The sequence below is a fragment of the Falco peregrinus genome, chromosome 4 (genome assembly GCF_023634155.1).
Source record: "Falco peregrinus isolate bFalPer1 chromosome 4, bFalPer1.pri, whole genome shotgun sequence".
Lineage (NCBI taxonomy): Eukaryota > Metazoa > Chordata > Aves > Falconiformes > Falconidae > Falco > Falco peregrinus.
Genome location: NC_073724.1, coordinates 88530063 through 88818420, shown reverse-complemented (window position 1 = coordinate 88818420; position 288358 = coordinate 88530063). Strand labels below are relative to the sequence as shown.

General features: G+C 39.6%; 2 protein-coding genes and 2 long non-coding RNA genes across 14 annotated transcripts; all 4 read right to left on the bottom strand.

The window, feature by feature from the left end:
• Positions 1-10117: 10117 nt before the first annotated feature.
• On the bottom strand, positions 10118-12931 carry LOC129784337 (uncharacterized). 2 transcript variants are annotated; one of them, XR_008746936.1, is made up of 2 exons: positions 12194-12931; positions 10118-11497 (listed from the first exon to the last, which is right to left on the bottom strand). It is a non-coding gene; the product is annotated as an uncharacterized LOC129784337 (long non-coding RNA). The 2 variants fall into 2 exon arrangements; XR_008746937.1 differs by having other exon boundaries at positions 12214-12931.
• A 27837-nt stretch (positions 12932-40768) lies between these two features.
• Positions 40769-87079, bottom strand: AKAP11 (A-kinase anchoring protein 11). 7 transcript variants are annotated; one of them, XM_055801531.1, is made up of 14 exons: positions 86035-86139; positions 77649-77756; positions 71799-71915; positions 68091-68138; positions 67324-67458; positions 66209-66473; positions 64247-65742; positions 61086-63229; positions 59065-59169; positions 58549-58704; positions 53247-53330; positions 52427-52473; positions 49834-49994; positions 40769-45194 (listed from the first exon to the last, which is right to left on the bottom strand). In XM_055801531.1, exons 2-14 carry the CDS (start codon positions 77706-77708, stop codon positions 45048-45050), a joined length of 4965 nt encoding a protein of 1654 aa, XP_055657506.1. In that variant the 5' UTR covers positions 77709-77756; positions 86035-86139; the 3' UTR covers positions 40769-45047. The 7 variants fall into 7 exon arrangements, with proteins under 7 accessions (XP_055657506.1, XP_027633043.2, XP_055657502.1 ...); XM_027777242.2 differs by lacking the exon at positions 86035-86139 and adding an exon at positions 86945-87079 and having other exon boundaries at positions 61086-65742; XM_055801527.1 differs by having other exon boundaries at positions 61086-65742.
• Positions 87080-102921: 15842 nt separating this feature from the next.
• Positions 102922-277100, bottom strand: DGKH (diacylglycerol kinase eta). Of its 4 annotated transcripts, none has more exons than XR_008746865.1 (31): positions 269335-269614; positions 187492-187602; positions 185698-185778; positions 167986-168090; positions 167526-167658; positions 160299-160405; positions 159070-159195; positions 157187-157289; positions 155378-155540; positions 152896-153004; positions 152461-152600; positions 150764-150848; positions 148243-148328; positions 146659-146758; positions 145134-145410; positions 144560-144688; positions 139999-140133; positions 138058-138175; positions 137051-137161; positions 136800-136896; positions 134139-134246; positions 130954-131067; positions 130531-130665; positions 129374-129540; positions 127713-127818; positions 126075-126167; positions 122024-122143; positions 121551-121659; positions 120016-120146; positions 108909-113937; positions 102922-108161 (listed from the first exon to the last, which is right to left on the bottom strand). XR_008746865.1 is itself a non-coding variant. In XM_055802293.1 (31 exons), exons 1-31 carry the CDS (start codon positions 276642-276644, stop codon positions 113848-113850), a joined length of 3726 nt encoding a protein of 1241 aa, XP_055658268.1. In that variant the 5' UTR covers positions 276645-277100; the 3' UTR covers positions 102922-113847. The 4 variants fall into 4 exon arrangements, 3 of the variants coding, with proteins under 3 accessions (XP_055658268.1, XP_055658269.1, XP_027633040.1); XM_055802293.1 differs by adding an exon at positions 276588-277100 and having other exon boundaries at positions 102922-113937; positions 269335-269514; XM_055802294.1 differs by lacking the exon at positions 120016-120146 and adding an exon at positions 276588-277099 and having other exon boundaries at positions 102922-113937; positions 269335-269514.
• A 3289-nt stretch (positions 277101-280389) lies between these two features.
• Positions 280390-287934, bottom strand: LOC114010280 (uncharacterized). Its single transcript, XR_003551655.2, has 3 exons — positions 284936-287934; positions 282376-282494; positions 280390-282062 (listed from the first exon to the last, which is right to left on the bottom strand). It is a non-coding gene; the product is annotated as an uncharacterized LOC114010280 (long non-coding RNA).
• Positions 287935-288358: the final 424 nt, after the last annotated feature.

Below are 288358 nucleotides of genomic sequence, written 5' to 3'. Positions count from 1 at the left end.
TGTGGCAGGAATAGAAGCAGCTTTTGTTTGAAGCTACTATTTAAATTTTCACCAGAGAAAGAGAAAGTAGTAATTTATCCATGGAAATAAGATGTTTCTGAATATTACAAAATAACCATTATTTATGGTTAACTGCATCCAGAACCTTTTCTAAACTTGATGTGAACTTCTACAGTTCTTCCAAAGAATGTTTTTAGTCAGTCTTGTATGACAGCCATAGCCATAATCTGGGGAAAGTAGAGTAACTGGATACCAGTATTTAGTACCAGTAGGATGTACTCCGTTTCTTACTATTTATCAATTATGCTTATAATGCCCAAATAACAAATGAGTACAATGAAGACACTGATTGAATTCTTGAGAAATGATCCTTTTAAATTGTAACACTGAACTGCCGAGCTTACAGGCAGCCAGACAAAGAATCAAATGAAGATTAAAAAAAAGCTTTATTACACTGCTTTGTACAATGATATGTAAGAAAAACTCTGTGGAAGTCAAAAAAATGAAATAGTTACTATCAACACTACTGTTTCACATTGCAAGAAAATAGACTGCATCTTTGTTCTGCCAAAAACAAAATAAAAATCTTATTTTGTTCAGGATGAGAATTTGAACACAAATGAACTGATTCTTAGGTCTGGAGATCTAAAGAGGCACTACTCATGACATTCCCCTCTGTTAACAGGAACAGACACATTATTTTGGCTGTGTGCATGTGTGTCATTTTCCTGGGCCTAGATTAAAAAAAAAAAAAAATAGATCCAGATGCTTTTGAGAATTAAGTCAAAGATACAAAGAAAGATAATATTTCTGAAAAAAAAACCAAACCAGGGGGTTACATCAGTCTTTTGTTTTTAACATGAGCATGATTTCATCACTCTGTGGTTGGCTAGGCAGATCGCTAACATTTTTGGTAATTAACACTGTTTTTGTCACTTTGTGAAATTGTTTGCAAGTCTATATTTACATAATTGCTTCTCCAAACTGCAACAGAATCTGGCACAGGCGTGCGTCATGGAACAAGCTGTTTTTAGACCCACTCGTTGTCTCACCTCTCTGATTGTAGAGACATACCAGGTTTTACCTTCATCATCTTAATTAGCTGGCCCATGTTGTGTTGGGTTTTTTTACAAGCTTGAGAACAATTAACTTCTGTTTCCTGGTAACCAATCTTTAACTTTAGAACTGACACACAGATTGCAAAAGAGATTTCATTCTGAGCTGCAAAATAACACTCATCTGGTTATTTATCTGTTTTCTACACTTGCTTATAAGAGTAAACCTATACCTATGTAATGTCAATGAACTAAGCCAATACCTCTGGTCCTGGCCCTACTGCTATCTGCCTGTGTGACATTAAATCAAGAATCAAAGTATTACTTGGGTGCTCAGCTTTACTATTACTTGAACAATGACTGCGTTTTTATTCAGAGAGATGCTCAGCAGTGAGGGATCACATATTTATGGCATTGAACTTCAGCCCCCTCATGACCTGGAGACAAATGGTCTGGAGCCCTGGACCCCATGGTGAGGCTGCCAACACAGAAAATACAGACTTTGAAAAATCAGAGTTATCTTGCCTAGGAAATTGCCTGTAGAGCCTCCTGATATGGATGTGAGCTTTTCATGTTTCCATTTTAAAACCTAATGTGAATGTTGAAATCATGTTCTTCTTTCAGCCCTAATGCTTTCTTTAAAGCAGCCATGGAAAGGAAATTTGAGTCTGTGCCTACTACTTTCTATGTGAACAGAATATTAAACTGTTAGAGAACAGGGACACCAGAAAAAAAAAAAAAAAAAGGCATTGTAAGAAAAAAAAAATAAACATGCTTTCAGTCTTTCTATTGGTAACAGTCATATGGCATCAAACTTAACCCACCCTTGTGAGCTGTCATTGATGGGTTTGTTATGTTTCTAATCATATCTCAGTCTCTCAAAAAGCCCTGGCACTCTTTCCACCACTACTAACATTAAGCCTCATAGCAGACTATTAAATTTCAGGTTCTGCTTCTTTTTACAGCAGCCTGCCATAGATGTACCTTTACCTAAGACAGTTTTTAAGCATGGAAAGAAAAGCTCCAACTTTTCAGAGCAAAGCAAGGTTTATAGGTGCCATAAGAGATCATCATCCATTCCCCAGCCCCATTACAAGTCTTTTTCCAGCACTCCTGGCATGTCTGAAGTGACCACAGATTGTCAGTCCCTGTTTGCTCTGCCTCTCCCACCACGTGGAAAATCATATAGGATGCAACCAGGGCATATGGCAGAGCAGGAAGCGTATGAGTAGTTGTCACATTGCCATTAAACATATTCTCCATCCCCAGCTGCAGGGCCCCCAGACGAAAGGCTGTTGAGGGGGAAAACTCCACATCTGTTTATTTGTTCAATGTGTTCACTTACGTCAGATGTACAGAGACCTTTCTCAAATGATTTAAGCAATGGTCAGCCTGCTTCCTGAAACCAGTTCCATGGCCAGCACTGATGCAGACATGCATCAGAAAATTGTTTTAAAACAACAAACTGAGTAAATAATTATGGTTCGGGGTGTATTTATTACATATATTACAGGTCAACTTCTCTTTGAAGCCTTATCATTCCTCTGCTGTTTTTTTTCTCTCTGGGTTCATTGGGAGGGAAAGGCATGGGGAGGCAGTAAGGCCAAGGAAAGGATCTTCTATTTTGAGAGTCATGAATCAGCCATTCACGGACCCTTTAATAAATATGCATCAGGTAATAAAAAGCTTTAGCTTCCTCTTTGTAGTTGGCCACACTAAATTCCTGACTGTACTGATGGGTACATAGCCACTTCTCATGGAAAATGGAAAATAAATAAAAAAAAGAAGAAGCCAACACAAGACTAAAAAGAAGAAAAATGATTAGAAGGCATCCATAAATGTGAATTATCACTAAAGGTTCAAGCCTGTGGCCCATGCATAGATATTTAGAGGCACTTGAGGTTCCCTGCAGATTCCTGCCTGGATTTCATCTCCTTGCCCACAGGTCCTGTAGGCTTTGTGTCCTACCCTGCAGCGCCCCTTGGATGTCTCAGACACCACAGGCTATCTATGTTTAGGCAGCCAAATCCCTAAGCCACAAGTGTTTGATATTCAGGTCGAGACTGTAGACACCTAAATATACTTTCTAAATGTGTCTTCATGTGATCCAGGTGTCTGAGCTCCCATTATAGCTGGTGGAGACTAGTCAATATGGGCAGAGGAGGGTGGAGAGCTATTCTGCTCTCTCTAAAACAGACACCCTTGCCTGGCTAGGGGAGCAGCCCTCCTGACTGCACGAATGGGGCTGACTAGCTTACTTCTACCCTACCAGCAGCTTGGCTCATGGCTGGGAGGTCAGTGCTTAGACCCTGGGTGTAAGTGTCTACAGCCAAGAACTGAATCTCATCCCTGAAAACTCAATCAGTTAATGAGAAGGAAGGTTTTGGGCTGAAACTTTTTCCACATAGTCTTAGAATTTCTGAAGTTCAGCAACATTGGTTTTGATGAGTTGAGCCATTCAAGAGGTCTCTGCAACTATTTCCTGACAGCTATATACTTTGGTGGCTTTGCAATATGCCACAGAAATAGAGGTGAAGGGGCTGTGATGGCATGAAGTGCTCATATATATGTTCCTCTACTGAAAGACCCTCAAGCCAAGCATGGCAAGGCCAACCGAAAGGAAGCAACCTGTACAACATGGTGGTACAACAGTTCCAGGGAGTCTTCGCTTCAGCTGCCATTTACAGAGGATTACAGACCTGGCAGTGGATATTAAAAGTATTATTTTAATCCACACAGAGAGAAAACCTGCCTAAACATATTTTCCACTCAATGAATCAATTTTCCAGGGTTCCTCAAAGGTATTGTTGCTTTTTTTGGCACTCCTGCATTCCAGCTCAAGGCTTCATTTCTGCAAGGTCCCTGTGGAAAGCTGTATTAGCTTTGTTAACATCACCACTAAAATCCTTGAGGAGAGTTTTTAACTAGCTATGAAAGCAACCTGTTCCTGCATGTTTGCATATAACCCCCTTCCACAGGACGAGATAAGCTTTCTCTTCACTAACCTCCTACTGCTGTATGCCTAACAGGCTATTATTTTTTGAAATCTGAGATACATCAAAAAACCAGGAGTTGAAGTACCAGCCCTAACACAAAGTAGAAAATGTTTAGCACTAACTGAAAGTGAACTCAAAACCATCTTCTGTGCTCCCACTTGCAGGACAAGTTCTCCAAGGAGCAACAAGTGTCATTGGCAGCAACTGAACAGGATAAAAATGGGAAAGAAAAAGAAAACATTCCCTAGCGTCCCTCTGCTGCCGTACAGTGTGAAGGGTTGCAGTATAGGCTGCCAAAAGATGATCAGTGCCTACCATTAAATGTGCAAAGAGAAGAAACATGGTAAGTAACTTGGGAGAATATTATTTTCCTTGTTTTACTTACTTGTTTACATGGGTTATATGTCAATGTAGCTACTTGAAACTAGTATGAATACTAACATTCAACACCTGCATATGAACAAATAAAATAAGTCAAGCAATTGCAGAAAGGCTTCTGAAAATCCTCTGAAATTCCATTACTCCACCAGCCCAAGCAAAAAACATGTCAATATCCAGGAAACAAAAAAAAAAGGGGGGTTGTTGAATTTTCTTCCTGTATACATATTTTAGAGATTTTTCAGGTACCCGTTCTTGTGGGGTTTGCCTTTCTTTACTGTGACAGACTTTTGTCTTGTGAATCCCCTCTTCTTTTCTGGTAAATTTAGTACACTTTTCACCTAATTAGACAATATTGCCAACACTTATTTACCTAATCTGGTTTCACACTCTCTCTCTCTGGTAACTTTAAATGTAAAATTTACAAATACTGCTTTATAATGAGGAAAGGAAATCTGGGGGGGTGGGGGTTGCGCGTGTCTACTGCATTTGAAAATATCTTAAATTTCACATTTGAAAATACAACACCCCCAGAAGAACACAGCTAAAAATGAAAGATTTAAGAAGCCAATAGAAAACAGCATGCAGACTGGACTAGGGCTGCTACAGCAATCTAGTAGGCTCTAATTCTATTTACAAAGAGATGTTGTGATTAACACTTCTACTATAAAACCTCTTGTTTAAGGTACTCAAAAAAATGTGAATACAAACAAGGAGACAAATGCCCCCCAAAACAAATTCAGAATGTGACACAACCAAACTTTTGGGAACAAATTTGTTCATTCAGCTCCCTTCAAAACTATGTCCACATACAGAGTCCCACGGCCACTGGATCAGTTTTTGGCTTTTATTTCCTATAATAAGTGACCTCGGCTATTATATTACTTTAACTACAGATTATTTCTAAGGATTATTTTCAGCTATGCCTGTATTAAGATGGCCTTTTTGCTATGAGGAGGGTATTGCCAGTGGAGATGAGCTGGGCACTGGAAGAGAGCTGGCAGGTGCAATGTCGGTGCAGTGGTGAGTGCCTCAGTACTAGGTAGCACACAGGTACAGTGGAGAGTAAATCACTGCAGAAAGGCTGTAGGAAATTGTTTTCTATAACCTAGTTTCAAGTAGCACATGTAAAACATCAGACTTTAGGAGTACCTGTACAATGTATGACAGTGCTTTGAGTTCCAATTTGTCAAGCTGGAATCACAGACAGGACATCAATTTCTACCAGCATTGACTGAGAGAGTGCAAAACTAAGTTCTGAATTAGATTTTAGTAGCAAATCCCATTTTTTGTCTCCCTAGACTGATTTGTGCAAAGTACAATTCTGGTCTTGCCCAGAGGCTGGGGGAGTGGCTCATACGCTTTAAGCAGATTCACATTCTGTGTTTGGTCAGTACTGAAGCACCCAACAATTTTCAGAATGAAGCCCCTACTGAAAAAAGTTATATGATAGTATATGACTTTGACAACCTGTCATAGTTTTGATACTACATTTCTTTTAGTGTAATGTTTCCAGAACTGCCTGTATTTGTTCGGAATACCACCTGGCAGTGTTGAGCCAGGCAGACTGCCATATGCGGACAAGTGCATCAGTACTGAATAGAAAAGAAGAACGTCCACATAGTTCCTTTCTTCTGTTTCACCTCTCTGTACATCCTTCCTGAATGTACACTGTGGATTTCTGACGTGTCTTTCCAAAATCCCAAAATACAACTAGATATAGCTATGCCATAGGATACTGGCTTCATTCCTATCAGTAGAGAGGCCTCTAATTCTTCCTGGGAAACACTGATCACTATCTCAATTAAATTATTTTTTTAGTCATGCTTATTGCTATCAGAGGAATCAGACGGTGATCAGGAAAGGCTTTCTAAGGAAACAGGATTTGAGTAGACTCAGTAAAGTTTTACACACGTATGTCTTTTTACATTTAAAATAAAAAATACATTCAAAGCACCTCTGCTAATAGTTTGCTGCCTGGTTTGAGACAGTTTAACCTTAAGGTGTGGCAAGCTCTGGAAACTTACTGTGACTCACTGAGTAATAACCAGCTACAACACAGAACATCAGCCTACACACAATTTTCCAACCTCATTCTGTAAATCTTGAAAAGAAAATATTGAAAAACTTGAAAAGAAAAATAAAACAATTATCTCATTTAGTCTGGTTTTAATCTTTATGACAAAAAGTAATATACTTAAGGAATTATTCTGTCTTGGAAACACATTAATATATTAAAGAAAATTACAAACATGAAATGTTTGTCGTTGAAAAGCTTGTTTGGAAATCTACAATGCATTTCTTCATCTAAAACTTATTTTAAAATGAAGTATAATATCTATGATATGCAAGTATCTACAGCACAGAAAAAGAAACTTGCAGTATCTATGGCATTATTATTATCATTGGCAAAAAAGCAAGGACAGGACACACAGATTCCTAAAATAACTTTTGAAAACACACAAAAAATATGTATGTTCTTTATCCTTCCAGTCAGGGTAATGGTTGTATGAACCCCTGTCCACATATGAATAATCTGTTCACAGAAATTACTCCAGACACAGGACCAAATGAAGGATGCTGTGAGTCCTTGATGGCCTCACTTCACTAATGTTCATTTTCGAAAGAGGAAACCAACATACCTAAGGAGTGAGAAGGTGGAAGAGGCACAGGAAAGGCAGTATCTCATCCCAAAATGGAGTCAGGATGTGGCTGGATGCCTACCTGGATCTGGGAACCTCAAAATGCTCCTAGAGTATCTGTTCAAAATGTAGTGTCTACATACATAGACACATAAATCCATACATCCCCCGGGTGAGTATGGATCCTAAGGGGACCCACAGCTACAAGTGTTTCCCATTTACCAGAATGCAATCAAGTAGCTATGACCTTCTCTCCTGTACCTGCTCCAAATGCCTTTGCCAAGACAGAGAAGATTTTCAAAGGGAAAGGAAGATGGGTCTGGTGGGGAACATTTCCATAGCTGATAGACTGTGGTGGGTTGACCCTGGCTGGGTGCCAGGTGCCCACCAAAGCGGCTCTACCGCTGCCCTCCTCAGCTGGGCAGGGAGAGAAAATGTAAGGAAAGGCCGGTGGGTCGAGGTGAGGGCAGGGAGAGATCGCTCGGCAGTGACCCTCACGGGCAGGGCAGGCTCCGCTTGGGGGCATTAGCTTAATTTGTTAGCAATCACATCAGAGCAGGATAATGAGAAATGAAACCAAACCTTAAAACGCACCTTCCCCCCACCCCTCCCTTGTCCCCGGGCCCAGCTTCACTCCCGCTCCCTCTCCCCGCTCCCAGCAGCGCCGGGGCCGGGAATGTGGCTGGGGTCAGTCCCTCACAGGCTGCCTCTGCCGCTCCTTCCCCTCAGGGGCGGCTCCTCACACCCCTCCCCTGCCCCAGCCGGGTCCCCCCACGGGTGCCGTCCTTCAGGCCCAGCCGGCTCCAGCCTGGGTCCCCCCGGGGTCCCCAGCCCCGCCAGCAAACCTGCCCCAGCCCGGGCTCCTCTCCCCGCGGGGCCACAGGCCCTGCCAGGAGCTGCTCCAGCGTGGGCTGCCCACGGGTCACAGCCTCCCTCGGGCACCCACCTGCTCCGGCGTGGGGCCTCCAGGGGCTGCCGGTGGGGATCTGCTCCTCCGTGGGCCTCCCCGGGCTGAGGGGGACAGCCTGCCTCAGCGTGGGCTTCACCGCGGGCTGGGGGGAACCTCTGCTCCGGGCCTGGAGCCCCCTGCCCCTCCTGCCTGCCATGGCGGCTGCGGGGATGGGCCTCTCACGTATTTTTGCTTCTCTGACTCATCTGCAATTGCACAGCTTTTATTTCCCCTTCTTAAATATGTTATCCCAGGGGCATCACCACTGTTGTTGATGGGCTCAGCCTTGGCCAGCGGTGGGTCCATCTTGGAGCCGGCTGGCACTGGCTCTGCCAGACATGGGGGAAGCTTCTGGCATCTTCTCACAGAAGCTTCTCACAGAAGCCACCCCTGTAGCCCCCTGCTACCAACACCTTGCCATGCAAACGTGATGCAGGTATGTGCACTGCAAAAAGACCAGAGAAATGATGAATGGATGTCTTCAAAACAAGAAGACTTTTGGCAGTACCGAAGCAACTCATCCTGCTGAGAACTAAACCCTTAGGAATGACTGTGAAGCTTCAGTTTTGCTTTTCTCCATGACCTGGGCTACCACAAAATTTACTTATTTTAAAAGTCTTTTAGACACAATCCACTGTATACCCTTTCCAAATGCCGGAATGAATGCAGCCATTTCCAATTCTCACCATTTTATCTCTCTTCCGCCCTTCTATTCTGGGATTTAGATTTACAGGTTTGGGGAGGCAATTGCCTTTCAGGTAGGAGACTCCCCTCTCTCGGCTTGGCTTTCTTGACTGACAAGCCTTTGACTCCTGTCTTGGATAGCTTCTTCTGCCAGGTTACACCAAATGGAAAGGATTAATCAGTGGCAGAAAAAAAAATAAATGCAGAGCTCTCCACAAAGCTTAAGTTGTTTTAAAAAATAGGAGATTTTCAAGTCCAACATCAACTGCCTAATTTTGGTAGGAAGCATGAGGTTACTCCAAAGAGGAGAGGCAGCGAACCATGTATTTGTGGCATTCAGATTGGTGATATAATCATGTAACTGCAAAACAGGAATAATTCACACTGCCAAAAACTACAGGATTATGTGTGATCCAGTCGATGGACAGAGGTGCGTGGACACAGCAGGCTGATCATTTCTAGTGATTGCTCCATTATATGCCAAGTGTATAGGTAAGGTACTACTGGAGCCCAGAATTTGCTAGAAAGGTGTATAAAGACAAAGTCTGCCGATGTACAGAAGGGTAAGTACAAAATACACTTAATTGTCATAGTGATCCTTTTATGCTTTTTTGCAAATCACCAGGGCTTTTCCAGCTGTGTGTTAAAATCCCAAGTGAAATTGCATGGCTAATTTAACAAAATTGCCTTTGCATGTGTGAACCAGGTGACTGCATATACAGAACCCCTAAACTAGCTGAGAGACCACAAAGGCAGTCAGCCTATGCCTGTAATTAACAACAGAGACATGGTCTGTGCAAGCTGTATTTTGTCCTTTGGTATTTACTACGTGAATAGTAAGTGATGAAAGAAATATAAAACAAGCAGAAAACACTGTAGTTTTCCAAGTCTGTGGAGTGATTCATGTAAGGGTTTGGGGGACTGGGCCCCAAATATAGGAAACAATGTTCTGTTTTAGTTTTAAATAAAAAAAAAAAAAAAAATAAAAGCAATTCTAAATTTGTAGATGGCACGGGGTTTTTCACTCTATAGCATCTCACACAAATTTTGCTTGTGGCCATCTTGAACACCTACAGCTCCAGAAACACTGTAATTATCCCAACCCATGTGATGCAGCATGTGCTTTCCTCTGCCAAACGATAGATGTCTTTTCCATACAGCAGTTTTCTAGCAGTATAATCCACATGCAATAAAGCTCATTCTGGATGCAGTAGGAGTATGATTGGCCAAGCAACAGGAAAGCAATTAATCTGGATAATTTGCTCACTTTGAATTTCCTAGCGATACTTAATATGAAACTTATACAAACATCATAAGAAGTAAAGCTAAGCTGTTCCTACACAGGCATATAAAATTACTCATTTATGTTTGCTAGATGCAAGAACACCACATAAACCAGACAATCAGTTAGAATAGTATTAAAGTAAGTGTATTAATGCATTAAAAAGGAATTTAAAAAGTAACCACCAAACACTATAGGTAATTTCTTAAGAGAATCAAATCTGTAATCGAAACAAAAATTGCCTTGACAAAACATGTTCAGCACCAAGGATTTAATGGCAATGATCATGAGGAAGAAAAACAAGAGCCCAACAGTCCCCTTTTACTTCTGAGCTTGAAAGCAAGCCACTGGACATGATTATCAAACATGGAAAAGTCTGCCCCAGAAATCCCATGAGTCTGAATAATTTAACTAAGCAAGGAAGATTTCCAGTCCAAAATCATAAATATTTTAAGTCTAGCTAAAATATAAATGATATTTATTTTGATAAATGTCATGTCACTATGGCTAAAATAAATAAATGCATAGCTAAAAAAAAATGCCCATCATGCTTAAATTGGGCAGCACAGAATAGGTTTGTTGGTAGATAATATCTGGAATTAGACACGCAATGTAAATGGGACTGTGTTGCCTATATGGATGAATTCCATTCAAGCATTTCTGACCATCCTTTGTCCAAATTATAGCTTAATGAAAAATTAAGACCTAAACAAGACAGTAAGTAATCTTATAGGTACATGTTTGCGCTACTAAAAATAGACAATGGGAGCAAAGTTTTATCATGGATGTTAAAGACATGCATGCAATCTCAGTCACTGCACAGTGAGGTTATTTTTCGCAAATTGTTTTAGATTTCTGCGGCTTAAGCTGTAAAAATTCAAGTTCTACAAAAACAACCAAACAGTTATAGTAGCAAAAAAAAGTGTTTGCAAAAATGCTAAAAATAATTATATCCCATTCACAAATGCACACAAAACTATGCAGAAGCACAGAAAATGTTCAGTTCAGGCACATGTACATTTGTACCTCTGCTCATATCTGAGAATCTGTTTTTTTTCAAATATGCAGTTGCAGAGGAGTCAAATATCTTCATTAGTTTAAGCTGCAGTTGAAAAAGCTCTGGGAAAAGTGACAAAGAACTGACAGAAACTCAGACCATTTTTTAAATCACTTTCAAAATATCATCTTCTATTTCTTTTCTTTTTAAAAAATGTCACTTTTCAAAAGCTACAGGGAAATGTGGGGGGGGGTTAAGTGACTGAAAACAGTGTGTAGCATATGAAATATTAACATTGTGCTGTATGAAACATTTAAATTGATGCCTAATTATTAATTTATTCAAACGTTTGTATTTTGACCAGTAAGCAAAACAAACAGAAAAAAAAACCCCAAAAACAAAAACAAAGCCATCTTTGCCCAAGCTTCCTTCAGATGCACATTCATGTTTCAACTGCTTGTTTTGAAAAGCTGTCCATAAATTCAATCCAAGTGGCATTGTGGCTCCAGGGTTCCTAGAAGTAAGAGATAACAAAACACTCCTAGATCATTCAGTTCATCTCAGTGCTAATGTCAGACAAAATAACAACAAAATAACAGCTCTGACTGCCAGGAAGTTTCTCTTACCAGCTACCAACATCATTTTCTTTCAGTGTTTCACTCCTATATGTGTGCCTCGTGCACGAGCTTGAGTTATTCTCTCCTTTTCCAATATTCTGCCCACCCAGCAACACGCAGCTGTAGTGTAAAGCTACCCTCCACTGGGCACCCTTTAGCAAAATAACACTGCTGTTAAACTCAGACATTTAAGAATCATAAGGCTGCACCCCAAAATAACAATAGCCTTTAAAAAACCAGATTTTTAAAAAGTTATGCATTTGAGTTCACCTTATTCAAACTTTCAGGCTTTTGAGGTTCACAGTTTAAAATGTGGAGGGTTTGCTGCTGTAAGGGCTTAGACTTTTTGATGTATTTTTGTTTTTATACTGATGAAAACTTTGATTTTGTGCATTTACTCAATCAAAGGATCAGAGTTATAAAGGTAAAAAGACATTTTTAAGATTTGCATAATATTTGCAAGTTTTGGCAGTATCTTAACCCTTTCCTGCATTTTCCCCAATATTTCTGGGTTTATCAAGAAATAGGACCCTGCCCTTTTGGCAGATAAGAGGACTGAGTTTATGATTGCTGCCACAGACTTGTCACCTTACCCTGCATTTCCAAAACTCACGTTTACCGCAGAACCAGTTTCCTGGGAGTTTGCTGCATCTGAGGAGGAAGCCGAGCTGTTGTGGGAGGTATGGTCTAGTTCCTTCTCCATGCAGTTCTGATTTTACTAAAACAGGGAGTCACTTGAGCTTGTGTCCACTTTATCCCAAGCTGTCTATCAGCTGCCAGTCTGTAACTGTAACCCACCACCTCCCATTTTTATTGAAGATTTTCGTTTTCCTGTGAGCGCAGGATGGAAACAACAATGGAAACCTCAGAAGCTGCCACAGAGTGAATTTTTCTGGCAGCTCTGTACACATGGGAATTTTCAAAGAGCCTTTAATAGTCTCAAATCCAAAAATATTCCCATGAATTTTTGAGTTTCATCCACAATGGTCAACAGTTTCCATGAATTGCAGTGTAGGGTAAGTCTGTCCAGAGAAGGATCACTGCCTGCTTTCCCAAATCTTTGAAGGAATAACTGAAAGAGCCGCCTCTGAGGAGCGTTGCTGTCTCTGCTTGTTTCCAATGAGAAGAAATCCTGTTCCGCTGTCCCAGCTAAGATGACACTTCCCTCTTCTCCATATGCGTTCCTGACAAGGAGGAAAAAGTCAGCAGAAAACCACAGTTGGATGCTAGCTTGATCCAGAAGTTTGATCCAGAAGTGTCGATTGGGTGGCAGGAAAGAGGAACCTAGAGGACAGGGTGTGAGAGTGCCGGGTTTAGGGACACGGGGATGTGTAAAGCAAGAAAACAGATGGCACAGGGGAAAGCAGCTGGAGCTCCGACAAGCAGCAAGTAGAATGATTTGGTAGGGGCAGGACTGAGTAGCCACACCAGCTGAACAGTGACAGCAGAGTGAAAGAGCAATGCAGGAAGAAATGACAGATTTACAAGCTTAATTACTAGCCGTGAATAAGGTCTTTTTCCTAGAGAGCTGGTGAGATGGCTGGACCTGCATCGATGTGTTTTCCAAGGAATCCCTAGGCAGGCAGAACAGCAGGATGCATTTGTTCATTTATTACTAATATCCTGGATTTTAAGGTTAATCTCTGAATATCTGAAGGAGGTAACAGTGCAATGACAAGGCTGAAAATGGCAATTTCAGTTTGCTTAAAATACCTGCGTGCCAGCTGCTGTTCAGACGAGCCCTCAAGTGTTTCATCTGGAAACATTTCTAAACTAGGAAAGACAGAGGTGCTTGGGAAAAAAGGCATTTCCCTCGATGGGTAAAAAAATGTGTTTCAAACATCTAGAACCATGAGCTGGCACTTTAGGCAGGACACTCTGAGGTCCTGATGTCCAGAAAAGGTCTGACAAATTGGGTGTATCTGATACAATGAAGTGGCAAAGGCCATATTTTGCTGAACAAAAAAACCTCCTTCATAACCGAAAATCGAGTTTTGATAAAATTTCAATGTGTACAGGAAAAATCTACTGTATTCTACCTGGGAATTTCCTTAACTCGAGACAGTGACCGCTGAGGCTCGCATAATACTCTCCACCTTCTGATAGAAGAGATTAACATCAAGCTAGGAAATTGCACTTGCATCAGAAAACCTCATTCACATACCAAGATGTCAGAGCACATCAGAAAACCCTGAATTGCGCAAAGCCACAAGTGGCCTACTGTGTATTATATTTTTACTACGATGAATTAATACATAGTGGTTTTCTCTATTTGTTTCCCATTCAGTATTGTCTTTAAAAAAACACTCACTTGTTTGCTTAAATTACTGGAGGGAATGGTCTTGATCCTACCCTTGACAGAATTTGAAGGGCAATAATAGCATAGAGCATGAAGTCAAGCAGCAATATACTTCTCAAGCAGTTCTGCTTCTTTCATTTGGCTGCACTTAAAGTAAGGAGGTCCTCAGTGTGAGCAAGAGTTGGAATTTGCCCCACAATTTCTACTGTATCAAATATCAGCCTTTTGTAGCACATGAAAACTTCTGAGGATCCAGTTTAACCTAAGGTGCAGGGAGATAACTGGAAATGCTCTCAGCAAAGGTGGCTAGCTGTGGTTAACTGCTGGTTTAATCAAAGCTTTTAGAAACAATGAAATGTGACTCATCAGTAGGTGGTGTGGGACTTCTCTTAGTGTATCAGCATTTGTATATTGCAATTTGATTTATACTCCTGTATTTCTAACATTAGGAATTACGTAAGCGATACAAGGACGTTCAAGGAAGATGCCATCCATAGCAGTGTGTCTTGTATTAGAATGCAGCTACAGTAACATGGGATGGCAAACTTTTCAGAGAAAAGGATTTCTGTTCCTCAATGTCTGTAAAGATGACTTTGTTGAGCACACGCTTGCCCTTCTCCATATTACATATAAAACTGCTTGTGAATGACTGCATATGACATTGAGTCAGAAAGACACTTTTAACAGGGGACTGCACATTGCTGGTTTTATAGCATCATTTGTCAAAGCTGAAGCACAATTTAAGTGAAATGACTTCACATAGATTTGGGAATTCTGACTCCCTTGAATATTTTTTTTTTTCAGAATGGTAAAAAAGAAGAGATGGGAGGAGGAAAAGAAGTAACAGCATCCCCCCGTTATACTACTGTGAGCAGTGCATTTTCATCTTCATCTGCCAAAAAAAAGTACTCTTGGCACCTTTAAGTAGCCTAAGCTCATTTCCCAGCAACCAAGTTCAAATTTATCAGCAAAGCCTAGAGGCTGTCTGGTCATGGGGGTCACATTTCTGAGAAATGTGGAAGAATTGTGACTGGTCCTAACTGAGTGACAGATATCGTGCTTCAGTGTCAGAAGTGTAGATTTGGACTTGTGAAAGCAGCGTTGAGTTCCACAGCACTTGACGTACCCTCTGATCAACAAGGATGCTCATGGAAGCCCCACCCAAAGACATCATCTCAATCCTAAATTGATTTCAATAAATTGTTGCCCATTTAAGTCCTAGAAGTGCAAGGGTAGCTCCAAGCCAGTCCTTCATATATGCACAAAACAAAGTGCATCAGAGTTTTAAAAGGGTGGTGGAGCTTTCTGCCAGCCATGGCCAATAATTCAGACATGCGTACGATCTTCAACCATATGTCTGCTTTGGTACCACCACACCACTCAGCTGCTGGGAAGCAGAGAAGCAGCTGGCAAACTCTTTTGCGCATGCAATCAGCATTCATAATAATACTTTTATTGCTATTATTTCTGTTACATCTAATCCACTACTATTTGGTTCATCCACTTATTGCATCTTATGTTTAGCAAAGTTTATAGGCTGAGGGCTGCTTTTGCTTCTCACATGTACGTTACACACAGGAAAATGAAGTTCTGTTTTGATAGCAGCTACTGAATGTTACAAATAATAGCAAAAATGTAGCTGCTGCTACTATTTGACATGACCTATTTTCAGATAGGAAATGGTCTATCATGGGGTAATTGAGAAGAAACCCATTATTAACTCCTGTCTCTAAAACTTCCAAGAAGACTGATTATATGGTTCACCCTGAAACGCTGCAATTTCACTAACATATTTGTTGGAGGCAATTATAATCTATACAGTACTTCATAGATCTTGGAATACAATAGCTTTAAATGGAGTAAATGGCTTGCATGCCCTGATCTCAAATGAAATGTGACACTATTATATCTTCGGAGGTTACCAACAAATCTCTTTTTCCTGGGTAAACAAAGAAAATCATGACGAGGAGAGAAAAAGAAAATATTTTGAAAACTTGTGAGCCCAGTTGCTCTCTGCCAACAGCTATGCAGACGCTGGGGCTGACTTGTTGCCAGAGTCAGCACACTAGCTAAAAGTCTCACGTTCTGCAGGCAGCAGCTTAACGATACAAAAGGAAAAATGTTTCCTTTCTTGCTGCCTTCAGCAGATGACCCCAGCCTACAAGGGAGCCAACTCCAGTGTTTGCAACAGCAATTTTTCAAGTTTTTGCTCATTAAAAACTTTGCCAGTGCTTTACTCCATGACCCGAACAACTGGCTGACTGAATGCCTCTTCCCGGACTGAGGAGGGTGAGCCAGAGAGACAATACTATCTGTTAGCCTCATGTCTTAAAAGGGCAAAATGAGGGTTTTACACCTCTCAGATAGACAAGGCTACAATGGAGAATGGCTGACCTGCTCACAGGCACCAGGGCCACCTGGGGCAGGGTAGGAGGTGCTGTTCCACCAGCACAGCAAGCAGTTCAGCCCTTGGACACAGACAGCAAGGCCCCAGTATGCTGCATTCAGAGGACACTTAAGACAAAGCAATGGCTTAGGAAGAGTTATAGTTTTGTCCTTGCTACCCTTGACACCTCATTTCCCAGTTTTCATGGGCCTTGCTGTGCAGTAGCATTGACCAGGAGGGCTAAGACAGCAGGCAGGCGGGCTCATGCTTTTGACATAGCAAAGAGCAGGTCTGAAAGCAAAGCCCATGTCCTGACTTTCCAGTCCTACCTCTGGCACTGGGCCAAGAGAAAAGAACCGGCCCAGCATGGCTGCTAGGAGAGAAGCTGGTCATTGGGAAAGGGTTTAAGGCTCCAAACCCCAAGGAGGTGGAGCTGTCAATGTAACCGGTTGTTACATTGTCAACATACTTGTTAAATGTCAACACACTTGTTGAGGTGACCAGAGTTCATAGAACCATAGACTCACAGAATGGTTTAGGTCAGAAGGGACCTTTAAAGATCATCTAGTTCCAATGCCCCTGCCATGGGCAGGGCCATCTTTCATTGGATGAGGTTGCTCAAAGCCTGACCTTGAACACCTGGCTGGAGAGCAGCCCTGCAGAAAGCGATCTGCAGGGTGCCAGTTGACAGCAGACTCAATGTGAGTCAGCAGTGTGCCCTGGCATCTGGGAGGGCAAACCGCATCCTATCAAATACTCCATAACCAGACGGTCAAAAGTGGTGATCATCCTGCATTGGTACAGCCTCACCTTTAGTACCGTCAGCAGTTCTGGGCCCCAGAATTTAAGAAGGATGTGAAGGCCCTCGAATGCATCCAGATGAGGACAGTAAAGCTGCTGAAAAGGGCTGGAAGGAACATCCTATGAGGAATGACTAAGGACTTTGTGCTTGTCTAGTTTGGAGAAAATGAGGCTGAGGGGCAACCTCATTGCTCACTACAGCTTCCTGAAGAGGGGAAGTGGAGAGGGAGGTGCTGATTTCTTCTCCCTGGGATCCAGCAGTAGGATGTGTGTGAATGGTTCAAAGCTGTGCCAGGGTAGATTTAGACTGGACATTAGGAAGTATTTCTTTACCAAGAGAGTGGTCAAGCACTGAAACAGGCTTCCTAGAGCAGTGGTCAATGCCCCCATCCTATTCAATGTTTAAGAGGCATTTGGACAATGCCCTTAATAAAATGCTTTAATTTTTGGTCAGCCCTGAATTGGCCAGGCAGTTGGACTAGATGATCGTTGTAGGTCCTTTCCAACTGAAATTATTCTATTCTATTCTTATTCTATTCTATTCTATTCCATCATTTCCAATGATGGGACATACACAACTTCTCTGGGCAAATGTCCTGTTACAGTGTCTTACCACCCTCATTATAAAACATCTCTTCCTTATGTCCAATCTAAGCCTACCTTTTTTCAGTTTAAAACTGTTGCCCCTTGTCTTATATGCCCTGAGAAGTTTCTCTCTGTCTTTTTATAAGCCCCCCTTATCTATTGAAAGGCCACAATAAGCTCTCTTCAGAGCCTTCTCTTCTCCAGACTGAACAACCCCAACTCTCTCAGCCTGTCTTCACAGGAGAGGTGCTCCAGCCCTCTGACCATTTTCACGTCCCTCCTCTGGACCTGCTCTAACAGCTCCATGTCTTCTTTGTGCTGGGGGCTCCAGAGCTGTATACAATGCTCCAGGTGGGATCTTGCAAGAGTGGAGTAGAGGGGGAGAATCACCTCCCTTGGCCTACTGGCCACGCTTCTTTTGATGCAGCCAGGATAATACAGTTGGCTGCTGGGGCTGCAAGTATACATTGCTGGCTCACGTCCAGTTTTTTGTCCACCAGTATCCCCAAGTCCTTCTCTGTAAGGCTGTTCTAAAACAATTCATCACCCAATTTATACTGATACTGGTGATTTCCCCAGCCCCGGGTTCAATGATTATTACTGTGTGTAGCTCACTGCCACCCTGATTGAAGATCTGTTGGTTTAGCCATTCATCCCACCACCTTCTGTCTGTATTATGGGAAATAGCATAGGTTTAGAACAAAACACAATAAAATTACTATGACTGGGGAGTCTAAGGCACCCCTGCATGCTCAGCCCTTCCTCCTGACTAAGTGGAAGTGGCTTCCCAACATCATGTTTTTTTCCTGGATCCCATAACACAGGATGTCCAAAGTGGCCACCTCAGGGTCTGGGGTCCTCTCCTGAGGACCAAAAGCTTACAGGCATCTACATCCTTTTCCACTTCTGGTTGTTAATGTCTTCCCTGTGAGGAGGCCTCCTTTTTCCCAAGGTTTAATCCTTAGATGAGGGGAAGTGAGGGGTTTCTGCTTGTGAACCATGGATGGGGAGGAGGAGGAACCTAAAGAGGCGATAGCTGCTTCCCCCTTGGTGAAACAGATAAGAAAGGATGAGGTTTTTCTTCCTCCATCAGGTACAGTTTTGCAGCCCGTTTCTCAAATGTGTCAAGCAGAAGTCACTTGGCGTGCCATTTCCTGCCTGTCCACAGAAATGCGAGCCGCATGTGCACTGCAGGGCAGAACCTACTAAGAGGAAACATACGGAGGATGTGATGTACTGCAAAGCGGCCAGGGAGTTTTTGGTGGTTAAGATACACACCTCTGTCATCAGTTCCTAGCAGAAAATGACAGTCAGAAGACCAAAGTACCTATGAGGTAATTTAGAGAAACTAAAAGGTCCTCAAAATAACAGAGGTTTTGTCTCTGTAATCATATTGCACTGAGGAAATCCATTATCTTATTTATGGTTTGTTTTTCAGGGTCAGAGCAGACACAGTACTATATATTGTGAAATACAGGTTGTAATGTTGTAACAGGTTGGGTCACCACTGTGGGTTTGTCATAGTCCTGTATAGTTTATTTTAACTGGGGTGTACTCACCCAGTATAAGAAATTAGTTGGTACTTTAATGAAAGCCAGGCCAACACCAGCTGACTTGCAGTGTTTTAATTCCATAAGACAGTCCAAAGGAGGCTTTGCAAAACTTTTCCAAGAAACTAGAACACAAATTTAAGAGAACAGCAGCTAAAAATTTTAGGGCACTTAATGTGTTTTATCTGGCCAGGTGAAGAGCTAGCCAATTTTATTGAAAACATCCGCAAAGGATGGGTAGTATCTGCAGGGCTGTTGAAACAAGATTCTCAAATTGTGTCAACATCTATCAACCAGACATTTTCATTCACAAGCAAAGTTACACCTTATAAGCACATCATGTCTGGACAACAGGAGTAAATACAAGAAACAAGTCAGTGATTTTAACACCACACAAAGTATCCTCTGCTTTCTCACTTGCTTTCAGAAATGGAAATACCAACACTGGCTGTGCCCTGCATCTCACCTAGCTTTAGATCAGTTCCATGTCAGCACTTGAGCTAGCCTCCTGCTACAGTCACCCACTTTATTCTTCTGACCTACTTTACACATCAGTGAGATTAACATCTCCATAGAAGTGCTTCTTCATTGACCATAAAGGGAACCAGCAGGGATGAAGATGCTTGAGATCTCCTAACATGAAATCTACGCAGAGAGATGAAGACTCAACTGTTCAAAAGTTTGGTGATGTCAGTTCTTGGCTATCCAGCTCAGGGAAGGAAGAATTAGAAAGTTCAGATGTGCCATCCCCATGGCTTTTGATGGCAGCTTTTGAGGAGTTTGGACGTGTAGTCCCAAATGAAGTGATCAGATCTATTGAAACTGAGTGATTCCTTTCATAAAAATATAATTACATGACTAGTCCAGGATCATACCACACATCAAAGGACATAGCACTGTACATATGACAGTACAGGCAAATTGGGAATAGAACTGGGTAGTATGCTACAGCTGGGGTGCAAGAAGTCCACCAGGTTAGAACAACCACTGCAAATTCATTAAGTCCTTGGCAGCCCTTCAATACTTGTCACCAAATAGCCCCTTTTTCCTGTCAAATTTGGAAGGGTTTAATCAGAAGCGCTTTTTTTGTTTGTTTGTTTGTTTGTTTTAATTTGGCACCGTCTTGCTTTAAACATCTCTACTAAGAAAAATCCAACTACAAGAACATGTTGCAAACAAGCAAAAGAAAGCAGCATCAAGCTGAAATGTCATGTGAGGAGTCTTCATGACTACTTACGAGTGAAGGCAGTTTTAAAGACTGTCTAAGGGAAAACAGGGATAACTGCATTTATTTGCATGTCCAGGGAGAGAAAAGGTCAAGACAGAAAACCTTCAATGGCTTAAAATTTGGGGGATAAACACTAATGTAGTTCAAATAAGCTTACTGACATGGACAAACACATTAAAAGGAAATTTTCGTAGTCAGTGCCATGAGTAAAGGTAAGCCCCACTGTTACGCATATAACTCAGGTCAGCGTCACCACCAAGGCTCTGGTATGTTGTCAGTGAAAGTGCTGGAAAATAGTCCTTCTGGCGTGTTACTGAGAAACGATGTAATGGGCTTAAACTCAGATGGCTCTGATGCAAACCCACTGGGGCCACATGCAGTGGCTGAGGGGGGCAAACTCATGTAGTAGTAGTAGATGGGAAGCACGCTGGTGAAGAGAGTTGCCTAACTTGTGATACCCACCAGGGATGGGAAAAATACCAGGGCAGTGCAATGTCACTACTTGGGAGAAGACAGAGAAAACACAGGGTGGATACTTCGTCTCCATCTCGATCTTCCAGTCCTAACGTTGAGGAAGGATTGAACCCAAGAGTGCATATTTTCAAGAAAAGCATCCATCTCTCATCTTGGCTGTAAAAGCCATGCAGAAATGCTACCTTGTTTTCAGATAGGCCTTCCCCTCTCCCTGGGCACAAGTCCAAGCCTCTCATTGGTAACCAGTCAGCCAGAATGGGTGTATGACAAAAATATTGCAGGAGAGGGGAGCAGAAAGGTGTGGACAGACCCAACGTACCTCTGTTGTGGAATAGCAAGGAAGGAGATTTGTAGGATGACACCAGGGGGGGAACAATGAGCGATGTCCCTCAAGGTTGCGTATTGCTTTGACCACTGGACTTGTCCTCTGAATGCAGTACTGCTGAGAAAGAACAGTGACTATATGGCTACTTATATATTTCTTAAAACACACACAACAGGTGCTTTGCATTTTATTCATGAGAAAACTGGGGCGGAGTGAACTTAGCAACTCCCTTAAATTTTCCTGGTAGAAGTGTCAAAGCTGGGTCTGCATGTGCGATCTGCATTAAAATGCAGAGAGATTGTAGAGGCACAGGTACTCAAAATTAAATTAAACAAATTTAAAAAAACCAACCCATGCTGCATCCAAACACAGACTTAAGAAATTATGGGCCCAGTGGCAGGATCTGAAGAAGGTGCCCCACTGAGCATCTGTCCCAGAGGGCTCCAGCATCACACTCTGCCAACTTGGAAACAATGAAAAAACTCCTAAATGACTCTTGAAGTTTTGCCAGTATTTGTGGTTTAATGGTTTGGCCTAAGCATATGGAGTTTGTTTTCTTAAATCCCCAGGCCCTAGAAATGGGTTATTACCTGTGAATTTCACCTACTTTCATTTGAGAGCCCTTGTAATCGTAAGGGGAGAAAAACCATGTGGGAATGGAGGAAGGGGAAGATACGTGATTGTAAAAGAAGGAAATAAAAGGAGGCCAGAAAGGATTCTTTTGGAAGCCTTAGGACTTTTAAGCAAATGTCTTGATTTGCTGGAGACCAGCTCAGGTTTTGAGCACATGAGGCTGTTGATTGCCACGAACAATTTGACTGGTTCTTCCAGTCCTGAGGATTTGGTGGCCCCCAGCCCTCTGCCAGGCCACCAAAGATGAAGGTGTGTGCCTGAGAAACATGTTCTTCCATATCAGCCAACTTTTCTTTAAAATTAACATCCACGAATAATCTAAAAGATGACGTTTATTGATATCAATTGGGATGCTCTTAACACAGAATGATTCCTTCACTGACCCACAGTCTCTTCTCGCACGTCAGCGTGACTTGCTACGAGCATGCCTCATGCACGGAACAAACTGGCATATCGAGGATGGAAAGTTTCCAGATTTCCTGCCGTGAAGGAACACGCACCACTACTGCCTTGGCGTGGTGTTTGCCGAATTTCCGCCCTCCCCCACTTCTTGCTTTCAGTCTGAGTAAGTCTTACTGAAACTGTGGCAGAGTGGGATGGGACAGGTGGCTTGGGTAGGAACTGGGATGCCTAGAAATTGTGTAAGATGGCTGGCATTTTTCATGTCAAAGAAACCCTGCGCATCCCGCGTTCTGGATGCAGCATTGTCTTTCCCTGAACTGCTAGTGCCTGCCTATAGCTCGTTTGGCACAGAGGTATCCTGGCACAGGCAGGGTGTGTCACAATATACGCGTGACAGTGTGTTTAATGATTATCTAAGCAATCTGTCCTTCCATCCATCTGGTTTACTGATAGCTGCCTCCAGGTGCGTTGAAAAGTGCTGACTGAGGATGTAGAACTATAAATCCCCAGTTTGCCATTCAAAGCCTCAAGGAAAATAATAACCTAGCACTCTGTCCTGCAGACTTTGTCACTTTATGCTCCAAATGAACATCGATGTCTCAAATGGGCTATCCATCTTGAGAACTACGTCTTATTGGCAGCTCCCTCTGATACACAAGGGCTAAGAGTGCATGCCTGGCCTTAAAAATACCTACTTGAAAGTTTTGTGAAAAAAGTTTAAAAGTCTGCTTGGCTGGTGGCTTGGTTTCTTGCTCCATTAACAGTAACTTTTCATTTGCTGTATTACTGGAAGCCTGCATTTCTTAGTCAAAAGGTGTTATTTCTCTTTGGAAACTTCCCTTTCTCCCCAGCAGCTGACAGCTTTCCACCTTTATAGGAGCAGATGCCAGGCCAGCTCTGTGAGACCACCAGGCCAGCACTAAATGTTGCACATCTAATTCAAAGCAGTCTGCAAGCACATTATGCCATGGCAAACCAGGTTCTTTTCAATTATGCGTTCTACGTGAATTTTCAAGCCACTGATGGGAACAGCCATGGGGCCACAAGAACCAACACCAGCATAAGAGAGGGTGCAGGGAGGCCGAGGTGGGTCTGGCAGCAAGGGCAGCAGTGTGCCAGGAGCAAACACTGAGCATGAAAGCCCAGCTTGACAGCTTTCCCAGGTTAAGCCAGCACAGCCCACCTGCAAGCACCAACTGAGGCTCTCAGTCTTCTCTTCACATGCACACTACCAGAGCCAACAATGCCGCTGGCTTTGCCAAGGCTTCTGAACCTATTTGCTCCCTACAGAAGACCAAGACAAGACAAACCAAAGCCTCCCTGTCCATTTGCTTCTCTCAGGGTTCCCGCACTGCACTGCAATCATCTCTGGTGTCCTCACAGCCTGCTGGGGTGCATGAGGTCCTGATAAAGTAGCTCATTGCCTTTCCTCTGGGTCATGCAATTGTCTTCTTCCTTCTGCACCTGTTGCCTTTGGTGCCAGCTGTCCCCATAGCCACACACAATCCTTTCTGAGGCTGAGAACATCTTTCTTTTTTTCCCTTTCCTGTGCCTCAGCCAGCCTTTCTGTTCAACTGCTGCCTGGGAACTGCATTCACATGCTCTCTACAGGGGATACCTCAATCTTCATCCTTTCAGTTCAACCATCAGGCCATGCCCAGTGTGCTGATGGTGTCTATAGGTAAGCAACTGGCCTTTTCTGGATCTCATCCAAGTGCTTTCCAATTCTCCCCCATGGGACTGAGCACTGGGGAAGATCCCAGTTTTAAAAAGAAATAATTTCTATGCATGATTAATTTTGCCTGTGTCAGAGTTTACTTCTTTCATCTTTGCAGATGGGTAAATGTGTACTTGCTTTTCAATCTGGTGCTGTAGGCTTATCCTTTCTGACAACGTTATCAGCAGGCAAATGGCATGGCTGCCTACAATCCCGACCCAGCAACATCAGTGGCAGGAAAAAGTGAGGATGAGAGTTTACAGTGACCAAGTTTAACTATTGTTACTGAAACAGAACGATAAAAGTGAGGCATATAAACACATAATTTCCCTAGAAGCACATGGATAATCTGCAGGTCAGAACTATGCCACTTCTCTAAAGACCATCCTTGGAACAGGGTTCTGTAAAATGTTCCTGAAGAATTTTTTTCTTACTGGCAAGAGTATTTCAGCATAGTAGTTGATTAAAGTGCTCTTTAAAATGTTCTGAGGAAGGGAAAACAAAATGGGATATTCCTTTAAAATCCAAATTTTGTGTGAGGGCTGTGATAGGAAACATTTGCTGCATTACTATATCTACCAGCCCAAAAGCAAAAGGCACAGCACAATTCATCTCTACAGATATCAATTCTTCCATTCCACAGTGGCATTGCTTCTTCCATACTGCCTGTTAGGAACAGTCCCTGGACCACACCATCTTCCAGTGCCTGGACAGTATGTGCTAACTGGTACAGGTGTTGCTAGTCGGGAGAGCCCAGGTGATGTTTTTAAGCTTTCTCTTTTGATTTCTAAATTGCCAATCGCTAGTGATGAAAACAAAGCTCAAGAACTAGTACAAAGCTCCACACAAAAGAGGTGGATCTTTCCCTGTGGTTTTTTTTAATTCCAGTAATTAACTGCATGTGGGAATCACAGGCAATATACTTTTTAATATCAGTACTATTACACTCAGTAAAGGCGTGAAACTCAAAGACAAAATTTTTCAGTTCCCAAGCATGCACTGTGGAAGGAGGGCAAATGCATCAAAGCTCAGCTGAGTGCACGAACTCAGTCACGGGCTGTGAAGTCGAAGGCTGAAGCAAGGTGTTCCACTCTTGCTCGGGGAAGCAGGAGGGTGGCAAAGCTTCCCAATAGCATACAGTGTACTCTGCTGCATAAAGCTCCAGCTACCCACGCCAGCACAACACGAGATGAGACAGGGCAATATATGCTGTGACATTTGCTTGTAGGAGAGAAAGGTTGGGACCCAGATGCTAGGGATCAGACAGCAGGACACTCATCATTTTATTTTAGTGATACGATACACATCTTCCCTTGGATTCCCTGAGTGAAAAAAAAATATTATGTATATTTAAAGACCTCCGTATAATTTCCAGCTGCTGCAGTGTGTGCGACATAGGATGCCAGTGCAAGGCCTAGAGCTGAATTGCAGACCATAGTAAGAACATTGGTATTTGGCTACTGTAATTATTTGCAGCAGTTAAAAGCTATGCAGTATTTTGTGGCACCCATAATATGCTGGGTGACATTCTATAAAATGAATCTTGAAAGAAGATGAATGTTACTAAAACCTGGGAAATCAATGGAAAAGCAAGATAATAACAAATAAGGGAAAATAGTTTTGAAATGCTGTAGCCTGAGTCTCTCTCCCACAGCCACAATCGCTAGAGTAGCTCAATTGCAAGAAAAGGAAAGAAGAATCTCTCCGTTCAGCTTCCTTCAGAGTGAGCAAAAGCACTGGCCAGCTTGAGTGTTAACTGTGTAGAAGAGCAAGATGTTGTGCTTCCTTTTGGGGGGACAGAAAAATATCAGCGCAGTTCTGCAGTTTTGTTTTAATTCCTCTCACCTGGTTGAGATTGATGTACCTACCTCCTCCTCTATACACAAAGTCTAAAACACCTCATACCAATGAAAGTATGGGAATCCATCTGCACCAAGACTTCCACAGCTCACGGCTTCCACTTAACAAGCTGAGTAACTTCTTCAACATCTCCCCATTCAGCGAGTTTAAAAACCGTGTTATATTTAGCCCTGGAATTAGCAGATGCCTGGTTTCATCAGAGATTTAATTTGTTGGAGTCAAAATGCACTGATAAATAACAAATATTCATCCCTTGTGCCTCAAGGTAACAGGGTTTGTTTATATTTGCAGAGCATCCTTATATAGCCTAAACAGCTTGCCTGAGCAGAGAGGAGATGAGCTGCCAGCGACTGCCTGTCCTCCTGACAGAGTGCCAGGACCGACTGTGCATCGCAGAGCGGAAAACGTAACAGGAGACACGGGGAGGATGTCATGTACCGCAGACAGGGCACAGGGTTTTTAGTGGTTAAGATGACAACAAATGCGCACCTCTGTCATCAATCCCCAGTAGGAAGCCATATCCATGGAGAAATTTAGAGAAAACAAAAAGGTCCTCAAAAACAACTGAGGTTTTGTTTTTTGAATAATGATAATGTACTGAGGAAAGCCATTATCCTATTTATGGTTTGTTGTTCAGACTCCCAGCCAGCAGCGCACCATACTCTGTGAATACATACATTCTAATGATATGATGGGGCAGGACACAGATGTTACGGGTTTGTCACACAGTCCTGCATGGTCTGGCTTAACCAGCGTATAATCACCAAGCATCAGAAGCATTTGCAACTTTTGACAACTGCCAAGCCAGTGTCTACTAATTGCTGTAACATGATTGAACATGACAAGAAGAGAGAGGGAGGAGTAAGAAGGAAGCGATGGAGGGAAAGGTTCAGGGGACCAGCCCAAGGAACAGAAAAACTGCATTCAAAACAATTCAAGTTGAAACCACGCAGCAATTCTGTTCTGTTCTGTTAAAGCAGAACTGTGACTAATTTGATTGATTAAAGGATGAAAGAAGAGTCTGATCTCAAATACCATCAAAGACCATCCACTGCTGTTCTCCAGGGATGGCCGGTCAATAAGAAACTTTAAAGGTCAGGATTATGTATCGCTTTGCCTCTTCCAAGAGAACTGCTGAGATGCAGATGTTTCCCAATATTTTAAAAATTTGGGCATTTTAAATACAGGTGCCTTGCCCCTCAGGCCCACCTAATGTGACAACCTGAGCAGTGCTTTTAAAGGAGATAAATATTTGCAGTTCCACTTGTCTTTGATTGCAAATTCCTTTAAGTTCTTTGTCCCTAGTCAGTCCTCCAAATATTGGAGGCACCGAAAGTTAGAGGCCACTGCTGTCAGCTGAGTTTTTTTATGAATAGTCCAGGACTACGCAACATGAAAACTTAGATAAATACTCAGAAGAGTGATTAGAAGACAAAAGGTGAATTATTGATACAGTGCAAGTAAGGAGCTGCCTGTATTTGGGGCTGGATTTCCAAAGAGCATTGCCTTTCACGACATCTTAATGTCAGATTCCCACCTCTTCTATACATTTTTGTGTCTTAAGAGATAAACGAAGGAAGGCCGGGTGCCTGAACTGGGACTGGAGGTCCAGGTGAGCCTTTGTCCTCACTGCACAAATCTAAGCCCCCTTTAATAGCAGGTTTGCCCTCAAGTCAGCCACTGAGGGATGTCTGAAACAGTGCTGGAGAGCAAGCCAACTCTTCAGCACCGTTGGAGGATTGGGGTTCAGTGCTCAAGCTCACTTCCCAGCTCTTTCATATTTGGCAATGTAGATTTAACCTTAGAATCTTTCCACTGTCTATGAAAATGAACATGTACATCCAGCAGCCTATTCAAACTTTGGGAAAGTTGCCTTGTCTCCTTTGGGAGATGCCTCTGTCCCTTCATTTGCTATAGCAGGACTCAAGTCAATTTGGTGAGTAAATCTTCTTGTAAATCTAGTCATTTATGAAAGAAAGGAACAAACTGAGATTCCTGTGGGATTTATTTTTTTTTTCCACAAATATTTGAAGAGCCATCACATATTTATGAAGATGTTAAAAAGCCAATAATGTTTCAAGCACTTTAGAACATACTAGCTTATCTGAAATTTTAACCAGAAATACATTATTTGTTTTCATTATTATCTGGCTCTACGTGTTTCTAATTAGAAAAAGAAATGGGGTTTTTGATGACCAAACACATATTGTTTGTGTAGGCAAAATGAATAGGTTTTCAACAATTCATAAGCAGAAACGTCTTTAGGCAAAGAGCTGACCAAAAAGAGGAATTTCTATCTAGTGAGAAAACTGGGTGTGTCCAAATCTCTGCACACTTCCAAGCAGGGGAAGAAGCATGAAAACCATATTTTAGGGAGTTACAGCTCAGGCAACTATCTAAGCTACCAGGTCAGATTGTACCTCCATGCTATGTGACAGCCACAGATATCTGTGATGCATCTCACAGAGAAGACAAATTCTAGTATGTCATGAGTCTTGAATGGCAACTGGAATGCTCTTCCCTTTGAAAACAGGGGGGCTCTAGGACTCAAAAAAGAATCCCTTTAGCATTTTACATAATCACAGACTGGTCAGGGTTGGAAGGGACCTCTGGAGATCATCTAGTCCAACCCCCTGCTAAAGCAGGTTCACCTAGAGCAAGTTGGACAGAATTGCATCCAGGTGGGTTTTTGAGTATCTCCAGAGGAGACTCCACAACCTCTCTGGGCAGCCCGTTCCAGTGCTTTGTCACCCTCAGAGTAAAGAAGTTTTTGCTCATATTCAGATGGAAATTCTTGTGTTGCAGTTTATGCTCGTTTCTCCTTGTCCTGTCACTGGGCACTGCTGAAAAGAGCCTGGCCCGTCCTGACACTTGCCCCTAAGGTATTCGTATGTGTTGGTCAGATCCCCTCTCAGTCCTCCCTTCTCCAGGCTACACAGCCCCAGCTCTCTCAACCTTTCCCCATAAGGGAGATGCTCCAGTCCCTTAATTGTCTTGGTAGCCCTCCGCTGGACCCTGTCTCTCTTGAACTGGGGAGCCCAGAACTGGACACAGCACTCCAGATGTGGCCTCACCAGGGCAGAGTAGAGGGGGAGAAGAACCTCCCTCGACCTGCTGGCCATGTTCCTCCTAATGCACCCCAGGGTCCCACTGGCCTTCTTGGCCACCAGGGCACACTGCTGGCTCATTTCAGAGGACATGATTGATATTAATACTAAATTAATGTTGGGTGGTTTTGGTTTTTTTTTCATTTGGGTTCTATCAAGCAACTTACCAAGCATCCTGGTTCATCTCAACTTGAGGCAACAAATGTTACGTGTTGATGGAAACATTTCAGAAAAAAAAAAAATAAACCTTTTTCCTGTGGTAAATTTTGATTTTTATGAGAACCACATTTTCCATTTTTAAGACAGAATTTCCAAGCAACTCTTAACTATGGCTAACAAACATATCCATAATCATCAGAAATCATTGGTTAGCAAACGGAAAGAAATCTCAGGTTCAAAACAAACCATGTGGGTTTGCAACCTTTTGTGGTTTCATCATAGGTATCATGATAACTAGACTTTTTTCCCCCTAACATCCAAGAGAATGAATTAATTCACTGTCTCAAAACCTTACAAAGAAAACAAAAATGTGAGCCCTGAATGCTCAACCACCAGCAAGCAAATAAAAACAACACAAAACACATTCTTCTCATGTCTCTCAGTTTTTACTGGTTGGGGTCCTGACTCATGAGTGTCGAAAGTCTGGGGTTGCCAAAACTTCTTTTGTTTGTCACTAATAATCACTCATCCCGAGGAAAATGTGGTTTACTGTCTCATGCCAGGCCTCCAGTGCTAGGGGCTGAGGTTCCTTGGTGAGACAGCCTCTCCCAGTTCCAAGACATAGTCTTCCGCATTATCGGAATACTTTTTTTTTTTTTTTTTAAGCATCAAATGTAAAATAAATAGGTCTTTCCCTTGACAGACATTATGATTTTTTTTTTTTTTAAGATTAACTTTGTTAGCCACAGAACTTTTGCAATATTTCAAGACCACTGATAACTGAGCAGGATGGAAAAGAACACAAGTACATCCAGTCCGCTGTTTGTTTGGTTTTACTTTCTCTGCTATGGCTAGAGACTTCTGGAATTGTCCTCTTGGTGGAAATAAAGTAAAGCAGTTGGGCTTTTCTATCAAAATACTGAGTCATAAGGGTTGGGGAAAAAGTAACGCAGGATAAGCTGACAGTTGTATTGAGCCGCCTGGTAACCAAAGGTACATTCTTCAGAAGTGCCCAGATAAGTTGCATTTTCTAACGTGATTTCATTACCTGCCCTCTCCCTTCCAGAACAGTCCCAAGACTAGTCACGTGGTTTTCTGTATTGCCTCTTGCAGGCAGATTCAGGCTGTCTATAAATACCACCTGCCCCAGAGAAGCCAACACCGAATCCTTCTTTGGCAGCCATTCCAGGAAGAAGCTCCCACAAGAGAAGACTCCAGTCCATTTTCTACTTGACAATATCTCTGCACTAACAAGCAAGTCCGCTTCAAGTACTGACCATGATCAATGTCCATTCTCTCCTCCCGATTTCTTCCAGGAATATGGTCACCTCAGAACTAGCCCTAAAAATGGTCCTACAAGGAGGTCGTATAGACAGAAATTTAGTGTAAACTGTGGGACTGAGCAGTTTAGCCAAAAGCCAGATGCCTAAAGCAGGATTCATCTCTACTAACATCAAACAACTACTACATAACCATCCTGATACAAGAAAGAGAAGTTTTATAGTGAGTATGGTCATTCACTGGAACAACCTCCACAGTGACATGGTAGAGTTCCCATCACTGGAGGTTTTCAAGATGCAACTGGACAGGGTGCTAGATGAACTCATTGAGGCTCCCTTTCCTACGAATGATTTCTTGAAGTGTCTTCCAACCCGGCCTACTCTGTCAGTCTATGATACATATCAACACATTAGCTAGTAATCCAGACTGCTGTCTGGTTAAAAGAAATACAGCCCAATTCATTTGACCTGTTTTCAGATTTCTACACGAAAATGAGACGAATCATGCCGTAGAAGGAGACTTTTCTGTTTGTTTTTGTTTTCAATGACTACTACAGGGAACTTGTGGCAACTGATTCCAACACACGCTGCAGTCCTCCAGCAAGCTGAATCACCCCTTACATGCCTATGTTTCTCACAAACAGCATTTCAGCTTTGATAAGACTTTGCTTTTGAACTAGGAATCTTTTATTACATTGCAGGTTTTATGGTCAGGGTCTCATCTACACCCCAAATCTCTGCTGTAGTTCCAAACAGGAGAGGGAAAGGCTCCAAAACCCTGCTAAATTCACTAGGGAGGCCAGATCCAGTCTGCTCAGTCATAGAGATCTTACTTGCTTCTTGGTAGGAACACTGTTCCCAGAAAGGATATGCCTACTGCTAGGCATGTCTCATCTGAGGGGGCTTTAAACCACCAAGGTCTTGCACTCCAAGAGGTGGTCCTCACTGCTGGACTCCATCACAAAATTAGACTTAGCAGTTTTAATCAAGCCTCATCTACTTGCTGCAAAACATCCTACAGATATCATGGAATAAGCAATAGAAATAACAAGAGTGATCGGACTGTAACCCCATAAACTGGCATCTTCCCATAAGACAGGGAATGTCTTGGCCTCACCTCTAAGCCTGCTTATGCATTTTAGACCTACTGCTTTGGCGAAAATGCATAAACAGTTGTAACAGAGCTGCCAAAAGGCGGTCTCTGAAAATAAGACTTAAATCCCTCTTAGCAAAAAGATCTTGGCCTGACTATTCATCTGGCTGGAGCTTTACTGTTGTCAAACATGCCAAAATGAACGAAGGGGAGATGTTAAAGAAGAAGAAAAAAAAATCCATCAGCAGAACAGGTGTTTTAGCTTCTCAGCCCTTCAGAAGTGCACTACAGAAGTTTTCAGGGGGACACCTGACTGAACTGGACTCATGGCAGATCCTCAGCCTGTCCATCAATGGTCTCAAGCTGCCTTCATACCTGAGGACAAACAAACCAACAGAGGTAGTCAGCAGGGTGCCTTGGGCTGGGATAAATGTTTTCCATTAGTGGGCTGATAATGCTATCTTCAGCATGAAGCAGTGCGTGCCACTATATTGCCAAATACTGATATTTATACACAGGCAAAAGGTCATTGTCCTGCATGTTTCTGGAAAGTAAAAGCAAAGTGCTGTAAAATCAGCCTCTAGCGGAAGAAACAGATTCTATCTACGTAAACACACTGCTTTTAAATCCTGCTAGTAATGTTTCAGTCCAATAAAACAAATCTGATGACACCGCTGTGTCTTTATTTGACTCTGAACCTCAAAAAAGCCAATAACCCAGTAAGGAGCCCTAGCTATACAGTTTTCTCTGGATTCTTACCCATTAGTGTAACGAAGTGGTCATTTTCCAAATAGGCATTTTGACAAATGCATTTTACTGATCCCTTTTACAGAGGACAGACATTGGGGGATATGTAGAAATTTCTGCAGAATATAAGTTCACTGTTAAGTAGTAAGGACATTGGATGTCTCCATCTCAGCTATCTGTAAATCATCTTGGTTTGTCTGATGCATGAGCTTTTAAAAAAGCTCAAAGGTAGTAAGGATACCCACAGAACAGCAAGCCTTGTCAGCTTCATTCTGATATGTTCTTAGCAACAGTCAGTAACAAAGGTGTCATCTTCCCATAGGATTCCTGTACTTCCAAAAATCCTCCTTCATTTACATAATGCCATCAGTCTTGAAAGATTTTTCCAGTAAGTACAAACAATCTCACAGTTTAAATAGTTGCCTAATCAGAAATCACTACCAAATTCTTCAGCATTCAATTCAGGGTTCGAAATATGTAGAATGCAACCATCTGTAACGTCGGTTACAAATGAATCTCTCCAAGTAACCCAAGAGCTTTGCGAATCTGTGAACTTGAGAACTCAGCTTATCTTCCTTCTCTCTCCATCTAAAAAATCCTGCCAAAAGGTGGAACTGGTGATGCTGCACACATTCTCTAAAGAGCTAAAACCTGTGGACACCTGTAGAGTCTAAACCCTAAAGTTAGATACGCAGAACTGAGTTCATAAAATGCACACATCTTCAGCTGGCCTTAAACCTGGGTATTTGCACATTCATAGCAATTCGGGTGTTGAGCTGAACATGTGCTTATGCTCATAGCCAATCTGAAGAACAAGCAGACAGGCATAAGGTAGATGATGTCTGATTTGGTGACATAAATAAGCATGTTCATATTTGAAAATCCATTACTGTCACTGGGTTTTACTACACCTATAGTTTTAACTTAAAACTTCTATCTGGACTTTTATTTCTGGTTCTATAACCTGTGTCATTTTCTTCTTTAATTGTACACTGGCTGGGAGTGCACACATACAAATTAATAAAAGATCCATACTTTTCTCCGAGGATTCATTATTGAGTCCTCACAGCAAAGTTATCTGGTTTCATTTTTGCATTACAACTCTGACATGTTACATTGCCTGGTTTTTGCTGTGACTTAACATTTCCCCAGCTCCAACACCTCTTTGTTGTTCCAGTAATCTCTGCTTTTCCACTGACCCATATCCCCGCAGTTCTGCAACTGAGCCATACTGGGTGCACCACTGGTGCCTGTGGGCAACCTCATCTACCTCTCGGCCAACTGCTCTTCTCACTCTCTTGCAACACTAATCAATTGGGGAAATTCCTTTTGCAGAAACCTACCTCTGTCATCTTCACAGCTGGGTAAATCTGCATTTTCTTTTAAATCTAGTACTGAAAGCACTAGATAATCATAAGATTTGTAATAATTTCCTACAATCTGGAATTGCTCTTGCTGCAGTGAAGAGAAAGGTGACAGGGTTTTAAAACAACACAAGGATTTTAAAAGTAAACGCAGCTGTGAGCCAGATTTTGCTGTAATTTCTAGAGCAAAGTGATTAAAAGAGGATGCAGGAGAAAATAAAGAACTAAAAATGGGTTGATATTTAGAGAATATGTGGTCCCTGAACATAAATTATGGGACATTGTTGATCCTGAGTCTCTCATATTGTTTTGGTACACAGTATTTTCTTCAAGGTCAAGTGAAGGTGGCAGGCAGGTGGGAGACACAGAAGATCATTTAAGGCTACTGAAAATAAGGATGCATCTATCTCACAGACACAGTTCATGTATAAGTATTTAATAGGAAAGGTTTGCTTCTTAAGATGTCAAAAAGCACAACTTTATCTTAGACTTCCAGGGTTGTATGTTCACCCTTAATGTAAGAGACATGTATGTTTGAAACCTCCTGCCCACCTACAAAGAGATTATAGCTCCAAAGAAAAAAAACCCTGAGCAGAGGTAATCCCTCTATAGCATTTTGAAGTCTTAATTATGAGTCATTCTTCTCCTTAAAAGGCTGGTTTTTTAAAAACATTCCTTAAAATTTAAAAAATTCCTTTAAAAAAAGAATTGCCAGCTATTAGTGCAAAGATTAAAGCTGAGCAGAACTGATAAAAAACCATGTGCAAGCTAGAGAGGTACAGAAAAACAGAGTAATACATAACAACAATAAAAAGTGGACCGGATGTACTCACTCATCACTAGACATTTTACATGATTAATCACTTGTCCTCATTTTAACAAGGAAGCCAGGAAATCCACAAAACCTCAGTATGTATGTAATAGTGCATTTCTAGCTAACAAATTACAGCTATCAAGCTACACAAAGAAGCTTGCACTATATTTACTATAATTTAACATACTGGCCTTCCCTGAAAACCTGGCAAAGTTTGCTACCATGCAAGTCCATAGCATCAAAACTACGTATTTCAACGAGGGTAAAAATTCAAGTGTTTAGGATTTACACGAGAGTCAGCCAGAAAGACCATGATGGCTCAAGGCAATTTGTATGAAGTAGCTTGTGTAGGTGATTTTGATGCTCTGGCTAGGCGATCACATCCATTGCTAAACATAAAAACAGAGCGAATGTCATAAACAGGTTGTGGTGGCGCTACCTGGAGCCAAAGCGCAAGCCTGGCTGCATTTCATGTCAAACCACTGACCAGCCCTACTGCCGTTTGGAAAGTATGGCTGACATCCGACTGTGGGCCGCCCCGTGAGGTTCACCAAACCACCAGCAGTGGAGTGGTTATGCTGCTTTCTTCAAAACATTTTTGTGGTTTTCTTGAGAACACAGTATTTGTCAGGTGAGTAGCACAGCCAAGATGGCTTTATCTCCTTGTTGCTATTATCTGTGCTTCGGTGCCATTCCAAAGGCCTCCCTTCTGCTCAGCCAGGTAGTGTATGAAGAACCATTCTCTGGAGGGGCTTCAGGCATCAGAACACATTTTATGGCTAAAAAGGAGCATTTTCAGTCTGAAATCTCATACACCAAACAGGAAATAGCACCCAGTTATTTATTTAACTCTACTTACAGTACTTTTTATTTCTTTCAAGCATAACTTAAAAGAACAATTTTGCCCTTTAAGTTGCAATTTTGTGACAGTCCATAAGCAGTACTTTCTCAAATGGGAGAAGACGGCAATTCTGAAATTGTTACTTCAGGTCTTCTCAAGAGGTGGTTAAATAGCTGTTCAATTAGCTACGTGCATCTCAATTAATCCATGACCTAGCGTGCCTGTTAACATCCATCCGTCACACATCATCCTCCTGACCTGTGTCCCTGGAGCCTCATCAAATTCAGCCTGGCAGAAGACTCCTTCACATGAAGGAGAGAGGGAGACAGTTCTCACCAGCTCCCTGCACAAAGGGCCGGAAGCATCAGTCAGCTTCACAAAATGAAAACCGAAGAAGCATCAGAGAAAAGACCTACCCAAAAGACCTTCCTGGAGCCCCATGTCAGAGCTGTGTAGAGAATTCCCTTACTCCTGTCAAGCAGCGTTCTAGACATCATGCACCTCAGTGCAGCCTTTACTGCTCTGGCTTTTATGCCAATGTCATGCCCTTGGAGACACGACACAAAGAGGGATAACATCATATGGAATTTCAGATCCTTGCATTTCTCCTGTTATCTCTGGGAACTCCTAGACTTTCTGGCCACATAGCCATGGGTTTGCTAATACCTTGAAGGTAAGCCATCATTTCCAACAGGGAGAGACATTTCATCCCTACGACTCATCACTGAAATGTTTCCAAAACAAAGTCAGGTACTTGCCTTACAACGTGACTGGCTTCCAAATTATGAAGGCTTTTCTACATGCAACAATTTTGGACAGTCTCTGACTGATTTCTGGATTTTCCTGAAGAGGCACACAATTTACAAGCTTTATTAAATGAAAGAATATGAAATCGTAAAATATTTGTTCGATTGTATTTGGGAGCATAAGAAAAATGCTAACTATTGTGGGAACTGGCAAATACAAAGAGTGTTCCTCATCTTGAAATTTCAAAACTCTTCAGAAGAGCTTGGGACCGTTGTTCCACTTTACAGAGGGGGACGTACAAGGGCCCTGGAAGGGCACAATTTGCCTCAGGTCAAAGCGAGGCATCAGCAGAGGTAGGTACCAAACCCAGGTCACAGGCAAACTGAAAATACAGTCCTCCAAGTCTCATGTATCTTGTCTGTCCCTCCTCTGACACAGTAAGTTAGGCTGACTTTCATCAGCCATGTGACTGAGTCTTGTTTAGCGGCAGTTCACTGTGCACCTTTCAACAGAAAGGGAGAGGCCGAGCAGCGGAGGCCTGGCTGTTTGCCTTCTCCTGGTTGCTATGCCCCTATTGAGACTGACTCTTCCCAAAGGAGACTTCACCTTCTTTGAGGTTATTAGACCATCTTCAGGGTCGGAGAGGGGTCTGGAGTACAGGAACTGAAGTTGGGAGACCCTTTAGGAGCAGAAAGCAGTATCAAAGCCAAGTCAGAGAAGCAAAAGGCAGAGAAATTCCAGGGAGCAGGTCCCAAGGATACTGTGGGGGGTCAGTGCAATCCACAACCCCTGCTCAAAGTTGCTAGACTGGGAAGGTGGACTGGCTAAAAAGTTCTACCCAGCAAGGACACCACAACCAAGAAGAAAGAAAATCTTTGCAACCTTTACTCTTCTCAACAATCCAAGACTGTAGAAACTGCAAATGTAAAAACAGATGTTGAATTTATGACATGACTGTGTGTTTGAACATTGGACGTGCGAACAGGAGACAGTTGGTAGGAAATTAATGTTCAAATTAAGAGAGCTGCCAGGGTCAAGCCTGTGTTATGACCACAGTTCATTTGCTTTCTTTATCCTTGTTAATTGGATACAATTACATCAGCTTTAGCTTTAGTGCACTTCCAATCTAATTATCGAAAAAAGGTTCACATTTTAAGAAAGAGAATTAAAAATGAACAATGGCAACAGCCAACCTTCTCATTGCTGAAGTGTATTCAGATTAACGATTATTTCCCTAATTAATCTAAACCACTCATCCAGTGTAATTTGCATGACTGCAGCACAGATGACTTCTTTTTGTACTTGCATTTTCTCTTAACAGTTGTGGCAAGCTAATACGCAGAGAAAAATAAAGTAAGTCAAATTTTAAACGCACAAACTACAAGCTGAGCATATACCATAAGCAGTGGCATCCCAACACTTGAAGGAGGAAAAGAAAAATCTCACCAAGTAATTTTAAACAAAAATTACCATTACTCCTTCTCTGAAACCATGTCTCTAGAAGTCTCTGAAAAGCACTTTGATCATACTGATGAGGGCCCTCCAGACTCCTTGGGGAATTTCCAACACCCACCTCTTTATTTTCTCAGGCAGTCACAGGAAAAGAGGTTTTGTTGAAGATGCCAGCATGTACTAGGCTTGTCAGGATGTCTCAGGCTTAACCCTTTGATAACTCTGACCACCCTGAAGATATGATCTTCAAGTCATAGTTTACAGCATTAAATTAGGAAATAAGCCAAGTTCCAAACCTCCTAAACTAACAGCATAAAAAACGTGTATGAACTGTTGCCACAGAAATATTAGCTAAACAACTCACAGTCCCACAACAGTTAGCTTGGAACATCTCTTATGCCCAGTGCCTTTTAACTCCAACAGACTTACTTAGCTGTGAACTCTTAACTCTTCCCTGATACGTGCTATATAACATACTGTAAAGTGTTGTTCAACAGGCCAGTTGAGTATTGCCATTTCCCTTGACATAGTTTCTCTGAACAACTTAATTCTGAGGAGCTTCTTTCACAGTTTGTTTTCCACAGAGTCATATTCTAGCTTCCTTGACAAACATTATGCACCTCCTCTAAATCTACGACTTCCAGCATAAGGAGATGATTCTTTGTTGTATTTCTGTCCATACTGCGTTAGGATTTTTGTAGCAGCATGAACAGTCTGCTTGATTTTGTGTGGTTAATCAATCCAGCTGCAACATCTGCTCAGAACACAGTATTACAGGGCAATAATTATGAAACACGTTTTTAGCAGAAACCAAGACACTGACTGTTTGTTATTAAAGGTTACCATCCATTTAAACCAAGACCAGATGTAAGCAGGTGAGACAACTGGGATTTTGCCAGCTTTCAAAAAGGGCGAGTTTTGCCCTGCCTGTGTCCGGAAGCCGCTGTTATGCAGCACACTGAATATACATCCATATGAATAACATAGTATGTTAGACTTACATTATTTCAGTATCAGCTTAAAAGTTACTTTCAGATCAGCATAAAATGTAAGGGTTTTGCAAGCAATAACTTGTGTTCCAAACCAAAGCAACCACAGATTACTTTCCTACAGGAGTGAAAAACTCAGCCAAAAGCAAGTTTTGCTCTTCTTCACTGCTTGATGATTTCTGGTAGGCAAGCCGTATTCCATAGCCTCCCAGCTAAGACTCCCCTTGCTGGTTTCTAACCACTTCCACCAGCCAAGAATGAGAAGGCCAGAAGTCACATCAGGACAGCAGAGCAGGGTCAAGAAAGAAGCAGAACACGACAGCCATACTACAAGACTGGACAAGGGTCAGAAATAAGTCGAAACCAGCAACGGCCACAAGGAAAGCGTAGGAGGAGACTTGGAAGTTATACAAGGTGGAGGCTGTACAAAGTAAAGGATTGGCAGTAAGTGGGTTACAGGAGCAGATGGCGGGAAAAAAATACACTTCTTTTGTCAATATTCATCTTATTCCTGGCCAAAGCACGGGCACTTCAGGAAACCAAGTCAAGTGACTTGTACAAGTGTTCTATTTTGCCCATTCTTAACTAAAACAAACCAACCCCAAACACACACACAAAGGTTCTTCACGGTCCTCTAAGCAGCAACAACTTTTGGAGGAATGAAAGCAAGACAAACTGTATTTTTTGACTACATAAAGGCCCCAATTTCAATCTTTGCAATTCCTGTGGAAAGGTGTTGTGTGGTCATGGACTAGAGCGCCAGTACCTTGACCACAGACATGGTCTCATGTTTGTCACGGTTAGTTCCCTGCCCCAAGCAGTCACACACTTTGTGGTTTGCCTCAACAGCAGGGGAAGAGACAGCATTTGATTAATCTGGTGCTCAATAACTCAGTACGGTTAGCGCTCTGGGTACATTTCTTCTGCCTTGGCATGACTCACTTTCCGTAGCCACCTTCCAATCAGAGGCTCAGAGCAGTAACCAGCATGGAATTCAGTCACACCAGAAGCTCAGGCTATGAAGCGAGAGGAAGGTCCAAGCAACAGCAGCAGAGGATGGAGTAGCACACATGTTGGGCAAAGACTACAGAATAGCTGGAGACTTAACTCTCAATTTAATACACCAAGGTTAAACAAAGTGCATGGATACTGTTCTGTGGTTGAATAAAGCCAGCCAGAACCAGACTGCTGAAAGAAAGAAAAATAAAGTCCAGGCAGGAAGAAAAAAGCTCAGACTGATCTTTCACATGAATATACTCTCCCTTCCCTTCACAGAATATCTTTTGTTGTTGTTGTTGTTCCCAAATTCACCACCCATCTTATTTTGGCTGTTAAAAAAAAAAAAAACGAAGAAAAAGTTAAATGTTTACTTGCTTCAGTTAACGTGTATTTTCTATGGGATTGAATGTGAGGCATTAGCCACATAAAAAAAAAAATCTCTGACACAGATACAGTAATGAAACAAAGAATGCTCTTTTTGGAAGTAATCTCATAAACACTACAGAAACCTCCTTTAAACAACCACTGCACAAATAAAGAATCAAGGAGAGTTGCACATGCTTACTGGTTTAAAAGTAACTTCAGCACAAATTTCCTAATTCGTGAAATGAAACCCAGCTGAGATTAGCAGATTCACAAAATATACATCAAAAAATTTTAAGACAGCTGTTTGCAACAGCAGTACTTCTAAATCTTAGAAACCGTATCTGTGCACATCTCCGCTCAGCATTACTATTTTGGGGTACTTGACAATATGCTGTTTGGTAGATTTCAGAAGATACCAAAACACTTGAGGATTCTGAATAAGCCTATAAAACTTCATACAACATTTTCATTGTTATTCAAGCGTCTTTTTGCATTTGCCCAGAAGACTCTAAAGCTGGCTTTTACGCCGATTCCCCAAATACTGTACAACGTACCACAGACCAGTCCCAGTCCACACGGAAATATCAAGCCAACCGCCCTAACCTAGCTTCCAGGCAAGATGAGACTGAGGTACACTGGTCATTACATCCACTTGTGTTGATGTTAGACTGGATTTCTTGCCCAGTTTCTCCTTACAGAATCCATGCGACACTTCACGTAACCAGAACTATGGCTTTACCTTTCAACCAAAGACGGTAAAACAGCGTTCTCACATTCTTCCTGGGTACCAACTTAATTCTGTAAGAAGTATGCCATCTACTGATGCACTATTTACTATACCGTTCTTCAAGTGCCTTCACACAACCACTGACCAAGACCAAGCTTAGTTGTGTTAGCTGAAAAGAAAAATCATATTCCATGAATTTACAAGAAATGACAGTGCTCTTGAAGCCAGTGAAATGTTTTATTTTAAGCCACTGCTAAAACAAGGACAAACTTAGTGCAACCTGGAGTTCATAATCTGAAAATCGAGTATAGTTAAATTACTAAAATGGCAAAACTCATCACCATTATACAGTACAAGACCTTCATATTCATTGAGTACAGTTACATAAACATTTATAGTTATTCAAACTGCTTTTGGTATACAATTGCATCACTAACCAGGCTGTGAATTACTGTAACACTGCACAAATAAGCGGCAGTTCCAGCAAATTATAATAAATTTTAGTATTAAATACTATTCAGACATTACAACAGAACAAAGGCCCTCTAAAACTACAACTCCAGCTATACAACAGGAATGTACAAAGATGGTATAAAATAAAGTGACTACAGTGGCTGGGCTCTGTACTTGCCCCTTCAGAGCTCAAGTACAGTAAATGCGCAACAGTAGTGGCTCTTGCTGAAAAGCCAACATTCTTACACTAAAATCATTCCTGAATCCTGTGTTTTTCTTTGCAAATCAACTGTGTAAAACTACAGGGTTTTGCGCTGGTGACAGTGTTTACTACTTACTGTGTTCCCATCTTCAACAAGATGTGGCTCTTTATAGACAAGGTCCCAGACAAAAGTTACATCAGAAAATGTAACATTTAAGATCTGATACCATTTTTGAGAGACCTAATTAGTCTCGGAATGTGGGTTGCTGGGTTTTGGGGTTTTGTTTGCTTTTTAAAAAGCTTACACAATCTTTTAAAACTCAAGAACAAAGATGCTATACAAATTGCATTCAAGTACATTGTCTTAGCTTACTTTTTCACATCCTTATTTTGAGACAGCAAGTCCTCTTCAATTTTAGCATATGGGTTTGAGTTTTGTTTGGTTTTTATTTTAAGGCTTTCTGCATACTCCTGTATTATTTATGCACCCTCTTCTGAATGTTTACATTTGTTTTAAATTACGGCCGCTTTTAATTGTTAATTTCTAGAGGAACTATTTTCAAAGTGCTTTTTCTAGAGAAACTTACAAAACATCTGAACACTTCCTTTTTCAGAACATCAAATGTATTCCTGAAGTGTTTGAGACAGGGCGTCCTCTGGAACAGTAACACCACTGGATGTATTTTCCTCAACTTAACAATTAAATTACCAAGTCAGGTTTCCCATACAGAAAAAAAGCTGGATGAAACAAACTCCACCTTACTGTGTTTGTTTATAAAGCAGAGTTGTCTGCTTTAAATGGACCAAAATGTGGCCTTTCATGTTTTTAACAGTTTTCATTTAGGCTTCTATATTTGCGGTCAGGAGTTTAAAATAAACTCAGTAATAGCACAATTTTAGACCAGCATTAGCAAAGAACAGCTTTCTCAATAATATGGCAGACAGCACCAGTTAGACACAGTCAAAGTAAGGTTTCCCAATTATTATTAAAATTATTAACTTATAATAATTTTGCCAGGCTAGTTAAATGCTTTTCCAATTCTGATACCCAAAGAGAAAAATCAAGTCAACCAGGAACAAATTTTAAAAAATTTGTATACAAAATGGGTTTGCTTTTTTGTTTAAGTAAAAATGAACATTCTTCTCATGTAAATTAGGAAACTATGCTACTTTCCCCAGAGGCCAATAAATTAATCCTTCCTTAATATAACACCAATCAACAGTTATGTAATGTATTTGATCCAGTCTGAAAAGAAGATTCCATTTATAAAAATCATTTTTAGTGCAACTATTGTCCACTAACTTTTTGAATAGTTGTAATTAGTCGTAATAGTTGTAATAGTTGGGAATTGTGCAATCTTCTGCCTTTCTCCAGAAAAGTAATTAAAAAGAAAAAACACCTCAGCAACTTTATAAAATCCAACATACTGAATAAATCCGTTTAAAAATGGCTGTTCCTGGCATTTTGTTGGATTTTTTTCAAATGTACAGCTTTGTACATTTATAATGCCTTCAATATCTTTCTCAGTTTTGTTTTGGACATGTACAGAAACATCATACTATTACTACTGTATCCTCCATGTCTTCAAATTCCACTTGGTGAGAATTCAAGGGTCCAAACCCCAGAGCAAAATTCAGTCCTGAGGCACTGTTTTTAGTATTTTATTTTCTTGGCATTTCAATTTTATAGTAAATTTGTACAAGTACATTACTGTTGTGTTAAAGGGAATATGTTACAGAGAACGGTTTCAAATTTTTGTCTGGAACAATTTCAAAAGTCAACTTTTTTTAAAAAGAAAGGAGTATGCGGGGGTTGGAGAGAAAAAAAAATCTAGACAATTTTTGTACAACTCTTCAAAAATATTTGTTACTAGCCCCAACTTCCAGAGACAGGAATTAAGATAACTTACACACACACACACTTTGGGCTCTAGAGAAAAATGATTCCTGATGCTTGGCATTATATTACCTACGAAGAAAAGACCTTTTAATGGTTCTTGGTCTTCTTGTCACATGGCATATATAGATCTTTCAATCAGTGAAATCATGTATGAAGTGAGGTAATAATCTATGAGCATTACAGAATTTCAAGTTGGTGGTAAAAATTTACATTATGAATTCGTATTTGTGAGATCCTATACACATATAAATACACACGCGTATCTATGTGTGTATGCACATGTGTGAATGCACCTATGTGTGTATGCAAAAACATTAAAAATCCTCAACTCTGCCAGAAAGGTGAAATTTGCGAGATCCAGGGCAGAAATCCAGACAAATGAGGACTAGAGCAAACCAGATCTCTGTAAAAAGACCACCAAAATGGCTTAGTGAAACACAAAGACACTGCAAGGAGACTGCTCTTGAGTTTACCAGTCTGACACCTCATAGTAATTTAGGGTGTAGGGGAAATAGGAACTGTACATATGCCATTAAAATTCATTAATATATTTAGAGACTTTCTCTCTCCTTGTTTGGGATCAGAAACTTGTGCACCCTATCAACAGTGTATTTTTCTATGAAAAAGCTATTAAGATTCTTTTGTTCATCCAAAATAAATAAGACTCCACGATTTTCTTGCAAGTTATATGAGTTCTGAGGTGGCAACCTTGTAATTACCAGCACGTGCCTTTTTCTCTCAAAGAATGTATAAATAAACCCCAAAAAGCATTTTCAAATGACAGAATACATAAAGGTCCAAAGTCCTCTTCAGACACAAAGGCAAGTCAGCAGCACTGGTGAAAAACCTGATTAGACTGCTAAAAGACTTGATTAAAAGTGCCTTTAAAAAAATTCTGTGAAGGTAGTTAAGAAAAAAATGAAAAATCAATTTGAAAGAAATTTCCTCTTTATGTTTTAATTGGCTTTCTTTGCTAAATGCTTAAGTGCTCACTGAGTAACAAAATTCTCTTTATGACTGAAAAGAAAATTCATATATGGAGGCTAAGAAATAAAGAATTAGACTAGTCAAAAAGACAGCCAGAATCCTCAGAAGTATCTATCTGCTACTTTCAACATGTCTGTGTGAGAGACTAATACACAAATTCTTCAACACAGAACTGGCGTCATAGAAGTATCTGCATACAAAAAGCTTCAGTAAGAAATTTAGCAATTTAAACTCAACTGGCAAGCTTCAGGAAGCCTTGATGAAGAATTGTGTGTGAAATTATGCTCAGCTACCCACTCTGCTCTTCTACCAGAAGTTAGCAGCTCTATAGTAGTCAACAAAAGGGAACATATATTTGGACCTCGATTTCAGAGCAGACTCTCTCATCCTCACATAAAGTTAAACCTGATAAAGACAGCTATGAGGCCGGACTGTATTAAGGGGCCACTTTGGCAGGTCACAATTTTCTTCCTGGCAATGGTGCCCTTGGGCACATAACACCTAGCCAATGTCACTACTTTTCTCCATTGTCTGCTGCAAGGTATTCCAGAACAGATTTTTGCAGAATGTCAGTGCTCTTAGTCCCACTGTGAATACAGCACACACAAATGGGAAAAAGAGGCATCCTGGCACAGCAGGAATCATGAATAGCATGCCTGAGACTGTCCCTTCTGAACTACTATCATAGACAAGGGATTTTTTTCATAAATATTTCAACAGTCTGAACACAGCAGTAAGTACAAGTTATGCGTGGGTGGACAATACCAATCACAGACTGAATAAACATACCATGTGCACAGTATCACAAAGCACAGCACAGCTATTTTGACTTTCACCTCAAAGTCTTTTAAATGCTGACAACTGAACATTCATTAGTTGAATTTTACTTTACATATCTGTGTTCTTTCTATCACCTTTCAAAAGAGGAATGAAGTGAAGAGTGTTGCATCTTTGGATTTTTCAGACATTTTCCAGAAGCCAACCAACCAAAGACTTATTTAGAGCTTGCTCTCCATCAGATGCCTTCTCTATCATTTCACAATATTTCAGCACTGCTTGCAAGAGATCTCCAACTTTCCAATCTCTTTCTCGCAGTCTTCTGGTAAGCTGAAGGGAAAACAGGGGAACACAAAATATTTTGACCGGCACATCCTGATTAACAGTTACAGAAGTTATTCTTGAAACATTAGCTCATAAGAGATCAGTTGTAATGAGTTAATCATTATTCCCACATGTACAAAAACAAAAACTTCTGCAAGAATCAGGCACTTTTCTTAAAGGCAGTTTTCACAAAATTTTCTTCTGGAGGGAGTAACATTTTCAAATGATGTGGTGCCACAGGTATGAGGACTGTGGTTCATCACGACTGCAGAAAACAGGAAATTCTGAACACAAGATTAAGACATCTGCCACCCCTCCCATGCCAATAATGCACATATAAAACAGACAAAACTCAGTCTTAATAAAAGGATGTGGATTTTCCTTTCACAACATATAGTGTGGTTTGAGTGGCACGGATGCCACCCTCAATGAAAACAGTCTTCAGAGTTGGGAAATTATAACATCTTGGGGAGGAGGAAAAGGTGAGGGTTAAATTAAACTACCACTTGGGAGCAGAGATCAGTGTAGCTAAAAAGATATTTATTTTTTTTTAATCCAGGATCCAAGCACAAAAAAAACCCACCAAAACCCCCCAAATCTTCCTATGCCTATGTGTCAAGCTCAGCTATATGTGGAAGAAAGTCTACCCAAGACAAGGATGAATTTGCCAGTTTGCCTAGAAATAAAAAAAATCTTTTACTTTTAAAAAACCCAAACAAAACCCAGCACCAACACAAACTTTATGCTCTGTAGCTTTCTGGACAACTATCAATGCTGCATTTAGCAAACACAATTTAGAAACGCACCCTACTTATTCTTTGGAACTGTAGAAGTTTAATTGCCTTTTACAGTCCCTACCATGACATTCTATACATTAAGTTCAAAACAACCCATAAATGGAGTTCAGTGAAATATCTTCCACAACTACAAAATTAAAAATTCATAACGTTTCTTCTGTGACACCTGTCAGATTGAAATACGAAATTCTTCTAAAAAATGAAGACAATCTCCACTTCTTCACCTAGGTGATATTCCAATTGCAACAAGGCAGGTGATGGAACTGACAGAAAGAATGTGGGCACAAAAACATATAAAACCATTAACTTCTTAAGCAAACAATTAACTTGAATGAACAAAAAAGATTCTGTCTAATTTTGAGTACAATATATCCTGAACACTGAAACTTTTCTCAGTGAAAAAAAGGTCTTGTCTACTTAAAGAGAGACTGAAATCTGTAGTTATTTCTATGAATTTTAAAACAGAGCACAGAACGTAAGAGTTTTATAGTCCACAACAGGCAATTTTGTAAATGGTGTTTGGTGGTTTATGAAAGAATAGACATTTTTCATATGCCAGAGGAAAGTCTGGCTAAGCTAATGTCCAAAGACCTACTTCAGCAAATACAGTATTAAACTCCTGTCCAAAAAGGAAGATACCACCATGGTAAGATGACAGAGTTGGCACCTTGCTTCACTAATCTTTCTATTTTAATTTAGAGTTCAAAGTTCAATCCCACTATTTCTTTAGCTGACTGTTCTGTTTCTTACTGTCAGACAATTGAAATACTGGAATTTACTCAAAACAGACACCAGGAATCCTAACACAGCTAGATAAAGTCTGATTAAAAATTGAACATGTGTTTTTTTAATCCAGGCACTTGCATATCCATGCTGTCAGGCTTCCCAAAGATGCCAAGAACTATCTATGCTAAGTTACTGGGTTTTTGTTCTAGCAACTGTTTGGTTTCATACATAGGCATTTAACGTCTTTCTGCCTTGCTAAGCATAACATCTATCCTTAAGTAAGAGTTCATACCCAGCTGCAGCATAATACCTTGCCTGGTACCCACACTAGGAGTATTTTTATCTTTTTACAGTCACATCGCATCAATGGCTCATTACCCTGCTGTGATCACTTAACACAAGCCGTTCCTCCCTTCCAGAACCCACCAACTGTTTACAGTGAAAATTACTGTTTTCAGTGTGATCTGAAGTCCAGGCTCAGCCCCCATGTAACGGAGGTAATACCGAAGTACCTATGAGATGATCAAAACCCCACAGCTGGCGAGAGATCAGCGTACAGAGGTCAGTTTAATTTTCTGCTGAGCTGCAATGCCCTCTGGAGGTGCTTGTCTGGCTTTACAAGTGACAGAACAGTGACATTTCTAATTTAAGACCCTCAGTTTGGGTCAGAGATCATTCCAACGGGGAAATGGCATGGAATAAAAAGGAGGTAATCTTTTCCTGCCCTCTGGGGGGTAAACAGGATTTCAATTCATTTTAACATAACTGCACCTGGAGAACTAAAAATTAATTTATAAAACTAAGTGAATCAATTAACTATTGTAACATTTTCAGGACTGCATGAGTACTGCCTGCCTGAAGGTCTTGTTTCATCTTTAGGTGTCAACTCAGTACCAACTTATGACTGAAGTGTCAAGTAGAAAAATATTGTAATTTTTTAGGAGTGCATACATAATAGACACTGCTATTTTCCAGAGTGCTCTTCTCAGTATATTCTCTTATTAAGGTAGCTAGAGTGGTGGTCAGACACACAGCCAGCTAGTAACACCTTTCCTGTGTGTCTTCAGGCATTGGCTCAAACAGTAGCATCAAAACTTTGCAATCTACTAAGTCAGAGCTTGCAGAAGAATGAGAGACTTGAGGGCAGAAAAAGAAGCACCTGCCAACTGTTTTTTGTCTTCCGTGTTATGCTGCAGTGTAAGACACAGGTCTCTCTCTCATATAGACACACAAAGGAGATTGCTATTAACACTTGTAGGTCCTATTACCATTCTGCACAAGTATCTGCAACATGGCACTTCACATACGACAATCATGAAATAGATGGATAGATCTTCAAAAAATGGCAAAAACTCACAAGGTCAGAATGATTGTAGTCACTAAACCCAACTAATCCAAATCAAAACAACTTCAGAGAATGCTGGGCCAGGCACGTGTGAACAGAAAAAGTGAAGTATTTTCTTCTTCATGTTAAGACACGTATAAACCATAACAGGGAAGGAACATATAAATACAAGGATTAAACTCAACACTTTCAAAAAAAAAAACCAGGAAGGGAGAAAAGTATTGTCAAACTGCCTTCTAGTTTATGTAAGCATGAAGTCACTCTAAGTGTCCGAACTAACATACAGCAAAGCATATTTCTGAAACAATTCTAAATGAAACATACCAAGCTCCAGAAAAGGAGCACAGGGGATGTATTTCAACTTGCCAAAAAAACCACTTCCCAATTTTCTGGTTTATTTTAAATAAGAATGCAAGACTTCCTACTCTTGAGATCAAATACATATACCACACAATTACATAGACAAACAGAAAACAGAACTAGCATTCCTCTTCTGCGCTAGAAAGGGAGAAGCCACTCTTCGAAGAACTCAGCCCAGGTACAACCTGAACTGACCTCTAGGCACCTTTCATGCTCTTAATTCAAGTCTACAGTAACTAAGCACCATAGGTGTGTACATTTGTCTAAGTTTGGGAGTTTATTTGGTCATGCTGGCCTCTGCTTACCAGCCACTCTCCTTTTCTCCCAAAATGATGATTTGAGCTTTGGAAAGCACCAAGTTGAAGATTCATTGCTAAATTCTGAAACACAAAGCAAGCTTCTCCTTCCTTAATGTACTGATATGCACATTAAGTAGTTTTTATCAAGATCTTAATTATTAAAAACATACTAATGGCATCACATTAACACTTTTTCATGTTACCAGGTTACAAAATAAAAATTTTGGTAATCCATCATTCCTATTGACCTTATCATTAGAGACAATGCCTATAAAACTGTTAAGTTAGCCTTTCAGTAGCCAGGTAATGTTAAAATAATCCCTTGGTAGAAGATTAAAAAAAGAAGGTCAAATGTAATAAATGCCACATTATCATGTGCAGTTTTGTGTGTAGCCACAAAAGAATAATTTTAGTGATTTTATAGGAATAAGAAGTTTCTCTATGTTTGTGATGGAAATACTCAGGCCAGTACACATACCAAAATTTTGACCCTTTCCTAAGAAACACAAATTGCTAAAGCCTCATTGTTTAAACTTCCGCCTTCTATTTGTTCATATATTAAATCTGATCTATAAAACCACAATAAAGGCACCTAAAAATGAAACAATCTTAATGACCCTTCTTCCTTTGATTGCCGTTGCTTACAGAATAAAAATATACTTAATATTAATTAGAATCTAAACTTCCTTCTGATAAGAAAATGAGCATTTGCCAGCAAAGAAACCTGAGGCAGAACACATTAAGTTAGAAATTAATTTGCACGACCAAATTCTCAGATTCAATTTAAAGACAATCAAATACTAAGAAAAAATGCTTGAAAAAACAAAACTTCACTAAACAAAAATGCTGTAATTGTATCCTCTTTAGAGAAAAACAAGGAAAACAACTTGTGAAACAAGTTAACTCAGCTTTGATTAATACTGGTTTATGTAAGATATAAGCACATGCTGAACAGGCTGTTTCACTTTGACCTCTCAGGATTTAAATAATTATTTTCAACAGCGAATACTCATTACTGCTGAGTGGCAAATAAAACAGTAGCAGCTGCTGTATCAACGCAAATGGAAATCAAGCAAATCCTTCCCCTTCCCCCCAACCCATCAAACCCAAATACTTACAAAGACGAAGTCCCTTGTAACGCTGTCATGAAAGTAAAGTTCAGACACCTCCGTTTCAGAAGCCGCCAGCCACTGAAGAGTTGCTCTGAGCTGGGGGTCCACTAGATTTGGTTCCAGATCAATGTTCACTATTGCTAAAGTCTTTCGTATTTGCTCCAAACCTAGTATTAAAAAAAACCACAATCAAATCTATAGCTTCAAATTATTTCAAAAAAATCTCTGTAGTTCACTGTTGAGACTATGTTGTCTTAATAACCTCAGTTTAGTACACACAGATAATATGAAAGGAAAAAATCATGCTGGTCTGAAGTGTTTCTGTACTTTCACATAAGGAAGTACTGTTTACCCCATTTACAATTATATACAAACACAGCTGAGTATTAAGACACCTAAACTTTAATGTATATTCCAAATTACAAGGAATTTAACACAGCCTTTCATAATTTGAACAGCAATGGCTCTCACGTTGCCCATCAGTCGTTTCTGTTTCCAACTGCTATTTTTTGGTGTACTTCATGTACTAAATTTTAAAAAAAGTCTGTATTTCAGAATTCTTTCCTGTAAAGGCAGACTGATCAGACTGCCTCTGAGTTTTTTCAAAACAGTGCTGTTTTTACTAGTCCTACCCAATTTTTCAACACTTCCTTTACAGCATGATTTCAAAAAATTAACACATTCTTAAAAAAGCAATTGCATTAGTAACACAGAGAAAATACAGTATTGTCATCTTCTATTCCCACACTGAATTTCTGTATCCAGCTATCACAGTAATCCTTTTTCACACTCTCAGAACCAACTAAGCATATGTGTAGTACTCTCCAAGTTCTTCTTGAAGTCTCTACTTCCAGGCTATCAGAGTTGACTCTCTAGAAACAAGGAATATATTTGCAATAAAAACATATGTTCATGTGCAATTTACCTCAATCTCACTACTCCTTCAATCAAGCTTATGAAAATTGAGGTACATAAGGTATTCGTTCCCAATTGGCAAAATTAAGCAAGGTGAAATTGATTCTCCCAGAAGGTAAAAGAGAGAGAAAATTTAATTAGCAGAACTGTCAATGTAAGCGTGCTTTTGGTAGATAACAGAGTATTTGTCTAGGAGTCCCAAAATCTAGAATCTTTATAGGAGAAAGTACTAATCATAAAAAAATTATGACACTTAGTGGATGGAAAGCATTGTGGTAATCTATCGCTGGGAAGTTTTGACCTATTTTTTAGTTCTACAAACAAGATGTATGTTTGGTAATAACAAGGCTTTGTTTCAAATTCCTTGGTGAATAAGGTGCAGTCAGCTTAGAAAAAGCCACACATTTCTAGGTATGACATAACAAAACTTCCAGATGTTCAAGAACAGATACGAAGGTTTTCTGTCTGGAATACTACTTAAATGGTCCTACAATGAAAGCAACAGAAAGAGTCTTTTCAGAACAATAGTGAAATGGTAAAGAAATTAAACTGGGAAAACGTCACTAGAAAATCCTTAATATAGCATAAAGCAGTCTGTTGCTCTCCAGTTGACACCTAAATTGTGTAAAGAAATAAAGCCAAGCACTATTTTAATCAAGCCATTTGAATATTTGAGATGCTGGAAAGAAAGCAATGGTATATTGATAACCTAGATAAAACCTATACACAGCAGAAAATATTATCATTATTCTGAGGAAAAAAGCCTCAATAATTTAGTTCAGTTTTATTGACTGATAACCTTTCAGTCAGATCTGATTAAAAAAAAAAAAAAAAAAAAAAAAAAAGAGATGTGGTTCATGTCTATATATGTTTCCAGGAACTTAAGTGATTACCTTAAGCTAAACACACCTATTTCTGCTTACATCAAGACTATTTGAAGATGTGCAACATGGCTGAATATCTTCCGTAAGCAGGTAGCAGGAATTTCCTGAAATGCTTATTTCATCCTCAGAATGTACCCAACATAAAGACAAGCTCTGTTACAACCTTCTGTAACATCAGCTCATCTTTAAATAAGCCTCATACGCTGTATAGTCAGGCTGTTCTCATTTGAGTTAACAACCTCTGGCACTTCAGTCAGACTGGAACCAGTGCAGAGATCATCTACGAACCAGAGAGCGGTAACATAAGTCTGGATAGACCCTATTTCATATTTCACTAAGAAGAGAGAGTTTATAGCAAATGCATTGAATCCAAGTTTTTTCATTATGTCTCATGACTTCCCTTCCCAAGGTTAATATGGTCAGTTTGAATAAATTCTTCAGTATCTCAACCATTGTCATGCAGATGGCTCCTTATCAAATATTTTACAAAGAAGTCATTCTATGCATATCAATTTACGCATTCAACAAGCTGATCAAAGTTCACTACCATACATTATTAAGTACATGCATAAGCATCAGACTACCATTTCCCAAAGGCTGTAAACTTCAGAGCATTAAGAGCTGTATGTAGGGTAATAATCTAAGAATATATTCTGACACTTGACCCACATGCATTATGATGAACACGGATAACTGGGTTGTCACCTTGTTTTGCAGACTACAGAAGCAAAGAATTAACAAAGTAATTAATATAGAGTGCACAGGTCAAGAACAGCAATATATGCTGGATATGACATTACCTTCTACAGCATCCTTGGAGTCTTCATCTTTATCTTCTGTTCCATCACTGTATTTTAAAAACAAAACAAAAATATTAATATAATCCAATATATGCACAATAAACGTAGTCAATCCTAAGACTGTAATGAAGGTTAAAGGACAGGAAGACCATAAAAGAATTCAGAAGTGATCATGGAAAGAAGCTTTGCTTCTCACACCATTTCATGTTGGAAATATTTATCATCAACCTCACAAGATTTGCTCTTAGGGAAAGAAGGGAGAAGACAAAAACAAAAGAAGGCTGTTAAAAAGGACTGAAATATGAAGATTTTTTAAACTAAGAAGAAAACTTTTATTTTAATTAAGGAGGTCAGTTTAGTTTTGCTTCACACGGGAAAAGGTTGAGTCATCTTATGTCACTGGTATGAACAGCTATAGGTTATTCAAAGCTGTAGGTCATAAGTGTTCTATAAAAGTCAACTACCAAGCAATTTTGAAAGTTTCCACAAGCTAAAGGAAATAACAGAAATCCTGTAGGAAGCAAGCTCTAGTTTGCATGAAAAAGTAAATCTAAAGACTCTTAGAACTGCAAGCAAGAACATGCACAAAAGGGACCTTTCATTTTGCAAGCAGAACACATTCATCAGTTCAGCAGAGCACAGCAAAATTTAACCATTCAGTATGGATTAATTAATGAAAAAATCATATTGTGATTAAGTGAGAAGAGTGTGAATAATGTATCAGCATAAAAAATGCACCATAATTTTATTTTCCAAAATGATGATTTCATGCATTAATTATGAGGAACCCATCTGGTTTATATGTCTCAACTGAACCAACCTGTCTGATGTTGGAAAGGATAAATTCTCCTCATACATATCCCCTTCTAAACCAAGACTGCTCCAGCTACTGCTGTTACCATTACTGCCAGAAGAAGAAGAGAACACAGCTGAACTAGAAAAGAACAATAGCTCAAACTAGAACCTTCATTTTCCTTAGAGCTGTTTTGTCAAGACATTTAATACAAGAGCACTGAAACTTCCTAGACAGGTTTGCTGGAACAGAGTACAAACATGATTGTCAGTGCTATTCAGAGCAGCAATGTCCACAATAATGCAAACTGCTAAGTGTCAGCACCCAGGTGGAAGTATAACTTGTACTCATTAGTTTTCTAGATCAGTGCTAGCCGTAGGTCTGTCCTCAGGTCTAAGCACATTGCTCACTATTTATACAAGCTCAACAATTTCAATATGATTACTAAGAGCAATATGGATTACAACTGTAGTATTTACTTAAGGACTAGCTAAGAGTTCACAAAATTACACATTGTGAAGACAACTGCGTAAAATCCCTCCAATTCATTCTAAAAATCCAGTAATGATCTCCATCAGCCTCATGAGAACGAATCCTTAGAGCAAATACAAAATATTGTTTTTATAAAGTAATTCTGAATACTGTCCTACAAGCTAATCTTTTAAAAACAGGGGAGTTTATAGATCAGTGAAAAAAATACTAAAAATATTGATTACTTCCCTCACAGTTCATAAACATACTGCATTTATTCCATGACCACATTCAAGTCAAAGTGAAGAACTGAAAAAATGGAGCACATCCTTACGCTAGTACCTTTTAGGCATTATAATTAGCAGAGTTTGTTAAACCCATGCTTATGTACAACATTGAGCTATTCGTATGACTAAATCTCTGTTCCCCAACTTCATACCTCCCCCAGAGCACGTCTGGAAGCCTTCCAAGTACAGTATTTCAAGAAAACCAGCATTCTTTGAGAAAGCTAAATTGTCTACTATAGATGGTGTAACAATCCATGAAATAACTCCAGAGAACAACTGCTGCAAGAAGATGCTTTCTTCACCTAAGTTGTGCGAACTGTTAACGCTCTTCTTTTCCACTTATTCCACTCAAGGCAAACAATAAAATTTAAAACCACAAATGGTGGAAGCATTTCAAGAGACAGACACTGATCTGTTTCAAGAGTCTGCCAGTAACAGTATCACCTATCAGTGTCCTTTGCTTTCCAATACACCTGCTTGGATCCCAAGTTTAAAACAGTAACAGTAGGTTAGCAAGCCTGCAATATGAACACAGCCTAACTGGAAGAAAAAAATAAAAAGTTGCAGGTCCTTCATTCACCACACTGTTGCTTATTTAGACTACATATGCAAAGAACAGTCACTTTCCTAATTATGCTAAAAAGACAAAAGAAAATTAAAGAGGAGAACCTTTCAAAGAAACCAACTTGATTTCACAGAGAATGCAAACATAGTCTTAGGAACATTTCTCAAGTTACTGTGTGAGACTATCACAGTATGTATGAAGCATTAAATTTGCTTTGAATTACACATATAGAAAAGATTTAATATAGCCTATTGATACTAATACTTTGCACTTAAACAGCCTCTTTCACTTAAAGTTATAGATGGATAACATAAGTGGAAGTAAAAGCTGCCCCAGTTCTTGGACTAAAGGAAACAGTATTTGCAATTTAACAGAATGGCCTCATGCATACTACTATTCTGATTTGGTAAGAAATTAATATATTTTACAGATGTCAAACGTGGTCTGAAATAACCATATATATATTGAACCATATGATTACAATGCATAACAATCTATGAAACACTTTTCATAATGTGACTTTTGTTTTAAGATGCCAAATTAACGGTCTTGAAAATAAAGTCCTGCAACCACAGAACAAAAAATGAACAAGGGCATTATAATGCCTCTATAATGCTTCATGCAGCTGCTCCACATGAACCAGCAGAAGAATTACAAGAAAAGCTTTCAGCTTTTAAGTATACACTGTACCTATGGGAACTATAACTCAGATCATCTGCTTTGAGATTCTGCATTATGTACATAAAGTCAAAGGCAAGAAGCTTCTGCTCTGAATAATAAACTAACCTGGATACTCTGATTCATCCCCTGGAAAAGCCTATGTCCATGCTTATACCTATATATTAACTATAGAGAAAACTTAAGATTATTTCATTTCTAAATTTAAATTGTTAACATTAGGCACACAAGGCAGAAGATACAAGCATTCACCTGCATAACTCTGCAAAGTCCACTAAAAAAACTTGAACCTTTTCCATTCAAATGGAACGAAAGACCACACTTTGATAATTCTTTCCAAGTTGTCTTGCTCCCTTGTTTACACATAGTTTAATCCTTTGAGAAGTAATGAAGTACTATTTTCATACTGATCTGAGATGCAGAGGGCATGTACCATTTCAACAGAGCTACTCCAAAAAAAAGTCTCTTTTTTTTTTTTTTTTCCCTGAAGTGAAGCAAAGCAAGGTACATTGAACTGGATGGCTGTAGCTTGTATTGTTGTTTTCTGGTGACTGTGATCCTGTGTTCCAAAACAATTTTAACTACCATTAATAGAATCTCTAGGTTTACTCTTACGAAAACAATTTCCAAAATGTCAGCTGAAGGAGTCTCAAGTACCACTATCCACTGAATAATGCAGACAGCCTGGAAAATACCGGGGAAAGGGAGAGGTCCTCCCTCACCAAGTGAAACTCGCTTTACGCTCACTATGCCACTTAATTATATCGTACTAGCACTACAAACAAATTGGTCTGATGATATCTAGTACCTCAAAGATGGTACAAGCAAGACTGCTGACAGACGCTTAGACACAAGAAAGCCACTTACATTAAGAAATAGCTGCCAGGGGAGCATGCTACCTGATAGTGCACTTAAATGCTTCTGACTGACATGGTTTACATATAACCAGCATGGTGTTTTTTCAAACAGATGGCCCTAACTATAAGAAGGAAAAAAAAAAAACCCACACCAAAACCCAACAAATCCAAAAAACAACAAAACCCAAAACTTTCAGCTGTTGCACCTGTATAAAAGAATGTTGCTCTATGACCGAATGGCATTTTCCTATTTAACAGAACAGTTTCTGTTAAAAAAAGGAAATAAAAGCAATAAATCATCATCATTGTCATGCAGGTTTTTATTTCCTTAGAAGATGCTAGCACTGTTCCACACATGGTTGTGCTGGTTTCGTTGGGATAGAGTTAATTTTCTTCAGAGCAGCTACTATAAGGCTATGCTTTGGATATAAGGCTAGAAACTGTTGATAATACAGAGATGTTTTTGTTATTGCTGAGCAGTTCTTACACACAGTCGAGGCCTTTTCTGCTTCTCACACCACACCACCAGCGAGTAGGCTGGGGGAGGACAGGACTTTGGGAGAAGACACAGCCAGGACAGCTCAACCCAGCTGACCCAAGGGATACACCATACCATATGATGTCATGCTCAGCAAATAAGCTGGAGGAAGAAGGAGGTTGGGGGGGATGTTTGGAGTTTTGGCATTTTGTCTTCCCAAGTAACCATCACACATGATGGCGCCCTGCTTTCCTGGAGATGGCTGAATACCTGCCTGCTGATGGGAAGTGGTGAATGAATTCCTTATTTTGCTTTGCTTGTGTGCACAGCTTTTGCTTTACCTAACTGCCTTTATCTCAAACCACAAGCTTTCTCACTTTTCTGATTCTCTCCCCCATCTTGCCATGGGGGGAGTGAGTGAACTGAATCTTTTTTTGTTACAGAGGGTTCCCCTCCCCCCCCCAATCTTTTTACTCAGAGCAATAAGCCCAGATCCTGTCACTTCCACCTGCTAAACCACAGAAACACAAACACATCTGCTGTTACTAATCCACATACAGTTTTGTAAAAGTAGCTGATTAATTTGTGCATGCCAGTTTCTTCTGCCAACACCTTGCTATTCCAATTATGCTTCCCCTTCTTTGAGTAAAATGCTGATTTACGTCATTCCTCCTCAATGAGCCACAAATTTTCTTGCAAGTTATAAAAATTACCTTTTTTCATTTAAATCTACTGGGGATGGCAAACAAACAACAAAATACAATATGCAAACTACAGGTCCTGCAATTTTTTTATACTTTTCTTATCCCAGCACCAACTAACCTATAATTTATTCGCTATTTTTAACTGTCAATATGCTGAATATTCTTCCTTATACTGTAAATTTCATCATGTAAATCTAACTCACTTTCACTCACTCAACAGATCATGTTTTATTAAAACAGCTTTAAGGCAATGTATTCTCTTACAAAATTATTCAGTTGTATAAGTGATAAATTATAGTAGTAGTTTAATTAAAGTATTTATTGAAGCAAAACATGAACAATAGTCTAGACATTTAAGAGAGCACTTTGGTACCAAATAACTTATTTGTACATCACATAATGAAGCAAATCTCCTATATTTTCTTTAATCTCAGGGATGTTGGAAGTGCTAACTAAAAAGAAAAAACCTCTCCCCCATTTCTGCTGTTCTTCAACAGAAATGCTGAACTTTCTACAGTAGCATATGTGGTGTATCAATCATAAAAAATATACGTTTACTCATTCCTCATATAGCCTTTATATAGAAGCTCGGGCCACAATTCTCAATATAATTTTCCCATTTTCTGCAACAGGCAGAGATGTTGTAGATTTTTTAAATCCCCATTCTAATCTTTGTTAGTTATCAGTCAGCCATGGGAAGTGTAGTGAGAAGCTCTGTGGAAAAAATTACTACTCTAAACAGGTAAGTTCCAAAATCACATACCTTTAAGCTTGTGGTTAGTAGTACACAAATACTCCATCAGTATCAGTTAGAACAGCTTACAAATTCAAGTCACAAAAAAAAAGACAAATAGAGCTGTTAAAGCTCCTTCTGCAAATTAAGCTCTTATTACTTCTTTTCAAGAATAGATGAATTTACATAAAATACATTCTCAGTGATTAAGTTTTAATATTTCAGAGCAGAACTTATAAACAGTACTTTCAAGTTGTATTTTACACATGGTGGTTGTTTTTAACACACCTGGATCTTTTGTTAATACTTACATATGTACAGTTTCACTTGATGTGACTCCCTGACATCGATGCCAATTCATACTCCCTATTTTACAGTGTACAATATGAACATTTGTGGGCAACAACATTTTGTAAGAAAACAAACAGAGCCATTTTTAATGAAAAAGTCATTGTGTGTTGAGAACAAGATAATCTCTTCTCCCCAGCCCCCAGGAGAAAACCACTTGATGACACGTTAATTGATCTCATAACTATCCCAACATGTTTATAGTTACCTGTCACTGAGGTGAAGAAAACTGCTGCTCTCATCAGGATGTTCATCTTCAAAACTTAGATTGGACCAACTCCCAGTGCTATCATCACCAATACTAAGACTCATTTGCTGGCTAACAATAGATTCAACAGAGTGAAATCCTTCTCTTCCAACAGAGCTAAACAAAAATTTAAGACAAAAACATCACTGCATTTCACGCTGATCTGTGTTAGTTCATTTACAGCAATTTAACCATTTCAAAGATACAAAATTCCAGGGGAAAAGGAAAAGGGGTGGGGCAGGGGGGGATCCATTCATTTGTACCCTGTTCCCAACACAAGAAATGGAGCAACCAAATTAATCTGAAATTTCAACAGGTTTAGGTCAGGGATTCCTATTTGGACTTCTTTTACTAGAAGACAAAGGGAACGGCATGAATAATTCCCTCATTTGGAAGATTATTTGCTATAAAGCATAGAAGGCATTGCAGCTTCACAGACTGTATATCAAAGGTACACTTTTGAAGCAGAAAACTTACCATTTCTGAACTTGTTCCCCATAGGACAGTTTGGCTATTTTCCCCTGACTGCTTTCAGTACAATCAGCTAGGTGGTCTGCTATCGTAGGCATGCTTAAATACACGCTGGTGTTAAAAACATTAGGATTCAAATTTTTAAAAAGGTCTTTGTGTAGATAAAAGTTTTCTCTTCCTGCTTCAAGAAAGTGTAGCAACACATGACTTGTACAGAATTTTTCCCTCAGGAAACAAATTTAGATTTTTTTTATCCAAAAAACAAACAAGCAACAATCAGACAATGATGCTCAGTAGAAGGCACTCTTTAGAAGACATTTCAAAAGATCCAGTTTGGTAACTTTAAAGAAGTATGAAGTCCTTATAAAAAAAGTTACAATGTCAGAACATGCAGTTATGAAGTAACCATCAGGGGCAAACTCTCATTACCTACATACAGGTGAAGTGGTAGAAAGTTCAAGAAAAATGGTCATCCTACTACCACCACAGAAAGCAGCCACTGTAACATTCACTATTTCCAAAGCCAACCGTAACCCACATTCCTGCTAACACTTTGCTCCAGTGAGCAAGGGTTTGTGCAAATATGTAGCTTGAATTGGAACCCCTCTGGGCAATACAAAGGTGATTTTTTCCTCATTTTTATTTACAGTTATACCAGCACTAGCAGCAGTTCTATTCACCATACAAGGGAGATTCTCAAGAAACATGTGTGTTATATACCATACATTAGATGACAATGTTAAAAACATTTATAAATTTTTTCATAGTAAAACCATAATATTGCTTCCTTATCACAGATATAAACATTATCTCTTTGAACCCTGCATTTTGTCATATTCTAACTAGAATTTTTAAATAATATCTTTAAGTGATTTAAAGTGTCATCTTTGATACTGTAGGTATAGAAAAACAACATCACATTATTTTTTTTGTCACACAGTGAGTAATGGCTTAATCCTGTCGTGCAGAGAGCCACAATATACATCTCATGAACACTTTTATGCTACTAGTATGTATGTATTTCATATCAAACCTTGAAAAACTTAGTTCGGTCCTACTGTGGCCTTTAGCCGCTGAATATATAAAAATCAGGTTTATTATTCATCATGATGTCTCTCTAGAAACCAGGAAAAGAAACCTGTAGATAGTGTGAGGAATACCCACACCAAAAAAAAGCAGGAAAATAAATATTACTATAAACTGGAAAAAAACCAACAAAACCTGGTAAAGATTGCTCTCAGACCTGAAGAGAAAAATGCAGTCCACTCTGATCACTACACAGTCTGTTTTAGGAAACAGTTGCTGCTTGCTGCCAAGTTACTGTGGCATGTATTTCCTATTTATAGGCCCATTAAAGTAAACAGTATAATTAGCCTTTGCTAAATACTCCAGAATTCGAAAGTCAGTTTCTTGCCTATTGTATTACTATTTCATAAACTAAACTGCGTTATAGTAAGTTGTTTTTTTTCTTAAAGGGTTGTGGGGGTTTTATTTCCAGTAATAAGGACACTATCACAACACAGCCATAACCAAACCCTTCATACTATAATGCAATAGCTAGTCTGGCCAGTACCAGATGTTGGTCCTACTGACAACAGCAAAAATAAATTCTATTTTTCAGCAAAGAACAGGAAATACTAGCAGGCTACAAACCAGGATTCTGTCATGGCTCAAAAATCAACAAAACCCGTAAGTTCTACTATACTCTACTGTAGGTAAAAATAACAGTATTTCAAGTTGAAATAATAAGTTCTACTTATCAGTCACCTACTGGAACATATGCGTGCTGATATACATAGAAACCTCAGTTTCAAGCTCCCACAGGTGGAAAAAAGTAATTTTTTTCTAGTTCTGAATCATTTAAATATCACCAGAAGAATCAAAAGAAAACATTCACAATATAAAGTGTGTATTTCTAAAATTAAAAAAAAATAATAAATTAAAAATTCCTTATGAGAACATATTTGTATTAAAAATCCTTCCTTTTCAGGTACAGAACGCAACAAATAAGAGAAAATTAATATTACCTTACGTTAACTGTCTGACCAATATTAGTCATAGCTGATGTCATTATTTCAGTTGTAAGGCTTTCAGCAAAACTGACTCCATCTTGTCCAATACCACTGTCAGCCGTCAGACTTGTGTAACTCAGCTCTCCTTCTGCCTTCTCTATGGCCGCAGTAGCCCCCTTGTCAGAAAGCACTGTCTTCTGTTCTACATCAACATGAATTTTAGGAATATCAAGCTGAAACACTCTTGATTTTTGACAGGCACCACCCAATCCAGAATGAAGAAAATGCCTCACTGGGATGGAGGATTCATGCGCAGGGAGATGATGAGATGTACTTTCTGTACAGTACCGATGTTCCTTCATACTGCAGCATCTACAGACAGTTCCAGAAAAAGGAGACAGTTTCTCAGTATATGAGAGCTTATCCCCATTTTTTCTGTTTTCAGCCACATGGAGAACAGCTGACCCTAAACTCATTTCTAGAGTATCATCTGCTACTTTCCTAGCATACTGTTCTATAGCTTGAATTATGCCTTCACTGTAGCCATTGTCATTTAAACTGCCTGTACTATGATACAGTTTATGATCTGGGGAGAAAGGAAGAGATGTCCTAGAAATTCTTGTTTTAATGAGATCCCCTGTGACTTCATCAAATTCAGTCTTTTTATATAGACAGGAATCTGTTAGAGACTTTGGCAAACATGCTCCCGATATTTTCAACTTCTTCCTGACATCACAAGTGATACTGTGAGCAAGGGATTCTGAAAAATGTAACAACTCTGTACATTCTGTTCTCTGTGTGCTGTTACTCCTTCCGTACGTTTGGTCTTCACAGCAATGAACGCTGCTTTTCATTTGCTGTACTGCATCTTTATTCATTGCTTTGATCAGCTCCAGCTTCCCATGCACCTGTGCATTTTGCCCAGGAAATGCCTTTCTGTTGTATCTCAATTTGTTTTTTCTAGCAGCTTGCTGTAAGCCTGATTTGATAGACCTGTAAACAAGTCTGCTAGCATACTGATCCATTAACAGTTCAGCATTACCACCTTCTCTTTTCAAAACTCGAATAATATGATCTGCGTATTCATCAGTCACACTTTCACAGCTTGGGTATTTGGAAGTCAAACCAGTCATGCCCGAATCCTGCGGTAAAGGAAGTGCAGATGAATCTCTCTCCCCCAGCCACTGCTCTCGCGCTGGACCACATCGGTCTTTTGAACGATAATCACCTTTTCTCACATAAAGGCAATCCACCTGACAGTTAACCCTCTTCAATCTCAACAGTTTACAATGCCTTGATTTCACTATTTTCTTGGCCTCACTGATGACTTTTCCTGCCATATCACCTGCATAATTCCATAAAGAATTGCACGTCTGTTCTGGGACATTTGTAAGCGCAGTATATCTGCATCTTTTGTTTTGCATACCTAACTGAACCTGTCTACATGCTTCTCTTTCATTTGTTTTACCATCTAAATGGGAAGCAGCCATTTCAGTCGCTACTGAAATTATATGGCTAGCTAAGCAATCTGCATACTGATTTGTTTTTTCTGAATGCTCCTCTTTCTCAACAGCCATTTCAGAATGATCTTCATCTTCACTACTCTCCACTTCTTCAGAAAGTGACCGCATGAGTTTCAGCATAAATTCTTCATTTTCCAAAGAGTCATGTTCAGTTTCAGACAATTCAGTAACAGATGGATTGTACGGTGTAGAAGGTGGTGTCGCAGGTGCAAATTCCTTTGCTAGTTCTCCCTTGAGTTTCTTGGATAGTTTTCTTAGGTTTCTTTCAGAACTACCTTGACATGGTACTAAAGGGGTTGGGGGGGGTGTATCAGGCATTACACGGGTATTTCCATCTTGGAGACTTGATTTATCTTCCATCTGCAAAGCATCTTCACTGCCAAACATCACTGAAGAAAAGCTATTTGCACGCAGAAAACAATCAGCCTGCCTGTAAGCCAAAGGTCCTGGCGATGGTTTGTGGGTATCGTGTTTTTTAGAGGGCCTGTTTAAGCACGTTACTGAGCAGCTTCCTGTGTCAGTGAAGTCCTCTAGAAAGTGCCTAGCAAAAGTCACAGCGGAACAAGGTGGTGGCGATTTTGAAGAAAACCTGTGTCCTTTTTGATCCTGCCAACAATCTTTAGATTCTGAAAAACACTGAACAGAATGAGTTGGAGTAAGAAGAAATTTACATGGATTATTCAAAGGCATCTGTTGTTGTTCTGCAATTATAGAAACATTACTTTGTTTCTCAGCCTCTTGCTTCTTTATCACACATTGTTCTTTTCTACCGATACCTGTGTAAGTCTGTGAGCTCACATGACATGCTAAATTCTCACTAGTGCTGCACAACACAGTTTTACTTTCATCCACAGACTGTTTTATGACATACTTTGCCAAGTGATCTGCAAACATATTCTTGGGGAAATCTTCACCAATACATTGCACATAAGGTTTTTTATCTATTATTTTTCTCGTTAAAAAATCTGTATACTCTTCTACTGCTTTTGTTACCCTAGATGAGGTTATGGCTTCGTAAGCTTCATTTACTATCATATCTACCATAGTTCCAGAGAAAGTATTAATGCCTTTTGACCCACTTGTTAATTCTGAATTATTGTTCATTCCAGATCTGTTATTTGGACGTTTTGTATCATTTTGGTTATGTAAGCATGATGGAGTACTTTCGGTGCTTTGACTGTGATCTGAAGTTAGGTATATATTTCTGAAAGAAGTGACTTCCTCCTCTCTCTTTCTGCTTGTGGAAAGTGGATGAGCGGGGTCTTTGTACACTTTCATATTGTCATCAGAATTCAGAGCAGGGGATATTTTTGCTTTATGAGCAACAGAGGAAACCTGAGGTTGACAAAGAGCTCTTCCAGCTAAGGGCACAGGTATTGAACTTACAACACCAGAGGTGCAAAACAGAGCTTGCTGTACTGTATATTCCTTCTCAGAATCTTGGATTGGCTTCAGTGTTGCCCTGTCATTAAGATTAGGAAAAACTGTGGAAGTCCGTGTTGACTCCAACATACTTTCTGCACTCACATATTTAATGTTGTCCATGGAAACACTAATGGCTGCTTGTGTTGTGAAGGTCACATCAACCTGAGACAGTTCAATAAAAGCCTCCTGAATGACAGATTCAGACAAATCTCTGGCATAGGATCTTACCACTTTGTCTTCGTAATCAAATGATGAAGGCTGTGCAGCTGTAGGTGTCGATGGATATGAAAACTGGCATACTTCCATGATTCCTTCAAACACAAGCTCTTCAGCAAGGTCTGCTGCAAACCCTGCAACAGTGTTGGTAAATATTTGTTTCTTTACATGCCGCAGTTCCTTCAAAGCACCAGTTATAGCTTCGCTCACCAAAAAGCTTGCTATCCCATTAATGGCACGCTCCTTCAGGGAGACTGCTCTACGTCTTCCAATCTCATAAAAAGCCATCTGAAAGACCGAAGAAGTCAACCTAGCAGCCAAATGGCAAAGTGCATTGGTGCATGAAGAAACACCTTTTTGCAGGTCTTTAAATGCACTGCCAAAACTTTTTTCAACTAATTCAGTTGCAAATTTTTGAATGCTGTCTCTAATCATCAATGACTTATGTTTAGATTTTGCTTGTTTATCTGGCTCCTTACTAGTTTTCATCTTGAGATCTCCAGCTTGACCTTTTTTCTCTTTCAAAGCAATCCCTTTGTGTTTTGAATCATTTTCTGCACATACTTGTTCTGATGAGGACTTGGAATGAAAAACAGAACCTAGTATTTCAAATGAAACACTATCAGCATATGCTGAATAACTGTTATAAACTGCATCATGGTGATTTTGACCCGTCCCATCTCCACCAAGGTTAATTCGACATAAACATTCAGAAGAACCACAGCTCCCTAGTGGACTGAAAGCTGATGATCTAATAGGGCTGAACAAGCCTCCATTCTCTTCCCCTGGTGTTTTAACTGGGCGAGGGGAATCCGGGACATCAAAGACGCTGCTATATGGTGATTCTGGTTTAAGAGGAGTTGGTTTCTTTACATTGGCTGGGAGAGTGGGACGATCAAACTTGAATTTCTGAGGATTCATTGTAATGCTTGCAGAAGATAATTGTTCATGGCCAGTCCTCCTTTTCTGGGAGGGATTCCCTAGGATGGGATCCCTAATAACTTTACAAGAGTTTTCCAAGGCTTGTTCCAGCTCATCAAACTGATCAAAACTATCAAAAAATTCACTTACTTCTGAGTCTGAATCCTCTATACCATCTTTCACTACTGGAATTTTTGGCAGCTGAAGTTTTGCCTTTAAGCTTTTTTGATAGCCTTCTTCATCTAAGAAGATTATGGGGCTTGGGCTGGAGCAATCTGACTCAGAGGATTCAGCTGGAGAGGAAGAAAACAATGTTTTACACAAAAAATTAACACCTTGATCACAAGGATTATATGGCTTATAGAAACTCCTTTGTATCCAAGGATCAGAAATTGAAGTTGTAACTGAATTTTTTACTGAGGACAGTTCCTTAAGTCCCAAAATATCAATCAAAGTAGAAGATCTGGTAGATGACTTTCGATGTGCAGAACCCACAAGGAACTTTGAGTCAACAGCTTCTAAACATTGAGAAGGGATGGTCTGTGAAGCAGTATCTCGATGGTTTCGAGAAGTAAAGCTGGATGTACCTGAAAAGAAATTAAAAAAGAAGGAAAAAAAAATAATAAAAAAAGATTGCTTCCAAACCAAGACTTTCCACATAACTACATAAAACAGGACAGATTTTGACGGCAACAGCTGGGCTTGTTATTGTTGCAAAATGCTAGCTGATCTTTCATGATTAAAGCATCTTTCATTTTTTACAAATCCTATTATACTAATCTAATCACTGACAAATTCACGTATTTTTTAGCACATGAAGTAGAATAAGACTCCATTTGATCTGCATCTGACACTGTGATTAGAATCTTTGGTTTAGATAAACTTGTGAAAAGAACAACAAAAAACTTAAATTTTCAATTGCATAATACCCCTTTACAAACCATGACTAACGTAAAAAAACTCCTGCTTATTTACATTTACTTTCTCATAAGATTCTGACAGCCTAAATTTCAAATAACAATTTCTACAAGTCAACAGCATGCAAGAACTTACCAGCACTTTGTATCTTTGAAGGCTCATCTTCATCTAAGTGTTCAAAAGCAGTGACAAAATCATCCTCAATTGAAGAAACTGACTGATTAGTGTCATCATCTTCTCCATGGGATGCCTCTGTTTGATGTTTTTGCAATGAGTTTACTTCCACTACATATCTTACGCCTGTGGTATACTTGCTCAGCAAGGTAAATATATAATCAACCTTGATCCTTGGGAACGAAGGAGACAGTCTCATCACACAAAACACTTCAGGAAGCTGATTCTTGAAAAAGAGAGCAACAAGAAAACAAACATAACAATCTTAGAATTATTTCAACTGTCAGGAATGGCAAGAGATTCCTTCAATGCATTTTTATGAACAGTAAACAATTTACAAGTATTTTAAAGACAAGAAAATGCACGTTAAAAATCTGTAAAGGAAGACAGTATTTCAAAGCATGTTTATGCTGAACAGTACCTCAGTTTATATGATATTTGTTTCTTCAATGTATTTTTTCCCTTATATGCAACATAACTACATTTAACATGTATAATTAGTCGATATGGCTTTAAGAAGTTTGCTTTAACAACATTTATAATTGGAACTAATAAAATTAACATAATAATAATGGAAATACTAGTAAAATAAAAATAATGGCACTTATACAATTAACATCATTTATAACTGTAAATAATTTTTTGGTAAGAAAAGAGCCCACTGAGTTTCATGAACACCTGACATTCTCTTAATTTTTGGCACCTCTGTTCCAGGAAGAAAAGTCCGCTGAGGGTGAAAACTGTATCTGAGCAGAGATAGGTAACTTGACACGTTTCATCTTCTTCCCAAATTGGCAGTGAAAGGGACTAAAGCCTAGCAGAAGCATTGGATCAGCACTATAATTAAATATCTGTTAAATATTTTCTGTTAATAACACAGCACTTGAAAACACCAAGTTTGAGATTTTCTAACATTCATTTTAAAGAAACCACAGAAACATAACGACATTAATACTACTGTGGTTAAGATGGCTCAAAAACAAAAGCAAGGCAAGTTGTGATATGACTACACTCTTTATGAAGCCAAATATAAAGCTTCTGTAATTAAGACATACAAGAAGACACAAAATTTTTACCTGATGTTTCATGACATAAGGTTTTGCCAAGGTTTTCTTTAAATCTTTTAGAAATATAACCTCGTTTTCTTTCAGTTTGCATAACTGGAACGATTTCAAAACATCTGGAAGCTCTACAGAAACAGCTGCCAACTCCTGATTTAAATATACAAACATATTGAGAGTACAAAGTGAAATAAATAACATGTAAATGATAATGGTTTTGATCTCATATCCCCCATAAAGAGTAACAGCTGCTTATTTTGGTAAAGTTTTTCTCTTCTTGCCTATTTCCTGACCCATCCCCCACTTATTTGTTTGAACTGTGGTGTAAAGCTCATGTAAACAAGCTTTAATTTCAGTCCACACTCATCCCCAGCTCACTCTTCTACCAAAAGAAATTCCACTGTTTCTCATGGGACAGAAGAGCCTTGAAAGTCACATAGGAGAATCTTGTAAGCACTGAAAAGCAGCTGCACATCCTGTAAGGTATGAAACTATAAAGAGGACACTGAACTCTGCTAATAATGGTTCTCAGTGGATCTCTACATGCTCTTAGTGTGCTTTACTGGAATGGTGTTTTAGTCCCCTATTACAAAAAAAAGGACAAGGCACTTCTTTAACCATGATCTTAGATAACTTGTACATTTACCTACTATAAAAAAGGCCTATATTTTTTTTTTCTCAAACACCAAAATTCATCCATCTAAAGAACTAGGTACTACTAAGAAGACATCACCAGTGCTGAAGAACATTATTTTCCAATATAGGTAAGATATATACTGTACCTGCAAACGAGCAGTACCCATCTCTTCAGCAAAACCTATAAATGTAATCTGTAAAATAAATACATGAACATATTGAAATACAGAAATAACTTTTTTGTCTTCCGCAGATATTTAAGAGTTGAAATTCAGCAGGATTTACCATAAAACTTCATTCTACTGCCATGAAAACCGTATCTTGAGGGTAGCATAGCTTGCTCAAACAGTAGCACAAAGTCTTAGATATAAGAATAATAACGCTACACTGTTTGATTTGTGAAAGGTCAGATCAGACTGAAAAGCATATACAACATTTAAAACCCACTACACAAAAGCAGCCCATTGGCTGGTATACACCGAGCAACACATACAAGCCTCATTACATCTGTTAAAATAACCATGATTTTGCAAAGATCAGTGCTCATCTGTCCTTGCTTCAGGCTGGACACATATAAATCAGTTCCAGTCTGAAATCTGTCCATGCTAACAAACTGTGATACATTTGGATATACTGAAGAAAGCATAATGCTAACACATTATACAATTTACCATGTAAATTGATTAGCCTAAGGCCAAAACACAACAGATTACTTAGCCACATGTTTGCATGCAATATCCAAGTAGACAAATCGCTGAAGTAAAAGAATTAAAACCTCCATTCAACCTCAAAAAAAAAAAAAAAAAAAAAAAAAAAAGTTGTCTTATCAGGCTCAGGAACCTGGAATATGTCAGAAATGTCAGCTTTACCTCAGGTTTTTGTGTTTGTGGACCGGAAGGTATTTTATCCCATATTGTCCGTCTATTCTGTCTGCAGGTACCTTGTATTGTTCAACATGAACAGACCAAAGTGAGACAGTCACTACTCAAACTTTGTTTCAAATGTCGGATTGCCTCAGTCCTCATTTCGTATCTCCCTGATGACAAATCAATCAGGTATCTGCATGCTCCAAAAAAATCCCAAGGCATTTCTTTTCAAAGCAAGGTTGTAAGAAAATAAATTTTGCTCCCATTTTGTAGATATGGAATAAAGCACAAAGATTAAACACTTCCACTGATGCTTGGACTCAAGTCTGATATGGCTTGGATTCAATTATTTCAGAGTGATATGCAATAGACTGAATTTTATGTACTCAAACCACAGCTCATATGAAATTTCTAGCAGCTACACCCTGTTACTCTAAGGTAGCTGGTTGGTTCTCAAGTTTAGAAACAGCAAAGAATATAACTATGTTTATATCATTTATTATTAACTGATTCACCTACTTGCTTGGGCATATATAGAATCTCTGAAAGGGACAGAGCTAGAAAAAGAAATGGCTGAAGAACAATTCTGTTTTGAACTGTATTTGAGTTCTGAATGTCTTATTTCAATGTGTGACCCAAAAAATTCCAAGTTTTCTTTTAAACTGAAACCATACTGAAGTATGAAAAATTCTGACTTTTTTATTTCAGGGGGTCTTACACTGGGAAGCTATGCACCCCCAGAAAAGATCTTGTTTACATCCACTTACCCTTAGTTCAGTTATGACATCGTAAGTGAAACAATGCTTCGCAGTAGCATTCCAAGTAGCTCCAGACAAATTACAGGTCTCCAGCACTGTATTCACTGTGTTAACTATGAAATGATCCTGTTTGAGCAACATACCCCTCAATTCTTACATCTTTTCTTCAACTCCTAAATCTCTCATCTGCGCATCTGCAAGATACCTTTCAACTACTACATCTTTTTATCTGTACAGTACCCACAATATGAACTGAATTCCTCCACAGAAAAGGCAAAATAGCAAACAATTTAAAGGACTTGGAAAAAACTAGTTCTCTGAAGAACATTATGGAGGCTTTAGGGTTTGTTGTTCTTGGGGCTTTTTTGATAGCTTGCTTTTTTTTTTTTTTCTTTGTATGGGTGTTTCCTCTTTTGTCTTCCTACATGTCCTTTCCTTTTCTTCAATATAATGATTCCAACCCTTTCCTTCTCCCATGGGACAACTCGTGCAAGGTAGGGCAGTACGCAGGAGTCACAGCTTCACACAAATGAAGGCCAACCAGTCCATATGTACACTGATGGGCCACCAGACTGCTGTCAAAGAGAACACACCACTGCAGAGTCTGCGTATTTTTGCCTCAATGACAACACTAATTTGGATTTCTTTACTGTGCCTGAACTCCAGTTTTCACAGGATAATCACCTTTTAATACCTCGAACATATCTGAAGTTAGTACACCAGTTCAAAAGTTGTTGGGGAGTTGGCCAGGGTGATAGAAGGCCAACAGTCGGTAATACAACTCTTTTCTTTAAACTAAAAATAGTGCATGAGGCACTGTATTTGAAGGTTATCATAACCCATAATCCCAGAGAAAATGAAATAAAATGATACAGGAAAACCTAAATTCTGGGTTTTACAAGTCTAATTATCTTTGCAGTCCCAATAACACTCTTTTAACGTTACTCTGCAGGTGTCATTCCCTGTATTTCCTAAGAAAAAAATACCTGTTCTGTTGCAGGATATCGACCCCCATATTTCAACTACAGGGCTCTTAATTGCTTGCGCTAATAAGGTAACTAAATATAGTCAGCTATCTTTCTCCATAGGGACCATCATTACAGGCATATAAAACATGCTGGCAGCTATTTGTTAGGTTTGCTACAAGATGAAAACAAAACCTGGGGGTGGGCAACATTTGAGGGGTTTTGTAGATTCTAGAGCACAGCCTGTCTGAACAGGCACAGACAAGGTTTTACCTCCTCCTCCACCATTTAGGTCTTCTTCCTTACCTCTGCTCTGTCACAGCTCTTCATCTTTAACAAATTCAGCTTCCTGCCTGCTCCCTAAAGGTTTCATACAGCCGCAACCACACCGTGCAGCAAGTCCCAAACCCCCTGGTGTTATCCTAACCCATCTCTGCTGGTCACACAACCTGCCTCTCCCCTTCCTCCTTATCCAATTGTCAGTCTTCCTTAACCACTTCCCAAGTCTTTTTAGCTTTATTTCTCCCTATTTCAGTTCCTCCACCTGGCGAGTTCAAGTCATCCTTTCCTTCTCTAAGCTCCTTGTCAGGCCTGTCAACTACTACTTAGTAGTCTTCTAAGACACTTGATAAGCGATATATGGTACACATTGCTTCTTACTTTTTTCTTTTCCCTTTGGAGAAGCTGCTGTCTTCTAACTCAAACTGCTCTAGTCATTTGCCCACACAGCTTGAGATTTATCTAGACAGTCCTGCATTCTGCCCAGATCTACTTCTCTCCACACCCTGTCCAGCTATTGGCCCATCTGTATTAATGTAAAAGAAGTCTAGATCTGTGATGTTGAGGCTTGAGCTTTTAGTGCTGAGCACAGGACAAACCAAGAGCAATCAGTTAAAATTTATCCTCAGACCTGGATCAAAATGTTCTGCTACTTTGTTAGGATACTGTCTCCACACCCTCAACCACAGGAGTGCTCACAAATGCAGAACACTCAGTTACACAGTTTTTACTAAATCATCTATCTACACATTTTGGTTTTTTAGTTTCATAAATTCTACAAATCAGAGAAAAGTCATCTTGAAATGTCACAGCTCTTTTCAAGTCTACAGTGACTGAATTCAAGAATGACAACAGCGGGCAGAGATTTTACAGCCAGTAACAGCACTGTTCACATTCAATATCATGCAACGTCCCATACTGCTTCAAGCTAAATGGTTTTATATCATAGCCACAAAATATATATAAATGGTCAAGTTATGCCACACCTCAATAAAATTATCTTGTTCTTCCTGACTTAGACACTCCTCTGATGATACACTGCATAACTCTTTTCTGCTGTGTAGCAGTGACTTCATAGAGTGCAGTACACCTTCACCAAAACTCTGAAAAACAATGAAAAAAATGTAAGAAAAAAATGCATTTTCAGTTTTGGATACAGGGTCCATTCATCTATCCCCTGCCCCCCATCGGTTTCCCTACTCTAAGTACCATGTTTGAATTTTAAATTTACTTCAGGACATGAAAGTGAAACAGCTAAGTTGTTTTCTTCAAGCAATACTTTTGTTCCAAATGAAGTGGACCATTCTGTATTAAAAAAAAGGTGAGAACATGCTGACTTGGAAAAAAGAAACAGATGAATCCAAGAAGAAATCCAAGCCCCATCTATTCCTTGCATCAAAGCCCGTATATGGAACTTCTTCATCAGCTTGTCCTTAAAAAGGATGAAAAACAAATTTAGCCAAGAAAAGTAATGGAGGTGGTTTCAAAAGTCAGAGGGGAAGAAAAACAAAAAAAACCCAAAGAAAATCTACACACATTCTCCTTTCCCATTCCTTGAAGGATATGAAACAACTGTAATTTAATTCCATGTAAATACTTCTTGCAACGATTCTTATATTTACACTTATGGTGACATGCAAGTACCCACACATGACTATAAAAGGCTTAAGAATCTAAGACTTTCTCCTAGTGTAACAAAGTGCAGCAGAACAGAAGAATTATCATCACTAGTATCTGAAGGCAAATAAAACATGACAACAGAACAACAAATCCTGTTTCATTCAGCTTGTAAAAATGACAACATCCCCTCACTTGTTTTAGGAAGTCAGCAACTTTTTTACTTTAAAATTGTCAACTCATCTAGCAAGTGGTAGCGTTAAGAAGAAAAGTAAGATCACGATGTGGTTACAAAATGTTAATCTGGTTATTTATCTCTACACGAGTGCCCTGTTAAAAACAAAGTGAGAAATCAGTGTGTCCAACTTATGACAAGTTATTTCAAATTTGCATAGCTTCTTAAACAATAGCAGAAGTACTAGGTAGCCAAATCTAGTCAGATAACGTTTTGCATTTCTGATACTCCCACAGCAAAAACTTATTTTTTTTTTAATTTATGGTAAAAAGTGATCTTACATATTACAGTTTATCCTCGAAAAAGATCTGGTTTTTCCCTGTAGAAAAAAAGGTATCAAGTACTACTACATGGGAAGCCAAATTATTATATCATGTCCAGTGTCACCATGTTTGCACTCATGCTGATAAAAAATTAGGAAAGCATTTCTAGAATGAATAGACAAAAGCAAAATAGAAACTTCACTTCAGAATCCTTCAAACTACCAAAACATATTTCAGATTGTTAGCAAGCAAGGCTCAGACTACCACCCTGACAACCAAGGCCAAGTGACACTGAAGCAGTCGAACCAGTCATTTTTATAGAAAATAACAGCTGAGCTATTTTAAAATGTGTTTTAGGCAGTTACAGGGTCATTTGAAATAAATTGATAAAATGTTCATCTATTTTCCACTTTCATCTACTCCTTTGTCTCTACGTTAAGAAGCAATCTACCTCCACACCTTAGTAACACATCTTTGTACTTTCCAAAGTATGCTCACAGTGTCTTTCTCTTTGATTCTCTGGATCTTCCAAATTTACAGGTGGCTGCAATACAAGTATTGCTCAAAGACTCTTCCCCAGTAATTGCTCCATTCATCTCATACAGAACTCATTTGTGAAGTCCAGCAAGCATGTTGAAATGTCTCATTTTCAGCTTCTACAATAATTTAATCAGTCACAGCACTCAAAATAATAATTAAAAAAAAAAAAGCCATAGAACGCAACCTGCTAATTTTCTGCAGACCAACAGTGATCCAGTTTGAGAAGGGCTCATCATTATTCTCTATTGGTTAAGTTTTCAAAGGCTACAAACTATTATATATACCATTTTTATAAGCAAGTACTTCCCCCTAGTTTAACATCCTGAAAGGCAGGATGAATAACTAGAACAGAAGTATGGTATTAGGAAGTACTGAAGTGAAGGAAAATTCAAGACTTTGGAGAACCAAGTTGAAGTGGGAAAAGAAGAATGATGCAGCCATCAGAAAAATCTCCCCTAGGTCTGGAAGAACCAGCATACAAGACTATATGCAGGTCTGGCAGCACACTGATGGTGGCACTCCACAACTGAAGAGATAAATAATCACATTTAAAAGGGAGGAGGAAGGAGGTAGTGTGTGTTTTTAAGATCATATTAATGAATATTAAAAAATCAGAACATGAAAAAGCAAAGATATGGAAATTAACAGGCACAATACATACACAGAAAAAAGATCTATCTATTTGGACTTCCATAGATTATTTACATTGAAATATATGAAGAGTTAACAAAACCAGAAACATACACAGAAAAAAGATCTCATCTATTTGGATTTCCACAGATAATTTACACTCAAATACATAAAAAGTTAACAAAACCGGAAAAACACAGTCTTTACTAAAAAAACTGTTTCTGGAAAAGAAGAATTTGCCTGAATGCAGATAGCAAAGGGGGTTTTTTGAGTATAGAGTAGATGTAGTCAGTAACCCAGTAATCAACTTCCTCAAAATTTATCTTGAGACTGAAGTCAAGTATCATCATCATAATTAATAAATTTAATAGAGAAAAAAAAGTAAATATGTAGATGAAACCTGATGATAATTCAAAGTAAGCAGAAGTCATCAGTGAAGAGGAAGAATAGCAAATCACACGGGAAGAACTTGTTCAACATGAGAGTATTTTAAAATGCAACTATAAGAAGTACAAATTTATGTCCTTAAAACTATAAGCAAGCTTTAAAACAGAATTGTGAATTCACAAGCTGTAAAATGGAAGACCTGAGTTGACTTCTTGAGGTCAATATGACACAGCACTGAAAATAGCAAACGTGACCCTAGTACTCATCCTTTAGTGAAAGAACTGACATCAGTCATTGAGAAGGACATCCTATGTAATTGCACGTACAGTAACATCCACATGTAAAAAGAAGATTAACTCACGACAAGCCCGGAAAGTAGGACTATGAAGGATAATCGCTGGAATACAGAGGCTTTCATATAAAAGCAGACTAAAACCATAGTTTACAGAGTTTCCAAAAACCAAGGCTAACAGAGGACAGATCACTCACTGTAAAAACATCACGAGGGTGAACATCAGCCGAAGAATAATGACATCCATGAACAAGCAGGCATAAATTTGCTGTGAATAGCTTCAGCCTGGAATTCCCAAGATTCTTAGCTATTACAGCAGTGTGGTTTGTAAAGACTTAAAACCAGCAGTAGGTGTTTTTTTGTTTATCTCTCCTCATTAATTGTGAGACTACATTTATTAAGCTTTTCATATTCTTATCAAAATTGGGCTTGTGACAGCAAAGGACTGGACTTATTTTCAGAGAAATTCTGTAATCCAACAATGAAAGCAAGCTCCCTCACAACCCCAGCCTAGGAGACAGACAACTACATTGAAAACTGAAAACCAACAAGTTTCCAAGACTATCAGTTCAGTTTAAGTAAGGACAAAAGGTCATCTTCAACAAAAGCATGTAACTTGTTTTTATAAATAGTATAACTACTTCCAATATACATCATCCCATGGGCAAAAAAACCCTAAAGGAATCTAAAAAGCTCTACTTGCTAAATCTGCGCAGTCTTTCCTCACAGAAATTCAAAAGTCACATCTCTCAAGAAATCATATTTCAATCACGAGCACAGATATCAAACTAAGTTATACCAGGGGGAAAAAACCAAAAATATCCTCAAATGTGCACAGAGCAAGACAGACCCAAACAATGCAAATCCTCGTCACACCTCTAGCTCAAGTGAGCAATTCAAAGTTTTGCACTGTCCCTTTTGGGGCCAGCAAATCAAGAAGTCATTATCTATGGATCCTTCACACTACACTGGAGGAAATTCTATACTAATCAGTTGCATTAACTATTGTAAACATCTGTTCTCTAACATCCCAAACAACCCACAAACCTCTAAGATGCCATGATCAGCAGAGAAATCAAGTCCAGTGCTAGAGACATGTTTACTCTGCTCTTAAGTAATAAAGCAGCTCTTCCTGATTTCATGTGCTGTAAGATTTAAATGGACTGGATATTCTGAAGTCATTTTGTAAAAATGGAAACTTAGGCTTTACCAGTTTAGGCTGCACTGACTTTGAAGAGCTACTATTGCAACAATTCTTGTTAAGTATTAGGAAGTGTTATGAAAAGGACGTGAATCAGACTGAAAGCTGTGAATCAACAGAAAATGAAATGCTGTGTGATTCTGACCACCCTACTGCCTGGCTCTATGAGAAAGAATCGAAGTTCCACACTATAATCTCAGTAGCCACCCCTCAGGGAAACACCAAGAGGACACAGCCACAAATCAAAACACTGGCATCTGCCTGTATGAAAATGCAGAATTTTGAAGAACACCTGAGAAGGGCCAAATTCATGTTCCTAGAACCACACAATCCAGAATGCTCAATGGCAATTAACAGAGTGGTTCTCAGAGCTAATATGGTAGGCAACCATTAGAATCAGTGATGAATCACTGGTCACTATCATTATTAGAAAGATGTTTCTGCAACACAAAGGTCTAAAAACCTGGGGGGTAGGGGGTATCAGTTTGTTTGGTTTTTTTTTAACTGAAGAGGAAAAACAAAGGGCAGACTAAAAAAGTCCTCTAAAATCCAGTTTATGTTTAGGTTAAGAATGCAAAATGACTATGTAGTTAAAGAACTCTGTTAGAGCTGGAAATTTCTCATAAATCAATAACATACGTTTTTATACCATGTGTCTTAAAATGAGAAAGCATCACCCATAATTACAAAATCCTTAATATGTGGCAGTTAACATTCCATATCAGGACCTGGAACAACAGATTGATTGCAGTTTCTACAGGATATATACCACCAACACCGTTTCCTGAAAACAATAAAAGCTGCTTATGGAATAAAATAAAGCTATTTTCATGCAACAAGATACTTCCTTGCACAGTTTCTCCTCTTAAGTGTTGCACACACCTGCAAATAAAGAATTTATTAGTAATCAGGGAAGACCTAGAAAAATATTCATCTGTATTCAACTGCCTTGAGAAATATGACTGGATATATAAATTTCTTCCTTCAGGACAAACTGCAGCTTTCATTTGAGTAAGTACTCACAGCAGTTGCAAGAAAAATTGAGGAAGAGTATTGCAGTTCTCCAAGCTGAAGTGACAAAATTTAGAAGAATAAATAAATAAAAGCTGTTGAAAAAGAGCCTACTAATGTCCTTCATAAATGCTAGACATATTTTCTTTTTCACCAAAGCACTGCCTAGAAGTTCATGTAAACACAAGAATAAGACAGTAAAAAAACCAAGATGTAAAGATACAGATATTACAGCAAGCCCTAACACAGAGTTCACAGAACAGTTTTCAATGAACACTACATATTTTTTATGACATATAAACTTGAAAAATCTGTGCTCAAAATAAAAGTTACACTCCAAAAAATAAAGCAAATTTTAGCAAGCAAATGCATCATGATTTCATCATCTCACCTTAAAACAAGAGATGAAGACAGGAGACAAAAGCATGCACCCCTTGCTTAAACTACTGTCTCCCAGGTCAACTACACTGAATATGCCAAAGCATAAAGCAAAGGCAGTTTCTTTGCCTCCTTGAAATGTTAGACAACTAAAATTAAAAGGAAAAAAAATGCAAAAAACCCCAACCAAAACTACCAGTCCACCTGGTTCACTATTAGACTGTCGTGATAAAGACTGAAAAGCTCTGAAATATTTTTCTTTTTTTAAATACAGATAATTACCTTTTTCATGGATATCCTTGGTTTCATTCGATTGCCCTGAGTCCTGGCGTACATATCCATGATTTTACCAATCTTAGTATTCGATGAAAGAAGTCAACCCAAAAATACCTACAAAAAACATTTATACCCATTATTTTGTTTTCCCATTTAGTTTGTATACATTTTGAAAATGCAAGTAGAGAAAACAAGAACCACTAAAAACAATTAAAAAGCATTTTAAAACAGAAATATTGAACATCACACTATCCATTCTGACTGTTGCCCTTAAAAAAGTATCGCCTTAAATTTCATGCATTGTTTTAAAAATTGTTAAAACACACACCTTCCAGTTAGTTCCAACATTTTTCTTTAACTAGATTTCAAGGCTGCACTGGTGGGGTCATGGGAACTTTACATTAAATATGGTTTCACTATCACTGATACCCTGGTGAAGTTTATCAGCAGATTCCTGTACCATACTATGCATCAGAATCACCAGAATTCAACAATTAAGAGGAAAATGTACTACTTACCCACTCAGCCAACTGGCTTATTTATTTGTCAACTGTTAAGTACCACAGACAAACACTAGTGATCCCTGTTAAGGCTAACATGTATCAACAACCTTGTTCTCTGGCACTGCTCTGGGCAGTCCTGTCTTTGCTGGTGAAACACAGGCGACCAAAGATGCATTTACCAGCACTCTTACTTCACCAAAGCAGGCCAGAAGCTACCCTTATTGATCTTAAACGTAATCCTAATAACAAGAACCAAAAAAAAACAAAATCAAGAGCAATGAAAATCAAACCAAGTTTAGCAAGTTTCCCTGTTTAATCAGCAGCAATGAAAAGAAATAATCTATTTTGTTTCATTCATCTCTAAATCCCCCCAAACAGACAATAAGTATAGAGTATTAATGAAGAAATTTATTAATATTAATGTGCTGTGCTTGTAAGTTCTATGAAACTTTTAATACTTCATCTTTTCCCATGGTCACACCATTTAGCCAGGAAAAAGAACTCTTAGACTATCCAAAATAAACCAGGTAAGGAGGAAATGCATGTAAAAATGACTGCAAAATAAAAAATAAACACCAAGACATCAGAGTATAGGTCTCCTTTGCACAACTGCTGGCTGGGTTTTCTTGATCTCATCTCAAGCACATACTTAACCTTTATATGGGAAAGAAATCTTTATATAGGTTTGTTCTTGAGTATACGTAATCTAGATGAGTAGTGGCACCAAGTAATTGTATTATCTTCCCCCTCCAACACCTTTAAAAGTAAAACCTCCTCAAGAGGCGCTCCAGAGAACTACAGGCCTGTCAGCTTGACCTCGGTGCCGGGGAAGGCTATGGAGCAGACCATCTTGAGTGCCATCACACAGCATGTGCAGGACAACTGGGGGTCAGGCCCAGCCAGCACGGGGTTATGGAAGGCAGGTCCTGTTTGATGACACTGATCTCCAAGATGACCCACCTAGTGAATGAGGGAAAGGCTGTGGATGTTGTCTACCTGGACCTTAGTAAAGCCTTTGACACCATCTCCCACAGCATTCCCCTGGAGAACCTGGCTGCTCGTGGCCTGGGCGGGTATACTCTACGCTGGGTAAAAAGCTGGCTAGCTGGCCGAGCCCAGAGTAGTAGTGAATGGAGTTACATCCAGCTGGTGACCAGTCACAAGTGGTGTTCCCCAGGGCTCAGAACTGGGGCCAGTCCTTGTTCATCAACAACCTGGATGAGGGGATCAAGTGCACCCTCAGCAAGTCTGCAGATGACACCAAGCTGGGTGGGAGTGTTGATCTGCTGGAGGGCAGGAAGGCTCTGCAGAGGGATCTGGACAGGCTGGACGAATGGGCTGAGGCCAGTTGCATGAGGTTCCACGAGGAGAAGTGCTGGGTCCTGCACCTGGATCACAGCAATCCCACACGTGGCTTGCAACAACTACAGACTCGGGGAAGAGTAGCTGGGAAGCTGCCCAGCAGAAAAGGACCAGGGGATCCTGGTTGACAGTCAGTTGAACATGAGCCAGCAGTGTGCCCAGGTGCCGAAGGCGGCCAACAGCATCCTGGCTTGTATCCAAATCAGTGTGGCCAGCAGGACCAGGGCAATGATCATCCCCCTGCACTCAGCACTGGTGAGGCTGCACCTCGAATCCTGCGTTCAGTTTTGGGCCCCTCACTGCAAGACAGACACTGAGGTGCTGGAGCGTGTCCAGAGACGGGCAACGGAGCTGGTGAAGGCTCTGGAGCACAAGTCTGGTGAGGGAAGTGGCTGAGAGAACTGGGGCTGTTTAGTCTGAGGAGACTCGGGGGATCTTACTGCTCTCTCCATCTACCTGAAAGGACGCTGTAGGCAGATGGGGGTCAGTCTCTTCTCCCAGATAACAAGCATCAGGACAAAAGGAAATAGCCTCAGGTTACACCAGGGGAGGTTTAGAATGGGTGTTAGGAAAAATTTCTTCCCCATAAGGGTGGTGAAGCATTGGAACAGGCTGCCCAGGGACATGGTGGTATCACATATCCCTGAAGGTGTTTACAAGTAGAGCGGTACTTAGTGACATGGTTTAGTGATGGACTTGGCAGTCCTGGGTTAGCGGCCGGACTTAATGATCTCAAACCTCTTTTCCAACCTAAATGATTCTGTAATTCTACAATTAATAAAACAGCAAGAGATTATTAGGTACACCCATTCACATTCCACTTTGATTTCAGTTTTCCCTCTTAAAGATAAACTTGCTAGAGTCTGAGGGAAAAAAAGTTACACTGATGTAAATAAACTCCAATATTTTAATCTCTGGGGCACAGCATCTCTCTTAACTGGATATCTGAAGTTTGGAAAATTCTGACAATGGCATGAAGCAGCTAGGTCCATGTTAGATTACATAAATAATTTATAAATACAATAAATACAACTAAAAAACTCAAATCGTAGTAAACTTGTGTGGGTGGAAGATTAAAAAACACAACATGTTTAAACACAACGTGTTTTTTAAAAAAAGCCATGTATACAAGAAAAAGAAATGCACCTCGCTTTTCCCCACTGCTGTATCTTAAATGACTAATCCAGTCTGTTAATCTAATCATATCGGGGAAATACCCTTAGGAATATCCTTGTTCCAAGAAGAGCCATCTATATGAAAAGCTGGTTTCTCACATAGGGTCAAGTCAATTACTTGAGCTCTATGTTTTTGGACTGATCATTCCTTGCAAGAATTTTAATAAAGCCCAGCATAGCAAAATCATGGAGGTGACTACAACCATGTTGGATTCTGCACTATTTACTCACTACTATCTACAGTAGTAGATATCAGTGATACAGTACTATTTACTTATACTATCTACAGTTGCGCTGCCTTCAGGCAGTAGGTTAAGTACTTTCTTATGGCACCAGCTAGTAAACTCTGGAGACATGAGCATCAACACCGAGCCACCTGCACTGTCACCTACCTCATGAAACCAACAGACTTGTAAATCACAGTACAAAGACTGAAAGAAAGATGCTGGACAGAAACTGTGCTGATTTATCAGCATAACACCATAACCATTTTGTCCTGTCTGCATAGTGTCGTTCAGTACTTGAATTATACAGGTTCTCCCCATGACCTGTAGCACCTCAGCTCTCCATCATCCATTTCAAAGAAATCTGAAGGGTCCCACTTGTCCAACAATGCAACAAAACCTGAAAGTGTCTTTTTAATATACAAAAATACTATCCATTTTCAAAAGAGCAATGGTCCAACCAACTGAGAAGTACCTAAACATTAAAACTAACTGGAAAGGAAGTGAAAGCACTGACAAACAAAACAGCCTGGAAATATCTCATTTCTTGTGTAATTAAAACCTACTCTTTAAAATTATTTTTACTTCTGCCTACTGTATAAACTTAATTTCCTCCTACTGAAAACTCAAAAAGGGGGGAATAATGAAAGAAGTATCAGATGTAAGAGGAACGGGAGTTTCCTCTCACTGAATACTTACCAGAAGACACTCAAACAGAAGAAAAAAAACTGATCATGCAAATAACAGATGAATACCCACACAAAGTTTAACCATCCCTACCCTTCTACTGAGTTGGATCACCTTAAACACACGCAGCATGGGCAAGAAACAGGAGTTGAAGGTCATTGTGCTGCTAGAAAGCTACGACCTAGGTGCCGTTTCTGAAACATAGTCGGACGAATCCCATGACTGGAGTGTGGTTGTCAGTGGCTACAGGCTGTTCAGAAAGGACAGGCAAGAAAGGAGGTGTGGAGGCACTGCCCTCTACATCAAGAACCAGATAGTGTGTGAAGAGTTGTCTCTGAAGAATAGCCACAAGCAGGTTAAAAGCTTATGGCTAAGAATTAAGGACCGAGGCAACAAAGAGAGCGTTATGGTTGGTGCCTACTACAGGCAACTTGATCAAGGGGAGCCTACTGATGAAGCCTTCTTACTCCAGCTACAGGACGCATTGTGCTTGCAGGCTCTTGTCCTGCTGGGGAACTTCAATCGCCCTGGCATCTGCTGGAAAAGTCGGGTGGCGAGCTGTAGGCAATCCGAGACTCCTGGAATGCATTGAGGATAACATCTTAAGCCAGGTAACAGACAGCCCTACCAGAGGGAATGTGATATTGGACCTGTCAGTCATGCACACAAGTGAGCTGATCAGTGATGTCAAGGTTGGAGGCAGCCTGGGCTGTAGTGATCATGTACTGGTGGAGTTCACAGTCCTGAGGAGTATGGGTCAGGTGAAGAGTAAAGGCAGAACACAGAAATTCAGGAAAGCAAAATTCCAGCTTTGCATGGAGTTAGTCAACAGATGTCCCTGGGAAACTGCCCTCAGGGACAAGGGAGCAGAAGAGAGCCGGCAGATCTTTAAGGACGCCTTCCATGGAGTGCAAGAGCTCTCGATCCCCGGGTGTAAGAAATCAGGAAAGGAAGACAAGAGGCTGGCATTGCTAAGTTGAGACCTGCTCATCAAACTAAAGGGCAAGAAGGAAATGCACAGGCAGTGGAAGCAGGGACAGGTATCCTGGGAAGACTACAGGGATGCTGCCCAGTTCTGTAGGGATGAGGTCACAAAGGCCAAGGCGCAGCTGGAGCTGAAATTGGCAAGGGATGCAATGCACCAAAAGAAGTGCAGCCAGCAGGTCGAGGGAGGTGATTCTGCCCCTCTACTCCACTCTGGTGAGACCCCACCTGGAGTACTGCATCCAGCTCTGGGGCCCTCACCACAGGACGAACATGGACCTGTTGGAGTGGGTCCAGAGGAGGACCACAAAAATCATCAGAGGGCTGGAACACCTCTTCTATGAAGAAAGGCTGAGAGAGTTGGTGTTGTTCAGTCTGGAGACGAGAAAGCTCTGGCAACACCTTATTGTGGCCTTTCAGTACTTTAAGGAGGCTTATAAGATGGGGAAATACCTTAGCAGGGCCTGTTGTAATATGACAAGGGGTAATGGTTTTAAACTAAAAGAGGACAGATTCAGACTAGATATAAGGAAGAATTTTTTTATGATGTGGGGTGGTGAAACACTGGCACAGGTTGCCCAGAGAGGTGGTGGATGCCCCATCCCTGGAAACATTCAAGGTCAGGTTGGATGGGGCTCTGAGCACCCTGATCTAGTTACTCATTGCAGGGGGGGTTGGACTAAATGACCTTTAAAGGTCACTTCCAACCCAAACCATCCTGTGATTCTATAAATCCACCTTTCCAGCGATTTGTTGAGGAACACCTTCCTCATCAGACCATGTAATAAGCATTTAGTTAGCTTTTCCAATCTTGTTTGAATATATGTAAGGAACAAAATTAAATAATCAGCTTAAGGAAATCCAACAGGAATTCTGCCATGGATTTAATCTCTTTGTATAAATTTATCCTATGCCTAGAATTTATTAAAAGTCAGTGTGTATTGACAGTCATTAGCTGACAGAAAGGAAGAATATCTTTTTTTCTGTAAAGTACAAAAGTGCTGAGTAAACCTCTTAAATTGCTATAAGGGCATACATGTACATGTGCACACCTACGTTAAAGGTATACAAGGACATGTGGAATTTGAACTGTACAGGCAATAAATTTGAACAACATGTAATATGTTCTTATTAGATTTCCAATAAAAGATTCTGGATGATAACAGTAGATCTATGATTATGTCTGCAAAAAGTATCTTTGTAGTACTGTCAATAAAGAAGATCTTTTAAAGAAAAAGTATTATTTTCCTTCAACACAATGACCTGAAGTGGCAAAAAGTATTTTGCTACAATTTGCAAAAGCCAGGTTTATATCAAATACTGGGCTTAGAAAGACTCACTCCAAATACAAAATTTAAAAATACCTTAAAAACAACAATATGTACTTTTATAACCTTAGCAAAACAATTGCTATCGAAAATCAAATTAAACAAGCCTGACAAGCAGGCAGAACAGTCCAATGGATCCTTCTCAATTTCTCATTTCTAATGATTTATCACTTTCACTAATTGGGTTGGCAGTCCTGAAGAAGTCCATTTATAAAATGACAAGCTGTCTTGACCACATCCACACTAGCGGGTGCTTAGGGGTGGGCAGGGAATACATCATTGTTGGTCAGCATTAATGACAGTTATGAAAGGTTGGATCTGCTTTTTCTTGTTTGGTTCTAATTGTTTTACATCGCACTTCTGTCACATAGAACAAGCTTCAATAATTTCAAAAGAATCCTTCATTTTCTCTGCCTAGATCATCACCAAAAATCACGCCCACCCTTCCCCCTAGTCCTGGGTCTGGATTCTCAAATACATCCTGGGAAAAAATATTACTTGATGCACTAGAAATATCCATTAGTCAGACTTTGTGGTTTGCTCAATTAACTTTAAGTTTCTGTACTTTATTCTGTCGTGTATCTTGTACATAAACCAATTACGGGGGGTGGGGGGTGGGGTGTAGGGGTGGTGGTGTACTATTTTCTAAGCAGTAGCTTTTTCTTAAGAGAACTTCCTCTTAGAGAAAACTTCACCAGGGAACACCTTGTTTAGGAGGTACTTTTTGGTTTTGTTTTGGTTGGTTGGGGTTTTTTAAGATTGTATCATATCAAAAGATGAACAGGAAAAGGAAATAGTCTCATGTATTTTATTATTTTTCCACACCGAGCAAGACTTTCTCCCCTATACTTTTTCAGCTGCCAACAGATGTTAAAGAATCCCTGAAGGATATGAAATTACAAGGCATCAACCAAGATGGCATTGTTCAATTACCATACCTCAAAGAGTCACCTTGCCTGCACCCCAAGAAATACTCCTGGATGAATGGGACCAACGTTATTTAAAAACACTTATTTTCTCAAGAATTAAGTAAATATTGGCAGTATCTATCATTAAGGCTAACTACAATTCTGAAAAAATCTTGCAAATACAAAGCAACGTAAGACTTACCAAGTGTAACATGGTTAAACTGGGTGCACTGTGTCACTTCTCATTTTAGTACCACTGATCTTTCGCGGATACAATAAAAGTTGGTTTTTTCCTCCCAGTCTCACTCTGGCAATCTATCAGGGCACCAGTCAGAAGCCTATAACACCGGATCTACAGTTCATAGCCTTTTGGTTGCTTTTTTCCCCCCGGTGGACATCGGGGGAAAAACAGAGAAAGGTACTTCAGTCGTAACAGACATCCCCTCAGAAAAGCCAAGAAAGCAGACGAGCAACACCCGTCGTTCCTCCTCCGTTCAGTGAGGACAGGAATGGGGAGGAGGACGTGGGGAGGGGGGGAGGAGGACGTGGGGAGGGAGGGGGAGGAAACACTTTAAAAGCGCGATGTTGAGACCGGGCTGAACTTCTTTAACCCGTGCGCATCAAGCACAAGGCAACCGCCGCAGGAGGCAACGCCAGCACACCCAGCCCCCGCACCAACCGCAGCACCACAGCGCGGCTCAGTCCGGCCGAGTCCGCACGCAACCCCGGCCGGGCGGCCCCCGGCTCCCCGCGAGGCCGCCCCGCCGGCGCAGGCCGCCGCGCCCACCGAGGGGCGCTCCGGGCAGGGCGGGGGCAGACACGGCGCGACCGCCCCACGCCGCGGGGCCCCAGCGCGGCGCTGCCCGCCCGCCGTTCCCGCTCCGCGCCGCGGCGAAGGGCGTCCCGCGCGGCGCGGCCCCGCCGGCGCCCTCCCCTCAGGTGCGTGTGCGCGCCGCCGCGGGGACCCGCCGCGCCCGTGCGGAGGGGTGCTGTCCCCGGCCACGCAGAGCCCGCGGGGGCAGCGCCAGCGGCGTTTCCTCCCCGCGGGGAAGGGCGGCGGAGGATGCCCTGCCCCTCCTCCGCCCCCCGGGAGCGGGACACCTGTGGGAGCGAGCCCCGCCCGGCAGGCCGCCCCCCGCCCCGCGCGGGGACGGCAGCGGCGGGCCCCTCGGCCCCCAGCAGCCCAGCGGGGTGGGGGTGGCGGGCGAGGGCGCCCCGTACCTGGCTGACTCTTCAGTACCCGGCACGCGCAGCCATTTCGCCGCCGCAGGCAACGGAGCAGGCGCCCGGCCCCGCCACCGCCGCGGCGCAGCGACCCTCGGCCGCCCCGCCCCGCCCCCGGCTGCCCCGCCCCCGGCGCGCGCCTCCGCTCTCGCGACGCTTCCCACCAACCCCACCCGCCTGCCCCGGGCAGGAGGCAGGAGGGCGTCACGTGGCGGCTGTCGCCGCGCTCCCATTGGCGGAAGCTGGAGACCGCCCCGGAAGGGAGACCCGTGGAGGGCGGGGTCGGATGGCCGCGCGCAGTGGCACATCGGGGCCGCGCGCGCCGTTCGCGGGCGTTACTCGGCCTCCCGCGGGCAGGGCCAACCCTCCCCGCCCCTCATCGCCCCGCCCCGCGCCCCGCCCCGGCCCCGGTCCCGGCCCGAGCCGCGCGAGGCGCCGCCTGGTCGGGAGAGGGACGCGCCGCTCGGCCTTGCCAGGCTCCCTGGCAGAGCTGGCGCAGGCCGGGCGGAGCAGCTCCCCGCCCGCAGCGCAGCGCCCCCGCCGGCCCCCGCCCGGTGCCGCCCCCGGCACCACTGTGGGTCGGCGCGGTCACGGTCGGGACCTGCCCGGCGGCACACGCGTGGTGTGGCACAGGCCTCGCAGAGCCCTGGGGAGTCAGGGGGCCGGCGAGCGGTCGTGCCCGCCTCGTCAGGCTGGGCCGCAGGCCTGCCCGCTGCTGGCTCAGGAACATCTCCCGGGCCAGGCTTGCGTGGCCGGCTGGCGTGCTCACAGCAGATGGGTCAGAGGCTAATGTCTGGGTTCAGTCAGATGAGGCACAGACGCGGCTGAAACTTCCACACCCTTCCTCCCGTACCACTCATTTTTAAACTGCTGCCAGATTCCTGTGTATATCAGTTGAGTGACTTACCCCAGCAAATACGCAGTCAATTTCAAATCCTCATGAGTTAGGATGGAGATGTGTTTAGGTGTATGTACTGTTGGGGCCTGAGACTTCCATTTGTATGGAAATGGTAATCTCGTGTAGCTTCCCAACGTTACTACATTTCGGCAGCAGCTCCTTCAGAGACTAACCTGACAAACAGCAAGGACACAAATGAGGAAGTGTGTTGAATGATATGCAATAGATAGTCTAATGCTGTCAGCTAACAACGCTGTCCCCCCAAAAAAGAGAGACTCTTGGAGTCTGGACGGGTCTTTCTGAGACTTGGCATGTGAGAGTGGAGCTCGGGGAGGAACAACAAAAGTGGAGTTCCACTGTGACTACAGACGCAGACAAGGCAGCAATGTGGTTGCAACAGCTTCTGGAAGACAGAAAAGAAGGAGCCCCCAAAGCTGAATTCAGCAAGAATCTGAAACTTTGTATAGTGGGGGAGGGAGTAGGGAAGAAAAAAAGAAAGAATCATGAAAAGATGCTGGCCTTGTAGCTTTTTCTGTACTGGGGGATTTCAAAGTCTAACCTGCCCCACTTTAGAGACAGAATGACAGGCAAACCAAAAGAGACAACCCTGACCTCCTTATAAGTTACCTTTTTCTTCTGGGCACCACCTGAGCCCTATAAAAAGGATATGAGAATTTTTGCTACTGGATCTTCATTACTTTTCCGTATAATTCCCACTTCTGCTAGCTTCTGGTTTTGCTTAAGCTGTGGTTTTTAGTTCTGTTTAGTCCTTGATCATAAGGTGTTTCTGGGTTGTGTAATTATTTTAGATACTTCAGAAGTCGGAGGATGTGTATTTGCTTACTCATTTAGCCAACGGGTAGATAAACTAAATTTTAAGTTACCATAAAACCTATAAGCTGTGTGACAAAGCCTGCAAACAACGCAGACTACATACACAAAAGAAACAAAAGATTACTGGTTTTAAAGTATGTCACAGTGTTAGCTAAGTGGGACAAATAAAAGGTTTTTCATATTCCCAGGAACTGCAGGTCCCTATGGGATGGGGGGAAAGTAAACAAATAATAGAATCAAGTTTCACTCAAGTTAGTCATCATTTAGGTGCCCGTTGAGACCAGCCTGGCTTGGAAATACACTGTCATTTGAGTGAAGAAATTTTCACAGTTTGCACATCTTTGGTTAACCAACAAAATACTTCTTTTTGACCAACTCTTTCATTCAAAACTTTTCAGTTTTCATGAAAACTAAAGATTCTGGAGGAGGCTTTTGTTGGTTTTTATGTATCAAAATTTACAGTTAAGTAAAACATTTCCAACGCGAAATAGTTCTGGAAGCAATAGTTCTGGAAGCAATGTAAACATAAAAAAGCATGCTTTAAAAATAAATTAAAGCCTTTTATTCCCTTTGTTTCGTAATTCCCCTTAGACTATTCAGAATAATGAGTACCTATGGCTTCCTGCCAAAACCTTGAAAAAAATGAAGATTTACCCTCGTCAGGAAACTATGAAACATGACCCACAGCGTGCCATTGTTTGTCAGAAAAGAATGGGGGTTTATATGATAATAAAAATGGGTATAGCTTTGAAATAATGATATTTTATTTTTTACAATCGATTGAAATAGTGCCTGTGTAAAAGCACAAGGAAACATGACTGGTCAGCCAACACTGCTTAAAATCTATATTAATTATGAAGAAATATGAGTCGGTTTCTGGGCTCTGATATTCTGTGTCCTGTTCAGTCTTACATTTCTCAGGGCAGGGTCTGGCCAGTCAGCGCCTGTCCCGCTACCCCCAGCCAGGGAGCAGGGCAAGCTCGGGACAGCCCCAGCCTGGGGCGTCAGGCATCTGTGGGGACAGGGACGGGTCAAGGCCAGACTGGGAACAGCAGTCCGTGTGTCGGGGGGGTGAGGATCAGGCCCAGTGAGGGGAACCAAGCATCAGGTGAAGCTGGACAGGGCCATGCACCTGTAGTGTTTTCTGCCTGTTCTTTTCATATGACAGATAGGCATCTTTAGAATCTTTCTGTCAGAACTACTGTCATGTCCCCGGTACTATCCTGAATCACTGTCTGCACCTGTCTTTTAAGCTTGATATTTTCAGGATCACTGGCTTGGATCAACTTGTTGAAAGATAATCTCAGACTGACTTGTATGTCATCTCTAAGCTATTGAATGCCGGTTCTATAAAAGGTATTGAATTACTAGTCTGTGACTTTATGGCCGTTTTCTGTCCATTTTATTACTAGTCCCTTACTTAGATTTTTTTCCTCTGTACATGAAAACCACACAGTTGCATGTTTGGGTTTTTTATGATACTGCCTCTGAAAAATGTCCTTCTGTAACTACAGCTTTATTCAGTTCAGACAAGACTTTATATGCTGTAAGCTCCACTTATAATAATAATGATTGCCTCCTCAAAGGAAGGTAGGCAATTTATAGTCTGTATTCCTGCCTTTAACAGGAGGCATAGCATCTACTTCTTGTCTCAAAACCCAGGTAAGCCTTTTCCACTGACACCCTTGAAGCAAGCTGAGAAGGATCTGCCATGCTTGATACTATTTCCACCCCCACCCCCTGCCCCCAAATCTAAAGCTCATATCATAATTTCATTAATGACTTCTAGTGGCTTCTCTGCTTATAACGTAACCCTCCTGCTCCCCAGCCCAGCTACTGGCTTCTACGTCCGTACTGCTTCTGGACTGTGCCAGCATGAACATTTGTGAAATCAAGCAGTAAATGAGATTGAACTGAGAAGACTAGGAGACAACCTGCTTCCCTTCCTTTTTGCTGATCCACTTCACCAACATAATAAATGTGTCAGCGTGGCACTGGGGATAGCACAGAGACAGCCAAGAGCAGAAACTGCTTAACAGGGCTTATTCTGCCCCAAGTGCGTACCCATGTGTTGACTTGCTTTGCCATTTAGACCCTGCTCAGCATCTCCTTAAAACACTCTTGACACATGTGCCAACTCCAGAACTGGAACTCTTCACCCAAGTGCATAACTTCATTAGTCACCCTGTCATGAACCTTTGGCCTGGGCTGGATCGTGGTGTTTGTCTCTGACAAGCGTTCAGTTATGGCATTATGGTATAATGTGATGGGATTTCCTGGTTTCTTTTCACCGAATGTTTCATGAAGCTGTTATTTCCAGTGACATGTTTGAGAAGTCATTTTTATTTGCATGTTCATGGATATTTTAACTTTTTTTTCAACAGTGAAAACCGAATAATCTTTATATATGTAACTATGTTGCAGCTATTACTGTTTTTTCTTTCCCTGGAGTTTGATCTGTAACCCTTGTAAGTCATCTTCCAAAATAATATGCATAAAAGGCACAAACTATATACTGCGTTCATTCTTCAGTTCACCAGTTATGTCCTTGATAAATGAGTCTCCGAACCAGCTTAATGGGCTTTTTAATGCAAAATGGAATGGATCACATACTTATCAAAAGATGCGTTGTACTACGTAGAGATGGTTTCAGACTCTATGAAATTCTTATCCAAAGCCTTGGAAGGCTGTCTGGATTCACATCCTTTCTGTGCATTGTGTTTACTTAGAGGATGCGATAACACCGTCACTGTGTTACACAAGAGAGTACAATAATAACTGGAGCTGGCTGGGAAGCAAAATTTTTATTCTACAGGAAATTCCAGCTTGTCAATATTTTGTTTCATCGAGCACTGGAACAAAACGCGTTGGCTGTGCAGCCTTTCTGGCAAAAAGGGAACAATCTATTTCTTCGCCAGCTGACGAGCCTGAGGAGCCAAGAAACCAACTGAGCAGCCGGCATATTGCCAGGGAGCCAGACAGCCAGTCAGTTGAGCTACAGTAAGCAGCCAGCTTGGTTGGATTTCTGGCCAGCAGCCACAGCCAGATCACGGCTTAAGCTTCTGTAGGAAGTTTTGATGGAACCAAGGTGACGCAGCATTTCCAGTGCCAATCAGTTCAATTAGAAAATGGTCAAATACCCTCTCGATAACTGACTACTGTCAGAAAAGAATGTAACTGTACTGAACTTTGTGTTCCTTACAGATTTCTTCAGCTTTTGCCTTGTGAGTTATGCACACATTTATTGCTAGAATTAGCTGATTAATTAAATTAATTTTCCCTTAAGGATCAATGATGTTACCTAAGCTTATGAGGGAGTTTTCAGGGTGTTCTTCACTGCTACTTTTGTGATTATTGTTATTCAAATAACGTTGCATGCCAGCAATACCTAATAGTATCTGCTTGTGTGTGCCTGCTAACCAGAAGGTACAGTTACTGTAGACAATACACTATTAGACTGAAATAAATTCTGATGTTTGCTATCAGCTGACACACTGTCTCATTGTCTTCAGTCTGCACTTGTGGATTAATTTAAATTAGGATGAACGTGCCAAAAATGCAATAATGAGAGAAATACATCTTCTGAACTAGGTAGAAGATAATGATCTTTACTGGGTAATTGGTAATGTTGCGGTCAAAACCGCCTTCACTGGAGAGGAAGGAGAAACCCCCCCTTCATTGTCAGAACTAGCCATGCTCAAATGCTGTTTGCCGAATGTAACCTTAAACATTATTGCAGAATTCTTGCAACGTTGCAGTTTTTTTTCCTTTTTGGTATACACTTGGGAAAGGTATCAGACAAGTTTGTAAAAAAAATTATATCTTTGCCTTCCTGCTGTTTATGGTTATGGTATCATAATAACAAGTGTTCAGCTGATTTTTTCAAATGTTTAGATAATGTCTCTTGTAGGATAATTCTCATGATTTCTTAAGTCTGATGACATTGTATACTTTATACACCTCTCTGATTTGTTTCCAACCAGTTCCTGCATATTCCTCTTTAAAGCCCAAAGATGTCATATACCATCGTTACTTCAACTGCAGTAACTCCAGGGAACAATGAATTCCCTTGTAAGTGTTCAGTGGTAATTAAATTTTCTGCAACTTCATCTGTTTAAGTAGTCTCTAATACTCCTGCTGTGAAATCAGAGGAACAACAGATGCTTTACTGAGCTACATTTCAAATCTTATTCCTTCCACATGTAAATAAACCTGACTTTAATTTTCTCTCTCAAATTTAAGCTGCTGCTGAGATGCTACAGCAGTCTTGGTGAGTCCCATCCTCTTACCATCTGGATTCCAAATGAATTTTTTGGCAGTGGCTTTGCTTTTCATTGACCTTTATATTTTCTATGCATGACCAGTTCATTGCTGTTTTTACAGAGTTTATTCTTGAACTGGAAATTGTTTGCATTGTGATTTCATTCCCACAATGAAAATAGTTTAATGTAGCGTTCATGGTGTGCTTTATTCTTCATTTCTAGTGGATTTGTTACACAACTTGCTGTGCACCGCTGCAACGTATCTTAAAATGTCATCTTCATCTCTGAAGCAGTAACTCAAGCATATGTTTAAGGTTTAAGTCAGTCTAAATATGTCCATTTGGATTGCCTGATTTTATATTCCGCACCCAAATAACTGCTGTCATGTGTCATTTAAGTCTCTCTGAGTCTTCATTTCCTCAGTGTTGCTACATACTTAGAGATTATTTCATTTCCTCCCTGATTCAGTATGTAAAAGAAATGGTTTTTAAACATGAGCGCATTTTAATGAAAGCGTTATTGTCTTTTCCATCAAAATATTGAATGGAAACTACCAAATCCTTGTACTGCTTGGTGACACCTTTTCCGCAATAATAGAAGTATTAATAGCTTCCCTGAAATTTCATTTTCAGTTCTCTCAAAAAAATAAAAAGAAACTAAGAGTGACAAGGAGTCAATCGCCAAAGACAAACTAGGAGTGCCTCTCTCCTCCGTCCACATGTTGTATAAAAGCTCACTGTAACACAAAGAATCCCCAAAAGCCTTATATCAGAGAGAGGGAATTATTACCCCGGGGGGCTGCCGTTGTGAAAAACAGCCACTGTAACACTCCTTTCCAAGGGCCTCTGTGCAAATTACTGTTTGAAGATGGAAAATCAGCCAGAATGAGACAAAGAATGGAAATACCTGAAAGAAATACCGTGAGGTCTTCCCCACCACCGTAAGATTTCTGAGTAGCAGAGCAACAAAGATGTTCCACGGTATTATCAATAGATATAGCTCACTTGTTTGTGACAGTAAATTGAGGATTTTCAAGAGTCAAACAGCTTAAAATTACAAATCTTGGTAAGACCATGTATTTCTGGATACTTTAGACCATGTACCAATGATGTATTAGTTACTCTTTTAATTAAGAAAAGTATTTTTAAAGTTGGTTGAAAGGCAAGTATCTTCTTTGTGGTCACTGATGCCATAAAGCCATGGAAGTATATATATGAAAAAAACCAAAATATTTTTCATTGGTTGAAAGGGGAATAATGCATTTTCTGCTTGCTCAGTTGCAAGAAACTGCATTAGGAATATTTGAAAATGCAAAAAAAGTATATTAAAATCAAATTGTTTGAACTTTAACAACACATCATTTATGACTGGTAAGACACTGTTCTATCTATAAATGAATGGAAAATGAGAATTAGTTTATTCTTTCAGATGATTGCCCAGGTCATATGCTGCATAATAAAGTAGATGTGCTATAGATAAGTCAGAATTTGATCCTGAAAGCTGTGTTGTAAGAGTATTAATTTATTTTTTTTTCCTTATCTGCCAAATAGTTTCCAGAATTACCAGCACCTTTTTATTTCATGAGCTTTGAATACATGGAAATGTTGAGGCTTGTCCTTGCTAGATGGTTATCTTCAGAGACTGCAGTCAAAAGGTTTCATGTTTTCCTGCTATTAAAAGTGAGGTAAGGATTGACCAACTGTGATTTTCTGTTTTTTAGGGGCAGTGAAGATGGGGTACAGGGGAAAAATTAGTAGCTGAAGCCTCTATAATACTCATATTTCTTTATGCTGAAAAGTGTACAACAGTCATGAGTGTAGAACCATCTGATCCTTTATGAGTTGAAGTTAATGATATAATGAAGTCACTGAAAGGTAATGTACTGATGATGGGTTCTTTAGTAATATACCCTCTGAAACACATAATACTAAAGGAGAAAAAAGGAAATGGATTTCCTTTCCCCTCCAAGCCTAATTTTACCATTTTTATGTCAGAAAATGAAGTTACATTAATCTGATTTAGCTTATTCTTTGGCAAAATGATGTTGAATTTTCAGGGCATCAAAAGCATTTTTTATGGTTGAAAGCTGATTGATGTGGTAGGTTTGTGTAGGGAAGAATTTCAGGTTTTCAGAAGAATCACTGATGAGTTTGCTTATGGCTTTTGTTAGGAAATAGTGTCATGTCTTCCCCTCCTAGTTCTCTTAGGCTCTGGCAAGGCAGGTTTGCCTGAAGGCACACTTTCTGCTCCTGTCTTCTTCATCATTCAGGGAGGGGAACCCTTTGGAGCTTTGCAGCTTTGAATGGCTGATCTTCCTTATCACAAAAAAATTGAGTGTTTTTTATGAGGTGCAGCATTAGAACACATAAGTCCACTCTTGACAGCTGGTATGTGATGGGGGAAGATGCTGAACCTGAGAAATGGAAAATTTGCCAGGTTCCAGAGTACAGATTATAGCCTCCTTTTTTTATTGTTGTTTGTTAATTCAAGGCATTTATTTTGTTCCCTTCTCTCTCAGGTGTGCCAAGAGAGGGTAATTTTCTATGTAAATGCACTTGAAGAGATTGCAGAAACCTGATATATATTGAAGATGTTAAGGATGAGTTTCTAAGTAAACTTAATTTCAGTTTTATAGATGATGAGCTTTAAGATAGGATTGCAAAATTTGAAATGAATATTTATAAACAATGTAAATAATAAATTGCAACTTAGCATGGCTATATAATATATTTGAGGACAGTATATATGTGTATGTGAGAGAAAAAAACCACACTGTGGTAAAGGAAATAGCTTATATTCATTGAAGCGTTCTAATGAGGCCTTTAATTTTTAATGTGAGTGTTTTCCAGTTCCATTCAAGGAAGATAATGATGCACACTGAAGGTGAAGGAGGCTTGTCAGAGCTAGAAGTGCTGCTCACATTGTGGATTGAGGAATAGAGTACCATATAGACAGACCATTATGGTCCCTCGCTCTTCAGAAGCATCTGGGAGAAGGCAGAAAGGGACTTTAAAGCTACCATGCACTGCACCGTCCTCCCTCTGTTCTCTAGAGTACTTCAGAAGTTCTCCCCACACAGTGATCTCTAGAGCAATCCTGATGTGGTGGTGTACACCTGTTTGTAAAGTATGTCTTGATTCATTAGAAAGACCGTCCTATTTTAAAAATACTGTGTATTATATGTATTTGTATACTGTGTGTGCATAAAGGACTGCTGGTTTTTGGACTATATTCATTAGCTATTAAAAACAAAACAAAAAACCTCTCTGAAGTGTGATCATATACCTCTTTTCATTCAACGTCCTTATACCATGGATGATACAGAACTAATGTGAGATGATCCTAAGTCAAAAGTTAAGTTCTGCCAACAGGACAGAGCACTGAGGAGCATGATTGCAGATTATTTTTTTTCTATCTGTGTGCTGTTTTTACCAGTAACAAAATATTCAGTCAGTGTGACATAACAGGTCTCCTTTGAAATACCTGACAAGAAGCTGCACAAAGCACTTACGCAGTTGCATATAGTACAGTTTGCCACATTGCTTTTGAAGAATGAACGCAAAGCTTGCTTTAATATTCAGAGTCCTTCTGTAGTTTTCTGAAATTTAGGACTGAAGAAGCTTCTTCACGCCTCTTCTGTTAAATTTCCTACCACTGCAGATATGTCAGCATTTCCATCCCAGATCCAACAGCCCAGACCATATTCCATCTCTGACAGTAGTTAACAAAAGATGTGTTACATGAAGGTGCCCGTTAGCCAACAAAGACCAAATATAGAAAGCATTTATTTATAACTTCTGACATGTAATAATTTTCTCAAGTTTCACAGTCTGAGACACAAGGTTTCTACAAATGTTCTTTCTAGTGATACAGAATTATTTCTCTAGCTAGTGTTAAATTTCCTTTTTGTTAAAAATGAAAGCAACAGCTCTGCACTACTTTAAAAGCAGATTAGAATGAGAAATGACTGATTTTTCACTTTTAACTGAAAGGCTAAATCCATGCAAAAAAGGAGAGTGTTGTTAAATACATTGGCATCCATGCAGGGCTAAATTTAGCTACGCTATACCATATACAAGGCTGAATAGCTCAGTATTTAAATTTTTTACATATGCACAAAAAGCCCCAAACTCACCTCTCACTTGAGATCACAGAGAGATTTATCCACTTTATCCAATGCAAAATTCTGACAGGATTGACCATCACCGGCATTTAGACACACTGAGAAGTGGCATAGGATCATTAATGACAGCAGATGCTTGAGTTTTCTGCTTCTGTCTCACTGGGAGGAGGAAGGAAAGCTCCAGCAAAATGTTGGGATAAAGTATCTTACTGGGACGCTGGTTACGTGTCAAATCAGACAGCTACAGAATTAGTAACATCATTCCAAGCTATGCTTTTTGACTTTCTTTGGAGATGTCATATCCTGGTATGGAAACTACTTAGCTCATGACTTTTTAATAGCACTTGTAAAGGACTGGGGCTTTTTCTTTCCTCTAATAGTGCCTTGGTGTCATTCTGGAGGAGAAGTTGTCAGTATTTCTACCTTAATTCTGTTCTTCTCTGGGGAACCTGCAGATGCAGTTTCTGCCAGATTGCTGGTGGTCAAAGGGGAAGATCATGCTCTTCTCCCTCCTGTCAGTCTTTTCTCCCAGTACAGCATCCTCCTTGAGTCAGCCCTGGCACTAGATCCTTCTATCACTTGATTAATTTCATTAGCCCAGCAGATCCCTACCATGTTGTTGTGGTCATTGACTCTTTTTGACCACGTTAGGGAGTTATGCTGTTTGACAGAAAGATCTGACAAAAAACAATGCTGGAGCTAAGTAAGTAGCAGGTCAAGACAGGGATTGGACATGTGAAATCACAGCCTAAAATTTCTGTTCTTTTAAGTTGCACTCTAGCACATGTCTGGAAAAGTAGGTGAGCAGCTCCATGGTTTAAAGGGAGTGCAAATAAGGGAGCAAACCAAACTGTCTGCAGTTTCCCACTGTGCTGGAGCTCTGCAAGCACTAGGTGGCCTGCTTTTAAAGGAAATGAGAAATCCCATCCTTTTCAGTGTGCAAGAGAGGATTAAACGCACAATTTACAGAAGTTATGCATCTGTTTTATAAATCACGCGCTTCTGTGATGAATTCAGGGAGTATCAGTTTTTATTTATTGTGGTGCAGTGAAATCACAGAATATTGTACTCACTCCATAAATATTAGAGAAGATTTATCTTTGTTTCAAGACCAGGCTGGATGGGGCTTTGAGCAACCTGGTGTAGTGGAAGGTGTCCCTGCCCATGCCAGGCGGGTTGGACTGGATGATCTTTAAGGTCCCTTTGAACTCAAACCATTCTGTGATTCTATGATTGTTTAGACACAGGAGCAAGTCAGTAAATGAAAACTACCTGTGTGCAGGCTTTTGCTGTACCTTAATTTAAACTTCCTTCATAGCAGTGTAGTTGAATTACTTCATACTTGCTGTGACAGATGCAATTACCACAGCTTAGCTGATCTGTATCGTATCCTATGACATGATCATGAGTATGAGCCATTGAAGACTGTATTTTCAACTCAAGAGCCACAGCAGCTATTAGGGATTAAATCTGTATACTGAAACAATATCATCTGTGTTTTCAGAAATGCATTTCCTCATCCTCATACTCCATCCAGTAAAATGAAACTGGAACACCTCTGTAAAATGATAATCATGTGCTTCAAGGTGTTGGATGCCCTTGAAGGCACTGAGTGCCAAAGCAGAATGAAAGATAAGGGATGCAGCTGCCCTGCAAAGTGTGGTGTTATCAACAGGTTTTTTGCTCCAGGTTTATTTTTGACTATCAGAAGGGAAGGACAGGAGAAAAAGATGCAATTCAGAAAAAGGAACTGCATTTTGGCTGAGGCATTGAATGTCTTCTGGGAAAGTCCTCCTAACAGCTGTAATTTGTGTATCTCTAAAAGAAAATTACTTCTATTCTAGGCCGGTAAAAAGACTCAATACAAAAAAATGCACCTCAACTTATTATAAAGGTCTTGAACCACTAAATAAATAAATAAATAAATAAATAAATAATAATAATAATAAATCCATTAATATTGAAAGCAAACCAAGCTTTGGTGAAATAGTAAGGGACTGTAAAAAGAAATTGCAACAGCATCATTATACACACACCTTATGCTCAATGATGCTTTAGATGCCAGAATCACCCAGTGCCCAAAAATAAGGTGCAGCAGAATTCTAGCATGGCACGGACCCTAACATTCTCGTTTTTCTCTATGTAATATGGGAGGTGGGAACGTGACAGCAGCAACAAGTGAGTCTGGCAGCCAGAATGGGAATATGAACAGGCTGGTAAAATGTCATGTAACATCTTTCCAGCACTGGGCTTCCTCCCAGGCAAACTCGTTACCAACCCGAAGGCAGCCTAATGGTCAGGCTCCCACAAGTTGCAAAGCAAGTAGGTCTACAGAGGATAGGAGTCCTCTTTAAATGAAGGGAAAATATTTTTTATTTCCACTTCCCCAGGGATTAGTCTGGATATCAGAAGCATTCAAACTGGTATTAGATTAACAGATGTAAAAGAACCACAAGGATTTATGTTCCAGGCTTTTCTCCATTTAATCCAGCCAGGGAAAAAGTCTGTAATAAAATCCCAGATTGACCGCCATCTGAGCAAATATAGGACATTGAATCTCACTTTCAAAATACATACAATTTGAGAGGGAATTTATGTTGAAAAAATAAGTCTTGACCTATTGTTGATCCTGCTGGCAAATGGTATGGGTTAATAATTTAACTTCTATTTAAAAACTAGCACTTCATCAAACTTTAATTGGTCTTAGTCAGCCATTAGCTATGGTTCTCTTATTGACTGAGAAATAAATGGTGATGGATTGTCCTGACATAATTAATTGTTATTGTATTTTTCAGGAATTTAGGCTCATTTACCCAGGCTACTCTTTCCACAATGTTCGGAAAATTTAATTAATATTCCTATCAATATTTTAAATAGGCTCAAGATTCTGAGAATTACATAGTAATCGTTTTCATGGCTGAGTGGCCACAGGGAGATGAAATTATATTGAAAAGTTTAATACTGAGGACATTTGATACCTTCCTAAAAAAAGTCTGGGAAGGTTTTATGCTTAAACCAAAATTTATGCTGTTCATTTCTTGATGCTGTGGTGGAGTGGGGCTGGCACAGGTATTGTCTACACAATCTCTCCCTGTGTAGCTTTCTAACTCCTTTATACACTTTTTAAGGAACATATTTGATTTTTATTTGTAGAGAAACTCATTCAATTATTTTCTTCTGATGAGCTAAGTAAGAGAAAAAATGAGAGATATGACTATGACTGGCATCTGGGAAAATAATTTTAGATTTCAGCTGGATTTTATGAGGCAATTGGTGCTGTCTCACGCTCTTCCACCTCTTGATCTCGAGCATCTCTCCTGTACCAACACTTCCAGGGGTTTATGGCGTACAGGTTACCTGAGGGAGGGTGCACAAAACATGGTGGGGTGGACGGTGGAGGCCCAGAAGAGAGGAAGCGAGAGAGGCCGAATGACAAACCAGAATCACATAAAGCTCACCTCCTTAGAAAGTCAGCACTTTAAAAACTTGTGTAACACAGAATTTTATTCAAGTGCTTGGGTTTTAATTTTAGGAAAGGGTTGCCTACACAACCCCTGACCAGGGCACCCTCCTCCAAACCATCACGCTGGCTAACACGGAGTCAGCCCCAGAACCCACCCACTCCCCTCAGTTTCGTGGAAGCCGGCAAAGGAGAAAGGATGACCTGAAACCATTAGCTACCAAGATTTTTGTGCAGGTATTCTGAGGTAACTTGTGAATCTACTAAGCTTAAAAAAGTGGCTTATCCTCACTCTAAAGAAAACTTGTTTTAGATGCAGCTCCATTGCCTCTTCAACCACTCTTGGATTTTCTTTTTAATTCATCTGAAAATAGCACCCTAATGTTTCTGATTGACCAAATTCATGCTTGTAAGCAAAGTTAGCTGGAAAGTAAGTTATCAAGTGTAAATCAGAAGCACATACTCCTGTAGTGTTTACAGGCTCCTGCATGGACACCTGCTGACTTGACCTTCAGAGAACTGACAGCTTCCACAGTAGGTCAGAGAAGCTGTGTCCACGAAGCCTCAGCAAAGCAGTGCTCCCTCGAGTGAGGGAAAACACGCCATTCGTTGCATAGTTATGCTATTAGCAGATTATTATTACCAGGGACAGTGCATTAGAGGTTCAGAGGTATTACGTGCCTGATTTTTAATTAATGAACTGATTTACTCAGAGGATAGCGTGACTGCCAGGAGAAGGTATATCTGCTGTTACACTGATGTTGCTAGGCAGCAGACAGATTTTTTTTTGGAATGAAATTGAAGAAAGGAAATTGCACTTGGCAAAATATAATTGGGAAATGAGGGTAGGCACCCGAGAAGGGCTGAAAGCTTTGAGACATGGGAGAGGCAAGTAACAGCTAAAGGGCAGAGTGGAGGAATGAGTTCAGAGGGGCAAGTGCAGCCACAGCTGTGCGCTGCTGTCACCGAAAGGAAATGGAAACTAAAGCCCAAGCAGAAATCCTGCTGCCTCTATGAAGCATCTGCCACGTCCCAGGATGTCCCATTTCATCACCGTGACATCTATCCATCTCTCCCTCTATAAAAAGACAGATGCGCTTCCGTGTAGATCCCCTTGGTTCTCAGCTAAATGAGGACTTGGGTCAGCTGCTGCTCTCACTCATCCGTTGTGCATTCAGCAAGGACAGAAGCTATTGTGCCCACCTTGTCTGTTGTCATGCTCACAGTACAAATTCCATCCATGACATCTTTGTGCCATTAGATGGCTGAGGACAATCAAGGCCATGGTTGCACTGGCACAGGCTATTTCATTTCCGAAAAGTATACTTATAAATATGACCAGAAGCACATTAATGTAATTAAAAAATAGCCTGCAATAACTCCAGTTGAAGTGGTACATACTAGTTAAGTACACAACCAACTTGGGCTAATGCCATACTCCCACACATGCTTCCAGGACAGACAGATTTTAATCTATTCACAAACTTTCAGTGGCCTGAATTGCATAATTTTAAAACCATTTTCCTTCCCACTTTTTCCTATGCTCACTGTTCTAATTCTCTAATATCCTAACATTCTAATGTTAATGTGAAAAGAACTGCTTATACTGCCACCACTTTCATTTTTGCCCTTGTAGTTTGTCACTCCATCCCAACTAAACCTCTTTAAATAATTTGCTGCTACATTTTGTGTTTTAGACAAGACATCTATACAGCCCTTTTTCATAAACTGTCCCAGCAATAACTCCATTAGATTTGGTTCTAGGGATTTGCCTTAGGACATCTAATTTAAACTCTTTCCTGTCTACCATCTTCTTGTATGTAGATTTTTATGAATTTAGTCATGGGAATTAAAAGTTTGCACAATTTCAGTCTTTATCATAAACTATTCAGTGTCACTGGCATGAACAGATTGATTATATTCTACAAGTACCAAAATATATATTGAGGTGTGAAGTTCACCCATTTACCAAATTCTTCTTAGAATTATTAAAAACTTCCCTAAGTGCATCTCCCAAGTTAAGGCTTGTAATGCAACCACTTTCTTCACATTCTGACTTTATTCACACAAATCTAACATACAGACAAGATGAAGTATGGGAAGCTGATCTTATTGTTAAGTCTTAACGGCTAGAAGCAATTCTGGAGAGTTCATAGCATCCATACACCATCACACCCAGTTTCCTCACATACCAGAGTATCATCCCCAGTGGTATCCCTTACTTTATATCATTACCTATTTCTCCTAATACAGTCTCATTTATGCCACAGCTTTGATTACTAAACCCAGCCATTTTGGTTTCATTAAAGAAATTGAATGCACATGCAACACCCCCAAACTTAAAGTACAGGCTTCAGTCCTAAAAGATTTGTAAGCACCTGGAATTAACTGTGTGTTAAAACTGCCAGGGCTGACCTTTAAGCATCCTGGGTTATCCGTGAAAGTGACTCTCCCACATACGATTACTTCATGACATTACAATCCCAACACAATGACTGCCTTCATCAACCACATAATTATTGCCCACATCAACTGACTTCAGTTCCTATAAAATATCTTGTTCCTTCTGTGTAAACTGTTGATAATAGTCACTTTCACACCGTGTCTTAAGTACCAGCCTAGTAGCTCGCTGACCTACAACACGATAGTTGGTGATTACCTGCAGAACTGCCCTCTGTCTTCAGGTCCTGGCATGGAACCAACTGAAGTAAGTGTTTATCTGGGTTGGTGCTAGAGAGGTTCAGTATATGCTACTAAGGAAAAATGTATTTGTTTTACTGCCACTTACCGTGGAAAAACGGGCACTACTGTATATTGTTTTAACAACTGTTGTTACTATGGATGCAAATGTAAATCTATTTTTACATTTAATATGCCATATGCCAGCAAGATCTAGTGGAAGATCCCTGCAAATGTAAACACCTACATGCACAGGGACCTACTTATAAGTTACATGTGGGCTTGCACATAGCCATATAAAGTATGTTTAAAAGCTGTATTCGAAGCCTGTAATATAAAACAACTTTCAGGCAGTGTGTGGCAGACTGAATGGAAATGGTACTTGATAGTCACTCATCCAAATTTTATTAAGTTTAACATACAGAGTTTTCTTTTAAATTACAAAGGCTTACACTGTGCCAAGGGCTTGCCATTGCATTGATTTCAATGGGGAATTTTGGTTTGGATTTGATGACATTGGTAGCAGCCCACATTTTGAGTGGACAACATCTAAAATTCAGTGTCATGACGTTCAAGAATTTCCATTGACTTCCAGACACGGAAAAAAAATTCAAGGACTTAAGGAAGGTACATTGAATGCATTCTGTTTATTTGAGAAGGAAGATCTCATACGAGTGCCCAATATGAAGGCATCTCTTATCATGTACAATAAAATCAACCATTGCTTCCAGCAGAATACAAAAATACACATCTCAGTGACTTCCATACAATAATAAATATGTAATCATGCATCCAACAATAAAAAGGCACGGAAAACTGGTCACTTAGTAGTCATAAAAATTACTAACTATATTAACAAAGCCACCCAAATTATCTGTACAAGGAAATGTAACAATATATTCCAAAGGTGAAAACACATAAAACATCTTTAAAATAGTATATGCAATAAATACCTCAATTGTTTTTTTTATATATTAAAAATAAAACTGTGCCATTGTAAACAGTATGTAAACAAACAAAATTCACTGTTCCTTACCATTATTACAAGTAAATAAAGCCAAAGTTACACCCCTGCTCTGTTAGATATACTTCATTGGCAAGTTTTGTCAGGCAGTTTAAAGTTTTACCCTTTTCTGCAGCAAACAGAGCCCGCCATGTGTGTAATTGTAAGTACTAGAGCAACCGCTAAGCTTCAAAACTGACTACCCAGAATGTCGCAGGTCATCGAATAGTCAGAACTGAAACTAGGAAAAGCAATTTTTGCAGTGTAACGGACAAAAGTCATTTATTTATACTACATGTAATAGTGTCAGTAAAACTTAGCCGCTTATATACCAGTGCTTTCCTATAGGTCTCAAGGGGGCTGTACAAAGGTGGTAAGCATCCTTACTCCCACAGGCGGAGAAAGTGAGGCACACAAAGGTTAAAGTGAGTTGCCCCCAGTCTTGCACCAGCTCCACGGCAGGAAACTAAAGGCAGAATCCAGACCTCCAGCCGCTCCCCCCTCATCTCCTCACATACCCTCTACTCGTCAGGGCCTTTCAGACAACTAATGGTATATCCTGAACTCCAGTACTGAGTAGAATTACAGAAAGATAACGAACGTGCAAAAGGGAAGTTGTCCGCCCACTTGGGCACCCGCCTGCTCTCACTAATAACCACGGAGGTTTGCCACCAGCAGCAGCCGTAGTGCAACAGGAGCTTTTTCCCCCCAAACCTGTAATTGGATCCAGCAGAATGGTGAGCCCAGGCACGGTCCTGTGGATCCTCCACGAGCCTACTGGTTGCCTCAACTGTTTATTCTTTTGAGGTCTGTTTCTATAGCCAACAAAGTCCTGGAAAGTTCAACCAAGGTGCATACTTCCTTCCTGATTAGCAAGGGGAGAAGTAGGAATCTGAATATGATTCTTTCTAAAGCAAAATTATAGGAAAAGATTCCTGGGAGTGGTGGGCATTTGCACAGGTGTCTTTAGAAAAAGCCTGAATGGGGGAATTCAGCTGGCTTGCTATTTCTTCAGCTTTTGATAACATTGGCATAACTACTCATTTTACAAATCCTACTGTATCCCTGGGAGGACTATCTACAATGAATACAAACTTACCTGTTCCAGACACATATATTTCAAAGTGCATGACATCTCTTGTTAAAGATGGTATTTTTAGCCTTAGATGAAGAAATTAAGATGTATCTATTTAGCAGTTTCACAGCCTTATGTCTTTTTACAGGAAGAATACACTTAGAGCATACACAATTAAAAGATACCCTGGAAAGGGATTTAGGAAGCGCTGCATTACAGTATTTTTCCTCCCTGGTGCTATTAAAGAACTGATCCTTCTGTCTCTTAACAAGCGATTTCTCTAAGGTCAAGCAGTTGTCTGATTTGCCTTACCACTAAGTATTTTCATAATTTTATTCATCCATGCATTCTACAGACTGGCTCTGAAGATACATACCTCCATGTCTTGATGAGAAGTTTAAAGCCATATAATATATAACTTTTTTTTTCCTCCGATAAGGTACTTTTGGATGAGGTACTTCAAGTGTCTCATTCTAGATCTGCAGAGCCAGGTGAGCAGTATGAAATCAGCAGGTATACAAAATAGGAGGGCCTACTTTTTATTCATCAGAAAATACTTCTTCATTTTCACCTGCCACACTGCATGCCCTCTTTGGGGCAGAGGTAAGATAGGTGGTTTGTTTTTAGAAGATTCTGTATTAAATCTTACAAAAGTTATTTTAGAAGGTATTTTCTTAGACATATCCAAGGACCAGATCAATGAAAAATTCTGTACATTCTCTAAGGCATATATTCCCACCTGTGTTGGAGTTCGCAGGCTCTGTAGAAAAATCCAAATAGCAACTGCAGATTTCACATTGGGAAAAAATAAATACATCTCACTCATTAAAAAAAAAAAAAAATCACAGTAGGAAAATAGCCAGTAAACAATAGATTCAGCGGGGTTTAATCTTGGCCCCAGTGAGATCAGTGGGAGTTTTGCCAAGGATTTCAACAAAGCCAAAATTTCACCCAGAATCATATACAATTCTTTAGCTGACAACAATCATAAACATCCTGCCACTCCATTGTATAAGTTAAATATTAATAAGCATCTGTAAACATCCTGCAATTCATCTGATATAAAAAATATTATAATAAAAACAATGCAGCATCTCAAGCATTGTATAGTTTTAAGTTTTTTTGGCTCTACACACAAGTTGGCATTCTGGGCAAAACCAGGGTATGTATATACATATATATGTACAGGTGTGCACGCACATATAGACTACAAACTAGATACTACATCTCTACAAACATGCACACGCAACTACTGGCAAGGGAACAACATTCATAGGTATGGCATTTAAAAGGCTACCATTGATCAATCTGAGGATAACTTTTATGTGAGGAGCAATTTCTACCTACCTAAATCCTCTGTAGGCTTACACATAAATGCTAAAACTGAAATACATGGTAGCAATCTCCCAGGGGGACTAAAATGCCATTTAAAGGTAAGCACATGCCTAAGTCCCAACAGATCTATATGTTTGCAAAGACGATGAATTTTCCTGTGGTGTGAGCAGGACCAAGGGGAAATGAAGGGCAGAAACTACTGAGCGTGCCGTAGTTTTTACCTAAATCAGTACAAATCACGTCAGATGTTTTCATTTTCTATTGAACATGTTTTTCAATTCAGTGGAAATTGTGTGTTTCACCTTTTTGCTGCAAAATGCTATTCAGACCCAAATATAAAGAGTTATTCAGAAAACTAGACAGTGTCACATCTCTGCAACACTTTTATGTGCATTTTAAGCACCCACTCATGCAAGTAAGTGGATGTTACTACAGAATGAACTAACAGCTGTACTTGACTGGAGTACTAGTTTAAGTGACAAGCCTAGCTAATGAGAGAAACCATCCACGTTGGGCTGGGATCCTCTCAGGACTTTTAAAATACTTTTAGATGAAATTAAATGCTTTTTTAAATGCCAGAACATACACTACAAATACATTCATGCAATTCCATAGCCCTCAGGATTTAAGAAATATCTACCCTGAACGTACAGTTACGACAGTAGAAGTTTTGTTATCGCTGGTATATTTGTCATCACTGTGAATTAAGAGAGGAAGCTGCTAGTATTAAATGTCATTAAATGATTTGTGTGTGATGACAGCAATGCAGAAGGACCAGATCTCAGGTGCAGAGATCAGGCCCTCTTCACCTCACAAGCTCCCCAGCAGCTTGTACTCTTCATGCACAGATCCCATCTATCGCACATCTCATCTTCTGCTGTGAATGTCGTCTTGCCCTCTGATGATCCCCTCAACATACAATCTTCAACAAACTAAATTACTAGGTAACTGGCAGCTCTAGGGAGGTCCCGTGTTTCAGCTCTTTTAGGATTCAAAGGACATGATGTAAGAGGTGGCTAATGAAATGAATTATTTCAGGGCAGTTCATAAGCTGTGCTCCTTGAGGGGAAAAATAATAATTTTTGTTATAGGTGGACGAGACTCCATTTTTCCAAGTGCACGTTTTAAGGAGAGAAATCCAGGGCAGAAAGTACAGACACCGCAAATGACAGATGCCCATAGAAAATCCTCTGAAATCTGTCTAAGCGGTTGTTGTGGTTTAACTCCAGCTGGCAACTAAGCACCATGCAGCCGCTTGCTCACCCCCCGTCCATACGCCTATTGCAATATAGAAAGTTGGCATCTTGTGAGAGAACAGTGCACTAGAAACCTTCACGGTGAGTATCTGCATGTCTGTGTGCTCATTGTAAACCTTCACAAACTGTCCAAGTAGACAATCATATATTCTTAAAATTCTGATTAAGAGCCCCCCAGGCCCTACTTGTCAGCACACGTGCTCTCCCTCCCTGAAAAGCCAGACCAAGCAGCTCTGGACAGCTTTCCTCAGCCTCCCCATTCACATAATAATTGACTGTAACTGCAGAGAGAATTAGTCCCAAGCAGAGCTTACTTCAACCAATGCAGGGAGAAAGACAGTTTTATCTGTAACTCTTTCCCTGTTAATGACATTGTCAGGTTACTAAATAAATTAAAAAGTTTTCTATCCAATTAATACTTTAGATTAATCAAGGTAGGATTTAAAATGCTAATTCACTTTAAACATTCATAGTAGAGATTTGGGGCACTTGCCAGGATTTTATTTTTGGCTTTTCACACTGTTTCCAACAAACTAACCAATTTTACTTTTAGTTCATTTCTTCTTGGTTTCATCTTCCAGTTCACATGCTCTCATATAACATAGCTATACCTATATTCAACACAGCTTCCTAAAAAAATTGTTTCATATGAAGTTGTGGGGCTTTTTTGCAAATTCATTCTACTTTAAACTCTGCACTGTATTGCTTTTACCTTCAGTATCTTTCCAATCCTAACACTAATCTTTCAATCATACTACAAATATATTTTTCCAAAGCGACTGCTCCATAGAATAAAATACAGATTACTCACTTACATACTTGTTCTACTAATAGCTACCATAATTTCTGGTATTTTCAGAAGTCTTAGACAGCTGTGGAGTTAGCCAAAACACATCTCTATTAAAGGACATTCCATTAGCTATTGCTAATTGTTAGTGGTATGGCAAGCTAAATACAGCTCTCAGCGGGGATTGCAAGAGTATTTTAGTCCACTATGGCTATGCCAGACTGGAGCCTGAAGGCCGGGTCAGTCTAGGTCTCCTGGAGCATCATACAGCTTTCTCCTAGCCTACCTGTCCAGCTCTTCTGAACAGAAGAGGGGGGGCAGACGTCAAGGGTCTCATCTTGTCAAGCATCTGGGAAGTCATCCAGACACAGGAGCTGGGAAGCAGCGTGAGAACATCAGCAGAGGCTTGAACCTGTGTGTTAAACATAAATTATGCACCAGCTTCTTCTGCCCTCACTAATATAAGCAACAGGTTGTATGAAGTCAAAATCCCAAAGAACTTTATATAGAAAGTGTTTCTGTCAACTGGGAGACAAGGTCTTCAATTATTTAAAATAAATGTTTATAATCCTACCATGTACATATATGAATTTTCTGTTGACTGCTCTGAAGGTGGAGGTTGTTTAACCACTATAGCTAAATTCATGACAATTTGTCCAGGAATACTCTCAGGTCTGTATTTGCCAGCATTTTGCTAGTTTGCCGAAGTGTTAACAGTGCTGCTATTTTATTATTTACAGATGATGAGGGGGTGACATTTTAAGTTGAATTCTACAGTCTGAAAAAAACCAAAACCTTTTCGAAATGATTTTTTTTTTTTCAGTTAAAACATTGAGGGTTATCACTATTAAGCCTACAGAAGTTGCTATGAATTTTGGTATTAGCTCCAACTGGCTACAGGAATAGTCTCCTGGAAGTCTCCAGACTGCTTTCAAATGGAATATAACTGCTGAGAAACAGACTGGGCTTCTGTACAGCAGAAATGTGCATTTCAAGTACGTAAGCTAACCCTTAACAGAGCTATTAAACCTAATGCAACAGTAGTAGAAAAGAACTAGAAAATGTTTTCTTTTTGTAAAAAAGATCACGTTCCACACTGTATTCTATATATAAATACAGGAATTTATACAACCAGTAAAGATCTTCTATTGGTAATTACCAAATGATGCTTTATCAATCCCGCTGACACTACCATTCATCTCTGAAGAGGGAGCAGAGATATTTTAAGTCCTGTCCAAACTCCTCAGCTTCCTCAGGTCATGCTCCTTTTACTTAAGACAGCAATACAGTCATGTACAGTTCCTACAAACATTAAATCTTCGCAGTTAGAATAAGCAGCATCAAACCTTGATGATATGAAAATCATACCAAAACCACACAATCTATGAAAACAGAATAAAAAAAAAAATAGTAGAGCTCATGGTATAAATGTGCTACTCAGGACACTGCAGTGGAGAGGTACTTATGTTACTGGGGTGAAAAAATTATGTTATTAGTCATATAATTTTATATGGCTCTCACACAAGTGACAAGATGATTTCCTGACTGTAAGCTAAATACTTTGCTCCAGCTCAGTTATCCTCAATGATATACATCACTTGTGACTTTACCTTTCACAAAGACTTTTTGCACTGCTGATCATTAGTTACCAGAGCTGTCAAACTTACATGCAAGAACTCAATACTTAGGAGCACAGAGAGAGCAATGGAGAAACAGGAGTAAACATTAGTAGTCCAATCATTAATAAGAAGCATCAAGCAAAATGGAATCACTGTGGGGGGTTTTGTCTTACATGTCCATTGTAGAATTATCTATGGACAATACATAGTTTTACATGTATTTCTAAAGTAGGACTATGGAACATTCTCTCATATTTGCTTTATGTATTCATTTTCCATTACATGTGAAAAAGGCCTCCTGCCAGTTTTCCCAAAAGGAAGACTAGACGCATTGAAAAACACTGATAATTTTACCCTTGAAATAAGATCTGCTCATTATCAAGGCATTATGAAATTTTCATTAAGTGAATTAGCATCACTGAGTTCAATGAAAAAGTCAGAATTGGCAGGTTATCCATATCTCTATAAAGATCGTAGGAAAATATGAAAGGAACCATTACAAAAAAAATCAATTCCTTTTGTTTGAATTACAGCTATACAACATTGCAGTACAAATTTCTTTGGGCAGGGATGGAGAGTGAAAGATTATTTCTATTTATTATTTACAGGACCAAGCATGTTTACTCCAGCCTCTAAGCAAGAAATACTGGATTGAAATAACCTGGGAGGGTTTTTGATTACATGCTTTCCTTTTACTGTTCTTCCACGTGTAAAATATTATTTTTTTTTGAAAGAGATATTCACGAAAAAAATAGTGGTTATGGGGAAATACATAAAAATGTATCATAAAGAAAATTTGCAATTGCCATCGTATAAAAATACTCATTTTTGAACAAGTTTTTTCTTTATAGTATTCTAAAAAAACCCCAACACCTACAACCATGATTTTGCCTGATATCATTCTGTTTCTAAGAAGGCGGCATTAGGCATTAAAGGCAATACTTGCATGACTGGAATCAGAGGTTGCTACAGCAATTGAATACAATGAACTGGAAAAATCCTATTGGAAAATGACAAAACAGAAACATGCACTTGGCAATTTGCTGCCATTTTAAAATATGCATTTCTCCTCTTCTCCTTTCTGAGGTGTAGGGCATTTCATCTATATGAATACCAACCACTAAAAAAAAAAAAAAGCCTATCACTTTGTATTCCTTTCAAATTTTAAGGTATGCTGGGTGACTACAGAAATTAAGTTTATTTGACTAGAGGAATAAAAAAATCATCCAGTGAACTTTGTATAGTGATTTTTTGTCTTGATGAATCTAGCATGTTGAATAGGCCTCCACAAGATCTATTGGGATAACTTGCTTTCTAAAAAACTAAGTACTGTCAGGGGATGTGTTTACCTTATTTTTGTTGAAATATTGGGATATATGCTTTGAAACACTTTAAACATCAGGATAAAATTATAAAGAATTAAGTTCATTAAAAATGTAGCTATGTGTGTCCTTAGTTCTAGGAGCTGGGACTTTTACAGCAGTAAGGAAAAAACCCAAATACTTGGAAATTACAATAATCATGAGATAGTAACAATGTGTTCAAAAGTCTTTTTTTTAGAAAAGCCTCATCACTAAACACAGTTATGACCCATGACCTCGGCAGAGAAACCCTGTAAAATAGTTAAGAGCCTCCTTGTCAGACGCATTTGGATTTCATAGCCAACACTCGTCTAAGGCATAAAGTTGCATAAAATTTGCTCTTCTGGGCATCTAATAAATACAGCATAAATGATGCTTATAATTTTTTTTTCCTACTTGCACGTTTAAAAAAACCCTTCTGCTTAGGACAATCAATATTAAATTCTTTGGTGGTCATCTAAAAAAAATGAACTATACAAAGACAATTCATCAGTTGTCCTATACTGAGGTAATTTGAGGAGTGCCATAAGAAAGTAGCATTACAAACAATATTTGCCCATTTTCCCTGCCTAAAAGCAGCTCCCAATTTTTTAATATACTCAGCGTAGACTCTACAGTGATCTGAAGAGATCCTGTTCCATAGCCCATCTTAACGTTGCGTATAGCAAGGCTGAAAGTTGTAAAGAGAGTGTATCCTACAGTCAGGAAAGCAAAGAAAGTTCTTCAATGTATTATGTCTTTGAATCAACCAGGAAGATTAACTATGCCATCTACCGTAACATTTGTATTTTAGAATGCTGCCACACATTAAAATAGAACGTAGCTTACAGAGAAACAAAGAGAAAAAGAAATACAACTTGCGAAGACTTGACAGATGCCATCTGAACATCATTAAAGGGGTGAATGTCAAGTACATTAATAAATATTTATAATCTACCACTGTTTGCCTAACTTTCCATTGTTTCCATATGCTTTTCATAAAACAGCATGAAAATCATGTCACTTGGCAAAGGGATTTTGGTTTGGTTTTTATGGAAAACCTAATGGAACATAGCCTTTTACTTTTGTTCGTTTACCAGAACAATCAGTTATGTCCACAGAGCTCCCAGAATGGTGCCTGTTGAGCCTACAGCAGCAAGAGCACATAGTACTATAAGTGGATATAAATGAGGCCTGGTTTGCTCCTTTTGATTATTTTTTTTTTTTTTTTTCAGTAGAGCAATGAGGGGAATAGATTTTACTTTCCAGGGGACAATACCCATCTATTTTCCAAGGGACGATGCCCATCATACTCATGAGAACGGGAGGGCAAAACCAGGATGTAGTACTTGACATTGGCCCCTTTGAATGGGGAAAATAAGCTTTGGGAAGAAGAAATGAAACCTTACTCTGATGCTTACAAGGAAAACATAAATATATATCAAGATACTCTTTAACCAGTCAGAAATGTCAAAGCTACTTAAGTAAAAGTCAAGTGTTCCTCATGCCGCAATGACATGTTAGGAACAGGAAGGAGACAGCAATCCTGTGCAAGTTTTCTGTGGTACAATATAATTTCATCTCAAACATTTAAGTAGGTTTTTTTTTTAGCTATATGCAAGTTATTTTTCTACTAGATTAATATTTTTTGTGAAAAATTAACCAGGAAAATCAATTATGAAGCTATGTTTCATTTAAGTAAATTGTAAATAACCTTATAAACTCTGGTCTAATGCAATTTCTAAACAAAGATGGTTTTCATTTTTTAACCTGTTTACACTCATGGATTACTACCTTGCATGTGATTCATCTTTGCATGCATAGTGGAAAACCTTAGAGCTTGTATTTTATATTTTATGATCTACCAATGTAGGAGTGCTGACAAGAAACAAGTTGATGCCTTTGTAAAGAAATGCATACAGAGACTTTTTAAATTAACAATTAATTAGCAATGAGTAAAAGCTTACCCCACAAAAATCAAATTAGCTGCTACATTTTAGAACTCTTATGTATGATAAATAAATGAATTTTCCTATAAAAAATTTCCATTAATCTTTCAATCTGCCTTTTGAACAACAGAATAAATAAAATCATTAGTGCCTAGAAGTTCAAATATGCTACAGATGTGTAAGATAACTGAATGACTACATCAAAATGCACCATGAGAAAATTCTTTATCATTTTCCATGCAGGAAGCCAACTGATATTTTTGTGAGGTACCAGTCTTTCAAGAATACTCATAAGTTAGTTACCTGATATACCTTCTGTACATGGTATATTTTAAAATCTAACTGTACACTGTTTCAATCATATATAATGCATATAATCTGCTGAATATGGCACAAATGCTAAGTTTCCACACCCACACATCCTTTGCTGTAGAACACATTTTAGGCATAACACAACACTGAAGAATAGAAAAGTGCCTGAAACTGAAAATAAAAAAGACACTCAAGTAGTAATAGATTAAACCTCATTCAAACTGATATAAAAGTTGTTCAAGTGTTTAAAGTATCAGATGTGTCATGCAACAGAACAACAGATAATTCAGGCAGGCATACCATGCATTACAGTTTGCATTCATGGTATCGCAAGGTATCTCTCCCCCCTTCTGTGTGGCCAGCAAGTGCTGGGTACCTGTGGCACTGCTAGGCTCATGTGTTGAAGCTCCAAAACCTCTCGGTCTCCTGCACAGAAGGTTTTACGGAGCTACGCCTCGGAAGGATAACCAGACAACCTCGTGCTGTACAATGGTATCTTGCTGCAGCATAAGAAGAGGCATACTAAGCTGCATGTAAGCAAAGCAATCATTTCTTGATTATATTTTCCAGTGAGCGCAGTTCACCATAAACCAATCGATTTATCAAAATGTGCTTATCCAAACTGGCCAAGTTGGCACACCAAGAAAATGTCTTCGCAAAACATACCACTTGTTCCTTTTTTTTTTTTTTTTTTTTTTGGCACAAATCCTTTCATACTATCACAGCAAGCTCTTCACCACACAAGAATTCAGATACTAGCCTGTACAAACACCAGTGCTTATTTTTCCATAGAGTAAACTATAAAGACAGCTAAGTGCCTGCAACAGCTTTGCTTCTCCAGCAACTTTCCTTTCTCTCTAGGGAGAGCACCAGCATAACTACACTTCGGACAAAGGAGCGTTCTTGCCGACCTCCTTAATTCCCTGGAGAATTCGCTTCATATGACCCACTTTCGTTATCCCCAGGTCCTACAGAAATTTAAAAAGAGAGAGAGAGAGAGAGAGAGAGAGAGAGGGGGAGAAGTTTATTTACAAAAAGGAAAAAAACACCCACCATTGATTATGATCTAGCCATGCAACAGATGTCTAGAAATATGCTCACTGCAATCAACATTAACCAGAAAAGATTCTGTGGTACTAGCAAGTGTTGCCTAACAAAAAAAAAAAATTGCTTAGAGCGTACAATGAATCCCTCTCTGTCTTACAGACAGAAAATTACTTACCTGCAATAATGGCAATCCAAGGCACTGCAATATCTGTCAAAACTATCTTTTGCTTGACTTCTAAGTACAAAAACCTTTAACAATGTCTGGCAAAAAAAGAACAATCTCCCCCTCCTCTCTAATACAGCAATTAAATGCTTGGTAGGATGTGACGGATCAGAGCTTCTGTCCAGCAATGTCACTTGATCTGAGGCCCTATGAAGTCTGTTATAATCAACACACACACATATCCCCAGTTTCTCAAGGGAAAGTGGATGTAATGGCTACAGGCATGTAGGACAACTTCCCTTTAGAGAGCAATAGAAAAGGTAAGCATTGGTTTTTCATTCCAAAAAGGTTATGTCTCCTAACATGGATCTTCCTGATTAGAGAGCTGGAAGAAAAATTCTGAGACATGACAGTCACATCCCAAAGGAAAATGTAAAAAGCACAAGCATAAATCTCCTTGTAGCCACCACTAAAGCAATCACATCAGTTGGAATGTTTCTAATATTGGTTTCTGAGACCCATCTCCATATAAGTGACAACAGACAAGAATTTTTTGCAGCAAACCTCTTCCAGTACTAATAACAGCTTTAGCAGCATCCTTTTCCAATTTTGACTGGTCCAATGGTCAGAGGAGCACAATGGGATGCCCGGTTGTGCTAATGATCCCCAATGTGCTAATGAATTTTCAGCACAGTTTGGTGGAAGCTTGCTTCCCTTGTCTATAAAACCCAGCTTTGAAAAACTCTTCAAAATCCTTGTGTTAGTGACATTGAGCAAGCGGCAGAGTCAAATACTAGTAGAATAAACCTCATGTGAATAGATTGTGATTAAATAAAAAAACCTTAGAAAAGTTTCACTATTTTTCTGAAATAGAAATCCTTTCATTTTAATAGGAAGATTTCCATTATGAAGACATTAAAAGGAAAAGAGTGTAATTAAGCAGCTTGAAATAATTAGTCTCATACAGAGTGAAAAACGAAACCATATATAATGTTCTGCACATACAAAGCCTGTATCTACCTTTCTACAGCCACAGAAACCTCAGAAAATCTGTACTTTATATTACTTAACAGTGTTAGCATGCAATTACCAAAGGAAGAAAGACATGGTAAGATGGGCATGAATTAATTATTTTATTGTAAAGGTAGCACAGCACAGATTAAACAGGTGGATTAATTTTCAGACAGCCAAGATTGAATTCTAGTTATGTTAAAGATGAAGAAAAACCTTCATTTGAAAACTACCAGTACTGTAAAGGCATGACCACCCTTTACAGCACTTTGGCACAAAGGTGTCAGCGTTAAAGAATTCAAGATATGTTCATAAAAGTCCCCATGTCAACCTATCTGAAAAAAACTTCTGATTTTCCATATCACATCAATTTATAATTTGTTTCTGCTAATGGTCATCTCCCTTGTAAAAAAATGTAGTACTCCATTTTAAGTTAAGAGAACTTCTGTAGCAGTTGTTAAACTTGTCCCACAATGACAGTAACATTTATAATTTTAGATTTGGAGAATATTTTCTTTCTTATGCTAAACTTAATATCCAATGAATCAAAAATACACATGACTACTGAAACTACTCAAGTAGCCTAGTTGCTATGTGGACGAAATTCTACGTAAGGGAAAAACCATAAGGATCCTTTCCAAACCACAAGAAACCACATATGTTAAAGGTTAAGAACTTGCAAATTCTTCAGAACAAACATTTTCACAAGTAGAACTCTTGTTGGATAAACAAGATGCTGCCAGACTTCAAAGATCAGAGGAAAGAATCATAGTATGAAATTCCCAGAAAACTCAGCCACTTTTTCCACCAACCTTTACAAAGTATTGTCAACAACGCCTATGTTTCAGAGGCAAGAGGTTTCAGTTCTATTTCCCTTCCAATTGAAGTTGCTGTAATGTAGATCAGAACAGCAAGTCTCAAGAGCCTCATCACAATTTCTGTGACCCTTTTGATAAATTCTGCCACACTTCCAGGAAAAAAACCAACAACAACCAACACTATAAACTCTGAATTTTTATGCTTGTGTAATAGTTCAGTTTGGAGGAAATGAAAATTTATACATTCCTGACACTAGATGCTCTCTAGTATTCTCTGTTTACTACTGATGCAGGAAAGTTTGCAAAAATTCTCTCATCTAAGACTAAAAGGATCTGCTACAGCAGCAGATCATGCATAATTCAAAAAGCAAGATCCCTAAAGATATCTGCATTTTTGTACAAGCATGAGTTTCATCACGCTCTACATAATCTGTCCACATTTAATTGATATCTAATTAACAAAATCCAATTTGACTAAAATATGGTTTTGAAGACAATATGCTAGCAAGAGTCTGAGGAAGAAAACAGCCTTTCTTTCTCCTCAGCTATGGCCTTTATACTACAGGATCACCTCTCCTTCTGCTCTCCCTAACCACTTTGCCATCTCTAGGCCTTCAGCAGGTAAGGCTCAAAAAATTCTGGAGGGAAATTTTTTTTTTACAAAATTTAAAAAAAAGTTGGGCAAGAAAAAGCTGATGAAAATTCTTGCAACAGCTTTCAGGAGTTCTTCATCTGCTTTATATTATAGTGACTTAGACCCCTGTCTGCTTAGTCAAAAACCCATTTATTCCAGGTTTGCCCAAGAGATTTTGGCCAAATACACCAGCAATATAATACAACCAAACGATTTTTCTAAACACTCCTTAATATTAACATCTTCCATATGAGAAACCAACCCTACTTGCATTCCCAGTGTCAAAAGCCATCCTGCATGCCTGAAGTCTTACAAATCTTAGAAAACTTTTTCCACACAAGAACTTTTTCAGAATGCACTACTGCTAAACACAGGGATGAAATGCCATGGTCCTCAGCACAGACATCAGCTTGACTGGCACTTCTCATCAAGTTGACATGAAACATGGAAACCCTTTCTGCAAGGAAACCAACATTGCCATGGAACTCTATGGAGACATCATCTTAGTCCTACCAAACATGTTGCAGTTCTCATTATTACTACATTGTGTCCATAGGAACGTGGTTATCAATGCAAAGAATGCCAGCATTTGTTTCAGAAAAATCAGAGTCCAGTTTTCAATGAGTTTGCTTGTAAAATAAGGTTAAAAAAAGAAAGTCACAACAAGCTTTATTTCTACAGCAAAGTTCGCAATTTACTGCCCAGCCTCTCCTCAAGTAAAATAAAATCACATGGGTGTAAAAGTCTAAGGTTCCCCTAAATAAATCAGACATAGGAGGCTGGAAAAAGGGTACTGCTGCAGGAGCTGGGTAGAGAAAGGTATCTAGTTCCTCTTGGAGATGTTCTCCATTTGCCACTTGCCACACAGAGCTAACTGAGAGTGGGATCCACAAGCTACACAGAAATGTAATTAGAGGCATCCGATTCTTCAGTCAACATATTGATCTATTTCAGTGATGCGTGCAAGAGAGTTTCATCAAATTCTTTCCCATACTGCTTTTTGTCTCTACTTTTGACCGCAGAAAGAAAAGTGGGCCCAAAGGATTCAATTAAAACAGGCAACGATTTTTTCCTGTTGTAGACATGAGAGGTAATAGAGGTAAATGTATTGCATGTGACTTAAGAGCTTGTGAATCAATGGCAAGCCCATTTAGCTTGGCAGGAAGCACAAGCCTTGCACTGGAGGGGAGGCTGCACACAGACCATCGCTCACAGGAGCACCGAGGACTCATCTGCAAACCTCGATAGCCAAAGAGAGGAGAAGCCAACAGGGTGGCTTGTGATGTGTTCCTCATTTCCTAGGAACCACATAACGCATCTTGACACTGTTCCAGGTCACTAGTCCTAAAACTGCAAGCTTCTTGAGCCATCTTTATTTGACTCCCAGCGGAGGTCATGCCCTGTATGTTACATGCTGGATGACTGCTGAACTCTGCTATTTAATTCAGTGTTGCTACATAAAGCGCAAGCCACGCTTGGCCAAAAGCCTGGGCTACCTTATGAGCAGCGCTGCGCTGGAAGCTCTCAGCACCTGCTAATGAGCCGATGGGGCAACTGCAGAGCGGGACTTCTGCAAGCACAGGATACACCCACAGCAACGCGCGCAGGGCAACTCCTCGTCCAGCTACGCTGAGCAATTTAAAACATCATGTGCGCTTCCAGGCAGCACTAGGTAGAGGGGCCAGTAAAAGTCTGTCTGTAGGCTCTAAGGCAAGCCTTTAGGTATTTCAGGGCACAGGCCTTTGTGATGGTGTTTTATTTATGCTGAATCAGCACAAGTCTTACCAACAGGGGTAACAGGGTGATGATCACCCTGCTGCAGATACTTACTTGGCTGAAGCACCAGTCTTCTGGGCATGCAGACAGATAGGTACCTATCAGAAACAAGGCATGGCCAGAAACCATGTCCTGTTTAACACTAATCTTACCTACCATCATTTATTCCAACAAATGTGACATCTTGGTTTTTTTTTTTTAAAGATTTCTGAACATTTTGGCAAACCTATGCATCGTTTGATGCTGAATTTCCCATTTAAATTTTAAATTCGTTCAGTGCCCATTCAGAACAGGGACTTCCAACATTCATCACTGAAACACCATGATGGATTGCTTGGATGGACAGTTTTCTATTTCTAAATTTTTGCAGAGAGGGACTGTCTTCAAACTGTCCCTCCACGTCAGGAACTTTCCTGAAAGAAACGAATTTAACTTCCACAGAAAGAAGTTCAGGCAACCTAATACCAAAGGGTAAAATAATAGACAGCAGCCAAACAGATCATCTCAAACACTGCTATCTTCAGCAGCTGCCTTCAACTGCAACAGTCACACCAAGCAAACAGTACCTTGTAACATCAGGATTTCACACTACGTAAGAAACTTCATGAAAAATGGCACATTTGTATGAAAGTATTGCCTCTGTCTGGAAACTACTGCACTGTGGCTAAAGCAATGACTTGCACTCTAAATGTAAATGTTTGCAATTTATATAATATCCTATTTCCTCTCTTATGTGCTAAAAGCAGTTGCAAAACGCATTATCAAGAACTCATTACTACCGAGTTCCCGGAAAAAGTAATGTAATGAATCCCCAAAGATACAGCCTCTATTACATATAATGGATGCACTTAAGTAATTCTTGAATAAGACAGCAAGCTCAAATAACAGACTCAGACTGCTAGGTAACATTTCTCCCTGCAAAACTTACCAGTCTGACCTCAGATGAAGAAAGCTTTGCGGTTCTGGAGTCAAAAGAAAGTGCTCTGTTTTAAATCTATACAGCTAAACTCATGCAGAGGTTGGTCAGAAACAAGAAAACCTATTGTAAAAGCCTATTTTGACACACAAACACCAACACCATCTAAGTCCAACACCGCAATTTGTTAAGCTGCTTATCGCTCTCACACCCACTATATCCACTATATATATATGTATATATATATATATACACTAAATCACCTGAAGCGGGTCAGCTGCTCATAGCTGCTGACCTTGCAGTAGAGAGATTCCAAATTACTATCACCACCTTCAACTGATCCATACTGATCCTGTTTAATGGAAACGGTGAACTCTCGAAGATATATGATATTACACAGAAACGTGCTTTTCCTACGCCTTCTGACATAAACTATAATGTGGTCATTCTACATAAAGTGAAAAAAAAGGAAATTTTGAGTAACACAGATACTCTTGGTTGCAAGTACAAGTCAGCACTTCAGAATTTCAGGCCAAAGGACAGTGCGTATTAGTTTATGGCATATTTGCACAGTGTAAGCCAAGCTACAAGCACATAACAAGTGCAGGGAAAGAAGAAAAGTTGGTTGTTGTTTTGTCAAAGAAAATGGTCAATAGCAGAAAAGTAGCACAAAGGAAATACCTTAAGATCTCGCCTTTCCAGATGTAAAAGCTCAGAGCCTCGGATGTCATGGCTGATGAAGATTTCTTTGTACTCTCCCAAACTGAGCAGATCCAGCCAAGCAGCAACTTCATCTGTGCCCCATTTTTGAACTACCAAAGTTAAGAGCAAAACCCCCTTAATTTCTACATGCTCAAATGCATCACAAGCAAAGGTTAGGCCAAAGAGAGTGGAAAACAGAGTAGAATTGCCGTGCTAGCAAAGGGAAAGGTTAGAAGTGTCATTTCCACAAAAACTGACAATTTCCTTTTTACATGCAGGTTACAGATTAGCAGTTAACGTGAGAAAGTATCTAAACAAAGTTGGGGTTCTTTGCTTTGCAGCCATGCTTTCAGCTTTACTCCAGTTTCTTCAGTAAAGCCTTTAAAACCTCATGTCCCAACATATTCACCATCTTAGGATCAGTGCCGCAAAGTCTAATGTTGTTCTGCTTTATACCATTAATTTATTAGTAGTCATCCAGGGAGAGGAGAAGCCTTCAAAAACTAATTAACATGTAAAATTAAAATATCAACCACACCTCAAATATAGCAATGGCAGCAAGCAAGTCCAGTTTTAATTAACAGATTCTAGTATTCTTAATTAATGCAACAAGTATTCTTTAAGCTATTGTGTTACATAGGTCATTAAGAAGCTCTCTTTAAAACATTGTTCTCTAAGGTTAGTTGCCCACATTAGTTCTAACAAGACCGCACTTACTGGAAAAAAATAAAAAGTTATGCTACTTATTGCTATAATTTTGCAACTTCATTCAATGCTGATCAGTTTTACAATAAAGTGAAATCTGAAGTCTAATCTGAAATCTAAAGTCTGATCAACAACTGCAAGATTTTGCAGATTACGACCAACTGTCTATTAAAAAGATAAAAATGAAGAACCGGTTTTAGGACCATCTGATCACTGATTAACTCCTGGACATAATCTTAAGGAAGTAAGTTTACAGATAAGAGTGGGAAGAGAGGAGAGTGGAGTTTGTTCAACTTCTAATTAAAAAATCAGTATTGACTATTGTGGCTTTTTGTTTGATTTGTCTCAATTGCTAAACTTAAAACCCACCTGAAATTTAAGAATAACTGGTTAATTAAACCACTGTGATAAAAGCTATTGCACATCTTCTGAAACTAACCTGAAAAACAAGAACTGGGCTGTCACAGGGAAACAATGTGTTCACCTGTGGCTTGTATGGTTATAGGTTAATCAAATGTAACCACCAGCAAAGACACAGCTCCTGTTGCATGATACAACTTATCTAAATCTTTCCGCAGTAGTTCTTTGGTTCACTTGAAAATCTTGGGGTCCTACTGAATGATTTCTAAATGCACTGAAAGAAATCTTCATCCTAATGAAGATGCCAGTTAGCTCAGTTGCTTTTCACTTTGACTTTACTCTTTGGTAGAGTGCATCATGTCGCCTCTTACCAAGAAAAAAACCACAAACCCATAAAAATCACATTTTCCCAAATGCTACTATTTTTCTTGTAATTTCAAAACACATACCAGGCTGAGGGCTGGTCTTATGCTTCTGAACTTTTTCTTTTTTAAACTTTGGCACTATGCGAAACACTGTACTTCTGTTGTTTCTTTTAGCGTAATCCAGAGGAGGATCCTGCATAAAAGAAAAGACATAGTTACCTTTAATTACACCAAAAACAACAGTTAAATTACATGCTTGAGATGGTAATTCATAGTTAACCTCAAAAATTAAGAACCAATTTTACTTCCATAAAGAATAATGTCAGAATTTAACTCTATATGTGTTTCATCTATTAAATAACCATTCAAAACCTTGACATTCACAAAAGGGAACAAAACACAGAAGACCTAACTTAGAAGCTTGTTCACAGCAGACAGAAATCATCCAGCACCACTACTGAAATTGCATCTCTAGATCATGAGGGATTCTAACTTACTCTTTCCTATAAAGAAAAAACTGAGGTCAATTAGAAACAGGAAGTACTAATCAAACTCACCTCATCATCATTTGGTTGAAAAACATAATAAAGCCAAGGAATCTCAGCAAGCTTTCTCAACTCTATTTCCACGCTGTGCAAAGCATCAGACATCAGTTCTTCATGGGGAGCTTCTAACTGCTGTTTACAAACAGGCCAGAAAAATACGTGGTTTCAGTCTTATTAAGATATAACATTTAAATCTAGATATGTTGTTACCACACACATACAGATGACTACTTCATAGTCAGTGTAAATAAACAGCGAAAACAAATAATTTTCCAAAATTAGACTCTCCTTCAGAGATGCATCAGACCACCCTGACCATTTAGTACGGTCCCAACCACAAAGGGACGACTGAGACTGCTGAGACTGTTTTTGCAGACCAGCTGGACTTAGTTGTCAATCACTGTCATCATTCATCGCACTCCTGAGTCTTCACAGAGCAAAAGTTACCTGATAACTCCAATACTAGAACATCCTAGAAATGGAAATTACCAGCAATAGGGAAGTAAAACCTGACCAGAAGACCAAGAGCTTGGAAAATCTTTGTATGAAAAAGTGGTGTAAAAAAAATACTGACTAGATGGTAGTAAGCCTGAGTTATTATTTGCAAATGTCTTCATATGGTAGATCACTCTGTCATGGTTAAATAAAAGGAAACAAGATCTTATCACAGACATGCCATTCCCAAGGGTCTTTCAGTGGTGATACAATACCTGTGCTACCCCTTCTAAATAGGCAAGACGTGGAACGATAGCCACTGCTGCTGGCTGAGGGTGGGAAGAGCGGGGACCAGGCATGGGAGAGGGACACGATTGCAGCCCCAGACGGGAGACAAAAAGCCAAAAACATCAGTGGGCAGCACTGTAAAAAGCTTGGGACTTGCTGACCTATGGGAATTTGGCTCTATCAACACTTTGAGAACCCCACGGAGGTACTAGTTTTCCTTAAAACCCTGGTCTGATAATTTTTCTGCAGCTGTTGTACGAGTTGAACCTGTGAGGGAGAGTTAAGGTGGCCGATTCCTGGAAAAACTGGTTTGGGCTTATCTGGGGCTGCTGAAACACCATTTTGAGGTTAAGAGTTGAATCCTGAAACCAGTTTCTTGGAATCACTAATAAAGCAATCTGAACATCTATTTCTCTCTTTGAAGTAAAAGTAGTCCCAAAGCAGTGCAGAATATCCTTTTGAAAGGATTTAAATAAGTTATATCCTAATGAATGTATTTTTTAATTGGAGTTGTAAGAGAATCTTTGATCTGTAGTACTGGAAAAAGATTTTGATGCTGTTGGGGTTTGGTGATAAATTACAACCCCCCATCAACTTATCCTGCCTGACAAAAACTTATTTCCTTTGCTGCAACAGGTTGCATATGGTACCACCTTTCAACAGAGAGACCATCTTTAGTAGGATATTGCTGTTTAGTATAGTAATTCTGGAAATATAAGCTCCCTCTTGCAATTGTGTTATTTCCTCTTCTAAAGCTCGCATAATTCAGTGCCCATAAGCAGACTCTGATCTTTCTTTTGCCTTCCCTTTTTTTCCCAGTTTGAATAGTTCCATTAATTTGCAGCACAGTGGAAGACCCACTTGTCTCTGAAGAAGTTAGAAATTTTCATTTTTAAGGAATTAAGTCATCTATTTTCTATAAATGAATGAAGCAGAGAGTTCTGTCTTCCTCAACAAGCATTTATCCAATTGCTTGATTCTCAAAGGAAAATATTTTGCATGGGGACAAAAAACCCTCATCTGATGATGAGAAAGTGTATGCACCGGCAATACTGCTCCTGAAATACACCCAAAACAATAGTACAATTCTGGTAAAGGAAAAGTCAGCAATTTAGGGCAAATTCTCCTCCTACAACATCTTGGAAAGCTTCTTATTTGCAAGATGGAAATTATCACTATGAATGATACAAAGACAATAAGGGATTTTTTTCAATCCTTTCCCAAATTTTTAATATGAAATCATTTTATTTCTGTGAGCTCAGATAATTTCATTCAGTTGAAATGAAATATTCTGTCATACTTCTCCCTTAATATATTAGAAAACTGTGCTCTGTTCTAGACTGGAAAGGCTTTTAAAAAAGCAAAAATGAAAATAGTGTCTTTGGAAAATATCTAGACAAAGCATAGGGGTTTTTTTTCCAAACTATATTCCAGCCATAACTATTTGGAAGATTCCACAAATCAGCTTTATTATCCTACCTTATCATTCCACTAAAAATGCTATTTATAGCTAATTCACCATTTGATGTCATCTAGCTAATACTGTTCTATAAACTTTGTTGATCATATCTTACAGAAGGTGGCAAGAATCACAGTCTTCTTGTACATGTATTTACATCTCTTTAGTCTACTTCAGAAGCCGTAACAGAAAGACTCAAGAGTTGATAAATGGCAACAAAAGAAAAATCTTACCAAGTAGTATGTGCAACAAAGGCAGCAGTTTACAGCTATCAGGAGTTTTGATCACAGACAAAAGGGGTGAGTAGGAACTGAGGGGGGGGGGGGCGGGAAGCAAGATATTAAAGAAACAATGAAGATATTAAATAATGTCTTTGCCAGAGGAGAAAGATGATTTGGAAAACAGTGTATGATGGCATGGCTGATGCATCAAGCAGCACCTTAATAGAGTGAGGGACCAACCTACATGTAGCTTCAGCATTTATAAAATACATGGCAATAAGGTTAACCAAGGTGCCTCGCTATTATGACTATGAAATACTGTTCTAAACAAGTATGATGTCAAATACGTGTAATGGACATCTCCAGAAGATTATCTCTGTATCTTCCAGTCTTTTTATTAAAAATGGGTTTGATGTAGACTCATGAAGCCATTTGCACAGACCATAATGAGATGCAGAAGTACAACATGTAAAAATCAGAACGGTACAAATGAATCAAATCAAGGTTTGCAGCCTGAACAAGGGATTTTAAAATTTAAACAAATTTCTCTATTTTGATTTCCCATTCAATCTGAAATATGGGGGATTAGTAATAGCAATTTGAAAAAAAATCAGCATTTTTCATTTTTCTTGGACAAAAACATCCAGTGAATAACTTTTCCTTCTAAAAAGTCACAAAATAGATCATATGAACCTAATCTTTGACTATTTACAGAACTTAAATGGTTATTAGCCTTTAGCCCATATTAAATTTTGGCTGCTGTAGAACAGACTCATACCATTTACCATGTGCATAAAAAGGTATGCAAACTTGCACCAGTAAGTTTCATACCCTAACTCTGCTAAGTGAAAACATTCCTATTGATACCCATTTTTAATTCTAACACTTAAACAAACAGTAAGTTAGTAATAAATCTGGTTTTGAATCCAAAGAAAATGTAACTGATCCTACTGAGAATCTTCTTAATGTAAAACTGGCCCAGCATAGGAAACCTGACATCTTTTCACAATGCCACATAGAGAAATTTCTAGTTATACATCCACGTGCAACAATTCTTGAGCAGTCTTCGTTTTAGGCACAGAAACACCAGCCAAAGAAAAAGATGCCAAGGCAGCAAGTATTATCAGAGGTCTACTGAACACTTACCAGTCAACGATTATAAAATAGTTCCTGCCAGGTATTAGAAAAGAGTAAGATCTACCTGCCCAGATTAGCTCTGTAGAAGTTGAATGTATGAGTCTGAACAGTTCTCACTCCAGTTTCTTTTTAAACTCTGAAGATCATCACATAATAGAACTCCAGAAGTTCTCTTAAATGCTAAATCTCCAGAATGATTTACCTTTTTTCTAAGATCAGCCTCCCAGATAATTGAGTGTGAATCAACCTCAACAGGGATACTTATTTCTCTCTACTATTAAAAAGAAAATCCCAGACAATGACCTTTTAGATACCTGAAGTGAGGCAAAATGGATGCCAACCTAGGACAGGAATTCATAACTCATTCCGACCCAAACCACAAATGCAGTGTAATATCCTCCAATCAGCCTTACAGAGCTTCTTGTAGAGTGTCATAAATCCTGTGCTGATTTAAAAAATCAGCAAAGAACAAATCACAGATAATCTGAATGAGGGAATAAAACAGTGTATTTTGTGACCTTACCAAAGGAACTCTTCCTACTAGCAGAGATTCAGTTTCATTATGTAGGGCCTTCACATTGACCGCTATTTCCATGGCAGTGTTTCTGGTAAGGCTCTAGGGAATAAGAAGCATAAAAATTATTTGAAGTGATGCAAGTCAGACTAAGAGTAAGTATTTGGGGCTTACAGCACAGATCTTAAGTGTAATCTTCCCCAGGAGAAATACATCAGTTTAGCTCTACACTGACAAATTCTTCAGCACTGAGAATAGGAAACAAAAATGTAGTATCTGTTTACTGTCTTTTCCCCAACTTCATTTAATATGACTTTACACAATCCTGAAGACCGTCAAGTGACCAGCCACCTGTGAGATGAATCCACGATTTTTATGGGTGACAAAGGCCAGCAGAAAAGTCACAGGCCTCGCTTAACAATGACCATTGATCTGAATTGTTCATCTTATCCTTAGCAGACGTAAGATACTAGACATATTTTTAAGAATCAATGGTTATCTAGTATATTTACCATACATAAATTTAGGTTAGATATAGACAGGCTCTACGCAATAAATCTTTTTTGGGTCCAATCCCAAACCCACCCAGACTGTCTAGTGCAAAGAGAGAAACCAGGAAACTCATTTCCCCTCACCCCCTTTGCATTCTCTGCATAGCACTTGGGACAGTTCAGCATGAAAATTTCTGTGAATGCATCCACAAGAATTGACCTTTAAGTAATAACGGCACTTGTTCAGCCTTTGTCATGTCTCCACTCTGTATCTGTGGACATGTCTACACAGCTGTCTGCAAAAAGATGTGAGCTTGCTTTGCCTATCTTTCTTGCTGTTTGCTGATCTGAATTTGGTTTACTCATGCTCAGAACTACATCAGTACTCCATCCTGAAGTGATGCAGAAGTGCTTATTAAATCAAGTGAGCACCCCTGGCTGTGGCCCACAGGCAGATGGAGCAAATTCCTGACTGCTTCCAAAAGACAACAGATGTACTCTTTACCACGCCCCTAATCAAAGATCTCTATCTCCTTTGCCACTGTTCACTCCCCCCTTCCAACAACACCCAGGTGGTCTGCATTTTAGGTGTCATTAACACCCCCTTTCTATCATCCAACATTCACAAAAAAGAGCATCAGCTGGGGAGGATGCTGATGATTGCAGAAACTACATCTTCTGCTTTCTCAGATACCATATTGACCTAACACGAGGAAAGGACTATCCTCTTTAATACTCTTCTGTAAACAGGCAGTTCTCCTAACTCCCATTCCTGGTATTATTAATAAATTTCAGAATCACTAAGCTTGATCTCTACCAAATTCATCAGCTGTGGGGTCTTTCCCTATGCATGTGAACAGATGAGACTCCCTGCTGCTATACAGAGCAGCACCTTCAGGATCAAAAGTAACTTCCCCTTTATGCTCACCTTAGAAAAAGTGGCAGAAAAAAGGGAGAAAATACAGCATCTGTTAGAGCAATTTCATTTAAATTTGAGCATGTGTATGTACATTTAGGAGTCTTATTTATCAAAAACTTCAAGAATTATCATCCAACTTGTTTTAACATGGGGACAGGGAGTACAATACAGGTCCCACATCACAAACTTATGCACACAGATATTTCACTCGTACATAAATCTCTGTTCTTCCTTTACCTCAGGAAACCTTGGGTTGGCTTTATTTAATGCATGTGAACATGCATTAACAGCATGAGCAAGCTCCTGCTCCAAGAGGCCATGTATTTTTGCTGCTTCACAGATCCTACAAAAATATACAAAATGAGAAGAATCTTTCTTACTTCCTTTAAAAAATAATTCCTAGGAGTACACAACTTTATCAAATGAGAAAATATACAGGGATGTTTCACAAAACACTTTAAAAAAAATACAGTCCTTTATAACAAAAGTTGAAATACAAGTATCTCTTCAAGACACACCTCACATAAATAATATCTATAACACAGATTATTTATTCTGCTATGAAATACTGAGACACATTTATTTGGCTTAGAACAGAAATGCTATGCAAAAATTGTACCAAAAAGATGCTGAGGCTATTAATTCAAATGAACTATAGAGGAAAACCCTAGCACATTAAGATAACTTACTGGAAGTTATCTTAAAAAACATTACACCTATTTCACGAGGCATATCCTTCAGATGCAACATTAAAATTGGCTGCAATTGTCTGAGATTATGGCAGGTCCAGCTGTAATTTGCAACCTCAGGACCACCTCTAGACCAGTAAAGTTTTTAAGGTGTCTTGGCTAAAGTTCACTTTGGGTAATTTATAACCTAAATTTTTCTCCTATGTCTACCTAAGTCACCTGTTTTGTATAAATAGTATACATAGTTCTTAAATTCCTTTCTTACATTATCAGCACAGCTCAACACATAGTCCAAGAATTGATTTTGATGCTTAAGATAATTTGTCAGCATGATAAACTGAATAGCAGCTTTATAAAGTGTTCTGATTTTTTTTAAAAAAATGCTTTTCTTAAAAACAACGAGGGTGGGGTTTTTTTTGGTGAACATTGAAGTGTTTTATTTATTAAAGCACTGGCATCTCAGAAAGAAATTAGTTCTTGAAAATAAGCAAGGCTGTCGGATCAGTTTTATACCATCAGCTCACTATCATCTCAACTCATATAAATTACTGAAGTGTCCAGGGCCGCAGACATGGGGATTTTGAGCATTAGGAATGAAAACATAAAACTGCAACAACAATGGATGAGTGGATGAAAGCAAAAAGGCATGCAGATTTATCTGGCAATTTGGACTCCTTGAAAGTTGGTGTGTTAACTGTTTACTTGTACAACATTTTAATAAAAATTTCAGGTTTATTGAAAAATGCTCATCTTTTTGAAATTGTGAGTAACAAGGCTTTAAGGAGAAATAAGGTCAGGAGAAGTTAAGGTCAGGTGGATACATCCCCACTGTTGAAGTGTAAGGGTTTGTTGGTTTTTTTTCAATAAATATATTTTTGCTTTTGCATAAAACGAGAAGTTTCAATTAAAAGCCTCTCTGCAAAGAAGCCTTTCAGTTTTCCATTTCCACTGCTCCCTGAGAAAGCCTGTTTTTGCAAGAGAAGAAAACACACAACAGTAAAATTACAGAAATACATACGAAAAGCATATATAAACAAGTTGAGCCTTAAAAATAAAATTTAAAAATTAAAATGCAATAACTTACAGAGTGGTAACTAGATATCAATCAAAACCAGGGAAAATACACACTTTCAAGTGCATGCATGCATTTGCATGAATAATTCAGTCTTGGCGTCTAGGTTGCCAATCCAAACATTAATTTTACTCTACCTGGTGATAAGCTCTTCTGCAGCTTGTGAGCACAGCTGGATCTGTGCAACCTCTTCTTCTGTAGCCAACTCAACAGCCTGCTGAGGGTACAAGGGAGATCGAATGACAGACTTACAGGAATCATACTTCTGTTTGTCTTCCCAAGACTTCAGGGTGTTTTCAAAGGCCTAATCAAAATGAATTACACATTCAGTTCACAGCACTTGAAGTATTTTTACTTAGTAAAAATTTTAATTTTATATTTTATATAAATTCTAACTTACATAAAATTGTAGTTAAAAGTAACACTTAAATTTAATTTTACATAAACAATACAACCTGTATAAATAACGAAGTGAAATTTAGGGGGTTTTAACTTGGTATAAAGAATAAGTTACTACTGAAAGCTCGCTCTCTATCTCTTCTTCATTATCCTCAAAAAGTGTCTTCCAAAACAATAAGAACACAAAGACAGTGATAATACAAGCACATTTTGTGCAGACAGCAGGATCCAAATCTGAAACTAATACAGGATTCAAACCTAAAAAATGGTGGGGAAATTGAAAAAAATTTTACTCGGAGTTCAAATGCCATTAACTCCACCCTAAATTCAACATCCAGTTAGTAAGCAGACAACTGAGGGGCAGTTACACCTTGCATACAGTAATCCTAGACAAGCATGAACTCTCCAGTGTCTCTCTTGACTACGTTCCACTTGTGTCTCTTCTGTCTGAGACGGGGTTGTGGGGTGGAGGAAGGATTATTAGGAGAGAGACATGAGAGACACCTGCAGAAAGTTGTTCTGAAAAATGGACATTTGCTATTTATGCAACTGTGCTAAAACTTCCAGTATGTGATTGTGTATAATACACCTAGAGAAGAAGAAAGAAGAAAAAAGAGGAGGACAGAAGAAGAGAGGAGAAAGAAAGAATATATAATTTTTTTACCATTTTTTTATATATATTAATAAGAATACAGGAATAGCACTCACAAAACTGATAAAAGCTTTGTCATACAAAAGAGCAATGATCTTGCTTATTATAGAAATTATGTAACTGTAAGTAACTGTATGTTATATAAATAGTTATAAAACATTTTTGTAAGCACTGTTTTGTTCATATTATAACTGATCAAGTTAACTAATGTCAGTATTTTGTAATAATTGTTTTGCAACATACTCTGTCTCGCGTTAGCATCTGAGCTCTGTTTTTATGTATGATCTTAATAACTCCTGGGGGCTGGATCCATGCCTCTCCATCGACTTGCACAGGAACCCCTTCATCACCAAGTATGGTGATCTTTACTGACCGACACTGGAAAAGAACAAACACATTATTTTACAGAGCAATAAATACGGATGAAACCGGCAGGCCATCTGAATTATGTTGATTACTAGGAGCTGTGGCTTCTCTCCAGGACTGTCTCAAGGATGAAGCACTTTTATACTTCATTTATCATTGAAGATAATTTGTTTCCCGTTAAAATTATAACAAAGTCAGCACTTTATTAGTGTATAGGGTGGTGGTCATAAGGAGTACTGCTGCTTCACAGCATACAAACCGCTGCCAACCATGTCGCGTGCTTTCAAGTAAGAAACAAACCTGGGCTATTCTGTGGTGCTGGAGTTTGATGACTCTTGAAACTGCCATCTGCATGCTGCCAAATACAGCAACAACTTCTAAGATTTTATCATCAAATGATGGAGCCCCAAATATCTGCAAGGAAAAGAAAACACTAATTTTTGATCACATGTTCAATAAAACATATTCTTTTACTAATTCATTTGCAACATTTTAATGTTCTACCTTATTTACTGTAGAATAACTACACTGTCTCTCAAAAATCATAGGAGCGAGACAGCATAGACAGTAGGCAAGTATTTTAAAACAGCAATGCTAATAGCATTTCAAATATCTGAATGACGACGCATATCCTTATATAGGAAGGATGGCATGTTTCAGCATGTAGACTAAGAAATGTTTTTCAAGGCAAGATGAAAGGCCAATTCAAATCTCTGCTTGGTGAATGTTCTTAATATCCAAGAGGTTCTTGAAGTTAAGAGGCATAATGGTGTCTTTTTGCTCAGAAGTGCTTATCTTTTTATATTCTGAATACTCTGGAAATCAACACACGAGTCCACACTCCACTTTGTTAAACACAGCTTTCATACTGAAGAGGATTTTGTTTGCGCTGTATACAATTATCCACTGTAAATATGAAAAACACTTCTCTACGGAACAAACATCCTGATATCCAGCCAAGATGGTGAATTTCCACGAGCTTACACAAAATTCGAGAAGTCTCACACATGCCATTGCCACCTGGTGTCCTGCAGGGGAATGCAGCCATGCCACAGCACAAGTCTTAAGCTGGAGTTCAACTGGGTCTGGCAGGAGATACCATACTAAGGTCACCTGAAGCTTGACCATTTCATCCTGATATGCATTAGGGAGCAACAAGGAAGAAAAATCAGAAGGAAAAATCACTCCAGTAAGAGTTTAATGGGTAAAGGGATGACCTTTCTGAGCGGTACTCAGACTACCTCAGTTGGCACCTTGGGCAGAGTAAGATGCATCAGAGACACCTGAGACCAGACCAGAGAAAATCCCTGAAAGGAGCTCAAAAGCCACAACTAGTCGGGTCCTGTCCTCTGATCAAGGATTTCCTGGAGGTGAAGAACAAGAGAGTGCAGATCCAGGACAGTGTAATTCAGGTAGTGTCTGCAGCAATGGCTCAGGGAGGGAGAGGATGGGTAACAGTCTGAAGGACTTTGGTCCCTGCTGCCCAGCAAACCAGCAGAAGCCTTCACCCTAGTACAGTAAGCGGTGGCTTTGTCCAGGAGGCTGAAGAGGTCTTCTCAGGGAAAGGGCTGCACAGCACAGTTGCTATAGTTTAGTGTCAAATCCAAGTGGCATTTCCCTTCAGAGCATCCCAGCATTGCACAGGTAGCTCTTGAGGAGGTAAGATTCCAAGAAAAAAAGCGCAATTTTACTGGGTCTAGAGTGTTTTGAAGCAAAAGGTTTCCCCATCTGAATTTTTCCAGTTTCCATGGAAATTTTTGTGGTTTTGACATGAGGATGTGAATGTCTTGAAAAGAGCAAAGACAGTGATTCTGTTATTCAAAGGTAAAAAGTATGGAGTCTTTGATCCAGCTTTAACGATTTAAATTCAATTTAAGTGACACCTACAGGGCTAGTTCTCCATGGGTTAAGAAAAAGTAGCTATGTTTCATTTATTTGGTGCTTCCATTTTAGCCAAAGGATGGACAAACCGCAACCCAGTCTGCTGTGTCTCTCATGAGTAAAACATATCTGCACTGAAAACCAGCCTCTTTTTTTAAAGGCAACTGAATCTCTATAGATCAATATTTAAGAAACAACTCCCTCCCTTCCTGTTGCAGGTCATGTTTCCAGCCTGTCTTCTGGACACCAAAAAAGCATGCTTGAACAAGCCCCGCTCGAGTCGGTTGATGTGCATCTGCCCTCCTTGGCTCACCGCTAAAGTTTCAGGAATACTTGCAACTGTCAAGGCAACATCTTTCTTTTGTCCAGATAAGCAGAACCAGCAGCACTTCAGACCACCACCATCTCTGATGATCAGTCACTCAAGACTGCACTAAAGCAGTGAATTATGCTCCTAACTCCATCCAGAACAAATACATCAGTTTGCTGACACTTCTGATCTGCGGAAGACTAAGGGTATCAGTAAAGCTGCTCCAAGATACAGACATTTGCTACACACCAGTATGACAGCTAGGAGAGATCTTCTCACTCAATGAGGCAGTCCAGGGAGAAAAAGAAACTCCTGAACAGGAGCTGAGCAGGTGTTAGAGATGCTTTCAAGTTATGAATATGTACACCGAGTATATAAAAACTTCAGATATCCATAGCCAAATATAACCATAACTGCCATCCTCTGACGTATACCATAAATAAGAAAAGGACATTGAAACATGTTTCAGTATTTTTCCTGACTTTCATATATATGTGTGTGTGTGTGTGTGTGTGTGTGTGTGTGTGTGTGTATATATATATATATATATAAGCAAAGGATAATAATACACAAGAAATCAAAATAATTTTGGCAAAAATATCCTGGGCCGTCTACATTAAAATCACAAGCTAATTTGCAACTACAGTTTTAGGTGATTCAGACCTCACACACACTAAATCAGGACATGCAGAATTAGGATAATCTGCTCATAATTACAACTGTTGCACTGTGTGTGAAGTGGATGGCAGCAGTAAGACTGCTCCAAGCTGTAAGACATTTAGGTATACGTATAGTGTAATGTTTCTTAGGAGATATAAGGAAGAACAAAAAAAAAAAGTATCTTGAAATATTTTGGAAGCTCATTGAAAATAATATTTAAAAAAAGAGATTACTACCCCCACTAAATTATCAATCACTAAATACATCAGTCCTCATTTGCTAAATCACCATCCCTTAGTCCAAACCCATTTGAAGAACAGGAGGAAATTCAGGTATAAACTGCGAGTGATTGTCTTTGTCCACCTTGCTTATTGTTAGAATATAGCAGAGAAACCTATGCTTTGACAAACATTATTTACAGGACTTTGTAAAACAAGATAGAGAGAAATTATTCATGTCTCTATTTATAAAATTAGTTTATAAAAATTCTCATAGAGCCATTTAAAAAAATCATTAAGCTTATTATGAACATTTTGCTGGAATGGACACAACAGAAGGCAACAGTGAAAAATCATGGGATATATTTTCAATAAAAGAATTGCCCAGAAGGTTACTTCTCTTTAATGTTACTCACATCATCTTCTTTGGTTCCACCCCAGAAATTAGTCCCACCAGCATAGCTGGGAATGTTTAGCACAGCTATGCCCTGCAGACTTGGAAGGGGGATGTACTGTCCGTCACACTGTAATGGATAAAAGCTCATTCAGTATATAAATCATGTGATAAAATAATCAGCTGTTTTTAAAACATGAATCTTCAACAGAGCTGGCAGGGGAGGGCAGAGTCATTAACAGGTTTGACACAAGACCATTCCCTCCGTGCTGTGAAGCACCTCTAACACAAACCTGTTCTCCGCAATCTTAGCACCAATTTTTACAGAGCTGAAAAACAGGTAGGTACTACATGCTGCAGTGAAATTCCTCATGCACTCAGACTGATCTGATTATCAAGGATCAAAAATCTTTTTGCAATGAAAGACCTATCTCCCTGCATGCGCACGGTAAGATCACCATGGACGTTACAAAAAGCTTCACTCACCCATTCACTAACTATATCAGCATTCCCAAAGTTGCAATACACTTGTTATTTAGGTAAATCCATTAAGTAGGGGCGGGGGGGTGGAATTAAAAAAAAATATCCAAGAATATTTCTGGCATAACCACAAATATGTAGCTAAACGTAAGCATTGTTAGCATTGTATGATCGGCTTCCTGTAAAAATAACTTCACTCTCCTCCCAAAAGTGCAAAGGCAAATCCAGGACCAACCCCACAGTCATTACCCTGGCCATGGCTAGGAGTTGTTAATTTGCAGATAGGAGGTCACTCCTATGACTGACTGTTCAGCCCTCCTTTTTTACCACTTTAACCCCCAAAAACCATAAGCAACTCCAAGTCCTACTCAACATGATCACAGGATGATGTGGGTCAGTCTCACCCTACTTATGGCCAAGAGTAAATTTACAGACATCAGTGAAATCATCCTTGACTTACAGCACCACAACTGTTGGCATCACCAAGGTGAGCCCAGTGATCTCAAACCAGTCAACTTGGAGTCAAAAGTGCAGTCCTGCAGCAGTGCCACAAGGAAATGGCACTTGAAGCAAGTTAGAAACATAAGGTCATAAATGCTGGATGCCAGTATCACTTTGCGGATCATGAATTTGCAAGTGAAATTGCCTTTAAAGCAGACGGCTAGATTACCGCAAGTTATCAGCCCCACAGAAGGATCTTAAAATTACACAAATGAAATAGAAATCCTCAGGAAATAAGGACGAAATTTGTACCAGTTTTATCAGGAGAAGAAAAACATGCAAAACTATTTCCAGAATGTGTTTAGTGCTCTCTTTTTATATCTCAGCAACAAGACAGAATGTAATATTTTAATAAAAAAGTGACAGTATCCAAAATATGCTGTGATATTAATAGATGATGCACAGTCATTTGCATTATAGTAGAGGTCTGCCTCCAGTTCCTAAAACTGATATTTTTAATTTTCCAATGCTGTGCACTCATCACATGTTTTAGCATAAGGCTATTATTATGTAAGGTAATACTAAATATGAAATTTCTACTTGCTGGTTTACTTCCGGAAATATGAAAAAAATAATTATGGGAAGGTCAGATTTGAATCTTATTCAAAAGATCCTTAAATTAGAATTCTATCTGCAGCATACATAGCGTTCCTTCCTGTCATTATATTTGCTAACTACTGCATAATTCCTTGATAATTACTCAGTCCTTAGATAACAGCAATCTGCCGCTACCACACAAAATCGTCCTCAATCTCAGAAGACTGAGAAAGAGTTCCAGTGACTTCAAATTATTCTTTCAACTTAAAAAGTTATTTTCATATAAGTATCATGAACTTCCATAAGAAATACTTAGCATGAAGTAAAAAGAGGGAATTATGTATGCTCTCTGTCAAAATCCAGCCTAGATAGTCTCTGGGTGAAAATAACTGGAACCATCCCATAGTCTTTTTCTGCATTTGGTAGTAATTTATATCTCCTTTAAGTTCCCATTGCCATGAAGAAGACTTAGGTTTCATGTTAGAACTTAAAAGACAAAAAACAACTATGTTAAGACAATTTACACAGCATTTGTTATTGCTGCGATCATACCTTGCTTCTTTTTGTGTGACTGTCTTAAACACCTATTACAGTCTCTACCAGTGCAGCTGGGCTTCTTGCAATGCGCATTCAGAATCTTCCCTCTTCCGTCGGGAATATTTTACTAAGATCATCTCTGTGCTCTCTCTATATGTGTAACCAATCTTTCAGGGAGTTTAAAATGAACCTGAAGGATTACGACTCTTCCTATCTCTTTCCTTCTGTTTAGAGTATGTTCATTTCTGTTATTAAAAGCAGTTATTAAAAACCTCTTATTAAGACCAGTCCTTAAAAACTGGTCTTCCCCTTTCATGCAGTGAACATTAAGAAACATACCCTACCTATACAGTATTTAAAAAAAAACAAAAACAAAACAAAAACAAAACACAACAACCAGTAATTACAAGAAACAATATACTGGGTATTTTGGGATATTTAAGTACTGACATTTTACTCCAGAAAAACACCTAGGGAGCCACCTCTTACGTCACACGTTTTTACACAGTGCCTTTGACGTCAGCTTGGGCTGACACAAGAACTTCAAAAGGTTTCAAAAGGAAGACCAAATTCTTCACTACACACTGTGGAAGCAAAAATACTCATTCAGTCCCCAAATAAAATTTACCTCAAGTTGAACTTTTTGTTCTAAGTTCTTGTAAGTTCTCTGCAGTAGCTCTTTTGTGCCAAGAACTCCATACCACATCATGTTTTTCGTCCGACTTCTGAAAACAGGTAAAACAAGACCCACGTATTGAAATACACACATTATTATGTCTTGTATTTGAAGGATGAGAAGAAGTTAAGAAACTCAAATAAAGAGATAAGGAAAAGAACATAATGGAAATGTCTTGCCTCTGTTATTGACATTTATAGTACCTGCACTTTTCAGGGTGCTCTTCTCGCTTGTTATTAAATTCTAGTGAAATTTTTGCATCTAATCCAATTCCAAAGTAGTTGTTCATGACACATTTTTCTGAATATCCCTCCCTGTTAGAAGAAAAGAGATAATTAGCTGTACATTTGTACAGTACCTGGACACACAGAGCTTTGACCAAGATTGTGGTTCATCTCAGAACAGATACATCAATCAAGAGATGTGAAGAGATGCTTCCTCCCAATCTCTCTGAGGAAACCCAACAGCAGTCAAAGAGACAGACTGGCTGGTAGCTCCTTTGCAAGTGTAAGTTACTTCACGTAGGGCACACCGCCATCCAGCACATATCCCGACATTATTCTGGGTATGGTGGAGAACAGAGGAAAAAGCTGCCCCGGGCATGGCTCTGAGACAGCAGCAGCACACCAGGCTGAGCACCCAGGCTACCTTTAGGCATGCTGGTGCTAGATGTTTGGCTGATGCTGCTGGCACAGCAGTACTTTATTTTAGGGGAGCCATGGCCCACAACCCAGATAACATCTGTAAGTCTCTGCCAATGCCAGACCCAGTTCTGGGAAGCAGAGACAGCTTAGGACACAAAATTTCCACCTCACTGCTCCAATCCTTAGGAGAACACTCTTTGTCCTCTGCCACAAAGTGCCCAGACCTGCTTCAGCATCTTGCTGGCAGATAAGCTTGCATTCAGACCCATGGTTTGGGCAGGAAAATCCAGCTCTGAAGGACTGCTGTCCCCCTCCTCCCAGAGGAAGTGAGCAAGGAGTAAATGAGCAAATGTAGCCTATTATTTCTGCTGCTGCAAGACAATTTTGCACTACTCATAACTAAAATGGCACAATCCAACCTGTTTTCAGACCTTGAAGTCTACTGCCAAATGACAGCAAACAAGAACTTCACAATGAAAAGAAGAAAAAATACAAAAAGGTAAAAAAAAAAAGCTTAAGAAGAGCAAACTAAAGCAAAACAGTAAATTTGGAAAAAAACTTCTTACAGGGAATCTGGATCCGGGTCGATAAATGGTGTAGCACCAAATGGATCGATGTTTGCTAGCAACATTTTGCTAATAATTGAACTTCCTGCAATAGAAGCAGCGAGACCAGCCCTCAAACCTGATTAAAGAAAAAAAACAGAAAAAAAGTAACAAAACCCCAATTTGTGTCTGATAAACAGAGAAATATATACTGTCATAATATAAGCCACATACTGAGAGACAAAATTAATTAAATCCATATAGGGATTGACTGTGTTTCTATCTAAATTTTTACCTATATTGGTTATCTTTTCAGGTCTTTGGCTCCCTTGAGCAGAAAGGCAGCTATGCTGCAGTGCAGTGGCCGACTCTTCAGGTACCACCATTAAGAAAGAAAAAAAACCAAAGAAAATTCAGGATTTCAAGCCAATACTCATTGGCTGGCATAGTAATTGCAGGGGTGACCTAACATCTAAAAAGACTACTAGAGCTTTTTATTTAATTTAATCTTCATCCCCAAACGGTCCATGATTCCCTTGGTCCTTTCCTTTGGAAATATTCCTAAGGAACACCCTTACCATTTCTACAACTGGTAGAGTCATAGCATAATTTAATTTGTGGAAAGATCACAGCGTTGCCGTGCCTCCACTGACTAATACTGACGTCACTCTACAACACACTGTGTAATGTATGTAAACAAAGAAAAGTACTTTCTAAAAGCTTTCACTTAAATTGGCCTAAAGAAAAATGTCAGCACAGTTCCATTATGTTTTAACTATATTAATAAAGTTAATGAAAACAGTTTTACTGGTGCCCCCTAGTATTAATTGTATTTGGATAAGAACGGATTTTTGGTTTTCAACTTTTTTTACTGCACAACACCTTTGTGTAGTTTCAGTTACCACTTCCAGAGAGGTATCTACAGACACCTCTTATTCAGAAGGTTGTACTTCACATGGCTCTGTCCCTCAGCCCCTACACAGCCTCCACTGACAATATGGTGGATTCAGAGGGTGAATGATAGAAGGACTTGGGGATACCAGTGGATGAAAAGCTGGACATGAGCCGACAATGCGTGCTCACAGGCCACAAAGCCAACCGTATCCTAGGGTGTATCAAAAGAAGTGTGGCCAGCAGGCCAAGGGAAGTGATTCTCCCCCTCTACTCCACTCTTGCAAGACCCCACCTGGAGTACTGCATCCAGCTCTGGGGCCCCCAGCACAAGACAGACACGGAGCTGTTAGAGCAGGTCCAGAGGAGGGACGTGAAAATGGTCAGAGGGGTGGAGCACCTCTCCCATGAAGAAACGCTGAGAGAGTTGGGCTTGTTCAGCCTGGAGAAGAGAAGGCTCCGGGGAGCATTTATTGCGACCTTTCAGAATATAAAGGGGGCTTGTAAGAAAGACTGAGAGACTTTTCAAAAAGGCCCGTAGTGACAGAACAAGGGGCAATGGTTTTAAACTGAAAGAAGGTAAGTTCAAATTGGACATACTGAAGAAATTTTTTATGAGGGTGGTGAGATACTGGCAGAGGTTGCCTGAAGAAGCTGTGGATGCCCCATCCCTGGAAATGTCCATAGTCAGGCTGGACAAGGCTTTGAGCAACCTGGTCTAGTGAAAGATGTCCCTGTCTATGGCAGGGGGGTTAGACTGGATGATCTTTAAAGGTCCCTTCCAACCCAAACCACTCTGTGATTCTGTGATTCTAAGATCCTGAATTTTATTTTTCGTCCTCCAGATTCAAACACAATGCTTTTTTACATCTGGTGTTGTGCCAAATGATCAGGAAGCTTCTACATTTTTTTTTTGCATTTCCTACTATACGATACAATACCAAGACGTGTATTTCAGTTCAAACAAATTCAGCATAGGAAGTAAAAAATCATTATCTGACAGCAAGCAGGGGAACAGAAGGCTAATATTAAAGCAGTGCAAGGAACAGCAGATCTCAAAATCATAATTACCTGGGCAGATAATCCTAGTGTTAAGCACTGGAAGGTTTTCCTTGCTTGCAGCCAAAGCTGGAGCAGAGAAAGAGCCCGTCTGAGAATGGATACCTCGGCTTGTACGTCGATCTGGAGATCTTGGTGCAGTTTTAACTGTGTAGAAGAAGTAAAAGAGTACTAATTAGAACTATTATGGCTTTACCAAATACACAGTTTTTACAGCCCTGAAAATATTTCAAAAGCATTAAGTTAATCTGTTACCATTCTGTAAGAAATGTCTATTCCCCTCACACCACAGTTTTTCTTCCCACTACAGGGAAGAAAATTCAGAAACAGATCAACTGACAAGCACAAATTAAAATGAGTAAGTGTGCGTGGAATTCAATATGAGGCGTTCCCAACTTAAGTTTCAAGCTACTAGTGAAAGCTGCATTATATCCACCTTAAAATGCAGTATTTACTGCTGCAGTAAGCTTCTGATAAACATATTAATGAAGTAGTATGAATTTAAACTTAAATTCAATCTGAATTTACTTATAACTACATTATATAGTATATTATTATTATTTATAACAATTTTAAAGCTATTCTAACCTGTTGGCCATGGAAATACCTGATCAACAGCCACACTATTTGCTTCCTGCAGCTAAAATGGGTCCCCTGCCTGCATCAGGTTTCTGACAACACCAGACAAAACTCCGACATCTTTATCTACAGCCAAAATGAAAACTGCATGGGAAGGGAAAGAGCCATGTTCAGATATACTTGTCTTCTCAGTTAGAGAGATCGTGGAGGACATCAGTTTCTCATCATCTTTTCTTTATCACAAAACAATCCCAGCAATTCCCAAAATAACTGAAATAAATTATTTATTAGAATTATCCAGAAGATTGATTAATGAAACCTTGAGACAGAGAGCACGGTTTGGTAGTTGATGTAATTGTTGGTGACAAAGGCTCAGGAAAAGAAGGGGAAGAAAATCAATGGGAAAGAGATTATTTTCACAAAGAGCAACTGGTAGCTCAGTGAGGCCAGTTATCCCTGGGGCCACCCCTGGAGGTGATGAAGAAGGATAGGCTTTCCAAAGTGCTGATCTCAGGTGCTGTAATTTACTTTCTTGGCAGAACTTGCTTCATGCTGACTGAGAGAATATGCCAGTGCCTGTTTTAGCCAGGGGAAGTGAATCTTTGTGAAACTCAGCCCTGTCAGACATAGCCAGATATTGGTGCCCCAGGGAAGAAAGTTTGGGTATCACCAAAGCATTTCCATGCCCATGTAGAAAGCTTTTGCACACCAGATGACCACAGACAATTTCCTGGCTACCTCTGCTCTACATTATCATGTGTTAAAACTACTTAATCTTAGGACAACTTCAACTTTCTGAAGAAGGTCAGAACAAACAATGAAATGATTTCGAAGTGATCTGATAGATTCCTCTCAAACCTGGAAAATTAATCTAGCAAAAATAGAAGGATTAGCACCAGGAAGCAGAAGAAAAACAGCACCACGAACATGGTGGGAAGGATAAAATACCCTTTTTTTGTGGCAGGAGGGGGACACATCAGTTCACATCAATCATGACAGCTCAGGCTTAGTAACTGTATGAAGACATTAATAGAAAGAAAATGCAGAGTGGGAAAATCTAGAGACAAAGGCAGTAACAAGAACCAGGGTTTAGAAACCATTAGTTCAAAACAATTCGTGCCAGGATTTGGGCATTCACTTTCTTTTTAAGTGATTATAATCTAGCATGGAACTGTCAATTAAGTGGCAAATTCTTTACCTGCTTGTATTCCAGGAACAAGTTCACACACCTTTCTGGATGACTTGCTTAAGTCAAATGGAAATTATTAGATGCAGGACAGGAAAAAGTGGGTGAAATTTCCTGGACTGTTTTATATGAAAGGTCTGCCTAACAGCTCCTTCTGACTTTAACATCTGTATAACAACCTGGCAGTTGTCACAAAATGCTACAAGTATTGCACGATAACAGTAAACCACAATGATTTGTATCTGTACACAACAAAACACTGTAATAACGTTAAAAAATGGAAAGAAATAAAAACTGCAAATGATATCTAACAAGAGTTGTTAAATATTTAGATGAAGGTAATTAACATATGGAAAAATATTGTCTTCATCAAATGACCAGGAAGATCCTCAGAGGGAAAAATATAATGTTCAGAACAATATTAACATTCATTTTTCATAATGCTACTGAAAAATTCACAACACTATACACATAGCCTGTTCTGTCTGTACTTGGGAACAAGGCAGTTAGATTAAATGGGAAAACCAACAGAGCAGCTGCTCTTTATTTGACAGAGAAGACTCTTGGGGATAACTGCAATAAAGATAAACTTTTGCTGTTCATGCTCTGATAAAAACAACAGAGCCCTAATGAGTAAAACTGATGTTTCATTGCAGATAATTGAATTCATGTTTCATGCTTTGTCCCTAAACACCTATCTTCCACTGACAGCATTAATATGCACTCCATTTCACACATATCAGATGTATGAAGAATACAGCTCCCCAATAAAAAGAGAAATTGTATCAAAAACCAAGGGGTTTATATATATATCTACACATGGATATACATACATGTGTATTTTTATTTTATTATATATTTTTTTATATATTTTTATGCCAGTAGGATTGGGTCATCCACAGGGACAGCATCCTCTGTGAGTTGAAACTAGACAACCACCAAGCATTGATTCCTATAACCAAGGGAAAAAGAGAGGGGCCAATGAAGAGACAAACACTGGAGAAAGTCTGACATCCATTCCTGGAGAAAAGGAAATGTGAGATTCTGAATCAACACAATCCCCAAGAGACATTTCTAAGGCAGGAGCTACCAACAGAGGCAGCAGCTCCACAGCAGAGCCTCAGGAGGACAACTCCTTTCGAGGATGTTGGTGTCAGTTAGGGTAACAGAAGGAGATGCAAATCCCAAGCAACTTTGCTCATTTTACCACAGAAGTTGCTCACTAAATATCTAGAGGATGTTTTGCTGTCCACCAGCTACCACTGTTTCTCCATGATCCGTAGATCATCTCAGGACCTTACCTGCAGTGCATCATTGTCTACTTTGATAATATGGCAAGGCAAAACCTGAAATTTCCACCTACAGTAAAGAGCAAATTTCCTAAAATTACTATGCAGCTTGACACTCTTGAACAACCCTGACACATGAATTACCAGTCAACACAAAATGCAGTGTTGACATTCGTGACAGAAAATGTCCAAACATGACCTCTGGCTGGATTGGCTTGGTGCCAAAACCAAGCAAAGGAGGAGGTAAGTGAAGGTCCTGCATGACAAATCATCCTTCCGTCTTCCGCTGCAGCCACTCATTGGCAGATTTCATAAAGGACACATGAAAGAGAGATTTTACCCTATCGTTCGAATGCAGGAATTAGTACCACGCTATTTCAGGAGATGACTGTTCTCTAAATATCATTTTACACACAGTAACCAAACACTGAATAGCCAAAAGGAAAGCTTAGTGACAAAATGGGCTATTTATGAAAACGCTACCTTCCAAGAAGTTGTTTTAAACTCAGATCACTCAATATTCTGATTGCTTTGTACAATTATTGATACAAATAATACAGCTGGGTTCTGTTGCATTTTAAAACACAGCATGGGCTACCCACGCTGTCTTTCTTTTTTTTTGGAAAGTAAACTGCAGAGCCCCACAGCGAGGGGGGCACAGAATGATACTCCTACAGGAAAGCAGAAGCACTTCGACAGCAGTAGTTGATAAAATCCATCCAACCAAGGACAGAGTAGGTAGGGGGCTCTACACCTTGGAAAGCAAGGGTAGCTTGGTATGGTGGCTTGCTACATGTACTGCAGCAGCCAATAGCTGCAAGGAACTATCTGGACTAATGACCTGAATTTGGGACAACAAAGCAAAAAATTTTTCATGGGAAGAAGCTCCAGGGTACTGAAGACTTTGGTTCAAATATCTGTTCTGGGTTAGACAAATAGAGAGGGTGACCTTAGTACTGCCACTTTTCAGGAGACTTCTGTGCTCCAGTTTCTGTTATATTCTTTCCTGTTTTATGCTGTTGTACTTCATTTAGAAGATTCAAATATTCATTCTCTCTGTTCTAATAACTGTCTCAAGGTAAGTCCCTAGCTGAGATATCAAGGTTTTGTTGTCAATACAATGAATAAATATGTTTGTTTTACACAAACTCCTTCAACAGAAATGACTGAGAAACTCCTATAATATGCCCTAAAACGCCTACAACTGAGACATACTATTGCCACCACTACCAAGGATCTATTCCCTGCTCAGGTGCCTGTAGAAAGGTGAGCGTAAATTCACTTGGATTAAATGCAGGCAAACACCTTCTCAGTTTTGTAAATACATTCTGAAAGACTGTTGATCTCATCTCCTGCATTTTTCCCTTAACTTTTATTATTCCAAATCTATTAAAATTTGTGACTAGCTTCCAGTGAAACAGGATGTTAGTATATTTAATTATGGAGCCAACTATAATATAACTAATGCAACTTATAAGGAAACTGTAATTTTAAGCTATTTTATTCCTAATTTACTCACTTGATGGGGACTCAAGCTCCTTTGTATCTTCCTCTTTTTCCTCTTCTTTGGATTCATCCAATTCTTTGCTATATTCTAGTGAAGACTGGTTCACTTGTTCTTCACTATGAGCATTCTGCTCATCCACGACTGCTTATTAAAAAAGAAGACAGAAATTTTCAAGATTTTTAAAGAAAAACTGCACACGTGGAAAATTAGCTTTTTTGCTTCCTGTAGCTTAACGTTTAAAAATACTAACAAAAGATTTCTAATGCCAATTCAGCAAAAGACAGTTGAGCAATCTTTTGCCTGTTGATAAAGATTTGCTGCCAGAATTTTTAATTTTCTGGAGGATAGTAATTACCAAAGAAGCACACTTTTGTATGTGCACACACATGCATACATATATATTCATGTACGCAGACAGTCATCAATATCCAAACAAGCTGTATTTCTTTTCCTTGCAGCTTGTAATAAGCACATGATTATTTTTTTTTAACTAGCATAAGTTTTCATCATTGTAGTTTGATTTCTACATTCTTACATAGAAAAAAATTATTTTATCAGTAAGGATCAAAACATTGTTGATGCGCACCTTTTTCTGCTTGTTCAATGATCTGCCTTACAGCCTTCTTCAAGCTGTTTGCCCGGAGCATTAACTGTTCCCTTGGTTTGAAGAGTTTCTGTGTGGAAGACTTTGAGACACACTCTGCTAATTGCTCTTTACTTTCAGATAAGGATTCTTCACTTGAAAACTCCTCTGCTTCTTCTTCCACAATGGGCGGAGTGATGCCTGGGAGGATGGGAGCAGCCTGGGCTTCTGTGTGAAGAGCCTGGAGCAATAGGTCTAGCTTCTCATTTAACTCAGAGCACTAAGACAAAGTGGAAAAAAATACACACACCAAAAAAACTTAACAGTGAATGTGTGAACATTTGCAGGAAATTAAGTACCAGATTATATTAAAATTATAGGTGTCTTAAATGTCTATGTAATTTTTTATGTAAAATCCAAACCTAGTTTCAACATTTTGGAATATCAGATTATGAGTAGGTCTGCATGGTTTATTTGCAGACATACCCTCTGACACCCAACCAGATTACAGCAATTACAACAAAAAAATCCCACACTCAGATGACAGTAACACACCCTACTAAATTCACCCTGCCATGCAACTAGAGTTCAGTCTTACTCCTCTCCCAACGGCCTGCAGCACAGAGAATCACCACAGATTTGCCCATAGCACGCATTATAAGAAATTATGGGTGCCCCAATATGGAGTTAATCTATGGGGACATGCCCAGGTGTTAGACTGAGACACATGGGGTTGCTTTTGCAACACAGCTCTACATTTCAGCAAGTGAGCTGTCACGGAGAAAAGAGGCTCAAGCCAGAACCACGCACTGTCAAACACCTCTACCCATCACTAAGCAGCTGCTGTCTTTAGGTACACTAGAAAAGCCGTGACTTTCTGTGCTTAAAGGAAAGGAAACCAACGCTGTCTGGCCTTGGAACAGTAAAAAAGATAAATTAATTCTAAATTGTGCACCAAACAGAAACACGAACCACAAATTGCCATTTAGAGCAAGTACATAGCCTGACTCTGGGTTTGTTAGTGATTGCGCTTTCTTGTTTTCTTTTCAGCTCATGTAAATTCTGTGCCTCATACCAAATCCTTCTGTTTGGGGTTTGTTTAGTTTTTTCCAATGCTTTTTCAACGTGATCTCTACAATTTGCAGCTTAAACCATTCTTTTTAATATTGTAGTCTCTCTTCCCTTCATTCTCCCAGCATACTCTCTCCTCATTATTCTATTGTTTTCCCATAGCTAATTTAATCCCTAAAAGTATAACTTCTAAGGCAAAATCTTTCACTTCTACGTACATTACCATGAACTTTATCCTTTATGAATCAAAAAGTGTAAACAGAATTTATAGAGATCTTAGAGTTAAAGATGGTTTGGAAAGAACTGTTCTATGCAATAAGAAGAGAAGAATTTTACAGTCATTGGTTAAAATGAAAGCCAAGCTGGGCATCCTGGAGCAATCTGAAAAATAAACACCTATGAGCTATGAACTTTCAAAAACCTACAACTTTAAACCAGAACATAGTCATAGTCTTACTTTAACGGCCATGGCATCAGCTTCCTCTGTATTTTCCATTGGCTTTTCGTAAGTCTTCCCTATTTTGGCAACGAAGTCCTTTACAGTTTCACATAATATTCTTCAGATAAAGAAAGGAAAGAGGAGAAGTCAAATTAAATAAAATATGTGTTTTGAATATTAAATTCATATGGCAACTTATTTATATGTATACTGCTATACACCATTCTTGTCAGAAACGACTGCTCTGTGATGATACTAGCAAAGCAGATGATACTCTCTTCCATGGCTTGAAAAATTCAAGTGATAAGCTTTAAAACAAAAACCCTTCCTCAAAATCTTTTATTTAAGCCTTTGCACACATTGTATCTCAGTCTCTTATTTCTAAGAACCGAAATCAATGTGACTATTTCATCCATTCCCTTGCTTGTACACCTTCCATACCAGAGGAGTTAGCAAACTTGCATTCACTCTGATAACTTCAGTCTTGCAAACTCCCACACAAAGATGGAGCCTAGAAACCATGGAGAAAATCTACTGATGTTAATGGAGCACTTCTTAGATGAGAGCATATGGCCACACATGTCCCACTGCACAGCTCATGCTTCTGAACCACAGCCGACCCCCTGAGGGCTATCTATGCAAACTACAGTGGCTGCAATGAATTTTCACTGTGTAAATCAGAGAAAGACTTGGTTCTTATTACCTACGCCAAAAAAGAGCAAACTTACTAACGAGGTGTGGAGAACTCCTTAGTATTGTTCATTTGATTGAAAATTATTTGACAGAAATTAGATTTAACAAGATACTGACCCAATTTAGAATCTGGAGTTATAATAAAATTCTGCAATTCAGTTTTCAACATGTGCTATGTAGACTTTAAAAATGAAATTTTATTAACATGCTTTTAGCAGGGGAAAAAAAAAAAAAAGAGAGGTAATGACATTCAGATGTATTTTTGAAGATTCAATGACTGGGTCTTTTGCATATTGCAAAATATAAGGTGTTTGGTTCTTTTCACAGAGAAGGTATACGCAGAATACTTCTGATTTCAGGTGATGTCCACGATTTGCCAAATAATTCTCTCTCATTTTTAAGTGTTTCAGTTTGGGGGAAAAAACCCACAACCCTATTGTCTGAGACCACTATTGATTGAACTGATACAGACAGAGCTATGACAAAGCTACCTAGCCTGAAGTTCTGCTTCACATCGGTGAAATTATTTGTCATCTTAAAGATATGGATATGCATAAAACAAAACAGAAGAAAAGCAATGTGAAGTATGTCACATATTCACATTAGTAACAGTAAGTTTCTTATTTAAGCTGCACGCTGATTTGGAGTGATTTAAAACAACTTCATATTAATATTATGTGATTTTTGTTAAGATGTTGATGTGTTTAGTAATAAGCTATCCATTACAATTGTACCATATAAACATTTTGCAGAAAAAATATCCACTCCAAAAGACATAAATCAAGATATATTAAGCCAAGCCAGTTGGGCCAGCCATAAGAAAATCAGGCTTAGACAGAAGGTTATTATGGTGATGATGTTACACAGGGGATTTATTCCACACATCGTACATAAAACCTATCAACCCACTTGGCAGATGATATGACAACTGAGTGCTGATCAGAATTGAGAATTTTTGCAAGATGAGCAGCAACTGAGTCCTCATAAGCAGATATCTGAAAACAGAGAGAAAAAAAGACTACAATTTTCACACGTTTCAGCAGTTTAACACTGAGCAGTGAGTTAAAATGCCTCCAAAAATAGCAGGATTTTCATTTCAGATCTAATACAAGTACAAGCAGCTGGCAATGCAAATTCTACCCACATACTGTATTTTATTTATCAGATTTTTAATATTCAAAGTAACACTGCATCTGAGAACTTGATCCACAGTTCTTTTACTCCTCATAGAGAAAACATGAAGTTATTTCTAGGCTAAAAATAATCCATAAGGCAGAAAAAAACCTACCTCCTTTCTAGATTTATAACAACTTGAATTAATATAATCTAATGTATTTCGTTTATAAAACAAGCAAAGTTTCCCTCAAGCTAAGCTGCTCGACCAAGAATAAATCAAAAGTTTGCAGATGCAATCCTGAATTTTCTTTTTACTGTCAGATAGACTCTCATTCCCCAAGTACCCCTACTGACAAAGGCTGCTAAACTGGTATAATGCTATCAAAGCCAGTCCTCAAGGAGCCAATTATTTAAGGCTTGGTCTTTACGAGAATGGATGTGTACATTGTTCGGCTTTTCTTGCACAGAATTAGAAGCTCTGGAATACTCAGTAAAAGATTTGGAATGGATCAGAAATGTATCCTCACACACTATGTCCTGTCTCAAAAGAGATATGGGTCCAGACCTCAGTTTTAAAAGAAAATCTTACTGAAATTTTAAATTTAAAGCTAAAAATAAATGCAGTTCTGAAATTCTGATGCTTCCTTTAAGAATTTCTTAAAACCTCTTAGTGTGTTTCTGCCCTTGATATGGAGCAGGTAGATATACCACACTTTTTTTAAAAATTTTTTTTTCCTCCTAAACCCCAGCCTTAGTTGTAGAACTGACAGTAAATCAGTTTTCATTTCAAGGGGTAAACAAGACATAACCAACTGATCTGTAAGAACACACTACTGCTGTTCAAACATGAGTATAAGATTTCTGGAAGCAAATCAAGTAAAATAAGTCTCCTGAAACTGGAGGAAAGGGGGGGAAGAATCAGGTATGTACTTTTATTTACTTTTCAAACTGTGCTTTAACACATTACCTTCTGAGAAGTTAATTATTCTTTTTCTCAAATTTTGTAACTCAATAAATGATGCAAAAAAACATTAAAACAGGGATTGAATAGGGTACTCGAAAGAAAACAGCTTTGTCCAACTCAAGAGTAATGCCAGGTAACTATAGCCTACAGAACTGATTTTCAAAAAAAAGTTTTGTATGAGCAGTTCCTTCCATTTTCAGGAGGAGCTAAACACAATTTCTAAGTCAGAACTAACTAGAACAAAATGTATTTTTTTTTCCTTTACAAGATGGAGATACACTTGAAAATTTTAACTGTCTTGAAAATTTTGAGAAGATAAAACCTTGTTCTGCATTGCTTACACTGGAAACAGCATGTACAAAGCAACCCTGTTAAAAACCCAGCCAGTGGAGCCCCAGCCTTTCTGCATCTCTATATCCAGCAAACTGTCAAAGGTTATAACCTCCTTGCCAATTAAAACAGCCTGAATTATTAAATTATTCAAGAACCTGCAGATTAATTATTGCTTCTCAAGTACTATTGAGCTAAAGTTGATATGCATTAACTTTCTTAGGAATATATTATTTTCTCATTTTTAGTCAGAACCCTCATGCCAATTAATTTGATTAAAGCATCTCCCTCTCAAAATGAAAACCTCATCAAACAGTACAAGCACAAATCTATTCTGAAACACAGACTAAGCTTTTCTTTGAGGTCACTTATGATTCTGAGCTCTCTGGAAGAACAAGGAGAAAGTTGGGTGGTATCACCTGATCTAAACTCAAGCGGCAAAAAGCTTCTCTCATTCTTTCAGAATACAACCCTTGCCTTTAAATGTTGGAGTTTTTTTAATGCTTATTCCAAACTAAAGATGGTAACCATTTTCCTTTTTTTATATATATACATGTATGTTGAAAGCATACTTCATATATTCATATAAATTATTGTACAATAACATAACACTAAATAATACTATTATATACAAAATAATGTAAGATACACTCTTATATAGTAATTGTATAAAATATATGTTATTAATGATATGATAGTACTATATTATAATCTTAAATATCATTCAATAAATATAAAACCTTATTTGTAACATATATATAAAATACCTTTTTTTTTTTTAAAAGGAATTTGTCTGACCACTCTGTTGTAGACTCCTGACCTTCATGGATTTTTGGCAAATAATACAAAACTGTAAACCCTAATCACTTGAGATATACGCCATGAACAGACATCAACTCAGTTCAGTTAGCAGATCAAAACACAGCTGCTTCTATTTTTCACACAAGTGCTTTGATTACAAATATTGTCATCCCAGAAGCAAAAAGTTCAGTATATGAAACAACAAAAGTAAAAGTCCACCTGGCATTCCTCCGACTCTTCTGCAGTTACTGGAAGAATAGAAGGCTTTGCTGGTAATTTCAGTTCATATGACATTATACTCCACCTGAAAGAAATGTAATAGCTTTTCAGTTTCCAGATTGTTAGTTTTATCTTTTCACCAACATATCAACAAAACCAAAATTCATTGTCACATCACAGAACAACTTGTTAAAAAGAAAACAATAACAATAAAAAAGCTTAATTTTTAATTGTAAGATAAGTGTATATGGATGAAATAATTGAGATTAATGGTAATAATTTGTTTTATTGCTCAGATTATTTGTTAGTGATTTGATGATAAGCCTTATTTGTGAACAAATCATGGGACATTCAATGCAGGCAACTAAGGTTTTTTTCCAGCAAAACATTCACAATATCAAAGAATTTGTGAGAACTAAATGCATAAGTCAAAGGAAAATAGATGTGATCCTAGAGAAAAAGCTCTAAAGGTAGCACTAGCTTTTGATCTCAACTAGGGGAAGCAGGCTTAAGAACAACGCAAATGGTGAAGTCTTCATTGATACATGTATCTTTTTTCCCCTGGTAAAGGACAGTACTCTACAGCACAGATAGTATGATACTGCTAATAGCAACAGCCTTCAAAGACTGCTGAAAAGAGTGAGTAATCACTGCAGATGGCCTTCGAAGCAAGTCTACTGAAATTAGAGGACGAAATGAAACTGACCTTTTTTTCAGTACAGAAAAAGGCAAACATGATTTAATCTACAGAATCTTTCAGAATGTCCAGGCCAACCTTTCTAAGAATCAGAAATAAGCATTTCTCTACATACTTTGCTATAAAACGATCACATAGCCTGCAGAAAAGCTTAAAATAAAAAAGGACTTGTTTCTCTATTTCATTAAAAAAACCCTACAATAAAATCACCTTTTACATTCAGGTGTTTGCAATAAGAGCAAGAACAGAAACACTCATGAGAGAAAGGAACAGAGTAAGAAATACTCCTCTCAAAAACGGTGTTCCACCTTCCTTGGAACAAGACCATTACCTTCACTGACTTCTTTTAAATGGTAATTGCTCCTTCACCTTATGGATGGAAATCACACAAAACAAGGAGTGGAAAGATCTCTTGGTTTTGACTAAGAAAATGCCTCAAACAGAAATATTAGTATTGGATAATACTAATCTTGCATTAGATAATACTAATCTTGTATTATCCTGTCCACAGCCGATGCCTCAGAAGATTACATCAAGGGTGGAAGCACACGATGCGAGTTCTCCCCACATCCCAGGACAGAGAGCTCAAGTGTTTCCCAAATAAAGATGCTAGCTCTAATGGTATATAATAGCATGCATGGAGTCCATAAAACTGCCCATAAACGGTTTTGAATCTATACAATTTCTTAATGTTTACAACTTCTTGTAACAGGCAGTTATGCACCTTCATCAGTTATTCAATAAACCATCCCCTTTTGTTCATCTTTGGACAAATGTGCTTCCTAGTTTCATCAGCCGCTCCCCTCTGACTCTTCAGTTTAAAAAGGATGTTGAAGAGCTGTCCCCATTACTATCCCAGCTTCCCTCATTACTATGATGTGCACCCTAAAAAACCAAAACCATGGAACATGAAGTCTCTAAGATGGATTTAGGCCATCAGAAACCAAGAAAAGCACAATCTGAATCTCATGGAGTCATGTAAATGCATGTTTAGGTTTACCTGTCTAACATTTTTGTGCTGGCTCGTTCTAGTTTTTCCAAAATCTGAGGAAGTTGCGTATCATCATCACAGGATCCTCCCCAACCGAGGACACGAGCAAGGTCATTTCCAGTACCAAGGGGTAACACTCCTAACTGACACTGAAAAACACAGGAGCAATCTACTATTGAAAACGAGAAAGTACAAACTATTACAGATGCTTGTTATATGAAGCTACAAATGTTAATCATACAGCTGATGTCTAAAGCTTGTAAATCAAATAGTGCGATTCCAATACAACCTGTCCTGTTTACACCAGTGGACATTTTTATTTAACAGTAACTGTTGAGTTTGGCCCATATAAAGAGCTACGACAAAGAACCAAGTGAAGGGAAAGTAAGCATACAAAATTAAGTCCCGTCAGTATAGTCAAGGTAAGTAAGTATGCACACTTGCCTGTTTGTGCAAACTGAGCTTATCAATTTCTGACAAGACCCAACCCACGCTTCCATCACCACCACACACAAGAATCCTGAAGTTGTCAAACTTCTGAAATAACCGCAAACTGCAGAGAAAACAAAGCCTGTTAGAATCAGTTATGTCCATTAGCGAGAGAGCAGTTATATTCATTAGCCACTGTTACACAAAAATTGAGTGCATGGCACCTTTATGCTCCTTCTTCTGTTGTTCTGGGGTATGTGGATAAAACCATCTACTTCATAAACCTATCTGCATCCCATCTACTGCCGTATATTCCACTTACACCAACATTTCTGATAAATAACATGCCAAATTTTACTTAAAAAAATTCCCTTGATATTGTTTTCAGGATTTTATTCACTTTATTAATATAAAAAGAAATTCTAAGCTATGAAATTGCAACTGCTCTACGCTTCTCACTTCAGCCAGAAGCAAAAGGCACCACTGGGGATTTTTCATGAGCAGAGGTTAAGACACAGCGACAGGATGCACTCCACAATACGGGTGGGCTTTTGCCAACATGTGACTAACTAAATGCAAGGACAGTAGGAGGCAATTATTACACATAAGGCAATCACAACAATGTAAGACAAATAATACAAGTATTTCATATTAGATCCTTAAAGCCGTATCCTACTTTTGCTTCCTATGGCTCCTCCTCCTTTCTCAGACTTTTAACACCTCCAGGATACAACACTTGGGCAGCACAGAAAAGGAGGACAAGAGACAGAACAGGCAGAAAGATGACACACAGAGGAAAAGGGAATGAGATGTGAAGAAACAGCCAAGAGGTAAAAACAACAGGGATTTAAACTTAAAAAAAACCCAAAGAATTGGAGAGTATAAACTCTTAAAATAATAAAAACAAACATTTATTTTTAATGCATGTTATTTTCCAGAATATGTGTAATCTCAGAACTATTTCTAAAAAGCAACATATTAAGATCACAAATTTTTGAACAATTTAGATGTTTCCTAAAGAATATAATGTCACTTTTACATGATAGGCAGATACTAATCAGAAAAAAAAGATGCAGTTATTTAAGAAAAAAAACTGTGGGTACGAAAACAATTTCTCCTACCCTGAGAAAAGGGAGAGAACCCCTCAAAATACACTGTCTCAAAGAATGCAACTCTGCTTTGTAGATCAACTAGAAAAAGGAAGACACCAGCACAACCTGACACAAAAACTGCTAAGGACCTCTTTACAAACTGTTCAGGAAAAATATTTAAAAGCAACCACCTTGACCTATGACTACTGTGCAAAACCAAAGTGAGCCTCCTGAACCATGCTGCTGTTAAGTACAACTGAATGAAGCAAAAGAACTTGCAAACAGACAGACAAATTTTTCAGACTCCCCTCTCTCAAAAATTGTCTCTCCAATTCAAATGAACTTTTATCATTCATTGTAATTACACGTTCAACATGTTAGCCAAAAGAGACTTAGATTGAACTCAGATTATCAGGGTTATAATGAACAGAATATTGAAAATTAAAAAGTAAATATAACATGTTTATAACACAGTACTAATTTTAAAAATCCACAGCTGTATTCCACTATATTTGTATTATTTGCCCACTGTTTGAACTGAATTTTTGTGCATTTATCTACATTTTTATCACGCAAGCATAATTCTGCACCTTTAAGAGTACGAAAACTAGTGTTTCTAGTTGCTCTAAGTGATATTAATAGGCCACTTAACCACAATGCTACGTCGGAGTGGAATTAAGTTAGGCAACACAAAAAAGCGCATTAATTAAATTTTTATGAATGTGCAAAGATACTTGGGTTGTGGCCACTGCTACACAAATTTCATCCCTATCCCTCCAACAATCAACCCGTAGATACTGTAGAATGCCTGATGGCTTTAATTGTGTTCTTGCTCCAAATTCTGAAATGCTCATTTTCTTGACCATTTGCATATATTGCCTAAACTGTATTTTGAATGTAGTTTTCAGATGACAAAATTTTAATGCACTTATCCATCACACACTGCGGACTCCCCCTCTGACACCTGCGTTCAGAATTCAAAAAGATACAGAGAACATTTAGACAATAGTTTTATTCTATAGCTATTCACAACAATGTCACAGGAATATCTGCATTACACATACGAAATGGAAGAAAAGCACCCAGGCAACTGTGCATAAATGCCCTGTTTCAGGAAAGCATCTAAACATTTGTAAAGGTTTTGGGCCTTACCAGTTAACAGAAGTCAGAGCTAGCCAAAAAGCTAGAAAACACTTGGGCTGATAGGTTTGGGGTTTGAATTTTCAAATGAATTTTCTAGAAAGAAAATATCCTACAATCCCACCAGAATTCACTCATAGATTTTAATTAGGAAGTCACAGTAGATGTTGGTGATAGAATGATAGCAACAGGGGCACAACACAACACTACACTTTGCACTAAATTCCCTTGCAGAAAGGATTGCTCAAGATTTCCAAGGTCATTACCCTAAGTGAGGTCCTCCATTCATTAAATCGAACACCTGAGCTGGATTTAACGACTGTTTGAATCGACGAAGAAACTTTACTCCCTGATTGTCTCCACTCTTTGAGTTAACAAAAACTAAAAGAGGACTGGCACAGGATGGCGGGCATGTGGCTTTCCAGAAACCTGTGAACATAGTTAGAAAGAATGAAATAAATAAGGCTTTCTAATATGAACAACACAAAAAGAAATCATGGGAAAGAGGAAGAAAGAGATGGAAGACAAAAGGAGTACATTTTATCATTCATAATGTAAATGCTAAACTGAATATTAGCCCTGCAAAGAAAACACAATTCATTTTTTTCTTTCTGGTATGTTCAGTGCCTAGATTTAGTAAAATCCTGAAGACAATAGCTTTATTGCTTTTCAACAGTGAAAAAGTTTATTAACCTTTTAGAATAGTTCTCAAATTTCATGTTCACAAGTTATCACATTGTAAAAATATGTATTTCAGTTACAAGTGTTTGGTTTTCAATCAGATTTTTCATTAACCTTACTGGGTTGAACTGGACTATCCACATCTGTATAAGCTTTCTAAAGAGTACTGGCAGATTTTGAAAGTTACTGAACTCAACTGCTCCCAGGTAAGACTTTGCATGAGAACATTTTTCTCAGACTGAAGTTATGCTATTACTTATAACAGCATCACTGAATAACAGACCTTCAGCTGTGATCCAAAGCTTATTAAAGTCAGTGCAGGTCTTGGCTAATTACAGGGGGCTTTCTATAAGGCCCTTAGTAAGTGGTACTAATGGACACAGTTGTCACTAACATAACCAGTCCATGGAAGCAGTGATTTCTCATTAACACATCAAAATCTGACATCATGGGTGCAGGTTTTGACATTTGTTTCAGGCATTCTAAAATGACTATGTTGTTTTCAATTACTAAAAAAATTGGCATTAAAGGATGCTAATTTAATACCACATTATCATAATGTATAATTTTAAATAAGGCTTGATTAATTTATTTAAATGCGAAGAAAAATAATTTCACCTATGGAACAATCTTCCTAGCATGAATAATAAATAGCAGCATGATACTGTGGTCTAAGACACCACAAAGCAAACAAATACAGTGAATACATACAGCATAAACAATCACTTTTACTAACTTCATACAATAACATTCATTAAATTGTGTTAAAGCTGTTGGTCTACACTTGCCATCATTACAAACTTTAACATTAAAGCAGTTAGATTTCATGATACTCCTTATTAAATCCACTCCCTGCCTTTAAGCGCAGTCTCCCACTGCTCACGCATCTCTGTCCTGAGCCACCAAAGAGCACCTCTGAGATTTGAACACTTGGTGGGTTTCCATCTGTGTGTTGCAGGTTTCTTACACTGCTTATATTTAAAAGAAATTCAGAGAAGCCTTGGAAGCAATTCCTGGATCTGACCCTTTCAGCTATCTTTCCTCTGCACAAAGCAGTCACCCAAAATTTCAGAACTCACAGTATGAGTGATGAGTCAGGCAGACATCAGTCCACTTCACTGAAGACTCTGGTCATTCACTTGAAAACTTCCCAAGGGTCATAAATAAAATGGGAGAAAACTTCCAGTGGGGGAACTTTCAAAAACATTTTTTTTAAATCATGTCAGTTAAATACTCCTCTAAAGAGCTACAAGGAAAATTATACTTTTCTCTAAATTTGAAGACTGCTTTCATCTGTTGTTCAGCAGAAGGATTTTAGCCTTGGTCAGTTATACAGATCCCACTACACACTGCAAGTCCAGAGCTACCACTGAACACACTACAATACTACGTACCATCAGAGTCTATACTGTTTAGTGCTGTTGGAGGTATGATCGATACCTTACATTGGCCAAGTGGACATTTACGAGGATACAGATCTTTACAGGCAGTGTGAACCTACAAAAGAAACAAGAAATTATTTCCCTACAGTGGAATTTTGGGGTGAAATGGATACAGTATCTATGTAACAAAAATGGACTAATATCTAACATCTAGGTGTAGAGGGAAGAGGAGAGAGACTGGGAAAAAAAAACATACGGGTGTTCAACCACAAAGGCTTGTTACTTATTCCACAAAATGTTAAGTCTGGAGTACTTCATCTTCAGCTACCCCTATAGCAGATATGAATCGTCCTTTCAAGGGAGTTGCTTGCCTGCATCCACGAGCAAAGGAGGGCCAAGTTCCCAGAAGCCAGCACTGGTGCTGGGGGCAGCAGGCACGCTGTGCACATGCTAAAGCAATAGCTCTGCACATGCCTGGTCTGCCTGGCTGTTCTGGAAGATGTATCTGCACTAAAGCTAGCATATCTGCCAAGCCAGACCCACCCACCAAAGGTGGGTCCCAGAAACTATGCATTGTAGCAGCCTATTCCATAGTTACTGGGAAAACAGGCACAAGCAGAAGGTGCTGCACTCCACCTGAATTTCAAATCACCTCTGAAGGTGTCAATCATTTCCCACTGCCTACACACAGAGCCTCAGACATCCATATGCAGAAAGCTTCAACAATACAAAAACTGCTGACTTTCCACTTCTGTACCCTAGCATATGAAACCCATCTTTTCACACAAGTTAAAAAAAATAAGAGAAAACTGTATTTTGGGGAAAGAGCAATAACATGTTACAGAATTTCAATCAGCAACTGTCCTGGTTTCAGCCAGGACAGAGTTAATTTTCTTCTTAGTAGCTAGTATAGTGCTGTGTTTTGGCTCTGATGTGAGAACAATGTTGACAGCACACTGATGGGTTTGGTTGTTGCTGTGTCATGTTTATACTCAGTCAAGGACTTTTTGGTTCCTTGGGCCCTGCCAGCGAGAGGCCTGCAGGGACACGGGAAATCGGGAGGGGACACAGCCAGGACAGGTGACCAAAGCTAGCCAAAGAGGTATTCCATAGCATACGACGTCATGCTGAGTATATAAACTGGGGGAAGAAGAAGGAAGGGGGGGACATTTGGCATTATGGCATCTGTCTTCCCAAGTAACAGTTACGCGTGATGGAGCCCGGCTTTCCTGGGGATGGCTGAGCACCTGCCTGCCCATGGGAAGTGGTGAATGAATTCCTTGCTTTGCTTTGCTTGTGTGCACAGCTTTTGCTTTACCTATTAAGTTGCTCTTATCTCAACCCTTAAGTTTTACATTTCTTTCTGATTCTCCTCCCCATCCTTCTGGGTGAGGGGGAGTGAGCAAGCGGCTGTGTGGTGCTGGGTTGCCAGCTGGGGTTAAACCACAACAGCAACCTACAGAGTGTCCCGAAGAAGAGAACTTCAAGACTTTGCAGTGATAAAAATATTACCACGTTAATATTAATAAATATTAATATTGCTGATTTACTAAAATACTATTACAGCAATATCTACTATAAAAGAGACAAGAAAGTAACATAAGGCGTATGGAACAGGCATCTGAACCTTCAGTTCTCGATTAGGAAAAGGCAGAGAAAACACACTGGATGACAACACCTATTAAAGAAAAGCTGCAGCTGTGGGCGTATTAAAAATCAACCAAAGCAAGTAGGACAGTCATGAGAAATTATGAATGTTAGAAAACCTGAGTTTACACAAGCTGCCTGCTCCTACTTGATCCAAAAGCATGGTTATGAAATGACAAAATAAAAATAACGGCAAGCAATAAAGCTGACAAAACCCTAGACGTTTGCATGTGGTTCATTGCACCTACCATAGCTTTACACCAAAGGCACTTCCAATCTTGCAGGCGTAAAACACTGCCACAAGTCTTGTCACAGACTGCGCATTTGGCACTGACAGGCAGATTACCCTCTAACCACTGGTGAGGCATAGCTATCTGTGAAGAATTAGTCATAGAAGTTAAATACTCAAAAACAGAAATTAGAGGCTTTTGTCTCTCAAATATAGGTGGATTTAAACTATTTCTGACAGCTTTATCCTTTCAAAGAGGCAGGTATGGCTGACCAGGATAAGTGACACTGATGCTTGCTAGGCAAAAGCTACAAATGTGGACTATGGTGGTGTTTCACAAGCTAGGCAGAAATGTGACAGCTGAAGAAGGGAGACGCATCTCATCCAACTATTTATGGTAATATGGTAGGAACATACCGCAAAACAATGGGGCAGTTAAATCCAGACTCCGTAATCCAAATAAGTACCCATTCACTTCATGTTGACTACCATGACACAAACCAATTAAAATAACTACAATTCAGAAGAATAAATAGGATAGCAGAATACCTCTGTGGCTTTACGTATCCCATGGTTGGTAAGTCACAGCTCCATAAAGCAGTTCCTAAATGCAGTGCAAAGCTTTACTCAGTGCGTGCTGTCCCATTAACACCATGGGCAACTCAGGACACTCATAGGTGTGCAACTTAGTACTAACCTAGGAAGAAGTTTCACGCCAGTGGCACATACATAGTTGCATTTGTAAAAATAACCCATCTACCACAATAAAGCTCTGAAAAGCTTTTGTCACTTCTCCTGTTAATTTTAAAAATCCTGCTCTCATCAGTAAAAAACCCCACACATGTCAGTGAATTCCAAACAGGCCTCCTGGGGAACAGCTGTTGGTAAGGAGGACAGAAAACAGATTGCCAAAACAGCATGGCACAGTATAAAACACCACCATTGCTTCAGAGCAGTAGGAACTTCTGGGAGCAATTCCTCAGCTTCAGAGTTTCTCTGCATGGGGCCTTTAAATTCCTCTAACATGGCTGCAGTCTAGTGCCCACAGATACTAAACTTGTCTTGTGAGATAGAAATATAACTTTTGTTCTACATAACACCTTAATCTTTGAAAACATTCAGGAATACAGCCACCTACCACTAACGGCAATGGGTCACATGGCAATATTTCTTTGCTTAGCCTTGGGGCTTTTTCCCCATAAAGAAGAAACAGCTTTGGAAACTACTGTAAATATGAATAGTACTTACACCATCTTCATCTTCGATGATGTCTTTTCCAATTGAGGCTAATGTGGTCCATTTGCAGTTATTTGTTGCTCGGACAGCACATCTTTTATGTGCTTTAAACTTACACACTGAAAGGCACACATAAACAAGTACACTATGTTATTTGTTGTATTTCAGCGATACGTATCTTTACAAAAAATTCAACACAGATATTCCATAAAAAAGTTTGAGAGCTAAGTACGTGTCACTTAGTGTTGCACCCATGACACAACCCAACTAAAAGAAAATTCAGTGCATAATCAATCACTCCAGCTTTAACTCTCTAAACTGGGTTTAACTCCTTAGCTGTAGCCATTCTAAGAGTGTCCTCAAAACCACTCCAGTCCCCATTTTTCAGGTGCAGTGCATGGCACTAAGGTACAAATATATCTCTAAATGTATTTTTGCCTTTTCTGTTCCTCCAGTGACACAACTCAGATACCTGGATTAAATTTGTGAGAGGTGATGGGGGAGTGTTTCACAGAAGTATTTTTGCTTCAGGAGCTCTGTTTGTTTGCTTAAAGGATCCCTTCTGGGCACCATACTATGCCCGTTTTCCCAGAAGCTGAGAAAGTGAAGGGTTAGGTGCCGTTATATTTATTCAGGATACTGGTGGTTACAGTACTTTCCAAGAGGTTATATTAAGTGAGGAAGAGCCTGACTTCTTACTGGATTATTTATTAAAAATCTACTAATTGGAATACTCAGCACAAGCGTATAGTACAGGCAGACATTTTGACAATCTAATAACTATTTGTATTTCATTCAACTCTATTAATATGACTAGTTAATGATATCATACTAGATCAGACAGACTGATGCACCCAGCTGTGGGTATTTCTGTTACTGGAAGTGCATGACATCATTCTATTTAGAGTGCATTAAATAAATTATTTTGGCAAAGACCATTAAAGGTTTATGAGAACTAGCCAGCAAAACAGAAGTAGTAGTCTGTTTTCAAACAAATATTTGACAGGAAACTATCAAAAGCTTTGGCCCATCACTTGTCCACCATTAAAAAACATTAAGCCATGGAACAAAAGGTCTTTTGAATCATAAATTTCTCATTTTAATTCCACTGATCCATGGCCAGATCAATTTAAAAAGTGAATTGAGACTATGTAATCAACATCTGAGTTTGAGAGCAACCCTCACTGTTCTGGGAGATGCACAGAAGTATGTACTTAGCTCAAAGAAAGAGAAGGGAACAGAAGAAGGAGTTATGTTGCTTTCACAGGAACTCCCCCAGTCATTTCAAAAAGTAGCATTCATAGACCCAAAGTATGGAAACATCCAATATTCCTCAACTAACAGGATAAGCTTGCATTTTCAAAGCACCTCAGCATCATATTGTGTTTGCCAGCCTAAGTTGGTTCCAAGCATCTAAAGAAGTCAGCTCTCACAGAAGCACAGAAATAAAAGCTGCATTTTCAAGTGACGGGCTCTGAGCAGTCTTGCCACTTCAATGTTTTGGAAAAGATACGCCCCTGACTTCAGCTTCCTGCTCATAAATGACATGCATTTGTCTTTGCAACACAGAGCAAAATACACCAATCAGGGATGAGGGGCAACAGGAAATTCCAAATGGCGAAGGCATAACAAAGTAGGGGAATTTTCAAAGTAAAGGAGTTTTCAAATCCTACTGAGCTATGATTCAAGTAGATCTTAGGACTCTGTATTCAACCTCTGCTCTCTCAACAAGGCAAAGGCAAATTCAAACCCAGGATCTGAAGAGCTGCAGCAAGCCACACCATGGATAGCAAATGATAGCCTATGTTTGCTTTGTGGGTACAGTACGTAACAAATCTTAGATCAGGCTTTCTGTAGGTCTCCCCCCTGCAACCCCAATATCATCGAACAATTATTCATGTTACTCTGAGCATTAAAATTTATCAAAAACAATGACCTTAAGACACAGGTGCACCTTTCGAGCAAAATAAGTACAGAATACATACAGTACAGAAGAGAGGGGTATAGAAAGAAAAATTTAAAATCAATTCTCAACCTTAGCAACCACTACCCCTAATTTGTTTGTCTTAGATGACACTGCATCCCATTCATGAATCAGTCTGATATCTGAAATTTTCCGGAAACATGTAGACATACTGCTAGACATCAATTGCCATTACTTTGCAAATGAATGTTAAAAGATGAGAAAAGGAAAAATTTAGCCAAATTAAATCTAGAATATTTGTAGAATGATGTTTTAAATCTTAATTTCCTGTGTAAATGTTTCTAGCTGGATTACGAACCAGGTCTCTCAGAAAGCCAACCAAGAGAATCACTTAATTAGCAAACAGTTGTCACAGTGGTACCAACATCTGCTGTCAGACACAATGATTAAATCTAGAGGTATTATTATCTACAGTGAAGAAAAGTCAGTATTCCTGAACATCATCATAGGATCTCTTGCACTGAAAATACACTCCTTTGCTATAGAGCATTTCTGTCTAAAGGCATTTCACTCTGAACACCTCAATTAATTCAACTACATTGGCAGGACACTCAATTCCCCCCTCCCCCTGCAAACTTACCACTCTACCACTTATTTTATGAATGGTTTTCTTTTCTGTGCTCTTCAAAGAACTGGCTCAGACTGTTGTTTCCCACCTTCAAAGGCCAAAGCCAAAGTTTTTGAAACTGATCTGAACATCCCTGAGCTGGTATTTATTGTTTAAGTTCTCAAAATGGAGACATTTGTCTTCAGGTATTTCAAGAAACCTGCTGTTTTGTTTCCAAAAATAGTATCACATGATGGATTGACAAGCCACAGTGAAAACAGCAACTCACATGAAAACAGCAAGCTAACTTCACTCCAATTTGAAGCTTATGTCTACTCTATAAAGGATAAAATTCAGCAGTTTCTTGGCAGTTTTTATACAAACAAATAACCCTGCAAATTTAATAGTGCAGAGTACTAAAAGAATAATGACATTACAAAGTCAAGTACTACAAAGTTACTCAGGCAACTTAACTTTGCAATATAGCTTTGCAATATAGGTTCCATATGCAGGTATAAAGCCTTCAGTCATATGATCATACACTTTTTGACAATAGGACCCTCATTCACTGCATGCAATGGATGGTTCTTTGTAAGTATGCAGATGTACCATATCCTGGTTCATAATAATTGTCAACAGGTATGTGCCTGATCTATCAGAAGATGATGAAATACTGCTTTTTAGATACCAATATTCATTTCTTCCTGACCTTTTAAAATAATTATGATGATGATGATGCTCAGTACTACAACAATTAAGACTTTTTTTTTAATACTGTGTATCTTCAAAGTATCAGTGACTTCAGAACAGCTTCAACTGATTATTTGCAGTTATAGAACAATTCAGCCTTTCTGATAGCGGTGATAGCAGTTCCAGATTATAAACAACACAAAACTGTTGATTTGATCAAAAATCTTAAGTGATTTCCCCAGGACTACAGAAGAGCACAGCATGATACAACGTCACAGAACAGTTTTCTATTACTCCTTAATTCTTTAACAGTGAACATCCTTTCCTCTTCCTGACTGCTTTATTCACTTTTAGTCTCAAGCCTGTGCAGAAAATGTAGCAAAAATCCTGGGGACAATGGCTACCCAAGTAGTGCACGTACAATACCTTCTTCAGTGGGTAAGAACGGGGTTTTATGGGGGGGAGAAAAACCCCCAATCATAACGGAAAAAGACCAAGTGCACAAAGGGCATTGCAAAGGCCATTTAATCCCAGTATTTTCTTATTGCTTGACTTCATGATCCTAAAGTGTTCTTTCAATATTGTTTGTTTATGCAATTCATCACAGGAGAAAGCATCTCATTTAAACTGCAGTCTCCAGCTTGTTAGGTATATTTGACATTTGACAACCAAGATTCAGTCACGATAATTAAAACACTACATGAAGAAATAAGTCTTTGAGAATAATCATAAAGGCAGTGAACTGGATAGAAATGCAGTATTAATACAGAGTAATTTAGGCCACAGAGCTTTGAAGGAGTTTCTGTAGATAATGATCTATAGTTCTTTGGTTTCTATGCCTAAACATTCCATGCATCCCTGTGTTTACCTGACAACTTCTTAGGCTTAGACTCTTGAGCACATAGCAAGCCAAAACGAGTAAGAGAAATATTTGAGGAGCATAAAGAACAAAAGCCTAACTTGATTAGGCTAATATGAAGTAATTTCCAAAAAAAGCAAAAAAAAATTGTAATTTCTCTGTCCTAGTAAAGACCGTGGATGAATGTTGTGGAGATCAGTCCTTTAGAGCTAGCTAGAGCAACACAACACACAGACAACATCTGAACAGCAGGGTGTTTTTTTTGAGAAGACACAGAAGAAGGAACTAGTGGGAGGAATAGCATTGCATCTCAAAGGACTATATAATTAAATTTTTTAAAAGTCAATTGGCTTTTTAGCAGTAGAAAGAATGGTTTGATACGAATTTACAGCTTCAGTTTGATATACATATTGATTCTTTGACTTCTGCAAAGATGCAAGTTCACACTATAGTCTTTTCCCTAGCAAAGGTATTAACATACCCTCTTTTCCTATGCTGGCTTCCACAAAAGTTACAGGAGCATCTTCAGGGTGGCCTGCAATTAATTTGTTCCAACGTTTGCCAAAGGCTACTGGGAGGGAAGGTGCCCTGAAAAAAGAAGGCACCCATCTTATGTCCAAAAGTAACACGGTTTGCTGCAGGCTGAAAAAAAACAGTTGCGTACCACTGCTGGAGAACAGCAGGTCTAAGAGAATAAAATTTTACAGGACTGATCTTTAAAGGATTTTAACCTGCGAAATTTCAGCAGTGACATTTATTTTTTTTTAACCTACAGTTAACAGCCTAGAATCAGAATACACAAAGACTCTAAGCTACTTTCCACATGACTTGGTGCACCAGTTACCCAAACCACTGAGAGGAGGAAGAGCTCCAGTATCTCTTGAGAAGAAGCCTCTCATGCTTCTCAATATAAGACATAATAGAGTCGTCTGGGATCAATGACCACACAAATAATTGAATTTAGTATAGATACAAATGGATTCTCAGTGTAAAGCAGTGCTGGAGGTTTCAGATACCAGACCATGAATATTTAAACAGGTTTTTTTTAAAAGATGTAACGAGAAAAAGTAGCACAGAGCACATCTAGGTAATCTTAAGACTCCATACTTCCTACACTGTCTCCTCAAACAGCGTGTATTGCTAGCACAGGGTAAGTGAAAAAATAGATGGTGAAACGCATTGGAATTGCACATGGCAGAAGTAAGTGAGTAAGAACTCAGTCACGTAAGAATTTCAGAGATAGAAGTAGTATCAAACCAAAACACACTACTTAGATGAAGAAATTAAGAATGGTTACAACAGGTTTTTACAGGTATACAGAATCAGGGACAAAGTATGAGTATTTCAATAAGAGAGTCAACTGTCAAGTGATTTAGTTTAGATGCGTAATTAAAGTTCTCCTTATATTTTTAAAAATACTTGGGAAAAAAATACATATAAACTACTAGCTAAGAAGTCAGAGGAAGTAAACATATTAATAGATAAAAGAATATCATAGTATCTACATATAAACCAGTCCAGGTCTTACACATTTATGAAACTGTGGACCACTGAAAGAAAATCCAAACTACCTTTATAAGCCATTCATAAAAATGATCAACTGGCATCAGAAATGTGGGCAAATGTAGCATTAGTTTGCAACAAGTTATGCAGAAAGGTAACAAACTCCAAATCTGGAAATTAAGGAAACTTCCTTAATGTAAAGTTAACGCCAACACCTTGGAAATTAACACCATACTTAGAAGCAAAACAAGACACTGAGAAACCAGAAAACTATGCACTATAACCATCAACACTGATAATCTTACAAGAATAATTCTTGCTAAACAGCCTTTTAATATAACTATAACTTATGAAAGGATAAATTCTTTATGAAAGGAAAGAAGTCTTTCTTTTCCTTTGCCTGAGCACATTTAACTGTATTTGTATACAAAGGCAATAAACCAGCATTTTAGTTAAGCATGTGATACTTTCATCTGTGAATATCAGACATCAAAAATACCGTAACGGCCTTAATACTGTCCAAACTACTTATACACAGTGAAAAACGTACACCAGAAAAGTTGGAAGTAACTATGAGACTTCTAATTTCTATGAAAAGGGTTTGTCCTGTTCCTTGGCAACCGCACCATTAGCTACATTAAAAGCATGGACAATTCAGGACGATGGGTTAATGTTTCCTTTGTAAGATTTCCTTAATACACATTATTATGCTCTGAACTCAAATATTATAACAGCATCAATAACAGAAATGCATTTGCAGCTGGGTAATATGCACCCCAAAAAATCAAGGTTTGAATGGTGTAACTGTTAACTTTTTTCTAGACAGTTAGCTATTTCGGTAATTAAATATCTCTAAATTTCATGTATCATAAGGTCACACAGATGCTTTCTTTTCTACTGGATTCTAACACAAGCAGACTTTTTACCACTTTTTCACAGAACCTGCAGCAGAATAAGCTGTTTCAGGTGTATTATAAATATTTGTTTGAGAAATATCATTCCTCCAGATAAGCTTGATGCTGAAGTCTTAGCCACACCTCCTTTTTCTTTGTGTTGGATTTCATCTATTGAACCATCAAAAAGCAAAGGCATCTACATCTCTACCCCCACACTGCATGACAGAATTTTTAAAGCAGTAAATCTGTCCTCATCTGTCCTGCCTATACTGCAGGATCAGGCAGCAGCAACAGGATCAGGCAGCAGCAACAGAGCAAACAAGAACTGGAGAGGAAGAGGTCATAGCGCTGAACAAAGCGTGATTTTTTACAGATTTTGGCAGAAACTACCATTATGAATTTTTGCCTGAGGAATGCTGATTCTGCAAACTAGTAAGACTATTTTGTTTCACATTTTTGACAAGAAAATTAAATAAACCTTAACTTTTCTTGCAAACTAGTCATTTTCATTCCAACCTAGTCACTGTAGCAGAAGGAACCATTTTATCGGGATGAGTTAGAAAAAGGCACCTGGAGCACGAAAAAGGTGAGCCAGATCATTAGCAGTCCCTCTGCCCAAAAGAAAGTCACCCTAGTAAATAGATCGCTCCCCTTCAGGCTTTTTTCTTACTCATTATTTTCAGAATCATTACTCATCTTAAACTTTCAGCTGTCCACATACACAGCATTATAAACAAGGGGAAGAAAGCGTTTACTTTACCTTCACAAGACAGGCCGTGAGAAGTGACTCCAGAGAGGCTCTCTCTACACACGTTACAGAAGGTAGGTCGGGCATGGGAGCAGGCGTACCAGTTATGCATCCCTGAGAAATGTTCCACATTAAACTGTGCGGTCTAGTAAAGGAGAAGTTAAGACAAATTTGCAAGTACAGAACACAGCTACGGTGACTGAAATTACCTACGGTTCCACATTACAGGGGACAACAACACAATGTTCATCAAAAGTATTTTCCAAAGGGTATTTAGCCTGTTCTCCCTCCAAACTTCTAAACAAAAGTGTGATAATAGGCTCTCATTTTGCTAGCCGAGGTCTTAACCTGAAGCTTCACTCTGATATCAGACACACTTGTCACACTAAGGAGAGTGAATACTCCAGTTCTGTGTCCTGTAGCTTGATCTGTTGAGCTAGAACAGGTTGCATCAAGAGGGATGTCAACTTACCTCATAGTGTTCTCTGGACTGAACAGACTTCAGAGAGCTTATCCAGTCCTCCATTTCTTTTCTGTTCTCAGCACACAATATCAGCCTCCTAAATGGAGTGATTATCTGAAAAAGATACGCCATTCTGATTAATCCACAGAGTAAATATCATGATAGACTATAGTATTTAATGCAGAGTCTTTCTGCAACATGGTGCAAAAGGAAGACACACCCTAGAGATCACAAGATACTAAACACTTAAAAATATTTTCTTTAATACATTACCATCAACAAAGGAGTTTGCTTTTCCTTTTTTAGTTCCCAAGATTCAAATGAGGCTTTGGTATAGGTCTTTACAATCCACATTGATCATTTCTCTTTCTCAGCTCTTTGTCTGTGCACTGAGATTTAAATACTCAAATGGCAGGCACTGAAACTGCTAAAATGACTGTTCTGAAAATTACTAATTGATTAAGACTGCAATCTTATTTCATAACAGCATTATAGGAGCTGTGAGGTCCACTCCAATTGCTAGAGGCAAAAACATACCAAAGTCAAAAGACTGGACATCTTAACAAAAAAGCTTTCATCATATTTCTCAATCTTGTGTATTAATATTAAGTTTACACAAATTTAAACATACATAAATTTTAAAACAGAATTTTCTATATAAAACTCGGTATAAGAACACATACAAATCTTTATAAAAAGACACAGAGAACACAAGCAAACAGCTGAAACTATATCCTACTAGGACGGTTGAATGAATTCCTGGAACAAGTTGATGCTGGGGAGTTTTCAGTGGTCTAGAGTTGGATTCTAGAAATCTGAAAATGCTATATCTAGGAGGTTCAGAGTATGAGCTGTTTTCCCCTCTCCCTCACCAGCAGAAAAATAATTAAAATAACAGGAAGGTACCAGAAACTATCAGCTAACTCCCACTGAAATTATTTTGAGCACTGCACTAAAATAGATGAAGCAGTTTCTTACAAAGCAAAGAACTTAAAACAAAATAAGCACACGAAATTAAAGGAAAGTTAGTTGTTTTGTTGTAGGAAGTCTGAAAAATAAAATTAAATCCTTTATCAGTCTTATGCATAAATCTATTGCATGGTAGATACCACCCACACTTGCAAATTCCTTAAGTAAAACAAAGAAAGGACCACCAAAAAATGATAGCTCTGAGTATTGTTTTAAATGCTACAGGCTAAATATTGTATTATTTGCACAATATTAATAAACACTTATCTACAGCTGCATTTACTTACCTAATCTCTGCTGTAAACAGTCTCTAGCCTTGATTTGTCCTATCCACTTCTTCATTAAACTGAGCTGCACTTTAACGTATCTCAGAGGCAACGTAACTGAAGTGCAGCAAGCTGCAAGTCACATGGAGGGGAGGCAAAAATCCTGTGGGCTTGCTTTTGAGTTTCTTCCCTTTCTTCCCCCCCCCCCCCCCCCCCCATGTACTCACTTCACATGGAATGGAATAGTTTCTCTGTTTTCTATTTCCTTCAATCTTGCTTAAGCTTTTTAATAAGGTTTATTAGCAGCTCTCCGCAGCTCTTCCTAAAGAACAGTTAATGCAAAGAGCAATGCTCCTCTCATTAGTTTGGAGCCAAACAGATGCTTTATTACTTCAAAATGTTTTTCTAGGCCAGGTCATCAAATGAAGCCCAGAAAAGCCATTAAAACATAATATAACCCTGGCTCCAACAACAATCAGCATTTTGCTGGGGTTTCCAGGTTTCAGTGGACTCAGAAATCTTATTTGGTCAATCACACCCACCAGATTATTTCCTATTATATAGCATGACATTATAATACAGATTAAGTAAGGACAAGTCCACCCAAAACACTGTATTTTGCATCCATCCTTCCCCCTTGCTCAGTACTGATGATAACCTGTAACCAGATGTTGTGAAATGCAATTAAGCAACAGCAGCTGCATTTATTGTTGAAGACTCCTGACAATCTTGGTCTTTTCAAGTAATATTTATTTATAGTACTCATGTCTTTAATATTACTGATCACAGAAATCCCCCATGTGTTCACCTACTCTCCCCTCCCAAAATCAAGGCCCTAGTTCAGTTGTTAACACATAGTTATCAGTACCAACAGAGAAGCCCTTTGGTATCCAAAGCATCATCATGGGGCAGGTAAATATGACAGAGGACCATATCACCCAGAACAGCAGCTATAAATAAGCCAGGTTGGACACCAAAGGCCATCTCAAAACGTACCACACACCCATGTATCGACAATCAAATCATGTCACCAAACACTGCTGATGCATGTAAACGTACCAGAAATTCCTACATCCCAACTTCTTATTCAATTCAGAGCATAATAAACTTAATAAAGTTCAGAGCATTTCAACAGTCTAAAAGTTAAATTACGTACTGACAATCACATGAATGTAAGATCAATTATTATTAGTGCTATAAAAATAAAGTGGATAGTTGGAAGACATGTATTTGTGTAAATACAGCATCTATAACATGATGATTAAGCTACATATTATCTTTGATTTACCTATATTTAACAAACTTCAAGAAGATATGTGGTAACATGAAAAAAGACAAAATGCATTATATGCAAAAAATATCAATAATGCTTAGAATTTTTCTCTAAAACAAATTAGAGAGAAACTAAGCTGTCCATTTAGGTTCTCTTCTATTTCAGTTATACAGAATCATGGAGAAGATGTACTCTCATTATTTATTAGATACACCATGTAACATGAGAACTCAGGGAACCAAGGAAATGATCAGCAAACAACAAGTGTTTTTTCCTAAATGCAATGCATTATTCAGACTTCAAAAGTATTCCCAAAGGATGTTGAGGAGACCAGAAGTACAAATGTCTAAAAAGGTATTTGAGAAATTTATCACAAATAGATGCAGTATATACTACAAAATACAATATCCGAAACCTTCAACTTAGCAAGTCCTCAAAATCCAACACTAGGAAGCTACACAAGAGGTCTGCTGCTTATACTCCTTTCTTGAGTACCTGCTACTGCCATTACACTCCTTTGATTCAGCATGGTTTCATAAGCTTTACGCTAACTCAGTATAGCTGTTCTTGCTTATACTAAACTGAGAATTACTTCCTAAACCTTATTATTCACATTTACACAGAAGGCATGCTTTCTTACGGATGCTTACAGAAAGTTGCGATAAACTAAACTAAGTGGAATATTTCGAGTCTATTCATTGAAGACATTTGAACCTGTATGCAGACATAATCAAAAATGAAATTGATATAATTGTCCTAAAACTATTTTCCAGCCACATACTTTGGATTTTACTAGTAATGTCTAATAATCTTTCCTCATTGCATGTAGTCACATTCTTTTCATCTACCGACCAAAGTCGGTATCTTTTCTTCTATTACATAGTACCTTTTCTAAAAATTAATGCTCACTGCCCCAAATATTATTATTTATATATCACACTAAATATGCTGAACTCTCAACAAACAAGAAGAAATTGTGTAATACTGTGACAAAGGAAGTGTCACAAGAACCACTGGAAGACCATTAAGGTAACACAAGAATACCAAAATTCTTAAATTTTAGAAGAACTCAGGTGCTAATGGTTCATACGCTGACAAAGCAGGAGACAAATCAAGAAGGATGAAGAAAGACAAAAGGCCTTAAAAATAAATAAATCAAGCAGATTTAATTTAGAAGATTAAGTTACTTTGAAATTTGTCACCGCTGTCAAGTAGCCAAGAAGAAGTCATTGCTGATTTTGGAAGAGAGAGTTACCAGAGCCAGATACTGCAGTATATTGAAAAGTAATGAAATTGAGTTAGTAGGAATAAAAAACACTTTTAACACAGTAGGCACAGGGAAAGAGTGAGCATATACAGTTTAAAAAGTTGAATACAAACAACACAAGTCCTATAACATCACAGGGAATAAAGAATGTCTGGATAGGAAGAAAAATGGTCCCTTACTGCAATAATGTTCCTGCTGTATTCAGCAAAAGAGGGGGCTTTTTGAGTGGAGAATGAAGGAGAGAACAAGAGGACATTGTTCAGTCTGCCACCACATAGGCGTTGCCATAAATTGGGATTTTCACACACGTTGATGCTAGGAGAATTTGGCTTCTAAAAACATACACATAGTCATATATGTATATACACATCTGGAAATTACTTCGATGAGAATTACACAGCCAAGTTTTGCGGCACTACTGCAACTTTTCTTTCGGGCAGCACCTATTAAGAACAAGCTTAACATCTTGAAAGGAAATAAAATCACCATTAAACTCAGTGTAAATCTGAAAGCACTTTTCTCTTTCAAATAGGCTAACTTTGCCAATAACATTCTATATGCCTTCAGCACAATGGGTTTAGACTTATGATCCGTAAAATGAAATCATAGAGAGTTCAATTAAAGCCTGTTGCCTAATCTTAACATATTTTATCATACCAGCAATAAATAAGAAAATGCAATTCCCAAAACTTCGTGGCTACATTTCTTGCTTCCTTTACCAATTCAAAGAAAAACGCAGACACATTTGCTGATCAAGAAAATAATAGTTTATATCTAAGCAGCAACACAGCAGCTATTGAAAAACGCTCCACTTCCTACAACATGGTATTTGCATTAAGGCACCTGCTGCTGCTGTAAACTATTATCAGGCATTACACTAATAGCACTTCGTATGGCCCATCCTGAATTGACTTAGCAATGCAGAAACATCGCTTAGAATCTGAAATGGACGAGGAAATGGTTTTCCTGTTCTTTGAATGGATACTTTTAAAATACCTTTCTGGAACTAAGAGAGGGTGATATAAAGAGAGAAAGCATCCCCACCTCTCCTCTGAGGGACCACACCTGATGCCTGGGGCATGAACATAACAGATCTAATGTTTTGTAACTTCTCTGTGCTTCTAGACATTGGTGAGTGAGTTCTGGCAAATAGCAGGATAACACGTTCTGCCTCCCTTGCTTTCCATCTGCCCTTCTATTTCCCTGTCCTCATACAGGTGGGTCCATATGAACGCCACAGATGAATGCATCTCCACCAGAGCGGTGGGAGTAGACTGCTGGGGTCATTGATGCTCCCATGCCTACCGGAACTTTTCCGCACAAATCGCAGCGCTATCAGTTGGGCAGCTTTCTACAGTACTTTTAATTTCTTGGATTCAGCATACTAAATACATTGTAACAGTAGTGTCACTGTCAAAGGTGATTGGTGCTTTACCGTGAGTTGTCACTGTTATTTTTCAAGATGAGCCAAGTCAGGCAAAAATATAAATTGCAAAAGCAGAGAAGGATTTAAAAGCAAGGCGAGTAATAAATGGCTATTATATTTGCCTGAGTACAATACAGAATTTATAATCAGAACAATTAGCTCTGTCTCCTTCACTAAAATGTTGCTTCCCTCTTTTTGCTGGCCTTCTCCTATTTCACTGTTGCCAAGCTCACAAGTAATGAAGTAATGTATGCATAGTTTTGGCCCCCATGATAGAAAGTCTTAAGAGGGGGAAGAAAAGGGTTAGTCCCACACAGCATCTCCTGCACCAGTGCACCAGCACACCTGCATAAATGGGCTTAACTAAAAGACAGGGCAAAAGCGGTTACCTCACAGAAACAGGTATAAGGTCTACTCTGACCTCACTCTGCAGTACAGTCCAGCCCAGGTAATTTAGGTGGCCTTCCCTTGTAACACATCAAAAATGAAAGAGCATCTCCCAGAACACATCCAGGCACTGGACGGACAAGATGATGCGGAGCAGTCTGCATGGATTCACCAAGGGGAAGTCAGGTTTGACCAACCCAATAACCTATGATGAAATGACCAGCTTGGTGAATAAGGAGATGAAGGCAGATATCATCCATCTTGCCTTCAGTAAGGCTTTCAGCACTGTCCCTCAAGATCCTCCTGGAGAAGCTGAGGAACTATGAGCTGGACGAGCAGACAGTGGGGTAAATTAAAAACTGGCTGAATGGTCAGACCCAGAGGCTGGTGACCAGTGGCACAAATTCTAGTTGAAGGCCAGTAACTAGCTGTGTACTTCAAAGGGCAGTACTGGCTCCAGGCCTGTTTAACATCTTCATTAATGATCTCGATGATGGGGCAGGGTGTACACTCAGCAAGTTTACCAATGACACAAAATGGCTGATAGCCAAAGGGCTGTGCTGCCATCCAGAGGAACCTTGACAAGCTGGAGAAACAAGCTGACAGGAACCTCAAGAAGTTCAACAAGTCCGAAGTCCTGCACCCGGGGAGGAACCACCCCAGGCATCAGTGTATGCTTGGGGCCACCGAGCTGGAAAGCAGCTTGGCAGAAGGACCTGGGTGTCCTGTGGGACAACAGATTGAACGTGAGCCAGCTACGTGCCCTTGCGGCAAAAAAGGCCAATGGTATCCCGGGCTGCATTAGGAGTGTTGCCGGCAGGTCGAGGGAGGTGATCCTGTCCCCCTGCTCAGCACTGGTGAGGCCACACGTGCAGTACTGTGTCCAGTCCTGGGCTCTTCGGTACAAGAGACACATGGACATACTGCACACAGTCCAGTGAAGGGCTACACCAATGATGAAGGAACTGGAGCATCTGACATATGAGGAGAAGCTGAGAGAGCTGGGACTCTTTAGCCTGGAGAAGAGAAGGCTCAGGGGGATCTTGTTTGTACAGGTAAATACCTGAAGGGGCAATGCAAAGGGGACGGGGCCAGGCTCTTTCCAGTGGTGCCCAGTGACAAGCTAAGAATCAATGGGCACAAACTGAGACGCAGGAGGCTCTGTGTGAATGTCAGGAAACACTTTTTTACTGTGAGGGTGACTAAGCACTGACACAGGTTGCTCGAGGCAGCTGTAGAGTCTCCATCCTTGGAGATACTGAAAAGCTGTCTGGACATGGTCTGGGGCAGTCTGCTCTAGATGGCCCTGCTTCAGCAGGCAGGTCAAACCAGAAGACCTCCAGAGGTCCCTTCCAGCTCCCAAATCTCTCTGTGGTTCTGTGAAAACAGAATCCAGGTAGATAAGCAATCCAGTTATGACATGTCCAGCCTTGAACTGTAGAACAGATGCAAAAAGTGTCTAGCAAAGGTCACTTTGCCAGAAATCTACAGTTCCCTAAATCTGACCTCATGTGTCCAACATCAACCAGCTGCTAACAGAAAGACATTATTCCTTCAGGAGTATAACTTGGTAATGAGACAGTTACAAGAAGCAGGGTGGGAATGTTCCATGAATTTGGACTGAAGAATTAGGAATTTATCTTTCAATCAGCATTTAAATATAGCAAAACCAATAAACCATTCTTGTAAATGTGAACTGGAAACCGCTGTGTATAGTTCAAGGCCTGCACATTTCTTTGTAAAGTCCTTACAGAAAGATCTGTTAAGCACATTACTTCACACTGTTATGCCCTTAGCTCGGGCTTCACCAGCTCATTACATGTCGTTCAGATGGGATGGCTTCTGTGCTTAAAGGAAAACATTTAGTTATATATTTAATGGCCTTAGGTGCCATTCTCTTTTCATCTGTTGTAACAGATGCCTGTTTAAACACGATCTGGCTGCTTGAAGCCAGGGATCCTTGTTCACTAGAGACAGGAAATGTATTCAGACTTTACACCAATGGCTTTGTTTACAAAATTATTTGGTATACAGGAACTGCACCAAGGGATACTTTTTAAGGTTTCTCCAGGTATTTTAACCACTTTTAAAATAAGAAGAGAAAAAAACATCAGAGAATAGGTAAGCATAAAACTGCACGAAGAATGAAATCTGGAAATCCTCGGTGCTTGTTCTCCACACACCCCAAATGCTTCACCAGTGCTATACCATAAGTTCAGACACTGAAATAAAAGATATTTTTAATGTATTTGCTTTTATGCAAGTCTTCTTATTGCGTTTCACAAATTAAAGAAACATTTAGAAAACTAAAGGAAGAAAATAAGACATTTTCCATGAGCTATTTAAAAAAAAAAATCTGCTTAAGCTCAAAATCTCTGGAAAATAAGCAAACATAACTAGAACTAAAATGTACAATATAGCCCAGAATGGTCACATTTTTAAGCATCCCCTTGTTTTCCTCTTCTGGAAAGTGTTCAGCTTTCTTGTAATAGCTCAATCCCAAGTGATTTATCTACAGATTTTAGCCTCCCAGCTGAAATGCTTTATTGCTTTTTCATAATGAAACTTAAAGCTTCAACATCTCTAGATACTCTAGGGAAAGGGAGATAGCACATCAAGCCAGAGATAAGGAGCTTAAAACTTGAAAGTCACACCCAAAGCTACCCAAAGAGCTCTCAGCTTCATTATGTTTTTTCGTCACTATCAGAGGGCAGGGGAAAACGAGCAAATGCTAAGTGGAGGAAAAACCCTAAGTGCATTGCAAGTGCACACTAATTGCTGTTGTCCATTTTTTTTTTTTCTCCGCAGCATATTAATTTGCTATTTCAGTTTTTGTTTTGTTTCTAAGCTGCCTGAATATAGAAAGAAAAAAAACCAACAACACACCAAACCAAACCTGAGTGGAAAATTGAACAAAATGGAATACAAAGCACTTCCCCTCGCTTTCTGTGGTTTGGGTATTGCTCAGGCTGGAAGCATCAAAAAGCCTTGGTCATTTAGAGGCTAATCAGCATCTGCATGAAACAGCAGACAGTTCACAGCTAAGGAAAAACTAAATCCATCCCAGGAGTTAGCTACCCATGCAAAGCTGAGTCATGCTCGTGAGGCCAGCACAGGAACTTGAGCTGTTTCCAGCCATATTTATACCTCCCAGAGGTAACAAGAGGCCTCGAGATCTTCACAGATGTCACTCCAGGACCCCCGTCAGCCCTGCACTAGACTGCAAACAGGGCATGGGGAGTATCTGGATATGCCATTCCCCCATCTTGAAACAGTGCTACACACTGACCCTTCTGGTAATACCAAGGCCAAAATTTAAAATACAATGTCTCTTAAGAGTGGGCTTCTGCTCACAGAGGAAGGTGCTTCAATAAAGACATCTGCAAATGTGTCTGAACTCCCACCATCATCAGTATATACTGTTAACAAGTTAACACTCAGCTGGAATGCAAAGGAAATTTCAAAGTGCACCCAAACCCAAGAAATTATTGCACATCTTAAGGATAAATATGATGTAAAGTGTGCTGAGAGGAATCCTAAGGATAGCAACGCACACATTACATAGCAATTCAGTGATATTTCTTTTGTTTTTTCTCACACAAATAATTTCACAATACTAATATAAGCTCATTACCTATTCCTGGATAATGAAGATTATTATTATTATTAAAATTAGTAGTCAATTGAGTTAAGATATACCTATAGAAGAGATTCACACAGACTAAAGTGTTTACACAAGACCGTTCAGTTAAGTAAACTTAATGTGTAAACTATGTGAAATTTGGCTTATGTAAATTCTGTTTATTACAAAATAATGTTTATGTAGGCATTTACAAACACAAATCCATTCCTTTCATATCCCTGTGGTTTACCAAAAGGAGAAGTCAAGCAGGAGTGTCTCCCTTTAAGGGAACATCAGCTGTGCTCCAGAGTACTCCTATAAAGCAAACAAGAAAATTTAATCATCCAGGCTAAGAACAAGGCACTGGAAAGAAGTTTGCGTAGCAGTAACTGAAACCAGGGGAAACCACCCCAAGTCTGGAACAAGCCAAAGCCTTGGAGGTGACTGCTGACCCCATGATCCCAGAAGTCTTCCAACACAGCAGTAGCAAGATGATTTCATGAAAGTAGAGAAGATGGTGAAAGAGAAGCAGAGGGAAGCCCAGAAAAGGTCAGTGGCCTTTGGAAATCTGAAAGACTGAGGTAGAAGTGTCTGAAAGAGGCCTGAGGCTATAAGTAAAGAAACCATCTCTTGACATCCACCAAGGCAGAAGTGCAGTAAACTGGGTTTTGTAAACAGGAAGGACAGCATCAGAGAAACACCTCCACTAGCATTTATAAGTTTTTCTGCACTAAAATAAAGCTCAAGACCTTAAACTCTGAGCAAATCAAGTCAGTTATAAAAAATAACTCATGTTATATTATTTAAATAAGAAAAAAACCCAGTACTTGGATATTTAAACTATTCCCAGCTTTGGGACTGTCTCTCTTCATACATGATATTCAAAAAGACCGAAGACTCGAGTGCCCAAACCCAAAACTGCAAGGTTTTAAACTCCTTAGGAGAAGGGCTCCTCTCATTTCTTCTTGTGGCTTGTGGAAGGTAAGCAGTTCTCACATTCCCTGAAGTTCTTGTAGTCCCTGAAGAAAAGTCTCAATAACAACTCTGAAAAAAACCTGGGTGGCAAGAAAGGAAGCAAAATATGTCCAAGTCTGAGAAATTACACGCTCTCTCCACCATACTGCAAAAGTCTGGCAACACATTCTGTTTTCCAAGGCCATCATGAATATTAAAAGTTAGTTTTCTGAAATCAATTAGAAACAGCTAATCTCAATGATGAGCAGAGAGCTGACTGATGTCAGAAGCAGCAGGGCTCAAATAAATTGCTAAAAAGCAATATGCCTTCAGGCCCAATTTTAATATTCATCTTGAAATTCTGACAAATTGCAAGAACTGAGTTTCCAGTACAACTGTGCAACCTCCCATTAAAAACAGCGGCTGTATAGAAGGATTCAAAGATGAAAAGGATTGGTTTATGCTTTAAGCTGGTTCCACATAAATTACATGCCAGTAAACTCTATATCCCCAGCCAGCCAAGACGCAGGATACACTACATTCAGAAGTATGGATAGGAAGTAGGGTAAACAGGGTTCTGGAAGAAAACAATATAAAATGGAAGAAAACAATACAAATCTTAACCGCAGTTGAAGCACAGTTCCTCCAATGGAGTATTTGGCCTCACCAACCTATTAAAAGTACCTAACCATCTCAAAATAATAGGTCGAAGGAAAACAGCAAAAATTAAGTGTTTTGTTTTTCAAAATCTATCCAATTTTACAGAATATCAAGGAAATTGCAGACAATGGATAAAGCTTTTTGTTTAAAAACATATTAAGCAGAACCCTCTGCATTCAGGTCAAAGTGAACTGCTAAGTCTGGCCTAAAAAGTGGAAATTACATTCAGGGACTAACTTTAATGAAATGCCATTCATGTTTTGGGTTTTTTCTTTATTTAATATGAAAAAAATACTTTAAAACAAATTTGAACTAAAGTACTTCTGCTCAAAGAAGTTAAAACATCAGGTTGACCCGTAATTACTTCTAGTTCAGTCATTGAACTGAAAAGACCAATTATGTTTATGTCCCAGTCATGCAATGAGATGAAAAGCTAAGGGATGTAAAAAGAGTAAGAAGGAATAATAGGAATTTTTAATATGAGAAAAGGTTAATAGATAATAAAAGCACCTCATTATTCTCTTTCAAAATGTTGTGGTGCAATTCTTAAACTGGAAAAGAAGTGTAAAGTAGTGAAACATGAACATTTACAGACAGCACAAAATTTTGCTTAGTTCCCTGCCTTGATCACCAAGGCACTGCACAGCCAGCCAAGCAAGGTATTAAATAGACAGTACAGTGACTAGAAAAAGTTCAGTGTTAGTAAAAACAAAGAAACACACACCAGAGAAAAACCACAGAAGCATCTAAGTATTCATGAATTACGGACAGCTCCAAATTAACAGGAAAAGGATCTTAGTATCATTAGAGAGGATTTTTTTTTAAAAAAAGTATAATGTGTTGCTGCTGCAGCAAACATACAAAATGTGGGATCTGTAAGGGATGTAAATGAGCATTAATTTTGAAAATAGTCCCAAATATCCGTGACTGGTGCTTCAAGAGTCCACACTGGTCACTTCATTTACAAGATGTCGCTGCAGAGTAATAGAAGAACAGCAAGAATAGGTAAGAGTATACAAAAATGTTTACAAAGATTTTTTACCTTGGAAAATAGTCAAAGCAAAAGGAAGTGATAAAAAATATAAAATAAAGAACAGATGGTTTATAAGTTTCTGCTGCCTTTGCCTCATAGTACTAGGTGAGAACACTTACTTAAAGCCCAGCACATGAAATGTTCCCCAAGGAAGTATTTTTCCACAGAATAAATAATTAGACTCTGTGGTCTATATCATCACTAAAACCAAGAAATCAGCAAAAAATTATGGTATTAGACATTTTTGCAAGCATACCCAGAATCCTAGTAATCAGTGTTATTGGCTGGAATATAGTGTCTCATTTCCAGCCAATTTCTAATTACTAAGAATTGCAGCAGGCTTTCCAGGACAGCAGATCTGCCTACTGCAGCTTCCTCCCTCTCAAGATGACCACTTTCAGAAGTTATAAATTCAAGAAAAAGTACTTGATTCAGCACCTGATTCAGGAAGCTGACAGCACTGGTCTACATTTTAGGTGCCCTGGATGACAAAGCTCCTATCGTAGCTAACGGAGAGTTAGTTAATAATCAGCGGAGTCTATACTGAATTGAGCAATTCCAGGAATTCACTTTAAAGAGCTATTAATCTTATCCTAGATACCTAAAGTTAGGGTTCTATAAACCCATCATTGAGCTTCACCCTTAAGTCAGAGCAAGCTGAATCCCCATCCTGAATATCAGCTACTATACCTGGAGGACACCTTCCAGAACAATGAAATAATTTCCTATGTTACCCTCAGATGTAACTAGATACCAAAATTCATCTACCCAGGATTTTCACTTTTCTGAATACACATACAGTAAGAAATTGAGTGTCTGTGGCTTTGCGCAATTTTTAAATGCACCAGAAGCTGGCCTAACTCAAATCAAATGTCTAAAGCCAGCTATACAAAGTAAAGCCTCAAAGCCAGCATTTCTACCCTGAAATTATTGTTTCCCAGCACATTTACCACAAAAAATCTTAACTGAATTAAATGTTAACATCAGTTTGGGTGGATTAAATATAGTACTGCCACATGAAGCCTGTTTACTTGATGTGCATTTTACATGAGACTAGGACAGATTTATAATAACCCAGGGCATTTTATACATCCATGTGGCTCAACAACTGAAAGGCAGCATGGTTAACATCTATAGACTTCTTTCCTTGTCAATATGCATTAGTTCTTCATCATCAAAAGCAAGGCAGAGGTAGAAACCTAAGCCAAAAGCTAGCCTGTCAAAACCTCCTTTTAAATCACAATTCATAATCACCTTTGTTGCCTTAAGAAACTTCATTAATTGAATACACCTGTTCAAGAACCATTTTAGTGTTTTAAAATCCCACTCCTTATACTTATTGGAACAAACATGCCACCAATGTTCCACATGCCCCTGTTCGCACACTGGAGTACATTATTCAGCCTTATTCAGTCTCAAGTCTTGTTTTGAGAACAATAAAGAGATTTTTCTAAATGCACTTGAGTTATCAACAAGCCATCTTCCATCCCTGCAAACCAAAACACATAAGGAATTACAGCTCTCAGCAGAATTGGTCACTCCCCCATCTGCTTGCATACAATAAGGATGGGAGACTGATTCATCCCAAAAGTCTCCCCGGAGAGGTAGCACAGTGTGCAACTACACTCCTCTGGTTGTGCTGAGACACCATAAACAACCCTCTGAGGCAGAAGGAAAGTATTGTAAAAAAAATATTCATCAGACTATCCAACACCATTACAAGGGCTCAGCGTCCACCCATGCCACTGAACTGCAGGCATGGGGTGAACAAAAGCCCCCGTGGGCTGCTGATGTAGCTGATGGAGAGGGTGGTATGTGTCTTTGATGGGCTGCATTGGCTTCTTGAACCTATTCTCGCTCTTCCCACAGACTTCAGAGACTGCTACCTAACTATCAAGTAGGAAGAATCTGGCCTTGAGGGTCTCATATAAACACACTGAAGTCAAGGGACACCTTTTCCCTCTATTTCAGGGGTCCTCAAACTACGGCCTGCGGCCTGGATACAGCCCCCCAGGGTCCTCAATCCGGCCCCCCGTATTTACAGACCCTCCCCGCCCCCGCCGGGGGTTGGGGGGGGGAAACCAAGCAGCCGCAGATGACTGCCTGCCACTGCATCCGCGCGCCGGCCCCCTGGTTAAAACGTTTGAGGACCCCTGGTCTATTTAATACCCTCTAGATGAGAATGCTCAGAACTATAAAACACCTATAATATATTACAAAGCACCCTAGTGCAAGCTTGTGCACTAGGACTATTTGCTACAAATGAGTTGGTTGTTCATTGAAAAGTAGTATTGTCAGCAATAAAGAAAAAACTGAAACAGATGAGCTAGTTTAAGTTTAGCAGCTTCTCATTTTAATTAGCAGATATTTATTCTCAACTTTCCCCTTAAACTCAATTTGTTTGTACTAAGAAAGGAAAAGTAATTTGGGTGAGCAAACAGTGATATTTAGTTACGTAAAATATTCTGCAAGCATGTGTATCACAAATAAACTCAACCTTAAATCTGTGTGTTATGACTAATTTTAGGACTTGAGTTTTATCCAAAAAAAAAAAAAAAAAGCAGCATGGAAAATCTTGAAACACACACCTCTGTCTTCAAACAGACAAACTATTGGGCAAAAGAAGGCAAAACCACTAGCTTCTACAAGCTGGAGGCAAGAAATTGAGGGGAAGCGAGTTGGGAGATTGAGGAAAGGAGGGGTGGTATTTAAGTCAAATCACAAAAGGATTTGTAAAAAAAAAAAAATTAATACAATTTTTTTAAAGAAGTAGTTTCCTGAAAAAATGGTTGTTTGGTGTATATTCCATCTACCTAACTTTGTGTTAAAAATAGCGTCTATTGGGACAAAGAAACAAGAGAAGTACATTAACTAGAAAAAGATGAAGTTGATTTGATTTTTGCTTTTTTAACAAAGAGAATGCTAACAGAGCACTTAGAACATTAAAAAAGTAATTTTAAGAAAGGATGGATTATCTTTTTTAGGATGGAAGGGGGAAAAAAAAGGCAAAAAGAAGTATTTCTTTTTATTTATAAGGAGTACTGCTGGAAAGCTAACCACCCACCCCAGCCCCATTCCGTGACTCCAAACCAGTGCAGGCAAAGCCAGAGACGTCTTACTTCACTGAGCTGTGTTGCTGAGAGACTGGGTTAGGCAAACACAAAGAAAGAAGCCGGAAGATTAAGTGAGATGATGACTGTTACCATATTTCACAGTCAAATCAGATGACATTTCAATCCGGGAGAGCTATAAATCCAAATAATTTTTCAAAATTAATTTGAAGGCTCCTTAGAGAAAACACAGTTTGCCCTAAATTACCCAGGACATGAAAATAAATAGTGTCTCCAAAGCTGTTAAAGCTGCAGCCCTGAGACTCCTTTTTTCACTACCATCTTCCCCAGAAGTCTTGACACTAAATAGAAAACATGCCTTTGGTGAAGAATGTGATAGAGTGCACCTAAAGGATTATAAAGGGTATCAAAACACCAAACACTGTAAGGGGCAAAAAAAACCCCAAAACAACAACAAAAACAAAACAGAACAAAAAGAAAAAAAAAAAAAAAACCACAAAAAAGAACCCAAAACAAAACATGCCACTTCTCTTCCCCACACAAAATTACACTAAGGTCATCGAATCACAGAGTATCTCAACTTGGAAGGGACCCATTAAGGATCATTGAGTCCAACTCCCTGCTCCTCGCAAGACGACCTAAAACTAAACCATATGACCAAGAGCATCACACAGATGCTTCTTGAGCTCTGACAGGCTTGGTGCTGTGACCACTTCCCTGGGGAGCCTGTTCCAGTGACCAACCAGCCTCTCAGTGAAGAACTTTTTCCTGACTTCTAGCTTGAACTTCCCCTGGTGCAGCTTCATTCTATTCCCTTGTGTCTTATCGCTGGTCACCAGACAGAGGAGATCAGCGCCTCCCCCCCTCTGCTGTCCCCCTTGAGGAAGCTGTACACCGCAGTGGGGGCACCCCTCAGCCTTCTCTTCTCCAGGCTGCACAAACCAAGTGACCTCAGCTGCTGCTCCTAAATCTCATCCTCGACCTTTCACGATCTTGGTCGCCCTCCTGTGGACACACTCGAGTAGTTCGATGTCTTCGCACTGAGGCACCCAAAACTGCACACAGAACTCAAGGTGGACACCAGTGTGGTGCAGAGCTGGACAATCGCCTCCCTCCACCGGCAAGCGACGCTGTGCTTCATGCACCCCAGGGCACAGCTGGCTCTTCTGGCTGCCAGGGCACTCTGCTGACTCGTACTTGACTTGCCACCAACCCAAACACCCAGATCTCTTCCCACGGGATTGCTCTCCAGCCTCTTGTGCCCCAGTTTGTATGTACAACCAGGATTACCCTGTCCCAGATAATCCCAGGACCAGACACCAGCACTGGCTCCTGTTAAATTTCATACGGTTGGTGATTGCCCAGCTCTCTGGTCTGTCCAGATCTCTAGATGAATGTCTTATTTCATGATTCAGTGATCAGCAGTAACATTATACCCAAATTTTCTTTCTATTTTCTTTTCCCCATAATGAAGGCTACAGTGAAGGAAATCTGGGTCTTTAGGGGATGCTGAGCCTTATATACTGTCTTGAATAAGTGACACTCATGACTGCTGGGATCCTCAACTTATCATCTTTGTATGCCTCATTATTCCTTCAGCTATCCTGATGCCAGCATGACAGCTTTACTTCTGGCCAGGAGCAAGGCAGAAGCAGAGCTCCTAAGAAACAGGAAGAACCTTTCCAAAAGGCAAGATGGTACCTCACACAGCCACTCCCTCACCTGAGACGTTCCATCACAGTAGTCTTTTTAATTGCATTCCTAATCAGTAAAGAAACTTGGATTGACATAACACGTTGGACTGTCCTGGCCAACACAAACATGTCTTTGAAGCACTCTGACTACTTCGCTAGCCATCTAGGAGGTACTATACAGCAAAGAAGATCTGATGAAGTTTTCAGGAGGCATGTGTTGGACGGCCTTGGAGAAAAACAAACAACGCTGGTAACATAGACCACCTGTGAAATTAAAATCCTCAAGCAAAGGGAAAATCAACATTTTAATAGAGAATAACAGGATCAGCAGGTCAAGAAAAATGATGCTGTTGCAGTCAGCAGGAGAACTCAAGACCTTTGGAAGGACAACTTTACCCACAATCTTCCTCATAGCTAGTTCTTCTTCAAAAAATTTACTTTTCCAGAGATTAAGAATCAGCAGAGGAACTGTGTCAGACGTTATCACTTAGTTCCAACAAAGCAGGTGAGCAATAAATGGCAAGATCTGTGTGTAAAACACACTTGGGAACTTACAGAAAAAGGGATTTATGAACACTCTTTGTTTCTTATACCAGTACCAGAATCAAGGTATGACTGTGAAGACAGCTTTTCTGTGTGACTTGGAAACATACAGGGATATGATCAGCAACGAACAAAATTAAATACACTTCAATATGACAGGAAAACAAAAATGTTATTATAAGAAACAAAACCCAGATGTTATGAAATATTATTGTAAGAAATTAAAACAATAACACTATTACAATCAATTCAGCATGTCACCTCAAAATACAGGACAAAACCAAACTGTACTAATAAGTACTAACAAATTACTAATACTGAATCATGCTATATTTTTAATGTCTTGTATCATTCATCTTTTGAAGCAACTGTTAGCTAACATTCTAATTTCTGCTATAAAAAAAAAGTCACAGAAACAAAATTATCAATAACTGATGTTATATAGTTCTGATACATTATATCATTTCCAAGTAAAGGACGATTTATTTCCGAATAGAGCAATTCAGAGGATTGTTGATTTTCTTAGTAACAGTCTAATCTAATAATGGTTCCATACCGTGAAGCTGTTGTTGACATTTTTTGTGCTCGATTCAGCTACGCTGGCATCTGACAGGTCAACTTCATCAAATATTAGAGACTGTGAATGGAAAAGAACATAAAAGTATTCAATATAATGAGGCCACTTTCAGGTACACTTACAGTCTGTGCTTTCATTTCCTTGTGTCCATTCCAATTGGAAAATAAAAACAGAAAAAAACAGTGGTGAAAAAATAGAAAACACTGACGATGTGATAAAACTTCCTACTTGAACCCCAAACACGGTCTTATTTGCTAAGTGGTACATGACAGCACAAAAATGTGGCTCCAAGAGTCTGCATTGCTTTAAAATCTCTTTTAAAGTTGGTTGTGTTTTTTTAAAATAGATGCAGCTTTGGGGTGTCTACTATGTAGCATAAATGTTTTACCAGAAGAAAGAGATTCAAACTTAGTAGAATATAAATTAATTAATCAGTTTCAGGATGGACCTCTAAATTCATAAAGAGGAATCTATTATATGGTATCCATATGAGAAAATGGAGCACAAAGGCCTGAAGAGATCCCTTCCACTCCTTTGTATGGTGTTTAGTAAGAGAAATATATGTCCTCTTTAAACACCCCAACCTCTGGCAAAGGATTAATTAGGTTCTGTTAAACTCATGATGAGTTCTGAAGCACAGAAGGGAAGACCAACAAAAATGCCTCCCCCTTTTTTTCCTTTTTTTAGCCATACCATATTCTTCCTCTCCCATGCCATGGCAAGAAGAATCGTTGCTGGGGGTACTTCAACATGCCTAGATTCAACATTAGAGAGTATCTGTACAATTGCCTACCCATTGCACCACCTTTTCTCATCATTATTGCACAGATGACATTGCTATTCTCAGAGCTATTATCTGCCATGTTTATTAAGTCCTTACATCAGCTGCTCATGGTAGCAGCGTGAAGTGTGACAACAGAGGTACTTCAGCACCGGGCTCCCTGAAGAGATGATGTTTTCTTTGATTCATCACAGCCACACAACTGTGCACCATGCAATTACAGTCATCTAAGTCCTAGAAAGAGAAGTCTCCATGCCTTAGGAATAATTTTATTGAGAAGACCAGGCTATAGAAGATGATGGACATCTGAAGCACCTCACCTATAGCTCCCATGAGTCACTATAACCCTGCAAGGGTAAAGAAAAGTCATGCCCACGGTTGTGGAAAAACACAATCTGAGCCAGCCCCACAAGCCAAAATGCTCTCGGCCCCAGTCCTGAGGGGGAGGGAGGAAATGTCTTTCGGAAAGACAACAAGTATTCCCCGTCTGCCCATCCCCAATTTTTCCACCAAAAATTTCAATTGATGGGAAACAGCTTTTTCCCTTATATATCAGTTTTGCCCAAAAATCTTCCTATCTTAATTTCACATAACCATTTCCACCTCTAACGGCAATATTGGCACCAGAGTAGAAGAGTTTTAATGGAACTCAGTTTGAGGGATAACTCCTGAGTATTATCCAATTTCTACTTTTTAGTTTTTTAAATGTTAGATTTGATTGCCTGAGGGCCTCCCCCCCCCAAACAAAAAACAACCACAATGCCTTAAGATGAAGATTTTATTTGTCTCCATAGTCAAAAAGGTTAAAATAACTGGGATAAACTTCACTGAAAAAAAAACCAAACCAGAACTCACCAGTCTTCCTTACTTAATAACACACCACATCTTATATACAGCAGCTTTTTAATATTGTTGTTATTATTGCACTTATACATCTAAACAAATTTGAAGTTATAAGCATATGGCATCGGACACTAATAGCATAGAATTACCTTTGAATCCTTAGCATAGTAAAGGGTACGACCTCGAAGTTTGAAATAACGCTTTTTCCACCTCTGAAAGGAACTGGTTTGCTTCAGTAGTAATCCTTCTTTTATACTTGTCTGAAAAATATTAAAATGCAGAAGACACATTAAATACATATCTAAATAGTTGGGCATATAGATGAAAGATATGCTTTTTTAAATTTATGTTACACCTTATATAACTGTGACTTTAAATTTGTATCTATTCACATTAAATTGAGATTAATTCTCTGGACAACCAGACTTTGCATTGCTACTTTTTCAACAATGTTGGCAAAATGCTAATTTTACATGTAAACAAAAAAGGCAGTCAAGAGGCATGTAATTATTGTGAAGATAAACACAAAAATAATTCAATTGTCTGGACAGCTACAAACCCACAAATATTAAACTGAGCAACAACTGATGGTGGCACAATTCAGTAGATAGATGCTAAAAAATGTCTACACAAGGTCATTTCCAGTTCCAAATGTGATTATGTTGAGGAGAAAAACAATTTCCACATCGGCACTAATTCAACAGGGTACTTAAACATGTGTCTGATTCAAGCACATGAATTATGCCTTTAAAACAGAGGGAGTGATCCAGTTTGATGCAAGTCATGCATGACTTCAAGTGCATTGCTGAGCCCAAGCCTTCAGCATGAAATCAGTTTACCATTAGGAACGATTATAGTATGGAAAGTGCGAGAATAGTAGCAGCTAGAAATATTTTTACCAGGCAAAAGTTTTTTGTCAAGAAACCAGTTTGCTGATCCAAAGCCTTTCACTGCAGACTGAACCCTGCCTACATAAAGCCCATTTTTTGAAATGAGTAAGACACAAATTAGTATATTTTAAACACGCATGCTGGTTTTGCCAGTGTGTGGGATTTGTCCAACCGATTACAGAAATTATCCACTTAATCAGATGAAATGACGTGACACAGCACACTGATTGCATGAGTCTCAAAATTCATTTTCCTCTGTGTTGAAGTACACAAAGGGTATGAGAAAAAGCAAGTACATTTGGATATTCTGTTCCAAAATGGTCTCTAGTATTTCCAATTTGTCATGTAATAAGGTGATGCAAGTCTTGTAATACAAATTTTAGACAATGTGATTTGAACATAATTTGAAGTTATTCTAGACCTTTTAGACACTTAACCAAGACCTGATGTAAAGTTCATAAACATCTTCTATTATCAGATGCCAAACTCTCCTTAACTTTAACACAAGTAATAAGAATACAAAGCAGGAAGCACCTTAATGTTCCTACCATCTCCCTGAAATGAAAAACATACTGTTATGTACATACACTGACCCCATCATTTAGATAATCCTAACATCACAAACTAAGAATATGATCTCATGACCACAAAGCAACTGAATTAATGCTCTCAAAAAAAGCAACCCTCTCAGATGAAAGATCACAGCTGGAAGCTTGCATTTATCTTACTTCACATGCCAACGACCTGGACCAACGCATTTGTCAGCCCTCCTGCTCTAGATAAGGGGTAGCAATCCCCAGCTAAAGGGCTCTGCTCACCACACACTGTTTTAAGATTGCTTACAGTTTTCTGACCAGACCCTAAGATAAGCTAGTTTTACACAATATAAATAGTTTTGTTAGCAAATAGAAGCATTTATTCAAAGCTGCTTGTTGTAGCTGTGCAGCACTTTTGTTTCTTATCACACTGAGATTTCAGAAGCTCATCAAATGGGATGGGAGTGGATGACTTGTGCATTTATCAAGGCTTGGAAGATGTTAAGACCAGAGAAATTTATTTTCAAGGAAACAATACTTCATGTACCTGGCATGCACTGACTTGCTGGAAAAATTTCCAAAATGGAAGGAAATCCATGTTCCCTAAAACGTACTATGTATATGATGTATACTAGGAGACAGAGAACATATATTACACTGAATATTTTCAGGAATTTTAAAATCTGTTCAAAGAACATAAATCTCCTTACACTTCCAGCTGTTACTCACGAAAGAGTTAATTAACTCTTTCATGTCATTGTTGTGCCTACATAAGTAATTTCCCCCTATTTCTACTTACTCCTTAAAACATCCCTAAAATCAAACCTATAACTTGAAAATTAAATCTATTTTGCAAATGCAATTGAGTCATTTAAAATTAACTCCCTAAAGCTGGCAGTAAATTACCATGCAGGCTTTACAGAATGTATTTTTGTATCAAGATGTTAAAAAAATACTAGACCAGTAAACATTTACCCAAGAAATATAAGTAACTTCATGCAGTATACATCTGAGGTTTACCTTTTACCACCAGTAGACGTAAGGGGCTGAGGTCTGACCACCTTAAACAGACAATTCCATGGCTGCAGGCATCACATTTGAGCATAATGCTTTGGGCCCATATTCTTACTTAACTTCATTTAGCCTTTAAACTGTAAAAATTTTTCCAGCTGCTGAGTTATTAGGTAATCTACTAATGCTGCTTACTTGAATCTACACACAAGTCAGCACTTACAGTAATTAGTGATTGGAAGGGACCTCTCAGGTTGTTGAAGTCGGGTCCACACTATTGACTACAACTAGGTCATGAGAAGTTTTTCAAAAGCATTGATCAGGCTATAGCTGCACCTTAAGAAAGCGATCAGCATCTTTCCCTCTCCCAACAGCAATTAAGACAGTGCTCCAAGATCTCACTGTTCTGAGAAACCTTCTAATTAATCTCAGCTGGACATTAAATCTGAAGCATAAGCAATAATCACTGCCAGTTATATTAACTCCTTTCCGACTTTAATTTAGGAGAAACAAGAAGTGCACATCCCACACTGCTTTCCACTTTTACAGAATCACCTCTCCACCTACTTGCCAAAACCTCTGACTTCCCCATACAGCATCTTGTATCATGCAGTAATACAACTTCTCTCCAGAAGTATGGGACTATAATAAGAATAGAATAGAATACAATCTCTATTACAGGATCACTAATAATCTTTACTACTTTTGCCATTAACAGCTAGAAAAATTATATTACAATCACAATATCACCGTGCTCAAGAGTGGTATGTTTTCCTGAAGAAATCTAATTATAAAAATCATAGCCACATTTCAAACAATTAAGAAAGTGTACATATGTGTTCAATTATCCAAGAATGTTGAATGCAATTCTACATCATAATTTAAATGACAAAAATAAATGGGATTTGTATTCTGATCACTAAAAAATTACAGGCATCTTCTTTTATATCAGCAGGTTCTTAAATATTCAGTATATAACACTTGAAAGTTCAAAACTAACAGTTTTAATGTCAAAGACAACCAATCACATTGCCTTACTTCTAATTCACTCAGGTTTTAAAGTCCCACATTTACACAAGTCAATTTTTTTACTTCTGCTGCTGCTAGAAAGACCCAAAGAAAGGAGAAAATATTCTGAATTTAGAAAAGAAAACAGTAAACTGGCTATGGATGCATTATTGGCAACTGCAAACTAAAACACTGAATGATCAAAGCTAAAAATCTCCTCTCTACTCCTTCTCAAGTATATAAGTGGACGTGCTGCTCAAAACGTGTCAGGAGAGTGAAGAAAAGATCAGGAAATTTCTGAGAGTGATGGGAATGAAAATGAGAACAGTTAAGGCCATAAAACAGGGCAGATCAAATGTATACAGGAAATTAAGATGGTGCATAAGAATTTTAAGATCACCTTGCAACAGATGCTCATGCTGAGACTAAAATGCTCCTTACATACTCTGAAAGATGAAAGACACCTCGGGAGCTACTCAAGGGACAGGAACCACAACTAGGACTTCACAGTCACTCTCCCTTCTGGATCCCCAAGGAATCAGGTTTATTGAAATTCATTGACCCTATGAAGGATCACGCAATAAATCCTCAGATTTGCAGAAGATCTAAGCTCTTTTGAGCAGTCAAATTCCATGCCAATGGTGAAGAACTCAAAAGATGTTATAAAAATGAGCAAGAGGGCAAAGAGGCAGAATGAGCTTCAGCCCAGCTCAATGTAAGAAGCTGTTTCAGGGGGAAAATGTAAACCTCATCAACATCCTCACACCAATTCTGAGTAGAGGAGAGATCTAGGAGTCACACTTCACAGCTCTCCGTGCTCAACTGCAGCCAGAAAAGCCATAAAACTTTGGCTGTCACAAACAAAAGTAACAAAAGTAATGTAATTGTGTTGCTATATAAAATACTGTGTATCAGGCAGCTCTGGTCTCTCCAGCTCAAGAAAGAGGGTTACAAGAAAGTACCGAGAAGGGGAACTGAAATGATTGAGAGGACGGAGCAGCTGCCTTACAAAGAAGCAGCTGCCTTACAAAGAGACACTAAAGAAAGCTGGAACTCTTCAGCTTGAAGAGCAGAAGACCAAGGGGGTAGTATGATCAAAGTTTATTAAACCATTAAAGCAGAATATGGTGAATGTGGAACTATTGCTCACCAAATATTATAACAAGGAGGAATGTGATGAAACCATATTGCGATCAGCTTAATAATGAAAAGCAGCACATCTTTACAAAGCTGACAGGGATTTTATGAAGCTTGCCATCACAAGAGATGGCAGAGGCAGACAACATCAGCAAGTACAAAAAAATGATTAGACAAATTCAAGAACACCACCTCTGTATGTGGTCCCTTTAATCCACCATGGGGAAGTACCAGGGGAATGGACAGCAGCCAAACTCACGTGCTGCTCCTGAACGGCCTTTCATATTCCACTGTTGAAGATGGATTATTATCTGACTCAGCAAAAAATGTCACAGGTTGGATTTTTTCTGCTATGTTGACAGTATCTCTTTTGCTTTGAAGTCTGATGATTGTGTTTGTAAGTGGACCTAGGCCCTCATTTACCAGAATAATTAATATTTGCATTGTTGACAAGCCAGGCCATTAAGGGAAGGGGAAAAAAAAAAAAAAGATATCATAGTATTTGATACTGTTTAATACCATTCTGTGACACTTCCTATTCATATGACTTCACAGAGTTGAGTACTGAAATAAAACCAACCCTCTTCTTTTTAGTATTGTGGAGAGTTTGGTACCTTTTCACCATCTGCATAGGTATGGCTTTAGGCAGAGTCTTCATTATGTTACAAGGTAAAGCCTCACAGATCATATTAACTCAAGAGCCCCTTAAAATATTCCATGTGTTTAGTAGATCAAAAATTACCTTTATTATTAAAAAATGTGACAATCAAACTCTTGATTTTGATTAAAATTATGACCTAGGAATTCCAAGCTTGTGATTTTCTTGACAATCTCTGTACAGCAGCTTCCATTACTGTCACTTATACTGACAGATTTTTCATTAGTTATGTCAAAATAAAAATAGGCTTTTATCTACAAAGAATAAAAACTTCATCAGCTGCTCAATGCAGGGTTACATTTTTGTTGAAGATTCCTGATCGTAGGGAGGGAGCCTGACATCTGAAAATTAAAACCAAAGCAACAACTGTTATACCGATGAATTTATACAGCTAAAAATGGTTAAAATAAAATTGCAGATCACTTTGATCATGTCGACTATATAACATCACTTTACTATCAGAAAATCTTAATAAAAAGAAGTACTGTTAAGAACTGATCATTCAGTGGAACATGTGAAGCTGTATCATGAGGTACCTAAAGCATCATGCTTGCCTCAGCTGAGATGTCCCAGACTGCTGCTGATAACGCATCCTCCAGGTTACATTAGTAACAGAGAAATCACAAAAAGCGGTAAGTTGTATATGCTCGGTCTGTCATTGCTGATGACAGTTATCCCTGTCCCACTGAAGAAAGTCTAGCTAGCTGTGAGTAAACAGCTTTCCAAAATCTCAAAATGAAAGCCAGCCACACTGCCCACTGCCCATTCCCCACCACAATACTAACCTGTGACTAAGCAGCATCATTCTGTGCAATACTAAAACAGTATGCTCTGCCAAAGTTATTCTTATATTCCACATTTTTGGGGTCATTTACGTGGATGGACTCTTGCCTATAATACTATAATAACAACTGTAATACAAATAAATGCAGTTATGCTGCTTATGTAGTACATTTTTTCCTCAACCTTCCTCTCCTTTCATGTTCCCTTCGAGCCTATGCTAATGAAACAGATTTCGCATTTACTGTTGTTAAAACAAACAAACAAAAAACCACAAAACAAACAAACAAAAAAAACCAAAACCCAAAAAAAGCTTTCAGCTTCCTCTACTTGGAATATATGGTAGCATAGTAAAGCAAAGTAAACACAAAATTGCAGAGAAACTGCCATAATAAAAATACCTTGGTAGCAAGGTGAAGTTCAATCAGCAGATTAATTTAAAAGCAGAGGTTATAGCACATATCAAAAATGAATAGGATATTGCCACTATTAGGATGAAATATTACACTGGTAAAAAAAACAACCAAAAAAACCCCACAAAAAAACAAAAAAAAACCCCCACAAACCTATTTAGATATAAACTCAACACTAGACTGAGAATCAGAGAAGAAACTATCTGCACTTCAAGTATTTAAACTAACTTCCACTTGTGTACAACGTGTTGATCTCACTCTGTCTTCTCATTAATCAGTGCATGTAACAGCTGTAATAGACTGAAAGAGGATAAAACACTTCATAGTTGTGCCAGGGGAGGTTTTAATTGGGTAGTAGGAAAAATTTCTTCACAGAAAGGATGGTGAAGCATCGGAACAGGCTGCCCAGGGAGGTGTGGAATGACCATCCCTGGAGGTGTTTAAAAAATGCATAGATACGGTGCTTAGGGAGATGGTTCAGTGGTAGACTTGGCAGTCCTTAATGGTTGGACTTGATGATCTTAAAGGTTTTTTCCAACCTAAAAGATTCTATAGTTCTATAGGACTGTGACTTAGTGCCGAAGATTTAAGGGTCTTGGTGTTAGCAGAGAGCTCAGCCATCTTAGTCTTAGAGTAGTATTTTACACAGCTTCAGTAGCCTGTGTAAAATACTCCTATTAAATAGTTCCTATTAAATTACACCTGCTCTGAGCAAAGAGATTTAAAACAAGTAAGCCTAAGTGGTTTTGAGACAGAAGAATATAAGTTGTATGTACCTCAGGAAGAAAAAAAAATGGAAAAAATAAAACCATAATAAACAAAGCACTCTGCTGGCAAGATTTTTTTCTTTACCAGAGTTGCTTAGGTCTTGGTCTCAACTAAGTAGGAGAAGCACTCAACACACTTGCCAGTCTGTAAAGTATATGAAGTGTAGGTCCAAAATAAACCACTTCGCCACCTCACACAGCAAAATGTAAAAGAAAACCCTGTTATGTTCCCACAAACTCTTCCCCTAGTTCTATCCAGTGTTAACATGCAAATAACAGTTGATAAATTACTTGAGGAAATTACAAAAGCATCATATAACAAAAATATATTAAACACCACTACAAAATTTTAAGCCATTCTTTCTTGAAAACAAATAATAAGTTAAGCTTGTCATAACAAACCTTCTGTGTTTTGCTTCCTGCAGTTCTAATTTTTGCCGCTCCAAGAACATTTAAACAAACTCTAGTGATGCTGTCAGACTTCTAGGAGCTACACTGGGTAGGAAGGAGCCTACACAGAGCCCCTTAAGAGCTCACAACTCTGCAGGGAAAGCTGAGGAGCAGCTCATTTCCTTCTTGCAGGCTTTTTCCACACCTTTATCTGACTTTAACCCATCATGTTAGGAAAGAGAAAAGAGCCTTTAGCAACAGAATTCACTCAAGGCCAGGAAGAGTTGTGGAATAGAACAGAGTAGTTCAGTTGGAAGGGACCTACAAACACCATCTAGTCCAGAAGATGCATATCATAAACATACAATTTCAGGAAATCTCAGTATCACACAAATGTGTTTGAAGAATAAGTCCTTAGAATCTTTATATTTATTCACTTCTTTGAAAACATGCAAAATGTAAAACTACCATCCCATCCATTCACTGAACTTTTTCTAAATTACCAGTCATTGTTAGAAAATGATCAGTCAGTGCAGTTGATACCTTACTCAATACTTAAGTCTATAGAGACAAATAAGACACCAATTTCACAGATGTTGTAGCCCTATGACCTGCAGGTCCTAATATGTTTAGAATTACAGAGAAGTTTATTAATGGAATACTCAAGTATTCCTGAATTTTTATAGTGTTTCCAATTGGTACTGATACAGAGATTACATGCTTTAATCTTATTCAGTTGCTACACACAATTGCAAGTTTATTTTGCCCCCAATTTTGTTTTACTGGATGGTACTAAAATGCTGGATACACATTAATCATGTTTTGAATTGCATTTTCTAGTATTTTTCCACTAACACCCTTAGCTTAACACGCTACTTCCAGAATAGTTAAATCAATAGAACCTTTAAGTCTGTAATAACTCACAAGCAAGGATCTCTCACTTACCTATACAACTTCTCAGGCATGGGCAGCCAAATAACAACATATTTCTTACTATTGAGAAATTAATCTTTAAGTGAGAAGGCTGGGAATCTAATCTGAGTGAAGACAGTAAAATAATACTAGTGAAACATCCAACAAGAAAAAAAAAAAGGCAGTGTACAGCAACAAGCACTTAGAAGAGCTAATGTGTTACAGATAGTGAAAAATCCTTTTGATTATCAACAAAATTATTTAGAGAAAGCAGACATACAGGATAGAGATGCCACAGGTTGGAAATCTATCCGCAGTTTGACCACAGACTTCATGTGTGACTTAGGGCAAATCAATTACTGTGTGTTCTTTGGTCTCCACAATGCAAAACCCACCTTTTTTATTCTCCACAAGAGTCTGGTTGTGATTTCTTACCATTTTATTGAGCACCTCACTAGAAGTGGCATTTCATTTTAATCAGGTTTGTTCATTAATGACTTTTTGAATGATGGGGACTCCAGAAGTAATAAAAGTGGAATTAAAATATTCATAATCTCAATCCTTTATGATCAGAATGATAGAAAAAAATGTCGAAAAGCACAGAACTGTAAACAAAGCTGCAGGATAAAAAGCTACATTTTGAGACAAGGAATAACACAGAACTTTATTAATAATCGTGCTCCACAGCCAATACTCATACTGTAGGTTCAGGTTATACGTATTCACAGTTAAGCAGCCTATCACAGAACAGTTGAAGTTGGGAGGGAGCTTTGGAGATCCGTCTAGTCCCGGCCCCCTCACAAAGTAGTCATGTAGAACAGTTCACCCAAGACTACATCCAACTGAGTTTTGTGCATCTCCAAGGATGAAGAGCACAGAGTCTGGCTCTGTTTTCGTCACACTCCCCAGATATTTGCACATACTCATAACATCAACCTGAGCCTTGTCGCAGCTCTCTCAGCCTCTTCTCATATCAAAGATGTTCCACTCTCTTAATCATCTTCATGGCCCTTCACTGGACTCTTGCCAGTACATCCACATTTCTCTTCTACTGAGCAGCCACGAACTGGATGGCCACTGCACTCCAGGTGGCCTCACCAGTGCTGAGTAAAGGGTCACCTCCCTCAGCCTGCTGAAAAAACTCCTTCTAATGCAGCCTGCCATGCTGTTGGTCTTCACTGCCCCATGGTCCTTCTCTGCCAAACTGCTTTCCAACCAGTCAGCCCCCAGCCCGTACCAGTGCATAGGGTTCTTCCTCCCCAGGTGAAGAACTCAGCAATTACCTTTGCTGAACTTCATGAGGTTTCTGTTAGCCTATTTCTCCAGCCTGTCCCTCTAGGCAGCATCCGGTGTATCAGCCACCCCTCCTCATTTTGTATTGCCTGCACACTTTCTGCGCATATATGCTGTATTATCATCCTGGCCATTAATGAAGATGTTACACACCACTGTCCCCAGTAACAACTCCTGGGGTACACCAGTAGCGACTGGCCTCTAACTGGACTTTGTGTCACTGATCGTAATACTTAAAGCCTGGCAGCTCAGCCCATTTTCAGTCCATCTCATTATCCATTTATCCAGCTTGTACTTCACCAGTTTGTCTATGACAGCGTTATGGGAGACAGTGTCTAAAGTCTTGCTAAAGCAAAGGTAACATCCACTGCTCTCTCCTCTTCCACTGAGCTAGTCACTTTGCTGCAGAACACTATCAGGACGATGGCTTCCCCTTCATAAAACCATGGTGACTCCTCCCTATCACCATCTTTTCTTTCATGTGTTTGGAAATGGTTTCCAGGATTATTTGCTTCATCACTTTCCAAGGGCTTGAGGTGAGGCTGACTGGTCTGTACTTGGCCAGATCCTCCTTCTTGCCCTTCTTGAACGTGAGTGCCATTTACTTTCTTCCAGTCCTCAGGAATCTCCCCCAGTCGCTATGACCTTTGAAAGGTAATGGAGAATGGTCTTGCAATGCCATCAAGCAGTTTCCTCAGCACTTGGGGGTGTAGCCCATCAGGTCCGGTGGACTTGCAGTTTAAGTGTTTCCACACTGGATCCTCCTCCACCTAAGGTAAGTCTTCATTGCTTCTGACTTTCCCACTTGTCTCAGGGACCTGGAATTGCAGAAGGCTAGTCTTACCAATAAAGACCAAGGTGAAGGAGACATTAAGTATCATGGCCTTCTCCATATCTTTTATCATTAGGTCCCCTGCCTCACTCAGCAGCAGGCACAAGTTTGCCCTACTCTTCCTTTTTCTGCAGAGGTGACTGTAGCAGATGTTCTTGTTGGCCGTCACATCCCTTGCTAGATTCAAACTCCAGGTGGGCTTTGGCTTTCCTAAGCCCATCCCTGCTTGACTGTTTCTCTAAATTCCTTCTGAGTCACCATTTGCCATTTCCACCTTTTGTACTCTGTCTTTTTATGTCAAGAGCTTTTTCAGAAGCACCTTGTTCACCCATGCAGCAGACTGTTCTTAAGATTGTAGGACTACCACAAACAGCCAGATTCTGATTCTGTCTTTCACTATACCTTTTGTCAGTTCTAAAGGTGAAATTTCTTGCAGCAAAATGACACCTTTTTTCTAAGTCTGCTTTTCCTATAATTCCTTACAAATGTTATTGAGGTACCCCTTGCACAATTTCACCCAACTAGGTTTTTCTAACATGAAAATGTAGTTCTAACCACGGTCTGGAGCCTAAATTGACACCAAAAATCCCAGCTGAAGTTAGTATTAATTACTTTATTCATGTATTTTGAGTTATTAAATTTACTATGTGTTTTACAGCTTGGTATTTTGGACAAAAATAAATTAAAAAAAGACAACAACCAACTGTTTGTGATATAGTACTATGTGCCAAAAAGACCTGAAGTTTACTTTCTAGGCCATTAACAGTCCTCTGTAACCTCTGGTAGGTGGCTTATTCATTGCACCTCAATTCTGAACAGGCAGAGGAGGAATAATACTGTCTCACCTCAAAGGGACATTATGCTGATACATTCACTTTCTGTGCAGCTAAATATAAATATGACATGTGAACCTACTGAATCACTATAACTTTAGCAAAAGGATTATTACCACAAGAGTGCTGTCAAATTCCCCAACACACCAAGGCCCTTTTAGTAAAGGACAGAGTCTCATCTGTTTCTAGCAATTCTCATAGTAAAATCCTATCTTCCTTCCCAGTCTCTAACAGGAACCCCACTGGAAGCAGAATTCTCATATTACAATGAGAGGAGGAAATTCCCTCTTTTGAGATGACCAGACTGGAGAGCAGAAGAACATACACAGGACTCTCCCTTCCCCTCTGTTTACTGACAGGAAATAAGAGCCTGTAATTACTTTTGAACTCACATTCTCCTTGTGACCAGGCTCATTCATGTACATGCTATTTTCCCTCACTCAGAAAACACAGCTTCTTCTCCCAAAACAGACATCTCTGACCAGAACAGGGCAGATCAGTAATTCTCAAGAGTTTTACACAGCACGGTTCATGCTTGTCTATCCAAAGAACCTCTTCTCCGGCGCTATATAGGCTCTGGCTCTCACTCCATGTCCAAACCCCTGAGCTGTGGAATACAGTGCAATGCCCCACTTCAGTCCAGGGGAAAATCAGGGAGTGGAACCTCTTTCTGGGCACCTGAAGAACGAGATAACTGGACACAGCTAGCATGGATTTACCAAAGGTAAATGATGCCTGAATATCAAGGAATCTTTTCTAAGACCCCTGCATCAGACAGTAGCATAGGACCTCCCATTCCACTTGCTGTTCAACAGCTCTTATTACTAAAATATAATTAATGGAGTAGTCACTCGCTTTTCTTCCTTCAGTGAGTTAGCAGTTAAGTATGGACTTTGCCTTTTCAGTTTTAAACAGCTTGATGGTAATTTTTTTCCACGCAAACAATTTAAATTGCTGTTAACAAAACAGCCCTAGTAGAAAACCAAGTAAAACTAGAAACACAGAAATAAATGTGCTAGAATAAAATTTGACTATAGTTGTCACTGGATTATTTTTTTTTAATTGAGGGAAGTACTTTCCATGTAAATAAATCCTCGGTTTTATAAAACCTGTCACTTTACATATTCATTGTCTAAGAGGATCTAGCACCTTGAAGGTAAGAGCATTTATGTGTTTTACAGCATACTTGCTTTCAGATCGTGATGCAAAAGCCACTTTCCAGGGGAGCTAAAAAAGGCAAATTCTGTATTTCAGTTTCAATAAAAACTCAAAAATATTCTTAAATCTATGTTTAACAATGTAACCTCCATACCCACTAACAAAATCAAACTCACAAAGGACCTAGAAGAGGCATAAAAAAACCTTTTAATCGACACTCTACTCCAAGGTAACACTAACTCTACACAGATTTGCAGAAACAGGTTATCTGTGATCTTACTCAGTGTCCATTTTTCCACTTGAATTTTTTTTCTGGCCCATTTGTTGGCAAAGAGGCCACTATCATCCAACATCTGCATCAGAAGAAACACATGAGCAGTAGAGGCACTGCATCTTGTAAGCCTGCATTCATTGCTTCTGTGGAGTTAATCTTCTCATGTCCAGTTCCCAATCACAGAATCCCTAGACTGAATAAAGGGGGCTGTAAAATCTGGCTTTTCACATGACCTGACTGTCATTATAAAAATACACCATCCTTCTTTGCTTTCAGTTTAAATGAGGTCTGCATCTGCCTTTGTCAGCCATGCTTAGACTATTCCCATAAGACATTTGCCTAAGATGTTCCTAAAGCTCCGAGTTACAGAGATCCTCTACCACTAAAATGTTTTCCCTTGCGTCCATCTCCCTTGTTGCACTTTAAACCCATAGAGTGCTGCTGTAAGACAATGATACAGATGTAAAACATCAGTAAGTTAACTCAAAACTCAAAGGCTGTTCCTAATTCCCAGTACTTTGTAAGGAGAAAACCAGGGAGAACAGCAATCATGTGTTAGGGCAATTGTTACTGCTCTTCACTTGGCACACCCCAACCTTCCTTTGCTCAAATCACACTAACTTCAGAAGAAAATACAATAAACGCACAGTTATTAGACGAGTCATAAGGTCGTTCTGCTTTCTGACCAAACTAATAAATTTACATCTAGAAGTATTTTTTAACAGAACAAAGATGGAGAATTGCAAATGTTTTTCCACAGAGGATATAGGTTATGAAAGTCTTATATCCTGCTATGAACTGAGATTAGGCTTAGCATGCAGCCCTTGAGGTAAATCTGATTATGCCGTGTGAAACTCCTCAATGAAGTACCATCTTCAAGAGCATTTATGAGCGACAAGCTCTACTCTCCTCTGGGATGCGGATCGAGTGTCCTATTTATTTCCCTGGCCTTTCACATAAAAGTGGAAAGCATGGAAAACATTTTTTAAAAATAGATGTGGTTAATCAGATTTCCTCTTATGTTTCCTGATCATGTTTCTTTGGTATCTACTCTCTTCTGTTTAAAATACTTTTATTCTCATAATTGCTTACTTGTGTTTAATACAAACTATAAACTTTTGAGATTCATCCAATTTCTAAGCATTAAGTACTTAAGGAATGTCTGCAGTTGCTACCTTTTTATTGTGATAAGAGCTGGAGGACTTTGCCAGATAAAACTCTAGAAAATCTTGCCCAAGCTGTCTCCTATGCTCTGACACTCACAGAAGGGAAGATGCAGCCTTTGTGCAATGTTTCAGGTTAAATCGTAAGTCTGAGTTGAGACAACACCATTAGAAGCTTCAATGACTGAGGCACAAGCACATCGGTTTCAGGACCAGTAATCTGGAGCAGAAAGGCAGGGCAGGTGCTCCAAGTGCTCCTTAGCACTAAACCCACCAAAATTTGTGAGCCAGAGCATCCCATTTTCTTTGCACACTTGCGCTGGAGGCTCAGTTGCGCTAGAACTTTCTCCATGCACAGTAGTAGCAGCTAAATTCATTAACAATTGATTCATCAGATCTGTGCTGTATGATGAAAAATTTAAATCTACAGGATGATTTTCAATCTTCTTTCAAACTAGCCAGGCTTCAAAAAAAAAAAAAAAAAAGGATAGGTAACTATAGTCTTATGCTATCTTAATTCCAAGAAAAATAATTATAATCACTTCTTATAATGTTTTTCTTGTTAAAAAAATGAAAAACCCTTTAGATGGAATATTTAAAAAAAAAATTAGTCAAAAATCTCATTTGCACAAAGATACAGTGAGTTTATTAATTCGTTCCAAACAGTAGTTACAGGTGCTGATGACAGGGACCTGGATGACAGAAAGGTGATAACAAAGTCAAAGCACCCACATTAAGAGTAATTTGGGTCACCTGAATTTATCACTCACTTTTTCCAACCAGATTCCTCATACAGTCTTATACTAGCAAGAAGCCTGGGAATAAATGTGATTAACACTCCTCCCCCCACCCCACCCCCCCCTTTTTTTTTTTTATTTTCTTTTTTTACACTAAAGAGATGCTTCTCAAACAGTTTAACCATCTGTACGCTTCATACCTCGCTATGCTAGCCCTGCTGATTCATCTGGGGAAACGGAAGAAAAACTACGCTTGCCTTATTTATATGTATGATATGCTGGCTTTATTTATCTGGGCTTAAACTACCATCACAAGCAATTCTAGAAACAGAGCAGTTAACACCACACAAAAAATGGATGTTTCCTACAATCTAAGACAAGTTTCAAACCAGCAGTCCTGATTTTACAGCCATTCCATTGATTTATCCCACCAGCTGCAGAGATTGCAAGTGTTTTCCTTTAACAGCACAGCTACTAGCCGATTTTCAGGTTGCCAGTTGAAAGGTGATCAATCAGTGAAACTCGTTAACAGCAGCCAGAGATTTCAAGAGGGCACTCGATCAAGCTTTATTGAGCAGCAGCCTCTAAGGATGCTCATTTGCTCTACAGTTACCCAAAGTGATAGAGGATTATCCATCTAATGACACTGTAGTTGCCGTTTTCAAACTACTGTTCAAGATGTTGAATAGATTTTCCATGAACAATATGAGAGTACAGCAAAAAAATAAGGAATTTTAATTACAAAAGAGAAATTACTTCTCACCAGACTTTTCTCTCTAAACCACAAATCAGAACTGCTAAACCCTCAGAGACTTTTACTCGCACCTGAAAATTTAGCTCCATACCCTCAGATGGGGCAGAATCTATCAAGGTTTGGGTGTATGTTCCCTTCCATTAACAGGCATGGTAAATGGTCTGTCAACACAATACCATGGGCACCATCGCAAACAACAGCCTTAAACCTCTTGATTCTCTGTTGGAAGTCACAATTTAATTTATATACCTCTTAGTTAATGAAGGTCTCAAACTCACAAGAGAAGCCCATGAGGGAAAATGCATGGACTCGTGCTGACAAGCTAATAGATGATGAGAACAGCAGGAGGCCTTGAGGCTGGTCGGTTATTGAAGCCTAATGGGCTCCTCCATCTTCCTTGTGCCCACCCCATCTATCTGGAACGCAGCACTGAGCCACGGAAGCCCATTTGATGAATAGGTCCTGCTAGACACCAGCCCTTTGCTTTTTATCTGCATTAGAAACTCAGGTTATAGTTCTGAGTGAGAAGGCTGAGGTTTCCTCATGTGTTTTCTAATATACCTGAGGGCTGCTTGAATGAAAATACTGATTTTTCCATACATGTCCAAGTTTAAGACAAAGATCAGCGATGTTGTAGTTTTTACATTTCCGATACAGAACATCTTTTTTTCTATCCTTTACAATCCTGTACCTATTTTAAGACTCAACTTCAATGGGGTGGGAGGTTAATGAAAAACATAGCTGAAAATAAATACTGACACATAAAGCAAAGTGACTGGATGTGGGGGAAGTGTTTTCTTTGCAGGTTAGCAGGGGTTTTATTTAGGAAGTTTTACAGTAGTTTCACTTTCTGCTGCCTTAATCACCAATGATGAATGCAGAGCCTGCTGTGCCTTGGAGCATCCTTTTGGTGCCATTTACATTTGAACCGAAAATGGGCTGAATGTGGTCCAAGGCACAAAACAAGGAGTTACCACCCCAAAGAGCCTGCAATTTTAAACAAACAAGATATAAAAAGGATTCACTAAGACACCCTGAGGAAGGGACACATCAGTTTTTAACTAAGGAGCAACAAAATTTGTATACTGTTTGAATACCAAAAGGAAATGAAGATGTTTAAATGAAGAGAGAAAAGTGGTGTCATATGCATGAAATGAGAAAGAGGATCCTTAAATCAGCACTGGAACAAAAAAAAAGGACAAGGAAGAAAAATGACGGGATTCTTAAGTCCAGTATCACTGCCAGCGATGGGAAAAGCCACACACAGAACAGCAAAGTTCTCTTGCAGTGTAAACCTACATCCTCTGATTTACAGTAACCAATTCACATATGCTATGAATAATCAAGAATTATTCATAAGAATAATAATAGTCATTATGAGTAATCCATGATTGATAAAAACTACACTTTGAACTCTCTGTTAAAGTTTGTTAACAACTTTTGTTATCAATTGATATATGGTATCACTGAAATCATACAATTGAGTTTAGCTGTTTAATTCACCTACCTAGAAACCTTTCCAATAAGCAAATAGGAACTATAGTTAAGCACAGAGAGAATGTGCACTAACATGGCTATCAAGAGGATGGACATCTTTCTGGATAAGTAAGCCACAGCAGGAGAGTGATATAAAGTACATCTCCTCACCTACTGGTGAGGAAGAGATGTACTTTATGTAAGTAGAAGACTCTTGTTCTAAGGATATCTGGAAACTGGTTCTAACCCGTTGTCTGAGGACTATCCACAAAAAAGTATAAATACAACCCATTTCAAAATAACACCAACATTTCTCCAGTATGAAAGAGAAAGAATCTACAAGTAGAGTCCAACTAGAGTTTAGTTGGATATGTGAATAGTAAAAAAAAAGGGGGGAGGGGGCGCGCGGAATAAAAAAGCAGAAACAACAACAATCTGTTAATTTCAGAACAGATGTTGGATAATATCAATACGGAACATAATTTTTTTTCTGTCTTTTAAGAATGATTCAGGTATTGTTATCTACAAATCAGGATTTGAATAATCAGTGATGACCACTGACCACCTTTTTGTGTCTAGTGAAGATCAGGACAGGTTCTGGAGACAGACGGAAGAAAACTCCCTCTCCACCATGAACTGCCCTAGCATACCACATGATGCTAAATTTTACATACAAGATGAAACGGAGTTACTCCAGATCTTGAAAGTTGGCAAAGACTAATTAATCCTAGGAATTACTTGCTACAATCACGCCAATAGCAAGGATGAAGATAATATGGAAGCTATCTATATGAAGAAACCACATATTACAGTTTCCATGGGACCCACATATCGTGAGAATAAACAAACCCAATATGAGTTACCTTACAATGCAAGACACAGAGACAGCTCCATTACCGACTTGGTACTAATTGTAAGGAATTCTGACAGAATTTAGATAGAATTCAGATAAGACAGGGATAATTTTGACTTTAACGGTGTATCATTAGCGTGCACAAAAATAATTTTTGTTGTGTAATACTTTATAAATTCTAAAAGACAGAATTATGAAGCAAAAGTTTCTATTTCTAATTTTAGGTTTCTAAATTCTACTTCTAAACTTTATTACATACTGTGATAACAAGAAATGATTAGGAAACAATAGAATTTATTTTTTAATTCAATGTGAGCATTTTACACTGTATAATTAATACTTGCCTGTATACTTCCTGAAAGAGATTGTAAACTAGTTCATAATTAGTAATTCTGCTTTTAGCAATAAACAGACAAGTCATATAAACTGTGATTATTTTCACACCTTCTTAGAGGTTATCCATTGCTTTGAACCAAGCAATTATTTCATAAATGTCTCCTGTATATCCTTCCAAGTACTCTTGTTCTTTACACTATTCTTTTACACAGCAGGATGTCACGGACACCTCCAACGCATAAACTGTTTCTGGACATAAAAAAATACTTTGGGAGTATATACTGTGCCTAATATTTTAATACAAAATAGCTGATGCCAATAAAATCTCATATTAATCTTCTTTTTATATGTTCCATTTTATGTTTTACAGGTTACTAACATGATTGTAGATTCTATACCTGAAATTTCCAGGTGTTGTTTCTCTAATCAAGCCATAAAAACTGTTGGAAAAAATAGTCTTATAGCAACTTCCTAAGTAACACTAACTTTGACACAGTATTATGTGAAAAGAAGAGCACGTGCTGATTTTTATAATCTCCCAATACTCTAACATCTTGAACAAATACTGAGATGAAACATGAATGCAGTGTCCTTCTATAAATGGTGATTTCCTATTAAATGAGAATAATCCACAAAAGCTTTTATTCCTTTTTATAAAAACTAGGTTATAGCTAATGACCACGCGGGGGTAGTAGTGTGATGGTAACGCTGAGTTAGTGTCTTGCGCCCACAGCAACGCAAGCACAGCGGCTGTGTGAAATAAGTGCATTTCTGCAGTGTGTTTTTGATTCTTTATAGCATACATATTTTAACTATAGGATGTCCATATATGTGGCCAACTCCAGTTATCAAAATCTGAAATTTTGGAGACTCAGGGAAGAAGTGTTGTAAGTTATCCTTTCATTCTATAAAGGTTTTGTTGTTGAAAAACAACAGTCACAAATTAACATTTAGTGAGAAAATATATAAAAGAGTTTTGGCAGTCATTTACTGGAAGCTAACATTTTCAGTCCGTAAGTTACAGAAGAGCAAACATTTTTGCTAAGGCAAGTGGGTTATCAGTGGTTAGTCACTTCTGGCCTTAAATATAGATTTGAATTTTCTATACCTAAAAGAGGATGCTCAGGCTCTACTCTTATAAAAGAAAGGTTAGTTCCTATTCTCTTTTCAGTGTACAATGGGTCCATTTTTTGTCTCTTAGTTACATCAGCCAGTATCATAAACAAGTCACAAGAGCTGGTCTTGTGAAAGTCACTTGCCTTTTTTAAGATAAGTATATAAATATTTATTAGATTTGTACTACACACAAACATAACAGAGGAGAAAAAATGTGAAAGTGGTTACAAGCTACATAAATAGCTGTAAGTATTCAAGATCACAAAGTGCAGCTAAGCCTTACAACAAATTGCTTGTGCCATATGATTTATTCTTATTCAACTATGTTGTTTCACAGACTTATTATTGTACTCACATTCTGTTTTTTATATACAGTAACACATATTGCAAACATTATTATTTTTACACGTATGGGGGTCCCAAATGCATTTGATAGCATTGTTATACCTGATCAGAGACCGCCAAGAGAATACAGGAAGGAAAGACAGAAGTATTGAAGTTGCCAAGCCAAGCTGAATTACAGGCCACCGATTTGTTCCTCTCCAACCATTTTTTCCCCACTGCTTTTGCAAGTAATACATTCCAAACCAAATAAACCCATGCCTTCCTGCATTCTACAGGCAGCATTTGTACTAAAATTGAAGTAAGTATTGTTAAGGGCTTGCCCTGACTCGAAAGTTGATGCCGATTATGGGAGTGTTTGACACTACAGCATAATAGCTGGTCCATAACCCAATGTGCAGTCACTTTTACCCTCAAGCAAAAGCATCACAGTCCTGTTTTGCTTAATCCCCAGCTAAAGAACTTCTCCTTTGCTGTCAGGATGATTCATTGAATCAACAGCTATGCCTGAAATAATTCTTCAACGGAGCAAATTCAGCTCTGACAACCGAAGAAAAACACAGGAAATAGAAAAAAAAAGGTCTGAATGGGGCAAAGTATCTCATGGTAGAAACAGATAAAGTCAGGGTAGACAAGTGAAGGCAGTATCATCTTCAGTGGTTACTGCTAAACGTGACAGAACTCAAGAGCATGAAACTTATTTGCCACATCAACTCTCTCTGAAGCAGAGGAGGTTGTTTTTAAACAGGAATTTCAACTGCCCAGTTATATATGATGTCACGTCTCTATCTAAATAATTTTACGATTTTATAATAGCATAATATTAATTAATTAGTATTAGTTAATATATTACCACTGTAATACCTAACAGCTTCATTTTTTAGTTAATACTCTTCTTCCTAAGCCAGAGGAGGCTGAGCAGTTTGTGCTGGCATAACTAAGTTGGTAACTAAAATGGCCATGTTAAACACGCTTAAAAAGACCGTAATCAAAAGGGTAGTACAAAAGCTATTCTTATTTTTACTTCATGTGTTTGCTAAATCTTTTACAAAACAGATGCTTAGTTGTAAAATACGCTAAATTCTTTCCCTTTGTAGAGTTCTCCACAGTACAGCAGAGAAAGGCATTGCAAAACTAGTAAAACGGAAAAACACGAAAAAACCACACAGTGTTTTAAGAACATGACAAGTACTGAAGATTTCTTAGAATTATTTAAAGTGCTTCTGTCCTTTCATATGCAACAATCAAAGCTTGCAGGCAGTGAACAAAGGTGAGAGCTAGTGAATTTTTAGGCTGATCTGCTGTTATGTAGAGAACTTAACTAACTTGGGTAAAGTCACAGTGAGTCAGTGCCAACAGAACAGTGAATCTAAATCCTAATCCCATTCTCAAACTACTGGATTGACTCATTTCCCACATCCAGTTACTCTGCTTATATTTTATGCAATACCCTGCTCAAGCCATGAAGTTGCTTCTGTAAATGGAATTTTTTGTGTTACAGCCCACTCTTGTAAATCAATCAAGAAAACATTTCATTACTTTTTAATGAACTTCTGTGATCTCATTTCCCATGTCGTATTGTATATCCTTGCTTAATGCTAGATAAATGAGTCAAATTGGGCATTCCAGATGACTGATACAAAACAGTTTTAATTCATCTTCTTAGGAACATGTTTCTACAAAAAAATCCTGATCAAAAAATAAACAGGCTAAAACCTACATATCGTCATATCTGCAAATCAATGCACAATCATTTTCAGGAATCAGCTGCTCTGGCTTAGAGAAAAAAACAACATGCCTTAAGATTTTTTTCATGACTTTGCCATTTCAAAATGCCAAAAGGTACTAATAAATTATGCCAAAGATCCTAAGAAAGTTCACTCTCCACATCTCATGAAAGGTACTCTGCACAAAAAAGCACTTCAGAAGAAGTCTGAAAGAAAACCAGCTTAGCCTGCATCTGACCACTGAAAGCTCCAGCGCTATCTGCTGAAAAGAGGGTAGTGCCTTACTCTGCCTCCAGCTGTTGCAGAAAACATAGATCAAGACTCTACGCAATTCCTAAGGGCTTCCCTTCAGCACTTTATTTGTAAACCTGCATGTTTCAGACTGCACTGATAAGAGTAAAAGCAGCTTCCCTTGTCAATGTTAAAAGCTTTGAGGGAGTCAAGAAGAGTGTCATAAATGCAGCGAATCCGTTCCTGTGCAGCAGAAACCATGTAGGTGTCTGGGCTGGGCGAAGGCAATTCCATTTGGTTGGTAGGTACCCAAAGGACATGCCCGGCCAGGTTAAGGAAGAACCCAAAACCTGACTCTGAAGGGCCCTGAGGAGTCAAATAGCCTTTTCTGGCATTACCTCAAATGCTGGCATTTGCCAGTCATGCTCTAATTTAAAAATTCTCGTTCATCTCTTCATTCTTGAATGAACCAAAAGGGAGGGGCAAAATTTTGGGTTGTTAATATATTAACTGCTGCGTATAGGAAATAGTTGAATATCTTATCATTCTGTTGCAATTTCCTCACACCTCTCAAATCTGCAGCAGTGTGGACTATCAGTCGCATTATGGGAAGTAGGAAAGATGTGAAATTCTGCCTGGAGACAGTCATCACACAAGGATTTCTTAAGGTGTATGTTACCTTGCTAGAGCAAAAATCAGACACATGACACACCTGGTTGTGTTAAGCAGTCTGGAGGCTATGAAGTGGTTAGTTCATTGTTTAAAGAACATCCTCATGAATGTGAGGCCCTTTAAAGTACCTGAAAGGCTATTACAACATAATTAATGCACTGTATTTATTTCTATTTATATTACATATTTAAAAATACTTAAAGCAAATGTAGTATGTAAGAAAATTCAAACATACAAAAAGAAAGAAAGGTAAAGAGCACAAAATTTGGAATAGAGAAGACTGTGGTTATGTGGCCACTGGATTCCCTTCCTACATATGACCTCTTCGCTTCTCTAACACCCCCAATGTGAAACTTTCTGTTATCAGTTGCTCAAGACCTGGAAAATTAGCTGATACCCAGGAGCACATAAGGTGTCATGGGTTATTCCTTGAAAAAGGCTGTGAACTCACGGGTACTATAGCAGAAAACCCTCAAAGCCCAGAAGAAAGAAGAGAAACGGAAGAAAATTCTACTGACAGCTTCCAACAAAGGTTTTAAGACAGCAATCTCAAAACCACTCCATTTTAGTTACATTAGAAAGTGACAGAACTGTAATGACACACAGATCTGTGTGACAACAGACTTTCACGGATGCTGTGAAAGTCAGACAGATATATTAGTAAACTGAATTTTTGCCAGCATAAGTTGTATCAGTTGTCTGAAGAATTATAAGCTGTACTAGGAAAGAATTTTAACAAACTGTACTAGAAAGCTTTTGGTGCTTTTTTTTATATAGTTTGATTGGATTCCTGATGAAAGAATAATCACACTGCAACCCCACACTCAGAATAACACAATTTTCTCTGGGGTTTCCACAGATCCCAAACCTCTGTGCAGATGCATGAACACTGGCTGAGCAAACTCGGCAAGAGCACTTGTCTAACTCTAACCATAAAGGAATCAAGTCCAATAGGGTTTTCCAAACTGCCAAAATTGACAAATTAGTGTCAAATTTATGTTATAGAGATTATCAGAACGCATATTCCACTCACTTCATAATTATAAAGCTGGACAGAATAAAGGGTTTCAGTTAGTGTGAGCTACTACCCAAATTCAAGACCTTTACTTTCATTTTGAAGAGAACAACTCCAATATGACCCGTCCACAAACTCTTAAGAAATGCAATGTATTTAATGTGAGAGCATGGAACTCCATAAAATGCTAGCCCAGACTGCACTCTTCCATGCTGTCTTCCAACACAGAAACAGAAAATACCTTTGAATTGAAGACTACATTATTTAATACAGTGGTAAATGCACTCCTCTTGCTTAGAAAATACATACCTGTTTTAAAAAATAAAGTGGCTCAGAACACAAAATACCCTAGACCAGTAAACTGAGTATTGATGAGATTACATTATTCATTGGTTGGGCAGCTGTGATTTTGAAACAAGTCTAAAAAAAATACATATTTCCCATTATTTACCTTGGGGTGAAAAAAACCCTGGGGATTTTGTTCAGAAAACCAAGACTGGGGTCAAGCTCTCCAGATTCAAACACCCTCCCCCTGATTCACTAGGCAACCCTGGAAAGCCTGTAACATCTTCCAGCACCTGAGTTTCCCATGATATGAAGTGAAGGCATCAGAGAGGCAAGGAAGTCATTATTTAGCATCTGTACCCAGTTTGATTGCCACCTGTTTTACCGTGTGCCAGGTTATTTTCAATGCATCCTGCAATGGATGTAAACCAAATGATCGTAACTCCTAGAGAACACACTACTTTTTGCTTATTAGAAGAACCAGATTTACAGTCATGACCTCCAGAACAGAAGTATTATCCTTATACACTCTCCTTCTATGTTTTTCTAACACAGAACACTACCATATATTTAAAAAGGAATGTTAAGATCCATGGTTTACCAAAATATGTGGGTTATCCATTGCTGGTTCAAAATACTTATGATCAAATGTTCTAAAAATGGGACTATTCATACCATAAGACTTGCTTGTTTCACAAAGTCTAATGGAAGATCAGTTTCATAAGTAGAAAAAAAGTCTGAAAACATTATGAGAAACAGTGGACAGTGGGGGGGTTAACTGAAACGTTGTAATTTCAAGAGGATGTAGAGGTATAACACAGTGATCACTGTGTAATTTTAATATCTCACTTGTGCAAAATCTCCATATTCTGGCACATCTAAAGAAACAGGGTTTTGCACATTTCTGGTTTTGTTTCTCAGTTACCCCAATAAAATCGATCTAGTTAATGAATCACTAGATAAGGCTAGTTAATGAAAGCCTTCAAGTATATAGCGAACAGGTTTTTTCCACTGATGCGTCATGTCTCTAACTATGGAATATACAAATCATTATATTCTATTTAGTGCCATCAGAAATTTGCACCTCCATCTACACAACAAAATTAGCGGTGCAACAGCCTCTTTGCTAAATCACTTCATCTAGTTCTGCTTGATCCAGAATAGAGCTAGATTTAGCTTTTGCTGCTGAAATAATATATTCTCAGTTTGTTCATCTTCCCTCCCTGCAAGTAAAAGGAATGGTGGTTGCAAGGAAAGGGCAGAGGACAACTCCAAGTACATCCCTTCTTGTGGAGCACTTTGTATGAAGTTTGCTGAAAGTATTTTTCAGCAAAGACAACAGTAATGAGGAACTACATTTAATCACTTTCTCAAATTGTTACATTACTTGTAACAATAATGTAGAACAGCAAGTCCCTAACACTGCTTTTGTGAATTTTATAAAATTATGTGACTATGGCACTTCGGGAACCTAAAGACAGATATTATAGGTGCCTATAAATCAAAGTCAAATTGCAATTCAAGAGACACTCAGTAACAACATTCACTAAGCCCTCCCCCACTGCCTTAGAAAACAGAAAAATAGATGCAGGTAGTTCCTCTCCTCATGCAAAAACTAACACAGAACCACTCCCTGCTTTACAAACATTTTTTTTCTCATTAGTTCAGCCAGAGCACACCCAAACTGCAGCCCCGCTCTCCCCGGCAGCATGACCTCTCACAACCTTCCTGGTAGGCTTATGCAACCAGGAAACCAAAAGCAATTCTGTGTAACTTGGCTAATTTCAAGCCATCAAGCCATTTTACATTAAAAACAAGTAACTGTCCCCAAATTTAGAATCAGCAGGAAAAAGTAATTTGGAAAATGTGTATAAAAGCACACTGAAAATTCTGAAGGCTCTGACATTTCTTCCTATTTTCCAGTCAAACTCACAAAAGTGTTTTACTTCAATTAACTTCTCCTTTCCAGTTATGAAATAGAGAATAACAGAATTCAGTACCCTGTTAAAAAAGGGAAAGTCTTGATGCTGTGCGTGCATTACTCTCACCATTTCAAATGAAACTTTCATCCCACATTTGCATTCATCAGATGCTTTATGCCAATTATTACTTCAATAAATCTTCGGAAAATGCATTTCATTGGTTTTAAATCAACAACATCCTTCATGAGAAGACCATATAAAAATTAATTATAATAGCTTCCTAAGGAAATACAGTCATTTTGAACATTTACAGCCAGACTAAAAGGCTTAAGTAAAAGTCTTACGTGTACATGAGGTGAACATACGAGGACAGTTTCCAGTATCACTGAACTGTGGAAGAAGAGGTTTTCACACAGATAAGCAAGTGTGAGGTCATGAGCACCAGTGATACACACAATGCTTACAAAAATCTATGCTGCAAATGCGTCTGCATACAGAGAGGACACATCTCCATCTCCTCCCCCGTACGTGACATTGGGAGACCAGATTTTTTCTGTCATGCCAAAATAGTACCGGGTTTTTGTGGCACCTGTTTTTCTCTGGGATCAGCAAGTGCAAACCACCCAACAAAAAAGCGCAAGTGAGAACTGGAACAAAAATTGCCATTGGTAGACAACTTCAAGGGAAGCTGTCTGCAATACACCACATACATGCTACTGCAACAGAAAACAGGGGAATTATGTTTTTAGGGAAGGGACAAAGGGAAAAATCAGAGACAGAGCATTCCTCATTACATCACACACATTGGTCCCTCTTCCAAAAAGGCAGATGAACAGAAGAGGACAATGAGTTTTCTACACAGCCTAAGAGGTGGAGCACAAAAAGAAAAAGAAAGGGCATCGCCTAATTGATTCTAGCTAAGTGATCTTACCACAGCTGGAGAGAAGATCTTTGGCAAACAGCTAAATTTTGCTATATTTTGCTAAAAATAGCAGCTCATCTGAAGCACTGGACAGCTGAAAAATGAAAATATACTATTTTATTAAGTGGAGGTGACTCCAGATACAAGAAATTTGCTTCACCACAGTCTGGTTTACTGTCTGTCTCCATCTGCTGGTACATCACATTGCTTGTTAGATAATTCAATATTTTAAATGCCGTTAAAATGTCTTTAAAATATAATAAGGTGGCACAGCTTCCATTAGCATCAGCAGAATTACAGCTGAAAGTTTATGGGGAAAAAAGTCCATTAAGAGTTTCATCTCTACAACTGCATTCAACGTCACTCCAAATAGAAGAGTCAGTGATGGCCTGAAGCTGAGAGAAATACACAGTCCCTAAATGGTTCATTTTTATCATATTTAAGTAATGATTTACTTTAATAAGAGTAATGAACCTGATTTCCTTTGGCCTTAAGAAAAGCTTTCACTTCTGCCATCGTTTCTAGTCTACTGTTATTTTCGCACATAGCTAAAAATTATTTAAAGAAAATCCTCAAGTTTATACACTGAATTATCAAATAATAACAAAACTCAAACTTTTATACACATACAAAGTAATTGTTTGAAGAGTGACTATAAAGCACCACTGCTCACCGCTTCGCTGTTACTTTAGTACTCAAAGATGAATAGAAATCCCTGGCTGGTCCCCAAATTGCTCTGTAATCCCACTCAAGCTTTGCAAGATAAAACCTACGTCATAAACCTGTTCATAAGCAAGTTCCTGAATATGTTAAACTGATGTTAGATTCATTGCATCCAAATTTTTTGAGCACCTATTTCTGTCACAACCACATTTATAATAATCATACCAGGTTATGGGAGGACAATACAGCAGGGAAAAAAAAGAAATCAATATGCTCAATAGATACACATTAATATATTCAAGGTAACCACTGGAAGAGATGCCAGCTTGCCATAAGCTTTCGGTTGAAGTTGCAACTCCAAAGCTACTAAAAACTGTTTTCCTTTGGAAAAATTGATTTTCATTTTTAAGCGGATCGTTGTAGTTTTGCATCAATTCACTTACTTAACTTCAAATTATTGAGACAATATAGCACAATAACTATTTGGAAACATACAGGAAGCTAGGCAATTTGTGTTTAACAACATGAAATAACTGCAAATTAAAAATATAATTTATCAAAATTTGCATTATCTATATTCAGCTTCTTGTCAGGGTGTAAGGTTTGGTTCAATAGTCTTAATAGTAAAACAGAACTGCAGACAGGAAAGGGGTTTTAAATACAAGAAAAAGAAATCGGGTTAAGATAATCATGCATATTAATTTCTAACCACACTGAGTGACAAAATTAACAAATACTGACTCTGTGATCCTGACAGACAAGTACAGCATCCATTTTTATACTTTAAAATAAAATATCCCAGTTTAGTTTCTCTCCAACCACCTGAAAAATAATTGGTGAAACCTTTCGAGAGGCTGAAGACAGTTGAACATAGTCTTCTCAAAGCACAGCCCAGGGCCAGAGAGGGAAGGGTGTGAAAAACCTGTTTCTGCTGTCACTTAGTGGCATTTTTCAAGAAACTAAAGGCAGGAGGCAGTTTTATTTTAAGATTGAGATCAATTGCTTGGTTGGTGAGCTAAGATTCACCAAACCACGAGCCTGCTCATCAGCCGGCACATAATTTGGCTGCCCACTCTGCCATCCAGACCCAGCTCACTCAAGAGGTGACATGCCCTTCTTTGATCACAAGAAAGTATTTATGTTCAGAAAGAAAAATATTTCTTAGTTGTCCCCATCCCCACCCCAACACCTCCGCAAGAGCGTACACCAAGGCAAGCAGACTGTTGGTGGCCACCTCCAACTAACATTCCAGTTCCTGACCCAAGTCTCAGAGGAAAACAGGCTTCTGAAGACTAAATAACCTCTTTGTAAAACAGAGGTTGGAACTGAAAGCCAGGCAAAACCACTTCCTTCCATCAAGCAGAAGCCATTTTACTGAATTTTTGCAATGCAAATTTCTTATTTCCATCCCATGTACCCAGGAAAGACACCTGTGAGGAAACTTTGGCTGTATCACATTGACACAGCTTTCAGTTGTCAAACCAGATAAGCAGTCAGCAGCCCTCCACCTTTTTGCATGATTATGGGAAACTCCTAACCTGCCCGTTGCTACCCGTCTAAATTCAGAGGGCTTTGCTAAGTGTTAGATGCCTGCTGTAGAAGGTTAACACCAAAAAAAAAAGTATAATCTTATCAATTCCCACTCAACTAAAATGTGTACCCTTTTGGTAGCTCTACATTAAAAATTTGTTACGCCAACACACCTACAGAAGGTATGTGGGGCCAGGTTCTTCAAACCCAACTTCCCCTTTTCCAGATATACCTGAGAACATATCACAGCCACATTATTTTGTTTACATTTGCAATATTAGAGATACAAAGAAAAAAAGCAGGTTTGTTATTTGCATTCAAGCATCAGATTTTTGGTGGCTTGGGCGGAAAATGCAAAAATTTCCAAGTAATTTCTAAAGAGATTCTCATAAGTAATAACCTTGGCAAATAAAGCCTTGTTCCTGAGTATGCATAACAACTTGGTAAAATTAATTACTTTCATTTTTAACCCGTTAATCATCTGGTTTTCATTCTGGAGGAAACCCAGAGTTTCATCTTCCTTTGTACTGCAACACTAAACCAAGAAAATTGCCAGTGGCAAAATAAACATCATAATGCTTCATGTAAGGTTTCCAAGATTCTGGTGGGAGCTCTGTACAGAAGTATTTCTGTACTCCAGGTTACGACATTCTGTTATTTAAATATTAATAAAACAGTGATGTAAACCACATTAGAAAAGAAAACAAATCTTTTCAATTAAGTTTATTTTTAGAACAAGTCCAAGGATTCCGAATACAGCAGCATTTTCTGAACACAGTGTTTTTTCCCTTAAGATTTCTCACTGGCAAGATTCCATAATCTACTCGGTTCAGTGGTGGGAGGTGAACTTTTGTAGAGAGAACAGAGGCAGTTTAAAGGGCACCTCGGAACACTTCTAAATGGACAGTCAACACACTCAATAGCTGCTACAAATGTTTACCGCAATAAAAATTGCTACTAGAAATAAAATTTAGACTTTTTCATGGCATGAAACACCAAGTAATAAGGATTTTTTTCAAGACCATTTAGTAAACTAAACTCTGAGGGACACAACCCAGAATATTAGCTCGCTGCACAAGGGAAATGGGGATAAGCGGTATTGTAACAATTTATTCACCAGACTGAACCAATCTGGCCTCAACCAGATTGCATTGTCACATCTCTACATGGAAAAAAAAGAAAAAATCAAAAGCTGTTATTTTTAGGGGAAAAAATATTTCTTTAACATTTCTGGATAATAGCCAGCAGCACAGGGCTATGTCAAGATGATGGAATAACCCAACCTTACATCTCTAAGCATCACGGTCACAGGAAACAGAGGCCAAGGCTAAAATGTGACCTGTTGTGGGAGGATTTAGTTAATCTCAGGCTTTAAGTGGAGCAATTTCTTTCTAAAGAGAGAAAAAAAAAAAAAAAAAAGACATCAACATTGATAGTCAAGTACATGGATCATACTATACTTGTTTAGTAACTACAAAATATCCAGTCACACCCTCCATGCCACACTTCCATGAGGGGGCCAATGTGCATCTCTCATGTGTACATTTGGTCAACAGATCAGTCAGAAGTGAGACGCAGTTTTGAACTTTGTTACTCAAGAAGTACAACCACCACCAAGAAAACACCGCTCTGTCCACGACTGATTGACAAAGACTCTAATGTAAATTTCTTAGAAACAGGATTTTTTCATTACTATGAAAACACCTGCTGCTGATGGACAGCTGGCATTTTACCAGAAGTTTTAGTAATGCTTAACGCTTAATACCAAATACCAAGCTTTTCAACAGAGGATCTGAAAGTGTTCGCTGACACACATTTACAAATTCATTTAGCACAGAATATGTGGGAGCAAGAACCCCATTGCTGAGTCAGGGAAACAGCAGAGCTCGTGCCTAGTGTAGGGTTAAAGAGGAAGGCTGGCAAGCAGGAACGAAGGCAGCTGCCAAAATCTCCACACTTCTCCACTTTATGAAAACCATTCCTCCTCTGCAGCCGTGACACCCTCAGCACCCCATCAACCAAAGGCACACACGCAGGCAAGCATGAACAGAACGTGGCTCTGTAAAGGGAATCATAAATACTGCACTCCCAAAGAACGAGCAGCATGTATAAATACTCCAAAATAAAAATAATCTCTCACTAGCGATACAGAGAGGTTTCCTAGCAGGCAAAGTTCTGACACTGTTAAGGGTCAGGCAGGCAAAATGCTAGAGGTAAAGCGAAAAAAGGGAAAGAAAAAAAAATAATAATCTCCCCAAATCCCTAAGGACCTCTTAAGTCTAATACTCATGATTCACCTAATCATGCTTCTGATTACTCTGATTTGCCAAGGTTTCCTTTCTCTAAGTGCTCAACTGGGCAAGTTATTGGTCCCAGTTACTGTGCACTGGGAAATCCAAGCATGAAAAACAGGTACATCAGGACCTGTTGGAAGAATCCAATGTTTAATACAGACCTTTTCTTTTTGTGGGTGTACCAATAAAAGGAGGTGGAGGGATAGTGAAAAAGGAGTTGATATTTTGACACAAATTACTTCAATAAAGAAATATACAGAAAAACTTCATATTAATACAGAGCTTAATATTTAGATAGAACCCTGAGGACGTTTCTTCCAGGAATCCTAGTTGTCCCATACAGACATCTGGAGACATTACATCGGTAAACAGCCACATTATTTAACAAGAATCATGATCCCATTTAATAAAGATCAAAGATAGGGATAAATGTCAAAAATAAACATAAAAAAGCTAGCTTTTCTTCATAGGAACTATACAGTAGCAGCAGTATACAGGCTTCACACCTTACATGCATATATCTCTCTATGGGGAGGGAAAATAGCAACAGACGTGATACTGGACTTTATCATAGGTCTGGGAGATAAATGAATAACTAACAAACATAAGGACATACAAGAAAGAAGGATAATTAATACCCTTTCAAAGAAATGCCCTAAGGCAAGAACAAAGTTCGTATAATCACACCACAAACAGTCCAAGCTTGGAACACACTTTTAAGAAAAACCTCATGTACATACACTTCCTAAATGTAAAAAAATTGAGTAAAAATGTTGGCTCTCAGCCATGAATTCCTGACATCCAGACACTCTTGTAATAATTTTCCATGTAGTACTACCACAGAAAACATAACCTAGAGGGCCTGAATCTTATACAAGACTTCAACCTACAGGTGAGTAATAGCTTGAACAAATATGTTATCAAAGGGGTGAGGGGGGGGGGGGGGGAAACGTACAGAAGGGTGCAAGCCCACTGTATCAGTCTGCACTGCCACTCGTCCCAGCGATGTCAGACAGCTTACCACAGCACAAGAGCAATTAACGCAGACAAGCCAAATCAGCGGTTTCATGACAAACTAAGGAACCATGATAAAAGGCAAAGAGGTTTTCTTCCAGAAGTTTTATTTGTTTATTGTCCTTTCCAAAACAGCAGGAGAGCAAGAGGTAAAGGAATAGACTTTTACAGTCATTGAAAGTGTACCTGCTACCTTAACATATCTATAAATAGCACAACTGATGCAGGTACTGTTTTGCACTTCTGAACGTACAGTGCCTGCTTGCAGTTCACCCCATCAATCAGCACTGAAGATAAACAAGGAGCACATCCCTACAGATTTTAAATCCTCTTACCCCATGTACCATAGATTTCTAAAATCTAAGTTCATTAAAACATATTGTCCAACACAAGTTTTAGTAAGTGCCTGCCGCCTTCTTTTATCTCCACCAAGCATAGAGAGGGACATACAGAAGCAAACCGTTCTCAACAGAGAGGTACCCAAGAAGTGAAAGCTCTTCTCCCAAGAAAACCAAAACCAAACCCAATCACAGCATGATCCTGATAGCTGACAAATGCTATATATCCATGGACATTTAAGTTGATGGAGTAGGAAGCTGATTTCTCTGGTTTGGGACAAAATAATTTCTATGAAGCTCCAAAACATGACTGCAAAAAAACCCACCACCTGGTTCTTCAGGCACTTCAGTTTCCAAATAGTGAAGCACTGTATAGATGGGTAAAGCTGTATTTCTACAAGTGTCTAGATTGGGCCCCACTTTGGCAGCAGTGAGAGGTCCAGATGCTCCCTCACATCAAAACGTGCCTGAGATTCTCACGATGTCCCAGAAGTGTCTGAGCTTGCAGGTGGTGTCAATTTAAACATGCGCAAAACCTACACCACACCACCAGGAAAGAAGTTTTCACAAAAGAACCATCACAATTACTTCTCTTGAGGAACACACAAAAGGGATGATAGTCCAGTAGGGACAGTTTAAAGCAGTGGCTCATGATGCAAGAAAGCTATGATCACACCCCATTCCTCACCTGGAGGGGGGGCACACTCTTATATCCCTTTTGAAGATGGTAATTTCACCAGAAGGTGTTTAGCCATGAAGCAGTTGCCTTAAGCAAAGCTGAAGGTGCATCACTTGGCAAAAAATATTTAGCAGCGTTCAAAGGGCTTCTGAAAAATCAGCATGACTCCATGAGCCAGCAGATACTTCCCCAGAAAGCATGAAACCTAGGTTCTGACCTCTGTTCTCTCAACCATTTATGCAGTATTATACAGTCACTGCATAAACATAGCTATGGGGTTTTTTTTTGCACTGGATGCATCACTTTGTGGATTTAATACTATGATTTTCAGGCCATAACATCCTAATTATGTTTTTTGCCACTTAACTCTTGAGGGGAAGTGAGCTTCACATCTAAAGCATAACCAGAGCAAACTTTCAAACCAAAATCTGCATCTCTGAAGTTATAAGAAAGCCAGTAAATTCTGCTTTGTCCTTATTTCCCTCCTATTTCCGCATAAATATGACCTCTGACTGTATTGCCTATCCAGAATTGGTGGGAAAGTGCTATAGTACCTCCAGAAAGGCTGCTCAGCCTCTATTGTATCCGCAAACTTTGACCGAGTCTACAAAAAAAAAAAAAAGCAGTTTAACTTTCACAATAAAATAATAAAAATACATGTTTATAGATATATATAGACTACAAAATCTTGAAAATTAGCATCTCAGTTTTACATCTGTACGTATTTGATTTTCCTGTCATCATTGTTTTTACACTGTCAACAAGCCAATTACCTTAAAATAACCACCAGTACACAAAAATAACTATTTCTGAATGTGCAATGCTATATTTAACACTCATTCATCAATTAATAAACTGGGTTTAGCACGTCAGTTTACAACTTTCCAAGTCTATTTTAATCTCGACAAGTACTTTGGTTGCTGAAATTTTCATTTATCTAAAATGAACTCCCACAGAAAATATCAACCCCCTTCTACCAAGTCCACGCTTTAGTGTCTAGGCTGCATCCCAAATAGATGCTTTCATGAGTTACTGAGTCATCTAGCGCCAAGGCAAGTGAGAGGATTGCATTTGTTTAAGACACAACAAAAGCACGTGACATCCTGTGTGATACATCCGGATACTACTGTCATGAACAGGGAAGCAATTCTGAGTACAGCTGCCAAATTACAGGGGTTTTTTCCTGCATAAGCACCCAACAGGGAAACACAGTTGCTTCCTTTTCTGCGTTGATACAGCAGACCCAAAGGCAGATGCAGCAACCTGCTATGCCCAGATCTGATTCAAGGTCCTCTTCAAGTCAAGAGCAAAAATTGCTTTATTTTCAGTGGGAGGAGAATTAGGTTCCCAAAGAACTCACAGTTCAGCTTCCCTTTTAAGTACCTTTTCACCCCAGGACCTACATGACTTTTCACAGCATCCTATCTCATCCTCCCCCTCCCTATTCTCAGCTCAACTGTACGAACAGAAAAATTTTCATTCGTGCTTGTAATCAAACAGGGTGTATACTCCATTTAGATGTAAATTTGGGAGGACTCCAGAACTTTATGCTAACTCAGACACGCATGAAGAATTAACAGTCTGTGTTACCCCATCTGTCGCCTACTGTAATTTAGAGCAGCCCAGAACAGTTTGACATCTCATTTTCTTGCCACCTAAAGTCAGAATGATTTTTTGTTACAAAAAACAATGCAAGAGACTAAAATAATACGTTTTTCTATACTTTGGGATAGGGATGGTGGTTTCAGACAACATAACAAACATTTTCTTTGGGAAGTTACTGGTTTGCAAACTGTGCTTGTGAAATTATTTGTAGTCTGCAAGAACCAAATAAAAAGTAACTTCTATGAATTAGACCAACAAAGAAATGTAAAAATAATTATATTTTAAAAGAGCTTATTTTTTTACTCTTTCTTTAGATAGAGGCAATAGACCTACCACACTGCATATTTAACAGCAGTTAGTATGTCTTAACTCTTAAGAAGTAATATCTGTATCTCCTGAAATACATTTTCTCAAACTTCCTTCTAAACAGTAAGCAACCAAGGCCAAAACGTCAATCATAAATAAAATTAGGAAACAATTACCCATTACATTGTTACTGCATTCATATTTCTGCAGAAAGAAGAAAAAAAAATCAGGACCAAGATACAGCGATACTATTTAGGAGTGTTGCATCTTGGCTTTCACTTACATTGTAGATAATAAAATGCTGATGTATTTATGGAAAAGTTATCTTCAATAGAATCAGACCTGATCCAAGAACCCATGAGAATGCCACATGTTACTCTATGACATTTGGTCTTAAATAACAAAAATTTCAAAAGCAGCCTGTGCAATCTAGATTAAGGTCTCAAATTTTGCATCAAAAATTGACTGAAAGTGCAAAATAGGTTTCTGTATTTCACACCTGTTTTTCTTAGCTTGTATTTATCACATTATTGCTAAAAAAACACCTCTTACAAATGCTTACATTGGCAACTGCATTAGAGTCAGTCTGTCTGCTTTGGTGACCCTTTGCTAACGTCACCTCACAAAAGACGAACCTGAAAGACACAGTGGATGGAAACCCAACTTACACCCTGCCCAATCTTACGTCCAAATTGAAAGTAAATGAAAGAGTACAAGCTTCTTACAGAATATGTAGACAGTACTGAAAAACTATGAATTTTACTGTAAGAACCTCAGGAAAAACAGTGTGGCAAGGGCGTAACTTGTGAATCAGGGATGGGGAGTCAACTCCCACCTGCCGCAGACTTCCTGAATTGCATTAGGCACCTTTTCACTTCTCTTTTTTTACCTTCACTTCACAGTTGGAAATAGCAAAAGTACTTTTTTATTCACAGAAGAGAGTAAAGAAAAATTTAGTTATTTTGATGATTCATTCAGATACAATAGCCATGGGAGTCATTCTAATATCCAGAATAAGTTAGGCAGGCGTTATTGGCAGAAGTTTCAAATAATCCTTTCAAACAATCAGGAGGGAACCATCTATTCTTTTAAAGATCATTCATATAAGATTTCCAGAGAAGTAAGAAGACAGTATGACATGATGCATTTAAAAACATCTAATAGGACAACATACTGTTTAACACTGTGTTAATATACACCTTTCTAAATAATATAAGAAAGTGGTTTTATATTTTCTGGAAGTACCTAGAGTCATTTCAAAGGCTGCACAGATGACAACAGCTTTTTAACTTACTTCGCTAGCCTACCATGTAGGAGCATTGCTTACCTTTATGGAAAGGAGAGAGTGTAACTCTAATTGGGGACTTTCTAGTGTAGAATACACAGTTTATTTCTGAATGTAAAACCTTTCTCTGTGTATGTTTAAAAAACCTTTACATAAACCAGACAATTTTCATCTGAACTGTTCAGATGAAGAGCATGATTTTAGCTGCAGGAACCCTAGAAAGGATGTTTTGAGACTGTTTATATTCATACCTACAAAATTGTTCAAGTCTAATCAGAAATTAAAAATTATAACAAGGCCGGATACTCTAATCTACGTAACAGATAGCATGGAACTCAAGATATACAGAATCTCAGAATAGAGTTTTAGTCCAAAGCAAAACATCAAGATCAAGTACCTGACTTAGGGATGTTCCCAGTAGTACTTACAACTTAAATGAAAGGGTTACCTGCACTTCAAAAGTACAATCACTCAAGTTAACCTGCAACACTGTCATTTAAATTTACAATTTTTTTACTATAAAACATACGACTTTTTACACATGAGGTATTGACTGGAATTGTATTTTGACACTGAAGTACCTTTGTGGACAACTTCAGCAAAGTAAATGTGTATGTCTAACTGTCCTAAAGTAATGGTTGATTATCTGTCAAGTCCTCCAGTTCTAGTCGTCATGCTTTTCTGGCTACATAGACAGCCCAGCTTTTTATCTGAATATCATAAAAGCCACAGAAAGTATGCATATTAGGTCATCATGGACCCAAAATTAGCTTGCAATTTAAGTGCAAGCACACAGTCAGTGACTATTTATGATGCAGAATTCATATGCAGTGTTATATTCTTTATTATTCGAGTATCAAGATGGCCTCTTGACCACATGCCGCTGGGAAGAAGGGTTTGAAAGTCCAACTGTACCCTGCCCTGCTTTCTTGGCAAACCTCCAGACCACTGTGTAAAACCAAAGTACTGAAGTGCAACTCCATGTCAGTAGTTTTCAAACTTTTTTTACCTGAAGGCCCCCCAAAACAAAGGTATAGACCTCTGAATAGCAGTTTTACACTGACAATATCTTGTCCTTCTCTACAACTTTTGGGAAGCCTGTGTCCCTAGACACAAACTAAAAAGTGTTGGTTTTTGAGAAATGCACTCCAACAAGCTAGAAGATAACATTCCAGCTTCCAATATAGCTCTTGGAGCTGCAGTATCTGTGAGGCTAATTACTGCAAAAACATCTCGCTGCTCAACCAATGCATTTTCTGGGAAATTCCCCACAAGTGACAACAACAATAAAATTCTTGGATCTTAACACCAAGAAAAACAAGAGACAGAATCCATGGAGGCCATGAATCTCAATGCAAACGCTGGATGATACAACACAGCATCAAGCGATGAGACTGTGAGGCAGACCATTCATAAAGTTCACCCATCTGGCCAAGCACACTTCTTAAGGGTCACCAGACTAATGCAGTAGGATCCAGATTCCATTTCTTTAGTAAATCAACTCCAAATAATCATGTCAGACTTTCTCCTGAGAGCCAGCATTTCCATTGGCATGACAGGTGTCATGTGTGAGTCAAAGCACTGTTTCCAGCTCTCTCTTTTTCTTTTCCCTACAGCTGCTGGCAGTTCCTTAATACCAGGTAAATTGTCTATGAGGAATCAAGTATGTTCAAAGAATTCCTGGGAAGGAGAGAAACTTTGAAGGGATGGGTTCCCAAAGGAGAGACAAAACAACAGATAAGGAGAGACAAAAGAAGAGGCGATTCTCACAGACACAATTTTTGGAAATGGAGGAGCTTGGCTGGACAGTAACAAGACGACCATATGGTTAATGACTACGCCATACATTACATGTACTCTTTCAGTCTTCAACCTTTAAACACTTGTGAGGTACTAGATGTGTCCCTTAACGCTCTCCAAATAAGTCCTCCTCTACAGCTGCACAAAATAAGAGATTCTCTTTCCTCCCTTAATCCATTTCTGCATTGCTTTAATGATTTTTCCCTTTCACAGAATGGTTTGCTATCATGGATCTTAGCAGTCACTGTATTAGTATATTGCCTGTGTGTACTGGGTTTGTGCGGCAAGGGTTTTGTAGCTGGGGGGCTACCACGGCGTCTTCTGTAAGGAGCTGCTAGAAGATTCCCATATGTCCCATAAAACCAATGCCAGACGGCTCCAAGATGGACCTGCCGCTGGCCAAGGGCAAGGCCATCAGCCACAGTGGTAGCACCCTGGGGAGGCAGTGGGTGCAGACAGGAAACATGTGTAACAGCAACTGCAGATCCCCACCGGCAGCCCCTGGAGGCCCCACGCCAGAGCAGGTGGGTGCCCGAGGGAGGCTGTGACCCGTGGGCAGCCCACGCTGGAGCAGCTCCTGGCAGGGCCTGTGGCCCCGCGGGGAGAGGAGCCCGGGCTGGGGCAGGTTTGCTGGCGGGGCTGGGGACCCCGGGGGGACCCAGGCTGGAGCCGGCTGGGCCTGAAGGACGGCACCCGTGGGGGGACCCGGCTGGGGCAGTCCATGAAGAACTGTGTAAATCTCATATAAAGCATTCAAACATTGCACAACGTGCTCACCAGTGTGGGCAGTGTTGCCGATAAGCACACACAAGCAAAGCAAGATGTTTCCTAGCACATGATCCTCAGAAAGAATCCCTCTGGCTGCTCAAAACATTCATTAAACAGCTCGTTATGCTACCCATCTCCCAATATCCACAGGCTTGGATTCCGTGCTCTCAGAACAGTCTTACCAAAACATAACAAAAACCAGAAGGCATCCAGGGAAAGGCAGATACTTTCCCTCTTCTAAAGCATGGCTACCAGATAGCTCCGTCTGCCTTTCAGTTTTGCAAATGCACACGCCATTCTAATGCCATAACTCAGCTGCAGCAGTTTTCTGCCACTCAATGACCTCCCAAAAAGGGCTATAGAAGCAAAATTTAATCATGACAAAACAAATCTAAACCATTCAAAAGCTTCACCTTGAGATTCCTTTCCAGGAAAAGATATGCTGATGGTGTCAATAATCAGAAAGCTCAGCCTTAATATCCTACCAGTAAAATTTTCATTATGGTACTCCAGCTTGTGACCAGGAAAGTATCCTTTGACAACAGCACAGACTTCCTCAATACAACAGCTCTCAGTTTCCACCTACCAACATCAACCTGGCCAGCTATTCATCAGAAGCACATGGGAAAAACTAGACATGTCAAGGGGAAAAGTTTTATGCTCCTTGCCTGCCTCAGAGCACTAACAGGTAGCCTGTTTCTGTATTTCCAAGGCAAGTCCAGATTTCTGGGAAACTGTTTCTTGTATCTGTGAAAGTCATCTCATATTTTCAGGACTACCCTCTCACTACTAGTAGAAAAGCTTCAAAGCAGCATCCACTGACGAACTGCATGCTTTCTGCCAGTCGCCTGCAGCTCTGGTTCTCATTGCAGAAGTTCAGTTAGGACTCACAGCAGCCTGGTTAAAGTCAGCACTGAGAAGATTAATGTCTGGCAATTTTTTAGCCCTGATGGTTTTTTAGCTACTCTATGTTCTTCCTCTACCAGCCAACTTCCATTGATGTCTTGAGCATATATTAAAATTTTTAAAAGGTGGAGTTCATATCAAAGTGCAGGGTAAACCCTAATCTGAGCTTAGCCAAGGATGTGTACTAGTTTAAGAAATACCCATTCCGTTCACAGCATTTTTTACTAAGATAAAATATACTGAAATGAACAAAATTTAAACTTAATTGAGCACTGTTACACAGGACTGGTTCAAGTTCAGCTTAAGTGTTTTGAAATGCTGTTTTGCATTAATCTGTACAACTTGTCTGCAAGTGCAGACATTGGGACTTTAGACTCCTGTGATTTCTTTCCTTTTTTTTTTTTGAGCACAAAAGCAAAAAAAATGGCTGTCAGATTTGGGGTTTTTGTTTTAATGAAGTTGTACAAAAAAATTATTGTACAAGGGACACGGAGTAACAGTTTTAAACTGAAAGAGGATAAACTTAGTTTGGACATAAGGAAGAAATTCTTTCCTGTGAGGGTGGTGAGACACTGCCACATGTTGCCCAGAGAAGCTATGGATGCCCCATCCCTGTAAATGTTCAAGGTCAGGTTGGATGGGGCTCTAAGCAATGTGATCTAGTGAAAAACATCCCTGTCCACGGGGGGGGGGGGGGGCGGGGGCTGGATTATATGATCTTTAGAGGTCCTTTCTAACCCAAACCACTATATGACTCTATGATTCTTCTAAAACTAGTTCAAGACCTGCTCAACTTTTCCATGACACAAAGCCATGGGAGGTGCAGTTCTGTTACCTGTGTACATGGATATAAAAAGAGAGATCAGCATGAGAAAGGACAAGGTATGGTCAAGGAGTCTTTCAGACCTGAGAACCCATTCTAAAGGTCCCCGAGCAAATTTTTTGTAATATGTTGCTGGATTCACTGGTCATTTCAAAGACTGAGGAAAAATGAGATGAGCCCTACGCTGATGCTTTCTTTTAAAAGCCTTGACAAATTTTCTTCAAAATACAGTAGAAAGTTGAGCTACTTTTCAATAAAATACATCCAAGTCTAAGGATGAAACATTAATACAAGCAAAATATAAGAATGCTCAAAGTTAGATGACCAATCTGTAGGGTCATATAACAATCAATCAACACAAGGAGTGAAAAAACTTCTTCCTATACTACGTTTTTATCAAAACACAAGGCTTATTTGCATTTGGACTATGAAGTGGTAGACTGCACATAGTCTGGAGTATGTGAGAAAGGCAGTTGTCACATTAAATGTTTCAGGAACTGGGGACGCACCATATTAGAGCTAAACTCAAAATAGGATGGGGCTGTGTGTTGAAGTTTTCATGTTGTAGAGCAGGTGTAGTCATTCTGGGTCTAAGGAATAGGCATAACCCTCCATGTAGCATCCAGCTCGGTCAGGATTAGCTGTGTTGTAAGCCACCTTTGGCCACCACTCTCGCTATGAGAAGGGCTTTTACATTCTTTCAGAGATTCTCTCCCGTTGGACAAGTAGTTTTGATAGAGGCACTAGCACAAGATGGGCAAAAAAACAACAGATTCTGGATGCCCAAAGTGAGCCATAAGAGTGCCTGATCCCTCTGAAGAAACTCAAGCCCCTATGAAGTGCAGCAAATTGAGTACTGCCCCACAAAAGTTAAAAATAACAAAGAGGAAAAAGTCATTAGTTAATCATGAAGTCTAGTCAACAGCAATACATGAAATTAACTGGGGCATCTTTGTATATGTCATCTATCACAACTTTAAAATCTCAGAACTTTGTTAGCATTCACCAGCAGCCCTGAAGTACAAAACCCCAAACCTGCATCTAGTACAACAGCTGTGACAATGTGTGTGAGGCTTATACCAGCAACCTCTGCTTGCTACTCAAGACCAGACAACTGAAAAGGTCTACTGAGAGTGCACACACTGACACAATCAAGAAACTCAGGTTAAAGTGTGGTAATTTCCGTGTTCAGCACCACAAAGGTGAAATCAACTAAAAGACAGACATTCTATAAATATGCCATGGGCTTGAAGTCACTTGTTTCAAACTCAATTAAGCTACTGGTATCTCCATTTTCAAATATTTGTCTATCATTATCCTTTATTCATATAATTCTGAGGAAAACCTGTTTTAGTTGATATTTATCCTGGCTAAAAATAAGCAAGCACTTTTCAACTGTTTCAACCTCTAATTAAAACCAGTTCCACTGCCAGACACAAACACTATGCTAAGAAAAATCAGCCCCAAGTAACATAGTTTTCATTGTTAAAGAAAGCGGTTCATAACCAATTATATCTTGTCAGCTCTAACAGTTAATCTAACCTCTTCAATGACACCCAGTTATTTTCACACTCCACATCCTGCCACAAACCAGTAATTATGGCCCATACTTGCTATCCCCACTGACACTGCCTTCCAGACTACAGAGACATAGGCAAATGAGCTTACAACCTTAAGATAACCAAAGGACACTGAAGAGGTTATTATTTGCAACATGACATTTATTCCTGAAATTGTTTGACCATTAAACAACAATCATTTCATCATTTAATCTGATTCTAACCAAGACTCTTCTTCAAATGGAAAGCTTTTCCACTGTATCCTTTTTTTCTATTTGCAGAAAGTCATTAGAACAAAATTAATACGTGATGAAAAAAATGCAATGAAGCGGGGGGGATGGGACACAACAACTGTAAATCTTAGTTTGCTCCAGAGAATTAAGATTTCTCTTGCTAGAGAAGGGGGAGTAGGGAGAATTTAATCTGTCAAGCAGCATCTGCACAAGTACAGACTCCAAACCCCTTCACCTACCTTCCTAAATATGACTGCCAAAAGACATCAGTTCTCATCATTTGGTTGCCGTCTGATAGAATTCATGCCAGAACATCAGCAATAACCTTTGAGAAGTGAGGGAATAAGGGAAATACACCTCAAGAAGACCAAAGAGAAAAACACCATGCTTGTCTTTAAAAAGAGATTAAAGGAAGGGCCAAAGAATAACGGCCAAAGTATTTTTTCTAGTAAAATACTGAAAAATAGAATAGGGTAACAAACCTGTGGGTACAGCAAAAGCAACATGCTCTAAAACTTTCTGACAATCCCTCCTGACATTCTCATCACAAGACGTGAAGTTAGTCTTGTGTGATGGTACAAGTGGCTGGGAAACTTTACTCGGGGAAAATATAAATGACAACACGACATTTTAAAAAGTAATATGGGTTATTTAGAGACTTGATGAATGTGAAGGTCATAATCGAAAAATGTGCTCTCATAATAGCAAGTATCAGTGGGTATCTGAACAGATTTTTCAATTAAACATTGCAATGTCAATATTAAGCATAAGCAAAATACACTATAGGGTATACCATTCTACAGATTTGCCTGAGAACACAAGGTATACACTGTGCCTGCAGAGAAATTTCTGTAAAGACATTTAAGGACGTTAAGCACTGAAAAAAGGAACTAAAGAGATGGCATGATCCCATTCATCTGCTAAGTACAGTTGATAGTTAAAAGACAGACTTAATCTATTACATCAGCAAAATATGATAAATCATCTGTAATGTAAATTTTCTTTGGTGTCCTCTCCTATTTACAGCTGATAACCCAAGCCACAATACAGCTGATTTTAAAACAAACTATACTTTTAGTAGTTACTCAAGTGGGAGCTTGTTAGAACTATGTGCTACTTTGCATGTTATGACTGGTCCAGCAATTTTGCCGGAGTAGGATACATCTTTGAAAAGTTTTGCTTTGGTTATTGGCCAAAGGTTTCATGTATGTCAGTCATGTATATCAAATTTAACATGTGTAACTGTTATCAGTACAAGTCTGAAGCCTGTAGACTGGAACAAATGAAGTACCACAAGAATTCTGTGTTCTTGTGAAGCAGATCTTCCAGATCTCTTTGGTCATAAACCCAACTAATTTTCTTCTAAAAGAGCTGTGCAATTTGAATAAAGTCCACCCAATAGGTTACAGTTACTTAAATTTTCCTGATGCAGCCTTTTGCACATGGAGTCAAGTCTTTAAGGAAAGGAAAACACAGAATATTACTAAAACAAAAGTAAGCGCTAGGACATCACCCTAGTCCAAAACATATTTCGTTAATATGCTTTTCTTTTTTCTGTGGCTCAGTAATGTTATCAAAATTTCAGTTCCAAAGGACCAGCTTAGTTACCAAAGTAACTAAGTTACCAAACTGCAAGATTTAAAACTTTCCTATTCCATCTTTAGTTTTTCTTTTCCTTTCCCACAGCCACACTCTGTAGTTTGCCAACTGCCCTTCAGTGCCCAGATTCCCATCGAAAGAAAGCTCTAACAGCCAAGAAAACCAAAAGAATTTGGAGGCTGCACAGATGGGAAATCATTACATGAAAAAGAAAGACAGTAATTGCTCTTTCACTTCCTCTTATAATGAGGAACTCTTCAAATGTTCCATTAAGGTGCCATAGACAAGGCCATATATAAAGAATCAAACTCTATTTTAAATGAGATTAAAATTTATCTATCCTCTCAATAAAATGTAAAGGAGAAAAGAGAAAATCACCAAGAACTGAAGAGGCATAAAGACATTATTCTTCCACCTCTGCACCTTCAGGCTATTGGATCATTCTTATTGTATAAGTAACCAAAGTCCAAAAGTTTATAAACAAATTTAGTCTAATCAAACAACAAACAGTGGTTCAGCAGCCAAACAGGTTTGGATATCCTTGTACAGCTTGGAGAACTGCCTCTGAGAACAGTTCTTCACACTGCAATGTCCCAAACATGGAGATTTCACTGTAAGAGCAGAAAGTGAATTAAATCAGAGCATCATTTCAAGTATTCAACCTCTTTTCCTTTCTGTAGAAGTTTTCTTTTCTTTTGCTAAGCAAAAGACTTATTTTCCAAGAACAAACTAAATATAGAGAAGAGGAGGATCAGTCCTACAATACAGGGCACACTCTGGAAAATCCTGAACACCAGTCACACTCTCCAGAAAAATGGAAAGGAGGTCATGAGTTTATAACTGGAAGATGCTCATCCCCTACTAGCAGCAGATAGTGCTTTTCCTGCTGAGTACTCACCTCAAAACAGGTAATGACTTCTTCTCAGAATAAACAGGAGATAAAAAGTCTGTTTAAACATTCACCATATTGTATGTAGTATATTAAACAGCCTGTATAAGGAAGACACTGGTAGACGTACTTGCCTTCATTCCTAAAGCTCTCTAGGAACGTAACAACAAAAAAACACAGGAGCACAAACAGAGAGCTGAGCTATAATTAGAAAATTTTCCTACTAAAATTATTACTAGAATTTCTTGGTAAACAGCTTTAGCTGAAAGAAGCCTGAGAGAAAGCCTGATATGATCCTCTTGCAACCTGCAAAATACCCACTTCTAGCCAGACTTTATACAAAACTAAATAGAGAAGCTACTGCCTGGAATAAGACAGGCCAACACAGACATCTAATTATACTCCATAACACTTTGCTATGTACATAAAACAACAACAAACAAAATAAAAACCCACTCCCATTTTTCGTTCAGGAAATTAAAAGCCCTAATTATACAATCAGGATTAGCAACGCAAATGTTACTGTTCAGAGCATGAGAAGCATTTTACAATCACAGTGGGGGAAAGAGGAGCAAAGAAACAAATGCTTATACTGGCTCTACCTTTATTTCAAAATTATCATCACATTACATTCATTGTAACTTGAAAAAAGTGTTCAAAGTCAAGCACTCAAACTAAAACCAGAGTAATTTGGCTGAGTGATCATAATTTAGCTCTGTAAATCTGTAAATATTTCTACATACCTGTAATTACAAAATGATACACTATTTCCTCCCACTGGAGCCTCACTCCAGGCAGGTGAGGCAGTAAGCAGGATATAAGATGTTCAAAGAGCAAGAAAATGGTGTATTTGTTCTTATCATGATCATTTGGGGATGCCACACCACCTAGTCTTTATGTTGGCTTCAGAACTGTTAATTTCCTTTTAATAAGACACTTTTCAACATCATGTCATTCAAGCATCAGCGCATGTTATCTTATCTGCCCTGTGGAATAAGAACATGCTATCTTTCTCCTTTTATAAATAAGGACAGTGAATCACTGGATGGAGCCGAGGGCAGAACTTCTGAACTTGTCTCCAGTCACAGATTTGCAGATCACTCATTCCTGTACATCACAGATGGACTTAGCATTTAATGTTCCCATGGACCTCAGGAGAACTGATAAGAGTCCAGTTCTCCCATAAACAGCATCCAAACAGGGGATGACTTGCCGTTTTAGTGGCCATCCATCCTAAAATTGCTTTAATTTATCCTTTAAAGAGGAAGCAAGGCTTATACACAGCCTCCCCTGTCTATCATTCATCTAATTCAGGACAGCCTACCTGTCTTCATAATCTCTGGCTTCATTTTCTACATACGTGGTCATCTATCAGGTGAGACCTGGCACCTTCAGACTACAGCCCTAGCATCTTGCTCTCATCCTTAGCAAACTACCTGGGCCCTGCCTGCTTCTTAACTGTGTATTATTAAATAAAAAAACTGCCCTTCTTGCAGTTTCTTCCTCCCAATATTACAATTCCCTCCCTCCTTCCCAGTAAAGCACTGTGTGCTGCTGACAGTAGTGTGGGACCAGATTTTGATAAGAATATTTGTGCTCAGGCAGTGTTTTGACAAGCTGCCAAAATTCTGCAGACAACAAAAGCAACAAGAGAAAAAGAATATCTGTTTTCAATCTTTTGTAACTGAGCTAAAAAAAACACTCTAGGATTTCAAGCAACGAAGAAAAAGCACTTTTTTAGCTTTGTGGTTATCTGCTGAATTCCAAAGACCTGCAGTAAATAATAGACTTAATAGAACGCCTTTTAAAAAAACAACAGAGGTACAAAAATCTTTTGTAATGAAAAGTGTTAGGCAACCTAGTCTAGAATAAAAGGACACCAACCACAGGCTCTTGGTGCCCTTAAAAGATAATTAGAAGTGTAGCTCATCAGACAGCAGCAGTAGCCAAGGGCCAGATAATGTACAAATCCCAAATTCACCTCAGTGAAATGATACTTCCACATCCGTGCAATGTTGACCTCATTTCTTCCTTTCCCATCCCACACTCTTCCTGGTCTACCAACTATGTGCTATTAAAATAACGCTGCCTGAGGCTGTATCACTTCTTTCATAGGTTGGTTTTTTTTTTTCCAGAGATAAGGCAGGGAAACAAGAGGGAATCGGCTAGAAGCTCAAATACAGAAGAGAAGAGACACACAACCTCTGAATCAGTAGCTACCAAAAGCTCAGCCCTTGCCACAGAAAACGATCACCATTTTGATCCTAAGTGTTGAACTACAAAGCGAATTGTACAAAGAAATCTCCATGGTGGTTTCTATGGAAAATATTCTACAATGCAGCTTCAAAGAGCTGGGGGGGGGGGGGGGGGGGGGGGGGGCACACACTCACACAGGGGGAGTGGTGTGGAACAAAGTCCCCAAACTCTAACGTACAACACTGGAATCCCCTTGTTCTGCTGCTCAAAATATTAAACCCAGTGAAAAAGCAACCCCCCTTCTTCAGCAGAACTACAACAAGGAATGTTTTAAAAGTCTAAAAATGTGGACTACACAGGATGATGAATAATTGTTTCTAAGCTCTGTGAATGACTTTGTTTTCAGTGATGCTGTGAAATCATCCTCTTGGCATTCATAAAACATCCACAGAGAGGCATCTTTCTTCATAACTTCTGTTATTTAAATGTATTCAACAGGTTTGATTTAGCTCTGAGTTGTAGGAGATTCATTGCTCTGAAACATCAATATACCATTAGATTGTCCTAAAAGAGCCAGCACCATGTTGCTAGTGACTCAACAGGGAAATTACATCTGCGTTCCTCTGCGCATCTAGTCTTCTCTCGGGATGAGGACCAAATGCACAACCTTAGCCTAGAAACTCCTTCCTGAAATTCAAGCACTTTCCCCCCATGTCCAGTTAGCTATTACAATGAAATTTATTTTGCTAAGTGTAGACAGAAGGCAGTCTCTGATACAGCTATGACTTGGTCCATTAACATCTTCGAGAACCGCAATCAAGTTTTCAGCTATCCCTAAAAACCAATTTGGGATGTAACGGGAATTGCAGAGCACGAAAGTGACGCAGCTGGATACAGACACACCATGGACACAGAGAACTGCTATACAGCTGTTTCCCCTGTAGTGATCAGTGGTCCATGTGCAAACAGTGGCAAAATCAGGGACTGGTATGTCCACTGTCCCCCTCATGAATCTTCCCCAGCAGTGGTAAAAAAAAACTGGCTGATGTTTAACTGTACTTTCAGCATGGGCTTGGTAAACACACTGAAGAGTACTGCTGGATGCTCTTTTGGAAGAATGGAATGAACTCTACTAACAAGATGAAGTTGGAACATGTCATTTCACACTCCGTCATCACTTCATCAGGTTACTCCCCATTGTTGGAGGCTATAAAACTTTTTCCTCTAAGGAGTCATTTTGTGACTCATTAGGCTGCCTCCTTTGTAATTCAGAATCCTACCTGTGATTATACCACAAGCTTGACTTTAAGCAACATGGGTAAAAATCCTCTGAGCCAAGCACCTTTTTTGACACCCTTTTGTTATCCTTGCAAAAGGTGATGGAAGTAGCAGGCAGTACTGTGGGATCTATTCCAGCCAGCCCCCCTGGCCCGCTGGGACAGACCATGGAGAAAAGGTTTTTTCTATCATTTGATGCACTTTATCCTGAAGTAGGTATCTAAACCAGGCCAGGCATCAACCTAAAGCTGCCCATTTCTCTCCCCTAATTATAAAGTGAAAGTGATCAGCTCAATATTAGGAAAGACAAATATTACTTCTGATTGCCATTTTTCCTGGTTTCTCATTTCTGCTTTTTTTTATTTTTCCTGTTACTGAAGAGCATAACCTGTGCACTCCAACATTCTGTTTGCTCTTCTTTGCCAATTCTCCAAGTTACAAACTCCAATAGCTATTTTTCACCAACAGAGATTTGTTCTTACCAAATATCAGATTCTCTGTATGAAAAATACTGTATCTTAGTTTTTAAAAAAAAATTTAATAAAAAAAAAACAACTACAAACAAAAACCCCAACCAACACACAAACCACCAACACCCCCAGCCCATCTACTGAACACAAAAGCTCATTAAGCTAATTATAAAAAGTTAACATTTGGATCCAAGGTTTTGGTTGCAGGTAACCTTCAGGATTTACTTCAATCAAGACAGCTGAAAGCCAATCCTGACAGCAAAAATCCAAGCACATGACTTGCTTTTGCAGAATCCGGTCTGCATGGAAATTGCAAAAGAGCTTGATGATGCACCCAGTACAGGGATTAGAGTCACTGCAAACGAGTGATGAATAGCTAAAGACCTAGGCTTTATTTATTACTACCTAGTATAAGTTTCATCATTATTTTTCACACTCCTGGGACTTTTGCATGTACTTCACACGTGTATCACTATGTTCATTCCTCTTCCGTTTCTAGCTTGCCTAGCGACTTCCTCTCTTTGGAAAGGAGTAAGAAAAATCCTCCATAGGGAAGATCAGGCTCGAACCACTTATTTGTCACATTCTACTTCTTTATTAAAGCGTTTTAAGATTAGGACTCGAGCAGCTGAAATAGTCTTTATATGTATCTTAGCAGCCAGGCCTCAGCAGATTGCTAACAACAACTGTATGCTGCTGTTTCATCCGAGGTATTTATAGCTTCAGAAGGGAGGGACTATGTCAATTCACACATTTGATGGTAATGGTAAAGACAGAGAGAACAACAACAGGGGAATATCAGAGTCACCCACAAAAATAAATACACAGAATAAACAGGGCTAAGTCACACCTTTCTGAAGAAAGGAGTATTTTATGCTGGTTTATATATGCTTCAGTGCTTAAGTCACACATATCTGAATTATTTTTAAGAACAAAAATAACCATCACCTATAAAAAACATCAATAATTCTGAAGAGCTGGAAATCTCATATTAGTCAATGATAAATAAACCATATTCTCTGATTTCTTGCACTTTTTCTTCATTAGAAATATTACATAGGCAAAGCAAATGAGCTGATGGATTGACTATTTAAAGCAATGCAATTTTAAACTCTTTCCAAACATACAGTCATATGTCTAATGAAGTCAAGAATGTCAAATACTCCTTCTCAGCCTTTAATCTCATGCTTCAGATCACTGCAGGCAAGTTTAGGAAACCTGCCAGCCTTCACATACCCTCACAAGCTGGAAAAACAGTTGTACACTCTAAAGAGAAGGTACCTGGACATTCAACATACAACAGCAATGGGGAGACACGCATGAGGAGTCTCAGTCCAGCTCATTTGATAAAAGTTGATCTAGCAGGATGTTTAAAAATGAAGTGTTTGTTCCTCAAAGTAAATCACTGAAAGATTAAAGCAGAGTTTTACAAGTAGGTTTTTTTCTATCATTTGAGAATTTACATCTTTATGTCACACTGTGTTTACAAGCAGCTTCTTTACCCAAACATCAATTTGGCATTAAAAAAAAAGCCACACATCTCAAAGGAATCATATGCAGAGTAATTCCTGAGCATCACTGAGCAGAAATTAATTTAAAAAATAAGCCTGTTCAAATAGATTAATCTATCAATTTAAACATGTACTTTTTCTTAGGAAAAAAGTAAATATTATATTTTTCTTCCAGATGCTACCAGTTTTAGGTAAAAGTATCTGTTGCTGTACATATACAAATGTAACACAGAAGTCACAAAACTAATACAGAAGATAACTGAGAAACAGATATGTCAAACTGTTGTACCCAATGAATTTTCAGACTTCATAGAGATGTTCTAATACAGTCTAATGACCAGCTGAAAATTCACATATGAGAAGATTTATGGCTAACATTTTTCTAATTCACTTGTCTAATCTCACTTTTTAATAGAGACGTTAGGTATCTACAAATCCTACAAATTAAAAACTGAAATAGTAGGTTCCAGCATTTCTAGGGAAAACGGGTGATACAAAATAAAATTAATTAATGAAAATGTTGACAGGAACTTGCTCCAAGTAACAGCACTGCTTCACTTATTTCTATCACAAGCACTAAGGGTAACTGGCAGTACAGTCATACATTTAAAAAAGCCTCTGAGGCTGCAGACTGAGCAGGAGGGAGAAGAATTCACTTTCACTTTAATTAAGATGAACTAGCTACTGAAGGGAGAAAATTTTAAAGTTTTTTTTTTAATCACTGAAAGTTTTCAACTAGATTTCAGCAACACATTTCAACTTGAGTAAACTGCAAAACAATCCGAGAATACATAACTCCAAAATTCATAGTTATTAAAGGTTATTATCTCTTTTTTACCTAAGACAAACATACCTTAATTACAGTCTCTACTGCATAAAAACTCCCTAGCAAGTTAAGCAGAGAACTATAAAACTATTAGCTTTTCAGCAGAAATTGATTAAATATGGAAATTTAGATGCAAAATTGCAAGAATTAAGCAAATCATCTCCAACTAATGCTAAGAGTGTATATACTGCTTTACAGTTTTTAACACAGCACTACAAAAAGGAAAAAAATCCACCCAAGTGCAGATAAAACCAAGTTTTTAAAGCTTTTTTCCTCTAAAAATTGTCAACGTAGATTATGAGCAGTATTATTCGGTAGATTATGAGCAAAATCAAATTAAGATGATCAAAAATGCACCACAAAAATTATCTTCTCACACCATGCAGAATATACTGCATAACAAATTTAAGTTCAAACCTGAGTTAGAGATCAGATCAAGGTTTGTATATCTTAACTTAGCACACACCTGGTTTTGGAAAGGACTGTGGCCTGGAGGCAAAGATGGTGTAGATGGAAAGCAGGCACAATGCAAAACCATGAATAATAATTAAGCTGCATGAATTATGGTAGAACACTGCACTAACTTAACAAAAATACTACATTAAAGGCTTGCAGTTTCTAAAATCTTACATTTTAAAATTATTTGAGATACCTAATCAAGTAGATATATGAAAAAGAAATGTCCCTTCCTCAGTCTGATCACCCTACTTCACTGACTCCACTGGATCTTGTATAGGTATTCATCATCAGTTTGTTTAAGAAAAAGCATTTGCTCTCAGACCTCCTTCAATGGTTTTAATATTTCCTTACAATGAACTGACAGCATCCCAGTTAACACAGTAGGACCACTTCAAGCCACAATTCTGTTTATTCCTTCCCCACCAGAATTAAAGGAAAAGTTAGCCCTAGGTTCTCATATTAACATACCTAACTAGCTATGCAACACCCAAGAAAGGTGGAAAATGGGTTATTACTGAGCCGTATCTAAGCAGATACTGATGTACAAAACATATGCATCTACCAGCAAAATTAAGAAATTTAGGGGACAGTTACACCACTGATAAGTCAGTGCTAACCACACCATAACAAAAAAAAAAAAAAAGGCAAATTAAATTAAATTAGAAGAGAAGACATTGGAAATGGATAATTAGAAAACAACCATGATCCAGAAGATCCTGCCAGGTTGCAACTCTAGTGACTAAAAGAATACTGACAGAAAGCAGCCAACCCTATCCACCAATTACACATCTGTTTAAAAACTGTAATGAAGACATGGCCTTTCAAATCAACATTATGTCCAAACAATTTTCTCCTCTTTGAGATAAAGCAGGAATGCCACTACATGTTGATTCACCTCAATGGCTTTTGGGGCAAAAAGGAAGAGTGAGGAAAACGTACACATGCTCCCTCTGCTGAGAAAACATGTTCAAAACCCTTAAAACCCCAAACTCCCTAAAAATTCTCATGCATGTTGAATATACATTTATAGTGTGCATAGATATATATATACACATATGTATGTGTCTGTGTACAGTGTGTACATGTATGAAAATATCTATGCATGTATATAATATAAATAAAGTTTCAAAAATACAAATTTATATAAAAACTAATATGCTGGGTTTGGCTGGCGTAGAATTGATTTTCTTCATCATAGCTATTATGGGGCTATGTTTTGGATTTGTGCTGTACCAGTGTTGATAATACAGGGGTGTTTTAGCTACTGCTGATCAGCGCTTACACAGAGCCGAGGCCTTTGCTGCCTCTCACCCACCCACCCCAGCACTGAGCAGGCTGTGGGGGCGCAAGGAGCTGGGAGGGGACACCCCTGGTACAGCAGACCCCCATGACCAAAGGGATATTCCATACCGTACAGTGTCATGCACAAAACTGGGGGAAGAACGAGGAAACGGGATGTTTGGAGTGATGGCGTCTGTCTTCCCCAGTAACCATTTATGCATGCTGGAGCCCTGCTTTCCGGGAGATGGCCGAACACCTGCCTGCTGGTAGGAAGTGGTGAATGAACGCCTTGTTTTGCTCTGCTTGTGTCGTGGCTTTTTACTTTACTTATTGGACTGTCTTTATCTCAACCCACAAGTTTGCTCACTTTTACGCTTCCGATCCTGTCGCCCATCCCGCTGCGGGGGCAGTGAACCAGCGGCTCTGTGGGGCCTAGCTGCCACCTGGGGTTAAACCACCACAATCACTGCAAAAAGCAGCCACTAATGAGCACTAGACTCTAATACACACTAAGGCAAGGCCCATGGCAAGCCAATTAATAGCTAAACAGCAATAACAGCTATAAATTCAATATAGCACATTGCAATCAAATCCTTGATTGCTTGAACCCTTCAAGCCCCATGACGGGCACCAGAAAGGACTGTCATGGTTTAACCCCAGCCAGTGACTAAGCCCCACGCAGCCACCCACTCACTGCCCCACGGCAGGACGGGGGAGAGAATCAGAAGGGAAAAAGTGAGAAAACTCACAGGTTGAGATAAAGACAGTTTAATGGGTGAAGCAAAAGCCACGCACGCAAGCAAAGCGAAATGAGGAATTCATTCACCACTTCTCATCGGCAGGCAGGTGCTCAGCCAGCCCCAGGGCAGCGGGGCTCCAGCACCCGTAATGGTTACTGGGGAAGACAAACGCCATCACTTTGAATGTCCCCTCTTTCCTTCTTCTTCCCCCAGATTTTACTGCTGAGCATGCCGACATAGGGTATGGAATATCCCTTTGTCTAGTTGAGGCCAGCCGTCCCAGCTGTGCCCCCTCCCAACGCCTTGCGCCCCCCCCAGCCTGCTCAGTGCTGGGGTGGGTGAGAGGCAGCAAAGGCCTCGGCTCTGTAAGTGCTGATCAGCAGTAACCAGCACATCCCTGAATTGTCAACACTGTTTCCAGCATAAATCCAAAACATATCTCTGTAAGAGCCACTATGAAGCAAACTAACTCTCTCCCAGACAAAACCAGCACTACTATGTATATTTTTTTATATATTTCTATATGTTAATGTCCATATATGTATATATATTCATACGTGTGCACACACATACACAATCTCAGCCACATACCTCTTTCAAAATTCACATCCCAAGAGTAAGATTAAGTTTGGCTGAAGAGAACCAGATTATAAACAATCTACTATTTATTAATATATAACTAATATGATTTGGACTGTTAGCTGTTTCCACAGCAGAGCGCATTGACCACTCTTATTCCCAGTCCTCTTTTTCTCACAGCTGCTCAGCTACTACCCTGTATTCCTGTCTCCAAAGCCCCAAAAGGCACCAATTAATTCATAGGCCATAGTTTAAAAATTTATGAAAGTAGGTAGCTGAAACTTAATTGAAGCAAAGGAAAAACTCTTCCTTTTTTGACTTACAGGGATTACTCGCTGGCCTCTCTACATTTCTAATTCAATTGCTATATTGTATTATTTGATTCAACTGTTAAATACATTCAAAGCTATCAAAACATACTGGAAAAACATCAAAACTCTTAAGTGCTTATAAAACAAGGAACATCAGCTTTAAGTATTACTTACACACAAAGAAAATTAAGCTGATTCTAACCCCTAAATCACACACCCCACTCCATCCTTTAAAATCACCTGTTTATTGAAAAAACAGGCTTTTTACACGTCAGGTGCTGACCCCCGACTTTTCATCACCAACAGGCAGCAGGTGAAGCAGATCAGCAAAAGAAGAGCATGAATAAAGTATTTAGAAAAATTAAAATAGGCAGTGGATTTGGGGAAAGGGTGCAGTACCAGGTTATTTCCAGTTCACCAGACCATTCAATCTGATGCACTTCAGAAGAGCTCCCACCCTGTGGGGAAGATGGAAGGGTTATCACCACCATTTCACAGATGCAGAGTTTCATCCAGCTGTGTAACACACCGAGGGAAGTCAAGCAGAGTCTGGAGGCTTCACCTGAATCCTATCCCAAGGTTTCCACTAACTGCACTGGGACTTTATTTACTGAAGTTGAACAAAAAAATTCACAACAAAACTGGGAAAACATAACAATGGATTCATTCTCATCAACTTAACATCTGGTTTGTGAATTAACATGAAAGGAGTTATAATTATTAAACCAGAGCAATCACAACAAATAGCAAGAGCTCCTTGACTGCAGAGTGACTATTTCCTACAAATTACTGCTTTTTGCTTGCACCTATTTATCAGGGTTGGTTTGTATTTTTTACAAATTGTAAACACTCTCAGTTCTATTCTCAAGTGATCTGTGTTTCTTGTTTTTATTGATCAGCCCAGTCAACTGGCCCAGTTCTGTGCATCAGAATTTCATACACTGTAAAATTCCTCAGTACAATATCAATTTTAGGTACATACGGTCCCATGCATACAGGTGTTCCTCTGGATGAATAAGCAAACACTCCTTGGTAACCTAGTTAGGACAAGTTTTAGATTTTAAAAAAGAAAAAAAATCTCACGAGAAATGAAGTATCCCAGCCCCCAAATATCGCCTGTTGCATGTTTAACAGTCATCTAATATAGTGGTTTTCCTCAATTAGTGAATAAATTTCCCCTTATGTTTTATGTCATGTACAAGCTGAAATTGTTCCCCTGAACAGGTCAATATCCTATAAGAATGGATAAATTAAACCTTCTTCAAAAGTAGTTTCCTGAAAGATTCAAAGATATTAAAGCTGTTGGCAAAAATTCCTCCTTGTTTTCCTGTATCTCAGAAACTGTTTACATTTATACAAGCAGAACTGAATCTACTGGTGAAGACTGATTATACTATTAAGAGCCTCAAAATAAGGAGGTATGCTTATTAAAACATGAATTCAATTCACATTAGAATTCAAGATACTGGAATCTACTCCATTGCCAAAATACTACGTTATTTTGAGGGAAATTTTAACCTCATCTTTGCTTAAGTGATAGAGCAGGATGGCAGTTAAACCAGGCTTTTGTACAAATTTCAGCACTTGGGTTAAATGAAGCAGAAAGATTGGACTTTATTCCCCTTCCCACACAATTCATGCTCTACAAATAATCAGTTTTTACTTCCTGGTGCACTGCAGGTCTGTCCCAACTTGCTTGGTTGTAACAACTAACACTGCTAGAGCTGATCGTGCTTTCCCCTCTTGCTCGTTCCATCTAGTCTTCTGCCCTTTCAACAAAATGTATTTACTTTTTACTTATCTCTTTTTTCCCCCAATCTCATTTCAAAACAGATTGTTTCTTCTCTATCTGACCTTTTTTAATTAGACTTAACAATCCGAAAAAATACATCTTAGCACAGAAAGTGCTATATCTAGATAAAAACATCTGTTGGACAGAAAAAAATAAGGATTAAAAAGCATGTGCAAAAAGCATAAAACCAGAATTAAAGTATTTGCTCTGATGAAGCCATTGTACAGGCATCATGAAATCTCCAATTTATCTCCCAAATTCCAATCACTCAACTGGGGACACTCTGTTTAAGTTTGCTACCGGGCTGAGATGGCATGAAAACGATAGATACACAGACATAGACAAGAATCCCTAAGCAAACTTCCCGGCTTTTTTCTCACTTGCTTCTGCTTCCCAATTTTTTCCCGATTATTTCTGAGCCAGATCAAGTTCACCATGCAGGATGTACAAACCTCCCTCTTCCTTTCCCCATTTCCTTTCTAGTTTTAAACTAATAGACTGACATAGCTCCCCTCCTCTGTTAAATGGCTGTGTCTACCCCCAGTTTAACATAATTCTTTATTTTTGTAAAATTAATCTCCAGCACGCTCAACGGAAGTTTTCCACATGTTCTACTTGGATGAGCGTGTATTAGTTAGTGGGTCCTATTTTTAGCTGGTTTGCCTTACTTTACAATTTATTTCCTTAAATAGCAATCTGGATATCAACAGAGAGCTACGCAGATGAAAAATAAAACATATTCCCTGTTTCACATACATTTAGGGCTATGGAATTTTAAGTTTATAAATAGGAATATCTGAACTGAGGAGTGAAATTTAGCATCATAAGGTTAAACTAAAAATTTGATTATTATGACTTGGCAACTTATATGGATTTTTTTTTTTCCATGGGAAATCAATCCACTTAATTTTTTATTTATTTCTTTTTTAACAACAGAGCTGCAGCAGCTGCTACAGAATTTACTGGTAATCTTTATTATACTATAAACTTTATTCTGAATCCCCTTTAAAGTTGAATCACCTCAACTGAGGTGGAGAGGATCTCCCTCTGGAGGCCTTCAGTGGCATCTTCCTCTCTCTCCTGACAAGGTAGAAAACTTTACTTAGTTGCACATGTTGACTCCTGCATGCAAACTCAGCCTAAAGATGCATATTCTCTCCTTCCCATTCCTCATCATCCAAGTACTGACCTGTATTTCGCTCCCTGTCAACTATGCTGATGGAACCCGGATCAATGAAATGACTGAGGTAAAAAAAAATAATACATTGTTTTCCTTTTAAAAGTTATTTCCAGCACAGCTCACGTCAAAGATCTCATTTACAGAGGGAACCATAAAACTGCACCAGCATATGTAAGAGGAGCAAACGGCAACACAAAACAAACAAAAAAAAAAGCCACAGAAGGAGACCACTGCGGGAGGCATAGATTTCTTAACAGGGTTTCATCTCCAAATGGCGATACCAATGGTGAAATACTGGTAGTTTGAGTGTGAAACACTGCAGTGAAGTCACAAAAAAAAAAGAGCTTGCAAAACCTCACTTTGAATCAGAGGAAAGTGCAAATCCTCATGGTTTTGCAAAGCTCTGTCCAAACCAGGGAAAAATTATAAGCTTTCTCATTAAAGTATCCAGTGAAGCTGAGACAAGGGAAAATCAGATGGCATTTTCAAACATGTTAGCGAGTCATGTAACCACAGTAGGTAACAACACTGGAGTAACTTCTTTTGCAATGCAGACATGTCAAACACAGGAAGAGGAGGAGCTCCATCATGTAATGGGGCTTGCTGGTTTTCACAGCTTTGATACAAGTTTGAATTAACTGAAATCCCCTTCCGCAAACAACGCAATGCATTTACCCATGCACTTTATTGATGGGTTCGTTTCAGGTTTTGCCCTTCTTCTCCTTATCTGCATTTTCACTTTAAGTCCAAGCAAGCTCCACCTAAGCACCCCAGTGACAACCCTTGCACTTAATCTACCTTAACCTTTGTTAAATCGGTCATATCATCTATATGATAATATATAACAAGGTATGATAGTATAAAGTAACCCCCTTCTGTGGGGATATTTCTGTGCTGCCAGTAACTTCCAGAACATACTCACTGACTCCAAACAGACTTCCCATTTTTATAGTACTTTTTAGAGTACTTAAGTGGGAAACATACTTAGTCAACACCGAGACTGGATTATTTTTCTTCTTTGACTTAATTTTATGTTTAGTATTTTACAGCTTTTTATTAGAACCATTTAATGAAATGAACAGTTTAAAGAAGATAGTTTTGATAATGGTGATATCCAGAGTGCACTTCCGCTTCATAGCAAGACAGACAGTGCAATACGAACCATAATAGAAACATCAATAAATCAATTGTATTACACTATTTAATATCATACAATGCCAAAAGTTGCCATTTAATAGTCACATTTGAAAGTAACTTAGGAAGAAAGCAGCTGTGTGTTCAACATGCAACTGTTACCTTGTTGCTCTGTGCTCTGAAAAACAAGGCATTTTAAATTAGCAGTTTTTCTACTAGTACCTATCAGTAAGTATCCAGCAACACAACATGGTGTAATGCTCTCCTTGATAGGTTCTAAATAGCTGTTCCTGCAATGTCAAGTACATAGTTATTTTAGTAAAGTAAGATTCCCAAGTATCTGTCTTTTGAGTAAAAAGCTTCAAGAAGAAGCTGATGATCTAGCTGTTACCAAAGTGTATTTTTTTAAATTGACATTATAATTAAGAAAATTACTATGAAGGCAGTTACAAACTACTAAGTATTTCTCTTGTAATAACTCACTTGCCAACATTTTACACTGAGTGTTCATAATTAATCACTTTCATCTACACAGAAATGGGGATCATAATAAAACTAAGATAATATTTTTGTACCTCCAGCAGCAAGACAAAATCATAAGTTTTATTCCTGCACAGCAATATTCTGGATCTTTGCTATTGTCAGTGAACTTGAAAAGTCTGAGAAGAAAACATTATGAGGAATAGGGGAAGATGGTTTCAGGTAAGTGACATTTATATACCTCGAATTAAAGAAAATGTAAGACGACAGGTGCTGCAGGTATCCACTGCATATTACTAAAATAAACCAGTTACAGATAACAGCATGTATTACAAAGAGAGAGACAGCTGCAGATTAACAAAACAAAAAAAAAAAAAAAATAATTTAAGCATAGACAGACACAAGACCAGAAAGAGCTGAGAAATAATGAGACCAACCTGATTTCCTCCAATATACTGACGATTACAAAATAAATCTATTTTAGAAGAAATTATGATCACTGCACAAGTTTACTAAACTTAAATGCTATTGCTGAATTTAGCTCAGTTAAAATCCACCATTCTTTGACACATCTGCCTTTACACAGAAATCTGATTTTACAGATATATTTAGTAGGCTTAATTTTCTTACAATACTTACTGCTTCACTGATTCTTTAGAACTATGTCTTCGACAAAACCAAAAGTCTAGTCTAACTCTTATTTCCCAGGAGTTTCCTCACAAATCTGCTAAATACAAGATTTCAAGCATGTACCGTGGCTATTCTGCCTCTCAAGGTTTATACGCCACTGTCCTCACTCAAATTTATTACTCCCCACATAATCTAATATAGAAAGAATTCACCCGATTGGCTAAACTGCACAGCGAAATGTTTCTATATAAAGCAATATTTTGAGCTTCCAGTTTGGGATGTTCCATGAACACGACACTTCGAAGGAAAAAGAAATTTCCATCTACGAGTAAATAGAAAGCTAAACTCCAAGTATTTTCAGCTATCTGAGATATTTTTAAACATCTGTGTTTCTTATCAGCATCGGTGGCGTTCAAATTGGAGAGAAACACGAGACTGAACCGGCCAGAAGCTGGAAGGAGGGAGCAGCCACTCTGCCTGCTCCTCCTCGCTGCCTACCCAAGGTCAGGTAGGAGATGGGGGTTATGAAGAAAAGAATAAAGAAAGCACTTCTGCCAGTCTCCCAGGCCCTTTTACATTCACACAAAAGCCTTCTTGATACAAAAGGCACAGGTGATAAGAGGTAGGAACCCAAAATACAGAACAGGGCTGGAGGGGACAGACACGCAGAAAGAAAAAAAGGGCGGTGAGTGCAATGGCACAGGTGACTGAAGTCCAAAAGCACTGGAGTGAAGAATGGGGAAGAAAAAGCATGCAAGAGACAAGAAGCAGTGTAAATACTGGAACCTTCACTGAATAAAAGCCCTTTGCCTCCCAAGGTCACCTCAACCAGTTGACCCCTGAAACCCTGACTTGTCTACACATCCTAAAAACTTCTACTAACATCTTCAACGAACTACATTGGGGAGAAAAAAAATCCTTGTCTAAAATAGCAGTTGATTAAAGCAATCTTCTAATAAAGAAAAATCAGTTATTTATATTCCAGCATCAAAGAGCTGCACTTGCCTTTGTTCTCATTAAATGCATATTAACTATTTACTTATCTATAAGGAAAGTGAAACAACTTAGGTGTTCATTACAAGATGCATTTTCCCTGTTTTGTGAGCATCATGTTTTAATGCCTATAATAAAGAGTGTGCACTCTTGCAAAAGTCAGCTGAGCTTCTAAGTCTTATGTAAATTCAATCCACCAATGTACTTAGGGAATGAAAATACAATTCTCTTTCCCATGCTATTTTGATTCATACTTTCCATGAAGATATTAACAAAATCAATCACAAAATACTTGACACTTTGTACTTCTACACAGTAGTCTTAAACTGGTAGAACTGCCCCACTAAAAGTCATTTTCATATAGTGGAAAAGGGCATGGGAAAGATTAGATCTGTGAGATTCGCCTTGAACAGCCAGTGAAACCATGACCATTGAGAAAGTTATTTGTGAGTGAATTGCTCTTGCTATTCAAATACACAGCCACCTTGTTCAGGTTCTTTTTAACCTGCTTTTCTAAGGTAATTAATACAGCATTTTACCAGGTGACTTAAATGCTAGGTAGGACTTGGTAACTCCGTCCCCACCAAGCAGCACCAATACAGTCACCTTCTGGGAGCAGAGCAGATCATCTCCAACTATACCCAATGTCTCCAGATATTACAGCAGAAGAGAGCAAATGCACCCCAGAACAGATAATGGACACCCAAAACTAAATTACTGGGAAGAGGGAGAAGGGAAGCAGTAATATCCTACAGAAACCCCTGGCACCCATCAGGCTCCACGTTAGGAAGTTCCATTGCCAACTGATTGTCATGTGGATAAAGTACAATCTAACCAGATAATAGAAAGTGATAAAAAAGAAAAGAAACACCCAAAAGATGGGGGGTGGATAGAGACAAATTGCTTTGGAGAGGCACCTTTTTCTTTCCACTGACTGCAGAGGAAGTTTGGGTGACAAGGTAGATTATTAACCTTGGTATCAGTGAAATGAAGTGACATGAATCCCACCTTACCCACTCCTTTCAGAGGTTATAAAAAAAGTTATTATATTCGCAACATGAAAGCTAAATTTCCCATTTTCCTCTGTTAGCTGTATGTGTTTTTATGTAAAACAATTTGGTTCTACAAAGTAGGGTTTTTTAATTAATTTTTCCATATAGCTTTTCTGACAATCTATTTTCACCTCAAAAATCACTACAGATTTAGTCAGACTGATCGTTAAAAGCATTTCAGCTGACAGATATCATCTGTACGTATTTGCATCATAAAGCAGTTTCTTGAAGGCAAAGCATGATAAAAGGAGTATGAATTCTCTAATGAAAGAGGTATTCATATTTGTATTTATGAAATTGTGTGTATTTAAAAGTAATTATTCAAAGATTGCTTGAAAAATGTTGCATGGGCATGATATGTGGACGATGTGAACTCAAGTGCCAAGAAGATCTAGCTAGAAAATTATACCAATACCAAAATCCAAAGATCCCTTTCCCCTCAAAAAACCCAGTTTATAGACTTTTTCAATGTTGTCTGTAACAAAACAAATCAAGATCAGTCCATTATTACCAGACACTTTTCCAGATACATCTGCTGTACCTCAAGTCTGAAGTTTATTAGTTCATGACTTTATTAGAGAAGCCTAGGAGTAACCAGGTAAATGGAACGTAGTTCATTAGCAGCTCTGAACAGAATACACGGTAATTTGGTGTTGCAACATGCAAAATGAATGGAATTAAGGAAAGCAATTTTAGATAATGAAATTTTAAATACTTTATATTCTATTAAGTTGCTTCCAGGCTCCATCGGACAAAAGACAGACAGACAGAATCAGCTATAGAGTTAATTATCCCTCTTTTAGACCTTTCTAGTGAAATAGCCTGTTCTATTGATAAATTGATTCACCAAACTAATACTGAGGTTTAAAACGAAGAAGTTCATTGAACTGCTGAAATATGGCTGCATACAGTTTTTCCTGAAAAAACTTATGGTACTGGCTTTGAAAATTTGAAAATGAAAAAATTGCTGGACACAACAGCTACAAAGTGTAAAAAAAAATAAAAATAAAGATGGTGTGATCGTTAAAAATATGCATCTTATTTCAAGATCATCCATGAGGTTTTATTGCCATCCAGTCCCTGCAACCATTGACACATTCACTGGGAAAAAATGCTGGGCATTGCCAAGGTATATTGTTTATTGGCATAGAGACGAAGCACTCAAATGAGTAGTTCTATCAGGTATGCATTCAGCATAAACCAAACATCACTCACAACAAAATGATGTAACAAATGTAAAAGCAAAAGGAAAAAGAAGCTGTGAAAGATAAGCAAGTGTGGTGCTCCCAATAATGTGGGGATGGGAGGAGATTTCTAGAGCGCTAACTTAGGGCACAGCAATAAAATACCGACTGTGGAGTTTGCTGCTGTTCCTGGATTCGGGTTGTTGGGGTTTTTTTTATTTTGACACTGCCAAAGGTTGGCTGGCACCCGCTCCCGACAGGTGCGGGAATGCCGCAGTCAGTGCCAGACCAGCCCTGCTGACTCACTGTGGCAGGTGCTGTCCGTCAATTCCCCCCAGAGGAGGGAAGGTGACCCCTCCAGCCATGCCACCCGTAGCCAAGAAACAGAGAGAAACCTTAAGTGCCCAGCAGATGCCCAGCCAACGGGCTATATGTAAAGGTTGCTCTCCGGGGTCACCTTGAAAACTCACTGACAGTTTCTGTACATCCTTTTCTTCTGGTAAGATGCGTGTGATAAGAAAAGGCGTCTGCGGACAGGACGTTTCACAAGTCCCACAGTAAAGAAGTACTTCAGCAATTAAGCTTTCAAAAAGGGTAACAAGTCCTTATCACAGTAGATTAAAACATATAATTCTGCTACCTTTGTAAAACCAAAATTGTCTTAGGGGCAACTATGCTTAGGTAACAAAAGCGATCTTTTTTTGATTGGTTTTCCAGTTAATTGGTTTCCAAGGCTTTCCTCACTTCCTGTAAGGACAACAGGGTCGTATTCTCTGTCATACCCAAGACTTTGCTCAGAAGAACTTCCATTTACTTCATTCACTAAACTCCTGAGAAGCCGTTTCCAAGAAAGGATTAAAGCTTCAGGGTTTGAATCACCAGGATGGATCTACTGAGGTCTTTAGCTGGGAGTCTGGGAGCTCAAAACAGAACAGAAATCATCCCGACACACCCTTCCCAGAGAGAAGTCATCTCATCTTCCTCCTGTGGTGCAGTTCAGAAGCTCTGCAGTAAGGCAGAGAAGACCTCTTTTTATTCCACTCTAAAACCCACATGTATCGGGCTACCTCACTCCCTCCCAAGGGCTTCTATCCTGCCTCTAGTTACCCTCACAAATCATCAGATAAGCCAGGTTTGCCTGTGCCCTGATGAGAAAACACTCAGTTTTTCCACGTCATGGCTTCTTAACAGCCTCTCCAGACATGCTGTTCTCTCTTTTGGAGAATGGTTTCTCTCTAGAAGGGGATCCAGGTGGTCCTTAGGGACGCCCGAGTTTGTCACTGCTGCTTCCTCTTGCCTGGGAATGGAAAAGCTTCTGATCTTAGCCTAAAGAGTCACAAACTGATGTTTGGTGGCATGACAGAGCCACTAGCCAGCTAGCCTCCACCTTCTTTTCCTTTAGGTGGGCATAGTAAAAGGCACCAAACAACACTGAAACCTGGAACTAATACTTTATTATAACATACAATATACCCATGAATAGCAGAAATTCTTAACTGGCAAGTGAAACATGTAAAAGCTTTGCACACAAACCTCTCCCTAACTACCCACCGCCTTAGAGGCCAAGTCTCTGCTTTGTAGACCAGAAGTTCTCAGTGCTTTCCTCAATCAAGCATGTTCTGACGAAGTGCCTCTGGGCTCCTTCCACCACTTCTATTGCTCCCCTATTCTCCTGAAAATTCCCAAAAGCTAAAGATACCAACCCCTCCTCCCTCTCCTCGCCAGAGAGCAAGAGGCAGAAAATGGTAAGCAAGCTGTCTTCTACCCTGTGTCCCACACTCCCCGTTCATCTGAAGAAAAAATAGACAACATTTGTACAGGTAACTATGAATAAATCAATTTAAATACTTCTACCATCTGTCACAGTGTTTCTGGTTTCCTAAAGCAACAAATGATCTGAAAACCTGGTATGAGGTATAGTTGGCTCTTCTTGGAGGTCCAGAAACTACGCATGAGAACAGAGTAGAAAGCATGCAAAAGAAGTGTTAAGACAGATGTTAAGTCTCCCTAAGCAGCATACCTTGATTTTCACAGCAATCAAAATCTCAGCTCCTAAGAAACCACTGCATTTTGGCAGCCTGTATATTAGCAGGATGTGTACACTGGCCTTGTCCTTGAATTCAGATTTCTGATTAAGAGAAAATAAAGTTATTCAGGCCCTTTGTTTTATTCTCCAACTTCTGCCCTGTTCATGATAAGAGACTGTTTTAAACACCATCAGATTTTCAAGAGCATTCAGCATCAACAACTCCTATTCAGGCATGTAAATAAGTCACTTTGGATTTGCTGGATGCTGAGTGCTCTTGAAGAGCTGCCCCATTTACTACTTCTGTACCACTTCATCCACCACTCACTGGATTTAAAGATGACATTGACAGACAAACAAACTCAGAAGGAACTTCAAACTTGGGCACACAGGGAGAACAGTTCTGCCGTGGTGCAAAAATTTACTTCATCATGATACACCCTCTCTCACATCTCTGAGCTCAAGTGTTTAAATTACATACTCTGTACAGATGTCAACACTGAAAATAAAATGAACCTCCCAAGCAGCCTCATTTTTCAAACACTTGCACAATTCATCCTAGGTTGTAGCAGTGATCAGAAAACAGAGACTCTCTCTTCTCTCAGTGCACATGGATACACGTGTTTTAATTTCACTCTGTTGATACTTTCTGGATACTAAAACACTTGGGAGAAGCCATTACTGAATGGCTGAAGGGAATATGCCATGATTAAAATTGCACAGCTTTTGCTTCCAGGCCTTTCATTAGGAAGGTAAGAATTCATATTCTTCTGAAAACTAAAGAGAAGGCATGGACATTCCCAGTTGTTGTCATGGATACAGCTGCCGAGAAAAATGTCATTGTACCCCTGCAGATAAATGTGTGTGCCAACTGTTTGGAATACACGGTGTCAAAACCACCGCAGATGTTAAACATTCTCATATGGCCATCAGGTTCCTCCTGAAACGTACACTAAATAAATAATTTTTTAAAAAAGTTATTTTTATACATAAAGGTTATGGCATGAAGGAAGAAAAAGCTAGGCTGTTTAAAAAAATAAAAATGTTGGCACTTTCATAGTTCATGACGTCATGGAGGAAAAAATATTATGGAACAATAGTATGAGTAAAGGATCAAGTGTCAGCCCAACTTCAAGTTATCTGGATTTTGTCAGTGTGTGTTATAACAGTATTGTTAACTACAATAACCGTATTTCTTAGGTCAATGGACGATTAAAAAACCAAACAAATGAAAAAAAAGCAACAAACACACACTGGAAAATTTTGAACCAGGGAAGCTCTGATCCTGATTAGACCATCTCATAGGGTTGGTATTTTTACTTGGACTAGGGCATTTTGAATCTCTTTCCGCTTCAGCTTTACATTAACTATTTATTGGGGACAGAGATCACAAAAAAAAAAAAAGAAGAGGCTGAAAACATGAGACTGTTCTTCCTTGTACCACTTTCCATATCCACTCATCTCAGTCCTTGAATGAAGTAAGGCAATTACCAGGGTACTTTGGAGTTTTGCTGCACACCGCTTGGTGGTATTTTATTGCACCATGCAGGTGGGTCCCTACAGAGAGCAGGCAAGGTTTTGGATTCTCCTCTCCTGGTAAAGTGGAAGCACAAAACTCCCTCTCCCTCCTCATGTAATCCTTCAGATACCATGCTTCCAGGCAAGCACCAAGAGAAGCAATGGCAGGCTGCTCCTAGGGTAATCGTTACCATGAGTGAGCAAGCAAAGCACCGAGGGCTGGTTAGGATGCGGAAAGGTGAGTTTGGTGGTGAGGCACACAAAGACAAACAAGAAAAGAAGAGGTGCAAAAAAAGGCCTGCAGCAGCAGCACAGAACAAATATCCCAAACTGAGAAGCTGCTTCGCCACTATGCAAAGACCAAAGAAAAGGAAGCAGAACTGAGCACCCTGTTACAAATCTCTCCTCCTAAGTATTTTGGGACAGGCCTAAACAATACAACGCCGTGTTTTGCAGAGATATGTGAGCTGTTGCTGAATGAACCAACACTGGAACTGGAAGCAAGATAACCGCTTTAGCATGATGTAACACGCCAGCTAATTAGCTCCATTAGGAACAAAGCCCAAGAGAACTGTACTGGATCCAGAAGGCAAGCAAGTTCATTTAGGGCTAGCTAGGGCACCTCAGTATGGCACCACCGTCCTCCAGATAGACACCTCCTCCATGGATCAGCTGAAGTTGTAAAGCATGATAGAATAAAAATAACCATCATCACCACCACCACAGAAGAGGCACGGCTTCACTGGACAAGCAGTTGTGAAGTACATGTTGTAAAAAAGAAAGATGAGAACACCCAATTACACCCCAAAACATCAGTTGTTTTACCAAAGCTGGAAGGGAGCTCCTCCATTTGAGGAGCAGCAGATTCCTACAGTGCTGCTTTCACAACAGGTCACGACGTTTCTCCCAGCCAAGAAAATAGCTGTTGATCGGCCTTTTGCCATATCTGATCATCACTATGGCCCAGCACTCTACCCTGGTGCTCGCTGCAACACAAAAGTCCTTTGAAGCTATCTAGTTGTTTTAGCAAAGAAAAGCCACAAGAAGAGAAAACAGCTTTAAACAGCTCGCTCATGGCAGCCATCCCCCCTTCCCACCACTGTAACCAACAGACCTCACAGGCGTTTGACATCATAGCTAAGCGGTACACAATTCAACTAAAAGAAAAAATTAAAAGGCATTTTAAACAAATGTTCAGTAGATTTTACAGTACCCATCTCAGCTTAGGAGTTGCAGCTTCCTCCTCAGGAATTAAAATGTTTTCTGAAGAATCTCCAAGCTCGTTTGAGAGGGGAAACGAGGGGGAAAAAAAAAAAAAAAAGAAAGAAAGAAAGAAAGAAAAAGACAAAAGAACCTAGCCTTTCTAGTTTAACAAATAGGCTTTAAAATAAAAGTTCATGTCATAAGTACAGATAATTATGGCATGAGACTACACATTTCAGAACACAGATGCCTTGCAAAATAAGGATTTCTTAATAGTTACAGAAGGGCTTCCAGTACTCACATCCGCATCTCAGTCCTTTGATCCCACTAGCCTACTAGGCCTTCCATGTTTGTGCCACAGACAATTAGGGAAATAAATGTTTTAAATTAAAATAAGTTCTTATTCTCATAACACATACAAGGCTTAGAACATTATCATTTCACTCCTCAAAGATGGAAGGGTTAGCTGGATTTTTGAGAAGACAGGCGATCATGCTTTACTATTTGGACTCCAATAGCAGCAATTAAAAATATACTTTTAACTGAAACAACATCAAGAATTCATGGGTAGGGACCCACCTGAGGAGAAATAAGGAAACAAAAAAATGGAGTGCCTCAGGAGCTACAGATTGCAGAAAAATAACGAAAAATTTCGTAGGCTGAACACTGCCCTCCAGGCAATATCCTCCCTTTTAAGATCCACCTGCAGAATTAAGCATGTCCCATAAGCATAACTAGCTTCCAGGAAAAAAGCTGTTACAAAGCCATTAGGCAGTACCTAAGCCTTAGGCAAAGCCAACAGACAATACCTGAGACAGTGCTAGAGATGGAACACCCACAGGTCACCTTCCTGACCAAGCCACCGCACTGTATTTCTAGGCAGCCAGCGCAATCTACTGGTGCTTAAACTCTCTTTCTTGTTTGCTATAAATTTCTCAGTGTGATCTGCTTACCACGAATCCAGAAAGTTAGGTGTGTACTAAGCATGCTGCACTAGGTACTAAAATCACACACACTCTCAATTCCTACTGCAGAGATACTCATTTCTCTGTGCCTGGTTCTCTGTCCAGATCAGCAGCTTACACACAAGTGGATCAAATACCACATCCCTGCTGACACACTGAACACACTCTCCTCCACTGAGCCTTCATTTAAGCCTCTGTTGGCGGTGATGACACACGAAGACACCCTTAGAAGCTACAAGTCCCATTCACTATCAACATTATGCCCATGTCCAGGCCAAAACAAAAGACTAAGAGGTCACTGAAAGAGCCAGTCAAGTTACTGGCATTTACGGGGATGTGCAGTTCCAGGTCTCCAAGACATCACCCAAAAGCTGTCCCCAAGTTACTTTGCTGTTTGCAAACAATCCTCTACATCTGCTTTGATCTAGCTTCAGAAGGAAGCTGTCCCGCACAGTATACTCCATTCAAACTCCACTGATGAAACGCACTAGCTGTCCTCTCCATCCTCCGCCCCCTTGCTCAGAAGTTTTCAGGAACACTAAGCATATCCATCCCCACTGCCCAAATCCCAGAATGCTGACATTTCAAATCGTATTCTCCTATATGCAGCTCATGAAAATAACAAAGAAGATAAAAACCTCCCACCAATGCTCAGGCAGCTGCTTGCCTATATGCAATGAACTCAGCACAGGTTGCCAAGAGACTGCAATGATGAGCAGTGTTTATTCCCGAATACTCTCAAATGGGCTTTCACTATATATTAACTCTAAGCAATAAAACATCAAGACTGCATTCTTGTTTCAGTTTAGAATTAGTTTTTATAGCCGATATATAAAAGGAGATGGTTGTAATAGACATGCTATGATGTTCTTAACTGGAACTATATAAACAGTGCTTCTAAAATAGGCACTATTCTGAACTTTGTCAGGGAACTGCCTGAACTTCAGGCTTCGTGTCTGGCACTGCTTTTCCTGAATTTTAAACCTGAAAGAAACAGCTGTAAAGATGAGAATAACCAAGCTATACACAATGGTTAAGAAGAAAAAAAGAGAGATATCTGAGCATAAGCAATTTTCAGATAGCACATAGAGAAATTCCCCCTGTAAGCTGCATTCCCTAGGGTAAAAATTAAGTGCAGATTCAGTCAAATTTAAGAGGCTCTGAAGAACAGAAAAACTCAGCCTATTATAACACTTAACAAGATACTGCTAGTGATTTTCAACCTTTCCATCTAAAATTAAGGTAGGTTTGCAATTAAAACAAAAGCCACCATTACACCTTAGGTGTCAGAACATTCTTCCTTATTTATAGCTATCAAGATGAATAATAATTTTATACACGGTGTAGCTACCTAGAGGAAAAATGTTCCATTACATGTGTTTCTAATACAGCCTTGCACATAATCTTAGGCTTAATCACTGATCAAATTTTTCAAGTAAAATTCATTGCTACCAACTATTTTTTTTCCTATGGGTACTACATATTATTTTTGTCATACAGCTTAGCATAAATCTCTTTTTGTTTAAGTTACATTACACATCTCCCCAATGAAAGGAAAAAACAGAGAAGCGCTTTTTCCATACATGACAAAATCCTACATCAAGAATCAGAGGTTTAGTATTGCTTAACATCTTGGGGAGAAGAGTTGGAATTGGTATTTCTCCATTGCCATATGCTGTGATAAAACCGATTAGCGGTATCATCAACAACCAACAAAGTTTAAGTAGTCCAGGGTTAAGTAAAATGGAAAACCAAGCTTGGGCTCAAACAGGAGACATACAGTCTTTCAATTAAACTGCACAATTTGAGAAGTTTTATAATCACTTCCATGACAAACAATTTACCAGAGGGGAGCATTAAAAGTATATCCAGGTCACGAACGGCCAAGAAGCCTACATATCCTCATGTCCCTGTGACAAGCATTTCCTTGCTGCATTTAGATGGGTGTTTTTCTGTACCATACTCAAGACCTCCAAGTCATCTGTCACCACCTGCAAGTGGTGCAGAATCCCCTCCACAGGCTAGACTCAGTGATGTGGGAAGAACGGTGAAGATGCCGCAGCACTATCCAGGCACCCACAACTGCACCTTGACCAACTGCATCTCAGTCAAACCCTAGGTCATCCAACATGATGCAGAATGACACCAGAAACAAAAGAAAACGGGGAAATAATTCACGTTCTTGCAATCTCCTTTTGTAGGAAATTTTAGTTTAGTTCCCAGTTCCCCCAAGTGCCTCTTTAAATTCTAGCTTCCAAATTTTAACTGAAGAAGCACAGAAACGGTCTTAGGGCAAATAAATCATGGCTATAGTAGCAAGACTATTTGAAAATACCAATCAGTCCAAGGAGGTTTAATTCAGAGAGGAAAAAGACTTTAGACCTTGATATGGCATGACATAACTCCATGCCATTGATCTGCAATCACATAGCTTTATCTGTAATGCAAACAAAAAGTTATTTAGAATACTCCTAATTAGGTACAATAAGTGTACACTGACACATGACTGAATCTATAGACAGCAACCACACCATTTCACTCCTGTTCCATGTTGTAAGGTATGGGGGGCAGGGGGGGAGAAGAAGAAAGGCACTTTCGAAAACAAGCAATTTTTTTGCTACTGAAGATATTTAACCAGGACTTTAAATATTGACAAGTTTTCCTCAGCCGATAGTTTATCCTCAACACTTTTGGAAACAGAAGAGAGAGAATACTTAATTTGAAATAAATCAGGAACCACATTCTAGCAATCTGCAAGACATTCAGAGACACAAAGCTCTGGGCAACTCAATGTTGCTTTGGAAAGTCCCTCCTCTGAGCATGGGGGTGGGACCAGATGACCTCCCAGAGTACCTTCCAACCCAAATTACTATTATGATTCCGTAGCAACACCCGTCAGTATTTTTTTCCTAGAAAAATTGCCTCTCTATAACCTCTCACACCTACACACAGTAATTTCAACTGTGGATTACCTATAAATAACCTTGGTGTATATTTCAAAGAAAAGGTATAATCATCCTTAGCATAAAATTCAGCAGAGGCTCATTTGCCTCTTGCCCTGGCTGTGATTTTTTGATATTTTTTTTTTCTAAACTCAAATCGAAAAATACAAGATTTCCCAGTCATTTCCAATTCCTCACTGTGAGACAGCCTCCCAGGTACACAGGTTTATCACAGGCTCAGGAGGTAATTTGAAACAGAAGCCTCTTGTAAAACTGTTGCCAGCAGATCCCTGGCTGACGGAGGGTGGGGAAGGCATAGAACCCGTGATGTTAACTCCTTTTATCTCCTAGATGGTGCACACAGTGACCAAATGAAAAACTGGTTTATTTTTTTTACCCTAAACAGTGTAAGCAAAAAGAAATTCAGTATTGGTTCACATGCACACAGAATTACTAGTCTCTTTATGCATGAAATAAGATCATCTGAAGTGTGCATATAATCAGAACTCTGGAGAAATGCAAAGCTTAAACAAACTGGAATAAAGATTATGTATTCCTAAAAAAAAAAAAAGCTGTTCACTGCAATTGCACTTACCTGGCAACACCAGGTAACATAAGATAATACAAAAGCACTGATGGGTTTTTAAGCATACAGCTCAACATTGCCAGCACAGTTAATAGCTTACATTTGACAAGATCTTGTCAGAAGTTCTGCACTTATTAGGAGCTTCTTTTCCTTTGAAATGCTGAAGAAGCAGCAGAACAGAGTTTCATGATGCAGCATCGGGGCATAGATAGAAATCCGACAACCCTCTGAAGCCCTGAGGTAATTTTTTAAAATACATTTTAAAAAAAAATACAAGTAGGGCAAGGCAAAAAGCTTCTCATCTACTAGACAAGATACAAGCATAGACCCTAACTTGCATAACTGCCTGTGAATTTTTGAAAGTTTATTTGCCAGTGAATTGGGGAAGTTTGGAGACCACCAGCCTAAGCAGTAAAGCGTCTGACGTATAAATTTTATCCTGCCTGCACATAGTTCTGAGGCACACTGATCAAATTGTTCTCTCTACAAAATGTTAACCAGTAGACTCAATACAAGTGAAAGTCCTTTCTTTGCTTCCTAAAGCTTGCCTGCTTCCAGAAGCAGACAAGGAGCAGCATACAAGCATGCATCAGGCCAGCATTCATTCATAACCAAAAAAGAAAAAAAAAAAAAACCCAAGATGCAGTCAACTGAGCTACATGAAGCAGTTTTCTTAAATTCTGTTTTCCCCCTACAAAAGCATTATAATGCAGACTTCTAGGTTATACTCAAAGTTTGCTTAAACAAGTTCCGTCACTCAGGGGAAAGAATATCAAGTTCAACAACATCAGATATATGACTCTGAAGGTTATTCCTGTTTATTTTGTCCGTAATGAGAAGCTGGGTAAACAACGAAAATATTTTTCTTAAAAGCTCAGGTTTATTCAGAAACATTGGCTCTTCATCTCACACCCAAACAACTCAGACGAGTTCCCCATTGCAGACCTGCATTCTCTCAGCATTCTTCCCAGGCAGAATCCACTATAAATATATCAAGTTAATATACAGACGACAGAATTACTGTTTACACCATGCAAACCATCATATCTTTCAGTGATGGGATCCTTGACACACAAACCCCTTTTACCCTCTGTGCTCTCTTTTTTTATCCACTTTAACAGACTTCTGAGACTGAAGCCAATCAATGTTTGTCTATAGTGTAACTCGGGTGAAGATCCCCAAGATACCAGGCAAAAAATTACATTAATAGCCAAAAAATCAGCAAAAAGGGTGCATTAGTTTTCAAGTCAATAGCTCCCCAGTGAACGATCTGCTCCCAAGATTGATCAGTGGCACTGAAGGAGGAGGCAGTGCAGCATGAAACTATCCAGAGAAAAACCTTCGTATGCCTGCACCCTCTCCAAGACCCCACGCACAACTAACTTTTGGGTCTTGGTCAGTTCCGCTGTCTTTATGGGGATTATTGGGAGAGACCTTGTAGAGGCGCAGGCTATAAGGAGAAGGGATGTCACCCTTCCTCTGTTCAAATTCCTGAAAAAACAGTGACAGCAGCAGGCAGGAAAGGAAGGAGAGAACAAGAAGCAAGATGTCTCTATGGGAGCATTAAAACAAACACAGAAGTATGTGCCCATCCTCACGATCAACAGAGAGCATGCACAGTGAGGCAAGAAGTCTCTGCCTGACCTGCGCCCAGGACTGATGCTTTCCGACACCCCTAACTGAACCAGAGCAAGCCACCCTCCTCACGGAGAGCTGGGAAGACACCAACCTCCCTTCCACTCCAGAGCATCACAGTGCCAATAAGGACTGCCAGCTGTCAAACTGAAGGCAGTCAAACTCGGTTGCTAAATTTAAGCAACCACACAACAGGACATAACTGACCAAAGCAGCATGACAGCCCTTTAGATCCGCTTAAATCTCCACAGGCACGAAAAACCTCAGCAGACCTTCCCAGCATGAAACTATGCCAGAAGTGCAAAAAAACCCCAGCTCTCCTCAGCGAGCACATCCGGAAAGACCCTGGCATGGGCTGGACACACATCCTCCTGGCGGCTGCCCGCAGAGGGGCTCATGTTGCTTCCCACCCGGCAAATACATACCGAGACTCACCACCCACAAGCTACAACTCAGCTTCAAAATCCTATTAAGGTTGCTAAGTGACAATAAAGTAGCACGATCTCACATCGTTTGCAAACCCCGAACGTTTAAAGGCAAGGAAATTAATTGTCCAGATCATCATAAATCTCACACCGCCCATCTAATAAACAAACAAATTATCATCAAGTATAAAACCTTGCTGAATTCATTACAAAAACGTTAACTCTCCCAGGAGTACAACTCAGGTTTTTTGTTATCGTGTTTTCAGTATCTAAGCGGTGAAATATTCCTAAATAGGAACATTAGTCAAATGAAAAACTTAGCTGGGGGAAAAAAAAAAAATTGCTCTTTCTTCCTAATTGTGCAATATATCAGGGTAATTCCTACATGGTAAAAGTTTTATAAGTCAACTATGTTCTGACTTCACGTACAAAATTTTTATGGCCTACATCCAACAAGCACTTACGCATCGGCTTAATTTTAAGAAGTAATTAATCATATAAAAGTGTACAGGACAACTGAAGTGTTTCAGTACATGCTTAAATGTTTTACTAGAATAAATCTCTTATTTTAAATAGCATCTAATGCAGTGGTCTTATTTTAGCATATCAATTAAATAATATTTATTTGGGGTCAGTGTTAATCTTGTTTGCTGTGATAAATGCAATGTTTACATTAGAAAAGAATGAGGTTTCTTTCTATTACAATGCGGACAATCTATGTTACGGACTTAGCATAATAGAGCTATGGTTACCACACTGTTATTTAGTAGCCTGTTCTTAGGTTTTTAAAAGAAGATTTTGGAGAACACAACTGACTTTTTGGAGGCAGGAGGGTAAAGGATAAAACAGTAATATCAGGCAGCAGCAAATACAAAGGTGAAAGAAAGAGTTCTCTCTCTTCATAAAAGACAAAGTCCAAGTACTAAAGTATCAAACTGAAAAAAAATTAACAAAGCTAGCCATGTTGTCCATAACTTCATAACATCACATGCAGCTACGCTACGAATAACTATAAAGATTCTCAAAAACTTAATGGCCAACCAGAACAAAACATTGGTCTCATGGTTCCTCTGCAAGTGAGCTACTTAACTACTTGCACAAGACACTGAACTATGTCTTAATGATCCCTATCAAAGGAAAACGTCCAAAACATCAGAATGACAACAGAAGCATTCTTTTATACCCAAAACTCTGTGTTCTAAGCTTCAATGAATACGCACACAAACACAAATTACCTTCTTGCTGTGCTCAGATTTTGAAGTCTCCAGACAATGCATGTTGTTCTATAGATCCCTTACCAGAAACATGAATGGTCAAAGAAAATTAGAGTAACATTCTTTAAAAAAAAACAAAAAAAACAAAACCAAAAAAACAACAAACATTAGCCTTCTGGAGCTTTCCAGAGCAAGAACATTAGTCTAAGCTGCCTTTCATCATCTTCAGTTAGTCAAGAGGATTCAATACTTACCTTCAGATAAAGGCTTTTTCATAGACATACTATTCTTTTGATCACTACCCTCAACTACAAAAATCACTGTAATTCTATGTATTCTGCTACAGATACCCAAAATAACTTCACTAGTCCAGCTAGTTATATAACTATATATAATATATATACACACTATATATATATATATACAGTAGTTATACAGCAGTCATACAGCACTCTTGTATATTGAATTCTGATGTAACTGCTGGAAACAATTCAAAATGTCCACAAATTATCTGTACAGCCTGACATCGAGAAAGACCCAGGTATAGAATAGTCCTTTCTTGAGCTCTGGCATGGCTGTTACACGTCTTCATGACTGTATGCATGAAGTACACAAGACATCTCAGAAAGGGATTCCCAGTTGTCATTTATTCTTGAATTAGTCTCTTCTTGTGCTGCTTTAAAAACAGAAATTCTCTCTGAACTACACAATAAGCTCAATGTGTTTCACCTGATCTTTTTGGCAGAAAAGCATTCCCCACCTCCTTGGAATAAAACAGTCAAAAACTCTTATATTAAAGATGAAAGTGTGATTAACTTTTTTCACACTCACAGCTCACCAGCTGGCTGGGGGGAGAAAAAAGAAGTATAATTCATGCTATTTTTCAATAGTATTAAACATCTATAGATTCTAGAAAGAAAAGAAGAAAAAAAACGACTACCAAAAGCAATGTTTTCTTTGGCAACCTGCTTGCAAATATCTACTAAAAAACATTACACGTTCCTCCTTTCTCATACTTAGCAATTTAAGCTTTGCCAATACATGCATCACTAAAATGCCTTAGCAGATTTCATTTTGGTTTTATACAAACGTGTTAGAATTTGGAGTGGTAACGGCCACTGTGCCTTAAATAGTGTAACTCTTTCCATTCTAACCCTGCTCGCTTCTACATAGCGTGTTCAGTCATTTTTAACTTCCCCAAACTATCATATCTTTGGCTGAAGTTTTCCATTAGTGGACTTTTTTTTTGAAAGCTTATGCAAAGATACAGCAAGTATGACAAGCAACAAATACTGCACAGCATTTCATGCTAAAAACTGTTTTGCTTCATCCAGGCGTACTCTAGAACTGGACAGTATGTATACAAAACTTTAAAAATATTGTTCTGTGCCTAAGTATGTGTGTCTCCATGTATCAGGAACATACACTGATGAACTCGTTCTCCATATTTCACTTGAAAAGTAGGTTGAAGTCCCCAGCATGTGGAGAGGGAATCAAATCTGCCAGATTTTAAAATGGTTGTGAAAAAAAAAAAAAAATGGGTGAAAATTATACTAAGGATGGATATACAGTACAACTAATTTAATTGCAGAGTGAAAATGATAAAAAATACAAATCATGCTGACAGATACCCTACAGCACCCTTCAGACTCTTCTGTGGACACTGCCAGATGCCAAGAACTTGAGGATGATTTCTATGCACTTGGTCACTTCTGCCCCACGCTGTGTAAACACAACGATAAAAGTTTAGTGATGCTCTACGTGTTACTGCATTTGCTGACTATATTGCAGATTACAAGGCATTTTGAAACTATGCAGATTCAGACAATCTTCATGCACATAAAAGATCCCCATTAGGGTTAACTTTGCTACCATGGCATTTTCCTAACAACTTCTGGTGCATAAAGATCATGCTGCCTTAACCAGAAAGGAATCAACCACTGTTTAGCTGAGTAAATCAGAGCTATCAAAGCTAGACAAAGCAGATCACATTGCAGAGAACTATTTTCATGACATTTAATGACAGTATCAACCACAGCACTTTACATTTAGGTGAATTAACAAGCTATGGTAATCGCAGAGAAATGTATACCAGAAACAAACAGGAAGTGACTACTGGGACTTGGCACTGTCAAATGTCAGCATATGGAAGAGGTTAGAAACTTTCTGAAGGCTCAGTTCCTAAATGGCTGGTATTATCCACTAAGGCCAATAAAAACACAGTGGGGAATTTAATTAATTTACTTTTATTACTCCATAATGATTTAAGATCTCTAAAAAATATATTAAGACCTCAGATAAGACAATTCTTGTAGCAAGCCTTGCCATTTAACTAAACAACACTGTATCATCTTCACTAATTCTAACACACTCATGTTTCTGAACATCTCCCACATTGCAGCAATTTCATTATTAACAAAAACCACTGGGGTTGAAGGAGAGGAAGAAAGCATTTTCACAGATACATTACAAGTGTATTTATCTCACTCAATGCACCGAATTGTCTTGCATTTCCTGATTTATACTTTCTGCTCCAGAAAGTCTGCTTCATCCAAAAATAAACACAGGCCAGATACCCAGTCATAGATTTGAGAGCAAAACATGTATCCAGCAGAGCTTTCCCATTAACTGCACATGGACCCATTAAAGTAGGAAGCCAGGTCAGCGAGGAAAGTGCAATTCTTCATATCCACTTTTTAGCAGAGAGTACTCAAGACAAGAGTAGGAACTATAACTGTGCTCATCTGTCTCCCAAGTACCCAGGGACTATTTCATTTATTAATCTTGCACTCATCCCTAAATGAGCAGAATTCAAAAAGTGCCAGCTCTAGTTTGAACCTTCCCTTCTTGACAGGTTCCAGCTATAAAGAACTGAAGCAGGACCATCTTTTTAAGGAATGTACTTTGCACTACAGGGATTAACTTTAAAGTAACTACAAGCCAGCTGCCGACAGGCAGAGTTTTCGGTCTGCAGCCCCAAGAACTGAAGTCATCTGTTTCATTTAAGGAAGGCACCAACGCTGCCTGTCTTAACCAGCATCTTTAAAAGCTAAGAAACAAAGTTTAACGCAGATGCATGGAGAACTTTCCACGACTTTAATCTTCAGTATAACACTGTTTGTACATCATCACATACACTGCTTCAAAACCGCCTGACTACAGTTTTCCAAAGTCCTCGTGAAAACAAAATGTATATTCCAAAAACGGGTTTTTTTTACCAAGCCAGTTTTTATGTACCAAATATTCAGGTCTCCCAGAGTAGGGGGAATGGTGGGTAGACATCACAAAGTCAAGAACTTCCAGTGCTCTCCATTGGGGATTTCAGCTCAAAACGGCTTGAACTTCACAAGGTACCCAACACCTGGTTATTCCCTTGCATTTCCTCCAGGGAACACATACAAGCTCCACAGCTGCAACAGCTTCCAGGATGAGGTTTAAAGATGCTGGCTTTAATCTCTACAAAAGTGCTAATTAGCTTTGATCCCAACTCGCCTAAAGACACCTACAGCTACAGTGTTGCTCCGTAATTAAGTATAGGGCTTGAGCAAACAGTTCCAAGGTACAAACAAGGTCTTGGCCCAAAGAATAGGTTAGTCCTCTGCACCACAACTTGATCTAACCCTCCTCAGGTTTGCAGACACCAAAACATGTTGATCTGCAAGTTTTCTGTTTAGGGAAAGTAGTAATAGCCATATTTTGACAAAGACATGCCTTTGAAGCATTCTAAAAATGTGAAGAATACATATGCATGAACTAAAAATACACCCATAATATAAGTTACATAAATGTCCAGCCCTATCACCCATCCGTTTCTCATAACTATTTACTGTAAAAGTGAAGTAGTTCCACTGAAAACAAGTGAGCAGTTTGCAGAGGAAGTTGCTATTCAATGTGGGCAAGCTACGCTAAAACCGGACAACAGACTTCTAAGTAAAACTATGAGCATATGATTAGCATATCACAAACAAGCAGTGAACTTCAGTGTAATTACATCTGCCAATATAGTATTCTTCCATTTTTATTCTTTCCTTTTCACCCCCATCTGCCCTCAGCCAAATAATTAATTGTTTTTATTGAGGAAGAAGAGGCCAAAGCTTAAAAACTCCCTTTGAACACTACAGGTGTTAGAAATCTTTACTTATGTTTGTGCTAGCAAAAGGGATTTGCTTTTCTACGTGCATCTGCTAAATCTTATTATACACACGTTAAAAAAAAAATATCCACTCCTGAATGATTCTATCTGCACAGTACCACCATATGGTAGCTTTCACAAATGATCAACTGTACCAAAACATCTAAAAATAACATCTTCCTTAAGTAAAATAAAAGCAATTACCAGCAGACACTTTTGGGTATATTTCTGAGCTAAGGAATCAATACCACGTTGCTGAAATGCTTCAAGTAAGTATATAAGCAACCTCCAGAGAAAAACAGCACAGCATTAAACAGGCTGCAAGCATCAATGATAAATGTAATATACATGTTTCGGGTTCTTGCAAAAGTCTATTCTTAGCTGTAAGACAAACCCAATGCATCTAATTAAAACCTTAGCTTACAAACACATTCACCAAGTAAGTGAAGCTTAACAAATCTAATTTGAATGAAAGGGACTAGCTGGGTAAAAGAGCAGCTCCCTGATGTTCCTTGCTCTAGTGGTTTCATGTAACCACTGATCACCAACTACTACAACAGCAAACATACAACACCCTTAAACTAAATGGGAGTTGTCTGTCTAAATATATCTACTTTTAAATAATGCATCATGAGTTATAAAATAAAGTGCTACTGAATTATTTAACATGGATCTCATCTTTAACAAAGATATATCACATTTAATTAAATGGAAAGAAAGATGTTTATATTCTGGGTTGCATATTATTGTAAATTGCAACCAGTACAGCAACATGTCATGACACCAATTATGTCAAAAGTCAGTTTCTCACGTACATATGTATGTATGATTCACATAAATAGAATTGAGACAAAAACTAAGATAAGCAAAAGCATCACTTGTAGATTTGTCCTGGAGCTTCAGGAGATTCACAGCCCTCAGATACAGAACATCCCACCAACCAGTAACAGTTGGTTAGAATTGGCTGGGATCTCATGCTCACAAACCTGTTTCAACAATGTTCATAATCCACGTTTTCCTTATGCAAGTGTCAACCTCTATGACTGCAAACCCTCCAAATACACTTAACACTACAGCTAATAAAGCAGCGTGTTCTGTCACTTTCAAAACATTCTGAAGACAGCCACACAGAAGTGGTGTTAAAGCTGCAAGTTTGTGTAGGACTGTGTTTTCAACATGATGCAATCGTTGTATATTATTTACTGTAGTAACATTTCAGCCAGGCCTAACATCTGCAAAGGCAAGATTAACATTTAGCAGTAAAATGGGATGACATGCTGCGCTTAGGAGGTTTCAGGAAAAAACCTGCTTTCCACCTTGCCTAATGGGACAACGCTGCTGTTCAGCAACCCATGCTTTCTCTTTAAAGGTGGCTGCCTTTTGAATGCAGCATGTGAAACGAAAGCTCCAGGGAAGAAGAGCACCAATCTGGCGTGACTCCACAAACAGCTCCTTAACTAACTTTAATGGGTGCTCTGCAAAGGCGGCACCACCACATGACCTACCGTGTACAAATCAAAACGTGAGTGCGATCCCCCTGGGCCTGCCTGAGGTCCCTTTGCCCCTCAAACCAGATGCTTACAGCAAAACCCCTGAAGCTGGTATCACTGCACCTGTGTGGGTTCTGCACAGACCCCAGCACTGAGCACAGACTGCGCTTCGCAAAACGTCGTGGGATCCTTCTGCACAGAAGGTAAGTGAGGTCTCATTATTTTTGTACTTCTAAATGTGTGCTTGTTGAAGTTCGTTTTACAGGACAGGAGAAAAAAAAAAAAAAAAGGTGATGCAAATACACCATGCATCAAAGAGTTAATTCCACCAGGACGCCCGAGCCAGCCCCAAACCTGCCTTAACCTGAAAGTTTGACAGCTGCTCCACGCATCCAGCCCCACGAGCGAGGCCGTGTCTAACTTCGCTCCCGGCCCGCGAGGCGCCCCTCAAACTGGAACCCGCGCCTCCCCGCTCGGCGGCACCGCCGCTCCCGCACGGGCGCCCGCGGTGCCACCCCGGCCCCTGCCCGCCGCTCCGCCCGGGTACGGCCCCCGCCGCCGGGACTCGCGGGGCGCGGGGGGGTGAGGAAGGGCTGGCTGAAGAAGCCCACCCGCGCTGTGGGGAGGCAGGGTGGGATCCCCGCGGCAGCCGTGCCCGCCGCCGAGGAAGAGGAGCCGGAGGGAGGCTGCCCGCCGCTTCCCCCACACCCAGGACGCCAGGCGGGGCAGGGCGGCTGCCGGGGCAGGCGGCTTCCCCTCCGGCCCCGCGGAGCCCCGCCGCCCCGGGGGGCTCTTCCTGCCAGCCGGGGACAGATGTGGACGCAACAGCTGGCCGGGGAGGAGGGGAGAGGGAAGGAAGGAAGAGGCACAGCTGCCTCAACACCCACCCACCCCCCCGCCGCTGCTCCCGGGGATGCGGGCGGGATGCAGCGGCCGCCCCCGGCTCCGGGCTGGCCCCGCTCCGGGCCGGAGACGGGGAAACTTGCCCCGCAGGCAGCGGGGCTCGGCGGCTCCCGCCCCCCTCACCTTGCTGCGGATCTGGCCCGAGGTGGACACTTTCCGGATGAGTTTCTGGGGGCCCTCGTGCTCCCCTTCGCTGTCCGACGACTCGTCCGCCGGCCCCGCCGCCGCCGCCGGGGGCTGGGGCTGCTGCGGGACCCCGGCGCCGCTCATCCCCGACTCGGCCCCGGCCATCTTCCCGGACTCCTGCCGAGAGAGAGCACACGAGCCCGGCTCAGCCAGGGCAGCCGCTGCCGCTCCCCTCCCCGGGGAGGAGGAGGAGGAGGAGGCGGTGCGGGAGGGTGGGGAAAGAGGCGGCGCGGGGGGGAGGGGACGGAGGCGGCGGGGACGGCGGCGGGCGCTGGCGGAGCGGAGCGGGCCGCCCGGCCGCCATCTTCCGCCGCCCCTTCTGGCAGGGAAGGGCCGCGCGGCCGCCCCGGACCGGGGCCGGCGGCCGCCGCTCGCCGCTTGCAGGGGGCCGGGGCACCGCCACCCGCCGGCGGGCGGAGCCGGGGCGGACGGGCCCGGCCCCCTGCGCCCTCCGCCGCCGGGGAGCGGCCGCCGGCTCCAGGGGGCGCCGAGCGGCCGCGCAGGTGAGCGCCGGGGCGAGCGGCCCGCCGCCCCCCGCACCTGCCCGCGCCTCCCCGGACGCCCTCCGTGAGCGGAGCCCCGCGCGGCGGGGGAGGCGGGCGGGGCACGGGCGGAGCGCGGCACCCTCGGCCGCACGGGGCCGCGGCGGGGGGCGCGCACCCGGGGGGGGCGGCGGCGGGCGGCCGGGCCGCACAGGCTTCGGGCGGGCACGGCGAGGCGGCACGGCGGCCAGCGCTGCCCCGCACGGCGGGGGCTGCGTGTCGCCGCCCCTCGGAGCACGGGCGTCCCTCGGCCCCGGGCGGGCAGCACCCGCTGCAGCGCGGTCCGTGCCTGCGCCCGCCGCCGGCCCCCGCGCGTCCCTCGGCCTCGAAGCGCCGGGCGGCTTTGACGAGCGCGTACGTGGCTTTCCCGTTGTTTTCTCCAGTTAGTTTAAGTCCCTCAGTATTCTCCTGGCTTTCGGCTTTGTGGAAGAGGAGCCTTGGCTTCTGGGGAGAGCAAGGGTCGGTTTTTCCTTTTCAATCCGGATCTGGCGGCTCCCGCGGTCTGGAAATGTCACCACACGCTCCGAATCGCGGGGCTTCCACGCTGCGGTGGCGTGTGTGTAGCCAGTGCTCAAAATAAGCATTTTTATCACAGCAGTGCTAAATAAAACGCGCAACTCCTAGCTGTGTGGACCCGATTAAACATAAGAAAGCCATCAATACCTGTGGCTTCTATATTCCCACAGTTCTATTTGTATTTCTAGAAAGGGAACTGATATCTCTTAATATGCTAATGTAATGCTGCAGTACCTAAATGCAAAGCAGTTAATGAGAAACCAAACCAAACCCATAGCATACCACCTATCCTATAGCGCAGGCACCTTGCCACAATCTTAATTTCACCTAATCCACAGGATCCCATTTTTCACTGGGATTTACAGCAGGGGAAACTGAAGTATTTCCATGAAGCCTTGCAAGACTTGTGCTTTAGTTTGGTGTTACTGCCCCAGGTACTTCAAGTGTGCTTCTACTACCCTCCTCCATGTACGATGACTTCTATTAAGTTATATATTTTAAATTGCCAAAAGTTGCATTTAAAAAGTCAAAAATTCTAGGAAGTTATATTCTAAAGGAATTTTGGATCATATTGCCTACATTCCCTATTAGAATAATAATAGGGCCTAAACCCTGCCATTAATACCATATCTCAAAATAGATGAAGTTCTTGTACAGTCCCTTTTCCTTACAAGCTAATTGTGAAACTAAGGGATGATTCTTAACTGTCTCGCTCTTCACCTGCGAGGGAGTTCTCATTTTTAAAAAACACGGGATCAAACTTGGGCAAGCACAAGTATGCGCTGCTCTCAGTGAATTAATTTAGGGCACAGCTAGGAAGAAAGATAGGTTAAGAGCAATCTTTATGGATACTTGTGGTCTTTCCACCTTCTTCTTTCCTCTTTCTTCCCCACCTGAATTTCAGGACTAGCACATTACACCAGAATGTGTTTCACTGCAAGTCCTTGAGTCTTCTGAATGTAAATTACAACTGAGCATTGCAAGAGGACAAGAAGACAGTTTTCAAACGAACACTAACGTGTATTACATGTAATTGTGGCTGTGATTTGAGGAACGCTTAGTGCTAACAGAACACCAGCAAGACTGACTAACTCCATTTAACTCAAATGAATTAAACAGCGCTAGCTGAACAACACTAGTCACTGTTAGATTTGTTCCCAAACTAGAAAAACATCAAAATACCAGTGCATGTGACTGCTATGTATTTGTATCACAGGGCTAGGACCCTGTGCGAAGTTACACGCAAAACTGTTTACAAGAAGACATTTCACCCACCGAGAATACCTTTCCAAATTCAGTTGAAAAAGAAGGATGAGACAGTGAGGGGGAAAGGCACACACAGACAGCTTTATAATCTGATAAACTCGGGGGAGATCATGAAGTTGACCCCAGATTTTCACCTTGGGGTGTTTGGTTTTTTTTTAACAAAACATCATCCAGTTGCTTGTTCCTTTACATATTTAGGCCTCGATCCTAAAGACAGTAGGTGGTTAAAGTGTATTTCCAAAAACAGCCTTCCACGGAAGTTTTGGAAGAATAAACACACAGCAGCAGTACCTTCCAGAGCAAGACACTAATCTGGTTTCTTTTCAAACTGCTTTCACAATTGGTTATGCTGCAAGCTAATTTAAAAACTTGTCTTGAATTTTATAAAACATTGACCTGTTTAGCAATGGATATAAATACTTTTTTTCATCATTATTAGATGGAAAAATAGAAACAAGTTAATAATTTAGGTTTTAAATAGGACAGGTCCTGTGACAGCCAGTGGATACTGCAATGCCAGCAGGGGAGCTGGAGATCTCCTTAGGTATCTGTAATTTGAAACTGCATCAGATTTCCTTTGCTAGATTTCATCTCAAATACATAAAAGCTGATAAAAGACTATCTGTAGGTGAAATGGGCAATAAACAAAATTCTTCAACTTCCATTCACTTTCAGAGCTTAACTATCAACCCTAGCTTCTGCACACTTTCTGCACCATGCAGAGGGCATCTTGTGTCCTCGCGTGGGCTGCCCTGTTGTGATCTTTCTCCCTCCTGACTGCCCAAACACAAAAACTGGGTTACAAGGAGAGAATGCACCAGCCTTTCACTTCCAAGCAAGTCTCTTTCATCATATCTTGACAAATTTCAGGGTGCTGGGGAGGGGGGGGGAAAGCACTAGGAACATTCTCTCGGGACACTTAATGTGAGGATTTTAGTAGTAATAACCTATATCTGAAAATGATAGAAAATGTCCTGCGAGTACAGTTCAATGTTTCCACAGAGTGTGTAGTGGTATCAGTGAAATTACAGGCTCTACTACCTGTGGTCACCTAACGTTTAGAGGTTTCTTTAAAACAGGAGAAACCAATGAAATGTTAAGAATTGTTGAGAGTACCCGAGCTATTCATTCATGTTCACATAGGTTGTTTCTACAAACATAAATGTTGTCCATGCACGAAGACAGTTTTAAAAATCTCAGCGTTTCCACTTGCTTTTCTTTTCAGAAGCATTAATAGATAATCAGGGTCCAGTTCCAGCCTTTACCCAGGTAAAGCTGCCTAAGATAGCCACGAAACTTCACCTCAGTAAGGACTGCCAACTTGGCTTCCATCCCTTCATCTCACCGCTAAAATTCTCCCAAGTGATCGATGTCAGACTCAATATGAGAAATACCGAATAGCACATTTCAGCCCAGTGAACACAGCTGTGAATACCACAGTACAAATGGTACCTCTACACTTCTGCGATTCAGGCTCTTGAAGAATATGGGGCTATGTGTAGCCATTAAAACCACATACAATGTTTGCATGCACTATGTCTTTCATTTAACATACTCAGTTTCAAGCTTCTTAGTAATTGCCTTACATTTCCTGACTGAAGCAAGAGAAAACTGTTGGAAACCATAAAGAAAGGTTGGCATTAAAAGGGAGATGCTCAACTGACACGAAACAGCTGTGCTGACATAATTTGTGCCACGGTAACTGATATCAGCTGATGATCTGCCCTTTATATTCAAAGAATCCTGAAGTGCTGGGTACATATATCCACTGTAAGAACATTTCAACTCAACCACATCCAGTTCCCATAATGGAATATGTGTTGCTAAAATATATAGGCAATGTAGAAAAAAATCCAAATACACACGCACTCTAGCTGTGATGGAGATCATAGTTTATAACGCAGATTAATGTACTGTTTGATTCCAGGAACATAAATGATTCCAGCTCTAACACCGATTCCCTTCATAACAAGCACATTTACCTCTTTTTCTCTGGGTCACTTTGGCATATATAAACTGAAGGGTAATACTTTTCTTTGTCCACCTCCAAAAGTTGTTCTGAGGGGATCTGGATGAATAGTGGTATGTGTATCAGGTTAACAATGCATTATTCATCACATTTAAAAGATTTTGTTGAATCTTTCCTAATTTTGGTGGGCAGTCATAACTGTAGTTTTTTAACCGGGCTCCCCACGCTGAGCAAATTAATTTCAGACCTGCCTGTCTGAACTCCCTCTGCAGATCAAGTCAGGAATGTTATTCTTTCTTGGCTTCCTTACTTACCAAAGGGGAAGCCAAAATATAACAAAACATATGCATACCACTGTTTAAGAGAGTAACTACGTTACTTGTGGCTGTTTTGGGAGCAGCCAAGACAACCCTGTAACCTGTAGGTTACAAAAACATGTAGTATGCTTCAGAGTGAAAAGGTGTAAACCAGCGGAGGTTGTCAAAACAGTCACTTTACAAATGCATTAGGACCCATCTATGCATTTCAAAGGAAAGGTAACCTTAAGACTCAGGTCTCACATAAAACATGAAAGTCAGATCTAGAACTTTTTAAGACATACATCATGTATATTTTGAGTACAAAGACACCAAATCTCTCTTGGACGAATGCAGGATGAGCCTTACATTTTCTGTTACTCTTATTTAGCTCCATGATGGAGCGTCTAATGCAACTCTTCCAGGAGTCAGGAAGAGGTTTTCCATTCAAAAGTGAACTGCGAATTAAGGAAAGGATTTTATAGAAGTTTGAAATAGCACACAGACAAGTCCAACCCTGACAGGCGAAGGAGAAGCTGTGGCTCAATTTGATGTCCATCGCTTATTTCTCAGAACAGCACTTCCCAATGACTTCTGACAATTTGCATAGATCATTAACTTGCACAGATTCAAAACCTGCAATAAATTGTCTGCCCTATCCTGCTGCTCTGTGTTTTGAGAGCGAGGGAGAGGTCTGGGCACATTTTTTTCCCCTTCATCATGCAGTTCTTCACCTGGATCTCCCTTTGCCCCCATTATAATAAAAAGCCCGCTTACAAGCAGATACAAAGAAGAACAACGTGGCTTTTGCCATAAAGACTATGTATTTTACCAGCAGGTTACCTGGTAGAGGATTGAGTGGTTTAGCTGAAATTAGAGCCTTGTAAAGAAAATCAGTGTAGTGGTTAACCTTAAAACTGCATTCATGGATGTACTCTAACAAATGCAGCAATGAAATGATAAACATGACCCAAATCCTGGCCTTTACTGGGGGAGGGGGAAATGGAGGGGAGGGGGAAAAAAAAAAGATGTGCTCCTTGTTTATCTGAGCCCTGCACACAGAAGGAAATGGGTTTGGATGCTTCAGCCAGGACTCTACATTTCCAAGCAGAGGGGCTGCAATCCATCTGCCTCCCGAGTTTCAGCTGAGTTTTGGATGATGGCAGCCAATTTAAATGTCACTGTTTAATAGGGTAACGCATTTGCAGGAATCAGCTTTGCCACCTTCCTCCCACGATGTCTTCATCTCTCCAGGCAAAAATCTCGGGTTTCCCTTGCCTGATCCTTTCGGTGTCAGCTGCATGTTACCGGAACACACATACAGCTGTTTTCCCTATCACAGCTGCATCTTCGGCAGCAGCTTCAGGGCTTGAGGACTGCAGAGGGCAGTGAAGGGGGATGTTCAACTTCACAACAAAAATGAGGCTGGTAAAAAAGGATTTGTAGCCCTCCCAGAAACAAACAGGGAAGGGGGTGAATTTAGTTCACCATGGTGTCTCCAGGGCTGGGCTGCTGCTTTCCTGGCAGTGAACACACTAAGCCAGGCAAAGTGTGGCTCTCCCCCGGCTGCTCTTTAGATCTGGGTTTACAGGGAAAACCAGGGGCCCTGGACCAACGCAACGAGTTAGCAGAATATGGTACAGCCATCCAAAGGGGAGATTGGCAGTGGCATGGGTCCACGCTTCACATCGCCTTACCAAGTTCAGGGCCTGAGACAGCCTAGCATTGACCTCCCAGATAGCCTGCAATCTCCCAAGCAGCCACCCAAAGACTATTTTTAGCCCTCCCTCCCCGGTGTGTGCGTGTGTGTGTGTTTGCACAATGGAGCAAAGCCCAAGAGTGGGACCAGACGGCCCTGAAAAGGGAAATCTGATTTTATCGCCTGCTGAGGATGCCGGTGACATGATTTCCTTCAGCTGGAAGGAGGGTCTCCGAGTTGCTTACACAAACTGCAAAGCCACCACGCCGCAGCTTTCCTCCCGTCCCGTCCCGTCCCGTCTGCGCGCCCCCCTCCCTCCGCAGCAGCGGAGGCGCACAGGCTTTCCCCGCACCTAGCAAAGCAGGGTGGCAGCGGGGTACCCCTGCCCCGGCCCGCTCTGACATCCTGACAGGAGTGATTCCCAGCCTGGCTACTGAAGAAGGGAAAAAAAAAAAAAGAAAAAAAAAAGAAAAAAGAAAAATTGTCTCTTTCTGGAAACTGCCTCCCAACGCTGGACACGTTGCTTTTGCTGTGCTAAGAGAAGACGTTTCACGGTATCAACAAACAACACCCCCCACCCCACCCCACCACTCCCCCCGGCAAAGTTGGAGGCAAGGCTCTCGGTGCTAAGCCCAGGCAGTGAAACTCGGCAGGGGCAATGAACTCCCCGCCCCCCCGCCAGCAAACGGCCGGACACGGCGGGGGCGAAAGGCTCCCACCCGCCGCTCCCCGCGGGTAGGGGACGGGAGCGGCGTCCGAGCTCTGGCGCAGAGCGGGGTCGGAAGAAGGGAAGCGGGGGGGGGGGGGCGATAAGGATGGCAGCCCGACCCCCCGGCTGAACAATGCAGGCAGGAAAAAGGCTAGGAAATGCCTGTGCAACTGCGAGGCACGCATGTACCTACCAGTTCCTCCCAGGCGGGGCTGCGGGCGCTATAGGAAGGGTAACCATGCTCCTCCATCACCCGGCAGCAGGTCCCTGCCTCCGCGGGGAGGGCGCCGGCGGGCGGCGGAGCAGGTTACGCCGGGCTGCTCCCGCCGCTGCCGCTCCTCCGGCTGGCAGCGCTCCCCCCGCGCCGCTCTCTCTCCCCCCACCCCGGCCCCGCTCCTCCCTTTTTCTCCCCCGGCCCCGTCCAGGCCCCCTCCTCCCTCCCCGCCCGGCTCCTCTCCCTCCCACGGCCACCGGGCTCAGCCCCGGCTCCCGAGGGAACCGGCCTGCAGCTGCCGCGCCGCTCACATCATCGCCGCCGCCGGGGGCTCCCCGCACACCCGCCCCGGGAAGCCCAGCGGATCACGGGCAAATCGCCTGGGGCGTGAGGCGGTTTGCAGCCGCCGCGGCGGGGCCGCGGGCGAGGGCGCTCCCCGAGGCGCGGGGGGTCCCCCTGGTGCGCCGGGAGCCGCTGACGCCCCGCCGGGGCTGTGCCGCCTCCCCTCCGCCCGGCACGGCACGGCACGGCACGGCACGGCACGGCACGGCACGGCACGGCACGGCACGGCACGGCACGGCACGGCACGGCACGGCGGCTTGCAGCGGGGGCGGAGAGCGGGGTCTGCGGCCGCCACGAGCCCGGCTGGGTGTCCCGGGGCGCCCCGGGCGAGCGAGCGCGCGCGCAGCGCTGCCCCCCGCATCCCGCCGCCCCCGCATCCCGCCGCTCCCAGCCGAGCCCCCTGGGAGCGGTCGGGGCCGGGGTGCTGCCCCCACACGAAGCCTGGGACCGCGCAGTGCCGCACGGTTTAACACCCTTTGGGCAGCCTCTTCCCCACTCCCCCCAGAGGCACCGGGTGGTCCCGTTGGCACCTCAAGAGAAGCAGGAGCTGGGACACCGTGGAAATGACAGGACAGGCAAGTAGGCCATGTCTGGCACTGGGGCCTTCCATTTCCAGGGCCATCCCGTCTGCCCCAGGGGGTAGCAGCATTGCTCTGCCCTCCGTCACGCCTTTTATCAATACACGGTGTGCATACTTCAGTCTTCCCAGTTTAGTGGCTACCAGCATGCCCTTGAACACCAATCGATACATTACAACTCTTCAACTGCATTTTCTACATCCTACAAACTCAATGCTTTCACTCATTTGTTTCTCCCTGTTGCTGCAGAATTGCGGGATACGTGAAAGAGTGGGACTAGAGAGAGTGAGAAAATGAAACTCAGACACCATCCAAAACAATGGTGTACAGCCCAGTTTTTCTATATTCCTTTTCATTCCAGCCTGCCCTTTTGAATTTGCAGCTATCATGCTTGATTACAAAAAGTAATCCCTGGGTCATCTACTTGGTTACTGCAAACATCAGAAAAGGAATTGGATTTCACAAGAAAGAAATTAATTTTTATTTATAACAGTTTTATTTAAAGATGTATTCATGTTCTTTGTGTTTTAAAGCTTCTTCATACCAAAAAAATGGCACGCTGCCACCTGACTTCTAGCTTTTGCAAAACACATCAGCAATTTACAAAAAGTAGCACTGTTGCTGAAAAAAGGTTAAGTCTTCCGTGTGCATTTAACTAAGCCTGGAGAAAAAATTGCATTGAGTTAAGATGATGGACCCCTCAGCCAGACCTGCAGAAGTGCCACAGCGGTATAGCTCGTTTGAGGAACTGAAATTGCTGCATTTCTTCTGCCAGTAGAAAAGGAACTATTTTTGTTGATAATAAGTTTATCAGCGGTCTGTTGATGAACTGCTTTGATGGTAAGTGTAACCTCAGAAGGAAGCAAACAAGATGACTTAGAGCATCTTGCTTTTTGGAAGGAAGCTTTCTGAAGCTGAAGGTGAGCAACAGTTGTCCAAGGATGTCTGGTCTCCTTCCCTTTGCCCCGAGTGTGAGGTACTGCTGAGGAATGTCATACTGTAAAGGGCTTTACACTAAGAACGAGTGTCAGGGCAAGATTAGTCAGCTCCCCTCCTTTCCTCATGATGCACTGGAGGATCTCACATGATGGTTTGTTTATGCCTCTCGACATCTGGCCTCTTTACCCTTGGCCATGATGGGGCTTTGTGGCAAAAGTGGCCTGCCATGAAATATATGTCATGCTAATGCCTTGCATTTCCTTGCTTGCTGAACCACAAAAACTGAAAACTCGTATACAGGAACTTTAAGCCACTTGAAGTTACTTCAGCTGAAGCACTATATGTACCCTTTTGCCTTGAAATTCAGATTCTTGCTGTGCCTTCAGACCCATTTGCTGTTTCATGTGGCCTGAATCTTACACCTGTGACTAGATAACGCAATTATATTCACCTCATTTCATCCCCTGCAGTTCAAGGCTTGCTTTCCTTAAGTGGAAAGCTAGTATAGGCCCCAGAAGATTACAACAACCTACTTAGGTTGAAGGTACATTTCAAGGTCTTGTTGGATAAGGAGGACAGACATCAGCCACTGCACTGATCCTGGTGGATCTAAATGAAACCCGTGCAATGCAACTTCAGCCCTGCCCTTCCAGGCTCCTGAATGTCACATCTGGTTTTTCACTTCTTTCTCTGAAGGAGACAGATTTCAGCCCTTGCTGAGGAGCCCTGCCCCATACAATTTCCCTGCATGTGAGCTCTGCTCACCAGGCCCAAGAGGACAATTTCTGCCGAGACTGAGGTCTCTGGGCTGCATGGCTGAACTGGCTGAAAATCACGGGCAAAGCATTTTGCTGAAAACCATAATTCTGTCAAGCTGACATGGAATTTGAGGAGAGATGTCAGGATCACAGGGTTTATTAACTTATTTATTTATTTTGTTCAGGGACATGCTGCCACATTTACAGAGGGGCAAGGGAACTGAAGGCAGGCCCAAGGCAAGGATAAGCTTGGTTAGCGAGGGGTAGAAGAGCTGCCTGCTAAAACAAGAAGTGACCAACTGTCCTCTTGAGAAGATGGGGATGTTGGCTTGGAAGAAGAGCTCATCGGAGGCAAGTCTTCGCAACCAGCTCGGAAGTAGACTGTGATTCTCCTAGCTGCTCTACCGAACTGCATCACAACATCTCCAACACAGCCTGGGCCCTGGTTTAATTTCATTCTGATTTTTTGATTTTGTTCCAAGTAATGTTGTTTGTTGGGATTGTTTGGGGTTTTATTCTTTTGAAGTTTTTCCACTTAGTCTAGACATTTGGGGTTGAATTTCATGGTAGTCTGCTCTATCTACTGTGTTCAAAGATGCCTCATCTCCCTCTGTCTCTCCTTGTTCCCTGCCCTTAATAACTCAGTGAAAAGTGGATCAACAAAGCCAGTGTTTCATTATTGACTTTTTTTTACATGAAGCGCGTTGAAAATAGTAACACATGCCTGCCTTTTTAAGCAAAATATTTTGGATATATTGGACACACTGAAACATAAAGATTTTGCTTCCAATGCTGTGCTTAGACATCCACAAGAGAGTCCCCACCTCTTTAGGTATTTCCATTCCCTTTGGGGGGGGGCGGGGCAGGCAGGAACTTTCTAATTTTTTCCTAATGTGAGGTAGAAAGACATTAAAAGAATGAGGTTTTTTACACTTTTCTGTATTTTTCCACCAACATTGCCTTCAGCATGTATCACATAACGAGAATGCACTAATTTTCATTGATCTATGCTAACGTGAAACTTCTTTCTTTTCTTGGCACGTTGTATGCAAGGCTGATTTGAGTAAGTTCTTCAAGGAAATGTTGTTCTTCATTCTCTTTGCTGTAAACATACCAGTTGACCTTTTTTTCCCCCCCCCTTTTTTTTTTTCCCCTGTTAAATAATTTTGCATAAAATTTGAAGGTAGGATTTTATCAGCATGGTAGTTGGGTAGTTCCTGCCAGACAGACAGGTAGTAATAACCCACAGTGGGTCATTAAAGTGATAAATGTATTAAAAACAGAGCAAAACACACATGCTTCTCAACCTGGTAACCCTTCAGACAGAACTGCAGTAACAGAATGAGTTAAGAAAAATATTTTAAAAATAAAGGTGTATTTTTTCAGTAACAATGATATGTAAAATCCTGATAACTGCCTTGAAATCCACTGCCTTCTGTTTGTGAAAGCATCCAAACTATTGCAGAAATACTGCATTTCACCCAGTTTACAATGCCTGCCGCTTGGGTCTGCCTCACATGTAGTACATGAGAAATGTCTTTAGCCCAAATTTTCATTCATAGACTTACTTCACCATGTGCATTCTCTCTTCACTGGTATTTTTATTCTGGTTACTCTAATAACCACTTCTGTGCATACCTGTAAGAGACAGGATGCTTTTAACCGGTTTCCTGGACTTTGTGGAGTTTTATAAGGGGGAAATTATATATGCAGATGGCAGAAATTTGTCTATTTTCTAAACAAAGAGCTTTAGGAAGAAAGAAATTGCAGTGAGAAGAAAGCCTTGGGAAATAAATGATTTATTGGAGCAGCAGCAGAGCTGTGGAAGGACAATCTACCAGCCACTTCATTGCACCTCCCACCAGCTTTATTTGCTTTTCTCAGTTTCTCCCCCTGCAGTGTTAGCATCTCCTGCTTGCTCTGCTGACACGGGTAGCCACCTCGATGCCTCCTCCTGAGTGGCACATGGAGCTCATGGGGTTGAAGTATGTTTTCCCTTCTGGAATTCATTCAGAGACATCTGGGTGGCGTGTGTTTGTTATCCCACCCCTTTGGCCACCCTGACTTGCGGCTGAAGTTGCAACAGGTACCCTGAAAGCCAGCAGAAAAAATGGCATGAAAGCACAGATGGCTGCAGGTGGCCATTTCTTAAATTGCTGCTGACCTTCACTAATGACCCCTGCCAGTGCCACTGGCTGAGGGTATGTACTAATTCATTCACTTAAGGATATTGCTGAACCAGATTTAAGGCATTCTCGCTTGCCATGGATGGTTTCATAAAAATATCATGGGAAAGAGTCATTCATTCCAACCTCTTGGTGCAAGGCAGCACCAACCATATCCAAACTGTCCTCAACAGGCATTGTCTGTTCAAACCCTGATGGCCTAGGCTTTATATCCTTCCTCGAGGATGTAGTTAGTGAATGATCTAAATCCGCCATGCTGCAATTTTTATCTTATCCCCCATGAACATGGAGAATCCATTCCATGCCTTTTCAGTGATAACTTTTGGTGTGTTTGGAGGCTGTTGTCACACATTTCTGCCCTAAACCAGCCCAGTTCCATTCTCATCACTGACCTCTCAGCTCACACTTCCAAAGGTGTTGCCTGTGCCTCACTTGACATGCAGTGCCCCTGCTCCAGCTTAGACCTCACCTTAAAAAACATCACTCTAGGTTTGTCCAGGTGTGACAAACATGCTCCTTTGTTGACCATCCTGAACATAAATGAGGATACTGAAACATCCTTACAGCTTGTATGTGAAGCAGGGCTTCCTCCCAATGGTGTGTCGTTGGATCTGTGAGCTTCAGGGAATATTTCAGCTGAAACATGGTTTCCTAGGAAAATGTCACATGAGTGTCAGAAGCTTTAGTAAATCAATGTACAAGGCACCTACCCCATCCCCAGGCCCAATTTCTTTGACATTATTTGACCTCAGAAAACCTGTGTTTGTTATACTTCTCCCTGTTACCTTCAAAGCACGCACTTTTTTTTATTGTTATTTTGGGGAGAACTGAAGTTTATGTGATGGATCAGTAATTCCTGAGTTCCTCCTTTTTCTCCTTTTTTTAAAGTTTCATTTCATAATACAAGAACTCAACTGATTAAACACAGGATGTATCTTCACATTGTTTCATATGAGCCAAATACCTCTGATGGAGCTTTGCACTTGCGGTTATGGACTTCGCAAAACCTGGCACAAACTTAAATATCTGCTTCTTTGAATTCATTCAGACCTTGAAGATGCAACTTTTTGACAAACATTTATTCTAAAAGAGACACAGAAACAAATAGTAAGCATAAGGGTTACTAATGTGATTCTTTAAAATCACGTACAAATTAATAAATATATTATTTCTGAAATGATCAGGAAAAAAGGTAAACATTTATTTAAATGCCTAAGTGCCTAAGGTTTCTAATGGCAAAATTGGAGTGGGGGTTAAAAGCTTTGTCTCCCCCCTGATGCTTAAAAAGGACAAAACAGGTGGCAAAAACATTTCTATGGAAAATGGAAAGAATTTAACCCACCCAACAACTTGGCACTGAGATGGAGCTGTTCCTTTTGTCTTCTTATGTGTTCTACTAAGCACCATATTTGGGTGCTTTCCAATTACAGCAAATCAATATGTAAAATTCCTATTTTGGTCAGTTTTCTTGCAGTCTATCATGGTACATGTTCAAATATAAATTAAAACAGATCTTTTTTCCAAAAGAAACTCCTGCTTAGTAGAGGAAAGAGAGGCAGACTTATGCCAGTGGAGTTTTTATTGCTTGCATAAATGAAAGGAAGAAGTGGCAAGATGTGTATGAAGTGGTGGGGGAGTATAAATACAGCCATGTGATCATCCTGAATAAGTAAGATGGACTTGTGGCCATGGTCCTGATCTTATCTGAAGATGAGCTAGAGAATACTGAGCCCAATATTGCTGTCATAGAAAAAAAATAAATTAGTTTTCACAAGAGTTGGTGGATGTAGTGCTGAAAACCACAGAGCATTTTTGTGGCCAAGCCAGTGAGGTATATATGCTTACTTTTAAGCATACAGTTTGTCCCATTTATTTCACCTCCAGCACGCACGGAAAGCATATACTCTCGCTGGGGAACCTTGCAAATTGACAGGTTTGAGAAGAGAAATATTTGATCTATAGAGAAAGCATGAAAGGAAGGAAAAGAGGTGGCTGTGAGAAACAGCAGAGAATGAAGGATGTGTCTGTTTACTTTTCTAAGATGATACGTTTCTCTGACAGTAGCAAATAAGTCAGTAACTCCATAAATACCAGTATTAAGTAAAATTGATGCTTTTAGTAATTGAGCCAAATACAAAAAGATTAAATTAACTCTTACTACAATTCCTGTGATTTAAAATCAGTTATCTCAGGGACAAATTGCTCTGCAAAGTTTTTCAAAGAGTCTGTTAACTTATTTAATGTGGAGTTGAAATTCTGGCATTGCTCTAATAGTGTTCCCACATTCCGTTCAAGAGATCCCATCAGATGGTTTGCATAGCTATTTTTAGTTTTTAATAAAGAGAGGATGACACATGACTTACCAGAAAAGAAAATACATTTTTGCTACTTTAACCTTATTTAAGTTGTATTTCTAATCTAAAGAAAGAGCCTTAATCCATGAAATAGCCATAGCGTATAGGAGAGTTCTAAATTAACATTGGCTAGACGCATCCAAGCCTAGTTTAGATAAATGAAAAAGTGAATAAAAGGGACATTTCTGTGTATAGTTCATATAAATAAAAAAGTAAATAAAGAGACATTTCTGTGTATTTTAGATTAATAAAGCTGAAATGTACAGGGGTGAGTATTATAAACACTTTTATTGAAGGCGCATGTTAAAAATAATATGTTCTGCAGTTGACCGTCATCTTGTCATTCACAGCAACAGCCACATGTGAATAATGTTTATCTTTGGTTTTAGGGAAAGGAATTTCATTGTCATACTGAAGATTTGCACAGTTTGAATTGCGATATTATTTGTCCTACAACAAGGTGTAATGAACAAGTATGTATTGCTACTACAGCTTACAGGTATAAGTAGTTTATTAATAGGATTTACAAATTTGCATTACTGCTGCCAAACAAGAGCCTGTCCAGGCATGTGTACTTCTTCCTCCTTAGTATTTTAGTACTGACCAAACTGACGGGAATTTGGTTGGTTCTAAAACCTTACTTCACAGGGAGCCTTTTCCTACAGTGATGGAAACCCCTCGCCGCAGCTGGAAGAGGCAGTGTGCCTGCCGGTGTGTCCCACCGGCCCTGAGGACATGGGTGGTGGGGGGTGGGGGGGGTGGGGGTGGCGCGTTTGGCCCCCTGGTGTGCTGGGATCGTGGCACAGCTGGGCTGCTGTGTGGGGTGGGAGAGCCGTCTCTCTGCCTGTGTCACTGAGAACGGATCTGCTGGGCTGTGAGATACCCGAGGAGCTAATTTTTCCCTTGCCAAGAAAGGTGGAGCAAGGCAACGGTGACCACCAAATACGTTTTTGAGCAGATGAGTAGCAGGAGGGTAAATTAAGGACAAAGTTTGGAGATGCTTTTTGCTTTATGGGTTTTTTTTGCACTTATACAGTGTAGGAACAGGGATACAATTTACAACCAACCTTTTTTGCTGCATGAAGTCTGTGAAACTTATTCATGTTTGTGACCTGCAGGTGAAGCTATGCCAGGAGGAAAGGTTTGTCGTTTGAATGGAAAAGTACCAACCTGATGAACATAAAAGAGACTGAGCAGTTCCTGGTCAACCAGTTTTATTAGGCAGCAGCTTCTAAGATGAAAGCATCTGAATCCCATGGAAACAAGCAGAGAAAGAATCAGAGTCAGGCAGCCTTTAAGTGATAATATTTGCAGATGTCATGAAGACCAAGGGGGTGGTAAATCACGAAAAGGGCAAAACATTGAAATAAATTATTTGGAATAGCTAGTGAGATAAACATAAGCAAATATATTTCTAAACAGCCAAATGCAAAGCTGTGGCACTTAAAAACAAAGTGTGTAAGAAACGTTTAATCGCTATGAGGGATCCTTTAGGAGATGCCTTGATTTTGAAAAGGTCTTAGGGGTCATGGTGACTAATCAGCTGTGTAAGATCTACAGCCAGAATCAAATGTTAATTGGATTTATGAGTAGAATTGGATCTATGATTACAAGAATTTCTGGTACTTGTGAGAGTGATATTGCCTCTGTGCTTGGTACCGACTTACATGCAGCTGTGGTATGGCACCTGGTGTCTTTGTCCACAGTCCAAGACAGATGATTATTGTTTAGAAAGGGGGCAAGGGAGAGCCTGCAAAGCACCTGAAAGACCTCAAAATATTCTTTATAGTTAAAGACTCAAGGAGTTTGTTCTGATGAACAAGAGAATTTGAGAGATAACTTAAAGCTTGGAGGTTCCAAAATAGGAAAGAGGTCAAGGGGGTTCTTCACTCTATACAGGAGCGATCAGAAACTCTACCTACTAAAAGTTTAAAATTAGGGATGGAAAAAAAGACAGATTTTGAAGCAAGGATAAATTAATCATTGGAATAACATACTAAGGTTTGTGGTTCAAAATTTTTAAACGAAAGACTGGGTTTTGTTTTAAAAGAAGTTTTCATTGAGACTCAGGTTTATCTTATGACTTGACCTACAGAGAACTAAATAATCAACCACCAGTATTCTATGCCTGTAAAATCTTCTATAGTATATATAGTGTGTAATCTCTACTGACTAGATAATCACCAGGGAATCTTCTGAGTTTATAAACATGGAAATATAATACATCTTCTGTAGGTTAGAGGAAAATCTATTTTATTAGAGCAAATAGGGGCATACAAATATCCTCATCCTGGCCCCCAAGGAATATTTTTCTGTCATTAAAAGAGGTCTGGGTCACTATAAAACCCAGAGTATTAAAAATCATACAGCTGAGGCACGTTTTCTGCATCTTCCATCTTATGCTCCCAAGGACATCCCAGATGGTAATGATTGAATTTGTCTATTTATTAGACATGACAGCTTCCACTGATGAGGGTGTTTGTAATTCTAAGCAAAGAGCAGTTGCTGAGATGAAATGTCTATGACTTTCTAACCACAGAGTTGTTGCTTTGGTAGGCTACCGAAACAACAGTTCTGTGATCATTTAATACCAGCTCTGTGAGGCTGTACATCATGTAACAGTACAAATTTGATCGAAATCAGGCAAGAGCATCTGATTCCATTTTGGTTGGTTTAGCCAGAGCACATAGCACAGTGTTTACATTCACTTAATAATTTTATGTTGATTTTATGCCAGCTGCAGGAAGACAGCATGAAGTTAAGAGCTGCCTAGACAGAAAATACTTCTTCTATGTTAAATCTGCCAGGGCAAATTCTCTCTTTGATATATTGTTAACAAATCTGAATCAGTGGAGTGACTGTACCAGTATATTGCATTATTATGACTACAGTGGCTTTGCGATCCGATGCTAAGTACCCCACAAAACAGATTCACTGTATTGTCAAACTACAGCTTGAGAGCCAAGCTGAACTGAAAGTTAAAACAGAGACGCTGAAGAGTAATCTCATTGTGCCTGCTCTCCATCCACTGCCAGGCCCTGAGATACCTTTGAAATTGCCAATGATCCCTGAAAAGAAAAAAAATAAAAAATAAAAAGCGAAAAAAATCTCCAGGCAAAACAGGACCACTTACAGGAAAATAGCTGGAGGTAAGGATGGTTTACTCTGAACTTCCTGCGTCAAAGTCAAGTTGTGTCCCTTTAGATGTCAACCGTTGTTTGGAAGAGGTTAAATTCCCTCATGTTTGACCTACATAGAGTTCTGGCGTTTGGGAAGGTACTGTGTGAGCTGGGCATGCCAATTAATTTTAAGGATGGTAGTAGTCATAGTAAATGAATGATCTGCAAGGATTAGTAACTTCTCTGTCAACTGGCTGAACAATTTTAGAAACCATACAGGTGAGTTGGTTGGAGGTTGGGCCACAATTATTATATTATTTTTCAAAGCTGGAAGGAGGCACGGTGACGAAGATACGCTTTGAAATTACCTTGGGAGGAACTATTTCATAAAAGCCAGCAATACAGACATCAGTATGGTCAGTATAGGAATGAATTCTAGTGGGCTGATTTTTAAGGATGAATGTCTTGGACAGTCTGGAATTACAATATCAGTATTTACAATGTAGGAAGCCTGAGAAATAAGGACTTCAAGAAGTCTGGACAGATAGTGAGTGCAGTCTTTGTGGTGGAAATCTGCAATGAGACCACTGATCTCCATGGCAGTAGATGAACTTGCCCCTGTGAAAGCCAGATCAGGTTCTATGTCATTTTCTACATTTTGAAAAAGAATTTTAAAAACACATTTCAGGGTGTGGAATGGTCCCAGACAAGGGAGTGTCACCTTCTGATCGGCTGAATTTCACATGGCTTTTATTATGTGGCTCCACAAAGGCTCAAGTCTTTATGAAGAGGCATTAACCTCCATGTAGCTAGAACAGTTGCATGCCAAGTCCTCAAAGCACAAAATTCACATTACTGGGTAGTTTTTGGAGTATCATTTTGAAGACCCCTGAAAGCACCACTTAACAAAAATATGCAATAAGTCTGATGGTCCTTTTCTTCTTTTACTAGGAGGTCCAAGGGCTCCCATTCTCATGTAGTTTCAGAATGCAGAGTCTCTAATATATACAATACGTAGGATACATCTTGCCTATTTTTTTTGGCTTACTTTCATCCCACATTGAGAAAATACATGGCTAAAAATACTTCAGGATGCTTTCCAGGGAATACCACCCATGTGTCCCTCAAGAGACTCCTCTTTAACATTCCTTAACCCACATGGTATTCAATGTTTCCAGTGACAGACTGTGCCTCCATAAATAAGCTACATAAGTTCCTAATATGAGTTATGCATTGCATACAGTGGAATAACTGCCTTAAAAGAATGTTGAGGCTACAAAAGGAAGCAGTCACAGAGGTAAGAAATGCCAAAATTAAGGCAGGCTTCGCAAACTCAGTATGGTCCTGCTGTGCAAATGCCCAGTCTGAGCCAGTCTCTCATTATGGCTTATTTTTAACTCCTGATTCATTCCAACTACAGGTACTTGCTAGTCACCGGATTAGAAGCTACTTGGTATTTTTTTATAATCCTCAT

Excerpts from the sequence above, each read along its gene's own strand:
- AKAP11 (XM_027777242.2), bottom strand. The coding sequence starts at position 77,708 with ATGGATATGTACGCCAGGACTCAGGGCAATCGAATGAAACCAAGGATA. Across the intron at positions 65,743-66,208 it reads TTCAAAGATACAAAGTGCTG|GTACATCCAGCTTTACTTCT; the intron begins GTAAGTTCTTGC and ends ATTTCTTTTCAG. Across the intron at positions 53,331-58,548 it reads TTTCTTCACCTCAGTGACAG|TAATGGTAACAGCAGTAGCT; the intron begins GTAACTATAAAC and ends TTCTTCTGGCAG.
- DGKH (XM_055802293.1), bottom strand. The coding sequence starts at position 276,644 with ATGGAGGAGCATGGTTACCCTTCCTATAGCGCCCGCAGCCCCGCCTGG. Across the intron at positions 160,406-167,525 it reads TCACGGCCTGTCTTGTGAAG|TGTGTAAGTTTAAAGCACAT; the intron begins GTAAAGTAAACG and ends TGTGCCTTTCAG. Across the intron at positions 145,411-146,658 it reads CTGATGCCATGGCCGTTAAA|TGCTCTGAGTTAAATGAGAA; the intron begins GTAAGACTATGA and ends ACTTTGTCTTAG.